A 288,358-nucleotide genomic window follows, 5' to 3' on the forward strand; every position below is an offset into this window, starting at 1 on the left:
GAATTGATGAGGTCCTGTTGGAGATACCTTGGCTACGGTACAACTCTCCTCACATCGAGTGGTCCTCAGGCAGAATTCTGGGATGGGGTGAATCTTGTGGGGGTAGGTGTCAGAGGGAGTGCGTTCAGGTTGCTACTACAGATGTACCCGCAAACCTATCCTCTCTCCCCAAGCAATATTGGTCTTATGCAGACATGTTCTCCAAAAAGGTGGCAGAGACCCTTCCACCCCATCGCCCCTATTACCGTCCTATTGACCTCTTGCCTGGTGCTGAGCCTCCCCGGGGTCGAGTCTATCCGTTATCTCTCCCTGAGACGGAGGCAATGTCTCAATACATTCAAGAGAATCTGGCAAGAGGGTTCATCAGGAAGTCAGTGTCACCTGCTGGGGCAGGGTTCTTTTTCGTGCAGAATAAGAATGGGGAACTACGTCCATGCATAGACTACAGGGGTCTTAACACCATCACCGTTAAGAATAAGTATCCTTTGCCCTTGATATCTGAGCTCTTTGATAGGCTTCGGGGAGCAAGGGTGTTTACTAAACTATATCTGCGGGGTGCTTACATCTTGATTCGCATCCGTGAGGGGGACAAATGGAAAACGGCGTTTAACACCAGAGATGGGCACTATGAGTATCTGGTGATGCCCTTCGGGCTCTGTAATGCCCCAGCCGTTTTCCAAGACTTTGTCAATGACATCTTCCGGGATATGCTTTCCACCTCGGTCATAGTCTATCTGGATGATATTCTCATCTTTTCTCCAGATATTGACTCCCACCGGAGAGATGTTGGCAGAGTCTTCGACCTCCTACGGGCAAACTCTCTTTATGCTAAGTTGGAGAAGTGTATGTTTGAGCTGGAGTCTTTACCTTTCCTGGGCTATATCATCTCCGCCCAGGGATTGGCTAAGGATACTGCCAAACTACAGACTGTGATGGACTGACAAGAGCCCCATTCTCTTAAGGCGGTGCAGCGCTTTATGGGGTTCATTAATTATTACCGCCAGTTCATTCCCCACTTCTCAACTTTGGTAGCTCCCTTGGTAGCCCTCACCAAGAAGGGAGTGAATCCCAAATTGTGGTCGGAAGAGGTCTCCAAGGCCTTCACTTCTATAAAGTCTCATTTTGCTAGCGCTCCCATCTTACATCGTCCCGATGTGGATAAGCCATTCCTAATGGAGGTGGATGCCTCATCCGTTGGTGTTGGAGCAGTCCTCTATCAAAAAGATGCTCAAGGTTGGAAGCATCCATGCTTCTTCTTCTCAAAGACCTTCACACCAGTGGAGAGAAATTACTCCATCGGGGATAGGGAGTTGCTAGCAATGAAGTTGGCCTTTTCGGAGTGGAGACATCTTCTGGAAGGTGCTCGGTTTCCCTTCCAAGTCTTCACAGACCACAAAAATTTGCTCTATTTGCATGCAGCCCAGCGGCTGAATTCTCGTCAGGCCAGATGGTCCTTGTTCTTCTCCCGGTTCCATTTCACTCTCCATTATCTCGCCGGGGAGAAGAATATTCGTGCTGACGCTCTCTCTCACTCCCTTGTGTCAACTGAGGAGGAGGAAGAGGAGCCTCGGCTTATTGTCCCTTCGGAGAGTCTGAGAACCGTAGCTCCGTTTTCGCAAGAGTCAGTGCCTCCGGGCAAGACTTTTGTTCCCATCAATCTGTGACCGGAGGTTCTCTCTTGGGCTCATTCGTCCAGAGTGAGTGGACACTTTGGGGCATAGAGGACATCTGAGTTGCTGGCAAGAATGTACTGGTGGCCACATATGGTTCGTGACGTCAGAGACTATGTTCGGGCATGTGTCTCTTGTGTCAAAAATAAGTCTCTCCGTCAATGGCCAGCTGGTTTGTTATACCCTCTGCCGGCGGCAGACAGGCCCTGGGAGATGGTCGGGATGGACTTTGTGGTGGGTTTGACCAAGTCTCGTGGCTGTACCGTCATTTGGGTAATCACCGACCTTTTTCTAAAATGGTGCATTTGGTGCCGCGTCCTCAGCTACCTTCTGCACGGGCCTTGGCAACGTTGTTTATTAAACATATATTCTGCCTTCACGGTATGCCGGACAAAATTGTCAGTGACCGGGGTCCCCAGTTTGCGTCTCGGTTCTGGAGAGAGCTTTTTCATCTTCTCAGGATTGAGTTAAATCTCTCTTCTGCCTATCATCCCGAGACGAATGGGTTGGTAGAGAGAGCCAACCAGACCTTGGTCCCATATCTGCGACATTTTGTCTCTGCAAGGCAAGATGACTGGGCATCTTTGCTACAGTGGGCGGAGTTTGCTCTGAACAACGCTGTAGCTGACTCCACTGGACAGACTCCATTCCTCCTTAACTATGGTCAGCATCCGCGGGTACCTGTGCCCATGCCCGTGTCTTCCGCCGATTCCAGGGTGGCAGACTGGGCTGTGGAGGCACGGGACATTTGGGATCGCACTCAGGATGCCATTCGGGCTTCCAAGGAGAGAATGAGGTCCTCCGCCGATGCACATCGGTGCCCCGTTCCGACCTTTGTTCCTGGAGACTTAGTGTGGCTCTCCGCCCGTAACATCAGGCTGCGAGTTGAGTCCACTAAGTATGCACCTCGCTACTTAGGTCCTTTCAAGGTCCTCGAACAGGTTAACCCTGTGGTCTACCGTCTGGCCCTTCATCCACGCTTGGGTATCACCGACACCTTTCATGTGTCCCTCTTGAAACCCGTATACATGTCCCGGTTTTCTGAGTCATCTGCCGGGACATCGGGTTCGTCTATGGCTGATTACGAGGTGAATACTATTTTGGGGTGCAAGGTGGTACGTGGCAAAAAATGTTATTTGGTGGACTGGAAGGGTTACGATCCTGAGGATAGGTCCTGGGAGCCTGCTGAGCACATTCGGGCTCCGCAGCTCATTGCCGCCTTCGAGCGTAGCAAGGCCCAAGGAGGGGGGGCCCTGGGAGAGGGGGTAATGATAGGGGTCGAGTTCCTGCCTCTGCACAGGGGGAATCTCGGGCCATCTTCGCTGCGGTCTCCCATTCTTCTCCTGCCGCAGTGGAGCCTGCTCAGCAGAGATGTTGATCCCAGCGTCTCTTTCAGTCTGACTCGGTGCTAAGAGTTACTGCTGCATTTCCTGCTTCTGCCATTGAAGTCAGTGCTGGGCAACCGCGAGCAGACGCTTCTGGGACTAAGTCCTGCTTCTCACGTTCTGAGCATGCCCAGAGTAAGATCTCTCAGTGGAGATCGAGGGTCACATTAACAGATACTGCAGGTCATTGGTCCTTCTTGGAAGGTCCTTGTAGGTGCTAGGACTAAGTCCTGCTTTGCACTCTGAGCATACCCAGGGCAAGATCTCTCAGTGGAGATCTGGGGTCACATGCTCAGGTACTGCAGCAACTCCATTGGTCCTTCTTTGAAGGTCCTAAACGTGCTGCAACTATTTAAGGCTCGCATGGCCGCACGGCCATGCGCTAGTATTGACTTTATAATGTGTGTGTGTAGATGGATGTATGTCGATGGATGAGAGCTCTTAAATCATTCCCATTCCTAGTGTTGTTGACTGTTCGTGAATGATAGAAGCTATCTAGCGCCCGACCAAGCCATCAGCACGTTACACACATTTCAGCGTCTAATTGCTGTGACTGCCAGTGCGGCGCCGTGAGCTTTCTCTGCACTTTCCTGACCCAAGCCTGGGTGGTTAGTGGTGTCCGCCAGTGCGGCACCGCACGCACTTTCGTGCATCTTAAAAACTATTATTTCTGTCACTCTGACACCCCAGTTTCGGTGTCGAGCGCATGAGGTCTTTATGAACTCAAATCCTGTGTCTTGGGATTGAGTTCTGAGACTTCTTGCTTGCGCTCTTGGTGCAGTACCGCGACCCTGTGACGCAACAGGGTTTGCTTCCTTCACACAGGGTGAAGTTAACCCATGTGTGTATTCACATTGTACCGCCATATCGTCCATCACTACTAGCAGCAGGGTTTCACCTGCACGGTGGACCTCTGACTGCGAACACACCTAATACTATTTCATCCTAAACTTGGTGCATTCCGCCAGTCCTAACACCCACTGATTAATAATGGGAACAACAAAGCATGGCTGGCTAATGGCTCTCTAAGAATAGTGAGGGCCGACTGCTGGCCCTTTAAGAATAGTAAAGGCCTCCTTCTGGCCCTATAAAAATAAGCTTTGTGACTTTCAGAGTCCCTCCTTCATAAATGAAACAGTATGTGTCTTATGATGTGTCACATACCACATGGCCAGATAAGGTTGTAAAATGTTAAAATTACATTTCCCAGTGAATGCATTTGTCTTGGTTGAAAGCAATGCTAAAGTTCAAAAACGCAAGAAAAGCGCTACTTGTGAACATAGCCCAAGTTGTGGAGGAGCATTTTTGTTATTTATTTTGCCTTATATACAAGTCAATACCCTGGAAAGGATGTTCCTTAACATATTTTCCAGGAAAATCCATTTTGGTTTCGTTTATGTATGTTTTATTGTTAGTCTGTAAAAGTGGTGAAAGACTCTGACAACATTGTTCACAGCATTGACCTGGGAGTCAGAAATGTTTCCAGGGGACTTCCCCATGCTGTTCCCATGTCATTTGAGTGCTATTCCCATGTCATTTGAGCACTTTTTCCATCGGTTTCTGCAATTTGTAGGCCTTCTGTATACCGCCGGGGGGGTGTTGGAAAAATGCTCGAATTTCCCACAAACTTACATTGGGCTTGTTGCTTGGGTCGAGAACCCAAGCATTCCAATTTGCTCGACCCGAGCAACGAGCACCCGAGCATTTTAGTGCTTGCCCATCACTAATAATGATTCATTGAGACTGGAGGATGGGGACAGCAAATGGTGATAAATTGGGTCTGTGGGATGGCGTAAAGCAAATAGTGATGAATTGAGACTGTGGGATGGGGTACAGCAAATGGTGATGAATTGAGAATGGGGTGGAGACAGAAAATGATGAATGTAGACAGGGTTGGGGTCAGAAAATGATGCTGAATTGGACTGGTGGATGAGGACAGCAAATGGTGATGAATTGAAACTGGGGGGTGGGGTACAGTGACTGATAATGAATTGATACCGGGGTGGGGACAGTAAATAATGATTCATAGAGACTGGAAGATGGGGACAGCAAATGGTGATGAATTGAGTCTGTAGGATGGGGTACAGCAAATAGTGATGGATTGAGACTGTGGGATGGGGTACAGCAAATGGTGAGGAATTGACATGGGGTGGGAACAGAAAATGGTGGTTAATTGAGACTGGTGGTGGGGATAGCAAAATGATGATGAAATGAGATTGGGGGTGGGGTACAGCAAAATGGTGATGAAATGAGACTGGGGTGGCTAAAGCAAATAATGATTAATTGAGACTTGAGGGGTGGGGACAGAAAAAGGTGATGAATTGAGACAGAGGGGTGGGGACAGCAAATAATGATTAACTGACACTGGGGGAGGTACAGCAAATGGTAATGAATTGAGACCCGGGGATGGGGCACAGCAAATGAATACAAATTGAGACTGGCGTGTAGGGTACAGTGAATGATGATGAATTTAGACTGGGGGGTGAGGACAGCAAATAATGATTCTGTTATGGACTGATCTGGTTGGAGTAGTGATATTGCAACCACTAGGGGCAGCATTGGCAGATAGTATAGTCCGGGATATCCAAGGAGTCGATACACAGGAACAGCAATGTAGTTTGAAGGAACAAGCAGGAATCTTAATCAAGGAAGCCAGAGGTCATTTACCAGGAGCAGCACTGTCGTTTGATGGAATAGCAGGTGGAAAGGAGCTTGACTAGAGACAGATAGCTCAATATTCAGGCGAGGAAAAGAGAGCAAGGCAAGATTTAAATAAGGTGTGCACTCAGAATGAGCCAATCAGAAATACAGGATGGTGACTATCAGCAACAACATAGATACAAGCAACAGTCCAGCGATCTGAATAGCTCGGAAGGAAGAGCTGCCGTCTGGTGCACAGGAGCTGCTAGGTTTGAATCCTGACAGATTCATTGAGACTGGGGGTTGGGACAGTAAATGGTGATGGATTGAGACTGTGTGATGGGTACAGCAAATGGTGATGGATTGAGACTGTGAGATGGGGTACAGCGAATGGTGATGAATTGACACTGAGGGTGGGGACAGAAAATGGTGATGAATTGAGACTGAGGGGTAGGGAAAGCAAAATGGTAATGAATTGAGACTGGGGTCGGGTACAGCAAAATGGTGATGAATTGAGACTGGGGTGGAGTACAGCAAAATGGTGATGAATTGAGACTGGGGGGTGGGGGACAATAAATAGGGATGAATTGCAACAGGGCGGTTGGTGGGGCCAGCAAATAATTAATTGACAATGAGGGGGTGGGTACAGCAAAATGTGATGAACTGAGACATGGGGCTGGGGTACAGCAAATTATGATGAATTAAGGGGGGTCCTGTTACTTTGCAGGACGGCACTATGTCGCTTTTCTATTCATCTGGCAAAGTGTAGAAGTTTTGGAAAAAGTGGGGAATGTGCTCTGGATGCGATCAGCTATAGATAACTCTGTTTCATTTTCTGCAGAGACAATTCCTGGCTGGAAGAAGTGATGGCAGTGTGCACTGGATGAAGAAGAAAAACAAAGATAAATTACTTAATCTACAGACGTCACTGGTGAGTCATTGTGTTATCTGTACATGCACACTATACACTATATAGTATTTACAGAGCTCTTGTGTATAATGTCACTAATGAGCACTGTATTATCTGTACACTATACATTATATGCACAGCTCCTGTGGTAAAATGTGGTCTGGTCATTGTGTGGTGGTATTTTTCCCTTGTATGTGGTATTTTTTGGTCACTATGTAGTGGTAATATGTGGTCTGGTCACAGTGTGAAGGTATTTGTTCCTTTTATGTGGTATTTTTCAGTCACTATGTGGTGGTAATATGTGATATGGTCATGGTGTGGCAGCCTTTGTCCCTCTATGTGGTATTATTTGGTCACTATGTGATGGTAATATGTGGTCTGGCCATGGTGCGGTGGTATTTGTCCCTTGTATGTGGTATTATTGATGATTTTAAAAAATGCATATGACACAATGCCTTAAAGAAAAATAAATAAAAATATACCTAAAAAGAGTATTGGGTGTTTTAAGAAATTTTTTATAGGTTAGAGTAGAGTAGGGTCCAAAAGAGTCCACTTTGTCATGGTGGCAGGCTGAAAAAATATTTTGGCTAAAACAAAGGCTGATAGCTATGTATGTAATGTGGTGTTTGATGGGAACTGTTAATGTATGATTGGTGAGGATGGGGTGCAGAAGTTGAGTTTTTCCAAGAGTGAATAGTGGGACTGAAGGTTCGAGACAGAGCTGGGGTGGAGGTAGGAGCTGGGGAGGAGGCTGGGTAAAGTCTCAAGGGGGCCTGAAAATTTTGCCAGTATGAGGCCTTGAAATTCCTGGTGGCAGCCCTGATGGAAATAGCCCAGCATTAAATTTCTTCTGCGCCACTGACTGAATAGAAAAATGAAATTCTTAATGGCTATGTCAACTTACTCAAATTGATAAAGGGTGGTCTAGGTTGCAATGAATTCTTTATGTAATCACGCCTATGTATTCATGTATACTTGTTGGTGTTTTTAGATGTTTTTAATGCAATTCTTGTTCACTTTTTTGGGACCAGTGATAAAAATAAAATTCAGTGTTTGACGTATTTCTGGGTCTTGGGAATTATGTGTATGTAAATGATATCACAACGCAGCTGCTTTTCTCTATTTCTTGTGAATAAATGATGATATTCACTGTCTGCTTTACTGCATTTGTATATAACCCAACCCAGCACTATGTCTTTAACAGCAAGGACACTTAATGATCCTGACATAATACCCTAAGTAAATACTTGCTATGAGGTGGAAGTGTTATATGCCAAGTACTGGAAGAAACAGGAAATCTCAGGGGTAGTGTTCACTAACTCTTGGGTCAGGAAACAGACAGTGCAGGTGCATTATTTAAGAGCTTGTCAAAGATGATCTCCTGCAGCACACTGTTCCAGAGCTGTATGTGTGCTTGCTGTAAGTGTAATCATTTATTAAAGGCTTTCCCACTGCACAGTTTAACACATTACATATACATTTTTATTGATGTACATTATTAATAGGAATAGAATGGTTTCTGTGACATCTATCATTTCATAAATCCATCACAGAATGTATGCTTTTATCATTTATTTATTTCCATCAACATGAAAAAACGTCAGAAGATCGTAAAGTACCAATATATAAAAGAGCAGAATGTTAAGAATATCATCAATGGGGTCAATGACACAATGGAAAAGTTAATCAGTCTCTATCTATTTATCTATCTATTTATTGAACAACAGAAGTCCTCAATAATAAATATGTTAGTAGCACAGCACTTCAATAGATAAATGCATAACAACACAAACATCCGGGAATGGAAAACCACCAGGACTCAAATGAAGTGAACTAATCAAAAAGTACATTAGATTAGTTGTTATTACATATAATGAACATAAAACATATATAAAAAGATGCCTCATATGAGGCAAACCAAAGTAGGCAATATACTGACAATGATTATATGAACTATGGAGACGCAAGGTAAAAATGACATACAGTATATTCATAATGAAAGAGCAAATAAATCCACCGCATCCCATGTCCAATTAGTAGATAGTTAGAGATACATTAAGATTTTGCAATCTATCTGTCTCATATCTATCTATCTATCTATCTATCTATCTATCTATCTATCTATCTATCTATCTATCATCTATCTGTCTCTGTATTGTCACAGAATGCAGTATAGGTAGAACTCCAAATATAGTTAGAAGTAAATATAATTGCATACACATAACTTAGCATATCAAATAATCAATTACACAGATTCTTAAAAACATAAAAGCAGCACAATATAAAAAGTGTAAAGAAAATACTGTGCATAATAACACTCATGTTGAACAATTGTATCAATACAAAATGTCAGATAATGGTTGATGTGGTAGATCATGCCTGTAGAAGGATGTGAGTATCTGTCACCTTTCAGCATCAACATACAGTTGATGCAATTAAGGCAAGGGTAGCAGTCTTTTCTTTGCCTTCCAGTGAGCAACATTTGTGTTGTAACTTTAAGGCTGCTGTCACATTCAGCGAAGACAATATGGTCCGTATATTACAGCCGTAATATGCTGAAAAGTCCCCAAAATAGTGGTCCGTAGCTCCTCCGTAGGCAGGGTGTTTCAGCGTTTTTTGCGCATGGCATCCTCCGTATGTAATCCGTATGGCATCCGTACTGCGTGTTTTTCTCGCAGGCTTGCAAAACCGACATACGGCTATACAAGGGATCCATGTGTAAAAATAAAAAAAAAACATATATACTGTCTATATATATATATATGTCAGACACATATATGTATATATATTATTACTTCATACAGCGCTAGATAGCTTTAAAGCCGGTAATTTCTTCCTAAACCCGACATGATATGAGACATGGTTTGCATACAGTAAACCATCTCATATCCCCCTTTTTTTTGCATATTCCACACTACTAATGTTAGTAGTGTGCATGTGCAAAATTTGGCCTTTCTAGCTATTAAAATAAAGGGTTAATTGGCGGAAAAAATTGGCGTGGGCTCCCGCGCAATTTTCTCCGCCAGAGTAGTAAAGCCAGTGACTGAGGGCAGATATTAATAGCCTGGAGAGGGTCCATGGTTATTGCCCCCCCCCCTGGCTAAAAACATCTGCCCCCAGCCACCCCAGAAAAGGCACATCTGGAAGATGCACCTATTCTGGCACTTGGCCACTCTCTTCCCATTCCCGTGTAGTGGTGGGATATGGGGTAATGAAGGGTTAATGCCACCTTGCTATTGTAAGGTGACATTAAGCCAGATTAATAATGGAGAGGCGTCAAATATGACACCTATCCATTAATAATCCAATACTAGTAAAGGGTTAAAAAACACACACAAACATTATTAAAAATTATTTTAATTAAATAAAAACAAAGGTTTTTGTAATAATTTATTCTACGCTCAATCCTTCTGAAGACCCTCGCTCTGTAACAAGTAAAAATAATAAACCAACAATATACATACCTTCCGAAGATCTGTAAGGTCCCACGATGTAAATCCATCTGAAGGGGTTAAAACATTTTGCAGCCAGGAGCTCTGCTAATGCAGCGCTGCTCCTGCCTGCAAACCCCGGAGAATGAAGGTAAAGTAGGTCAATGACCTATATTTACCTTCATTTGCGGTGAGGCGCCCTCTGCTGGTTGTTCCTGGAGCGTGGGAACTTTCCTTGAAAGCTCCCAGGCTCGAGTTCATATGAGGACAACCAGCAGAGGTTGTCCCTTTGATGGCTACACATTTCTCTACTCTTTAGGAAAACCTACTATCATCCATATTGTGCCTGGTCTGATCGCTGGAGCGTTGCCTGCACGCATGCGCGCCTGGGTCGGCGCCTCCCGGCGGCTTGCGGCGTCATCATGCATGGTTGGTCACTATGGTGACTTCCATGCATGACGCCGTCGCCGCCTGGCGTCCCCGATCACCATGGTAGCGCCTGCGTCACTTCCGGCTTCCGCTCGAGCGGTCACTAACCTCGCCGATATATAAACTCCGTCATCTACACCAGCCGGCACGCCCCCTGACGAAGGAGCTTCCGCTCTGAAATGCGCGTCGGGCGGACGTGCACACTGGACCCTGACACATTGGTTGCTCCCACGCTGAGGTAATTATCAGGTGTGCCTATGGCAATTTTGCCTGGCTACACCTTTGCTATGCAGCTATCAGCCGCATGATCATGTCTGTTTAGGGTGCCCATGTAATGCTTTGTCTAGGGTGACTTTTCCCATATTTGGCTCTGCCGGTGCGTTCGTACACATTGCTGTTGTGGCCCTGCTTATATCCATATATGATTACAACAACCCAGGGTGGCTTATAGTCGTATGACTGCATTCATATGTTATATGGGTATCTTTTTTGTATGCAGGTGCTGCATGTATGCACTATTTAATGTAGCTTGTTTAATAACCCATTGTGGTATACAGTCTCATGTGTGATCTTATTTGCTACAATTTTTGTTCACTGTTGGGCAGGTGCTTCATTTATTTACCATCTATATGTGGAGTCAGTATATGTGTCTAGTTACCAGCATATGTTTCTATTATTGTGTCTGGATTTCCGGTGTGCGCGTCCTGTTCTGTATAGTGGCGATTTGTTGCAGCGGTCGCCACCATTTTCTCTGCTTGTACCATTGTAGTCCAGGGATCTGTATTTGTTTTCCCTTTTACTGTATTCATATTTATGCATTTTGGTATTAATAAAGATTTTTTCATATTTACAATTTACCCATATTGGTCGTTTTTCTGTGTGGTCTCCACACCCCCCTCCCTATTCTACTGTAAGCTGTCAGTGTGATTTTACTGTACATCGCACTGAATTACCGGCTTTTCTCTCTAACAGCGCTGCGTATTTCTCGCAAGTCACACTGCTGGTCCGTGTGTAATCCGTATTTTTGGGGCTTCCATAGACTTTCATTGGTGTTTTTTTGCGCAATACGGTGACAAACGCAGCATGCTGCGATTTTCTACGGCCGTAGAAAGCCGTATAATACTGATCAGTAAAATACGGCAGATAGGATAATTGGGACGTTTGTTAAGCGTCTTTTACGGACGTATTTTATGCGCTCATACGTCCGTAAAACTCGCTAGTGTGACGCCGGCCTAAGTGGTTCCACATCCCCATATACATCCCAATCTCTAGCGTTAGAAGAGCGTCTGTAAGAGAATAATGGTGGGTTGTTAAATTCAGGCACATTGTTCAAGGAGTTACACAACAAGGACTAATGGCAGTGGTAATTTTAGCTAAGTTCACAGATCTGCTTGCTATATGTAGATATAGTGATTCCAGGGCCGGACTGGGACTTAAATTCAGCCCTGGCGTTTGAAGTTACACAGGCCCACATGCCACATGGTGACTGTATAATATCTTTGTACACTTGTAGGCAGGGCCGGATTTAGGCAAGGTGGGGCCCTAGGCAAAGTATATAATGGGGCCCCAAATGCTAACATATTGCACATCACACAAAAGCATTTTGGTCGTATTTACATGCGCTGAGTTCAGGCCGCTAAATGAGTTTGATCGACAATACTGAAGTTGTTCAATGCTTGTTTCCTGGCCTCCTTCTACCAGCTGAGGAATAATGATGGGACAGAACGATCACTAATAGATCACTAACAGATCACCATACAGTATCATGTTATCAGCAGCACATCTACAGTTTACACCGTTGATGTGCTGCTGAGAACAAGGATTTTTGTTCCAGCAAAAACAATCTGAATATGCAGCATTTGACTTGTTAAATACACTGCTCAGTCCTCCATATAGCATAATACACTCCCCATAGTGCTCCATATAGTTTAATGCACCGCCATAGTCATCCATGTAGTACAATTCACTTCCCATAGTATAATGCACCCCATAGTTCTTCATATAGTATAACGTATTCCTCATAGTCCTCAATACAGTATAATGCAACCCACATATAGTATAATGCAGCCACCACCCTACAGAATATAATGCAGCCATCCCAGAGTATAATGCAGCCACCCCATAGAATATAATGCAGCCACCCCATAGAATATAATGCAGCCCCCCTCATAGTTTAATGCAGTCCCCTCATAGAGTATGATGCAATCACCCCTCAAAGAATATAAATATAATACAGCCCCCCATAGAATATAATGTAGCCCCGAAAAGAATATAATTCAGCCCACCTCCCCACAGAATATAATGCAGCCCCATCAAAGAGTATCATGCAATCATCCCTCATAAAATCTAATACAGCCCCCTGTAGAATATAATACAGCCTACCTCCCTATAATATATAATGTAGCCCCCATAGAATATAATGCAACCCCCATAGTATTTAACACAGCCTCCCCCATAGAATATAATATACCCCCCATAGTATATAACACAGCCTCCCCATAGAATATAATATACCCCCACAATAGTATATAACACAGCCACAGAGTATACAACACGGCCTCCCCCATAGAATATAATATACCCCCATAGTATATAGCAAAGCCCGCATAGTACATAGCACAACCCGCATAGTATATAGCAAAGCCTGCATAGTATATAGCAAAGCCCGCATAGTATATAGCACAAACCGCATAGTATATAGCAAAGCCCGCATAGTATATAGCACAACCCACATAGTATATAGCATATATATCGTATATAGCACAACCCGCTCACCAGGGGTGAGCTGGAGCGTGGCGTTATCCCCCCTGCATTAGTGGTATGTTCACTTATTTATGTTGTGCATAGGCATGCCTGGATTGTATATGTGACATGTTTGTACATTGTTATTCTTTATACTGTCATTCTATATATTGCCTTGGTACAGGATGTCTTTATAACCTTTTGCTAACATAGGCATGTCGGTGCTGATATGAACCCACTTTTTGCACATGATATGTTGTGCCATATATGGCACAGGTTATGATTTGCATTTGGGGGAGTAACTCCTGTCTCCTGAGTACCATGTGGTCTGTTGTCATATATCCTTTATCCTGCTGTATGTATTTTTATATATTTTTCAGTAAACTTTTTCTATACACGTCATTAGCGGACTTTTGCACTAATTTCTTTAGTGGTTTAGCACAACCCGCATAGTATATAGCACAACACGCATAGTATATAGCACACCCCGCATAGCATATAGCACACCCCGCATAGCATATAGCACAACCTGCATAGCAGGTAACAGAGCTCACGTAGTAGTATACAGCACAGCCGGCACAGTAGTATACAGCACCGCCCACACAGTAGTATACAGCACCGCCCACACACTAGTATACAGCACAGAACACACAGTAGTATACAGCACAGTCCACGTAGTAGTGTACAGCACAGCCCATGTAGCAGTATACAGCACAGCCCATGTAGCAGTATACAGTACAGCCCATGTAGCAGTATACAGTACAGCCCACGTAGAAGTATACAGCACAGCCCACATAGCAGTATGCAGCACAGCCCACGTAGCAGTATACAGTACAGCCCACATAGAATACAGCACAGCCCATAGAGCAGTATACAGCACAGCCCACGTAGCAGTATACAGTACAGCCCACGTAGTAGTATACAGCACAGCCTGTTGTGAATTCTGTTGTCGGGCTCCCTCCTGTGGTCATGAATGGTACTTCGGCTGGTTCTATCCATGGAATTCCTCTGGTGGCTGTGGGTGTTTCTGAGTTTCCTTCCACAGGTGACGAGGTTAATTCGTTAGCTGGTTGCTCTATTTAACTCCACTTAGATCTTTGCTCCAGGCCACCTGTCAATGTTCCAGTATTGGTCTTGTTCTCTCCTGGATCGTTCTTGTGACCTGTCCTCCCAGTAGAAGCTAAGTGTCTACTTGTTTTTCTCTGGTTTGCTATTTTTCTGTCCAGCTTGCTATTTTGTTTTGTTGTCTTGCTTGCTGGAAGCTCTGGGACGCAGAGGGAGCGCCTCCGCACCGTGAGTCAGTGCGGAGGGTCTTTTTGCGCCCTTTGCGTGGTCTTTTTGTAAGGTTTTTGTGCTGACCGCACAGCTATCTTTCCTATCCTCGGTCTGTTCAGTAAGTCGGGCCTCACTTTGCTAAATCTATTTAATCTCTGTGTTTGTATTTTCATCTTTACTCACAGTCATTATATGTGGGGGGCTGCCTTTTCCTTTGGGGAATTTCTCTGAGGCAAGGTAGGCTTTATTTTTCTATCTTCAGGGCTAGCTAGTTTCTTAGGCTGTGCCGAGTTGCATAGGGAGCGTTAGGAGCAATCCACGGCTATTTCTAGTGTGTGTGATAGGATTAGGGATTGCAGTCAGCAGAGTTTCCACGTCCCAGAGCTCGTCCTTTATTATCAGTAACTACCAGGTCATTCCGTGTGCTCTTAACCACCAGGTCCATTATTTTCCTGACCACCAGGTCATAACAGTACAGGTGGCCCAAAGTACTAATGCATCTCAATAGAGGGATAAGAGAAGTTCTGAGACCTTTTTTTTTCTTTGCAGTGTGTTTTGTCTCTCTTTTCCCCTTTACATCTGGGTGGTTCAGAACACAGGTGTAGACATGGACATTCAAGGTCTGTCCTCTTTGATGGATAATCTCACTATATGTATACAAAACATTCAAGGTTTTGTAGCTCAGAATCCGATGTCAGAGCCTAGGATTCCAATTCCTGACTTGTTTTTTGGTGATAGATCTAAGTTCTTGAATTTCAAAAATAATTGTAAATTGTTTCTTGCCTTGAAACCTCGCTCCTCAGGTGACCCTGTTCAACAAGTAAAGATCATTATTTCTTTGTTACGTGGTGACCCTCAAGACTGGGCATTTTCCCTTGCGCCAGGGGATCCGGCATTGCGTGATGTTGATGCGTTTTTCCTGGCGCTTGGATTGCTTTATGACGAACCTAATTCAGTGGATCAGGCAGAGATAATCTTGCTGGCTCTGTGTCAGGGTCAGGATGAAGCGGAGATATATTGTCAGAAGTTTAGAAAGTGGTCTGTGCTCACTCAGTGGAATGAATGTGCCCTGGCAGCAATCTTCAGAAAGGGTCTCTATGAAGCCCTTAAGGATGTCATGGTGGGATTTCCCATGCCTGCTGGTCTGAATGAGTCTATGTCTTTGGCCATTCAGATCGATCGACGCTTGCGTGAGCGTAAAGCTATGCACCATTTGGCGGTACTATCTGAGCATGGGCCTGAGCCTATGCAATGTGATAGGACTTTGACCAGAGCTGAACGGCAAGAACACAGACGTCGGAATGGGCTATGTTTTTACTGTGGTGATTCCACTCATGCTATCTCCGATTGTCCTAAGCGCACTAAGCGGTTCGCTAGGTCTGCCACCATTGGTACGGTACAGTCTAAATTTCTATTGTCCGTTACTCTGATTTGCTCTTTGTCATCCTATTCTGTTATGGCATTTGTGGATTCAGGCGCTGCCCTGAATTTGATGGACTTGGAGTATGCCAGGCGCTGTGGTTTTTTCTTGGAGCCCTTGCAGTATCCTATTCCATTGAGAGGAATTGATGCTACGCCTTTGGCCAAGAATAAGCCTCAGTACTGGACCCAATTGACCATGTGCATGGCTCCTGCACATCAGGAGGATATCCGCTTTCTGGTGTTGCATAATCTGCATGATGTGGTCGTTTTGGGGTTGCCATGGCTACAGGTCCATAATCCAGTATTGGACTGGAAATCTATGTCTGTGTCCAGCTGGGGTTGCCAGGAAGTACATGGTGATGTTCCATTTTTGTCTATTTCGTCTTCCACTCCTTCTGAAGTTCCAGAGTTTTTGTCGGATTATCGGGATGTATTTGATGAGCCCAAAGCCAGTACCCTACCTCCTCATAGGGATTGCGATTGTGCAATTAATTTGATTCCTGGTAGTAAGTTTCCTAAGGGCCGATTGTTCAATTTACCTGTGCCAGAACACGCCGCTATGCGGAGTTATATAAAGGAATCCTTGGAGAAAGGCCATATTCGCCCGTCGTCATCACCGTTAGGAGCGGGGTTCTTTTTTGTGGCCAAGAAGGATGGTTCTTTGAGACCTTGTATTGATTACCGCCTTCTCAATAAAATTACAGTCAAATTTCAGTGTCCTTTGCCGTTGCTGTCTGATTTGTTTGCTCGTATTAAAGTGGCTAGTTGGTTCACCAAGATAGATCTTCGAGGGGCGTATAATCTTGTGCGTATTAAACAAGGCGATGAATGGAAAACAGCATTTAATACGCCCGAGGGCCATTTTGAGTACCTGGTTATGCCATTCGGGCTTTCCAATGCTCCATCAGTATTTCAGTCCTTTATGCATGACATCTTCCGAGAGTACCTGGATAAATTCCTGATTGTGTATTTGGATGATATTTTGGTCTTTTCGGATGATTGGGAGTCTCATGTGAAGCAGGTCAGAATGGTGTTCCAGGTCCTTTGTGCTAATTCCTTGTTTGTGAAGGGGTCAAAGTGTCTCTTTGGAGTTCAGAAGGTTTCATTTTTGGGGTTCATTTTTTCCCCTTCTACTATCGAGATGGACCCTGTTAAAGTCCAGGCCATTTACGATTGGACTCAGCCAACATCTGTGAAGAGCCTGCAAAAGTTCCTGGGCTTTGCTAATTTTTATCGGCACTTCATCGCTAATTTTTCTAGTGTTGCTAAACCGTTGACTGATTTGACCAAGAAGGGTGCTGATGTGGTCAATTGGTCTTCTGCAGCTGTAGAGGCTTTTCAGGAGTTGAAGCGTCGTTTTTCTTCTGCCCCTGTGTTGTGCCAGCCAGATGTTTCGCTCCCGTTTCAGGTTGAGGTTGATGCTTCTGAGATTGGAGCTGGGGCTGTTTTGTCGCAAAGAAGTTCTGATGGCTCGGTGATGAAGCCATGTGCTTTCTTTTCTAGAAAGTTTTCGCCTGCTGAGCGCAATTATGATGTTGGTAATCGAGAGTTGTTGGCCATGAAGTGGGCATTCGAGGAGTGGCGTAATTGGCTTGAAGGAGCCAAGCATCGCGTGGTGGTCTTGACAGATCACAAGAATTTGACTTATCTTGAGTCTACCAAACGGTTGAATCCGAGACAGGCTCGATGGTCATTATTTTTCTCCCGTTTTGATTTTGTGGTTTCGTACCTTCCGGGCTCTAAGAATGTGAAGGCTGATGCCCTGTCAAGGAGTTTTGTGCCGGACTCTCCGGGTGTTCCTGAGCCGGCGGGTATTCTCAAAGAGGGGGTAATTTTGTCTGCCATCTCCCCTGATTTGCGGCGGGTGCTGCAAAAATTTCAGGCTGATAGACTTGACCGTTGCCCAGCGGAGAAACTGTTTGTCCCTGATAGATGGACTAGTAGAGTTATCTCTGAGATTCATTGTTCAGTGTTGGCTGGGCATCCTGGAATCTTTGGTACCAGAGATTTGGTGGCTAGATCCTTTTGGTGGTCGTCTTTGTCACGGGATGTGCGTTCTTTTGTGCAGTCCTGTGGGACTTGTGCTCGGGCTAAGCCCTGCTGTTCTCGTGCCAGTGGGTTGCTTTTGCCCTTGCCGGTCCCGAAGAGGCCCTGGACGCATATTTCTATGGATTTTATTTCGGATCTCCCCGTCTCTCAAAAGATGTCGGTCATTTGGGTGGTTTGTGATCGCTTTTCTAAGATGGTCCATTTGGTACCTTTGTCTAAGTTGCCTTCCTCCTCTGATTTGGTGCCATTATTTTTCCAGCATGTGGTTCGTTTACATGGTATCCCGGAGAACATCGTTTCTGACAGAGATTCCCAGTTTGTTTCGAGGTTTTGGCGATCTTTTTGTGCTAGGATGGGCATTGATTTGTCTTTTTCCTCGGCTTTCCATCCTCAAATGGCCAAACCGAACGAACTAATCAGACTTTGGAAACATATCTGAGATGCTTTGTTTCTGCTGATCAGGATGATTGGGTGTCCTTTTTGCCGTTGGCTGAGTTCGCCCTTAATAATCGGGCCAGCTCGGCTACTTTGGTTTCGCCGTTTTTCTGCAATTCTGGTTTCCATCCGCGTTTCTCTTCAGGGCAGGTTGAGTCTTCGGACTGTCCTGGTGTAGATACTGTGGTGGATAGGTTGCAGCAGATTTGGACTCATGTAGTGGACAATTTGACATTGTCCCAGGAGAAGGCTCAACGTTTCGCTAACCGCCGGCGCTGTGTGGGTCCCCGACTTCGTGTTGGGGATTTGGTTTGGTTGTCGTCTCGTTATGTTCCTATGAAGGTTTCCTCTCCTAAGTTTAAGCCTCGTTTCATTGGTCCATATAAGATTTCTGAAGTTATCAATCCTGTGTCATTTCGTTTGGCCCTTCCTGCTTCTTTTGCCATCCATAATGTGTTCCATAGGTCGTTATTGCGGAGATACGTGGCGCCTGTGGTTCCATCCGTTGATCCTCCTGCCCCGGTGTTGGTTGAGGGGAGTTGGAGTATGTGGTGGAGAAGATTTTGGATTCTCGTATGTCGAGACGGAAACTCCAGTACCTGGTCAAGTGGAAGGGTTATGGTCAGGAAGATAATTCCTGGGTTTTTGCCTCTGATGTTCATGCTGCCGATCTGGTTCGTGCCTTTCATTTGGCTCATCCTGGTCGGCCTGGGGGCTCTGGTGAGGGTTCGGTGACCCCTCCTCAAGGGAGGGGGGGTACTGTTGTGAATTCTGTTGTCGGGCTCCCTCCTGTGGTCATGAATGGTACTTCGGCTGGTTCTATCCATGGAATTCCTCTGGTGGCTGTGGGTGTTTCTGAGTTTCCTTCCACAGGTGATGAGGTTAATTCGTTAGCTGGTTGCTCTATTTAACTCCACTTAGATCTTTGCTCCAGGCCACCTGTCAATGTTCCAGTATTGGTCTTGTTCTCTCCTGGATCGTTCTTGTGACCTGTCCTCCCAGTAGAAGCTAAGTGTCTACTTGTTTTTCTCTGGTTTGCTATTTTTCTGTCCAGCTTGCTATTTGGATTGTTGTCTTGCTTGCTGGAAGCTCTGGGACGCAGAGGGAGCGCCTCCGCACCGTGAGTTGGTGCGGAGGGTCTTTTTGCGCCCTCTGCGTGGTCTTTTTGTAGGTTTTTGTGCTGACCGCAATGCTACCATTCCTATCCTCGGTCTGTTCAGTAAGTCGGGCCTCACGTTGCTAAATCTATTTCATCTCTGTGTTTGTATTTTCATCTTTACTCACAGTCATTATATGTGGGGGGCTGCCTTTTCCTTTGGGGAATTTCTCTGAGGCAAGGTAGGCTTTATTTTTCTATCTTCAGGGCTAGCTAGTTTCTTAGGCTGTGCCGAGTTGCATAGGGAGCGTTAGGAGCAATCCACGGCTATTTCTAGTGTGTGTGATATGATTAGGGATTGCGGTCAGCAGAGTTTCCATGTCCCAGAGCTCGTCCTTTATTATCAGTAACTACCAGGTCATTCCGTGTGCTCTTAACCACCAGGTCCATTATTGTCCTGACCACCAGTTCATAACAACAGCCCACGTAGTAGTATACAGCACAGCCCACGTAGCAGTATACAGCACAGCCCACGTAGCAATATACAGTACAGCCCACATAGCAGTATACAGCACAGCCCATGTAGCAGTATACAGCATAGCCCATGTCACAGTATACAGCACAGCCAACATCACAGTATACAGCACAGCCCACGTCGCAGTATACAGTACAGCCCACGTAGCAGTATACAGCACAGCTCACGTAGCAGTATACAGCAAAGCCCACGTGGCAGAATACAGCACAGCCCACGTAGCAGTATACAGTACAGCCCACGTAGTAGTATACAGCACAGCCCATGTAGCAGTATACAGCACAGCCCACATAGCAGTATACAGTACAGCCCACGTAGCAGTATACAGCACAGCCCACGTAGCAGTATACAGCACAGCCCATATAGCAGAATACAGCACAGCCCACGTCACAGTATACAGCACAGCCCACATCGCAGTATACAGCACAGCCCACATAGCAGTACACAACACAGCCCACGTAGCAGTATACAGCACAGCCCATGTAGCAGTATACAGTACAGCCCACGTAGCAGCATACAGCACAGCCCACGTAGCAGTATACAGTACAGCCCACATAGCAGTATACAGCACAGCCCACGAAGTAGTATACAGTACAGCCCACATAGCAGTATACAGCACAGCCCACATAGCAGTATACTGCACGGCCCACATAGCAGTGTACAGTACAGCCCACGTAGCAGTATACAGCGCAGCCCACATAGCAGTATACAGCACAGCCCATGTAGCAGTATACAGCACAACCCACGTAGTATACTGCACAGCCCACACAGTAGTAAATAACACAGACCACATAGCAGTATAAAGCACAGCCCACACAGAAGTATATAGCACAGCCCACATAGTAGTATATAGCACAGCCCACATAGTAGTATATAGCACAGCCCACACAGTAGTATACAGCACAGCCCACACAGTAGTATACAGCACTGCCCACACAGTAGTATATAGCACTGCCCACACAGTAGTATACAGCACTGCCCACACAGTAGTATACAGCACTGCCCACACAGAGGTATACAGCACAGCCCACACAGTAGTATACAGCACAGCCCACACATTATTATATGCAGTAAATAGTAATAACGGTCCTAGGAGCGCTGGAAATGAGACCAAAATAAGGATTTTAGTGCTGAACCACAATGCGTTTCAACGGTTAAACCGTCTTCATCAGGTGGAAGTTTATTAAAGGAGAACAGGAAGGGGTATTTAAACAAATAGCAACCAATAAAATTCACAGTCAGCAGGTCACATGATAAGAACAAGTCACATGATAAAATAGTAAGGTCACATGGTAAAAGCACAATAGGAACAAAACTATGTATATATAAAAAAAGATTAAATAAAGCCCCTAGACCTGATTAAAATATAAAACATGGTAAAATGCACAAATAAGACAACATATAATAAAATTACACTACAAAAACACTATAAAAACGATTAAAAACAGAGAAATCACTTGTTAACCCCTTTCAATAGTAAGATTTAACCCTTCAGGCGCCAGAGTCCCCAACTTAAAAATCCAGAAACTTTCCCTATTAATCAAGCTCCCATACCGATCAGATAGATTTTCTGGTATAAAATCTATAATCGTCAGTTTCAGAGAATCTAAATTTTTTTGGTGCTTGGTTAAAAAATGCTTTTATAGGCTTTGCAACATAAAACCATTCCTAATATTTTGGCGATGCTTGTTCAGTCTTGCGTGCATGGTCTGTATAGTCCGTCCAACATATTGGAGCCCACATCCGCATTTTATTAGATATACTACAAATGAAGATTGACAGTTGACATGGTAGTTGATTCTGTAATTAATATTAGTAGTATTGGATGTGAATTCTTTAACACCATTCCTGATGGAGTTACAACACAGACATTTTGCAGATCTGCAAGCAAAACAGCCGGGTCTTACCTTCACAGCTAATTTCTCACGCTCCTCAATTCAATTTTTAGATCTAATGGTACATGTTGACACTGAGGGCTGTTTCTCCACCACTACACACTTTAAAAAGGTGGATGTGAATAGTTACTTGAATTTTAACAGTGGACACCTTCCCAAATGGATCCGTAACATCCCGTATGGGCAGTATTGGCGCATAAGAAAAAATTGCACAGGAGACAAGGATTTTTTTGAAGAGGCCAAAGTCTTAGAGCAAAGTTTTTTACAAAAAGGCTACCCTAAAAAACTGGTTCAAGACGCCCTTTCTAAAACAGGAATATTGTCCCAATATGAATGTATACAGAAAATTAAAAGTAAAACTAGTAGGGGTGCTAAATCCGTGACCTCTGAATTTGCCAAGTGGAGCTTGGTTACAACCTTTAATCAATCTCATGCTACTATCCAAAGACTTTAGAAAAAATATTGGTAGGTGACCCGATATTCTCAGGTCACATCCCTACCCACCCCAGAATAATTTATAGGCGGAATCGCACACTCCGCAACCTAGTTGCACCCAGCAATACAGTTATTAGCCCCAGTGCCACATCCGCGACCCAGCTAACAAAAAATCCCGGCTGTTTTGCTTGCAGATCTGCAAAATGTCTGTGTTGTAACTCCATCAGGAATGGTGTTAAAGAATTCACATCCAATACTACTAATATTAATTACAGAATCAACTACCATGTCAACTGTCAATCTTCATTTGTAGTATATCTAATAGAATGCGGATGTGGGCTCCAATATGTTGGACGGACTATACAAACCATGCACACAAGACTGAACAAGCATCGCCAAAATATTAGGAATGATTTTATGTTGCATAGCCTATCAAAGCATTTTTTAACCAAGCACCAAAAAAATTTAGATTCTCTGAAACTGACGATTATAGATTTCATACCAGAAAATGTATCTGATCGGTATGGGAGCTTGATTAATAGGGAAAGTTTCTGGATTTTTAAGTTGTGGACTCTGGCGCCTGAAGGGTTAAATCTTACTATTGAAAGGGGTTAACAAGTGATTTCTCTGTTTTTAATCGTTTTTATAGTGTTTTTGTAGTGTAATTTTATTATATGTTGTCTTATTTGTGCATTTTACCATGTTTTATATTTTAATCAGGTCTAGGGGCTTTATTTAATCTTTTTTTATATATACATAGTTTTGTTCCTATTGTGCTTTTACCATGTGACCTTACTATTTTATCATGTGACTTGTTCTTATCATTGTGACCTGCTGACTGTGAATTTTATTGGTTGCTATTAGTTTAAATACCCCTTCCTGTTCTCCTTTAATAAACTTCCACCTGATGAAGACGGTTTAACCGTTGAAACGCATTGTGGTTCAGCACTAAAATCCTTGTTTTGGTCTCATTTCCAGCACTCCTAGGTAGGGTTGAGCGAAACGGGTCGAACATTTTCAAAAGTCGCCGACTTTTGGCTAAGTCGGGGTTTCATGAAACCCGATCCGACCCCTGTGCGGGGTCGGCCATGCGGTACGCGACTTTCGCGCCAAAGTCGCGTTTCAATGACGCGAAAAGCGCCATTTCTCAGCCAATGAAGGTAAACGCAGAGTGTGGGCAGCGTGATGACATAGGTCCTGGTCCCCACCATCTTAGAGAAGGGCATTGCAGTGATTGGCTTGCTGTCTGCGACGTCACAGGGGCTATAAAGAGGCGTTCCCGCCGACCGCCATCTTACTGCTGCTGATCTGAGCTTAGGGAGAGGTTGCTGCCGCTTTGTCAGAAGCAGGGATAGCGTTAGGCAGGGTCCATTAACCACAAAACCGCTTGTGCTGCAGCGATTTGCACTGTCCAACACCACCCTCGGTGTGCAGGGACAGTGGAATTTTTTTTTTTTTTTTTTTTCCCCTCAGCGCTGTAGCTCATTGGGCTGCCCTAGAAGGCTCCCTGATAGCTGCATTGCTGTGTGTACGCCGCTGTGCAAACCAACTGCTTTTTTCAAAGCACAAATCCTCTTGTTCCTTCCTTTCTGCACAGCTATCTTTTTTGTTTGTCCACACTTTTTATTTCATTTGTGCATCAGTCCACTCCTTATTGCTGCCTGCCATACCTGGCTGAGATTACTGCAGGCAGGGAGATAGTAGCTGCCTGCCATACCTGGCTGAGATTACTGCAGGCAGGGAGATAGTAATTGTAGGACATTCCCTGTTTTTTTTTTTTTTTTTTTTTTGGTGGGAGATTAAGATTGGCAATTTGGCATTTCTGCTAGAGTGCCATCCCTGTGTGTGCCATCTCTCTCACATAGTGGGCCATAGAAAGCCTTTTCATTTTTCTGTATTTTTTTTTGTGGGGTGTATAAATTCTCCCTGATAAAAATACAGTGGGAGATTAATATTGGCCTTTGGGCTTGTGTGCCAGTCCTGAGTGTGCCATCTCTCTCACAAATAGTGGGCCATAGAAAGCCTATTTTATTTTTTTTTGGGTTTTATAAATTCTCCCTGAAAAAAAGGGAGATTAATATTGGCCTCTGGGCTTCTGTGCCAGTCCTGAGCGTGCCATCTGTGCCAGTCCTGAGCGTCCCATCTCTCTCACAAATAGTGGGCCATAGAAAGCCTATTTAATTTTTTTTTTGGTTTTATAAATTTTCCCTGAAAAAAGGGAGATTAATATTGGCCTCTGGGCTTGTGTGCCAGTTGTGAGCGTGCCATCTGTGCCAGTCCTGAGCGTGCCATCTCTCTCACAAATAGTGGGCCATAGAAAGCCTATTTAATTTTTTTTTTGGTTTTATAAATTTTCCCTGAAAAAAGGGAGATTAATATTGGCCTCTGGGCTTGTGTGCCAGTTGTGAGCGTGCCATCTGTGCCAGTCCTGAGCGTGCCATCTCTCTCACAAATAGTGGGCCATAGAAAGCCTATTTAAATATTTTTTTGGTTTTATAAATTCTCCCAGAAAAAAAGGGAGATTAATATTGGCCTCTGGGCTTCTGTGCCAGTTGTGAGCGTGCCATCTGTGCCAGTCCTGAGCGTGCCATCTCTCTCACAAATAGTGGGCCATAGAAAGCCTATTTAAATATTTTTTTGGTTTTATAAATTCTCCCAGAAAAAAAGGGAGATTAATATTGGCCTCTGGGCTTCTGTGCCAGTCCTGAGCGTGCCATCTGTGCCAGTCCTGAGCGTCCCATCTCTCTCACAAATAGTGGGCCATAGAAAGCCTATTTTATTTTTTTTTTGGGTTTCAGAAATTCTCCCTGGAAAAAAAAAGGGAGATTAATATTGCCCTTTGGGCTTGTGTGCCAGTACTAAGCGTTCCATCTCTCTCTCTCTCTCAGTCAGTGGGCCATAGAACGCATATTTTTGGTTTTATTTGTTTTCTAAATTCTCCCTGAAAAAATCATTTTATTTTATTTGGTTTCTAAATTCTTCCTGATAAAATCATATTTTTTTTATTATTTTTTTTTCTAAAGTCTCCCTGAAAAAAAAAAAAAAAAAAACAACCAAAAAAAACAGTGGGAGATTAATATTGGCCTTTCTGCTTGTGTGCCAGTCTTGACTCCTGGGTGCGTCATCTCTCAGTCAGTGGGCCATAGAACGCCTATTTTTGGTTTTATTTGTTTTATAAATTCTCCCTGAAAAAATCATTTTATTTTATTTGGTTTCTAAATTCTTCCTGATAAAATCATATTTTTTTTATTATTTTTTTTTCTAAAGTCTCCCTGAAAAAAAAAAAAAAAAAACAACCAAAAAAACAGTGGGAGATTAATATTGGCCTTTCTGCTTGTGTGCCAGTCTTGACTCCTGGGTGCGTCATCTCTCAGTCAGTGGGCCATAGAACGCCTATTTTTGGTTTTATTTGTTTTCTAAATTCTCCCTGAAAAAATCATTTTATTTTATTTGGTTTCTAAATTCTTCCTGATAAAATCATATTTTTTTTATTATTTTTTTTTCTAAAGTCTCCCTGAAAAAAAAAAAAAAAAAAACAACCAAAAAAAACAGTGGGAGATTAATATTGGCCTTTCTGCTTGTGTGCCAGTCTTGACTCCTGGGTGCGTCATCTCTCAGTCAGTGGGCCATAGAACGCCTATTTTTGGTTTTATTTGTTTTCTAAATTCTCCCTGAAAAAATCATTTTATTTTATTTGGTTTCTAAATTCTTCCTGATAAAATCATATTTTTTTTATTATTTTTTTTTCTAAAGTCTCCCTGAAAAAAAAAAAAAAAAAAACAACCAAAAAAAACAGTGGGAGATTAATATTGGCCTTTCTGCTTGTGTGCCAGTCTTGACTCCTGGGTGTGCCATCTCTCTCTCTCTCTCTCTCCAATTGTGGTCCATAGAAAGCCTACATTTTTTTTCCTTGATTTGGGTTCCAAAATCTACCAGAGAAAATAACTCCATCAATCATTGGTAGAAAAATATTGGCCTCTGGGCTTGTGTGCCACTCCTGATTCCTGTGTGCGTCATCTCTCACTCAGTGGCCCATAGAAAGCATATAGTTTGTTACATTTGTTTTCTAAATTCTCCCTGCAAAAATCTATTTTTTTTTTTTTGGGGGGTTTCTAAAGTGTTCCTGAAAAAAATAAAAATAAAAAAAAAATAATAGTGTGACATTAATATTAACATTTGTGCTTCAGTGACAGTCCTGCGTGTGGGGCATCTCTCTAATTTGCAGCCACCAAAAAAAGAGTGTGTAACATTGGGCCTGATTTTCGCTGTGGTCTCACCAACCTGTAAAGGGGTAGCTAAATCATACAGAAGTTATAGCTCACCGTGTAAGTTGTGTGACTGCAACAAATAACGTTAGTTTGGTTACGTTTTTAAAACAATGAGGAAGTCTAGTGGAAGAGGTCGTGGCCGGGGGCGTTCATTGTCAGCTGGTAATGAGGGTAGTGGTAGTGGTGGAGCATCAGGTGGTCGTGGGGGAAAAAATATTGCACCTAAGTCTGGAGCTGTGGAGCCAGGTTCGTCGTCCGGCTACACAAGGCCTCGAACGCTCCCTTTTCTGGGATTAGGAAAACCGCTTTTAAAGCCGGAGCAGCAAGAGCAAGTTTTGGCTTATCTTGCTGACTCAGCCTCTAGCTCTTTTGCCTCATCTCGTGAAACTGGTAAAAGTAAAAGCAGCGCGTCGTTAGTGGATGTTCACGGTCAGGGACAAGTCACTTCCTTGTCCTCTTCAGCAAAAACAACAACAGAGAAGAATGCAGCAGGCGACACAACGGGTTACTCCATGGAGCTCTTTACACATACCGTCCCTGGCTTAGAAAGTGAAGCAGTTAACAGTCCATGCCCATTACAAATTGAATCTGACATGGAGTGCACTGACGCACAGCCACAGCCAGACTACTATGCTGGTCCTTTGACTCAGACCACAACATTGCCCTCGCAGGGTGCTGATCAAGAATCAGACCCTGATGAGACTATGTTGCCCCATCACGAACGCTATACCACCGAACGACACGGTGACACAGACGAAGTTGCGCAGGAGGTACAAGAAGAGTTATTAGATGACCCAGTTCTTGACCCCGATTGGCAGCCATTGGGGGAACAGGGTGCAGGCGGCAGCAGTTCTGAAGCAGAGGAGGAGGAGGGGCCGCAGCAGGCATCAACATCGCCACAGGTTCCATCTGCCGGGCCCGTATCTTGCCCAAAACGCGTGGCAAAGCCAAAACCTGGTGGAGGACAGCGTGGCCATCCGGTTAAAGCTCAGTCTGCAATGCCTGAAAAGGTATCCGATGCTAGAAAGAGTGCAGTCTGGCATTTTTTTAAACAACATCCAATTGATCAGCGCAAAGTCATCTGTCAAAAATGTTCTACTTCCTTAAGCAGAGGTCAGAATCTGAAAAGTCTCAATACTAGTTGCATGCATAGACATTTAACCACCATGCATTTGAAAGCTTGGACTAACTACCAAACGTCCCTTAAGGTTGTTGCACCCTCGGCCAATGAAGCTAGTCATCAACGCAACATCCCTTCCGGCAGTGTAGGACCACCATTTAGCGCACCACCTGCTGTATCTGTGCAGGTATCTTTGCCAGGCCAAAGCAGTCAGGGTCAGGGAATCACCAGTTTCGTAGTAGGAAACACTGCATCTAGGGCACCGGCGGCAACAATACCATCTCCCACCGTCTCTCAGTCTGCCATGTCCACCGGCACCCCCGCTAGTTCCACGATCTCCAGCTCTCCAGTCCAGCTCACCCTACATGAGACTATGGTTAGAAAAAGGAAATACTTAGCCTCGCATCCGCGTACACAGGGTTTGAACGCCCACATAGCTAGACTAATCTCGTTAGAGATGATGCCCTACCGGTTAGTTGAAAGCGAAGCTTTCAAAGACCTGATGGACTACGCTGTACCACGCTACGAGCTACCCAGTCGACACTTTTTTTCCAGAAAAGCCATCCCAGCCCTCCACCAGCATGTTAAAGAGCGCATCGTCCATGCACTCAGGCAATCTGTGAGCACAAAGGTGCACCTGACAACAGATGCATGGACCAGTAGGCATGGCCAGGGACGTTACGTGTCCATCACGGCACACTGGGTAAATGTGGTGGATTCAGGGTCCACAGGGGACAGCAAGTTTGGGACAGTTCTGCCTAGCCCACGGTCTAGTAAACAGTTGTCTGTAGCCGTTCGCACCCCCTCCTCCTCCTCCTCCTCGTCCTCCTGCAGAAGCAAGAGCTCGTCCACAGACCGCAGTCGCACAAACACTCCATCCGCACCTGCCACTGTTGCACACCAGGTCTCCCATTATGGGGCAGCTACTGGCATACGTCAGCAGGCTGTATTGGCTATGAAGTGTTTGGGCGACAATAGACACACCGCGGAAGTTCTGTCCGAGTTCTTGCAGCAAGAAACGCAGTCGTGGCTGGGCACTGTAGATCTTGAGGCAGGCAAGGTAGTGAGTGATAACGGAAGGAATTTCATGGCTGCCATCTCCCTTTCCCAACTGAAACACATTCCTTGCCTGGCTCACACCTTAAACCTGGTGGTGCAGTGCTTCCTGAAAAGTTATCCGGGGTTATCCGACCTGCTCCTCAAAGTGCGTGGACTTTGCGCACATATCCGCCGTTCGCCTGTACACTCCAGCCGTATGCAGACCTATCAGCGTTCTTTGAACCTTCCCCAGCATCGCCTAATCATAGACGTTGCAACAAGGTGGAACTCAACACTGCACATGCTTCAGAGACTGTGCGAACAGAGGCGGGCTGTTATGTTTTTGTGGGAGGATACACATACACGGGCAGGCAGTAGGATGGCAGACATGGAGTTGTCAGGTGTGCAGTGGTCGAAGATTCAAGACATGTGTCAAGTCCTTCAGTGTTTTGAGGAATGCACACGGCTGGTTAGTGCAGACAACGCCATAATAAGCATGAGCATCCCCCTAATGCGTCTGCTGATGCAAAGTTTGACGCACATAAAGGATCAGGCGTCTGCACCAGAGGAAGAGGAAAGCCTTGATGACAGTCAGCGATTGTCTGGTCAGGGCAGTGTACATGACGAGGTACCGGGCGAAGAGGAGGTGGAGGATGAGGAGGATGATGGGGATGAGTATATTTTTAATGAGGAAGCTTTCCCGGGGGCACGGGAAATTGGTGGCGTGGCAAGGCCGGGTTCTGGTTTTTTGAGGGACACAAGTGACGTAGATTTGCCTGCAACTGCCCCTCAACCAAGCACAACCGCAGATTTGACAACGGGAACTTTGGCCCACATGGCGGATTATGCCTTGCGTATCCTCAAAAGGGACACACGCATTACAAAAATGATGAACGATGACGATTACTGGTTGGCCTGCCTCCTTGATCCTCGCTATAAAGGCAAATTGCAAAATATTATGCCACATGAGAACTTGGAACTAATATTAGCAACAAAACAATCAACTCTTGTTGACCGTTTGCTTCTGGCATTCCCTGCACACAGCGCCCGTGATCGTTCTCACACGAGCTCCAGGGGCCAGCAGACCAGAGGTGTTAGAGGGGCAGAAATCAGAAGTGGCGTTGGACAGAGGGGTTTTCTGACCAGGTTGTGGAGTGATTTTTCTATGACCGCAGACAGGACAGGTACTGCAGCATCAATTCAAAGTGACAGGAGACAACATTTGTCCAGTATGGTTACAAACTATTTTTCATCCCTTATCGACGTTCTCCCTCAACCGTCATTCCCATTTGATTACTGGGCATCCAAATTAGACACCTGGCCAGAATTGGCAGAATATGCATTGCAGGAGCTTGCTTGCCCGGCAGCTAGTGTCCTATCAGAAAGAGTATTCAGTGCTGCAGGTTCAATACTAACAGAAAAAAGGACTCGTCTGGCTACCCAAAATGTAGATGATCTAACCTTCATTAAAATGAACCACAAGTGGATTTCAAAATCTTTTGCCCCACCCTGCCCGGCTGACACCTAGCTTTCCTATGAAAAGGTCTTGCCTGTGGACTATTCTGAATGACTTTTCCAATCTCGTAATTTTCTTCACCTGATTGTCCAGCATACGACATGTTTCCACCTCACGAAATGGCCAAACTCCCCACACGGGGCCGTGCTATCGCCACTTTGCGCTTGGACCCTTGAGAGTGCTGTTTGTCTGAAGAGGTGGGTGTGGCCGCTTTTGGTCGACGGCACTGCCACTGGGTCCCTCATAGTACAATAAAGTGTCTCTGGCGGTGGTGGTGCGCACCCAACGTCAGACACACCGTTGTAATATGAGGGGCCCTGTGCCTGTACCGCCGGCCACAAGACAGTTCCCCCCCCCAGCTCAAACAGTGCTCTACCACTAGCAAAATTATCTCTCACAGCTTCACCAATGTGTAGTCTAGCCGCTGACATCCTTCAATGCCTGGCACTGACAATACCATTGTTTTGACATTTTTGTTATGTTAGGCCTTCGAAGCCTGTCTGCGGTCCCTTCTTTCTACAACTACTACACTGACCAGGCCACTGCTGGCCGTGTTACCCTGGAACCAATTTAAAAGTGCCTACAGTCAGCCCAATTTTGTTATGTTAGGCCTTCGAAGACTGTCTGCCGTCACTCCTTCCACTAGACTTCCACTGACCATACACTGCTGCCCATGTACCCCTGGAACCAATTTAAAGTGCCTACAGCCAGCCCAATTTTGTTATGTTAGGCCTTCGAAGCCTGTCTGCGGTCACTCCTTCCACTAGACTTCCACTGACCAGACCACTGCTGCCCGTGTACCCCTGGAACCAATTTAAAAGTGCCTACAGCCATGTGTTATTATTTTAGGCCTTCGATGCCTGTCTGCGGTCACTCCTTCCACTAGGCCTCCACTGACCACACCACTGCTGCCCGTGTACCCCTGGAACCAATTTAAAATTGCCTACAGCCAGCCCAATTTTTTTATTTTAGGCCTTCGATGCCTGTCTGCGGTCCATTCTTTCAACTACTACTACACTGACCAGGTCACTGCTGCCCGTGTACCCCTGGAACCAATTTAAAATTGCCTACAGCCAGCCCAATTTTTTTATTTTAGGCCTTCGATGCCTGTCTGCGGTCCATTCTTTCAACTACTACTACACTGACCAGGTCACTGCTGCCCGTGTACCCCTGGAACCAATTTAAAATTGCCTACAGCCAGCCCAATTTTTTTATTTTAGGCCTTCGATGCCTGTCTGCGGTCCATTCTTTCAACTACTACTACACTGACCAGGTCACTGCTGCCCGTGTACCCCTGGAACCAATTTAAAATTGCCTACAGCCAGCCCAATTTTTTTATTTTAGGCCTTCGATGCCTGTCTGCGGTCCATTCTTTCAACTACTACTACACTGACCAGGTCACTGCTGCCCGTGTACCCCTGGAACCAATTTAAAATTGCCTACAGCCATGTGTTATTATTTTAGGCCTTCGATGCCTGTCTGCGGTCACTCCTTCCACTAGGCCTCCACTGACCACACCACTGCTGTCCGTGTACCCCTGGAACCAATTTAAAATTGCCTACAGCCATGTGTTATTATTTTAGGCCTTCGATGCCTGTCTGCGGTCACTCCTTCCACTAGACTTCCACTGACCAGACCACTGCTGCCCGTGTACCCCTGGAACCAATTTAAAAGTGCCTACAGCCAGCCCAAGTTTGTTATGTTAGGCCTTCGATGCCTGTCTGCGGTCCATTCTTTCAACTACTACTACACTGACCAGGTCACTGCTGCCCGTGTACCCCTGGAACCAATTTAAAATTGCCTACAGCCAGCCCAATTTTTTTATTTTAGGCCTTCGATGCCTGTCTGCGGTCCATTCTTTCAACTACTACTACACTGACCAGGTCACTGCTGCCCGTGTACCCCTGGAACCAATTTAAAATTGCCTACAGCCATGTGTTATTATTTTAGGCCTTCGATGCCTGTCTGCGGTCACTCCTTCCACTAGGCCTCCACTGACCACACCACTGCTGCCCGTGTACCCCTGGAACCAATTTAAAATTGCCTACAGCCAGCCCAATTTTTTTATTTTAGGCCTTCGATGCCTGTCTGCGGTCCATTCTTTCAACTACTACTACACTGACCAGGTCACTGCTGCCCGTGTACCCCTGGAACCAATTTAAAATTGCCTACAGCCATGTGTTATTATTTTAGGCCTTCGATGCCTGTCTGCGGTCACTCCTTCCACTAGGCCTCCACTGACCACACCACTGCTGCCCGTGTACCCCTGGAACCAATTTAAAATTGCCTACAGCCAGCCCAATTTTTTTATTTTAGGCCTTCGATGCCTGTCTGCGGTCCATTCTTTCAACTACTACTACACTGACCAGGTCACTGCTGCCCGTGTACCCCTGGAACCAATTTAAAATTGCCTACAGCCAGCCCAATTTTTTTATTTTAGGCCTTCGATGCCTGTCTGCGGTCCATTCTTTCAACTACTACTACACTGACCAGGTCACTGCTGCCCGTGTACCCCTGGAACCAATTTAAAATTGCCTACAGCCATGTGTTATTATTTTAGGCCTTCGATGCCTGTCTGCGGTCACTCCTTCCACTAGGCCTCCACTGACCACACCACTGCTGTCCGTGTACCCCTGGAACCAATTTAAAATTGCCTACAGCCATGTGTTATTATTTTAGGCCTTCGATGCCTGTCTGCGGTCACTCCTTCCACTAGGCCTCCACTGACCACACCACTGCTGTCCGTGTACCCCTGGAACCAATTTAAAATTGCCTACAGCCATGTGTTATTATTTTAGGCCTTCGATGCCTGTCTGCGGTCACTCCTTCCACTAGACTTCCACTGACCAGACCACTGCTGCCCGTGTACCCCTGGAACCAATTTAAAAGTGCCTACAGCCAGCCCAAGTTTGTTATGTTAGGCCTTCGATGCCTGTCTGCGGTCACTCCTTCCACTAGGCCTCCACTGACCACACCACTGCTGCCCGTGTACCCCTGGAACCAATTTAAAATTGCCTACAGCCAGCCCAATTTTTTTATTTTAGGCCTTCGATGCCTGTCTGCGGTCCATTCTTTCAACTACTACTACACTGACCAGGTCACTGCTGCCCGTGTACCCCTGGAACCAATTTAAAATTGCCTACAGCCAGCCCAATTTTTTTATTTTAGGCCTTCGATGCCTGTCTGCGGTCCATTCTTTCAACTACTACTACACTGACCAGGTCACTGCTGCCCGTGTACCCCTGGAACCAATTTAAAATTGCCTACAGCCATGTGTTATTATTTTAGGCCTTCGATGCCTGTCTGCGGTCACTCCTTCCACTAGGCCTCCACTGACCACACCACTGCTGTCCGTGTACCCCTGGAACCAATTTAAAATTGCCTACAGCCATGTGTTATTATTTTAGGCCTTCGATGCCTGTCTGCGGTCACTCCTTCCACTAGGCCTCCACTGACCACACCACTGCTGTCCGTGTACCCCTGGAACCAATTTAAAATTGCCTACAGCCATGTGTTATTATTTTAGGCCTTCGATGCCTGTCTGCGGTCCATTCTTTCAACTACTACTACACTGACCAGGGCACTGCTGGCCGTGTACCCCTGGAACCAACATCAGAAAATATAAAAATAAGTATTTTGCTTATAAAAAAGAAAATACTGGTGAGATATCAAATGCAGACATTTTAACATTAAAAACAAACACACAACTCTAATCTGGTACAGTACTAAAAATGGCCACCAGCTACAATTACTTTCTCCTGCAAGTAGTTAACTGAAAGTTTTTTTAAATTGAAAACACACATATGGCATCCACCGAGTGTTGTCCTGTCGCGTCTTCTTTATATTATTGCCGAGAAGATGCAAAATAATGAAAATAATAAAATCATTAATTACCAAAATAATAGAGAAAGTCAACACCACATTGCAAATAAACATTCATTCCAAATAAAGAAGCAGGGCGCGTCCGAGGGTGAGTATATACCTAATAAGAATATAATCACCCTCGGACGCGCAATGCTTATTTCCAACAGCCTTCCTTCCTAAGAATCAGCCCTTCCGTCGTGTAGAGAGACGTTGTGTTACACTCCAAGGTGTTCCCCAGGTTGCCTTTCCTGAGCTTCGATCTTCCGGCTCTCGTTTAGTAGTTCTTGGAAACTACTCTGCATTAGGCCTTCAAATTGGGTATGGGGTGTAGAGAGATGGTGTGTTCCACTCCAAGGTGTTCCCCAGGTTGCCTTTCCTGAGCTTCGATCTTCCGGCTCTCGTTTAGTAGTTGTTGGAAACTACGCTGCATTAGGCCTTCAAATTGGGTATGGGGTGTAGCGAGAGGGTGTGTTACACTCCAAGGTGTTCCCCAGGTTGCCTTTCCTGAGCTTCGATCTTCCGGCTCTCGTTTAGTAGTTCTTGGAAACTACACTGCATTAGGCCTTCAAATTGGGTATGGGGTGTAGAGAGAGGGTGTGTTACACTCCAAGGTGTTCCCCAGGTTGCCTTTCCTGAGCTTCGATCTTCCGGCTCTCGTTTAGTAGTTGTTGGAAACTACGCTGCATTAGGCCTTCAAATTGGGTATGGGGTGTAGCGAGAGGGTGTGTTACACTCCAAGGTGTTCCCCAGGTTGCCTTTCCTGAGCTTCGATCTTCCGGCTCTCGTTTAGTAGTTCTTGGAAACTACACTGCATTAGGCCTTCAAATTGGGTATGGGGTGTAGAGAGAGGGTGTGTTACACTCTAAGGTGTTCCCCAGGTTTCCTTGCCATTGCTTCGGTCTTCCGACTCTCGTTTAGTAGTTGTAGAAAAGTACACTGCATTAGGCCATACAAAATGGGTATGGGGTGGAGAGAGATGGTGTGTTACACTCCAAGGTGTTCCCCAGGTTGCCTTTCCTGAGCTTCTATCTTCAGGCTCTCATTAAATTGTGGTTAAATGGAACAACTGCATTTGGCGTACTAGTTGGTTTGGGGCCTACTATCGGTGTCTGCCACTCCTTGCTGTTCTCCTCCACTGAACAAAGCTGTGCCGCCTGTTTACTACGGTTGCCAATTTTGAACTGCATTTCGACTACTTACTGATTTGGCCCTACTCTCTGTGTCAGCCTCTCATTCCAGTTGTCCTCCACTGCAATGCCCCCTGGTTATTCCTGTGTTACCAATTTTGAACTGCATTTAGCCCACTTTCTTCTTTGGGCCTATATCTGTGTTTCCACTTCATCGTGCCCATTGCCCAGCCAGTGATAGATGAGTCTGCTGGTACATTGACCCATAACGCAACATTCCCCGTGCACGCTACACAACAACATTGTGACCCTGCTGAAAGTCAGGTTGCTCTTCCCGCATACCATACCACCTTACACGGGGACAAAGAGGAAGGTGCAGATGAAAGTGCAGGTTCCTTCATCAGGTGGGGGGAGGAATACTAGTTGGCGACGTCACTGGCACAGGGCCTCTCATAGTACGCAAAAGTGTTGCTGCCGGTGGGAGGCGCCCCCGCCGTGCAAACACACCGCTGTACTTTGAGGGGCCCTGTGCCAGTGCCAATGCCAACGAGTGGGCCCCCCCTGCTTGCTCAGGTTCACAGCACTTGCAAAGTTGAAATACTTACCTCTCCCTGCTCCACTGCCGTGACGTGGTCCAGATTTCCTGGGCCCACTAATTACTTGAACCAGCCCTACCCCCCACAACTTTAGCCAAATGACCCCCAATTTCAAATGCCTTCCAATTATTATAAGGTAAATTACGCTTGACAAGCTTCATTAAGAAGAATGGATGGTTTTGACATTAAAATGGCCACTCTAGGTGTTTTCCTGGCCCCCACTCACTGCCGACTATGCTGCCCCATTGACTTGCATTGGGTTTCGTGTTTCGGTCGATCCCGACTTTACGTCATAATCGGCCGATTTCACTCGACCCGACTTTGGACATAGTCGGGTTTCGCAAAACCCGGCTCGACTCTAAAAAGGTCAAGGTCGCTCAACTCTACTCCTAGGACCATTATTACAATTTACTGCATTTTGTATCCTCCTAGAAGGTTAACGGCTGGAGCTGCGGTGGACCTTTTGCTTTCAATTCTGACTGTGACCCTCACAGCGCTCCCTAGTGACCGCTTTCTTTTCCCTTGAATTTCACACATTAGTGTATAGCACAGCCCACATAGTAGTATATAGAACAGCCCACACAGTAGTATACAGCACTGCCCACACAGTAGTATACAGCACAGCCCACACAGAGGTATACAGCACAGCCCACACAGTAGTATACAGCACAGCCCACACATTAGTATATAGCACAGCCCACATAGTAGTATATAGAACAGCCCACACAGTAGAATATAGCACAGCCCACATAGTAGTATACAGCACAGCCCAAATGGAAATATATAGCACAGCCCACACAGTAGTATACAGCACAGCCCACTTAGCAGTATACAACACAGCTCACATAGTAGTATATAGCACAACCCACACAGCAGTAAATAGCACAGCCCACATAGTAGTATACAGCACAGACTAAATAGTAATATATAGCACAGACCACATAGTAGTATATAACATAGCCCACACAGTAGTATATAGCACAGCCCACATAGTAGTATACAGCACTGCCCACACAGTAGTATACAGCACAGCCCACACAGAGGTATACAGCACAGCCCACACAGTAGTATACAGCACAGCCCACACATTAGTATATAGCACAGCCCACATAGTAGTATATAGAACAGCCCACACAGTAGTATATAGCACAGCCCACATAGTAGTATACAGCACAGCCCAAATGGAAATATATAGCACAGCCCACACAGTAGTATACAGCACAGCCCACTTAGCAGTATACAACACAGCTCACATAGTAGTATATAGCACAACCCACACAGCAGTAAATAGCACAGCCCACATAGTAGTATACAGCACAGACTAAATAGTAATATATAGCACAGACCACATAGTAGTATATAACATAGCCCACACAGTAGTATATAGCACAGCCCACACAGTAGTATACAGCACTGCCCACACAGTAGTATACAGCACTGCCAGAACAGTAGTATACAACACAGCCCACACAGTAGTATACAGCACAGCCTACACAGTAGTATATAGCACAGCCCACATAGTAGTATATAGAACAGCAGACACAGTAGTATATAGCACAGCCCACATAGTAGTATATAGCACAGCCCACATAGTAGTATATAGCATAGCCCACACAGTAGTATATAGCACAGCCCACACAGTACTATATAGCACAGCCCACATAGTAGTATATAGCACAGCCCGCATCTCTCCTCCCCCTGGAGAACGGCCCCACAGTCCAGTAAAAAAAAACACTCCTCACCTCTCCTCGTGCCCACGTTGCTCCCTGCTCCTGTCTCGGCGGCTGCCGCTGTATTGCCTTGCACACAGTGAGTGCGTAATAATGTCATGGGAGAGGGAGCGACAGCAGATAGTAGTATATAACATAGCCCACACAGTAGTATATAGCACTGCCCACATATTAGTATACAGCACAGCCCACACAGTAGTTTACAGCACAGCCCACACATTAGTATATTGCACAGCCCACATAGTAGCATATAGAACAGCCCACACAGTAATATATAGCACAGCCCACATAGTAGTATACAGCACAGCCCAAATGGAAATATATAGCACAGCCCACACAGTAGTATACAGCACAGCCCACTTAGCAGTATACAACACAGCTCACATAGTAGTATATAGCACAGCCCACATAGTAGTATATAGCATAGCCCACACAGTAGTATATAGCACAGCCCACACAGTAGTATGCAGCACAGCCCACACAGTAGTATACAGCACTGCCAGAACAGTAGTATACAACACAGCCAACACAGTAGTATACAGCACAGCTCACATAGTAGTATATAGCACAGCCCACATGGTAGTATATAGAACAGCCTACACAGTAGTATATAGCATAGCCCACATAGTAGTATTTAGCACAGCCCACTTAGCAGTATACAGCACAGCCCACATAGTAGTATATAGCACAGCCCACATAGTAGTATATAGCATAGCCCACACAGTAGTATATAGCACAGCCCACACAGTAGTATATAGCACAGCCCACATAGTAGTATACAGCACAGCCTAAATAGTAATATATAGCACAGACCACATAGTAGTATATAACATAGCCCACACAGTAGTATATAGCACAGCCCACATAGTAGTATACAGCACAGCCCACACAGTAGTATACAGCACTGCCCACACAGTAGTATACAGCACAACAGCACAGCTCACACAGTAGTATACAGCACAGCTCACACAGTAGTATATAGCACGGCCCACATAGTAGTATATAGAACAGCCTACACAGTAGTATATAGCACAGCCCACATAGTAGTATATAGCACAGCCCACTTAGCAGTATACAGCACAGCCCACATAGTAGTATATAGCACAGCCCACATAGTAGTATATAGCATAGCCCACACAGTAGTATATAGCACAGCCCACATAGTAGTATATAGCACAGCCCACACAGTAGTATATAGCACAGCCCACATAGTAGTATATAGCACAGCCCACATCTCTCCTCCCCCTGGAGAACGGCCCCACAGTCCAGTAAAAAAAAACACTCCTCACCTCTCCTCGTGCCCGCGATGCTCCCTGCTCCTGTCTCGGCGGCTGCCGCTGTACTGCCTTGCACACAGTGAGTGCGTGATAATGTCATGGGAGAGGGAGCGACAACAGATAGTACTATATAAAATAGCCCACACAGTAGTATATAGCACAGCCCACATAGTAGTATACAGCACAGCCCACACAGTAGTATACATCACTGCCAGAACAGTAGTATACAACACAGCCCACACAGTAGTATACAGCACAGCTCACACAGTAGTATATAGCACAGCCCACATAGTAGTATATAGAACAGCCTACACAGTAGTATATAGCATAGCCCACATAGTAGTATTTAGCACAGCCCACTTAGCAGTATACAGCACAGCCCACATAGTAGTATATAGCATAGCCCACACAGTAGTATATAGCACAGCCCACACAGTAGTATATAGCACAGCCCACATAGTAGTATATAGCACAGCCCGCATCTCTCCTCCCCCCTGGAGAACGGCCCCACAGTCCAGTAAAAAAAACACTCCTCACCTCTCCTCATGCCCGCGTTGCTCCCTGCTCCTGTCTCGGCGGCTGCCGCTGTACTGCCTTGCACACAGTGAGTGCGTGATAATGTCATGGGAGAGGGAGCGACAGCAGATGTTCTCTCCTCCATCATTGCATTCAACTGTACTGGCATATAGTTGAATGCGGCGGCGTTGCTGGTGGGGGGGGGGGTGAGTCGGCACGCAGCGGCCCACTATTGGCATCGGCCTTTCTGCCCGATGGCCAGACCGGCCCTGAGTGATTCCTATTGATAGTCTGTTTTCTTTACTTACTGCACATGTGAAAGAGGGGTCCAGTCCTGAAAGCATGTTCCTGAATAATACTGCTTGGGAATCTATGCTGGAGAAAAGTAGTGTCACCACTGTTACCAGTTTGTCACAGATGACTCCGGAGAGATGACTCAATTCTCACGGCTGCCACCAGTTTGTCAGGGGAATGCAACTCCACTGCCTCAGCACAATTAAGCAATAGAGTGATAAGTTATGGACGAGGCAGTGGCTGATTCCTACTAGGCCGGTTTTTGGGGAACTCACCGTGAGCAAATGGTGTATTCGCTTCCGATTCCAAGGCATGGAAGAAATACATATAATGCAGAACGGTCACTTCCAACACCACAATAACAGAAATACCTACTAGCTGTCACCACCAATCATTTATACAGGCCGATTGGACAACCGTTACTGGTAGCGTATGGCTTCAGGGGTGTAGTTTACAGAGAAAGAGGAACAGAGCTATTACATTTTATATATTTAATCCAAAAAGGCAGGCAGTGTTTATAAAAAATATCCAAAGATGATACAAAATGGGACCAAAACAATACGATATATACAATTACATAAAATAAAAAGGAATAACGAAACAGAATTACTAAACATGATGTTATGGAAATGGCTCAGAGCTTAGACGATAGAAGCACTCCGATTGGGAAAATGGACCACCCTCACTGCAAACTTTGACTTCCAGAATGAACAGTAACGCAAATCCAAATAATGCTTTTATTAGCTCCAGGGTATGCCCACATAATTCCCCTTGATGACCTCATGTGGGGGCTGATTTTGGGATGTACTAGGCCTGTTTTGTGAAATTTTATGAAATCACCAGTTTGCAGGATATCTTCGCCCCGGAGATCCTAGGCAGTAGATATTGTTGTCATATTTTTATCACGATTTTAGCTTTACAGATCAAAAATGGCCTAGATAGATTCATCTATTGGTGATGTGAGTGAATACATGAATACATTCTGTTCTTCTCTTCACAATGGCGGCAAAAAGATATCTCCCATAAATATTGGATGGATGCAAACCCCAATATTCATCACTTGACACTGGAGACACAGTATCTATGAAAGATGCTTTGATGAGAGGAAGCTTATGCCTATCAAGGCAGTTCACCTTCTCAGTTTAAACAAATCTCAGTCTGTTTGCCTTTTTCCCAGCAAATATCCCTGCTGTAAATACATGGCCACTGCAGGGGGCTGCTATTTCAATGGAGATGAGAGTGTTGGCTCTTTTTCCTTCTTCTCCTGTTATATTTACCATATCTTGGTGGTTATAAGATGCACTGGACCATAAGTTGCAACCCAAATTTTGGGGCGGAAAAAAGCAAATTTTTTAAAATAAAATGGGGGTGCATCTTATAGTCCGCTTTTACAGTAGCTTACCGGGCGGTGGCTGAGGTGGGTTCCAGGGGGCTGGATTACTATTGCAGGAAGCTTCTGACAGCAGGGGTGTGGTGATGGTGCAGGCCCCAGGCTGGGAGGAGGGGGTGTTCGGCAGTGCGAGGCTTCGGCAGGCTTCGGGCTTTCAGAAAATATGTTGCGAGTCCCGCACTTCCCATCTTTTTCACTGTGGTGAACTTCGGGAAAATAGTCACCGGAGGTAGCGAATGCACAGATCAAGATCTTGGAAGCCTAGATCCCAGGACTCGAGATCTCAATCTGCGCATGCGCCGCCTCCAGGGGCGATTTTCCCGAAGTTCACCACAGTGAAAAGAATATTTGGATTATATTTTGCATCCCCATTTTCTCCAAAAGTTTGAAGGAAAAAAGTGAGTCTTACAATCCAAAAAATACTGTAGTTTTTCGCACTTCTCCATATATTCAATGTGAGGATGAGATATCCCCTCTTCTGGAGATATCTGTATGGATTTTTCTAAGCAGCTGCCTAGCGCTCTTAAAATTAAAATGGTGGAGGCCCACAAAGCAGGAGAAGGATATAGAAAGATAGCATAGCATTTTCAAGTTGCCCTTTCCTCACTTTGAAATGTAATTAAGAAATGGCAGTTAACAGGAACAGTGGAGGTCAAGATAAGGTCTGTAAGACCAAGCAAAATTTCAAAGAGAGCTGCTTATGGGATTGCTATAGAAGCAAATCACAACCCGAGCTTGACTGCAAAAGACCTTTAGAAAAGTTTAGCAAACTCTGGAGTTGAGGTACATTGTTCTACTGTTCAGAGACACCTGCAAAAATATGGCCTTCATGGAAGAGTCATCAGAAAAAACCTCTCCTGCATCCTCACCATAAAATTCAGCTTCAAAAGTATGCAAAAGAACATCTAAACAAATGTAATGGGTTTTGGAAACTGGTCCTGTTGACCGATGAGATTTAAATAGAACTCTTTGGCCACAATGATCAAAAGGTATGTGTGAAGAAAAAAGGGCACAGAATTTCATAAAAAGAACACCTTGCCAACCATTAAGTATGGGAATAAATTAATCATGCTTTGGGGTTGTGTTGCAGCCAATGGCAAGGGGAAGATTTAACGGGTAGAGGGAAGACATTTCAACAAATTCTTGATGCAAAAATAACACCACCTGTAAAATAACTGAAGTTGAAATAGGGATGTCTTCTACAAATGGATAATGATCAAAATCACACGTCAAAATCTACAATAGACTACCTCAAAAGGCACAAGCTGAAGATTTTACAATGACACTCATAGTCCCCTGATCTGAACATCATTGAAAATCCGTGGCTAGATCTCAAAATAGCAGTGCATGCAAGACGACAAAGGAATCTCACAGAACTAAAAGAATGGATGACAATCCTTCAAACAAGAATTTAAAGACACTTGACTGGCTACAAAAAGTGTTTATAAGCTGTGATACTTTCAAAAGTGGGTGCTACAAGGTACTAACCATGCATTATGCCCAAACTTTTGCATCAGCCCATTTTCCTTTTTGTAATTTTTAAAATGTAAAAGATGAAAACATATTTTTTTTTGTCTAAAATACAAAGGAAATGTGTCATCTTTAACTTTAGGCCTTTTAGAGATCATATCATCTTTAAGTTGCTTAACTGATCACAATAACAGTAATTTTGACCAGGGGTTCCCAAACTTTTACTTGCCACTGAATAAGGTAATGAAGAGAGTATGGGCTTTAGGTGTTGACTGTCAAAGCTAACAAGGTTGTTTCTATCTGTTAGTATTACAAAACAGTATAGTGTGTAGCTGTTTCTTCTCGAGATAATTAAAGCATTGAGGAACTAGTTGGACTTCTCAGAGCTGACCAAAGTAAATTTAATGTCTGGATCCAATTTATTGAGATAAGTATGAAAATGAATTAAATCACTAGGAATTACTTTCCAAATGAGGAAGACATCATCTATGTAATGCTACGACACCATAAAATGGTCACAGTGGTGGGAAACATAGACGATTTCATCCTCCAGGACTCTCATGACTATATTTTCATATGTGGGTGCCATAATGGCGCTCATTGCAGTGCCACACAATTTTTAGTAACAATTATTACCACAAAGGAAATAGTTATTATGGTACATAGGACAAATTTAAATAGAATCATTAGACAGTGCAGCTGAAAGCATGTAGCCAAACCATAACACTTGAAGAAGCCAGTAAATACACAATTTTTCGGAACATTTCTATTCCCATTAGCCTCTATGATTGGGAGTGGATTGACCTTGTATGTTCAGCCGCACTGTCTGGTTTCATTCTCCGACAGCAGTTCCTGAAAATAAATGTATTGGGAGCTGTAAATATTGTCATGTTTAGGCTATTAAACGGTCACATGACTGGACAGGTCCTTAAATTCCAAGCACAAAGCTTGATATTGAATGGCCACTTACTATAGTGATTGAACACGTGGGATGTTTTTGAGGCCCTGATTGGATGGATGGTAGATGGGTTAAATGATCTCCAATCCCCTCCTGTAAGCAACCCTCCCCCCCGGAAGAACTTATCGAAACGTGCGTTGGGGTAGAAAGCAGGTTTTTCCCAGTCTCCATCTTATTTTGGCACTTTGATTGATCCCAGTGTTTCTATGGGCTGGTGAGTAGTGTTGAACATTCCGATACCGCAAGTATCGGGTATCGGCCGATACTTGCGGTATCGGAATTCCGATACCAAGTTCCGATACTTTTGTGGTATCGGAAATCGGTATCGGATCCATAGTGATGTGTAAAATAAAGAATTAAAATAAAAAATATTGATATATTCACCTCTCCGGCGGCCCCTGGACATCACCGCTGGTAACCGGCAGGCTTCTTTGTTTAAAATGAGCGCGTTTAGGACCTGAGAATGACGTCGCGGCTTCTGATTGGTCGCGTGCCGCTCATGTGACCGCCACGCGACCAATCACAAGCCGCGACATCACTCTCAGGCACTAAACTCCTCATTCTAGGAATTTAGGACCTGCAAATGACGTAGCGGCTTCTGATTGGTCGCGTGGCGGTCACATGAGCGGCACGCGACCAATCAGAAGCCGCGACGTCATTCTCAGGTCCTAAACGCGCTCATTTTAAACAAAGAAGCCTGCCGGTTACCCGCGGTGATGTCCAGGGGCCGCCGGAGAGGTGAATATATCAATATTTTTTATTTTAATTCTTTATTTTACACATTAATATGGATCCCAGGGCCTGAAGGAGAGTTTCCTCTCCTTCAGACCCTGGGAACCATCAGGATACCTTCCGATACTTGGTGTCCCATTGACTTGTATTGGTATCGGATATCGGTATCGGCGATATCCGATACTTTTCGGGTATCGGCCGATACTATCCGATACCGATACTTTCAAGTATCGGACGGTATCGCTCAACACTACTGGTGAGTGTTTACATGGTCATATGCACTACAGCACTTTGCTTGTTTATACCCATACACATTACTGTAGTACCACAATAGTCTGGCAAAGGTTATATGTTTCATGCACTTAGTCACTTTTGTAGCCCTTTTTCTCCTCTGTGTTATGACTAGCCATGTTTTTTTATTTGAGGCATATCAGCACTTTAGAAGCATAACATGGCTATGGTTACCATATTTTAGACTCAAACAATCCAGAGGAGTTATTTTTAGGCTCATTTTGCAATAATTATTTACATGTACCATGTGCGGTTGCTGAGATAGACCTGTTTGACAAGAGGCATCTTTATTATTTTGTGAGATCAATTTGTGAGATTTATGCTGAAATTTGTATTATAAATAAAGTTTTCATCTTTATACATTCCTTGTCTGTCCAGTATGTTGGATGGTCTGTAACATATATCACAGTGTAATGTGATGTTATGTTGATTTGACCTGGACTAGTATGTATACGTATTCTTTAACTTAGCTGGTTATCAAAAATGGAGGGACCCCACGCCTCTTTTTTTAAATTATTTATTTAAATCATTTAAAAAACAGCCTGGGGACTCGACTATTTTTGATAACTAGCCAAGATAAAGCTGACAACCGAGGGCTGCAGCCCCCAGATGTTGGTTATATCTGCGCTTGTTATCAAAAATAGAGGAGACCCCAAGTCTTTCTTCATTTACTTACTAGCTGAAGAGCCCGGCGTTGCCTGGGCATAGTAAATATCTGTGGTTAGTTATAGCACCTCACTTCTCTTATTTTCCCATCACGCCTCTCATTTTCCCAATCACATCTTTCATTTTCCCCCTCACATCTCTCATTTTCTCCCTCACACCTCTCATTTTCTCCCTCACTCCTCTCATTCCCCCCTAACACTTGTCATTTCAACCTCACATCTGTCATTTTCTGATCACTCCACTATTTTTCCTCACTTCTCTCATTTTGCACTCACACCTTTTCATTTTCACCTCACACCTCTCATTTTCACCTCATCACCTCAGTATATACATGTTTGTCATCTCCCTTATATATAGTATACATCTGTATGTCATCTCCTGTATATAGTATATACCTGTATGTCATCTCCCCTGTATATAGTTTATACCTGCTGTGTGTCATCTCCCCTATATATAGTATATACCTGAATGTCATCTCCTTCTATATATAGTATATACCTGTATGTCATCTCCTCCTGAATATAGTATATACCTGTGTGTCATCTCCCCTGTATATAGTATATATCTGAGTGTCATCTCCTCCTGCATATAGTATATACCTGCATGTCATCTTCTATATATAGCATATACCTGTATGTCATCTCCTCCTGTATATAGTATATACCTGTGTGTCATCTCCCCTGTATATGGTATATATCTGAGTGTCATCTCCTCCTGCATATAGTATATACCTGCATGTCATCTTCTATATATAGCATATACCTGTATGTCATCTCCTCCTGTATATATATGTACCTATATGTCATCTCCTCCTCTATATAGTATATACCTGTGTGTCATCTCTCCTGTATATAGTATATATCTGTGTGTCATCTCCCCTGTATATAGTATATACCTGTGTGTCATCTCCTCCTGTATTAGACCTCGTTCACACGTTATTTGCTCAGTATTTTTACCTCAGTATTTGTAAGCTAAATTGGCAGCCTGATAAATCCCCAGCCAACAGGAAGCCCTCCCCCTGGCAGTATATATTAGCTCACACATACACATAATAGACAGGTCATGTGACTGACAGCTGCCGTATTTCCTATATGGTGCAATTGTTGTAGTTTGTCTGCTTATTAATCAGATTTTTATTTTTGAAGGATAATACCAGACTTGTGTGTGTTTTAGGGCGAGTTTCGTTTGTCAAGTTGTGTGTGTTGAGTTGCGTGTGGCGACATGCATGTAGCGACTTTTGTGAGATGAGTTTTGTGTAGCAACATGCGTGTAGCAACTTTTTGTGTGTCGAGTTACATGTGACAGGTTACTGTAGCAAGTTGTGTGCAGCAAGTTTTGCGCATGGCGAGTTTTGCGCGTTGCGAGTATTATGTGTGGTGCCTTTTGAGTATGTGCAAGTTTTGTGTGAGGCAACTTTTGCATGTGTTGCAACTTTTGTGCATGTGGCAATTTTTCCGCGTGTGCAAGTTTTGCGTGTGGCGAGTTTTTCATGAGGAGAATTTTGCACTTGTGGCGAGTTTTGCAAGAGCCTAGTTTTTGCATGTGGCGAGTTCTGCGCGTGGCGAGTTTTGAGTGGCGACTTTTGTGTTTTGACTTTTATGTGGCGAGGTTGGTGTATTTGTGGTGAAATGTGTGCTGAGGGTAATATGTGTTCAAGCACGTGGTAGTGTGTGGCGCATTTTGTGTGTGTTCATATCGCCATGTGTGGTGAGTATCCCATGTCGAGGCCCCACCTTAGCAACTGTACGGTATATACTCTTTGGCGCCATCGCTCTCATTCTTTAAGTCCCCCTTGTTCACATCTGGCAGCTGTCAATTTGCCTCCTACACTTTTCCTTTCATTTTTTCCCATTATGTAGATAGGGGCAAAATTGTTTGGTGAATTGGAAAGCGCGGGGTTAAAATTTCACCTCACAACATAGCCTATGACGCTCTCGGGGTCCAGACGTGTGACTGTGCAAAATTTTGTTGCTGTAGCTGCGACGCTTCCAACACTTTTCCTTTCACTTTTTCCCCATTATGTAGATAGGGGCAAAATTCTTTGGTGAATTGGAACGCGCGGGGTTAAAATTTCGCCTCACAATATAACCTATGACGCTCTCGGGGTCCAGACGTGTGACTGTGCAAAATTTTGTGGCTGTAGCTGCGACTCCTCCAACACTTTTCCTTTCACTTTTTCCCCATTATGTAGATAGGGGCAAAATTGTTTGGTGAATTGGAACGCGCGGGGTTAAAATTTCACCTCACAACATAGCCTATGATGCTCTCAGGGTCCAGACGTGTGACTGTGCAAAATTTTGTTGCTGTAGCTGCGACGCTTCCAACACTTTTCCTTTCACTTTTTTCCCCATTATGTAGATAGGGGCAAAATTGTTTGGTGAATTGGAAAGCGCGGGGTTAAAATTTCGCCTCACAATATAGCCTATGACGCTCTCGGGGTCCAGACGTGTGACTGTGCAAAATTTTGTGGCTGTAGCTGCGACTCCTCCAACACTTTTCCTTTCACTTTTTCCCCATTATGTAGATAGGGGCAAAATTGTTTGGTGAATTGGAACGCGCGGGGTTAAAATTTCACCTCACAACATAGCCTATGACGCTCTCAGGGTCCAGACGTGTGACTGTGCAAAATTTTGTTTCTGTAGCTGCGACGCCTCCAACACTTTTCCTTTCACTTTTTTCCCCATTATGTAGATAGGGGCAAAATTGTTTGGTGAATTGGAACGCGCGGGGTTAAAATTTTGCCTCACAACATAGCCTATGACGCTCTCAGGGTCCAGACGTGTGACTGTGCAAAATTTTGTGGCTGTAGCTGCGACGGTGCAGATGCCAATCCCGGACATACACACATACACACACACACATTCAGCTTTATATGGTAGACTAGCTGAAGAGCCCGGCGTTGCCTGGGCATAGTAAATATCTGTGGTTAGTTATAGCACCTCACTTCTCTTATTTTCCCATCACGCCTCTCATTTTCCCAATCACATCTTTCATTTTCCCCTCACATCTCTCATTTTCTCCCTCACACCTCTCATTTTCTCCCTCACTCCTCTCATTCCCCCCTAACACTTGTCATTTCAACCTCACATCTGTCATTTTCTGATCACTCCACTATTTTTCCTCACTCCTCTCATTTTGCACTCACACCTTTTCATTTTCACCTCATCACCTCAGTATATACATGTTTGTCATCTCCCTTATATATAGTATACATCTGTATGTCATCTCCTGTATATAGTATATACCTGTATGTCATCTCCCCTGTATATAGTATATACCTGCTGTGTGTCATCTCCCCTATATATAGTATATACCTGAATGTCATCTCCTTCTATATATAGTATATACCTGTATGTCATCTCCTCCTGTATATAGTATATACCTGTGTGTCATCTCCCCTGTATATAGTATATATCTGTGTGTCATCTCCTCCTGTATATAGTATATACCTGTATGTCATCTTCTATATATAGCATATACCTGTATGTCATCTCCTCCTGTATATAGTATATACCTGTAGGTAATCTGCTCCTGTATATATATATACCTGTGTGTCATCTCCTCCTGTATATAGTATATACCTGTATGTCATCTCCTCCTGTATATAGTATGTACCTGTATGTCATCTCCTCCTCTATATAGTATATACCTGTGTGTCATCTCTCCTGTATATAGTATATATCTGTGTGTCATCTCCCCTGTATATAGTATATACCTGTGTGATCTCCTGTATTAGACCTCGTTAACACGTTATTTGCTCAGTATTTTTACCTCAGTATTTGTAAGATAAATTGGCAGCCTGATAAATCCCCAGCCAACAGGAAGCCCTCCCCCTGGCAGTATATATTAGCTCACACATGCACATAATAGACAGGTCATGTGACTGACAGCTGCTGTATTTCCTATATGGTACATTTGTTGCTCTTGTAGTTTGTCTGCTTATTAATCAGATTTTTATTTTTGAAGGATAATACCAGACTTGTATGTGTTTTAGGGCGAGTTTCGTTTGTCAAGTTGTGTGTGTTGAGTTGTGTGTGGCGACATGCATGTAGTGACTTTTGTGAGATGAGTTTTGTGTGGCAACATGCGTGTAGCAACTTTTTGTGTGTCGAGTTGCATGTGACAGGTTAGTGTAGCAAGTTGTGTGCAGCAAGTTTTGCGCATGGCGAGTTTTGCGCGTGGTGAGTTTTATGTCTGGTGCCTTTTGAGTATGTGCAAGTTTTGTGTGAGGCAACTTTTGCATGTGTTGTAAATTTTGTGCATGTGGCAATTTTTCCGCGTGTGCAAGTTTTGCGTGTGGCGAGTTTTCCATGAGGTGAGTTTTGCACTTGTGGCGAGTTTTGCGTGAGCCTAGTTTTTGCATGTGGCGAGTTTTGCGCGTGGCGAGTTTTGAGCGGCGACTTTTGTGTTTCGACTTTTATGTGGCGAGGTTGGTGTATGTGTGGTGAAATGTGTGCTGAGGGTGGTATATGTGTTCAAGCACGTGGTAGTGTGTGGCGCATTTTGTGTGTGTTCATATCCCCATGTGTGGTGAGTATCTCATGTCGGGGCCCCATCTTAGCAACTGATCGGTATATACTCTTTTGCGCCATCGCTCTCATTCTTTAAGTCCCCCTTGTTCACATCTGGCAGCTGTCAATTTGCCTCCAACACTTTTCCTTTCACTTTTCCCCATTATGTAGATAGGGGGAAAATAGTTTGGTGAATTGGAAAGCGCGGGGTTAAAATTTCACCTCACAACGTAGCCTATGATGCTCTCAGGGTCCAGACGTGTGACTGTCCAAAATTTTGTGGCTGTAGCTGCGACGCCTCCAACACTTTTCCTTTCACTTTTTTCCCCATTATGTAGATAGGGGCAAAATTGTTTGGTGAATTGGAAAGCGCGGGGTTAAAATTTCACCTCACAACGTAGCCTATGACGCTCTCAGGGTCCAGACGTGTGACTGTGCAAAATTTTGTGGCTGTAGCTGCGACGCCTCCAACACTTTTCATTTCACTTTTTCCCCATTATGTAGATAGGGGCAAAATTGTTTGGTGAATTGGAAAGCGCGGGGTTAAAATTTCACCTCACAACATAGCCTATGACGCTCTCAGGGTCCAGACGTGTGACTGTGCAAAATTTTGTTGCTGTAGCTGCGACACCTCCAACACTTTTCCTTTCACTTTTTTCCCCATTATGTAGATAGGGGCAAAATTGTTTGGTGAATTGGAAAGCGCGGGGTTAAAATTTCACCTCACAACGTAGCCTATGACGCTCTCAGAGTCCAGACGTGTGACTGTGCAAAATTTTGTGGCTGTAGCTGCGACGCCTCCAACACTTTTCCTTTCACTTTTTTCCCCATTATGTAGATAGGGGCAAAATTGTTTGGTGAATTGGAATGCGCGGGGTTAAAATTTCGCCTCACAATATAGCCTATGACGCTCTCGGGGTCCAGACGTGTGACTGTGCAAAATTTTGTGGCTGTAGCTGCGACGGTGCAGATGCCAATCCCGGACATACACACATACACACACACACACACACACACATTCAGCTTTATATACAGGTCCTTCTCAAAAAATTAGCATATAGTGTTACATTTCATTATTTACCATAATGTAATGATTACAATTAAACTTTCATATATTATAGATTCATTATCCACCAACTGAAATTTGTCAGGTCTTTTATTGTTTTAATACTGATGATTTTGGCATACAACTCCTGATAACCCAAAAAACCTGTCTCAATAAATTAGCATATCAAGAAAAGGTTCTCTAAACGACCTATTACCCTAATGTTCTGAATCAACTAATTAACTCTAAACACATGCAAAAGATACCTGAGGCTTTTATAAACTCCCTGCCTGGTTCATTACTCAAAACCCCCATCATGGGTAAGACTAGCGACCTGACAGATGTCAAGAAGGCCATCATTGACACCCTCAAACAAGAGGGTAAGACCCAGAAAGAAATTTCTCAACAAATAGGCTGTTCCCAGAGTGCTGTATCAAGGCACCTCAATGGTAAGTCTGTTGGAAGGAAACAATGTGGCAGAAAACGCTGTACAACGAGAAGAGGAGACCGGACCCTGAGGAAGATTGTGGAGAAGGACCGATTCCAGACCTTGGGGAACCTGAGGAAGCAGTGGACTGAGTCTGGTGTGGAAACATCCAGAGCCACCGTGCACAGGCGTGTGCAGGAAATGGGCTACAGGTGCCGCATTCCCCAGGTAAAGCCACTTTTGAACCATAAACAGCGGCAGAGGCGCCTGACCTGGGCTACAGAGAAGCAGCACTGGACTGTTGCTAAGTGGTCCCAAGTACTTTTTTCTGATGAAAGCAAATTTTGCATGTCATTCGGAAATCAAGGTGCCAGAGTCTGGAGGAAGACTGGGGAGAAGGAAATGCCAAAATGCCTGAAGTCCAGTGTCAAGTACCCACAGTCAGTGATGGTGTGGGGTGCCATGTCAGCTGCTGGTGTTGGTCCACTGTGTTTCATCAAGGGCAGGGTCAATGCAGCTAGCTATCAGGAGATTTTGGAGCACTTCATGCTTCCATCGGCTGAAATGCTTTATGGAGATGAAGATTTCATTTTTCAGCACGACCTGGCACCTGCTCACAGTGCCAAAACCACTGGTAAATGGTTTACTGACCATGGTATTACTGTGCTCAATTGGCCTGCCAACTCTCCTGACCTGAACCCCATAGAGAATCTGTGGGATATTGTGAAGAGAAAGTTGAGAGACGCAAGACCCAACACTCTGGATGAGCTTAAGGCCGCTATTGAAGCATCCTGGGCCTCCATAACATCTCAGCAGTGTCACAGGCTGATTGCCTCCATGCCACGCCGCATTGAAGCAGTCATTTCTGCCAAAGGATTCCCGACCAAGTATTGAGTGCATAACTGAACATTATTATTTGATGGTTTTTTTGTTTGTTATTAAAAAACACTTTTATTTGATTGGATGGGTGAAATATGCTAATTTATTGAGACAGGTTTTTTGGGTTATCAGGAGTTGTATGCCAAAATCATCAGTATTAAAACAATAAAAGACCTGACAAATTTCAGTTGGTGGATAATGAATCTATAATATATGAAAGTTTAATTGTAATCATTACATTATGGTAAATAATGAAATTTAACACTATATGCTAATTTTTTGAGAAGGACCTGTAGTAGATTTTAGTAGAATGTAAGTCCGCAAGGACAGGGTCCTCTCCTCTCTGTACCAGTCTGTCATTGTAAACTTGTTTACAGTAAATGATATCTATAACCCTGTATGTAACCCTTTCTCATGCACAGCACCATGGAATTAATGGCGCTATATAAATAGTAATAATAATAATTTTACACAGTGCGCCTGCCAATCATAGCCATGACAATAATTGACATGGCTGTGTTGGGGCTGGAAGTGCACACACAGGAAAAGCTTGTTGATTGGCTGGGCTTTTGTTGGTGTCATGATCCAGTTCTGAGATTATGTTCAGCTCTCTTGTCTCTGGACTGGTCATGTGGGAGTTAATCCTCTCTGCCTCACCCTGGAGCTGGCTGAGCTATTTAAGTCCTCTGCAGCCTGTGGGCCAGTGTCAGCTATAGTTCATCCTGCACTGTTTGAGCTCCTGACCTGATCCCTGTTATAGTGTTCCTGTTTGCCTCTGACTGCCTGCACCCGTTTGTTACTTGTTCTGACCTTTGGCCTGTACCCCGACTCCATCTTACGTCTCACGTTTTGGTTACCACGTTCCCGGTAGGTTCTGACATCTTGCTTGTCCCCGACGATTCTCTGCTCGCCCCTTCTGTACTGCGCTGCTATCTCCGTGTATGACCTTGGCTTGTTTCATGTCCCTTTCATTACCTGTGACACCTGGGTTGTTGTTCAGTGTTGCTGTGCTGTATGTGCAGCCTCATTTCCTTAATCAGCACCCCCTGGTGGAGGTTGCTCTATACTGCACTGCAGCAGCAAATTACAGTTGGGTTACCAAGTCGAACAGTAACACGGATTTCCATGTTCGGGGTCCATGCACGGACACTAGGTGTCTGGTACGGAGCCCGAACTTTACCGTTCAGGATGACCAATCACTACTGATAAATTATTTAAGCTTGAAAATCAGTAATTTCTGCCACTTTTAGGGAAAAGTTATCCAGAATTATTTTTTGTTCTTTTATTTTATATTTTAGTTCTATGTAGGATGTTTGGAGCTTGGAAAAAATATGAATACACAACATAAGAACATTAATAAGAACATAATACTGAATACAAAAATCGTAAATATTAATAGGTAAAAATTCGCATTAATGTATGGGCATTGTCTGGAATCTCAAATAATAGCTGTGCCATTTTGGTAAACAGCTAAGACATTATTTTGTGATAACTACTTTAGATCCAATTAAAAAAACAACTCATAGACCAAGTAATTGTACCAATAAAGAGGAATAAACAAGCTCAGAGCCCTGTTAGTGTTAGATGTTCTCAAAAATAACCTCCCTATCATAAATTACATCTCTGGGAGGTGCAACAGTCTGAAGTTTGATTATACCAATAAGCTCATTAATCATGGGATAATCTAGTATCCAAGCTAACTTCTAAGACATTAAATCAAATGTTCCAACAAATATTGAGTAATTGTTATCACATTGCATTTCACTGTGCTACACACTGTTTAGCCTCACATCTGTTGCTAGCCTACCAATTAGTTTATTCCAACCCTCAGCACACTTGTTCTTTTAATTGGGGGGATGTGCAATTAAAGCAGCAACTATTTAAGAATAATGCTTTGATATTTCTAAAGCCTCGCTAAGATGTCCAACATTTGCGTTTATGTTCTATCCGTGGTTGGATAGAACAAATAGTGATTATAACATATTGTCTTTTCATATGTTTATGGGTTTTGTTTTTTGTCGACCAACTGTTCAAATCAAAAATGCAGCTACATCTGATTTTGACTTGTTATTTTTGTTTCATGAACCAAAATTTTAAATTCCAGTCAATAAGTCCGCAAAACACTTGGACCAGTTGACCAATCGCTGTTCACATAACAGCCATGTACTGAGGCTACAGAAGCAGGGACTGGGGGAAACGGGTGGGTAAGGAATTGGTTAAATGACAGGAAACAAAGTTGTCATAAATGGCACATTCTCCAAATGGGATATAGCCAACAATGGCGACCGCAGGTATTTGTGGTAGGACTGATTCTTTTTATCCTCTTTATTAATGACCTAGTGGATGGGATTGAGAGTAAAATGTCAGTCTTTGCTGATGACACCAAACTATGTAGGATACTAAAATCTGACCTTGACATTATAATATTGCAAAACAATCTGGATAAGATGACTGAATGTGCAAACTCTTGGCAAATGAGATTTAATGTAGATAAATGTAGACTAATGCACCTAGGACAGAGTAATGCAGAGAGCTGCATATACATTAACCCCTTTTAGTGTGTGAAAGCTGGCAAACATAAAAACCCGCTACAAATAGTAAACCAAACCCCTTTATCACCCCCTTAGCTAGGGAAAAATAATAAAATAAAAAAAATGTAAAAAAATTTTTTTTCCCATTAAGGTTAGGGTTAGGGTGGGGGCTAAAGTTAGGATTACGGTTATGGTTGGGATTAGGGTTAGGGGTGTGTTAGGGTTAGGTTTGTGGTTAGCGTTATGGTTAGGGTCGGAATTAGGGTTAGGGGTGTGTTGAGGTTAGGGTTAGAGTTAGAATTGGGGGGTTTCCACTGTTTAGGCACATCCGGCGCTCTCCAAACGTGGCATGGCTACTGATCTCAATCCCAGCCAATTCTGCATTGAAAAATTCAAACGGTGCTTCTTCCCTTCCGAGCTCTTCCATGTGCCCAAACAGTGGTTTACCCCCACATATGGGGTATCAGCGTACTCAACACAAATTGCACAAACATTTTTGGGGTCCAATTTCTCCAGTGACCCTTGGGAAAAAAATGGGGACTAAAAGATCATGTTTGTGGAAAAAATATGATTTTTCCATTTTCATGCACGGGAGCTATAAACTTTAGTGAAATAACTGGGGGTTCAAAGTTCTCCCCACACATCTAGATACAGTTACGTCCATATATATTTGGACAGAGACATTTTTCTAATTTTGGTTATAGACATTACCACAATGAATTCTAAACAAAACAATTCAGATGCAGTTGAAGTTCAAACTTTCAGCTTTCATTTGAGGGTATCCACATTAAAATTGGATGAAGGGTTTAGGAGTTTCAGCTCCTTAACATGTGCCACCCTGTTTTTAAAGGGACCAAAAGTAATTGGACAGATTAAATAATTTTAAATAAAATGTTCATTTCTAGTACTTGGTTGAAAACCCTTTGTTGGCAATGACTGCCTGAAGTCTTGAACTCATGGACATCACCAGATGTTGTGTTTCCTCCTTTTTGATGCTCTGCCAGGCCTTCACTGCGGTGGTTTTCAGTTGCTGTTTGATTGTGGGCCTGTCTGAAGTTTAGTCTAACAAGTGAAATGCATGCTCAATTGGGTTGAGATCAGGTGACTGACTTGGCCATTCAAGAATATTCCACTGCTTTGCTTTAATAAACTCCTGGGTTGCTTTGGCTTTATGTTTTGGCTCATTGTCCATCTGTAGTATGAAACGATGACCAATCGGTTTGGCTGCATTTGGCTGGATCTGAGTACACAGTATGGTTCTGAATACCTCTGAATTCATTCGGCTGATTCTGTCCTGTGTCACATCATCAATAAACACTGGTGACCCAGTGCCACTGGCAGCCATGCATGCCCAAGCCATCACACTGCCTCCGCCGTGTTTTACAGATGATGTGGTATGTTTTGGATCATGAGCTGTACCATGCCTTCACCATACTTTTCTCTTTCCATTATTCTGGTAGAGGTTGATCTTGGTTTCATCTGTCCAAAGAATGTTCTTCCAGAACTGTGCTGGCGTTTTTAGATGTTTTTTTAGCAAAGTCCAGTCTAGCCTTTTTATTCTTTATGCTTATGAGTGGCTTGCACCGTGCAGTGAACCCTCTGTATTTACTTTCATGCAGTCTTCTCTTTATGGTAGATTTGGATATTGATACGCCTACCTCCTGGAGAGTGTTGTTCACTTGGTTGGCTGTTGTGAAGGGGTTTCTCTTCACCATGGAGATTATTCTGCGATCATCCACCACTGTTGTCTTTCGTGGGCGCCCAGGTCTTTTTGCATTGATGAGTTCACCAGTGCTTTCTTTCTTTCTCAGGATGTACCAAACTGTAGATTTTGTCACTCCTAATATTGTAGCAATTTCTTGGATGGGTTTTTTCTGTTTTCGCAGCTTAAGGATGACTTGTTTCACCTGCATGGAGAGCTCCTTTGACCGCATGTTTACTTCACAGCAAAACCTTCCAAATGCAAGCATCACACCTCAAATCAACTCCAGACCTTTTATCTTCTTATTTGAGAATGACATAACGAAGGGATTGCCCACACCTGCCCATGAAATAGCCTTGGAGCCAATTGTCTAATTACTTTTGGTCCCTTTAAAAACAGGGTGGCATATGTTAAGGAGCTGAAACTCCTAAACCCTTCATCCAATTTTAATATAGATACCCTCAAATGAAAGCTGAAAGTCTGAACTTCATCTGAATTGTTTTGTTTAATATTCATTGTGGTAATGTCTATAACCAAAATGTTGTCTCTGTCCAAATATATATGGACTTAACTGTAAGTTCCTTGGGTGGTGTAGTTTCCAAAATTGGGTCACTTGTGGGGGGTTTCCACTGTTTAGGCACATCAGAGGCTCTCCAAATGCAACATGGTGTCCGATCTCAATTCCAGCCAATTTTGCGTTGAAAAAGTCAAATGGCGCTCCTTCCCTTCCGAGCTCTACCATTCGCCCAAACAGTGGTTTACCCCCACATATGGGGTATCAGCGTACTCAGGACAAATTGCACAATAACTTTCTGGGTCCAATTTTTCCTGTTACCCTTGGGAAAATAAAAAAAATTGGTTCTGAATAATTTTTTTGTGAAAAAAGTTAACTGTTCACTTTTTTTAAACATTCCAAAAATTCCTGTGAAGCACCAGAAGGGTTAATAAACTTATTGAATGCGGTTTTTCGCACAATAAGGGGTGCAGTTTTTAGAATGGTGTCACTTTGGGGTATTTTCTATCATGTAGACCACTCAAAGTGACTTCAAGTGTGATGTGGTCCCTTAAAAAAAATGGTGTTGTAAAAATGAGAAATCGCTGGTCAACTTTTAACCCTTATAACTCCCTAACAAAAAAATTGCTCCAAAATTGTGCTGCTGTAAAGTAGACATGTGGGAAATGTTACTTATTAAGTATTTTGTGTGACATATCTGTGTGATTTAAGGGCATGAAAATTCAAAGTTGGAAAATTGCAAAATTTAAAAAATTGCTGCAAATTTCCATTTTTTCACAAAAAACAAAAGTCATATCAAAATTTTTTTACCACTCTCATGAAGTACAATATGTCACGAGAAAACAATGTCAGAATCACCGGAGTCCGTTGAAGCGTTCCAGAGTTATAACCTCATACAAGGACAGTGGTCAGAATTGTAAAAATTGGCTTGGTTATCAACATGCAAACCACTCTTGGGGGTAAAGGGGTTAAATGGGAGTACACTCGGGACTACAGAACAGGAGAAGGACTTTGATTTTTGCTTACAAGTAAGCTGAGCAGCAGTACTCAGTGCCAAGCAGCAGACGCAAAAGCAAACAAGATTTTAGGGTGTATAAAAACAGAGATAAAATCCCACCATTCCCACATATTGTTACCTTTTTATAAATCACTGGTGAGGTCACATCTAGAATATGGGATCCAATTTTGGGCTCCAAATTTTAGAAAAAGATATTCAGAAATTAGAGTCAGTTCAAAGATGGGCAACTAGTCTATTACAAGAGATGGAAGGTCTCTCATGTGATGAGAGATTGAAAAAGTTGGGGTTGTTTAGCTGAGAAAAAAGATGCTTCAGAGACAATCTCATTTACATGTATAAATATATGTGTGGTCAATACAAAGGACAGGCACATGACATTCCTTCCAAAGACCATACTAAGGATCAGGGGGCGCTCATTACAGGTGGAAGAAAGCTGATTCCAAAAGCTAAATAGGAAAGGGATCTTTACAGTTAGAGTAGTCAGAGAGTGGAATGCCCTACCACAAGAGATAGTAATGACAGATACGATTACAGCTTTTACAAAAGGGCTGGATGATTTCTTCAGTACAAAAAATATTGTGGGCTATAGTTAATTTAGTGACAAAATGCACAATTGGTGGAGAAAGGTTGAACTTGAGGGATATAGGTATTTTCTCAGCCTATGTAACTATGTAAAAAGCTTGCTGCAAAGGTGGCATCATGTTACTGCTCTGTGCTTGAATTCAGTGAGCTCTTGAGAACAACCAGTTCTTTCAAAGTTGTTTGTAAAGTCCATACAGAATACTGAGCCCCATATATTGCTCTATACAGTATAATGAGCCCATATAATGCTCCATACAGTATACTGAGCCACATATATTGCTCCATGCAGTATTATGGGCACCATATATTGCTCCATGCAGAATAATGGGCTCAATATAATGCTCCATACAGAATAATGAGCCCCATATATTGCTCCATACAGAATAATGGACCACATATAATGCTCCATACAGTATAATAAGCCATATACAGTATATTGCTCCACACAGAACAATGAGCCACATATACAGTGAAGAAAACAATTATTTGAACCCTTGCTGATTTTGTTTGTTTGTCCACTGACAAAGACATGAACAGTCTATAATTTTAAGGGTAGGTTAATTTTAACATTGAGAGATAGAATATCAAAAATAAAACCCAGAAAATCACATCATATAAGTTATATAAATTAATTTGCATTTTTCAGTGAGAAATAAGTATTTTATCCCCTACCAACCATTAAGAGTTCTGGCTCCTACAGACCAATTAGACGCTCCTAATCAACTCATTACCTGCATTAAAGACAGCTGTCTTACATAGTCACCTTTGTAAAAGACTCTTGTCCACAGACTCAATTAATCAGTCATACTCTAACCTCTACAACATGGGCAAGACCAAAGAGCTTTATAAGGATGTCAGGGACAAGATCATAGACCTGCACAAAGCTGGAATGGGCTACAAAACCATAAGTAAGATGCTGGGTGAGAAGCAGACAACTGTTGGTGCAATAGTAAGAAAATGGAAGAAATACAAAATGACTGTCAATCAACATTGATCTGGAGCACCATGCAAAATCTCTCCTCGAGAGGTATCCTTGATCATTAGGAAGGTGAGAGATCATCCTAAAACTACACTGGGAGAACTTGTTAAAGTGAACACGTCACCAGGTTTGGCCGATAAGAGATATGGCCATCACCTTTCAGGACTGATATACAGCATTCTTTAATGCTGTATATCTGCACCCAACCCGACCTGGAAGAGAAGAAAAATAACTTTCATTATACTCAACTGCGGGGTGGTCCGGTCCGATGGGCATCGTTGGTCTTGGTCCGGCGCCTCCCAGCTTATTATGATCTTCGTCCTCCTGCTTGCTGATATTTTAGAATGCTGTATATCAGCCCTGAAAGGTGATGGCCGTGTCTCTTATCGGCCAAACCTGGTGACAGGTTTCCTTTAATGATCTCAAGGCAGCTGGGACCACAGTCACCAAGAAAACCATTGGTAACACATTACGCTGGAAAGGTTTAAAATCCTGCAGTGCCCACAAGGTCACCCTGCTCAAGAAGGCACATGTGCAGGCCCGTCTGAAGTTTTTGGATGATTCTGTGAGTGATTGGGAGAAGGTGCTGTGGTCAGATGAGACAAAAATTGAGGTCTTTGGCATTAACTCAACTTGCCGTGTTTCGAGGAAGAGAAATGCTGCCTATGACCCAAAGAACACCATCACCACGGTCAAGCATGGAGGAGGAAACATTATGTTTTGGGGGTGTTTCTCGGCTAAGAGCACATGACTACTTCACCGCATCAATGGGAGAATGGATGGAGCCATGTACTGTAAAATCCAGAGTGGAAACCTCCTTCCCTCCGCCAGGACATTAAAAATCGGTCGTGGCTTGGTCTTCCTGCAAGACAATGACCTAAAACATACAGCCAAGGCAACAAAAGAGTGGCTAACAAAGAAGCACATTAAGGTCATGGGGTGGCCTAGCCAATCTCCAGACCTTAATCCCATAGAAAACTTATGGAGGGAGATGATGCTCCAAGTTGCCAAGCGACAGCCTCAAAATCTTAATGATTTAGATATGATGAGAAGTGGACCAAAATTCCTCCTGACATGAGCGCAAACCTCATTATCAACTACAAGAAATGTCTGACTGCTGTGCTTGCCAACAAGGGTTTTGACATTAAGTATTAAGTCTTGTTTGCCAGAGAGATCAAATACTTATTTCTCACTGCAAAATGCAAATAAATTTATATAATTTATACAATGTGATTTTCTGGATTTTATTTTTGATATTCAATCTCTCAATGTTAAAATTAACCTACCCTTAAAATTATAGACTGTTCATGTCTTTGTCAGTGGGCAAACTTACAAAATCAGCAATGGATCAAATAATTATTTCCTTCACTGTATTGCTCCATACAGTATAATGAGCCTCATATATTGCTCCATACTGTACACTGGGCCCCATATAATGCTTCATAAAGAATAATGAGCCCCATATATTGATTCATACATAATGGGTCCCATATAATGTTCCATACAGTATGGCCCATATATGATGCTCCAGTGTATGATGGGTCTCATATCTGATGCTCCAGTGTATGATGGACCCCATATATGATGGCCTATATATGATGCTCCGGTGTATGATGGGCCCGATATATGATGCTCCAGTGTATAATTTGCACCATATATGATGTTTCAGTGTATGATGGGCCCCATTTATGATCCATAAATGATGGCCCCATATATGATGCTCCAGTGTATGATGGGCACCATATATGATGCTCCAGAGTATGATGGATCCCATATATGATGCTCCAGTGTATAATGGGCCCCATATATAATTCTCAATTTATGATGGCCCATGTATGATGCTCCAGTGTATGATGGACCCCATATATGATGCTCCACTGTATAATGAACCTCATATAAGATGGCCTATATATGATGCTCCGGTGTATGATGGGCCCCATATATGATGCTCCAATGTATAATGGGCACCACATATGATGCTTCAGTGTATGGTGGGCCCCATATATGATGCTCTGAAGTATGATGGGCCTCATATTGGATGCTCCAGTGTACAATGGGCCCCATATATAATGCTCCATACTGTATATGATGGCCCATATATGATGTTCCAGTGTATGACGGCCCCCCTATATGATGCTTCAGTATATGATGGGCCCCATATATGATGCTACAGTGTATGATGGGCCCCTTATATGATGGACCCATATATGATGCTCCAGTGTATGATGAGCTCCATATATAATGCTCCAAACATATAAAAAAAGAAATACCTCTCTTCTCACGTGCTGTGCTCTGAACTCCTCAGTGTCGCCGTCTTCTGGCTCTCTGCTCTGTGACTGTTCAGGCAAAGGGTGCACAGATGTGACCTCATTGCACCCTCTGACCTGAAACGTCACAGTCAGAAGACGCTGCGGTGGTGGAGCGGTGAGGTAAATATTACAAGTGCTGGGGCCCTGAGCAAGTGGGGGGCCCACTCGCTGGCACCGGCACTGGCACAGACATCGGGCCCCCATAGCGTGCCGTGTCCCCGACGGCAAGTGGGCAATGTGACTGAACAGCTAAGCTGTGAACTCTGACATCCTCTAACTTGCTCTAAAATGGCTGCTGCCTTCCCTGTCTCAGCTTTTATACAGGCTGTGAAGGTCTCTCCTGGGCTTATCCTGATTGGCTGCATAATAACATGTGATGAGATAACTGCAAGGAATAATAGGAGAAGCCTGCAAGGTCACACCTAATATCATGTCAGCTTTCTGTGGCTGATGCAATATTCTGCAATGTGTAGAAAGCCCATGGACGTTTTTGGGGCGATTTGTGCGAATTGAACTGCAACTTGTTCAAATGTGCTGTGACAACATAATTTCATAAAATTTTACTCAAATTCAATACTCTCTTCTCTACGGTTTTCAAAGAAAACGAAACTTTGGCCAATATAATTGAACTAAACCTTAAGGTTTTTCATTTATACCCATTCCATAATAGGGAAGAAAGCTACAATAAAATATGGTTTGACATTAAAATACAGTAGCAATAATAAATACCTAGTAAGCCTCTGCAAGTTTTCTTTTTTATTATTTCATTTTTACCTTGATCAGTCGCAAAGCCACGATGCGGATTTAGTGCGGATCCGCAGCGGATTTTTCCACGCAGAAACGCTGCAGATCCGCACTGTGATGTACAGTACAATGTAAATCAATGGGTTAAAAAAAAAACTGTGCAGATGGTGCGGAAAAATCAATGCGGAAATGCTGCGGATTTAAAAGAAGTGCATGTCACTTCTTTTGTGCAGATCTGCAGCGTTTCTGCACCCTTCCATTATAGAAATCCGCAGTGGGAAAAAACGCAGCAAATCTGCATCAATTCCGCGGCAAATCCGCACAAAATCCGCATAAAAACTGCGGCAAATCCGCAGCTGCGGATTCTGCCAGGAGATGCGGATTTTGTGCAGAAAATTCTGCACCCCACTCCCTACGTGTGCACATAGCCTAAGGTTATATTGAACAGTGTTGAGAATGTGTACTATATCAATGAAAACCATGTGGCAAAAATCCTAATATCTGTAGTAAGTAATAAAAATGATAATCCTTGTTCACTACCACAGCGTCCAACTTTCTATTCCCAGAATTTTATTGTTAACCGCAGACCTATTCTACATATCAGCCTTTCTGCTATGAAGCTACTTGGCTGCCACTTTCACCACCATTACCACAAGCTTAAAAACCACATTTACAAAATATGGTAATTTAACAAATAACATTATAAAAAATAAAATTTAAATCTTAAGCATCGATTTTGATTTTAGCAGCAGTCTGTGGCTATTTAATAATATACCACAGATGGGGAAGAAAAGAACTACATGGATATTATTTCTTAGCACACTTATTCTATTAGCCTAAAGTCCACTTCACATTACAGCTACCGTAACCACCACCCCAAACCAGGCTTAAAAAGCTTGTATTTAATAGAATACAAAAATGTATGCTTCTACATTAAAGTTTTACTTTTTGCCTTTGACAAGTAGAGGGGACAACTTTCTTGGGTGTTGTCTCTAATCAAGCAGCCTGGTGTAAAGTTAAAGTTAGGTTACCTGCACACATCCACGCGATACGTTCGTTCTAGTGCTGACCTCTAACCTATAGGCCAGGGTCACGCTTGCGAGTTCAATGCGAGAAACTCGCGCGAGTCTCTACCATCAAGTCCTTTCACTGCCGCCGGCACTCGGGACCGGAGCGTGCGGTTGCATAGAAATACATGCAGCCCTAAACTCCCGTCCCGAGTGCCGGCGGCAGTGGCAGGACTTGATGGTAGAGACTGGCGCGAGTTTCTCGCATTGAACTCGCAACTGTGACCCCGGCCATAAAGTTTCATTGATCCATACACACATCAGTTTTAAAATCAGATCCATGTCTCCAGTTTGACACTCAGAGTAAGGTTACTCTAATCTGATTTTTTTTGGCTTACAATTGACCAATACAGTCTATCGAGGTCTGTATAATACAGACAGAAAACAGAGGGCCAGATTCATCAAAGCTTTGCTCCAAAAGCTTTCAAAAGTCGCATAATTTTGGCACTACTTGAGGCTACTCTAAAATTAGGCAACTTTTGACATTCTCAAGCCATTTTCACCAATCTCCGAGAAAGTGGGTGGAGCTGGGGCAACCACCTCTCATCAAATTTAGGACAAGTGGCGGAGTTCACTGTGCCACAAGTCTTACACCAGCAGGGACTGGAGTAGGATTTGTGGTGAGGCACACGCCATTTGTTCCGGCACTACTGATTCATGAATCAGGAAGGTCTGACTCCAGTAAAACTCTTCATCAAGAACGGTGTGAACAACGCAGGTGTTGCTGAATCAGGCCCAAAGTTTAATTTATTTTTTAATTGACGCACAGCTAAGAGTCAATGGATAAAAGAAGTTCACAGTGTAACTGCTTCAGTGAGAAAAACTGATGAGCAAAAAAAAACAGAAGCAACTGAGAAAAAAAATTGCCTTAAAGGGGTTGTCCAGAATTTTAATACCATGACTTCTGTTTTACAAAATCAGCATCATCCCTGTCTACAAGTTTTGTATGGCAGGTTTCTCATTTTTCTACATCTCCAAACTTTACATTTGTACTTAATGTAAATGGAGATTGTTCCTTTGCAAGACTAGTGACTAAAAGGAACATTGCCAATGATGCCTTTCCCAGTGGTAGCATAGTAACACTTCCTAAAGCCACACTTAAGCTCTCTTTGGGTCACGTTTTTTATGTTTGTTGTTTGAGCCAGAAAAGCTTCCAGCATAAATGCAGGGTGCATGGGGGCTATGTAAATGATGCATTTACCCAAAGAACGTCCCTTTTGGGCCAATAGGGGTAGAATCTGTGCAATCAAAGGGTATGTGCACATTCTCCAAAACCCTCCTGAAACAGCGCTAACTAAACACTAAACAGAATGAACATCTGCACGTAAGACCGACTTGCTATTCATTTGCTCAGTTCTTTGAGTGTCTCTTAATCTCTTGATGTTTCTAAAAGACGCCAAGGGGTTAAAACAAATAAACTGACCATTCTTCAGTTGTGTTTTTGCTCTGAACGCTGTCTATACCTTAAAATAAAAGTCAATTGGAAGGATCAAAAGATGCCTGGAAGATGTCCACGTGTCTTTTCGAAGCGTATTGCCAATGTTTTTGCTTTAAAAACCACTATTGATTTCTTCTTAAATGGAGTTTAAAAATGCTGGGTAAATGGCAATAAAAGGAAATGCCTCAAACACACATGGAAGATGCTGTCAGTCACAAACATCACAAAATAATTCTGGAAAAATTAACAAAAAAAAATTGAAAAAAGATGCTTCAGAATTACAAATAGGTGGAGATTAGCAGCTCTTCTTGAACAGTTTTCGTCTTAAAAACTTGGCTGGTTTACACCCTGAAGAAAAAACTTTTTGTGCACATACACTATATACAGGTGCTTCTTACAAAATTAGAATATCATCATAAAGTTAATTTATTTCGGTTCTTCAATACAGAAAGTGAAACTCATATTATATAGAGTCATTACAAACAGAGTGATCTATTTCAAGTGTTTAATTCTGTTAATGTTGATGATTATGGCTTACAACCAATCAAAATCCAAAATTCATAATCTCAGTAAATTAGAATACTTTAAAAGACCAGCTTGAAAAAAAATTTTAAAATTGGAAATGTTTTAGGCTAGGTTCACATTTGCGGTTGAGTCCGCAGCGTTTCGTACGCAAACGCATGATAACGCTGCGTTTTTTATCTGCATCAACGTACGCATGACAGATAAAAAAATGTAACGTTTGCACGCATTCGCTTTGTTTATGTGCATGCGTTTGTTATGAAAAATATTTTCAAGGAGAATTTCCTTGACACAAGCCACGCCCAATGGGCTCATGGTATTTCTGTGTATAGACCCTTGTACAAACGCAAGCCAAAGCATGTCCTTGCGTTCCTATGCGTTCCACAGACTGTAATGCGTTTTCTTTTTACGCACTCCTTCTGCAAGCGTCCGCATGAGTATGGCGGCGGAAATTTGACTCCAAAAAATTCTAACATGGTACGTCAGCCGTGCCCAGCGAAAATACGCATGCATAAGCAAACACAGGCGAACGCATACAAATGCATGCACCTGCGTCTACAATGTTAAAAATAGGAAATCAAGACGCATGCGGATGTATGTGTCAGAAATGCTGCGGACACAACCACAAATGTGAAACCAGCCTTACTGAAATGTATATTCAGTAAATGCATTCACTACTTGGTCATAACATTTTACTCATATTTAATACGCTCTTCTCTACGGTTTTCAAAGAAAACTAAACTATTTTTGCATCAATTCAGCGTGGCATGGAGGCGATCAGTCTGTGGCACTGCTGAGGTGTTATGGAAGCACAAGTTCCTTTGATAGCAGCCTTCAGCTCGTCTGCATTGTTGGGTCTGGTGTATCTCATCTTCATCTTGACAATACCCCATATATTCTCTATGGTGTTAAGGTCAGGCGAGTTTGCCCGTCCAATCAAGCACATTGATGCTGTTGTCTTTTTATGAGGTATTGGTACTTTTGGCAGTGTGGACAGGTGCCAAGTCCTGCTGGAGAATGAAATTTCCATCTCTAAAAAGCTTGTCAGCAGAGTGAAGCAAGAATTGCTCTAAAATTTCCTGGTAGACGGTTGCACTGACTATGGGCTTGATAAAATACAGTGAACCTACACCAGCAAATGACATGGCTCCCCAAACCATCACTGATTGTGGAAACTTCACACTAGACCTCAAGCAGCTTGGATTGTGGCCTCTCCACTCTTCCTCCAGACTCTGGGACCTTGATTTCCAAATAAAATGCTAAATTTACTTTCATCTGAACACATCTTGGACCACTGAGCAACAGTCCAGTTCTATTTCTCCTTGGCCCAGGTAAGACGCTTCTGGCGTTGTCTATTGGCCATGAGTGGCTTGACACAAGGAATGCAACACTTATAGCCTATATCCTGGACAAATCTGTGTGTGGCTACGAAAAGGCCATTCAAAAATTTGGGGGAGATTCACAAGGAGTGGACTGTTGTTGGAGTCACCACACTCAGACGTATCCAGGACATGGCTACAAGTGTCGCATTCCTTGTGTCAAGCTAATCATGAGTGACCAATAGACAACACCAGAAGCATCTTACCTGGGCCAAGGAGAAAAAGAACTGGACTGTTGCTCAGTGGTCCAAGGTGTTGTTGTCAGATGAAAGTAAATTTAGCATTTTTTTTGGAAATCAAGGTTCCAGAGTCTGGAGGAAGAGTGGAGAGGTGCACAATCCCAGCTGCTTGAGGTCTAGTGTGACGTTTCCACAAAGAGTGATGGTTTGGGAAGCTATGTGATCTGCTGGTGTAGGTCTGTGTTTTAGCAGGACCAAAGTCAGCGCAGCCGTATACCAGAAAATTTTTAGAACACTTCATGCTTCCCTCTGCAGACAAGCTTTTTGGAGATGGATATTTAATTCTCCAGGACTTGACACCTGTCCACACTGCCAAAAGTACAAATACCTGGTTTAAAAACAACAGTATCACTGTGCTTGATTGGCCAGCAAACTCGCCTGACTTTAGCCCCATAGAGAATCTACGTGGTATTGTCAAGAGGAAGAAACACCAAACCCAACAGTGCAGACATGCTGAAGGCTGCTATCAAAGCAAACTGGGCCTCCATAACCCCACAGCAGTGCCACAATCTCTTCGCCTCCATGTCACGCCGCATTGATGCAAAAGGAGCGCCGATCAAGTATTGAGTGCATTTACTGAACATGCATTTCAAAAGGCCAACATTTCGGATTTTAAAATAATTTTTAAGCTGCTGTTAAGTATTCTAATTTACTGAGATGACTTTTGGGGTTTCATTGGCTGTAAGCCATAATAATCAACATTAACAGAAATAAACACTTTAAATAGATTACACAGTTTGTAATGACTCTGTATATGAGTTTTGCTTTTTGAATAGAAGATCTGAAATAAATTAACTTTTTGATATTCTATTTTTTTTTATAAGCACCTGTATATAGAAAGGTATGTATTTGTATTTTTTTTTCAGTATCTTGCCCTTTGTTTTGAAGCTGCCAAGACTTACTGTGGCTTGCATTTTAAGTGTATTGCTACCTCACAACTTGGAATTTCTGTCTTGTGGACAGAGGAGACCAAGATAGAGCTTTATGATAAAGCACATCATTCTACCATTTACCGAAAATGGAATGAGGACTACAAAGGAAAGAACACAGTACCTACAGTCAAATATGGACACTGATGACAAAAACAGAAAAAATCTAGACTGCAGTTTGCCAAAGTGTATGTGACTAAGCCAAAATCCTTCAGGGAAAGTGTCTTGTGGACAGCTGAGACAAGGATAGAGCTTTCTGATAAAGGACATCATTCTACAGTTTACCGAAAACTAAATGAGGCCTAAAAAGAACACAGTACCTGCAGTCAAATATGGTGGAGGTTCAAAGATGTTTTGGGGTCATTTTGCTGCCACTGGGTGGCATGACTGTGTGCAAGATATCATGAAATCTGAAAATTACCAAAGGATTTTGAGTTACTGTTAGAGATGATCAAACCAGAACTTAAAAGTTAGAGGTTCATAACAGACAGTTAGTGACCGGTGCTACATACCGAACACGGACTTCTCTCGGACGTCCGTTGCAATGTGTGGAGTTCTGGGAGGAGCAAGAGGGATAGAGAAAATTTTCCAGCTAAAAGTTTGGGTTCCTATTGTTTTCAATGAGGTTCGGGTTCAAGTTTGGGCACAGTTCTGGTACCCAAACCGAACTTTGGAATAAAGGTCTGGTTGGGTAACAGAACCCAAACTTCCATAAGTCTGCTCATGCCTAGTCACAATGTAGTGGCCAGTGTTAGAAAGCTGGGTTTGCATCCTAGGTAATGGGTCTTCTAGCTGGACAAGGAGTTTCAAAAAGTTGGAAGGGATCTCCAGGATCAAGTCCAACCCCTTGCTCAATGCAGGGTTCACTAAACCATCTCAGACAACTGTCTGTTCAGCCTGTTTGAAAACTTGCATTGAAGAACTCACCACCTCTTGCGGTAGACTGTTGCACTCATTGATCACCTTCACTGTCAAAAAGATTTTTTTCTAATATTCCATTGCTTTCTTTCTAACATTCCAGTGCTTGTCGTGTTACCATGTGCTAACGAGAATAAGGATGATCTCTCCACATTGTGACATCCCTTCAGATATTTGTAGACAAAAACATTCCCATATCCTTTAACCATTCCTCACAGGACATTGATTGCCGACTGATCACCATCCTGGTAGCTCTTCTCTGAACTTTCTCCACTTTTTCGCTGTTTTTTTAAAATGTGGTGCACAGAACTGAACACAGTATTCCAGATAAGGTCAGACCAAGGAGCAGTAGCGAGGGATAATTACTTCACATGATCTGGACACTATGCTTCTCTTAATACATCCCAGAACTGTGTTTGCCTTTTTTGCTGCTGTATCACACTGTTGACTCATGTAGTGTCTGTGATCTATTAATATATCCAAGTCTTTTTTCACAAGTGTTATGGCTTAGCTCTATTCCCCTTTTGTAAATGTAATTTATGTTTTTGTGGCCCGGGTGTAGAATCTTGCATTTCTCCCTGGTAAATGGATGGAAACAAAGAGCTGGAGAGTTTGACAGTTCTGAAGTAACTAGAAACGAGTCCGGATGTAAATGTCATTGAAAACCTGTGAAGAGATCTTAAAATTGCTGTTTAGAGGAGGCACTAGTGATGAGCGAACGTGCTCGGATAAGGTGTTATCTGAGCATGCTAATGTGTTAACAGGGATTGCCCGTTTGTTAGTTAATCCCTGCATGTGTTGCGGCTGTCGAACAGCCACAAGACATGCAGGCGCAGGGATTCAAACATATTACTTGAGCATGCTGAAGACACTGTTAGCAACCAAGAATGCTCGGAGAGCACCTTATCCGAGCACGTTTGCTCATCATCGGACCTTCAAATATGAGAGACATGGATCAGTTTGCTAAAGAAGAGTGGTCCAAAATTCCAGTTGAATAGTGTTATAAGCTAGTTGATGGTTATAGGAAAAGATTGATTGCAGTTATTTATTCCAAAAAATGTGCAACCAAATATTAAGTTGAGGGAGCCAACAATTTTGTCTGGCCCATTTTGAAGTTGTATGTAAAATGTCAGGTTTTCCCTTTTTTTTTGTTCCTGTAAACACAAAAGGAAATAAACATGTGTATAACAAAATGTGTAATTGAAATAATTTTCTGGAACAATTTCAAGGGTGGCAACACTTTCGACCTGGATTGGATTTACTTTGTCAGCTGCAAATCATGCTTTCATGAGTGAATATATTGCCAATCAACAATAATTTTTAGGTCAGAAAAAATTATGCAATCAGCTTTAATTAAACAAATTATGGCTGACTGTTCATTTGTTTATGTTTACACTGGGAATGATCATTCACAATCATAAACTCATTTAAAAAGTCCTTAACAGAAGTATGTGACCTACAGAGTACAATAGTAAGTGATACAACTTCCTATATGCGAACCATTTGTGCATAACAAAGGGAACCTGTCACCCACAAAATCGAAGGTGAGCTAAACCCATCAGCATCAGGGGCTTATCTACAGCATTCTGTAATGTTGTAGATAAGCCCCCGATGTATCCTGAAAGATGAGAAAAAGGTTATATTATACTCACCCAGGGGACGCCCCGGTCCGGTTCGATGGGTGTCGCGGTCCGGGGCCTCCCATCTTCTTACGATTACATCCTCTTCTTGTATTTACTCTGTCGCTCCGGCGCAGGCATAATTTGTCTGCCCTGTTGAGGGAAGAGCAAAGTACTGCAGTGCGCAGGTGCCGGGCCTCTCTGACCTTTCCCGGCATCTGCGCACTGCAGTACTTTGCTCTGCCCTCAACAGGACAGACAAAGTACGCCTGCGCCGGAGCCACAGCGTGAAGAGGACGTGATCGTAAGACGATGGGAGGCCCCAAACCGGACTGCGACGCCCATCGGACCGGACCACAGTGGGAACGCCCCAGGGTGAGTATAATCTAACCTCTTTTTCTCATCTTTCAGGATACATCGGGAGCTTATCTACAGCATTACAGAATGCTGTAGATAAGCCCCTGATGCTGGTGGGCTTAGCTCACCCTTTTATGTTGGGGGGTGACAGGTTCCCTTTAATGATTGGGCTATCCTTAAAGACTACTTTCATTTACATTCGGTCAATATTGAGTTTCACTGAACTTTACCCATGATGACCAAGAAATAGTCAAGAAATATGTTATACATTTGCTCCGATAAGATGGCTGTACATTTTCTTCCCCAATAGACAGCAAAGTTTGTTGCTGTAAATTGATTCAGACTTCTCAATCTGTAAAACTCCATTTGCATGTAATATTTTTCGTGAGTACAAGTTTAAGGTTGTGTGTTCTTCAACAGGATTACTGACTGTAAAATCATCTTCACACTGAAATATTGATTCAGAAATTTCTGTTCTTGAAAATCAATTCCATGCATGATTAAAGGAGAGGTTTTTGTAGCAAGAGTATAGATTTACGTGTAGTGAATAAATTTATCTTAAAGCCCAGGTTTATCAAAGCAAGATTGCCAGAATTATGGCAATTTTTCAATTGCTTTGAAAAATAGCAATATTTTCGCACACCTCAAAGTGGCACAAAAACGTTGCAACTTTTTGTGATTTTCACACCAGTTTCTCCCAACTCTGCCAAAATAGGTGGAGCTGGAACATGACACCATAGCTTATTTAGTTCATAGCTAGCTGTGGTGTTCCTATCTTACGCCAGTCTGGAATAAGATTTTTGTGAGTCGTCAGAGGCTCCTTATTCATCAATAGGAGTGGGCCTTGTAATGAATCAAGAGCATCTAACTCCTACATGCCTCTCATCAAGACCGGCGAGAAAATTGTTGGAATTGACGAAATGGGGCCTAAATATAAAAAAAAGTCTACTACTTTGTTTTAGCAAAAAAGAACCACTCAAAACAAATAATTTCAGGATCCTAGAAACGACCAAAAAACCAAACACAACAAGGATCCCTAAAATATAACTTTTAATGATTAAAGTTAAAAACTGTTTGTTCCAATATAAGAACCAAATAAACCAAATTATTTGGTACGTCTCTTTTAGGGAACACAGGGTTGATTTAGGGCAACTAGGGCCAGTTGTCGAGGAGCGGGGGCGCCTACCGCAGAAACTTAGGGTGCCAACCTCCGCTGTCAGGTAGGGACCAGTAATAGGGCACCTGACAGGGTAAGTTAGTTTGTATTTGGCTTTTTGAGCTGTATGTTTTATTTCTCTTAATACCGATGTTTCTTATATTGGAACAAACAGTTTTTAATTATTAAAAGTTATATTTTAGGGATCCTTGTTGTGTTTGGCTTTTTGGTACTTTGTTTGAGCTCACTGAGAAAAGAGCTTTTCAGCACGATTAAGAAATCTACATAATTTGGTAACAGCATTTTGGCTAGGGAAGCAATTGTATTATGTGAAGCGAGTGGATTCAGTTTCTCGTTGACGTATGCCTTCTGTCACACAATGTTTTAAGCTACTTTAACAATTTAGAATGATTGGGTTTTGCAGTGTCCAGATGGACTAATGATGCAGCCCAATTAAAAAATTAAGACCAAAATTTCCCCGGGAGAAGATCCAGATAACGTCAAATGAAAAAAGTGCAATTAGTGAGGATTAATGGGAGACTCTTCCAATACTGCTAAATGTCATATGGACAGTGTAATATCCAGTTGTAGGGAGGTTATACATATAATCATTTCTGTTAAGAAACAAACACTCCGACACATAAATGTAGAAGTTACTTAAGTTTAATGCTTAAAAGTCTGAATGCACAAACAATCTAGTATTATATATGTACTTATGGTCAACAATGTCATATAATTCTGTACAATGACACAATTTAGTATCAAAATCTTTCTACACTGTAGATTATTACGAAACTGTTAATGACATCAAACACTGTGTACTTAAAACACCATTTTTGCTACCACATTTTTTTGTAAGTTCAGTAAAACAGTCCAACTTTTCAGTATTGATTTGTTTCTAGTAGGAAATTAAGTATTTTCTACGTATACGATAAGATTTATCTACAATGTCCTTTTGATTTTGATCCATAGCAGCAAAGGCACTGTACATCAGCAGATCCACAGACTTTAAGAAATTTAAAGCATTTAAAATTAAAAAAAAAAAAAAAAAAAATAGAAAAAAAAAAATTTAAAATACAAAAGAATCACATATTAAACAGCAACGATGACATTAAAGGGTAAAATTATTGTCTGAGGCATGGCGGCTCAGTTTGCCTCGGGCTTGGGACGTTCTGAAAAACGGAGGTCCTGAAAAGAAGGTCTTGTCTGCGCAGAGGTTACATTCGTTTGCATCTCCTTGTTATGCCACCAGTTGTTGGTTGCCGTGAAGCAGATGATGAGAATGATCCCTTTGGGTTTGCTGTGGCACATCTCATTCAGTGAACCAGCATTGACGGAGTTAATTCCTGTGTAAACTGTGCATTTCATATGCGTCCAGGAGGGAATTGCTTGGGTAAAGTTGGGATTTTATCTGTATATAAAAAAAAAAAAAAAAAAAGAAAAATACGGTTACAATTTCTCAATTTATTTCGTCACCCGGCAACACAGCAGTTTGCGCATGTCTTGACACCCTCAGTACAATAATACTTATTTGGAGAGGTTGTCTAGTTCACGAGACCCTTTTTTAAAGCTCGATTAGGTCATTCTGAATCTATAGAGAAGAGATCGTCTTGTTGGCCACGTGATTAGGTCGCCTTAACATATAGTCATAAAATGTTAATGGTGATTAACAATATCACGCTTAAAACAGCGGAACATGCGAGTACAACAGAACTACAATGAACGCAAATGTGCTAGCCAGATCTTTAGTCCAGTAGAAGAATTAAAAAGATTGTTCCAGGACCAAAACACATTGGTACAAGCACTCTGGAAAGTCCTTTTTATCCAAAAAATGGCTGGGATACTTGTCAGTATTCATCATTCCTGTCACATGGCATTGAGTAGTAGTGGTTTTCTAAGACAAGGATTCACAAGATCTAGTTCATTCCCATTTTCGTACACTGGTTCATTCCTATTTTCTTAGGCCCAACTGATAAAGAACCCCAGGTTTGGTCTGCAATGGGCACTCTATGGCCCAGATTCATAAAACAAAGCGTAAAAGCTGTGAAAAGTTCCAAACATTTTGTCATTTTCATGCCCGTTTTTCCCAGCTCTGTTGAAATGAGCAGGGCTGGAGGACAAGGGCGCGATGCCACAGATCATTTAACCCCTTCCCAACATGCTCATTTAATCACTTCCTGCAAAACGGCATAAATATATGGTAGTGATCGCGCTGAGCGCCACTGCGATCAACTGCAGGCATCAGCTCTAAATGAGAGCTGACACGCGGCAGCAACGTCCACGATCGGTGCTAGCGCCGATTGCAGGCGTTTAACCCCACTGATGCTGCTGTCAATAGTGACAGCAGCGACATCTAAAAGGCATTGCAGAGGGAGTGAGCTCCCTTTCTGCTCTCATCTCCGAAAGATTGCTCACAACAGGAGCTGACATGCATCCTCTGTGTGACAGTATCCGATCTAATATGCTCTGCAATGCCAAAGATCAGAGATCTATCATGATAAAGTTGATGTCACAATGTGAAAAAGGAAAAAAAACTAAAATTAAAATTGTAAACACACACATTATTATATATATATATATATATATATATATATATATATATATATATATATATATATATTTATATTCACACAGCATACACTCGAGTATACGCCGACCCGAGTATAAGCCAAGACTCCTAATTTTGCCACAAAAAAACTGGGAAAACTTAATGACTCGAGTATAAGCCTACGGTGGGAAATGCAGCAGCTACCAGTAAATGTCAAAAATAAAAATAGATATCAATAAAAGTAAAATTAATTGAGACATCAGTAGGTTAAGTGTTTTTGAATATCCATATTGAATCAGGAGCCCCATATAATGCTCCATACAGTTTATGATGGGCCCTATAAGATGCTCCATAATAAAATATGCCCCATATAATGCTGCACAAATGTTGATTATGACCCCAGAAGATGCTCCATACAGACATTTGCTGATTATGGCCCATAAGATTCTCCATAGAGATATTTGCCCCATATAATGCTGCACATGGCCCCATAGAGATATTTGCCCCATATAATGCTGCACATGGCCCCATAGAGATATTTGCCCCATGCAATGCTGTACAAATGTTGATTATGAACCCAAAAGATGCTACAAAGATGTACCAGACATTTGCCCCATCCAATGCTCCACAAATGCTGATTATGGCCCCATAAGATGCTCCATAGACACATTTGCCCCATAAAATGCTCCACAAATGCTGATTATGGCCCATAAGAAGCTCCATAGAGACATTTGCCTCATTTAATGCTGCACATGGCCCCACACAGATATTTGCCCCCTATAATGCTGCACATGGCCCCATACAGATATTTCCCCCATATAATTCTACACATGGCCCCATACAGATATTTGCCCCATAAAATGCTGCACATGACCCCATAAAATGCTCCATAGATATTTGCCCCAAATAATGCTGCACATGGCCCCACAGAGATATTTGCCCCAAATAATGCTGCACATGGCCCCATAAGATGCTCCAGATATTTACCCCATATAATGCTGTACATGGCCCCATACAGATATTTGCCCCATATAATGCTGCACATGGCCCCATACAGATATTTGCCCCACATAACGCTGCACATGGCCCCATAACATGCTCCATACAGATATTTGCCCCATATAATGCTGTAGATGGCCCCATACAGATATTTGCCCCATATAATGCTGCACATGGCCCCATACAGATATTTGCCCCACGTAACGCTGCACATGGCCCCATAAGATGCTCCATACAGACATTTGCCCCATGTGCTGTTGCTGCGATTAAAAAAAAAATCTCACCTCTCAGGCCCCCGGGCACTTGCTATATTAACCTGCTCCCCGTTCCACCATCGGCGCCACTGTGTCTTTCGTGTCCTCTGCACTGACGTTCAGGCAGAGGGCGGCGCACACTAATTGCGTCACCGCGCCCTCTGACCTGAGCGTCACTGCAGAGGACGGGGAAGATGCAGCGGCGGCCGTCGGTGGAACGGGAACAAGTGAATATCGCGCACTGCGTTATACTCACCTGCTCCTGGTGCGGTGCAGTCCCTGGTTTTCCGGGTGCCAGCAGCTTCTTCCTGTAGTGAGCGGTCACATGATACCGCTCATTACAGTAATGAATATGCGGCTCCACCCCTATGGGAGTGGAGTCGGGTCCATATTCATTACTGTAATGAGCGGTACCATGTGACTGCTCACTACAGGAAGAAGCTCTCAGCGCCCAGAGAACCAGGGACGTGCAGGGACCGTGCCAGGAGCAGGTGAGTATTATTACACACCTGCCTAACCCGGGGTATGACTCGAGAATAAGTCGAGGGGGACAATTTCAGACTAAAAAAATGGTGTGAAATTCTCAGCTTATACTCGAGTATATATATACACACACACACACATTCCAACAAATACATTTATGTAAAAACAAGACTAAAACAACAACAAAAGTACACATTCGGTATCGACGTGTCCAGAACGACCTGATATATAGAACGGTCCCAATAATTAACCCCTTCAGTAAACACCATTAAAAAAAAAAAGTGGAATAAAAAGTAAAAAGACGAATGTAAATAAAAATGATATCTCTGAAAAAGTCATCTTACCCCGCAAAAAAAAATGCAGTCATAGACCTCAGTCAGAGGATAAATAAAAGTTATAGCTCTCAGAACAAAGCGATGCAAAAATATATTTTTCTCTCTATAAAACAGTTTTTGTGTAAAAACGTCAAAACATAAAAAAAATATATAAATGTGGTATTGCTGTATTCATACTGACCCGAAGAATAATGCTGCTTTCTCAATTTTACCACATAGAACGGCATAAAAAAAAAAGTAAATTAAAAAAAAAAAAAAAATCAGGAATTGCTGGTTTTTGTTCATTCTGCCTCCCAATAATAGGAAAAGAAAATGCTAAAAAAAAAAATCTCATGTGCCCAAAAATGGCACCAATAAAAACTTCAACTCGATCCAATACAAGAAATGAGGGCACTCATCAGTCTTCACCGTGATTCGTACTTTATTAATAGATACAACTTGTTAAAAATCCATGGCCGGAGTTGAATGAGCCGTAGCTCGTGTGAGCAGGGGGGGGTCAGGACGACGATCGTTTCGCGCTGTGCTTGCGCTTCAACAGGTCAGTTTGTGGCAAGATCAGGTGGCGGAAATATAGTGCCGAACCCGATACCTCCCCCTCCACATTCCCTGAACCCTCCCACAACTAAAACACAATCATATAAAAGCACACTTAAAAACAACTGTAACAGTATGACAAAAGAACAGAATAATTACATATGGCTTATACATATTACTAATGCTGACTGGTATCGCAAAGATAATAATAAAAAAAAAAAAATTCTCTCTTTCCTTCCTTTTTTTTTTTTTTTTTCCTTTCCCTTTCCCTTTCTCTCCTTCACATTTTCGTAGGAGTCATAAAGATCAATCTAACATATTTTAATCCAAAATCAGAGAACTAATCTGTCACAAAAATATTCTCTGATCGTCGTCCTGACCCCCCCTGCTCACACGAGCTACGGCTCATTCAACTCCGGCCATGGATTTTTAACAAGTTGTATCTATTAATAAAGTACGAATCACGGTGAAGACTGGTGAGTGCCCTCATTTCTTGTATTGGATCGTATTGAACACTGTTTTTTCTGAGGAGCACCCGAAGTCAGGATTCGTTGGAGTTGTGCTTCTATTTGTCGGATCTGTTGACACAGCCTGTCAGATGTTTTAAGCCATCGAGGATAGTGCCGCTCGGCGTGTTGTTTCTCTGGCTCTTGTTGTATTTTAAAAACTTCAACTCATTCCGCAAAAAACAAGCTGTCACATGACTGTCAGCTGAACTATGGAAAAACTATAGCTCTCAAAATATGGGGATACAAAAACTAGTTTTTGCAATAAAAAAAAACGTCTCTTAAGAGTGTGGTCGCAGCCAAACATAAAACATTATATAAATCCGGTATCGCTGTAATTGTACTGACCACAAGAATAAAACTGCACGAGGAACAGTGCAAAAAATAAATAGAACCAATTGTTCACCTGCTGTTGATTTTTTCTTTCAGCCTTCCAAAGATCGAAGTAAGGCTCCTCGCTCATTTATCCTGCGCTCTAAGCAGAGACCTTACACTAGGGTTTCCGTGCAAATCTCTGAAATACACGATTCAGTCAGAACCCCCGATGCAAGATTACCTAGAATGAGGCAAATGGAGGCACTGTGGATGCCGTCTGACCTGTGATCGTCTTTTCAGGCAAGCATAAAAGCGCAGTCAGCCACAGTATTGTGCACTTCTGAAAAGCTCACTGCTGAACAGAGGACAGACGGAGTCCAGAGTAACTCTGCTGCTTCTTAATAGTGACTGCCTGCCTTATGGGTTTCATTTTAATCATGGCACTCCGAGATTTGCATGGAAACCCCAATATAAGTAGTTAGCGCAGAGCGCCACATAAATGTGATCCCAAATGTTATGCAAAATGTTCCCAATAAAAGCTTCAAATCAATCCACAAAAAAAAAAAAGAAGCAAATCCCCACCCATGTCCATCATCTGTTAACGGAAATAAAGGCTTCCACGTTACTGGTAGCACAAAGGCTCGGAAAAAGCTCCATGCTCCTCACCCTTCAGCAAATTCTGGGCTCCAAAATCCAAATGCCCCCTCCTTTCTGAGCCCCACAGTGTGCCTAAACCACATTTATCTTCCATGTTTGGCATTTCTGTAGCGAAGACAGCCCGTCTAATTTATGGGGTGTGTCTCCAGAAGCATGAGCTGGGCATAACATATTGGTGACTACAACGTACTGGTCACTACAATGGCAGTTTACAATTTTCACTCAGCAACATCCATTGCTGCTTGTTTCTGGAAAACACCCATGGAATCAAAATTGTCACTACATCTGTAGATAAAATCCCAAAGGGGTATAATTTATAAAATGGGGTCACTTAAGGGGGGATTCTGCTCTTATACCACTTAGGAGCTCTATATAAAGTCTAAAAACTATTCTAGGAAAAGCTGCGCGCCAGGAGGCAAGTAACGTTCTGTCCCTCACGAGTCTCGCCATATGACTAAGCAGTACTGTACCACCACAAATGGGGTATTTTTACATTCAACAGAAATTGTGCGACAAATTTTGGTGCCATTTTTACCCATTTTACCATTGTAAAAATGTAAAATCTGGGGATAAAACAAAATTTTGGTGGTAAAAATGTAATTATTTTTTCTTCACTGTCCAATCGTATAAAATTCTGTGGTGTCAATATGATCACTGCACCCCTAGATGAATACATTGAGAGGTGTAGTTTGTAAAATGGGGTCACTTGTGGGGGAAGGGGTGGTTTCTGCGGTTTTGGGGACGTCAGGGGCTCTACCAATGTGACATGGCACCCTCAAATCAATCCAGCAAAATCTGGACTCCAAAATGGCGCATCTAAACTTCTGAGCTTTGCATTGTGCCTTAAAAGTGTTTTTCAATCACATATGGGGTCCATTTTCTGATGCTATCCCTGTGAAAATGATACAAAAATTGAAGCTAAAAACACTTGTGGGAGAAATATATATTTTTCTCATTTTCACAGATCAACGTTGGAAGATTCTGTGAAGCACCTGTGGGTTCAAGATGCTCACCACACATTTAGGTAAATTCCTTGAGGGGTCTAGTTTACAAAGTGGGGTTACTTGTGGGGGATTTCCACTGTTTAGGCACATCAGGGGCTCTCCAACTGTGACATGACACCTGCAGAACACTCCTTCAAAATCTGTGTTTCGAAACGTCACTCCATCCTTTCTGAGCCCTGCCTTTCGCCCAAACCGTATCGGCGTAGTCAGGAGAAATTACTTAACTAATTGTATGGTGCATTTGTATGGTGTGATTTTAGATTTTCATGGCTCAACCTTATAAACATAAGATAAGTTCCTTAAAGGGTCTAGTTTCCAAAATGGGGTCACTTGTAGGGATGGTTTCCACTCTTTAGGCACATCAGGGGCTCTCTAAACGAGACAAGGCGTCCGTTAAGAATTCCTGCAAATTTTGCATTCAAAAAGTAAAATGGTGCTCCTTCCCTTCCGAGCTCTGCCGTTAATGGAGCAAGATTCCTGGTGTAGTGCACAGCACTCGTCAGACAAATGGCAAGTTGTGAATCAGGAGCATCAGACTTACCATGAAGCCACATCAAAACTGTTCTTGATGAATTGATGAAAAAGACTTCAGTCAAAATGCATAACCGTTCCATGAAACCAGTCACATAATTAGGGATGCATCAATGCGAGACTGGCTCCTGTATTACAAATGTTATGTTTTACTCTGAAACATTGTTGCATTGCAGAAAAAACAGTAAAAAGCATGACCAAGGAGGAGATGTCTTGTCCAAGGTGTCCCTGCTAGTGATAAGTGAGCATGCTCAGGTGTTATCCGAGTATCATGGGTGCTCAAGTAATACAGGTATGTTCGAGTCCCTGCAGCTGCATGAATCGCGGCTGTTAGACAGCCGCAACACATGATGGCCTAACAAACCGGGAATCATTAATCAAGCACCTACGATGCTCCGATAAAACCAGGTAACGCTTTATTCGAGCAAGCTCGCTCATCACTAGTCTCTGCCTAATTCTCACTGCGCGCTCCCCATTTGTGTTCAGGGAAAGACATGTCAGTCTGGCGAAGAGGGCAGAAACCTATCACGTAAGACTTGTCCACTCAGAGGACAGATTCATCAACATTGGCATTAAGTTGCATTGACATCAGTCATGATTAACTGTGCACTGCAATAAACTCTGCCTGCCAAATTCATTTCAAGGCAAGTGCACCCTTTACCTGCTGCATGCCACCTCCAGAAAGATTAGTACAGTCAGTAATGGGAATACTATTCGGGATAAATGTATACCACATTGGTGTTGTACGTTATCATGAATTGGTCAACTGGTGTTCCATCATACACCATTCCTCTGCATGTCTACTACTTTTGTAAAAGTGGGCGGATCTAGCCTGGCAGGGGCGTAACTACAACAGGTGCAGTGGTTGCAATCGCACCCGGGCCCTGGAGCCTAGGGGGCCCTAAAAGTCCCTTTGGCCTACAGAAAAAGACTATTGCTATTTAAGATTTAAAATATTTGGGGGCCCCGTTGGAGCTTTTGCATCGGGGTCCAAGAGTTTCAAGTTACGCCACTGTAGCCTGGGGTGATGTAAAAATGCCAAGAGTAACTTCGAGTCGAACAACAATTTTGTGAAATATCAAGGTGTTTTATAGCAGAATTCTGACAAAAATATCTTGATGAACCAGACCCTATAAGTTTGCAATGCAGGAGTCAGGCCCCTGATACATGCTGTTCGTGGTCCAGGCAGAATAAAGCACATGACTGGTTTCTTCAACTATATTTACAGAAATCATGTTATATTTGGAGCCAATATGGAAACTTGTAAACAAAACGTAGAAAAAAAGCTGACCGCACCACCAAAATTGCACGCTGTGAACACTCTAGCTAATCGGCTCCAGCTGGCCCGCTGATCTCGGGTGCTTGAACCAGTGAAAAAATGCTAGCAACAATCAGACCAAGAAAGAAAAGCAGCAGCTCTCACCAATCTTCAGTGCAGGTATTTCTTCATTACATAAATCTTCACGGCACGGGGGTGTATGTACAGAGGAATGTGATAGCTTGAACGACGGCCGTTTCGCGCCGGTCTGGCGCTTCAACGGGCGCGAAACGGCCGTCGTTCAAGCTATCACATTCCTCTGTACATACACCCCCGTGCCGTGAAGATTTATGTAATAAAGAAATACCTGCACTGAAGATTGGTGAGTGCTGCCGCTTTTCTTTCTTGGTCCAATATGGAAACTTGACTTATCAGTTTAGGAAAGCCTTGTGCACTAAATTTAACTTATGTGAAATATGTCCCATCGTTTTGGGACATATTTCCCAACTTAATTTACTGTATAAGATGTGTATTTTTCATTAAAGGAAAGCTTGATTTCTATTTGCTATTTTTTAAAGCTAAATTGAAGACTGAGGGCAGTGGCTTATTGCACGATAACGGATAGATGGGAGCTAGTTAGGGCAATGCTGACAACCAGCGAATATACTGTGACACAGGCCAGAAATGACTGAATATTTACATAATTGTAGCCTAGCGCGCCGCTCATGTTTTGGAAATACAACAAAACACAGTACCAATCTGACAAGCGTGGCATGGCTGAAATGTGGCCTTTGTGCGATCGCCGCCCCTGCTGGCCTCTAATCCGCAGTAATAACCAGTATGAGAATCTTTCATCACAGCAGTGGTTTGTCCAGCTGCAGAGAGAATGGGCCAGAGGGGAATTTGTGGTGGTTAGCTGGGAGGAAGAAGGTCACAAGTTGGAACTATTGTCTGATACTAATATAATCCTATTATTTTCTTCTATGAACTTTAAACATTTTCGACAGTGGGAACTGTTTGGTCATGGTTTCAATGCTCTCCCATCCTAAAAATCAGTGCTTAAACTTTGATATAATTACAGATTTAGGAGATCTTTCGTTCGCTTGCCGCTGTTAATACCCAATTTCTGGCTTATGTAAAACAATAAGCTTTCTACTTAATGGCTTGCTAGTGCCATCATGGTTCAGTTAGTAATGTAAGAACATATTTTCATCTTTGGTTTTATTAAAGGGGTTGTCTGGGGAAAATAAGTTATCACCTATGCACTGGACAGGTGGATAAATTGTTGATCGGTACGAGTTTGACCGATCGGCAAAATGGGGTATCTTCTAGCTCTATTAGAATGGAGCTGAAGTGTGTATGCTCATCCACCACTCCATTCATTCCCTATTTATTCCCGCTACACTAGGCTTTTCCTGGCAGCCCCATAGAAAATTATGGGTTCGCGGTCGGCACTATTTGTTAAGGAGGATAAAAATTCCCCGATCTGCGATCAAAAGCAGCTAATTATCCCCGAACCCAGGGATAGTTGATTACTGGTTTTCACTATGCAACTCCATGTAAAATATCTGTTCACATATTTATCTTTGCTATACAGGTATTTTAATATAGGAAGTGCAGTTGACATTTTCTAGAAAGTGAACTACCGCAAAAAAAAAACAAACAAAAAAAAAAAAACTTTGTGTGTACGTATATCTTACATGGTGCCCAATAGGTGCCCTACACCACCGAGTGCTTATAAAGGCGTACACTGGGACCGTGACAGAAAGTTGTGAAAAAAAATCTGATGGACCAGAGCCTTATGGTTGTGGGATCCCTTATTATAGGCAGTTTATGGTACATAATATGCATTCAATACATTGTGTAATATGGGGTCGATATAGACAGTCTCCTCTTTTTAAAATGATCCACAGAATTGTGACCTGCCATCTGATTCATAGACCATCAGGCTGTGATTCATACTTCCTGCAGTTTGGGTACTAAAGGGGAACACGTCTATCCTCGAGGAGAATGCCAAGCCGAAGACTTATTGCCCGTGCCATGCTCCTCTGGAAATTTACATCTGCAAATAGCCTCTACAAAAAGGAAAAGGATGGGAACAATAGTGCCTTCTATTGGATTTAGAAATCCCAAAGTTTAATATCGACCCTTTAACGAACCTTGCCATAATGACTTTGAATAAAGAGCCAAAACAGAAACTCTAATTGCAGACACTTATTTTGGGGTATTTACTCGTCCTTCACTCACCACAAGGAGACACATTCCCCCTTGGGGCACCTGTTAGAGGCCGCTCACCTAACCTAATCAGATATCCTGCTTTGCACTGAGATGGGGCAAACATCCCGAAACATGTTTCTGCAAATGGAGATTCTCTTTTGCCTTCATATCCTTAGGCTATGTGCACATGCTGCAGAATATGCTGCGGATCCAAAGCGGATTGGCAGTTTTCCAAGAGTTCACGGTACCATGTAAACCTATGGAAAATAAAATCAGCAGTGCACATGCTGCGGAAAAAAAACGGGCGGAAACGTAGCGTTGTTTATTCCGCAGCATGTCAATTCTTTGTGCGGATTCCGCAGCGGTTTACACCTGCTCCATAATAGGAATCCGCACAAAAACCGCGGTAATTCCGCAGTAAGAATTTCATGCGGATTTACCAAAATCAGTGCGGAAAAATCCGCACACCAATCCGCAACGAGCCTTAGTCATGCAACTTATTACTAAAGTTTTAGTCCACTTCCACTCTGAAGAGGCAATTTGCATATCAGAGACTAGCTGCAAGAGTACAGCCAAGTATAGTTTTCTCAGAGGAAACAATATCCAGCTGTGGACCATAGACAAGACAATACTAGCCCGACTCTTCTGCTGACTGACACGTCTCCAGCTATGAGAGCGACCTGTCAATTACCTGCAGCCGCACTGGGGAAAGCTGTCTGGGGTTGGATTGGTCACATCTTTAAACTAGAATTTCTCTGAAATGTCAGTGTTTCAGATAAATATGTACCCAGCTCCCTTTAAATTTATAATTTCATGTATATTAAAGGTAATACATATCTAAAATGAGAGCATTTATTAGATAATCACTTTACAGTAACTCCAAAACATGCATAGACAGATAACTATCCCATGGAGATGTATTCTGGTTCTCAGCTCACAAAGCTTATTTACTGGATAATGAAATGTTCATATACTCTGTATTACAACTCGTACAGTTTCCACGATATCTGTCTGATAGGAAACCTTCATTGCTTCCATGAAATGGACATGTGATGATCACAGAGAGGCACGGCTTTGGTACAGCAGAGCTCTGATGACTGCAGTCTAACGGGCCGTCACCACGTGACCAGGACAGATATTCATCCTCTGGATGCCAATAATTAAGGAATACAAGCAAAGATCTATTCATTATGCAACAAATATATGCTTTATTTAATACCCCTTTAAAATGAAAGCTCAGATCTGTGTGGGGCAATTAAAGATAATGCCAATCATTATAGCTGATGCAAAGGGAGATATGTCAGGTTTTTAGATCTAAACGCATTTATCTGAAGACTTTTATACGTTCAGAGCAATACAATATTTACAAAAGGCCTCATATCCAAGCAGCATCTAAGGACTGAAAATGGTGGAATCGCTACGTTACAAGCACTGGAACGGCTTTGATGTTTCATTCCCTCTCATTTACCACTAATAAGGATGGTGCCTTCTAAATACATTAACGGTTTGGCATCTGCTTCAACGTAAAGTTTAATAAGCCAGAAAAGTCCATAAAAACAGTAAGCTGGTGGCAGAATGTATACATGGATGTAATAAGCCCTGCAGCTACAGACGTGGGGAGGGTTACATGCATGCCGCAGAAACGCATTTCGATCTTAGATGGAGGAAACACTTCAATCCTCATTATAGAAACTTCTGCGGAAAAATGGAGTTATTGCCCACTGCAACCAACGAGACCATTATCCATTTTTTAACTAGTATAGGAAAGTGAGCATACAGAATGTAACTTGCAACATAATTGCTGTTTAATTACCGTTGAGGAAATGTCTTCAAATAAATAACCTTTGTCAAGGGTGCCAAAATGGAGCACACCAGGTGAGTAAACAGCATATATCACAAGTTATGTACCGTATGTTATGTCATCCGCTTAAACTTGGAAACGTTCTCATATCTTGTGCCCTACACTGGTCATCGCATCAGGGTTTCCATCAAAATCCCGGAATTGAGGTTGAGATGGAACCCTGGAGAGAGCCATTAAGTATAATCCGGTAGATCCAGTCACTTTGGGCTCTTTTCTAGCTCAATGGCTCAGGTGGAAAGTTCTTTCTAAATCTTGGCTCTCTAGGATTTTTGAAGAAAATCGGTAAGGAGGTTGTTCCAAACATCTTGAAGAACTAAACACGTATCTTCTGTGGAAGAATGCTTCAGCAAATCCTTGGGTCTCTTCATGTAATTCCATATAGACATGAAGATATTGAGATCATCGCTGTGTGGGAGTCACAACATCACTTGAAGGACTCCTCAAAATATTTCTTAATGACATTGCTTGTACGTTTGGGGTCATTGTCCTGCCCCAGAATACATTGGGAGACATCCATCATGCAATACAATCAAGGAGGCAACTGATTAAGTATCTGCCTGTATTTCTCAATCATTATTCCTGACAAAATTCCCAACTTCATTTGCGGAAATTAAGCCCCAATCTTGCAAACAACCTCCATCAAGGTTCACTATAGCCTGCAGACATTCATCATTTTAGCCTTTTCTAGCCCTTCTGTTACAGCCTAATATTTAATATTTTGACTCAATAGTCAAGAATACTTGCTGCCATTGTTTGTCATCCCAGTTCTAAGTTTTCATGTAGTCGAGTTACTTGGCCTTGATTCCAAGTTATGGTTTTTTGGATGCAATTTTTCTATTAAGACCTCATCTGGCCAGACTTCTCCAAACAGTAGCTGGATATTGCTATGTCCCACTGGATGCTGCCAGTTCTGAGCTGATGGCACTGCTGGACATCAAGGGGAACGAAGCATGATGCTTTTTTCATCTGCTGCCCTTAAGTTTCCTTGGTTGACCACTTTATACGGTTCTTAACATTGTCCTTTTCTTGGTACTTCTTCTAAAGAGCTTGAAGATGCACAACTTGAAACCACAGAATGGTTTGACATTTTTGGCCTGGGAGAGACCTTGCTGATGCAGTATAATTAATATGTGTATTATTGCTGTTCACGCTTTTGCAATGGTGTATGACCTGTGACATGAAAGAAGGACAAGGAGCCCTGGAAGTAATGACCAGTACCCACACAAAGCAATAATCTAAACAGCTACATTGACTAGGATTACATGAAGAGAAAAGGATTTGCTCAAGCCTTTATCAACAGAAAAGTTCCTTCAAAAACGGTGTTCAAGCATACCTAGAAAAATAGAAGCCATTTTGGAGGCAAAGGTTAAACATTGCCCTGTGGCAGATTTTGACGAGTCTGTTTGGATAATATAATATTTATTCCGTTTAAGACAAAGCCAATTTGTATAAGAATTCCCAAATTGGGAAACAGAGGAAAAGAAAAATATAAGAAATGCACTTTCAGACAATAATGCAATGGGTACGCTACAATTTTACAATATCTAATAGTGTAATGTTTTAAAAACAAACCCACCTTAATTTCCATGGCTGGTAAAGGCTCATTTTCTTAAGTCAGTTCATTTTTTTTTCTTTTGTACAAAGTCTTCTTTACAGAAAATAAATATGATACAGCTATAATACATAATCCGTGAACGAGTCTGACGTATAGAATAAATGTTCTTTTTTCTGAGCGTCTTCCACCTGCACATCATCTGGAGATTTGGTTTCAAGTTCCTAGTAAGCATTTACGACAAAATGGAGGAGCGCATTTGGCAAAGAAAATTTAACAACTTGCTGAGGTGGACACTACAGGCCCTTGATTCCGGAAAGGAGGAAAGAAAAAAAAAAAATGACAGAAAAGTGCTACTAGTAGGCGTCTCATTGGCAGTTGGAATATGTCCCTAATAAATAACTTCATAGACTGTGGCCTTCTTGTCCCCTGATCCAGTGACAATGTATTTGTCATCCACAGAGATGTCACAGCTCAGCACAGAAGAGGATTCTTTGGACTGTGGGAAAATATAAACAGCAGTGAAAAAACTGGTGCTTCCAAGAAATATGGAAAAAAAAATGCAGACAGATCCATTCCTCAGTCAAATTTATTTGCTAGGTGTGTAATTATCCTTTATTCCAACATTGTGTAATAATCTAGCTTCATTTAGTTCCTTCCCAGCTATAGAAAACTAACTTTTGAAGGATAAATTATGTAAAGGAGAAAAAAAGAAACCAATATATCAGGCCTTCACCGATCTAAAATGATCATCTATCCACAGGAAAGATGATAACTTCTGGATACTGAAATACCTCTTTAAAGGGGTTGTCCGGTCTAAATAGATAAATCTATACACACACAATTAGACATTAAAGACATGCTATAGATGGGTGGATGGGGTCCTTGCCCACTGAATGAAGATATAGGACAGATCAAGTAAAAAAAAATAATTGAATATCATATGTATAGCCTCCGCATTGAAAACAGATACACAAATGAACATAAGAGCCAAAAAAAAGTAAATGCCAAGCACACAGTTATAAATATTCAAAGGAAAAATAAATAAGGATGAACAGTGGTGTCATATACTAGTAAAAATGCACAGTGGCATTAGAAAGACCTCACCAATTAAAAAAAAAAAACACCCAAACAGCATTTCACATGAAGCTTAGTCAGGGGGGGTCAGACAAAGCTTAATGTGAAACACACATAATGCATCCCCCTGACGAAGCTTGATGCGAAACAAGGTACATTTTCTTTGATTGGGGAGGTCTCACTAATGACACTGCATTTTTACTATGCGACACCACGGTTTCATCCTTATTTTTTGTTTGAATATTTATAACTGTGTGGCATTTATTATTTTGGGCTCATATGTTTGTATGAATTTCAATGTGGGGACTGTAAATATGATATTCAATTATTTTTTGTCTACTCGATCTGTCTTACATTTTTATTGGGTGGATGGTGTCATTGCCCATTGATCTACAGTATGTTTTAATGTCTAACCTTGTAAGTTTATTATACTACTAGATGGTGGCCCAATTCGAACGCATCGGGTATTCTAGAATATGTATGTATATAGCAGCCACATAGTATATAGCACAGGCCACGACATATTCTTGAATACCCGATGCGTTAATACAGGCCACGCAGTATATAACAGTGGACACGCAGTATATAACACAGCCCAAACAGTATATAACACAGCCCACGAAGTATATAACATTGCCCACATAGTATATAACACTGGCCACGTAGTATATAGCAGCCATGTAGTATATAACGCAGCCCACGCAGTATATAACATTGCCCACATAGTATATAACACTGCACACATAGTAAATAGCAGCCATGGAGTATATAACGCAGCCCACGCAGTATATAACACTGCCCACGTAGTACATAGCAGCCATGTAGTATATAACACAGCCCACGTAGTATATAGCAATGTGGGCACTATATGTGTGGTTAAAAAAGATTTAAAATAAAAAATAAACATATACTCACCTTCCTAGGGCCCCTTTTAGTCCTGGCGGCTGTGTGCGGTGTACGCGGCAGCTTCTGGTCCCAGGGTTGGTATGAGCACAGGACCTGTGATGGCGTCGCGGTCACATGACCGTGACGTCATGGCAGGTCCATCTCGCATAGCATCCTTGGCACCGGAACCTGCCGCTTGCACTGCCGAGGACAGCGCGCACGTTGGAGGGTGAGAATAACACTTTTTTTTAATTATTATTTGTATCATTAGATATTTTTACTATTGATGCTGCAGACACAGCATTAATAGTAAAAAGTTGGTCACACAGGGTTAACAGCTGCGTTAATGGAGTGCGTTACACCGCGGCATAACGCGGTCCATTAACGCTGGCATTAACCCTGTGTGAGGGCTGACTGGAGGGGAGTATGGAGCGGGCACTGACTGCGGGTAGGAAGGAGCGGCCATTTTGCCGGCGGACTGTGCCCGTCGCTGATTGATCGTGGCAATGGTCGTGGGCGTTTTGCTACGACCAATCAGCGACTTGGATTTCCATGAGACAGAGGCCGCGACCAATGAATATCTGAGACAGACAGACAGACAGACAGGACAGACGGAAGTGACCCTTAGACAATTAGATAGTAGATTCTTTAAGTGCTGTCTAATACAAATTTCAATAAAACGCATACACTTTAAGATGTTGAGCTCTGCACACTTTTTATACAGGTTTTTTTATGATATAAAAATAGTACATGCTTTATGGTAAGAAACTCCACCGTTCTTGGCTAGCTTCTACTTTTCCTACCCCTCCAACTTTCTCTCTCACATGGAGTATTAGATTATTAGGAAAGCTTTGCTGTATCAGGTCTCGGGATTTTCTATTACAATCAGTTCATAAATAGCATAGACTTTATAACAAAAGGCAGCTGTGGAAAACTCTGAGCCTCTTCTATTCTTTGGCTGCCCCTTACATTCAACTTAGATTGTGTCATGTGTTTTTAACATTTTTATCAGATTTGTTATATATTTTATTAATAAATACTAATACAGCAGCCTCTGAAATGAAGAAAATGAAGAAAATGCAAAGTTACCTGGAATATACTGGCTCCGTAAGGTGTTCTCCAGGCATTAAGTAGGTTGTCCTTTCCAGTGCTCACAAACCATTTACCTAACATCAAAAAAATGTAACATTAAATTTTGTAGTGAAGACATGCAATCTTAAGTATTACTTTAATGTGGGTGTATGGACGATGCACTCCTAGAATTATAACACACCAACAAGTTCCTACTACTAGATCAATATAAATTTATATGTATAGAGCAAGATACGCATACATACAGTGCCTTGCGAAAGTACTCGGCCCCCTGGAACTTTGAAACCTTTTCCCACATATCATGCTCCAAACATAAAGATACCAAATGTAAATTTTTGATGAAGAATCAACAACAAGTGGAAAACAATTGTAAAGATGAACGAAATTTATTGGTTATTTTAAATTTTTGTGAAATTCAAAAACTGAAAAGTGGGGCGTGCAATATTATTCTTCCCCTTTAACTTAATACTTTGTTGCGCCACCTTTTGCTGCGATTACAGCTGCAAGTCGCTTGGGGTGTCTATATCAGTTTTGTTCATCGAGAGACTGAAATTCTTGCCCATTCTTCCCTGGTAAACAGCTTGAGCTCAGTGAGGTTTGATGGAGATCGTTTGTGAACACCAGTTTTCAGCTCTTTCCACAGATTCTCGATTGGATTGAGGTCTGGACTTTGACTTGGCCATTCTAACACCTGGATACGTTTATTTGTGAACCATTCCATTGTAGATTTTGCTTTATGTTTGGGATTATTGTCTTGTTGGAAGACAAATCTCCGTCCCAGTCTCAGGTCTTTTGCAGACTCTCAACAGGTTTTCTTCAAAAATGGTTCTGTATTTGGCTCCAGCTATCTTCCCATCAATTTTAACCATCTTCCCTGTCCCTGCTGAAGAAAAGCAGGCCACCACCATGTTTGACAGTGGGGATGGTGTGTTCAGGGTGATGAGCTGTGCTGCCTTTACGCCAAACATATCGTTTGGCATTGTTGTCAAAAAGTTTGATTTTGGTTTCATCTGACCATAGCACCTACTTCCACATGTTTGGTGTCTCCCCCAGGTGGCTTGTTGAAAACTTTAAATGACACCTTTTATGAATATCTTTGAGAAATGGCTTTCTTCTTGCCACTCTTCCATAAAGGCCAGATTTGTGCAGTGTACGACTGATTGTTGTCTTATGGACAGACTGTCCCACCTCAGCTGTAGATCTCTGCAGTTCATCCAGAGTGATCATGGGCTTTTTGGCTGCATCTCTGATCAGTCTTCTCCTTGTTTGAGATGAAAGTTTAGAGACGGTCTGGTCTTGGTAGATTTGCAGTGGTATGATATTCCTTCCATTTCAATATGATGGCTTGCACAGTGCTCCTTGGGATGTTTAAAGTTTTGGAAATAATTTTGTATCCAAATCCGGCTTTAAACTTCTCCACAACAGTATCACGGACCTGCCTGTTGTGTTCTTTGGTCTTCATGATGCTCTCTGTGCTTCAAACAGAACCCTGAGACTATCACAGAGCAGGTTCATTTATACTGAGACTTTATTACACACAGGTGGATTATATTTATCATCATTAGGCATTTAGGACAACACTGGATCATTCAGAGGTCCACAATGAACTTCTGGAGTGAGTTTGCTGCACTGAAAGTAATGGGGCCGAATAATATTGCACGCCCCACTTTTCAGTTTTTGATTTTCCACAAAAATTTAAAATAACCCATAAATTTCGTTCAACTTCACAATTGTGTTCCACTTGTTGTTGATTCTTCACCAAAAAATTACATTTGGTATCTTTATATCTGAAGCATGATATGTGGGAAAAGGTTGAAAAGTTCCAGGGGGCCGAATACTTTTGCAAGGCACTGTACATATCCTTAATTCATGGGACCATGATTGGTTAAAAGGACTTTTAAGGTAATTGTTAAAGAGCACTACATTGACCCATGGTAAGCTACGGTATCTTATCCACTGTAATCCTCTGAAAAATTAATGACCAAGAAATCAACCCTTTGGCATCAGCAGCCTACATACACTATGTAGGAGCATGCCCATGTAAATGGAACAATTCTAAAAGCAAAATGACCTACCGCAATGGGCAAACTTGAGGGAGAGTACACAGCTTTCATGAAGATGCAGCTGGTATTTGTCTGGCTTGGTGACATGCAAAACTTCAACATTGCTGTTCTCCATGCCTACTGCTAACCATTCACCAGTTGGACAGTACCCCAATGAGAAGATCTGAAAATACAGAAGTAAAAATCATAAGTTGACTTGGTAGTACAAAGTACATCACAGGTTAAAAACCCTACTTCTATCTACAGAGCCACTTTAGATTTACCAGCGAAAGGTTTGTAATACAAGTCTACTGCATTAAAGAGGGCCTTGTCTGCTCTCTGGAGAGCCTCTTTAAACCACTTATCATAATTTGATAGAATTCGTAAAATGAAAAACAAAAACCTTTCGCAAAGTACTAAACATTTACCAATCACGCATTAGTGCAGTTGACCCCTTTATACAATATTCCAATATAAAAAAGGGCAAAAAAAAAAAAAAGAACAAGTCATTGTAGCTATGGGGCTAAGAATTTACAGAAAGTCACCGCAAATCTGAAATCGGGTAAAAACGGTGTCCTTGGGGAGTTATCACTAAACTAAACTTTCTGAAGAAAGGAAGCTCTTTTAATGAAAATAAAGGAAGTCATTATAGAAAGCAAGGCGCGTGGAGAACATGAAAAAAGCTGCTGCAGAGTCAACCCTCCCTGTACATGGTGATGAGACTGTACCTGTGAAGTGAAGTCGTGTTGCTGGAGCTGTCGGCCTTCACGTAGATCCCAGGACCTCACGGTGTTGTCCAAACCTCCAGTCCAGAGCTTGGTACCATCATTAGAAATGTCAATACAGCTGGCTCCATCTGTGTGGCCCTGGAATTGCCTGATGATAGAAAACATAAAAAAAAGGCATATTCACCACGATGAATCACAAGAAGTACACAAAGATAAAGTCACATGTGCTGCAACAGAAACTGATTAGTATTATTAAAACGACTTTCCTAAACAACAAACAAGCTTGTCTCTTCGGGCCTGTCAAAACAAATGAGAAGATGTTGGAGCAGAATTTATACATAAAGACATTTCTCTCCTTCGAGTAGGTTTTAAGTTATTTCCAAAAATATCAGAACACGACATTTCTATTATTGCCAGAATACAATTTGCAACAATTAGGTCACCCAGGCAGTTATTGGAAACTGATGTATTAATAGTAGTGTATGCATTTCATAAAAAAGGGACTTCAAGTGGTGTAAAACGACAGGTAAAATCAAATGCACACAAAAACATATGGAAAAAAAATTAGACTATGAAATAGAATTACAGTATGTATTTTTAAGTACCATATTTCAGCATTCGTAAAATATGGATTTTTCATTTTTGGACCTAGAGCTCAGGCTCTTAAAACAGCAGAAAATGTAAGAGACTTGGGTCCTTTCTGTTATGTCTTTAGGTCCTGGCTTCACTTGCTTTTTTTTGGATTGAACATTGGGAGCTGCCTTCATTTTGGCCAGGAATTCCTCCTGTCTGTCTTAGGCCGTGATCACACATGCGAGAAACACGTCCGTGTCTCGCATGTGAAATCCAAGCTGTGGCGCCGGCATTGTGGAGCGGAGCGTGCGGCCGCATAGCAACACATGGAGCCGCACGCTCCGCTCTGGAGTGCCGGCGCCAGAGCTTGGATTTCACATGCGAGACACGGACGTGTTTCTCGCATGTGTGATCCCAGCCTTAGACCGCTTTTAATGAGAGCAGACCACAACTGGATCAGAATGAATTCTTGAGATTTATGCCCAGGAGAAGTCTGCTTAGTGTAGGGTCCACTATAAACATGTCACCTTGTCATTGGCAAGCAGATTTTCAAAGTTAAAGATATTTGGCTTTTGAGAGTAATGGAAAAGTTTCAGGTTGAACCTATAATGCACTTTAATCTTTTCAGGTGAATGTTATGTGTCGATCTCTAAACTTTTGAATGCACATGTACAACTGTTCAGTGTCTTAGGACTTTTTGCACAACTTGCTGTTCTCCAACAAAATTCACAACAGGCGTTTGATCCATCAATTGACCATTACATTTCGGGTTCAGTTAGAATTGGTATTTAAAACCGTCCTCTTCATCATGCTGTTCACATTTTGACATCATGAGACTAAGAAGACACCTAGCAATTGAACAAGAGTACCTCGCCAATAAGAGGCTTCAAGCAGGATGTTCCCAAAGAAAGTGGCCACAGAGCTTAGCGTGCCAGAATATCATCAGCAGGTGTCAACAGAGATACAGAGAGACTGTAAGAGTCACAGGCAGGCAGAGAAGTGGCTACAACCCATGCTGATAACCACTTCATTCTGAACAATGCTCTTCGGAACCGGATGTTGAACGTAAAACTACTCCTAGCACATTTAAGAGAGGTGAAAGGTACCCAAGTGACACGTCAGACCATTTGATACAGCTTACATCAGCGTGGTCAGAGTGCTAGATGAGCCGTATCTGACCACACCACCAGGCATAGGCATCATCGTCTTGCGTAGACAAGAGTATCTATGCTGGACGAGGGACCAGTTGGCCTCATTGCTGTTCACTGATGAAAGTCGACTGACGCTGACCAGAAATGATGGCGTCAACGATGTTGGAGACGTCGGAAAATGCTATGTATCAGACACTTGTCACCAAACAACTCTTTGGTGTGGGCATGAGTGTCTAGTCAATACAGATCTGCCCTACACTTTGTGAATGCTACTGGGACAAGTCTCTATTACTTGAATAACATCATTAATCCAGTCATTATGCCTCTGCATGAACAATGCAGGTCTAACTTCATCTTCATTGTCATCAATGCTCCAGCTAAGAGGTTGCATTCTTAAGGAACGGGTGCTGGAGACTGGGGTACCTCAAATGGAGTACACTTTCTCCACACCTGAATCACATAGGTTTTCTGTGGGATCAGCTGAGGCTTGTTAACTGTGTACCACAGAACCTCAATGACCTGAGGACCACCGTTGAAGAATTTTTACTTTTTATTTTCGAAGGGTAACAGGAAAAGATGAAACCTAAACATGGTGCGCAATATCTCCTGAGCATGCAGATAACCCATATGTGGGGAAAAACTACTGTTTGGGCACAATGCAGAGCTTGGAAGGGAAGGAGCACTACTTGAGGTTTTTGATAGTAAAATTTGATGGAATAATTTGCGGAGGCCATGTCGCATTTGGAGAGCCCCTGATCTGCCTTAACTGAGGAAAACCCCCACAAGTGACCCCATTTTGGAAACTACACCACTCAAGGAATTTATATAAATGTGTGGTGAACACCTTAAACCCACAGATGCTTCCAAGACTCTTACAATGCTGATCTGTGAAAATGAAAAAAAAATTCCCACATAAATGTTATTTAGCCCCAATTTTTCCCCCAAATTTTGCTGTGCAATTTCTTCTAAGAGTGCAGATCTTGAGGCACAGTGCAAATCTTAGAAGGTAAGTGCTACAAGGGCATAATCCCCCTTCAAGTGACCCCATTTTGGAAATTATCTATAGGTGTAGTGAGGATTTTGACTCCATGGGCGTTTTCCACAAACAGGCAGCAGTGGATTTTGGTGGGTAAAAATTGCAAACTGCCGCTCTAGTGCCCAGTACATTGTGCCCAGCTCATGCTTGTGGAGCCACGCATCCATAAATTATGTGGGCTCTCATCACTACAAAAACGCCAAACATGTTGATGCTAAATGTGGTTTAGGCACACTGGGGCTCTGCAGGACAAGTTGATGTTTTTATTGGGTCCATTTTTGGGTACATAACATTTTTTAATCGCTTTCTATTCCGATTTTTGAGAGCCAGAAAGAAAATAAATCCAACAATTCAGTAACTGTTCTTTTGGGGGTTTATTTTTTATGCCATTTCACATGTGGTAAATAAAATTGATAAGGGAGCATTATTTTTCAGGTCAGAACGATTACAGTCATACCACATTTATATTTTTTTTAGGTTTTATGGTTTTTTATTAAAAAAACCCCCCCGATTTTATAGAAAAAAAATATTTTTGCATCGCTATATTCTGAGAGCTATAACTTATTTTTCTGCTGAGAGCGGTGTGGTGGCGCGCTTTTTTTGCAGTACAAGATGACGTTTTCAGCAATAACATTTTTATATACATTTGTCCTTTTGATAGTGTTTTATTTCACTTTTTGTTCGGCGGGATGATGAAAAAGCATAGTTTTCGCTTAGAAATTATTTATGTAGTTCACTGAAGGGGTTAACTGGTGGGACAGTTTTATAAGTTGGGCCATTCTGGACGTGGCAATACCAAATCTGTAGTTTTTTTTAATATTTAATTTATGGGATTTAATTTTAATTTTTTTTCTTTTTTTACATAGTCTCTCTATAGGACTTTCACTTTCTGCATTGCATTAGAACTGACAGTCTGCTCTCATGCAGACTTGTTAGATCATGCACCGTGCACGATTTAACAAGCTTGGTGACCGGGATGTCGTCTTAACGACATCAGGTCACCATGGCAACAATCTGGCTCCCTCGATGACGTCGCAGAGGCGGCAATCGAAAGGCTGGGGGGGCTCTCACTCTGCCTTCTAAATGCTGCGATTACTAGCGATCGCAGCATTTAGAAGGTTAAACTGCCGGGAGTGGTGCGGGCAGAATCAGCTGACACCCAGCTGCAATCGCTCATGCACAGCCCTCATGTGTGCAAAAGCGCGAGGACGTGTATATATACGCCCAAGGTCAGTAAGCTCCTACTGACCTGGACGTATCCATATGTTCAAGGTCGTAAGGGTTAAGACTGGAATCTGAAATGCCAGGTTTAAAGGGAATCTTATCACATTCGACCTATCTAAACTATTAATATGGGAATGCAGGTTATGAACAGCTGAAAAAATTCCTACCTTGTCTGCCTGTGAGATAAAAGCCGAGAGGAACCTGCAGATGTTTCAGTGATAATCGCACACCGCTTACATCAGGAGAGCACAAAGTGGCCATTATGCATCATATTGGCATCTTCCCCCTTCATGTAAAACAAGCTCTGGAGGCAGAGTTATCTCCAGGCACCATCCATCCCAGAGCCTAGAAGAGGTCACTTATATAAAGTGATAAGAGATGATTTATCTACAACAAGGGATCTGATACCTTGGATGATGACTTTTCAGCAGTCTATATCCTGTATGCCCATATTAATCATTTAAATAAGTCAAATGTGGTGACAGATTCCCTTTAATGAATCAGAGCCTAAATGTCGGAAAACAAACCAAAAACCGAGATGTGTACCAACACTTATATGTGGTACAAGTAAAGCTGCCTCTGGCTGCAAAGAAAACCGGCTGTAGGTACTATAAAGCACTGCCTTGGCTAAACCCCACTTCATCTGCTGGTCTTTGCTGCAGAAAATTTTACAAAATAAACACTGGAAAAGTGTTCTTTAGATTTGCTTTTCAAGGGGTTGTTAGATTTTTTTACCATATTGTCAGAATAGGTTATAAAAAAAAAAAAAAAACTAATTAAAAAAAATAAATAAATTACCCACCTCAGCAAGCCTCTGCCACCTTGATGATGCTACCAAGGCCTGAGTCCTTCCCTACTTACACAGGGACCTTGGCAATCACTGGCTGCAAGCGTGACATGCTGCAGACAGTGATTGACTGCAGCAGGCAGATATCTCTCTGTAGAGAGGTCATGGCTGCAGCATGAAGTTGAGTTCACTAGTTTGACAGGTCTTTGATGATTGAATGTACCATTTCCAGTTCATTGATTTCAGATTAAAGGATTTCCAGTTAATGCCATGGATTGGAACATGTTGAGAAAATGGTCTAGAAAATTATGCAACTGAACTTATCTGAATAATATAAAAAACGTAACCAAAGCATACTTTTCATTATCACTAGAGGATATAGGTTTTCTTAGAATTCAGCCAGACCCATCATCTTCAAAGTAAATGAATATAATGTGTGTGTGTGCGCGTGTGCGTATGCGTATGCGTGTGCGTAAGTATACATACACACGCACGGTATACACCTGAACCTCTGTGGGTTGTGTACACACACCGGCAGCTTGATAGTCCGCCAGCGGCAGCCTTAAATCATTGTTACTAGATGCTGTGGTGTTACAAACAGAAGTGACTGGAGGGGAATTCCTGAAAACAACATGAGCGTGTATAACTCAACCACTGAGCTGTGAAATATATAAATATACAACTGCAACATAGTGACAGAGAACGGTATGAGGACAGGACAATCTGGATCACAGTATCACCCATGGTGATTAACCCCATCGCATCTACCATGAGTTGAAGGGTGGAAAAAAAAAAGAGCAATAGCTAGGATAAAACCATTAGCTTACATATTGACCCACAAATGGCTTATAAATAGAAAGGGACATGGGGTCCATTACCATGAGATCTAATTTCATGGCAGTTTAGTTAAAACCCAAACAAACCTCTAGCAAGTAAAGCCACTTACCAATTAAGGCTAATGTGCCCGGGTCACATTAAGTCGATGGCGTCAGTGCAACACAAGCCTAACAGCCCATGGACCTAGTTAAACAATAACCTCTATAGAAAAGACTACAACATGGACCTCCATATTAACAGAGGGCATAGCTTTTTCATTTCTTCCTGAACCAAGAACAAAATTGAGTAGGTTTCAGAAGCGCCTATTTTTTCTGGAAATAGTTGAAAACCAGTTTTTCTTCCCTGCTATCCGCAAGGGCATCAAAAGGTGATGAAGTAAAAAAAAAAGAAAAGAAAAAAAGAAAAACAGGTTTGTGCTGACCTAGAACATCCAGGAGCTTGTGGGATTAGCTATATCAAAAGCATGATATCCTCCCGACATCATAAATCTCTCAGCACGCCTCTTTATTTTGAGCACAACCTAACCATTCCTAGATGCCAGTTCTATGATTATTGTGTGAACGGGAATCTATGCAAGACCTGGCGCCAACATTTGGGCTGTGCCACCTATATTAGGGAGTGTACCATCATACATTGCACTGGAAAAGCACTTAAAACAAAATCTAATAAAAGTATGGTGTCCCATAAAGGAGCGTATACAGCTTAAGTCATAAGTTCACATACACCCCAACTACATTCATTAATGACACACTTCCTGACTTTAAATCCTAACACAAATTCCCTCTCATGGGTCAGTAAGGGTCACTACTATATTTCGACAATGAGAAAATATTACTACAGGTAATTATTTATTTCAGGTTCTATTTCTTTCAATTGATTTAATGTGACTCAAATTTACAGAAGAATTTGGTAGACTTGCTTTCCACGATAAGTTGCTGGAATACTAAACCATTTCTTCTGGTGGGAAAAAAAAACAAAAACGGTGAAACTGATGTTTGTAGACCCCTTTTCTCTCACACGCTTTTTCAGTGGCGCCCATAAATCTTGAATGAAATCAGGGCTTTGTAATGGGCTTCACTTTGTTGCCCTCAAGCCACTTTGCCATCTCTTTGGAAGTATGTCCATTTGGAAGTCTCAATTGTGCCAAGATTTACCCCAGCTGCCTGGTGACTTGATTCACCAAAAATTAAGATCTGCGTCCCCAAGTGGAGTTGCAAACTCCAATCCAGGCTTTTTATGGTGGTTTTGGAGCAGTGGCTTCTGCCTTGCTGAATAGCCATCCAGGCCTTGTAGATATAGGACAAGTTTTACTGCTGATATTGATACTCTCACACCTTTTACCCACATCTTCACAAGGTGGTTTAATTTTAAACTTTTGATTTGCATTTTTTGCACTAAAATACGCTCATTTGTATGTGACAAAGTCTCCTTCCTGAATGATATGGTGGCTGTCTGCTCCTTGAAGATCATTTGAATAGATGGACATGGTACCTTCAGGCATTTGGTCACAAGGAGGTACTAGACTTAATAGTCCACAATTCATTTTCTGCTGTCTTGGCTGAATTATTTTGCTTTTCACATGATGTCAAGTAAATCGGCAATTAGGACTTAAAATATTGCCATATGTAGACCAGCAAGTGAAATTAATTACCCAATCAGAAGCTTCCAATTCCATAGTACTGTTTTCTGGAACTTTCCAAGTTATTTAATTGGTGTATGTAAACTTTTGATCGACTCAAATTTTGATACAGTGAAGTAAAAATGAAATGATCTGTTAACTTTTTTTTTCTGGCTAAAATTGCTCATGTCAGACATCCAAAACAACTTTCTAAAAACAGATTGTGGACCTCAAATCTGTGAAGTATGACTTAATTACTTCTTAAATGTATGTAAACTTAGGACTCCAATCTAGATATGCATGCTAAAATAAACATTATAACATCTTGTCTGCTTGGTGTTCGAAGAATAACCACATTTTGGTAGATTCTTAAAGGGCTTTCCACCAAGAGACTCTTATAAGGCGCCATCCACAAGATCTCCATCAGCTTAACTACTGTCATTTTATAAAAGGAGTGATTTACTTATAGGCATGGGAAATTTGTTTATTGAGTTGTGAGGGTTTGGGTCATTAGACTCTCACCGATCAAACAAAACATAGATCTGAAGGTCACAGCTGCTGCATGAACTGCGGGCATGGTAGAAAGAGAGTGGATATACACACTCAGACTTAATACTGAGACTGGACGCCATTTTGTTCATGAAGTTCATACAGGAGCTGAACACTTCAGAGCTCTGGACCTAGTCCCCCCACACATCAGCAGTACTATGCAGTGCCTATAATACATAAAAATGTTTACAAAATGACAATTACACTCTGAAAGGGAGATCCCAATCCCCCAGCATCTGATCACCAGTGAGGAGAGGTGGCGTCTAGTGATGAGTGAATATACTCATTACTCGAGATTTCTCGAGCACGCTCGGGTGACCTCTGAGTATTTTTTAGTGCTCAGAGATTTAGTTTTCATCGCCGCAGCTGAATGATTTACATCTGTTAGCCAGCATAAGTACATGTGGGGGTTGCCTGGCTGCTAGGGAATCCCCACATGTAATCAAGCTGGCTAAGAGATGTAAATCATTCAGCTGCGGTGAGGAAAACTAAATCTCCGAGCACTAAAAAATACTCGGAGGACCCCCGAGCGTGCTCGGGAAATCTCGAGTAACGAGTATATTCGCTCATCACTAGTGGCGTCACATGCGCCTGCTCTCTCTAGTCCCTGTTATTGGAGTCCTGAATACATACATCCGAGAAAATATTCATGTGCTTTATTCAAAACGAATGGAGGTGCACGCGACACCAACTTTCCAGTCACTGATGATCAGACACTAGCCAAAACAGGGGAATCCCATTCTGGAGACAGGTATTAGTCCTAAAAGTGGGACCGGCATAAATCAGACAATTTATTTAACCCCTCTAAGACTTGTATGAGTGTAAGCAGGCACGTTAGCCAGGTTCAGCCGAAATCTACCTTTATGATGTAATGTGTATGGGGACATTAAAACTATAGATCATTCAAGTGAAAAGCACCACATTTTTCTTACATTTTGCATGTCTAAGAAATTCTGAGAACCTTTAGTTATAAAGACAGAAAAAAAAATGTAGTCCGGCTACGAGCGCATTATTTTCTGATCTTAAGCTTAATAAATTTTGGCCCATTGATGACCCCTCCATGAGCCAATTAAATCAAGGCCACTTTTCTAGCCAATTATATGTGGCGCTAAAAGTGAAAAGTCGCAATCATAATTAGAGACTTTTTAATGCCACAAACCTCACGCAAATCGTAGAATAAATTACCCTTTTGCATGCATGCCCACTCTACATTAATTGAGTATATTGTTCGGGGTCGTCCCTTCAATTCTTTACTGCAACGTTTTAACCAAAGTGTCTGAGCCATCAGTATTAGGAGAGAAGTCTCCGCTAATCAGGCACCGTGTAATCTTCCCTTCACCCCGGTATTACTGATCACTAAGGGCAATCATAGCATGAAAGAGACAAAATCAGCCATTTCATCAGGTGATAGCATTTTGGGCTTTCAACGTTCTGTCTTATTGTGAGGTTCATTGATTTGCAACTCTGAAGATTACAAGGCAGAAAGCCACAAAGTACAGAGTGGGTGGGAACTGAAAAAAAACCCACAACCCATCTATTGACAAGCTTGTCAAGAGAAGACTTATGGATCGTAAAGCAATGATTCTGGTTATTAAAATTAGTAAAATCACAGTCTACGATCCTGGGTAAAAGTCCTGCCCAACCAGATGTACTGTTCCAGGAAGCAAAATCATGTTCTGGGAGCCCATTGTGATCTTCTGATCATTCAGTAACACTTTTATTACTACTCCCATGCTAATCTGCTGATCACAGAGTGCACAGGCGGCCAATACTGACATAGTAGACCAGTACAAACGATGAGATAGTAGCACAGGGCGGTACAGAAGGAGAGTATAAGCTTTATTATTTTATGGTGGCCAAACAGTGATCAAGAAGAGGTGGTCCTAGTAGTGGACAACCCATTTAGTTTAGATAATACAGTTACTAGCCAAATATCACCCACAGCTTCTACACTAGAGGAAGCAACATTTTTCCTATTTGGATTCTTTTGCACTGTGGCTTTAGCTACTCTTCTAGCGTATACTACCCAAGATGACAGCTTACAAAATCCAGGGCTTGCCAATATTTATCAGGTTCATTGAGATATTTGAGATCTCTCTGTTCTGGAGTCTTGATGCTTCTATGAAATGTGGCAGACAATAGATAACAGGTTGCGGTCCCCGTTAAGGTCTTCGATAGCAGCATAAGGTGCTTTGATGATAATGCCTAGTGTATTGACCTTGAGATGCAAAGAAATAAGAGAGAGCGGCCGCGTCCTCTGATTCTTGCAGCAGATAGACTGAGCGGCAGTATGCAACAGATACTGACGGGCAATTCTGGATACAAAAGGAGATGGACTTTGATATCATGGAGCTGCAGACATTTTAAATAATAGATACACATACGAGTATCTGTTCGGAGGAACACGCGTTAATAAATATGAGAAGTAATGCAAATATGATCATTTTTTATGGAGTGCCCATGTGCAGACATGTAACGATGTACCTACCTTACAAGGGTCTGATTGTGCAAGTCCCACACGGCAATGTTGCCATCACTACAGCAGGAGAAGCAGACCTTGGAATCGGGGCTGATGGCCAGGGCATAGCAGGCGGGAGCAGATGAGGTGAGCTCTGCTTTTATACGTGGGGTAGGAGCTGCCAGGTCCCATATGGATAACGTGCTGGCTTCCCCTCCGACAATCAGAGTGCGCCCATCAGGGAGTAATCGACAGGAGCGGATGTAGTTATCTCTGTTCTGCAGAGACAAAAACCATTGGCACATCAAATCGGAGCAACAGTTTCAGAGCCGGCTTCACATACAAGTGTCTTCATTGCTCAGATAATCAGCAGTATTCCTGAAACCTTCCCTTTTACTTTTGTATCATTAAAACGCACACACATGCATATATACATATATTTTACATGGGCGACAGGTTAGCCTCAACGCAGGAAACCTCGGAGAACTTAACACTCCCTCCCGATTGTAATGAGCCATTTGCAGTTATGACAATGATAAAGTGGAGTAATGCCAGACAATTACATGACATTAGGCAAGTGCTTAAACTTCTGTGTTGTGAGATAATTCATCTTAATTAGCATCAAAAATCGGAGGCTGGAAAGTCAACCCAAACTTTGCGATGCCGGCACTACATGATATATAGTTCAGTGCAGAAGTCGATATGCTAATAGATAAAATATCGTCTGCACTATTTTACAGCCCACTATTAATCTAGGATGGATGGTAAATTAATGGCATTATTTTGCTCTACATAGAAGGTTACCACCCTCCAGAGAACATCTATTTGTGGCTCCAGGCCAAAATAAGTTATTAATCACTGCTCCGCACATCTCCAAGTGTTGGATTTTCTTCTATTTTTAAAGAAGAGTTTGCATACGAATCTCAATTTAATACCATATACATTCATTACCTTTAACTGCTCAGCTCAACATCACGTGCAAGTATGGGATTGTATATGGGTATACCTTGACGTTTGGTGGAGCAGCTTAGTATACATTTTTTGCAAAAAACGTATCAACCAAATACCCTGTTTTTTGCATCTTTTTACTAGCACTTGCGGATTACTGTGATTTTTTTTTTAAACTGAGTGTTTTTGGTTCTACTATGCTTTTTTGTGTCTTCAAGTTTCTTGGTGGTGTGTGAACATGTTCCTACAGACTTGTTCACTGTGCAAGTAGCCCATGTGTTCCTGTTTCCATAATTGTTCTCTTGTGTCTACAAGACTGGGGAGTTCCACCACTCCTCTTGGGCTATCTGCACTTAAGCTGTTCCATCCAGCATGTCCACATGGACTTTTCCTCTCTGAACCCTGTTCACACAGGTAATATACAGATGATCAGGTTTTTAAATACATCAGATAGGGATTATACACATTAGTTAGGACTGCTCTGATATGGGTATACCTTGACGTTTGGTGGAGCAGCTTAGTATACATTTTTGCAAAAAAAAACGTATCAACGAAATACCCTGTTTTTTACATTTTTTTACTAGCACTTGCGGATTACTGTGATTTTTTTGAAACTGAGTGTTTTTGGTTCTACTATGCTTTTTTGTGTCTTCAAGTATGGGATTGTAGTGGTGATCATGTGTGGAGGGGGTATAGGAGCATAGATCTTCTCCACTCATCGCAGATGCAGATAAGTTACATGGCCGGCATCTGTGTTTAACAGCCGTGGCAGTACATCAGCTCCACCTATGGCTGTTAGGCCAGTTTCACACATTAGTTTTTTGCAGTCAGTCACAATCTGTTGGCTCGAAGTATCCATCGCAGATTGTGAAAAACTGATGCGATGGATCAGTTTTTTCGCCGGATCCGGCTAGCGGATCTCGCTAATTGGATCCTAAAAAAATTGGAGCATGCAACGGAATCCATCGCCGGATTCGGTCATCTGAAGGATCCGGCGCCCATAGGCTTCCATTCGAGCAAACGACGGACGGCAACGGATCCGTCGCTGTCCATTTTTTTGACGCACACAAAAAAAACTTTACTTTGTCCGTTTTCACCGTCCGCCGGATACACAATTTTCAACGGATCCGGCGAATGACTGATGAGACGTAAAGCCACGCTTTGCAATCTGTCGCTAATACAAGTCTATGAGAAAAAAACGGATTCGGCGACTGATTTGTTTTTCAAAATTCGATGGATTGCGACTGATAGCAAAAAACTGATGTGTGAAAGGGGCCTTAGGGTCTGTGCACACGTTGCAGTTTAGTCACATTTATTTTCTGTGCAGATTTGTCATAAAACCTGAAGGAAGGATTTTTTAGTACCAGCAACGTGAACGAAATTACTAAGTCTCATGCACATGTTGCTTATTTGTTTCCTTGCAGATTTAGATGTGCAGTATGTCAATTCTTTGTTTTTGCTGCAGATTTCCCCTATACTAATGAATGGGGATAATACATGCAAAAACCGTAACAAAAGTATGTATTTTATGCTGCGTTTTTCCTGCCAACACCTCAATATTTGCAGAAGATTTTTCTGTGATGTTAAGCCACCTGCTGAGACTCAAATGAGGCAGAGGTTGTCACTGGATACTGCAATATATATAGTAGAAGTGATTGGATGGTTGTAGGTTCAAGTCCCCTAAAGGGACTGAAAAAGAAAGTTAAAAAAGAACAAAAAAAAAAAAAAAAAAAAGAAGTGATGGAAGAATAAAAATGGTACGGATGTTGGAAAATGGAGAGAAACAAAAACACTGTACTTTTTCATCTCAAACTTCTAAATTTTTTTTTTACTCAAACCCCCCTACCACCCGAAAAACGAAGGAAAAAAAAAAAAAAAATACACCCACACATTACAAGTTTGGTATCACTATAATTGTATTGACTTACAGACTAGAGAATCTGGTTTCAGAGTGATTTAAAAAAAAAAAAAAAAACAAAACAGAATGAATGCCATAAAAATAAAAACCCTCAAAAATTGCAGAATTGCATGTTTTTGTTCACAATTGCCCTACACTTGGAACCTTCTTCCCTGTTTTCAATACATTATAACATATAATGAATGGTGTAATTCAGGACTATAACTCTTTCCCTAAGGCGGTATGACCGGATAATGAAGTGGTGCAAAAAAAAAAAATTTGAAAAATCCTTCTGGACTGCGGTTCAAATGTCAGAAAGCTACAGAATTTGTTGTATAATTATAGAGGAATGACAATTCTTCCTAGTCTTAAGGTACCTTCACACATAACGATATTGTTAACGATATCGTTGCTTTTTGTGACGTAGCAACGATATCGTTAATAAAATCGTTATGTGTGACAGCGACCAACAATCAGGCCCCTGCTGGGAGATCGTTGGTCGCTGAATAAAGTCCAGAACTTTATTTCATCGCTGGACTCCTGCTGACATCGCTGGATCGGCGTGTGTGACACCGATCCAGCGATGTCTTCACTGGTAACCAGGGTAAACATCGGGTAACTAAGCGCTGTGCTCTGCACTCCTCCTGTACTGGCTGTGAGCGTCGGTCAGCCGGAAAGCAGAGCGGTGACGTCACCGCTCTGCTTTCCGGCTGACCGACGCTCACAGACAGTACAGGAGGAGAGCAGAGCACAGCGCTGGAGGACAGACGGTTGTAGGTAAGTATGTACTGTTTGTTTTTTTTTTACTTTTAGGATGGTAACCAGGGTAAACATCGGGTTACTAAGCGCGGCCCTGCGCTTAGTTACCCGATGTTTACCCTGGTTACCGGCATCGTTGGTCGCTGGAGAGCGGTCTGTGTGACAGCTCTCCAGCGACCAAACAGCGACGCTGCAGCGATCCGGATCGTTGTCGGTATCGCTGCAGCGTCGCTTAATGTGAAGGGGCCTTTAGTATTTCCCCTATTTTCTAGTTTACTTCGTTTACATGATTTATCTACTTAAGCGGTGATAGAAATCTGCTCTCCGTGCATTCATTTCCTTGTACAGTTTGTGGCTTGTTTAGCTGATCACACAGATGTTAATCTGATAATGGCTGCATATAACGTATAGAGGAGGCAGAGATTATCATCCTAGAAGTTATGTTCACACATATCAGACTCTGCGGCAAATTGGCAAACATCTTCAGGAAAACAGAGCTAATCTTGTTGCCAATTTCCCTAAGGACATCTGCAGCAATTAAAAAACGCTCTTGTCCCGGTAGTTCCTGGCCCCTGTGGTTGTCCCGGGAAAGTGGTAAGCCAGCACAGAGACTGTACTATATTATGCTGCTCTCAGATTAAATAGCAAAAACCTGCTGACGGATCCCCTTTAATAAAGAGCCAAGCAGTAGCTATCTGTACAAAAAAAAAAAAAGTAGTAGATATTCTCTACTGCAGGGGTCCCCAACTCCAGTCCTCAAGGCCCACCAACAGGTCATGTTTTCAGGATTTCCTTTGCATTGCACAGGTGATGCAATTATTACCTGGGCAAGACTAAAGAAATCCTGAAAACATGACCTGTTGGTGCGCCTTGAGGACTGGAGTTGGGGACCTCTGCTCTACTGTATATGTAGTGACTCATCTTTGACTGTTAAGGTACCGTCACATTTAGCGACGCTGCAGCGATCTAGACAACGATCTCGATCGCTGCAGCGTCGCTGTGTGGTCGCTGGAGAGCTGTCACACAGACAGCTCTCCAGCGACCATCTATGCGAAGTCCCCTGGTAACCATGGTAAACATCGGGTTACTAAGCGCAGGGCCGCGCTTAGTAACCCGATGTTTACCCTGGTTACCAGCGTAATGTAAAAGAAAACAAACACTACATACTTTCATTCCAGTGTCTGTCCCCCGGAGCTGTGCTTCTCTGCACTGTGTAAGCGCCGGCTGTGCTTTCCAGCTGGCGCTCACAGTCAGTGCAGAGAAGCACAGCGCCGGGGGACAGACACCGGAATGTAAGTATGTACTGTTTTTTTTTTTTTAACATTTACACTGGTAACCAGGGTAAACATTGGGTTACTAAGTGCAGCCCTGCGCTTAGTAACCCGATGTTTACCCTGGTTACCAGTGAAGACATCGCTGAATCGGCGTCACACACGCCGATTCAGCGATGTCTGCGGGAGTCCAGCGACGAAATAAAGTTCTGGACTTTCTGCGCCGACTAACGATGGCACAGCAGGATCCTGATCGCTGCTGCGTGTCAAACTCAACAATATCGCTAGCCAGGACGCTGCAACGTCACGGATCGCTAGCGATATCGCTCAGTGTGAATGTACCTTTAAAAAAGCACTCCCACTTACAGCTTTATAAGTTTAAATGTGTGTGTGCGCATGTAATGAAGTGTGAGTGTATACTCACACACTGCCGATCTGCGGTGTCCAGTGCCGGTCTTTGCTCTTCTCAGTGACGTCACCACAATTGAGTCCTGCAGGATCATTCTACATGCTATGTGTGAGATCTCATTCGGAAGAGAAGAAGAATGGCGCTGGACACCAGAGAAAGCGGTGGTAGGGGAGTATATTAAACACACACATTTAAACTATAACTACGTTAGCGGGAGCGCTTCTTTAAACTTTTAACATCACACGTGAGGACAGTTCATTGATATATCCAATATAACAAATATTGCAAAAATATCCTCCATTGGTGCCTACCAAGCAGTCCAGCTGAGAGACAGGGCTTTTGTTCCCAGGGTGGCTAATGTCCCAGACCTTGACACATCCCTTTCCACCGGTGTACACGTGTCTAGTGGGGTTGCTGATGGTAACTGCACAAACCACTTCCCCGTGATTTAGTGTGTTTATCTGCCGCGCGTGCCGAGGGATTCCGGGGCCAATCAGAGCATCAGGAGGGAATGGGACCGGCTGCATCTGGCCGTCAGCGCTTACATGGAATGAATATGCACTAATTAGAAAAAGAAATCGATTTTAAGTACAAAAATATTCAGAAGGTAAAAGCTTTCTTCGTTATAACCAATTTCATTAAGTTGTAGTCTGCCAGAATGAAAGAAACAAATCCAAGTCTAGAAAACTAATACTCTTTCATGTAAGATAGGAGGGAGTAAAAAAACAAAAAAACAAACAAACAAACAAAAAAAAGCTTCAAGCATTGTATTGATTGTAATCGGCATAGCTCATCTGATCATATATAAAGGAAAAAAATTAATGTAGACCAACTAAAAAAATAAATAAAACAGGATATACAAAAATAAAAATTTATCTTGCTTCTTGAGCATTAAGGAATGACTTCCTATCAACTCAGATCCCTACGTCACTCCTCACCAATCTTAATCTTTAACCTCCATGTGCCTTGATTTAGAAGTTAATTGGGGTTTACAAAGCATTTATCAATGAAAATGTATTCTGAAAGCTACACAAAACAGCATCTATAGTATGTGCCGTAAGCCATGAACGCAGCTATAAAGACACATTCTATAAACATACATATAAACCATCAGCAAATCGACCAAAAGTTTAACACCCAAGAAAGATAATTCTCTTGGACAATTCACGTGGATCTAAAAACATAAAAGGGAGTGTAACTGCAAATACGATCTGTCAGCGGGATAACCAATAAACGCTACTTACGGCTTTCCACCTGGGATGCCTGTCAGGTTTGGAGGGATTCCTGAAACACGCATGTGATGATGTGGGTCAAAGCCAACCTAAATAGTAATTGGGAAACACAAGAACAATTGGAGGTCATGTAATGGAAACCTCTACTCCTACAACTGACAATACAGTAGGTAAGCGTTTAGGAATGTTAACGATTCAATTTCCTCATATATAAAAAAATAAACTTTAAAAAAAGTGTGAGATAGGGAGAGATGTTTTTTTTTATAATGAAGAGGGAATAGTAAACAAATATACGGTATATTATATAGTTATACACACACACAGACACACACACACACACACACACACACACACAGACATATGCAAAGGGTGAAATGAGTGTTGAACATGTCACCAATTTTCTAAGTAAATATATTTCTAAAAGGTGCAATTGATATGGAATTCTCACCAGATGTCGGTAACAACCCATCCAATCCACACAGGCAAAAATATCAAACCATAGATGTCCATAAATTAACTTGTGTAACAATGAGAAATGACACAGGGAAAGAGTATTGTACTTGCTTACTGAAATTTAATTAACACTTTGCACAAAAGCGACATCTGGTGAGAATTTCAGGTCAATAGCGCCTTTAGAAATATATTTGCTTATACACACAATATATATATTATGCATACAATATTTACAAATCTATACACATTGTTGATCTACATTATGTTTTCCTCATCATTCCAAAATATGTTTTTCTTGAAAAATCTCTGTGAAATTTTGCGATCCTTTCTTTTGCTCACCGAAGGCCATAAACCGCAAAAATTGATGACCCGAATGGATTCATAGGTCTGATGTCAAAATTTGCATTGTCGGCATGACCCTCAAAACAAACAGTAGGCACGTCTCTGTATAATATTCAAACACAAAGTTAATGTGGAGGTCCTAATTTAAAGGGAATCCATCACCCGTTTTTGTTTCCCAATCTTAGGAAAGAATAAAAACGCAAAGACACATTCTAGTGGGGTATTACATAATAGGCTACTGATTTTGGTAAAATCAGTAAAGGTAAACCTGTCACCCCAAAATCGAAGGTGAGTTAAGCCCACCGGCATCAGGGGCTTATATACTGAAAGATGAGAAAAAGAGGTTAGATTATACTCACCCAGGGGCGGTCGCGGTCCGATGGGTGTCGCGGTCCGGGGCCTCCCATCTTCTTAGGATGACGTTCTCCTCTGGTCTTCACGCTGCAGCTCCGGCGCAGGCGTACTTTGTCTCCCCTGTTGAGGGAAGAGCAAAGTACTGCAGTGCGCATGCGCCGGGCCTCTCTGACCTTCCTCAGCGCCTGCGCACTGCAGTACTTTGCTCTGCCCTCAACAGGGGAGACAAAGTACGCCTGCGTCGGAGCCGCAACGTGAATACAAGAAGAAGACGTCATCGAAAGAAGATGGGAGGCGCTGGACCGGACCGCGACGCCCATCGGACCGGACTACAGCAGGACTGCCCAGGTGAGTATAATCTAACCTCTTTTTCTCCTCTTTCAGGATACATCGGGGGCTTATCTACAGCATTACAGAATGCTGTAGATACTGTAAGCTCCTGATGCCGGTGGGCTTAGCTCACCTTCGATTTTGGGGGTGACAGGTTCCCTTAAGTCTGTTGCAGTTCTGCTAGTCCTCTCTTAAAAATTGAGTTATATTTAACACAGCCCATTCCTGAACTATGCAAGGGCAGAATTTTGCCACTCAGCGGTGTGGGATAAGTTTTTAAGAAGCAATATATAGCCGACGCATAAAACTGGTGACAGATTATTTTTAATCCATTATAACAATATAACACATTTTGGGATTAGAATACAAAGTTGAAGACACTTCTAACATGCTTTGTACTCCAGTTCCCCTCTACTACAAAACCTTTGTCTGCTGTTACATTTTTCTCCATTCATAAACTGAAGCCTTAATTGCACTGTTCAGAGCTACATACTATGACATATCTAATATTCTAGAAATCGATATGGTTAGAAACATCGCTCAATTTATCATGTCCATGATCTTGCATCTAGATTATTAAGCTAGCCAACCAACTTTGGCAAAGTTGGCCAACTATCAAACATGGACTGGGTGCTCCCACTAGTTAGCAAAAATAAGGATTTTCACTTCAGTTCTCTTCTTAGAGAATGTCCTAGTAGTCTGATGGCGGTTTATTTGTCAGAACCATGCATGCTTAGGAAAGCCATGCACAAATGTGAATAGAGAGTTAGAGACAAATTGCCGTCAGCCATAAGAGCGTACAGCCAATAGTTATCTAATATGGCCGGTCTTCGCCCCAATTTATCATACTGTATTTCCCTTCTTTCAGAGAAGATTGAAAATTTAGAATAAAATACAAAAAAAAACCATAATCACAATGTAATAATTAAAGTTCTTACCACCGGAGACCTCCCATAGGCTGCAGCAGCTGCTGCTGCGGCCGCAGCGGCGCTCATTTGTGGGGAGATGTTATGTAGACTGGCATAAGCTGCTCCTGGGCTGGTCAGTTCTCCATTCATTCCGGCATGTGGAACTATTCCAAAGGGGGTTGGATAAGGACAAGGGACTGCCATTGGAGTCCTGAGACCGGCTGTAAAGAACAGATACAAGCAGCCAGTAAATAACTAAGGTTGTACACTTCATATCTTTCTATTTATTCACCATTTGCCTATCAATCTTACATTTTTACACATTTTATCACACCCTATAAAATTGAAAAAAAAAAAAAAAAAAAAAAAAGAAGTGATCCTGAAATAAAATTTTTAATAAAAAAAACAACAAATTAAAAAGTGACATCCATCTTACTTAGTGGGTCGACTCCTGGTGGCTTGCCAGGCACAGGCCGTAGACCAGTCGAGTTGCTGCCAGGTGTGGGGGCATCAGTTCGCGGAGTGGGTGTGCTAGATTTTGAAACAGGAGTTGTAGACTTCTCGTTCTTTCAATAGGTGAATGTAAATGGTTTTTAAAAAAAAAAAAAAAAAAAAAAAAGAATAAAAAGAAAAATCAATGTGAATTCCAAAGTGCAAATATGGCTGTCTTTCCGTAAAACAAACATGTAAGAGTTACATCAGCACTATACAACCACTAACAAAAAGAATCTCTGGCTGCAGCAAAGGATACAACATGCTAAATGACTTGAATCCTCCCAAAAGTAAACAGCTTATTGACTTTATGGTTTACTCTGCTGGAAACCTCAAATACTCACCCTGCTAAAGTCAACAGCCCTAATGGAAGAGTCATAACATATGTGCTTTCACAATCATATCTTTCAAGTATCTATTCATAACATAGGAGTGTACAGCAGACGTGTGTAACCAGAGCAGCCGAAATGGAAACACACCTGTAGGGAATCGCTTGTGAGGGAGGAAAAAGGCATTTCTAGCAGGAACAGTGGCCTCAAAATGGAGTTTTTTTTTATTCTAAAGTAACGTGTAAAGCTTCCCAAAAGAGAGATTTAGGGAATACCACCCTACATTTCCTTCAAAAGGGCACAGTGGCAGTAAATCATCAAAGCATGATTTATATTCCATACTTTCCGTTTTAAGCACAAATCTACATTGCTGTATTAATCTGTCAGTAGGATCAACCCTCCTAAGCCCTCTATATGGCCATGCAGGTCATAGGAAGCTGGATAAAAGGATGCCCTGATATCTGCCATCTGTTGTCTTACTCCAGTGAAATCCACATTTTTCTTATATGTAAATGAACTGTTGAGATCTCCTAGAGAATCCGCCTCCAGAGTTTACTTTAAATGAAAAGTAGCGTTACCAATGTGAGACATGTAACTCAGGAGAGCAGACTGTCAATCAGTACATGTTTCACACGGATAATGCCACCTTTAACTTAAAATAAGCTCCGGAGGCAGATTCCTATGGAGAATCAAGTCCGTCCTACAGAGCTCAACAGCTCATTTACATATTAAGAAAAATGTGCATTACTCTGGAAAAACATCGGCTCGCAGATAGCTAGATATTCTAATCAGCTTTCTATGACCTACATGCCCAAATAGCTGGCTTAGGAGGGTTGATCCTACTGACTGAGTGCTTCTGAAGAAGGCCTAACATTTTATTCCTGTGCCTCTCCATCCCTGAGATGTGGTCCCCTCTTCTTTGTATGCAAATCTAGTGAAGTGGGTGTAGTCTTCAAAAGATATGAAAACCACGCCCAGTTGACTACAACGAATAAAATTTATGAAAAGGGAACAGAGGCCATCTCTATGGAGTGGAGAGGCAAAAAAAAGCCCAGAGATGCAGGAGGACTGCAGAATTTACCCATGGTGAGGAAAAAAAAATACAATTTTATCGCAAGCATAGGGTTGTTTCACAAATATGACTCCTTACTATGTTTCTATTGAAGCTGTACATAAAAGGGATCACTTGCTCCTCTATTAAATACAGGAGAGAGCCGTTATCAAAGAACATCTCGAATGGACAGACCTAACCCAACCGGATGAAATATAGAGTCATTCATCCAAGACAGGCTTTAATTATGAAGTGGCACAAATATATGGAAGAAAATAGAATAATGATTACACATTTACATCTACTCCTAGTGAAAGCCGGGCTGTCCATACACTTGGCAAGGGTCACTTCATGATTCCTCATCTCTACAGCTCTCACCGATATTCAAGGCTTATTAGCGCTCATCCGAAAGAGACGTGGTAAAATGGTTTCTAGTCTAATGACTCGAGTGTAAAAATGCTGAAGTTAGAGTAGCAGCCAAGGTGGGCAAATTCTAACTCATTAACTTACAGAGATATTGGAATACAACAGTGACAAAAGGAGACCGAGCCAAACTGGTTGTCACTTTCGCTTTACGAAAGCTGTACATCAGCCGGCATTCTGGTATATCACTATCAAAGTGACGGTTTTACCAAAAGTTGTTACAAAATGGTTATATGTGTGTAAGTAAAACAAATTGCAAACATAATTGCCAACTTTAGAAACGGCAAATTTTAATGTTTAAAGGGGTTGTACCAAGACGGTAAGATGGGAAATAATTTATTGATTACTGTAGGCTCGAATGTGTGATTGATTACTGTGCGTGGATTGACCACTGTTGCATATAGACAGGGGTCTTCAAACCAATGGAACCCCTCTAATCCTATAAACATGGCTCTGACTTCCAGCAATCAATAAATGCCCAATCAGTAGGGGATAAGTTATTAAGGCATATTTCAGACAAAAACATTTCATGCTGTGTACATAAACCATGCATGGACCTGCTGTGGGTCTACTTACCTGAAGCAACAACCCCATTTATGCCCATGAGGCGGTTAGTTTAGTTCAGGAGAATCACAGCTAGTCCATCCATTGTGGGCTTTATACGGAGCATCAAACATGCTTGTCTGGCATGGCTTTTACTTGGTACAACCCCTTTAAAAGGGTGGAAATCCCATTTAAGGAGCTTGAATGGAAAGTGAATTGAAGCTAAAACGAACGGTCACAATACAATAGCTGAGCCAAGACGTAGTAACAGTAAATGGCTGGAGTGAACATTGGAAAGTCATCCCTGTAGAATTCGGATTATAAGCAGGCTTGGACTAGCCCACAGAAGAAAAGGAGAATCCTCTGGTGGGTCCCTGTGCCACCACCCTCTTATATGAGCAGAACTCGGCACAATATACTTGAATCACTATGTACAGACACAAACAGCATCTTATTTATCAATCTACCCAGTCCATTGTTATATAATTCTATGATGGAGGAGAATGGCACATTGGCATGTAGCTGAAATGTGGGGCCCAGGAGTTGGCTACTGGTGGGTCTTTGGCATCCCAGTCTGACACTGGCTATAAGAGTGCTAATAAATCCGTAACATCTGATGATATGAAGCCGAACCAGTTAGTAGAATTGATAGAATTCTGACTTACAAGGCTGAGTTCTTTGGACTTTGAAGATGGTGTGCTGCTTGAGGATGCAATGGAGGCAGGGCTGATTGGAGGATCTTTCTTTAGAAGTCGGGCTTTATCTAAGCCGTTCTCCCTTGGAGAATGTGCTGGACTTCCTCTTGGTGAAGAAGGGTCCTGCGAGAGGAAAAATAAAAATGGTTACCATTTCATAACGTGTTAAATGTAAGTAACACTCATTGATAGGACATGGAGCAGAACTGTGACAATGCAAACAATGTAAAATAAGCAGAACACAGACCTCATTGGAAACATCCACCACAAGGTTATCATCGCTTTTTTCACCATCACTGTCCTGAATGGGGAAGAAAATACATTGTATCATACAATAATAAAAGGTACCAATGTACAAATGGCGGCTGGGAACATTTTGTGTGACCTTCTCTGTATGCTACTTTTAGACATTGTTATTACGACTTATGATTCTACATAAAACATTAAAGAAGCACTTCCATCAAAGTTTATCAACATATTACAGTGGGAAAAAAGTATTTAGTCACCAACTGTGCAAGTGCTCCCACTTAAAAAGATGAGAGAGGCCTGTAATTGACATCATTGGTAGACCACAACTATGAGAGTCAAAATGAGAAAACAAATACAGAAAATCACCTTGTCTGATTTGGCAAGATTTATTTAGCAAATTATGGTGGAAAATAAGTATTAAGTCACTCAAAATCATGCAAGATTTCTGGCTTTCACAGACCTGTAACAACTTCTTTAAGAGGCTCCTCTGTCCTCTACTAATTACGTGTAGTAATGGCACCTGTTTAAACTTGTTATCAGTATAAAAGACACCTGTCCACAACCTCAAACAATCACAGTCCAAACGCCACTATGGTGAAGACCAAGGAGCTGTCGAAGGACACCAGAAACAAAATTGTAGCCCTGTACCAGGCTGGGAAGACTGAATCTGTAATAGGCAAGCAGCTTGGTGTGATGAAATCAACTGTGGGAGCAATAATAAGAAAATGGAAGACATACAAGAGCATTGATAATTTCTCCCTCGATCTGGGGCTCCACGCAAGAGCTCACCCTGTGGGGTCAAAATGATCACAAGAACGGAGAGAAAAATCCCAAAACCACATAGGGGGACCTAGTGAATGACCTGCATAGAGCTGGGACCACCGAAACAAACGCTACCATCAGTAACACACTACGCAGCCAGGGATTCAGATCCTGCAGTGCCAGACGTGTCCCCCTGCTTAAGCCAGTACATGTCCGGGCCCGTCTGAAGTTTGCTAGAGAGATTTTGGACTATCCGGAAGAGTACTGGGAGAATGTCATATGGTCTGATGAAACCAAAGTAGAATTGTTTGGTAGAAACAAAAGTCATAATTGGAGGCGCCAGAATGCCGAGTTGCATCCAAAGACCACCATACCTACTGTGAAGCATGGGGGTGGCAACATCATGCTTTGGGGCTGTTTCTCTGCAAAGGGACCAAGATGACTGATCCATGTACATGAAAGAATGAATGGGACCATGTATCGTGAGATTCTGAGTGCAAGCCTCCTTCCATCAGCAAGGGCATTGAAGATGAAACATGGATGGATCTTTCAGCATGATAGTGATCACAAGCACACCGCCAGGGCAACGAAGGAGTGGCTTTGTAAGAAGCATATGAAGGTCCTGCAGTGGCCTAGCCATTCTCCAGATCTCAACCCCATAGAAAACCTTTGGAGGGAGTTGAAAGTCCGTGTTGCCCAGAAACAGGCCCAAAACATTACTGCTCTAGAGGAGATCTGCATGGAGGAATGGGCCAACAAACCACCAACAATGAGTGCCAACCTTGTGAAGACTTAAAGAAAACGTTTGACCTCTGTCATTGCCAACAAAGGATATATAACAAAATATTGAGATGAACTTTTGTTAATGGCCAAATACTTATTTTCCATCATAATTTGCAAAATAAATCTTGCTAAATCAGACAAGGTGATTTTCTGGATTAGTTTTCTCATTTTGACTCTCAGGCTATGTGCACACGTCAGGTTTTTTTCCTGACAAAATCCGGAGAATTCTGGCAGAAAATCGCATTTTTTCCGTGCGGATTTTTCGCGGTTTTTGCGCGTTTTTTTGCGCGGATTTTTTGCGGATTTTTTTTTTTTTCCTGAAAGTCATTTTGGCTTAGAAATCCGCAAAAAGAATGAGCATGTCCATTTTTTTTGCGGAATGCGTTTTTTATGCGGAAAAAAACGCATCCATTTGAACAAAAAATCCGGAATGCATTCTAAATGATAGGATGCATATTTTTAGCGTTTTTGATGCGGAATTATAGCGTTTTTATAGCGAAATTCCGCAAAAAAAACGCTAAAAATCCGGACGTGTGCACATACCCTCAGGGTATGTGCACACGTCAGGATTTCTTGCAGAAATTTTCCTGACAAAAACCGGACATTTCTGCCGGAAATCCGCATGCGTTTTTTTCACGTTTTTTGACTCTTGACGCGTTTTTGACACGTTTTTTGTGCGTTTTTTCCCAAATGCATAGAATTGCGGGAAAAACGCAGAAAATCCGCAAAAATAATGAACATGCTCATTTTTTTACCGCGATGCGTTTTTTTCGCGGAAAAAAATGCACCCATGTGCACAAAACATGCACAATGCATTCTAAATGATAGAAAGCATAATGTATGCGTCTTTAATGAGTTTTTATAGCGTTTTTAGCGCGAAAAAACCTGAACGTGTGCACATGGCCTCATTGTTGTGGTCTACCCATTATGTCAATTACAGGCATCTCTTATCTTTTTAAGTGGGAGAACTTGCACAATTGGTGGCTGAATAAATACTTTTTTCCCCACTGTATATAGCACTGTGTACTTACAATTGCCCAGTTTGCCTTTCTATCCAGCTACCTCTATGTAGAAACAGGAAGTCTCTTTCCTCCAGAAATGATTCCCTTTCAACTGACCCAGTTGTTCCCTCCTACCCCCTGCCCAGTACTTTGGCAGTGGCTCATGCAGGGAAAAGAGACTTCCTGTTTCTACATAGAGCTTAGCAGGATTCAGTTAGTCAATTTTTTTTTTACGTGATATCATATACAGAATGGAAAAGAGCTGGGTAAAAGGGCAAAATGAGCAATTCTAAGTACACAGTGCTATAGAATATGATGACTTCAATATATTAATAGGGTAAAAGCTTTGATGAGTGTTTGTTTCTTTAACACACACACCAGGCTGAACTCAAACATTTCTTTGTCATAGCCCCTAATTAAAAGATAATGACACCCAAGGGAGGAGGTTTACTTTTTTTTTTTTAACCATTTTTTTTCTAAAGCATTTTTGCAATAGGGCTTTAAAAAAAAAACCCTAACATTTGTGTTCTGCAGTTTTTAGTTTGTCAGAGTACAAGAAAAAAAAAAAAAAGACTTGTGTGAATGCATACATTTTTTAGTGCTTTCCACAGCGGAAACACACTAAAAACATGCGTTTTTTTATCTGCAGATTTTCTGCATTGAATGCAGTATTAAAGGGAAAATCGGTACATAAAAGTCAGCATATCTGCAAGAGAAATTGACATGTTGTGGATTTCAAACACGCACGGCAGCTCTGTTGGTTCTGTGTGAAAAAAAAAAACAAAACAAAAAAAAAAAGCAGATCTCTATAAATGCCATCCCCTTTGGTGGAACTGTAAGTCGCTGCGGTTTTTTTTTTTTTGCATAGAGAAAATACGCATCAAACATTCATCGCAGGATGGATAATGAGATGAGTAATAACAGAAAAATGCGGTTAACATAAAACCTTTTTTAAACAGAAGGTGATATATTCTGCTGAATATATTATTATAGTGCTACCATAAAATTAGCATATGGAGAGGTAGTCCATCTTAGTAATTCTGTCTGTTATGATAATGTGACTTCTGAAAAGGCTTCTTCAAACAACAGGAAGTGCCAGTCTAGCATCAGACTTACTGGCCAGTTGGAAACTTGCAACGTTTCTGATGGAGCAGTCTATGTATATATATATGTGCATTTTTTTTATTTTAATGTGATATAAAATATTAGGAAAACAAATTGAAAAAAAAATATTATGCAACATAAAAACCGGATTTAAACAATAGGTCATTTTCTGGTGACGCATTCTCTTTAATTGAGTTTTTCCACCACTGGGACAATCCCTTCTAAATGCCGCCGGTCTCCCCCCAGTAAAATCACTCCAGATGCCGTTCCGGCCGTGTCGACACTTGCTCTCCTGGGGCTAAACAGCGCTGGATTCAATGTCACTTCCTTTGGAGAATCACATCCATCTGGAGGAAGCTAGAGCTGCTGCCGCCCTCTCACCTTCTCTGGATGTCAACTACGTCGGTAGAGGGGTGAATCCACCGCTGAATGGCAGGAACAACTTTAGGATAAGCTAACAATCTGAGCTGTGCATTGAGCTTAACTTTACGAGAATAAATTAAGAAAATGCTTAAGAAAGGATCCTAGGTGCCCTAAGGGACCATTTTGAGACCACACGTCAAGATAGGAGGCCAAATGAACAACATTTGACACAATAATGGAGCCAATATAGTTGTCCAAATTTACCTCAGACCGGCCTAAAGCCGTGCGTGCTGGCCCATTCCATGGATACACGGTGACAGCTCAATGTGTGCACAATAAACAGAGGACCTGTCACCACACCAGCAGCAGACTAGGACAATTTAACAGTATGGCTCATATAAACTTGCTCTAGAAACCATAAATGGCGGATCACTATTTTTTCTAAGAATTTTTAAGGTGACGGATGTTCCACAGCGCTCGGCTGATGACAAAGTAAACAGATAAACCATATGAACTGGACGTACTCGCTAAACAAACTCTTCACTACGTTCTCTCTAACCAAACACACCCTTTGGAAATATTTAAGCTCCTTTATGAACCATTAAGCATATTTACTTGTCAAAGATAAAGTGTGTGGCCCGTAGTCACGTTCAGCTTGGGTACACGGAATACATCCGAGCAGGCGTAACAGACACAAGCTGGCCATTCGGCAATCGGGGTCCAGGGTTACTTACATAACGGGCGGCTATATCCTTTTCTTCGGTCTTTTGCTTTTTACTTTCTGAAGAATAGTCGGCTGAATTTCTGTGCTTTTCTGCTGCTCTGAAACTCGCAGATGGAGACACAGATGAGCTCTGAAAGGAAGCAACAGGCATCACTTAGTCAAGTGCAGGACATAAGTATTTTTACAATTGTATATTTACAAGATTTTTGAAGACCAAATTTATTAAGAATTCCAGTTTAAAAAAATTAAAAAAATGGAGTCATTTGTGGCAACTCCCAAATTCCCCTAAACTAAACACCTAGGAACCAATACTTCAAGACCGGCATGAACAAGAGGAGGACATGTGCTGGAGTCAGACGCTCCCGAGGCATACGCCTCGTCATGAATCTAGAGTGTCGGGCGAGCGTACCCGTTACCACACATCCTGCTCCAGTAACACGCCCTCACCCCATGCAGCTGCGTCCACTTTGTTGGAGCTTGGCAAAAATGTCAGAACGCCCAAAGTCGCACAGGCTCGAGTTGTGCCAAAATTATGTGACACATTTACTGACTTATGAAATAAAAATTAAACTGTGTTACAAAGACTCTTCACAATATCTTTGAAGAAGCACTTCTCTCACCAAAGTTTTTATCTGCTTAATACATTGCACTCATCATATTATAGGGAACTGTGCACTTACAATTGCTCATTTTGCCCTTCTACCCAGCTAATTATTCTCTTTTCTTTACTCTATGTAGAAACAGGAAGTCCCTGGTCTCTCAAATCATCATTCGCCTCTTCACCTCCTGACCCAGCTGTTCTTTCCTACTCCTGCCAGGGACTTTTGCAGTGACTGGTGACTCATACAGGAAAAATTGACCTCCAGTTTCTACATAGAGCTTAGAAGTCAGCTAGTCCGTGTTTAATCATGTGATGTCATAGATCTAATGGAAACTAGAAGAATTAGCTGGGTAGAAGGACTTTCTAATTCTGAGAGTCATAACGATTTTACTGGTGATCGCTAAGTAGCCTCACGTGTACTACTAGGATTTTACAATATGTAATCCTGAAGCATGAAATTGTCCCATGTCCCTTCTCAGCTCGGATGTAACTTTTCCATTAGTGTAATGGATGTCAGCTCACTTTTTATAGCACTGCGTTCCTTCAGCAGTTTTGTTCTGCCATTTTCCTCTACAAGTTGCGGAACTGATAAAAGAATTTTGATGTCTAATGAAGTGCAGTGCTGGTGACATAATTCAGAGGGGAACATTATTCATAATGGAGTGAAGAAAAAAAAAAAAAGAAAGATGTCAAATTGCTTCACTTAAGAGATTGTGAAGTTGACATGTTGGAAAGAAGTTTCTCTGCTCCATTTAACATGATAAAATATCACGGTAAAATGACCACTTCCAATTTGTTGAACAATATATGTCGTACTTCATTAGGTACAGCAGAGCGCGGCTTGTAAATGGGGACTATAAAACGTAGGCAAAGACAGCGAAAAGCCAAGGTAATTATCGTCCTGTAATAAAGAGCCACGTGCCAGGACACTGGACATACACTGTATTGGGAACATGACGGGGAAAACCACTAATAGGATGGAAGTACATGGGCGGGTGCACACATGGCGGGTATATGGGAAAAATGTCTATCTTTTTTTGTGTGGAACATGTGCAGTATATTACTATAGCAGGAAGTTTGTAGAGATTTAATGAAAGAAAAAATTCCTGGCACGTTATAGAAAAAAGTGCTATTTACCTGCAAATAAAGTGATAATGTGCAGGTTAATTAGGGTTTAACCCCTTCACGACATGCACCATACATGTACTGCGCATGTCGGGTTCCATCCTTTTGATGTGGACTCCGGCGCTGAGCCAACATCTTTCCCGTCACATGTCAGCTGCTTTGAACAGCTGACATGTGCCCCTAACAACCGCGGGTGGAATCGCGATCCACCTGTGCCTGTTAACCCATTAAATGCCGCTGTCAATTGCTGACTGTAGCATTTAAGGTGAGCGTGCCGAAGGAAGCACGTCACTAATCCCATTGGTGACCCAGTCACAGGACTGCGGGTCACTGATGGGTCGGAATGACAACCAGAAGTTCCAGCAGACCTCTACGGTTATCATAGCCGGATTCCTATGAGCGCTGCCAGGTGGACGGCGCTCATCGCAAGTGAGCATTTCTGCTACATGCAGGCGATCTGATCATCGCCTGTGTGTAGCAGAGGCAATTGGGTTATCGCAGCTTCTAGTCTCCAATGGAGACTATTGAAGCATGTGAAAAATAAAAAAAGTTTTTTAGAACCATTAGAAAAATAAAAAGTTCCTAACACCCCCATTTCACTCCATTCAAAATACATATAATTGTCTAAGGGGTCTGTCTGTAACGGAAATCCCACATTGCTGATTGGTCGCGTCCGCCAGCGACGAGCACAGTCCGGCCGAGAATTAGCCCCTCCCTACTTCCGTCCAGTCAGTGCCCGCTCCATAATCCCCTCCAGTCAGCGCTCACACAGGGTTAATGGCAGCGTTAACAGACCGCGTTATGCCGCGGGTAACGCACTCAGTTAACGCTGCTATTAACCCTGTGTGACTAACTGTTTACTATTGATGTTGCCTATGCAGCATCAATAGTAAAAAGATCTAATGTTAAAAATAATAAAATACAAAAAAACGCGAGACCGCTAAGTCATCTGGGTAATTTCACAATGCATCGCTGGGAAAGGAAGCTGGCGGCAGCAGCGAGCGCATCGGGACAGCTTCGCTTGACGCTGGCGGGTGAGTATATAGGGTGAGTATATAACTATTATATATATATATATATATATATATATATATATATATATATATATATATATATATATATATATATATATATATAAATTTTTAACAGGGATATGGTGCCCACACTACGTGGGCAGTGCTATATACTGCGTGGGCAGTGCTATATACTGCGTGGGCTGCGCTATATACTGCGTGGCCAGCGCTATATACTGCGTGGCCAGCGCTATATACTGCGTGGCCAGCGCTATATACTGCGTGGCCAGCGCTATATACTGCGTGGCCAGCGCTATATACTGCGTGGCCAGCGCTATATACTGCGTGGCCAGCGCTATATACTGCGTGGCCAGCGCTATATACTGCGTGGCCAGCGCTATATACTGCGTGGCCAGCGCTATATACTGCGTGGCCAGCGCTATATACTGCGTGGCCAGCGCTATATACTGCGTGGCCAGTGTTATATACGCGTGGGCTGTGTTATATATTGCGTGTCTGCTATATACTACATGGCTCCTATATACTATGTGGCCTGTGCTATATACTATGTGGCTGCTATATAGGCACTTCTGTCTGTCTGTCTGTCTGTCACGGAAATCCCGCGACGGGCACAGTCCAGCCTATGCAGCATCAATAGTAAAAAGATCTAATGTTAAATAAAAAAAAAAAAAAAAAAAAAAATCATTATATATTCACCTTCCGGCGCCTTTCCCGCTCCTCGCGACGCTCCGGGCCATGCATTGCGGTCTGGCAAGATGATAATGTAGCGGTCTCGAGAGCAAAAAACAAACGCAAAAACGAAAGAGGGCTGCAGTGTGAAGTGGTTAAAGGGACTGTCAGCACACAATGACTGTTCAAACTGAGTCTCGCCACTCAGTGCGTCATGGTGGGGCCGATCATTTATATACACCTTCCCACCTGCTTGTTTTCCTTCTATCTCCATCCACCATTTTTGATTGACAGCTCTGGCTTCATAGAGCCATAGAAGGGAGGCGATAGAAGGAAAACTAGCAGGTGGGAAGCTGTATATAAATGACTGGCACCGCCATGAAGCACCGAGCACCTGTACTTGGTTTGAACAGTCATTTTGCGCTGACAGAGTCCCTTAAAACCCTATAAAATCAACTTACTGGTACAGTGGCTACAGGGAAAAAGTTATATTCTTGCTAAAGCCACTTACTTGCGTTACCATCATCATTATACTGAGAAAATGTCTAATCACTCCCCGGCTCTGTGACATCCTGCACACAAACGCTCTAGAGCAGGCTGTCAATCAAAGTGCCTGATAGTGATTACAGCGTGCTCACTGTGTAATGAGTGGTGGCCAACAGTCCACTGACCAAATAACTGGACACGAGCAGCTGCAAAGAGAAGAACACTTTATTTTCTCCCTGAAGCCACTACACAGGGTTTAAACGCCATTTGCTTGATAGTACCACAATACCTCCAGATAATTAGAATTCCTTGAGGGTCACTTAAATTAAAAGAGACTTTCAACACAGAATGACTGTTCAAAGCAAGTAAAGGCGCTCGGTGCATCACGGTGGGATCATATCATTTCTATCTCCTCCCTTATCTGGCCCTATGAAGCCAGAGCTGTCAAAGAAGAGGAGGGTGGGAGCTTGACAGAAAACAAGCAGGCGGGAAGGTGTATATAATGACTGGCCGCACCATGGAGAAACAGTCATCCTGTGAAGACAGTGCCAACAAAAAGTGTAAGGCCTCAGTAAGACGTCCATATTTTTCATGTACGGCAAAATCTGACTGATTCATGTCAGAGTCAGATCAGAAAAATATTCTCCACCTTTTTTCATACTGACAGTTTGTGAAAATCGGAGAGAACTCGTAAGTCAATCACTTTTTTCATATTTTGAACCAACCCTCAGAACAAAATCGGACAGGTCTCCGATATTTTCTGCAGACCACTAGTCCGAGGGTAAGAAACAAAAATCGGGCGTGTGAATGGCCTCCTAGAATATCATGGTATGAGTGGCATCTGTGAAAAACATGGATAGCACTCGTATGCGAAAATAGACATCTGAATGAGGCCTCGGATCCACAAAAAACTGGGACTATTCAAGTCAAAAAGTGGTAAATTATGACATCATATTTATGATAGATATTTAAATATACATTTTTTCTAGGTACCGTAATTAGCACACCATTTCCAGTAACGGTGGTACGTGGAGAAAAACCATACAAATAGGAATTTTTACATATGGTGCAGTTAGATGTAAACTTAGACTAGATCATTTTATCACCGTGGTTCATGCAGCTTTGTACGTTTATTGTGTCCACACTACCCATTGGCCGGCTTTCTTTGTGCCACTCCACCCTTGAATTAAGTGTGACTATACATTTCCCATTTATAACCACCATACTGGCCTGCTATCCTTTCTGCTGCTGGTCCAATCTCCTCTTCTCAAAAACCACCATCACAGGAGCATTGCGAGCTCTTTGTAAAGTGTGACCCATGCCTCTCTCTGCCAGGGGGTGCACCACAGAAATAGCCACATTCATGTTCAATGGGTGGAAGGTTAATACATCTATCTAAAAGGTATTGACCAGACACCCTTCCAGCACGCCAGAGCCACATTGTCAACTTCTGCCACTTGCAAATTTTGGGGAATCAGTTTACTCCAAATACTGGCACAAATGTGTTACCATCAGTAGCAATAAACAATGCAATGGCTGAACATTACCAGGACATGATTAATATTACAAGCAGGACAGTGGAAAAAAAAAGCCTTAGTGTTCACATGTCAAATGCATCAAATGCTATCAACAAAGTGTTAATCCGCAGAGCGGGGAATCCCACTCCGTGCACAGGTAATTGCATGAACTGATGCTGCAAGCATGTATACAGCAGTAAGTGTTCCGTGAGCCGGGGTGCCACTCCAAAGAAAATAGCCACAATGGATACAAAAATTGAAAGGAACGGATGGCACTCACCGGTTAAAAAACTTATTTATTCCAATACTTTAAAACATCTACGTCGGGAGGATGGGAGCAGGAGTGAAATGGACGACAGCCGTTTCGCGCTGCAGTGGCGCTTCTACTGGTCAAAGTCGATGTTTTAAAGTATTGGAATAAAGAAGATTTTTTAACCGGTGAGAGCCATCCGTTCCTTTCAATTTTTGTATGCATCAAATGTTCTATGTTCTGCCACATAATGCCTTACTGCTGCGCACTGCATACAATGTGAGATAGGAAACACTATGCTCTGCTGCCTCTCGGCACAGGTCTATGGTCCATAATGCTACAACTAATCCCACTGCCTACTCAACAATAGCTTCCTTGCTATGGGAAAAGTAGGCCTAGGTTATCCCTTTAGGAATGTAGGAGGATCACCAACAGGAAGCGAAATAGGTAAGGCAACTGGAGATGACTTAACAGGTCTTGGGTGGTCCAAAAGATTACAACAGATGGCCAGTAGCCACAAACCAATAAGGCTATAGAGCGAAACCTAGTATGCATTTCTTATAAGATGTCTAAAAACAAAACAAAACAATGAATGACCGGTGGCTTGAAAACGGATGGCTGAGACTTTGATGGACATTTCATATTAGAGAAACATCATCTGAGCCTACAAATTTGGGGCAACAATCTAATGTGTATAGGTGACGTCCAACTCTCCCCGTTTGGGGTACAGAAGGATCCAGGCTGTTGTACTTCATGGTTGATCCTCTTGTTCGCCTTGGAGAGAAGTCTGTCAGCTGCTCTCAGAGAACACTGGAACGCCTAGCTGAGCTGAACGTTGCCGTGTATGGAGTTTGGAGATGGGGATCAAACGATCATTCAGCCAATTGCTGTCTAATAATTGTGGCCACCTCCAAGATGATTCTTGCAGCCTCTAGGGAAATAATTGTTGCCTACTAGGAGGAGCACTATTGCTTAGAACCAATTCTTACATGACCCCATAAAATGTTTCGGACAGGAGGATGACGTTGATCTCCAACACTGCTTGTCTAGAGTGGTCCTGACATACAATCGCACAGAGCATTTCCTCAATAGTAATACTATTTCTCACGTGAATGCCGTTGCTGTGGCTAGCAAAACGTGGACAGATATTTATGCCCACTACTCAATGAGGTGGAAAGTGACAAAGCTTTATCACGAGCAGTTAAGATCAAAACATGTAGAGCGCCAGGGGAACGTATAGGAAGCAAAGCCGTAAGCTGCTACATGGGAGAAACGCCATTCTCCATCTTTGAATAAATGGCATAGTGCTGGTCGCAGAAAAGGGAAAAGATGCATGCTGCCATTCAGACAACATAATCATAGTGCAGGGCTAATTGGTATGCACAGCACACGGAATTAACAAATGTCTTTTCTCCAGAGAACAGCAGAAAACCACAGATTCAGGTAACCAAGAATAAAACAAATTTCCAGGACGACAGAAAATATATACAAAACAGTCTTAAAGCAGCGTCAGCCTGGCAGGCCTAAGACAAGGCGTTCCATAGGCTGCCAGGCTAACATGGCAGACGGCGATCTGTTAGGTTAGCGACCTGAGCTAAAAGCGAAAATTCAACACAGATGTATTGCAATCCGATATACTAGGCGATATAGACAATTCTCCATCCAAGCAGTAGGTAGCTGCATACATACAGGCCGTATGGGTTTTATCTAATATGGCCCATACCTTTTACTGAAAAGGCTGGAGACTAAAAAGGGAAACAAGTAACAAGAACATGCTGTAAGTAAATCAGAAGTAGCACAAGAGCAATCTGCAGCATGAACTGGCTCCCAACAAAGTATACGCATTATGCTATGGCTCTCATGCTGCAAACGTTAAGTACAGCCACGATAGGCCACACAACACAAAGCTTGCTGTTAAAGGGAACCTGTCACAATGAAGATGTAGTCCAACCTGCAGGCCCCATGTTCTAGAGCAGGAGGAGCGGAGTAGATTGATATAGAGTTTGGTGAGAAAAGAAATAACCAGTGCTTTAATCATTTCATTCTCTGCTCTTTCTGGGATTATTGGTCCCTCCCAGTGGGCAGACCTATCAGTGACTGACAGCTACAGAGACTACGGAGTTAGCCGTCCGTCACTGATAGGTCCACCCATTGGACCAAAAATCCCAGAGAGAGCGCAGAGAATTAAATTATTAAACCACAGTGTATTCAGAATTTTTTCTCAAAAAATAATAAACCAATCTACTCCGCTCCTCCTGCTCTATAACATGGTGCCTGCAGCTGCCACTGCATTTTCATGGTGACAAGTTCCCTTTAAGATCTACCCAATACAGGGAGATCTTATTGATATAATGGTGTGGGAGAAACAAAAAAATGACCACAACCTGAGAAACTATCACTAAACAGAGTTTAGTATTCTAAATATGCCTAGGTAATAAAAAAAAGATGTCACTGTACTGGGGAGTCCAGGGATTTGTTAGCGGCATGGGACGCATGCACATTGCCCAGATGAGGCTGTATACTGATATGCTGGTGGTTTGGTGACCCAAAAGCAAGGGATAGGTTCGCTTAAAAAGCTTTGAATACCCTGTAATGAAGGCAGGACGCTAATTCAGGGGCTCCTTCGACCAGCTACATGTAGGAAAGACTATAAAGTCTCTTAAACTGCATGTATCTACTATAGAATTGTCTAAGGGTCACTTCCGTCTTCCTGTCTGTCTGTCACAGATATTCATTGGTCGCGGCCTCTGTCTGTCATGGAATCCAAGTCGCTGATTGGTCGTGGGCGTTTTGCCACGACCAATCAGCGACGCCCGCAGTCTGGCCGCTCTTTCCTCCCCGCAGTCAGTCAGTGCCCGCTCCATACTCTCCTCCAGTCAGCCCTCACACAGGGTTAATGCCAGCGTTACTGGAGCGCGATGTAACGCACTCCATTAACACAGCTATTAACCCTGTGTGACCAACTTTTTACTATTGATGCTGCGTATGCAGCATAAGGTTATGTTCACACGTTCCTGATTTCCCTCCTTTTTTTCAGGACTAAAAACCGCAGCTCTTGGCAGAAAACGCAGGTCCTTTTTTTGGTGCTTTTTTGGTGCGTTTTTTGATGCGTTTTTTGATGCAGTTTTCTATGCAGAGTCTGTGTGTTTTCTAGGAAGTTTTTTAGGGTTAAAATGGCTGAAAATACCCTACCCCTAACCCTATTCTAACCTTAGTGGAAAAAAAAAAAATTCTTAATTTTTTTATTGTCCCTACCCATGGGGGTGACAAAGGGGGGGGGGTCATTTACTATTTTTTTTATTTTGATCACTGAGATAGTGCATTTTGATCACTGAGATATAACCTTTGTAACGAATCTGCCGGCCGGCAGATTCGGCGGGCGCACTGCGCATGCGCCCACCATTTTGCAAGATGGCGGCACCCAGGGAGAAGACGGCCGGACGGACACCGGGAGCCCGGGTAAGTATAAGGGGGTGAGATGAGGGCACGGGGGGTGGGTTCGTCGGAGCATGGGGGGGTGGCATCGGAGCATGGGGGGGTGGGATTGGGGCATGGGGGGGCAGCCACACTGCAGCGGTTCTGCACCACAAACCGCAGAAAACCCGCAGATATTTTTTTCATCTGCTGCAGATTTTTCACCGCTGCAGTTCCGCAAAAAGAAGTGACATGGTACTTCTTTTTTACCGCGGCAATTCAGTGCGGCTTTTTTCGCGATTTTCCGCAATGTGGGCACAGCAGTTCCTGTTTTCCATAGGGTACATTGTAATGTACCCTGCATGGAAAGCAGCTGCGGACCCGCAGCGGGAAAATCGCGGCGATTCTGCATGAAAAAAAGGATGGTGTGAACATGGCCTAAATAGTAAAACGATCTAATGTTAAAAATAATAATAAAAAAAAAAAAGTTATTCTCACCCTCTGCCGTCGCGCCCTGTCCTCGGCACTGCAAGTGGCAGGTTCCGCTTCTAAAGATGCTATGGGAGAAGGACCTTCCATGACGTCGCGGTCACATGACCGTGTCGTCATCACAGGTCCTGCGCTCATACCAATCCTGGAACCGGAAGCTGCCGAGTGCACCGCACACAAGCGCCGGAACTACAACGGGCTCTTCGGATGGTGAGTATGTTTCTTTTTTATTTTGTAACCTGTTACATACGTGCCTGGGCAATACACTACGTGGCTGGGCAATACACTACGTGGCTGGGCAATACACTACGTGGCTGGGCAATACACTACGTGGCTGGGCAATACACTACGTGGCTGGGCAATATACTACGTGGGCATGCATATTCTAGCATACCCGATGCATTAGAATCGGGCCAACATCTAGTCTACTATATAATTGTCTAAGGGTCACTTCCCTCTTTCTGTCTGTCTGTCCTTCTGTCTGTCACGGATATTCATTGGTCGCGGCCTGTGTGTGTCATGGAATCCAAGTCGCTGATTGGTCTCGCAAGCTGCCTGTCATGGCTGCCGCGACCAATCAGCGACGGCCACAGTCCAATTAGTCCCTCCCCTGCAGTCAGCGCCCGGCGCCCGCTCCATTCTCCCCGCAGTCACCGCTCACACAGGGTTAATGCCAGCGGTAACGGACCGCGTTATGCCACGGGTAACTCACTCCGTTACCGCCGCTATTAACCCTGTATGACCAAGCTTTTACTATTGATGCTGCCTATGCAGCGTGAATAGTAAAAACATCGAATGTTAAAAATAAAATAAAAAATCATTATATACTCACCTTCCCCCGCCTTTCCCGCTCAAACAAAGCAGCTTAATATAAACATGACGCAACAAAGATAAAAAAACCCGTCAAAAATGCAATAAAAACACAAGTAACAAAATATAAATAACCCAATTTACTTCTCACATACAGAAAATCTGCAACTTCCAAAAATTAGCTCATCATGGGAACGTAGCCTAAAAACTCTGAAAAGAGGATGAATAACAAAACATGGATGTTAGTAGATCTGAGAATGCTCGGGTGCTATCCGGGTGTCATCGGCGTGCTGGAATAATATGTTTGATTCCCCATGGCTGCATGTGACATGGCTGTTCCACAACCGCAACACATGCAGAGATTGCCTACCAAACAGGTAATCTCTGCATGCGTTGCAGCTTTTGAACAGCCGCGGCGACTCGAACATAGTATACAGGCATGATACTGCTGGCACACGAGATAACACCTTATCCGATCACATTTGCCCAACACTAATGACTAGAAACAAAGGCCCCATCTCTCATGGTCACCAGTAGCCATATGGTCTCGCTCTACAGTATCTATGACCTTGATCACCTGAAAGAGAAGTGCCTTTGTTCATCCATCAAATAGAACTTTTCCAGAGATCTAACAATCGTGTCACTTTAGTCTAGAACAGAGTTTTATCTCCAATTAAGTGGCAAAATATTAAAGCGCTATGCCATTACACGGTTAATGCAGCCATCAAGATGTAAATGCCTGGGAGAACAGATTATTACATTTTGCCTGAGACAGCGGGACAGCAATATCAATACTTGAAATTTCAATGCAGGCTGCACTTCCACATTAAGAGGGTTATTAAGTTTAATGTAAAGAGATCAAGCTGAATAAGTACATTTTTTACCACTGTACTTAAAAAAAAAAAAATACAAGGAAATTGTAACAAGAGACGGGGGTGAGCCTACAGAATTACCACCACACAGAGATGGGTCATGTCCATCACAAAGATTAACGGTTTAGGATGTAATGTGAAGGACAAAGATTCCAGGAACCACTATCACGTGTGTTACGCATGGACCACGCACAATCACCTTCAGCAGTCCTGCGTAAATAGGACGATTTTGATTTTTATCATTTTACACAATTAGCTACGCTTAGTAGGACCTTATAAACCCCTGTGATAATGGACTGGAAAATGCTTTTCTGCTCTTCTAATTGTTCAATTAAAAATGGTGATAAATAGATTAATATAACGCGAGAATTGCATTTTTAAGATGCAGGCATTGTTGGTATTCACGCAGCACTTCCTGTTCCTGGGCTGTCGGAGCTGCATAGACTACATTTCCCGCAGTGCCCTGTGTTGGCATCTCAGCCTGCTCTGTATCTGCCCGTATAACACCTTACCATGACATGCGTGGCCTGAGGAACGTGTCGGTACTATCCTGAAACGCATAGCCTTGCGACCTGAGTTTGCTGATCTAAAAGTGGTGAACAACGGACCACAAAAGTAGTAGATAATGGTGAACCAACCCTGGACTGATTGTTTAGTTCAGCATCATTGGCATGAAAAACGCCAGTCTTGATGAATTGGGCCCATTGAACACAATTTAGTGAACAGAAGTGTTCTGCAGCACTTGGCAGCGGTCACTACACACTGAACGGGAGTTGTGCACTCCAGCTTCATTTGTTGTGTCTACAACCAACAACTGCCAGAGCCTTTAATAGCGGATTGGTGAGGGTGTGAGATTATGGACCTCCACCGATATGATATTGATGAGCCATCCCTAGGAAAGGTCATCAAGATCGGATGACTGCCAAACCCTTAACACATCTAGAGTTGAACTTACTTATGTGCTTTATTCTATAGCGAATTTAATATGAAAATTCATAACAAACTCTTTTTACATCAGGATAATTGTACAATTCCTTACATGACCTGCCTTTGAAGAACTGAGTGCTACTGCATGTAAACATTGCAGTGGGGCAGTGCTCCCCCATGCCATGGTGTCTCCGCTGCTGCCATGCACTTGCCCCAGTAAGGACACCATTTCTTTCCAATGACTTGCGCCATACATGTACGGCGAATGTCGATACGGAGTTTGAAGAGAATCTGTCACCAGGTTTATGCAACCTAATCCGAGAGCAGAATTATGTAGAGATAAAGACCCAGCAGCTTCCACAAAATCACCGGTTTATGGCTGGTTAGTAAACCTCCTACCATGTTCTCCGCCATATTCATAACCCCTCCCCCATCCACGATTGGCAGTTTTCTACCTATGCACAATGTACACAAAGCTGCCAGTCAACAGGAATGGGTGGCGCTATACAGAGCGCAGTATTCAGAGAACTGCTAGATCTGCAGCAGATACGTTTGATTTTATCAAAACTGCAGCAAGCAACCCAGTAAAGGACATCACTGGAATCCGGAAAAGTGAAATTGCAAAAGTTACATGACAAACGGAAAAAAAAATGAGCAAACAACCCCCCAAACATTTCGATTAATCTGGGGTGAGATTGCTAATACACCAGTTCCTTCATTATTCCTAGACGGATAACTGGCAGCTCGTAACACCCGAATCCTCCAGCCGCTCAGTTGGAGATGTGGGAGGCCTGGAAATCAGGGACATCACTTAGTCAACAGCAGTGTTAGCAGGGAGGATGGGTAAACTGGAAAAAGTGTAGAGCATCTGCCATGTATGCTCCAACCCCGAGCTGCCTACAAAGTGAATACAAATTCACATCCCAGCAATTAAATGCAGAGGGAGGAATGATCCGAGCGTCTCGAATAACGTGTGCAATTTACTCTGGGAGTAGACCAAGCCTGTCAATATGGTATCGTTTTATATTCTCGCTCATTAGCGGTGTCAAAAGGACACTCAAAAACATGAACAAAGCGAAGCCTATCACATTACAATGAGCTGCTGTGCCATGTTATCCAGACATGTCAGGACACACTCCGGTCCCCGGTGGCGACACACTAAGCTGACACTGCTCCTCCGAGCCTTTCTGCTGAGAGCTTTGTGGTGGCTATAATGAGATGCGCTCAAGTATTTTAGTGAAATTAAAGAAGCAGCTATGCCGCCATTACCTCAGCATCCTTCCGACAACACGAGCCGTGTGGCGTCATCCCAAGAACTGCCCCACATAAAACAACAGATCGTGTACGGTGCTCACCTGGGTACCAGGGGAACATCTACACTGTGAAATGGTGGATAAAAAACAAAACAGAAAAACAATTTGCCTTGGTTTTTTATTTTACGACATTCCTTGTGCAGTAAAAGGACCTTGGCAAACTGATCCTTGAGCCATAACTTACTTATATCTCAGTCGATGGAGAGGTGCGAGGTCTTGTTTTTGGTGAGCTAACGGTTTTGTAATCATACTAGCATTGGGTACATACAACATTTTGATCGCCTGCTATTGTGGTTTTTGGTGGCGATACGGTAAAAGAAACTGCAATTCTGGGGTCTTGCTTTACGCCATTATATAGGTTGAATAATTTTAATTTTGTTAGATCCGCTGTGGCAATGCTCAATTTATTTATAAACTGGGAAATTGGATGATTTAATTTTTTTTTTTTTTTTTTTTACATTATATATCATTATTTTTCATAGTCACCTTAGGGGACCTGAACCTGCAATCGCTTGCTCTACATATTCCAATACCATTGTATTGCATGAAGCAGGAAAAATTATATAGTGTCTGGGCTTCATAAGAGTATTAAGATGGCAATCATGAGGGCATTCAGCAGGCATCTCACTGCCATGATAACCGATTAGCACACCACGTTCGGGTCAGGTTAACGGGCCTTGCCCCATGGCCAGAGATAAATGCCAAGTCAGAAACTCATCTAGTTTGTTTTGGAGTGTTTGCTCTTCAACGGTGTAGAGCATTGTCCATTACTATATAGCTTTTTTTCGTTAATACTTTATCTTTGATGACACTGAGTATCTCCGCTTCCACTAGGATTCTCAAACGAGTTGTCACCAGGGGACAGAGGCCGATTTCACCACCACGGCCTCTGCACCTTCCCTGGAATGAAGAGTCATCGGTGAAGTCTGTTTCAGGACCTGGGCTAGTCTGTGCTCTACTTTCATGTGTTTGATACAACATATGCTCAGTAGATTTCTGTCACTGTGTATCATACCATGACAGTGCGCTCACTCACCGGCAAGAGAGCAACTCTCAGTGCGTGTTGTAAGAAGAATACCCAGCATGCAGGACCATTGTTGCCTCTGAAACAGATGTCAATTGCATGGGTGGTGTGGTCTCTGCTTTTCCTGCATGCCAGATAGTCTTCTTACAATGCGCAATGACACTGCGCTCTCTTGCGATCTTGACGCTTTTCTCAGTGTCTGCGAGGGAGCGCACCGTCAATGTGCATTGAAAGTAATATCACACAGTAACAAGGGACCTCATTCTGAGCATGCGGAACTGACAAACGACATGCTCAGTAGAGCAGAGACTTGCACAACCCCAAAATCAGACATCACTGATGAATCTTCATTTTAGGGAGGGAGCAGAGGCTGCAGCACTGACTGCAGCCTCTGCCCCTTAATGACAACTTGTTTAATTATCCCAGCATGCACTGGAATTCTCAGTGTCAAAGTGGAAGTAGTAAAAAAAATAAAATAAAGCAGTTAGAGTAGTGAGGGAACGGTAGGGACCGATTCATTAAATTATATTAGAAAAAAGATTAGATTATGACATTAGATATTTAAGATTAAAATAAATTTTTGTTTCGGACCACCCCTTTAAAGAGTCAGACATTGACTTACAGCAATGCTACTTCTCATAAATGGTCCTCGAAAAAGTTAATTTAGGATTCAAGATAGCTAAATTTGCATATTCATCTCCCATGGGGCACTGCCAGATAGTCAATTTAAGTAGAAGCAGCAATTCCCTCACGTTGCCAGACTCTGATTCACACTCACAAGGGGCGAGCACCCCGATGAGTTGTTGGCTTGGCTATTAAACCTGGTCATGCTGCACTGCTCTTTAGAATGGACGGACCTTGACTTCTAAAACAACTACCTCTCATAGTTGGTACTTGTAGATGCCTCTCTATTACTAACCTGTGGGCTTGATGTCACCTGACAATACAAAGGCGACATCAACCCCACAAATATGAACCCCACTTGCCACCGCTACAGGGAAAGTGGGAAGAGCGATGCTAAGTGCCAGAACTGGCACATCTGTAGGATGCACCATTTCTTGGGTGTCTGACAGCTTATGGTTTTAGCCTGGGAGGTGCCAATATTCATGGCCCCTTCCCAGGCTATTAATATCAGCCCGCAGCTGTCTGCCTAGCCTTTGCTGGTTCGATTTTATAGGGGGACCCCATGTCAATTGTTTTATGGGGCTCCTCAGCAAACTAGCCAGTAAGGCTGGTGATGAAATTATGCGGAAGGCCAAGAAATGTTTTTGAAAAATAAATAGATATTGCATTTCACGCACATTTCTGACAGTTGCTATTTTGTTACAGAATATGTAGGTAAATTATGTTAATGCTCCAACATGGGCTGGTGAGTGTGGGTGTGTGTGTGTGTGTGTGTGTGTGTGTGTGTGTGTGTCTTGAATAAGGTTGAATAAGGAAATGACATCACAATTTTTTTTAAATATTATATCTTTATTTAGCTCTATGCATTTACAAAAATGCATGAAAAACCGGTGCATATTTTCAGCTGTGTTTTCTGCCAAGATATGCAGAAATGTCTGCAAGCCAATACGCAACGTGCGGACATAGCCTAACCCATCTGCTTTCTCGCAAGTGTAAAAAAAAAAAAAAAAAGGGATGCCTGAACGAAGCTTCAGGGCTTATGCGGACATCCATGCAACACTGTCTGAGCGCGTGACACAATGCGTGACAATGCACGGAGTGGTCTGTTCATATGTTTCTGCGAGGCCATCACACTTAGGCCAGGAGATCTGTATCATGATCTGGGCTCAGAGTGCGATGCACGTACATCATCATGAACCCTAAAAAAAGTCATGTCAGAAGTAATGACTGGAGTAAGTGTGACAGGAGCAGACGTCTCGTTTGGGGAAGGGTGGGGAGAACCCTCTTCTATTTATTGGATGCCTGTAATGCATAGTTATTAGAGCCATATACACAAACCAATTAATGTACAGCACAAGGCTTGCTGCAACTTTACAATGAAAAGCTGTGCGCTAATTGCCAGCGACAATTACCAAACCTAAGGTGCTTTCCTTTCTTCCTTTATCCTCCCTTTTTTGTTTCCCAACGGCTGAGGCATTCCGAGTTTATTGTATGAAAACAGTTTCCCTTAACGCAATTTAAATTATGTTCCAGTAAATGACTTCTAATTCAAATGGCTATTCTATTTCAGGGTATACAATTTCATTTAATCCTTCGTCACTCATTACTCTGACAACTGCCTATAGTTTTTAGCCTGGGAAAGCCAGCCTTTATTCTGGATAAGTTAATTAGCGAACATTACCCTTAATGAAATATACAACCTGATATTTAGGATGATGCATATCTGCCACTCTCTGTTCACAGAATATTCGATTGAGTGCGGAATATAATAAATATATTATTTATTCACATACATGCACGCATATATACATATTCACACACATTCTTATATCTTTTTTTTTTACGTCTTCTCCGTTAAATAATGATTTACTGCTTAATGACATCACAGGTCAATAAACTGAAATGAGCCACGTGATAAAAGGAAACCAGATTTCAGGTAATTGAGGAAATATTGATTAGCATATAACCAGGACTCTTTATGTGGTACTCGGAGTGAGCGATTTTTATATCTCAATTACCCTGGCAGCTGGGAGCCAGTAAAAGGATTAATTATACTTCGTACATTAAGCACAGCCTGACTGGGCGTCATGAATTTATCATATCCACTGAAGAGGAAGATAAGGAAGCTGTGTGAAGACAAGATGCGCTCCTTCAGTTGGGAATGAAAGTAGGCCGCTATATCGCCAGGCCTTGCTGGCACAGCGTCCTTTCAGCTTGTTCCCATTTGTACCTAAAGCCTTTGTCAACAGCTCAACAAGAATCAAAAGCAAACAACCCACTACAAACAGACTGGTGGAGTGCGAAGAGTCGCTCACTCACATTCCAGCTGCTCAATGTCTGTTCAGACTCCTCACTGACAAGGTTAAGAGGGTGAGGAGGATAAGCGCAGGGCTAAAAACATGTTGGCTCAGTACAGATAGTTATTCTAAAGCATTAGCCCGAGGGGGAGCTGCACACCACTCCAATGACTCCATTCCCCGCCACAAGGAGAGCTGGTTCTCATGAGAAATTAGTCTACACAGGTGCATTTCTGCCTACGCAGTATTCCACCTGCCCTGTCACAAAGGGTTCAGGTATGGCGACTGCACACTTGTACCGTCGGGAACGGCTCAGCTAGTAATTACATATTATCGTCTTATGACTCCCTGTAGAAGCTGCGCGCTCCTGTAATACAGCGGCGCAGCTGGGGAAGAGCCAATTCTCCGAGGTTTTAGGACAATTTGTAGCCTATGCCAACAGCAGGCTGTTTATGGATTCGGAGGGTGACAGCCAGGGGTGGTAAACGTGAAGTTTGTGGGCCGCAAAAACAGGGCCCAAACCATCACAGGTAATAGTAGTAGGCCTTTCATATGCAGAAAAAGGGAACTTTTAGGCTCCTGAATCTTCAAAAACACAGGTGCAATTGCAACCCATGCACTTAATATAAGACCCTTGATAACAGCAGCCACCATGGTAAAGTGTTTCCGATATCCTTATAGATCCAGCAGGTATGCCTACAATTTCCTGCATTAGCACAGGTTCACCGATGTGCACAAAGCGACTGTTCAGCCCCCAAGGAGCACTAGAGTGTCTGGGCTTGGTTTAACAGTCCAGTCCGTCCACCTTCACACCTACTTGTTTTCCATTAATCTCCACCCTACCTTGGCTCCTGTACAAACAAAGCTTTAAATTATGGAGGAGGGGGCAATGATCATCTTCTGTGCTGCAGGTCCTAATGAGCATGTGCAAATATCATTGTGAATATTGAGGGGGGGGGGGGGGAAACAAGGTCAGCCGTGAAATCACCAATTGAGATAGGTAAATCATGTGTTAATCTGCATAGTGGCGTCAGTCACGATCATTCTGCCTGGGACTATAAGGAAACTGCTGGAAACTTTTCCTGAAAGGACAGGAAGTCCCGTATAGGTCTAAATCTGACAGTGTGCAGTGCAAAAACAACCTGATTCCTATTTTTTTCTTTAAATATAGATTATAAGAAAAAAAAAAAAAACATTACCAAACTACATTTAGAAACAAAAACTTTATTGAAACTATCATTTTCTGCTGATATAATCCCTTTAAAGCAGACCTGTCAACCTATTTCACAGTACAGACTGCATATATTCGTACACTGATCTCCTAGACCTTTTGGAGCTCATTTACATTGATAATCCATTTTAGATTGGCTCTATAGTCCTCATATTAAAATGAATTAGAGCCGTCATGATTCTAATAGTATTTAGTCTACGCCCACCCAGTCTGCCTTACAGCTGCAGCTTGTACTGAGCAGTGTGAGATCTCAGCAGCAGAAGTGACACTGTGGAGCTGTCAATCAGGCTAGGTGGGAGCAGAGATTAAGTTTAAACTTTAAAAATGAATTAGCCAGCTATTATGTAATGGATTATTACTGTAAAAAAGAATCTACTATGTAGTTTGTATTGCAAAATCACAGCCTGCCTTACCATCCTAAAATTAGATCCATCACCAGATTTCAATTTTTGCTATGTGTGCTATGTGCCTACAGTTCATACGGCAAATTTAATCTGTCAAATGTAAGATTCACCCAAGATGCAATCCATTTTTTTTTTATTTGCCTTTTCTGTTTTAATAGTGGTCTATAGAAAACCGATATCTTACACACCCTCTAAACACTTTCTCCACCACGAATGTAAAGAAAATAATTTTCGCAGGGGAGCAGCCATACATGCAAAGCAACACGACCTAGCTGTTAATGCGGAGGTCAAATCTGTCATTGATCTGCCTGCTTGGAGCTCATTACAGACAGCCAGACTGCAACATCATCTGAAAAGTATAACTCTGCCAAGTGATTTAATGACCAGTGACTCTTTGAATTGTGATCAAACACGGTTATCCCTTGCCCTCCGAGTAACCTTTTAAGTGACATCGCATGCAGCACAACTAATATGATACACATGACTTCTCCTTCTATGCATCACATTTCTGCCAAAGTAAACCACTTGTTTTATTAAAGAGAAGACAGATAACATTTAGACTTCACTAATAGTTTCACAGAGATAACGATACCCCCCATGCACCAACAGTACACCGAGGACAGGGCTCAGCTACAGATATCGCATAACACAAAAATATTATATCGATTGGGCTCTATTACATCAGGGAGAGAGGTAAAGGCATCCTCAGCGCAGGGCATTAGAGAGAAATAATCCAATAGACCATTACAAAATTCTGATCTCAAATAGAGAAAATCAAATACAAATTGGATCATAAGAAAGGAAAATAAATACACTAGGGCATATTTACCAAAGCCGTCCAATGCTTATTGGAAGCTTAGGCTAGACAGCTTAAAATGAGCCCAATGGATCAAAGTCGTTTCTGCTGGTTTACCAATGGTAAGACTGGTTTAAAAGGAACCTGTCAGACAACTCATGCTGCCAAATCCATGGCCAGCATGAATCGTAGCCTAGCTACATGATTGCAGCCTACTTTACTATTCTCTGAAAAGCTCCGACATTTGATAAAATATACTTTGAAGGTCTAGACCGAGACCATAGAAAATGACAAGACTAGCCTGACTCTTCCTAGTGCTGCTGCAGGTGATTGACAGATCTCTGTCTATACACGTGAGGGCGAGACCGGTCATTCTATCAGCGATGGAAGAGCCGATTGGGGTCAGAACCAGTCTACTCTGGACTCTAGCTATGGTTTCCGGCCAGATCTTCAGAGTATACTATCTCTGAGCAATTGTGCAGCCAGACTGATTTATGTTGCCCACTCACCCCGACCCTTTGGGGAGCATGAATCCGGCGACAAGATGCATTTAAGATTATACCACCTGTTAGTTGGCCAAGGTTGAAGTCATGCATTGCTGTCATGGTCCATAATTCACAGACCGAATGCGTGTCTCCTCATCCGAACTCAACAGCCTCTTATATGGTCTATGAGGTTATTGAGTGTAGGTCAAGGGACGCTTGTCCAGTCATCACAATCCATACATTGACCGCGACTCATGGATGTGTTAATCCAATCTTACTTTGTGCCAGAAACGGGAGCCAAAATTTTGGATCATTTTTGTAGGACGTACCGTAGCTATGTCTGTTAAACCATACCACTTTCCAACAAGGCCATGCTCTCTTGTTGGACAGGTTGTAAACAGTGTCCAACAGACATAAATGTGGTGCTAGTCAAAAAAGACAGTTCTTTATGACAAATTGGTGTAAAAATTGTGGTGCATTTTGCTTGATAAATATACCCTGTTTGGGAGAATGTTGGTTCTGGAAGACATAAAAAAATGTAATCAAAACTCAGATTTTTAGAAGCATTACGAACCATTTTCCGCTTTCAACCAAAGTCAATTGGGTATCACAGACCAGGCTAGTGCACGTGAGTAAGAGACAGCACTCTACACCCCACAGAGCCTGTCACAAAATGTGTGGATGTGACTGGCCCAAGCTTTAGTATGGCTGCGTGACCCCAAGAGAAGGCATACGTTCTCTACCCACCAGTACCAGATTTTCCATTCAGGAAAAACGGACATCCACAGGTATGATGGCATTCAGACTGGGTGTCAACTTTACTTTTTGAAATGTCTCTTATTGGAAAGTAAAATAAAAGCACAGCAGCTGCATGGCAAGACAGACATATGAGGCCTCCGGAAAGCCACATGATCTGGACCCATAACACCATGGTTCATATCGGTCATGTAGCCATGACTAGCTATTTTACATCCTCCAACCCAATCCCCTGTACTTCATTAGACTTATTTTTAATTAAACCATTTAAATTGGTTACTTTAATAATAGTTACTCTGTATGGGGTCAAGTACACATTTAAAGTTATCTTTTTACCCCAGAATACGAAGAATATAGGCCGCAGGTACGTGTGTATTAGGGCAAGAAGTACCCATGCTATTGTGTACCAATAGAAAAAGGCTGTGAAACTACCCCCATCAGGATCAGTAGTAACGCACGACTTAAAGAAATTTAATCGGACGAAAGTGATGTGCAATTTTTTCCTTACCTCGAACGTTATAGCTGGTGAGAATCACACAAGTATTATCTCAGGGATGGGCCCCGAGACTTTTTCCCCCCGGGAGATATCAAGGGAAAAGTATATTAAAAAAAAAAAAAGTAATACTTTATTATTTAATTTAAGCTGTGTTCCCATTTAAAAAATTGCTTTTAAAAGGGAATCTATCGGCAGGACTTCACAAATTAAAATATATGTACATGTACAGTAGCTCTTTTAAAGACGTGTCCAGGAATACATTACATGGCCAGGCCGTTCCTCTGGTAGTGAGAAATCAGTGTTTGAATAGACATGCAAATGAGACTGTAGGCCTATGTCACTCCAGCTCTATTACCAACCAGAGAAGCCTCCTTCCGCTTGACTGAGGATTCCTTTGCCTAAAGTCACACAGAATAGGGGTTGTCAGACAAGCAGGAGGCGGCGGTTCTGGATGAGAAATAGAGCTGGAGCATCAGAAAGGCTCTATGCCGTGTGACTTCAGGCAAAGAGGTCATCAGTCAAGCAGGAGGAGGCCGTGCCTGTCCGGGAATAAAGCTGGAGTGACCAACGCTTCAGATCTACAAATCGTACTTCAGCCTCATAGGCATATCAATTCAAACACTGATTTCTCAGTAATGAGGAATGGATTGGCCATATACAGGCACTGCTGGACTTCACTAAATAGTTTGGGGAGTTGAAATCCTGCTGACAGTTTCCCTTTAAAGACTGGACACAGATTTTATTTTCTTCCAACCGAGAGATGGGGCTAGAAACAGCAACTCAGACTAGCAGTAGCTTTTTCTATTTTTATAAATGGATTTCCATAATATTTTTTTTCCATTTATTTCACACATTGTGCCCCCCATAAGGTGATAAAAGACCTTTTGATAGGTGGTAGTGGTGGGAAGGTGGGGTTAGGAGTAAGTATTGCAACATGGAGTTACATTACTAAATTTAGCACCATGCAAAAAACCCTTAAAATTTATTAAGATGGCACACAAAGGCAACTTCCTAAACAATTATTATATTTATATAGCACTGTCATAGCCTATAGAGCTTTATAGATATTATCAATGTCCAATAGGTCTTACAATCCCATATCAGTAGGTCTGTGGATTTTGGGAAGAAACCAATCTAAACCCATGGATGGTGGGATTTGAAGCCCAAACCCTTTTGCAAAGCAACAATGCTAGCCACAGAGCCACCGTGCCGACATGCTTAACGTACTCTGCTCAAAAAAAATAAAGGGAACACAAACAACACAATGTAATTCCAAGTCAATCACAATTCTGTGAAATCAACCTGTCCAGTTATGAAGCAACACGGATTGTGAATCAATTTCTCCTGCAGTTGTATAAATAGAACAGGCAATAGGTATAAATTATAGGAAATTAGTAAGACATCACCTATAAAGTAGTTGTTTTGCAGGTGACCACAGACCATTTCTCGGTTCTCATCCTTTTTGGCGGTTTTTGTCACTTTTGCATTTTGTCATTGCATTTAGCCCTAGAGGTACAGTAGCATGAGGCGATGTCTACAACCCACAGGAGTTGCTCAGGTACTGCAGCTCATCCAGGATGGCACATCAATGAGAGTTGTGGCAAGAAGGGAAGCGGTGTCTGTCAGCACAACATACAATGCATGGAGCAGGAGACAGGTTGGTACCCCAGCAGACATGGAGGGGGCCATAGGAGGGCAACAACTCCGCTGCAGAACTGCTACCTCATTCTTTGTGCAAGGCGGAACAGAAGAAGCAGTGTCAGAGCCCTGCAAAAAAACCTCCAGCAGGCCACTAACATCCATGTGTCTGCTCAAACTGTCCGAAACAGACTCCATGAGGTTGGTATGAGGGCCCAACGTCTACAAGTGGGTGTTGTGTTTACAGTCCAATACCGTACAGGGTGATTAGCATTTGTCAGAGAACACCATGATTGGCAGATTTCACGTTGGCACCTTGTGCTTTTCACTGATGAGTGCAGGTTCACAATGAGCACGTGGCAGTCTGTAGACGCCATGGAGAATGTTTTCCTGCCTGCAACATCCTCCGGCATGACCTTCTTTGTTAGTAGTTCAGTAATGGTGTGAGGAGACATTTCTTTGGAGGGCCGTGCAACCCTCCATGTGATAGCCAGAGGTACGCTGACTGCCATTAGGTACCGGGAGGAGATTCTCCGACCCATTGTGAGACCATATGCAAGTGCAGTGGACCCTGGCTTGCTTCTGATGTATGACCGTTCTAGACCTCATATGGCTTAAGTGTGTCAGCAGTTCCTGCATGATGAAGGCATTGATGCTCTGGCCTGACCATGCCCAGGCATTGTTGGGTGGTCATACAGGCACGTGGTGGCCATAGATACTATTGAGCATCATTTCCTTGTGTTGAGGCATTTTCACTGAAGATGGATCAGCCTGTAATTTGATTTTCCACTTTGATTTTGAGCATCATTCCAACTCCAGACCTCCATGGGATATTAATTTTGATTTACATTAATCATTTTTATGTTTTATTGTTCTCAACACAATCCACTATGTAATGAATAAAGTTTTTCAACTGGAATATTCCAGTGATATCTAGGATGTGGTATTTTAGCGTTCTTTATTTTTTTGAGCAGTTTATTATTTCCCTTTTACACCTTATAGAACCAATACACATTACATAATAAATTTCACCCTATAATTGTGGCACTTCCTTAACAAGTCTGGTGCATTTTACAAATCCTCTCTTTCAAGTCTTGGAAGTTTGGCAAATGCCATGTTTTTTCCAATTTTGTCAACAGAATTTTGGGTCACTTCACTCAGTAAATCCACCAGTATTTTGATTGTTTTCTTGATAAATTCCAGGACAATTTTTCTCAGATCTTCACATTAGTCAAACTAACATCTAATATTCACAGCATATCCAACAAGTATAATTATTCTAATTTTCAGCAGAATCACCAGAAATGGCTATTTGCACATATATTATGAGCATCTGCTTCTTGTGCCATTTCTCCTCAGATGTGTCATTTCAGACAGAACTACAAGTTTTGATTCCTCCAACTGGAAACCAATAGGAACATAAATGACCATAAAATTGTATGACTCCAATGCAGTTACTTCCATTTTCCTCTAGATTATTCATTCTGCGGCACACCAATAAACCCAATAATTCCATGATTTACCAGATCATTTTTTATTCATATCCTCGCGTAGAAGACACAAGCTAGTAACATCCCATGGAGAGTAGTGTCAGGCCAAATCCCTAAACCGCTGAAAGCACTGTCTGTATAAATCTCACTTCACTTTCATTCTGCCAACCACTTAGGGCAGCGCCCAGGGGAGCCCTTCAGCTTATCCCAGCTCATGCAATGTTATAGGCACAAGCCAGAGTGGTCCAATCGGTGCCAAGAAATAAAAATGTTTAAGGAAACAGAAGAAGAAAAAAAAAGAAATCACAGATGTTCATGCATTTCATATACCTAGTGGCCTATGGTCTGTTGCTAGGGCAACACAAGACCACCAGTGAGCGCATTATTAGCTTTATAGAGTAAGTCTCGGGGGCCACTGGCATTGAAGCGCTGAACTAAAATGTTGAAGCCATGCTATCCATGTCTTGTGTATATCGAAAAATCTATAATCTGGCTGAGCATAAAACATAGCAGACAACGTAAAATAGGTTATTAAATGCTATAGAACTGAAAAAATGAGCTGGTGTGTAGGTTGCAAAGTAGGGGCATGTTCACACTGGCCATTAACCAGACAAAACCCTGCTGGAAGGAAATAAGTAAAAGCAATAGTGCATATAAATAACACAGGGTCCTACAGGGTTTGCAGAGTACTCCATGTTATTTATAGGCACTATTTCTTTTACTTAGGGTACTTTCACACTGGCGTTTTTTTTAATACGTCGCAATGCGTAGTTTAGGGGAAAAAACGCATCCTGCAAAGTTATTTGCAGGATGCGTTTTTGCCCCATAGAGTAACATTACCGACGCATTGCGACGTATTGACACACGCGCCGTGTTGTGGCGGACTGCCGGGAGCAAAAAACGTTAAATGTAAAGTTTTTTGCTCCAGACGGACCGCTTTTTCCGACCGCGCATGCGTGGCCGGAACTCCGCCCCCACCTCCCCGCACCTCACAATGGGGCAGCGGATGCGCCGGAGAATGCATCCGCTGCACCCGTTGTGCGGCGCTAACAACGCTAGCGTCGGAATCTCGGCCCGACGCAATGCGACGGGCCGAATTCCGACGCTAGTGTGAAAGTAGCCTTACTGCAGGGCATTTTTTTGCAGGATCCTACATTCTCAAAAAAAAAAAAAAAAATTGACGGATTGTGACGGAAGCTGAAAGACGGGAGTGTGAAAGACGCCTACGGGTGTGACCTCTACTTCTGTGAGCTGGACATAACTTTTATATAGCTTCCCATTTGCGGTGTATCCATTTGGAACCCGGTCCTGCTCGGACCTTATTAAGGTTTCAATGGTAGTGGTTAGGACCATCCCAATAGTGGTACACCTTGATGTTGGTGGGATGGCTTTTATGTGGTTTTTTTTTTTTTAATCAAAACCGGTGTCTATGCTATTTATATGCATTATTGCTTTTACTTATTTACTTACAGCAGGGTATATGTTTATTTTGTTTCTGTCTTGGGTTTTAAATGTTGTAATATCCTATATAAAGAAAGGAGAACGCAACTAAAAAGACATTATTATGCAAATTAAGGGGAGCCGCTGAACTTTGGTACCCTCGGGGGGGCGGTTATCAGGCCTCTGGTTTTAATTAGATCGCTTCATCAATTGCACATCTAGTATATAAAAATATACATTTGTTTTTTTTTTATTTCAAGTAGTCCGATACTAGCAAAAGTAACCGCGACTATTTTTTTATTTCTTTGAATGGTGAAATGAAAGATGTGTAGAACATAAATTAAAAAAGGAGCAGCAAACTACGTTTTAGATTTTTTTTTTTTCCAACAAAAGGAGGAGGGAGGAGGGGAAATGACAGCAGAATGAATAACATCTTACATTCAGACTGCGGGAGAAGGAACACACAGAGGCAGCAGCCATTTCCTGGGAAAAGATAAAGCACTAATGAGAAATGACTTGCTGCGAATTCAGACAACAGTTCCCTTTGTGGTCGGGGCTTCCTGGCTGACAGGAACCCAGAGCCTCTTAATAGGATTTCCATATTATTTCTAACACCTGCCTACAACTTATTTGTTGACATTGAAGGAGGCAAAATACTCCGATCAGACATCTGCTTCCAGGTCGGCCATATCTTAGCGCAGCATCGAGAAAAGTAGCTTTGTTACCATGGTGACTTTATTCTCTCCCAGTTGCCTGCCACATTAACATTTCCAATTTTATTTTGCTATTCAGTAGGCCGAGTGGCGTGGAGGTAAAAGCAGAAGAAAAAAAAAAAAAATTGGAAAAAAAAAAAAAAAATTGGGGCCCACGGTCCAAACATAAAGAGGCTGTAAATCAATTAGGTGATCAGTATAGTGTCTCTGGTTAGTCAATGTGGTTAGTGCTGTGCAAACAGAGCAGGCCACCACTCCCCTTGTACTTTGCTTGTGTGTTCTTTCCAGAAAGACAACACACTACTGCAAACAACGGCATACTTTGCATAACCAAGGCAAAATTTACCTAGTCATTCAAATGAGCGCATTAGACAAGGCTCAGCTAGCAACGCATGCTTTCCAAGTGGCCAATTTACACTTCTGTTGTTTTAAGCCATCTGGTTTGGAAACCCTACTTCTAAAAAAAAAAAAAATAAATAATAAAGTACGGTAGATGAAATTAGCAATGTAAAGTCAAAATCATTGGTTTAAACTTTTTTACAATTAGTCGTTACAATTTATACCAAGGAAGGTGACGGGCACAAGGGGGCATTCTTTGCGTCTGGAGGAGAGAAGGTTTTTCCACCAACATAGAAGAGGATTCTTTACTGTTAGGGCAGTGAGAATCTGGAATTGCTTGCCTGAGGAGGTGGTGATAGCGAACTCAGTCGAGGGGTTCAAGAGAGGCCTGGATGTCTTCCTGGAGCAGAACAATATTGTATCATACAATTATTAGGTTCTGTAGAAGGACGTAGATCTGGGGATTTATTATGATGGAATATAGGCTGAACTGGATGGACAAATGTCTTTTTTCGGCCTTACTAACTATGTTACTATGTTACAATTACAATTGCTGGACAAAGAATCAAGTAACGACTTCTACACATTAGGCTGGGCACATTGTTGTTGGGTTGAAAATGCAACACCATCCTCTATTTGTTCGCCCTTTATCTTAAGTTGTTAAGGGGCAGTCCGAAAAAAACCCGTTCATTTTCATCCGAAATGCTCATCTATTTAATGCCATAATCTAATCTATATTTGAATATACTTTTAACAAAAATTCAATATCCTTCCATCACTACTCTAACAACTTTATTTTATTTATTTACTACTGCCTCTTTAAAGGGAACCTGTCGCCCCCCAAAATCGATGGTGAGGTAAGCTCACCGTCATCAGGGGCTTATCTACAGCATTCTGTAATGCTGTAGATAAGCCCCCGATGTATCCTGAAAGAGGAGAAAAAGAGGTTAGATTATACTCACCCAAGAGTGGTCCCGCTGCGGTCCGGTCAAATGGGTGTCTCAGGTCCGCTTCGGCGCCTCCTATCTTCATTCCATGACGTCCTCTTCTGGCCTTCACGTCACGGCTCTGGCGCAGGCGTACTTTGTCTGCCCTGTTGAGGGCAGAGGAAAGTACTGCAATGCGCAGGCGACGGGCCTCTCTGACCTTTCCAGCGCACTGCAGTACTTTCCTCTGCCCTCAACAGGGCAGACAAAGTACGCCTGCGCCGGAGCCGCGACGTGAAGACCAGAAGAGGACGTCATGGAATGAAGATGGGAGGCGCCGGAGCGGACCTGAGACACCCATCGGAGCAGGACCGCCCCTTGGTGAGTATAATCTAACCTCTTTTTCTCCTCTTTCAGGTAACATCGGCGGCTTATCTACAGCATTACAGAATGCTGTAGATAAGCCCCCGATGATGGTGAGCTTACCTCACCATCGATTTTGGGGGCGACAGGTTCCCTTTAATGGATACTCAAACGAAGCATCACCAGTAGAGGCTACAATTATCGCAGCAGCCACGTTCCTATCCATGAAACAAAACATCATCAGTGGGCTAGATCCTGCTCTGTCACTGTGCAATGGGCACAATGACAGTGCACTCTTACCGACTCATTAGTAGTAATGAGCTGGCAACAGAGTGCACTGTCAGTGTGCGTTGTAAGATGAACACCCGGTTTGCAGTGATCAGTGCCGACCCAGCAAGTAAATAAAATATAAGAATAGGGAATTTTTAATTAAACTATATTAGAAAACAGATTGGATTATGGCATTTAATAGATAATTTTCATCCTAAATGGCCAAGTTGTATTTAGGACTTTCAAGAAACTGTTCATGCTAAGCCAAGCTATCTAACATATATAAAGAATAACACTATAGCATGTTCACCCCTTCAGGTTCCGGTTCTTAACTTGAAATGGACTCTGGGCTAGTGGGAGGTGACTAGCTGTTATGAGGTCTCTTCTACACAGCACTGCTCTTCATTCTTGAGCTAGCGCACAAGTATACAGCAGTTCTGTGCAGTTTGGTACATGGTTCAGCAAGATCTTTCCGTGTCTCCCTCTGTTCCTTACTCCTTCATAGAATATAATAGGTGATTTAATCCGAGACCTCTCTATGCTAGCAGTCCATCTTCTCATAAGCAAGACTGAGTTGAGTTTTTTTTTCCCCCTCGATGTGAATGCGTTCAGGAGGCAAGGGGAAAAAAAAAATAAAAGAATAAGTGGAGAATGAAGCAGAATTCTGTATGAAGATATTGTTCAAAGTTTATTTCATTTGCTTGTATTGTCGATTTATTTAAAGTACTGTATTTTCTGGCGTATAAGACTACTTTTTAACCCTTGAAAATCTTCTCAAAAGTCGGGTATCGTCTTATACCCCAGGTATCGTCTTATAGGGCAGGTGCGGAGTAGTCTGCGGTCGCCGCATATTGTGGGGGGAGCAGTCCCAATGACAAAAAAAAAAAAAAGGAAGAAGACCAGTCAGCTGTCATGATTCAAGGTGGCTCAGTGGTTAACACTGTTGCCTTGCAGCACTGGGTCTTGAGCTCGAATCCCACCAAGGACAACATCTGCAAGGAGTAGTTTATATGTTTTCCCGTGTTTGCGTAGGTTTCCTACAAGTTTCCTCGCACAATAAAAAGACATATTGATAGGGAATTAGATTGTGAGCCCCAATGGGGACACTGATGATAATGTCTGTAAAGCGGTGGAATTAATGGCGCTATATAAAGCAAAGCATAATAATGTCCGTTTTAGTAAATATGTGTAATCGGCTCTAAACAACAATCGTGGAGTATACAGTAGATTCTTCATAACTCTGCATTGTGCCTTGTCCTTTGATTTATCTTCTAATGTCCTAGAATAAGTTGACAACTGGGTGTTACCATTTTGACAAAGGGGCGAATCCCAATGCAACAACACTGTCGTCACTGATTGTACAGTGTCTGTACCTGCAGGGACACCCTCCCCAACTAATGACACCCACTAGTCAATTTATTCACGCATTTCTATGGTAAGAGGTCTAAGAAAAGAAGCAGTAATGTTATTTTTAATGGTTCGGGAGATGTGGAAAGTGTACCCCAATCATTGGTGGCTTATAACCAGTCTGTCCGTGTCTAACGTGCAAGGCCTTATTGCAGAGTTCTGCGTGCTCTTACACACCGCACCAGTCTGAGCACATTTATCTCCTGCTGGCCTGCCAAGCACCACGTGTAATTACTGCACCGGCCACTAATAGATTCACGTGTACCAGCTCAGAATGTAGATATTTACTCGCCTCTTAATAAACAAATAATTAGCAGCCAATCCTTGGAATAAGGGCACCTGTTCCACACAGTGTGCCTGCCCGTAGGCTGAGATCAATTAACACCTAACAAATTACTGTATCGCACGGTAGAGGAATGGGAGCGTCTAATTAGTCTTAGATAACGCTACCCAAAATACCAGAATGCAAAGCAAACAGCTTTTTCCAAGCAACAAAGTCAAAGCTGGGAATTTGTTCAAACCAAATTATCTCGACAGTCGATGGAAAGCAAACAATAGGTTAAATGTAAATATAAGTCAGCTCCATCTCCGAACTGGAGCACACAAAAGGTTTCCCAGAGGAATCGTTAATGCAGCTCTACATCGCTAAATAATACCTTTCCTTATATCATACAATTCTCCAGGGAGCCGAGGGAAATATGCAAACACAAGGCTCACAATTATGGATAACTTACAAAAATTACTCCAAAACAATTTAATGTACAGAATCTCGGGTGACCACGAGGGGAACAGGCTGCACTGCAAAACACACAATGCCAGAGGGCAGGGGTGGTGAACCTCAAAGTCATCCTCCATTTTCTTCTTGCAGTCTCCCTATGCGGAGACTGGCCTTTGTGCCCACCTGAATCGAAGATGGCCTCTGAAGGGGCATGGTGAGCCCTGCATTAAGTCTGGGCCACGCAAGCTCTGCCTTTTGAGTGCTATAGAGGTGAGGTTCCAACTTATCCCAGGTCCCGATGTAACTGTGGCGGCCATCTTCTATGCAGGAGGGCTGGACCGCCAAGCTCTACAGAGGAGGCAGCAAGCGGGAACCAGGTAAGGCGAATATGCATGACAAAAATATAAATCACTTTTCAGTGTCAAGGTTGGTTACACAAACAAAATGAAATGATAGCCATACCCTCCAATTGTGCCAGGAACAATCAACGGCGTGTGGTGTCATCCCGACTCTCGCCCGATATCCGATGGCGAATGAAAGAAGGGTCAGCCACAACAGATTTTAACATGCCCAATCACGCAAAAAAAATTATATTGTGTACCTGTCCCAGGACTCCATATTTAGCCTGCCATACAATCACCATTATGATGATCATAAAGCTCTACCTGCAGGAGCGCTATCCCTGGAGGAGTGTAGTTGTTTAATGCTGCAGTCATCTAGTGTAAACCCAGAGTTATAGATTTAGAAAGTTCATGACATCAGTTTACCTGGTCCAAAAATTACCCCAAATGTGTTATTCTCTGTTTCAAATCAAGGTACAATAAAATATTTAAGCAAAAAACAAAAGAAATATAAAAAAAATGTATATATCTATATCTATTTTTTTTAACTTATACCCATATGGGCTAAAACAATAACATTTTGCCATTCTTTCCAATTACCGTAAGTATTTTTTTGTGGCCATTTATGTTATTTAAATCTAGTCCATGTTATCAGTATTTCCAAATTATGTACCCATTCAGTTCCGTCATTGCACTGCAGCACCCAGGAAGTGAAGGCAAACCCCCAGACTGCTGAGTTATCAGAGGATTAATATAGAAAAGATAACAGGAAAGCTTTGGGAGCACATAAAGAGATTAGAGGTCAGGATCCCATTTTAGGATTGACTAGATTAGTGCTGCTTGCCCATACTCTGTCCATACTAAAGGTACCGTCACACATAACGATATCGTTGCTTTTTGTGACGTAGCAACGATATCGTTAACGAAATCGTTCTGTGTGACAGCGACCAACGATCAGGCCCCTGCTGGGAGATCGTTGGTCGCTGGGGAAAGTGCAGAACTTTATTTCGTCGCTGGACTCCTGCTGACATCGCTGAATCGGCATGTGCGACGCCGATTCAGCGATGTCTTCACTGGTAACCAGGGTAAACATCGGGTTACTAAGCGCAGGGCCACGCTTAGTAACCCGATGTTTACCCTGGTTACCAATGTAAAAAAAAAAAAAAAACACTACATACTTACATTCCTGTCACGTTCCTCAGTGTCAGCTTCCCTGCGTCCTCCAGTGTCAGCGCCGGCCGGCCGCAAAGCAAAGCACAGCGGTGACGTCACCGTTCTGCTTTCCGGCAAGCGCACTTACACAGTGCAGGGAAGCTGAGGCCGGGGAACGCGACAGGAATGTAAGTAAGTATGTAGTGTTTTTTTTTTTTACTTTTACAATGGTAACCAGGGTAAACATTGGGTTACTAAGCGCGGCCCTGCGCTTAGTAACACGATGTTTACCCTGGTTACCCGGGGACTTCGGCATCGTTGGTCGCTGGAGAGCTGTCTGTGTGACAGCTCTCCAGCGACCACACAGCGACGCTGCAGCGATCGTCATCGTTGTCTAGATCGCTGCAGCGTCGCTTAATGTGACGGTACCTTAAGTATCTATCTATCTATCTATCATAGCCAAAAAAGGAGAATAGGCAATTTTCCATTTTAGTATATTTATGAAGTGATGTTCTTCGCAGCCTAAGCAGAAGAGACTTCGGCAACCTATGTACATGCACACACTGAAATAGGGATTTTGGCCCACTCCTCCATACAGATCTTCTTCAGATCTTTCAGGTTTTGGGGCTATTGCTGTGCAACAATGAGTTTCAGCTCCCTCCAAAGATTTTCTATTGGGTTCAGGTCTGGAGACTGAATAGGCCACTCCAGGACCTTGAAATGCTTCTTACTGAGCAAATCCTTAGTTACCCTGGCTGTGTGTATCGGGTCACTGTAATGCTGGAAGGCCAGTCACGAACCATCTTCAATGCGCTTACTGAGGGAGGAAGGTTGTAGGCTAAAATCTCATGATACATGACCCCATCCACGCTCCTTTTAATACGGTGCAGTTGTCCTGTCCCCTTTGCACCCTAAAGTATGATGTTTCCACCACCATGCTTCATGGTTTGGGTGGCGTTCTAGGAGATGTACTCATCCTTCTTCCTCCAAACACAGCGAGTGAAGTGGATACCAAAATGTTCTAATTTTGGTCTCATCTGATCACATGACCTTCTCCCATGCCTCCTCTGGATCATCCAGATGGTCATTGACGAACTTCAAATGGGCCAGGACATGTGCTGGCGTGAGTACGGGGACCTTGCGTGCCCTGATTGATTTTAATCCATGACAAAGTAGTGTATTAATAACGGTTACGTTTTACACTCTGGTTCCAGCTCTCTTCGGGTCATTGAACGGGCCCTCCTGTGTAGTTTTTGGCCGACTGCAGACTTTTCTTAGAAACAACCTTTGCCCAAGCTGAGAGATCTTGAATGGAGCTCCCAGACTGAGGAAGATTTACAGTCATCTTGTGTTTTTTCCATTTTCTAATAATTCTGCTAACAGTTGTTGTCTTCTCACCGATCTCCTTGCCTATTATCCTGTAGCCCATCCCACCCTTGTGCAGGTCTACAATTTTGTCCCTGGTATCCGCAGACAGCTCTTTGGTCTTAGCCATGGTGGAGAGTGACTGACTGTGTGGACAGGTGTCTTATACAGGTAACCAGTTCAAACAGGCGCAATTAGTACAGGTAATGAGTGCAGAGTAGGAGGGCTTCTTAAAGAAAAACTAACAGGTCTGTGAGAGCCAGAATTCTTGCTGGTTGGTAGGTGATCAAATACTTATTTCATGCAAAAAAAATGCAATTTAATTATTTAAAAATCATACTATGTTATTTTCTGGTTTTTAGATTCTGTCTCTCACAGCTGAAGTGTACCTACGATAAAAATTACAGAACTCTCCATTCTTTCTTAAAGACCTCTCCAAAGTTGCAAAACCAGCAGTGTAGCAAATACTTATTTTCCCTACTGTAACTATGTGTATAGTGGTCACTTGAGCATCATAACCCAAATTAATGACGTAAAGAGTAACTGGATACACACATAAAGGTTTCACTTGTCAGAAATATGCATGTTATGACTGATGGGAGTCGGAGTATCGAGAGTGCCACTAAAATGAAGAGACAGAAGTGTTCACTCTAGGACAGTTGCTTTTTAAGAACCTTTACATTAATCCATTAATATTTGAAGAGGAAGATGTTGTTCTACACAGAAAAGATGACACTGACTGGAATTAACATTTTCTAGTCTATTTTTTTAGCAAGTTATTTTTTACCATTAATCTAATTTTTGATTGAATGCATACTGTTAAAACTTAACCACAAAAGGAACTTTTCAAAGACGACATTTTGTACCGATAAGATATAATTTGAGGTATAATTTGCTGGCGGTCCTTGAACCCCAACTTCAGTGATGGGGGTAAAAAAAAAAAAAACACCATCTCAGAATCATAGAATGTTAGAGTTGGAAGGGATCTCCAGGGTCCCAACGCATTAGATGTGTAGTATTTTTTTCGGACAATGTTGAAGCAGATACTTATCATTGGCCCAGAAAAAAAAATCAAATTGGTAACAAACAAAAAAGAAAAAAGAGAAAAAAGGCCAGCTCACCAAAGCAGCACCCTTAAGCATGGTGGGCATGCCAGATTGGGGATCTGAATGATTATAATCATTCATCAACCAAGCATTGAGCACAATGAACTGTTTTTTTTCCACCGAAACAGCCGTTGGTTATCCGTTATGATCAAAATCATTCACTTTGACAGCTTTTTATATGTTTGGGAGCTCAGCTCTAAGCGTATGCCATGTGACCTCCCACCATACACTGCCTCCTGCAAGCCCCCACAAATCTACATGTACATGGCAGTGCCAGACATACTAACAAAGATCGATGTTTTTTTTCCCAAAAGGGAGTCAACATTTATATTTATACTAATTGTAATAAAGTTTTTAAAAAGCATAGCTCGGTTTCATTTGTTTTTTTTTCATCCAAAATCAGTCCAAAATTTGTGCCATCTATTTTTCTACCTGCTCACAGCTACCACTAGCAGGCGCCAAGGAGCTACTGCATAAGGAACTGTAGAAATCCATCTTCAGTATGTGCTCGTAGTGGTGGCTGCAGGCATGAAGAAATCTATTACAGAACTAGAAAAGGACCCAACAGAGTCAATAGTCTAATTATGTATATTATGTATACCCCCTGTCATATGTAAAGCGCCATGGAATAAATGGCGCTATAATAATAAAACGATGTGTATGAGTGCGCCTGTCAACTAATTGTCTGAAGAAATGTCGAATCGATCGCGCATTAACGATATCGGACTGCCGATTGTATTGTCCTCATGGAGATAAGTCGCCGGCCATCCTTCGGAATTTGTTTATCCGTCATCTGGAGAGGATGGACAAAGTAACGTTTTTTGTCTGCGTCGAAAAGTCGGACAGCGACGGATCCTGCGGCATCCGTCTTTGGCTAGAATGGAAGCCTATGGGCACAGGATCCATCACTGTCCGTCATCCAGCGACGGAGTCCGTTTTTTTTTTTTTTACACTGAGCATGCTCTAAATCTGTATTTAGTAGCCAATTGGCCAGACAGCCCCAAATCTATATAAACCTGCCATGTGGCTTCATTCCTCAATGTGCCAGCAACCTGCCTGATGGATAAATGCACAGGTGGTCACGATATTTGCTAGAACTCCTTCCATTTCTGCCACTTGCGCTACAACCTCTCAAAGATGGGGTGTTACAACACTCAATATATAGGTTTCCATTATTTTCCAGTAGCCAACCACGTTTGGGAGCCTCCCATATGGAGATATGGAAAACCGATTCCGTTGAAAAAAAAAAGTTTCCGTGTTTCACTATTTTTGATGAATCCGTCGCGACGACGGATTTTGACTGACGCCAGAAGACTGAAGTGCGAAAGAGTTTTTGGTTATAAATGGGATAGAATACTGTATACTGTATATTATGTGATCAAACATCTGAATTGGATAGAAAAACAGACTGAAAGTCCCCGGTAACTGACGGGGACTGAAGCGGAAATCATGCCTTATATAAGAGCATAGGCGATGGGGAGACAGAAGGGAGAACGTCATGTCTTCAAGAACACATGAAGACCACTTCCTCTCCTAGCCACAAATAAGGCCTCGTGACCTTACTACTGATCCGTTCTCCGGAAATCACAAGCAAAACCAGAAAGATGGGCAGATGCCGATATGAAAACCACACAACTGAAAATGCATCTTTACTAAAAGGCAATTTCTGAGAACAGGAATGAAAGCTATAAAACCAGGTGAGTAGTTCTGCTCGGCTCCGAGGCAATGCCCCCACTTCGCCAATGAGCAATGCAGTTTAATTGCCCGAGCATCCAGGGAGTTTAAATTTACATTTTACAAGCTTTCCTCAAGACTGCCCTATTTAATAATCTGCGCCATCGAAGGAGCGAGAGAGAGAAAAAAAATATATATATAAAATCACATTCAAGTGCTTCCGACAATTAAACCTGCCCGATGCCGCGTATAAATCAACATTTTGCTACCATAACAAAATGTTACACAGGGGCCCGCAAAACACTGCCCATATTCTCATTACACGCAACACTAATTACAAGCAGCAGATCTGGAATTTTATGCACATTAGCGGCTTTTAGAGGAGCGATGAAAAAAATTTCAGGCACCATTAATTTAAATTTGTGTAGAAGTTGCCTTTTGACAGATGGCCAAAAATTACTTATTATTTAGATCACCAAAACGGTCTGTACAAAGCAGGGGGGAGAGGGAGAAATTAAAAGGGGTAAATTTATGTCTCCGTCGTTACCTACTAAATGTTAAGGAGCAAGTATAGGAAGAAAGGCTTCCTTCTAGAAGGAAATGGCTGACGGGCCCGGGCTGCAGGCGAGATCACCGGGAGTCGCGCACAAACAATTCTAGCAGCAGAAAACCCTCTTAACAAGGAGGCACTTAAGGGAAGGCAGATCAATAGAACAAGCAGCTAACTGCTACTCCGGGCATTGCTGCAAACATTTAAGGAAATTAGCCAACTAGTTCACCTTGTAACGCTGGCAGGCCGCCTCTGATGTTGACACAACCCAACTACAATACAGCAGAAAATCTGTCAAACCACAATTTCCCAATCACCACATGTATCTCCAACCAGCCAGCCGACTAACGGAAAGGGGAAGCTGCGCAAACACGAAGCGAGCACAAGCAGACAGCCCTCGGAGCAGAGGTCATCATCTGCTGCTACATCTGGCTCCGCTTCGCCTAGTTTTGGTTTTAAGCTAAAACAGTGCGATCATATTAAAAAACAATTATACTCCGGGACAGGAAGATAAATACATTAATATTGTACTGATTCAGCCCAGATTTCTAGGGAGTCTGTCACCCCAAAAATGCTAATTAAACTAAGTGTTTCAGATCTGTAGGTGCACTTAGCCCCCTATAAAAAATAATACCTGTACTATAGATTTAGGCATTTTTTGGCAGAAAAACACTAGTTAAGTTGTATATAAATGGGTGAGGTTTAGCGCAACCTTGGTGTGGCCAAGGGCTTAAAGTACCCGCAATACCCCTTCATTTGGGCTCTTTGTCATATCTTGATTCCTAGCGCCCAAGTGAGCATTGCCTGAATTCAATCAGCGACTGTGCACCTAGCAGTAAGGGCTCATGCAGACATGCTTGGCTCTCGGTCCGATCACGGACCACTAGAGCACAGGATGACCGAGTCTCCCGACCAAAGAACGACAGGTTCATGTATTACTAGGAGGCTGCCGCGCTCCGGTCGGGAGAGTCCGTGCACTAACTCACATCACGGGCTCCTGTCTGAGGATGCTGCTCGGTATTGCACTGCAGACAGGAGCCAGTGATTGAGTTCACTTGGGAACTGTCAATCAAGATATGACAAGTGATCAGAATGCCAATGGAGAGGGTGCAATGGTGAACTGAGCACTTGACTACGCCAAGTGTGCCACCAAAAGACCCCTCATTTGCATACAATATATTTTTTCCCTAGGAAGTAAACTATTAGCTATTGAACCCGTTCTACGCCCGGGTTATATTGGTATATTGTCTCCATCATGGTATGTGCTGCTCCATCCTGCGTCCCCATCCTGTCATGCGCTGCTCCATCCTGCGTCCCCATCCTGTCATGCGCTGCTCCATCCTGCGTCCCCATCCTGTCATGCGCTGCTCCATCCTGCGTCCCCATCCTGTCATGCGCTGCTCCATCCTGCGTCCCCATCCTGTCATGTGCTGCTCCATCCTGCGTTCCCTTTCCTGTCATGCGCTGCTCCCATCCTGCGTCCCCATCCTGTCATGCACTGCTCCCATCCTGCGTCCCCATCCTGTCATGCGCTGCTCCCATCCTGTGATGCGCTGCTCCCATCCTGCGTCCCCATCCTGTCATGCGCTGCTCCATCCTGCGTCCCCATCCTGTCATGCGCTGCTCCATCCTGCGTCCCCATCCTGTCATGCGCTGCTCCATCCTGCGTCCCCATCCTGTCATGCGCTGCTCCATCATGCGTCCCCATCCTGTCATGCGCTGCTCCATCCTGCGTCCCCATCCTTATGTGCTGCTGCATCCTGCGTCCCCATCCTTATGTGCTGCTGCATCCTGCGTCCCCATCCTTATGTGCTGCTCCATCCTGCGTCCCCATACTGTTATGTGCTGCTCCATCCTGGGTCCCCATCCTTATGTCCTGCTCCATCCTGCGTCCCCATCCTTATGTCCTGCTCCATCCTGCGTCCCCATCCTTATGTGCTGCTCCATCCTGCGTCCCCATCCTTATGTGCTGCTCCATCCTGCGTCCCCATCCTTATGTGCTGCTCCATCCTGCGTCCCCATCCTTATGTGCTGCTCCATCCTGCGTCCCCATCCTTATGTGCTGCTCCATCCTGCGTCCCCATCCTTATGTGCTGCTCCATCCTGCGTCCCCATACTGCCTCTGACCCGCTCGGCGCCGAGTGCTGGGGGCCTGAGCAGGCGGGGACACCGGCGCGCTGTGGGGGTCAGGTGCTGGTATCGCCGCCAGCTCAGGCCCCCCCAGCACTTACTATACTCACCTGTCCGCCGCCATCTTGCCGGTCTCCTGGCTGTGACTGTTCAGTCAGAGGGCGGCGCCGGCGCGCATTAAGCGCGTCATCGCGCCCTCTGAACTGAAGGCCACAGACCGAAGACCGGGAAGATGGCGCCGCTCAGCGATGGAACGGGGACAGGTGAATATAGGCCGATACTCACCCTCCTGGCGGTCCCTGCTTCTGCGGTGGAGATCGCGGTGTGCGTTCAGTGTGAACGCACACCGCGATCTCCCGGGAGCGTCGCTCTGTGAGGCCCAGACTGCGCCGGCGCTTGCGCAGTCTATAGAGGCTTCGGACAGAGTGACGCTCCCAGCGTTATATTATAGATGTATATATATATAATTTATTTTAATCGGTGGCCAAATCTCCTACATACCTACACAAGTGTTTTAATCAGAGTTCGGACGGTGACAGACTCCCTTTAAAGAGAAACACTCTAGTTATGCCAATATTGCTAATCTTAAATTGTCATATCTTATCAAGTTCTAATCTTAAAATCGCCAGTTCCCTAACATCAGAAGAAAATGCCACCTTTGGAGAACCTGGACCCAAACGTCTGGCAGCCTTCGCCCTTCCCAATACAGAACACTTGCACGGTGTGCCGAGCGTGCGTGTGCAAAAAGTGGTCGGGAGCAAATGCAGTCAAGCCAACTGGTGCTAAGTGGACAACTACTGAAGATGTATTGTAAGTGTATAGCAACCCATTTTAGTATCTGATCAGAATCGCAATCTTTTAGCTGTGGGAGTGCATTATAAGAACCATACAGACCACTTCCCATGTGAATCCATTCGTGCCTGGTTCACAGAAAATTAGGTTTTCGGCAAATATCGGTATTCAGGATCCATGTTGAATGGCTATGGAATACACTGCCTGTACTATACTGTATTGTACGATAAACCCCTGCTGAATCTCTACACACAGAAGCTCATATGGCAGAACAGGCCCCATAATGGGCAGTTTCCCCCCTAGAGACAATGCGCCCCCTGCAGAATACTGGAGAGCAGGGTGGTGAATGAATGGGTGTACCCAGACAGCAATATAGGCACATGCTATGAATCCAATTCGCAGAATATTAGTCTCAGAATTGCTAAATAAAAGGCCTTGTTCATAAAGAAAAATAGACTAATAGTTAAAGGGAACCTATCAGGTGGAAAAAAATGGAATACTATATGGTACTTACTTGCGGACATAGTGATATTCTGTAGGTTAATACAGTGAAACATGTTCAGCAGTTTAATTGGAAATGCGGCTGCAGGGAGAAAGCGGAGTCATATTTGCTCTGCAGCCGCTTGCTTGCAGTCACTGGGGCGGTGCACAGTGAGCGAACTGTAATCCCGCTGCCTACCCCCGACTATAATCCTTCTCTACAGTGTGTGTACAAGCCGTGGTCACTGATCAGAGCTCTGCACTAATGGAGCCTGAACAGAATATCACCGGCATCATTTGCAAATAAATACATAGATCATAAATATGGATGAACGATAAAATATTAAAACAAATCTTACCTTTATGGAGTCTCTATCTGCAAGGAGATAGTCCAGGAAAAGTCACAATACATATAGATTAAAAAGAAGAAAAAAAAGAAAGTTAGTCTCAGAATACAGACACTGACAACACGTAATCAGACATGCATAGCAGCTGTCCTTCGCACCTCTTTGATGGTCACTGTCGTGGTGCTTTTTCTCATCCTTGATAGGAAGGTGGGACTGTCCAGAGAGGGCACTGGAAAGGGCCAGCAATCCAGCACTGCTACTGATAGGTGGGATGGTGGGCGGCTGCAGGCCAGAAGGATGCGGAGTCAGAGGCACCGGGAGACCATGCCCATGAGACAGATGCTGAGCTTGGAGTTGTTGCTGCTGTGAAAAAATAAACAGAGATCTTGAACTTGCTCAGCATAATGAAAAAAGGTCATAAAACTCATGCATAATGTCAGTGGAAGAGAAAAGCATATAAACCAGCGGGCCGTGAGTGACTAGAAAGATTTACGCCACTGGTTTTCATTACTAGGAGATTGCACAGCAGAGACCTTTCTTGGGTCGGTCACATCCGCAGTCTAGTTGTCTACATCTTGCACAGGCCTTGATGCTATAACGTATGCCACAAAATACACTTAATACAACAGTAACAGCTCTCCATATTGTTTATATGTTTCAGGTATAAAACTAGAAAAGAAAAAGTGAAATACAATTCAAAAGAAAAAAAAAATAAGGGAACTCGTTATGTAAAATAATGTCATTAACCTGCAGATATGGGGTTAATCCGTGGCTTAATAGCATTCGACATCGTGCAGTGGCGGCAATGAGAGCCCAGCTGCCGGGTAGAGATTACGGTAACTATTCCCCCGTCAGCAGCGTTCGGCATCCGGTCATAGGGGTGGTGCCAGCATGGCTTCAGTCACCGCTCAGCACGTATATACCGGCGGATGCAATTGCGCCCCGGCACGGACTGCAGCCGCCTCACCATTAGAACCATTTATTTCCGGTAGCCAAAACCTGCTTTCTTGGCAGTAAAACCGCCGTGTTCAAAAAACATGTTTTCCAACATTTTTGTGGCATTTTTTTGCTGAATACACCGTTATTAAAGGTTAGTTATATTCATCAAAAACACCACAAAAAAAGCCGCAAAACCTGTCAGTGGCACCATTATTGCGCTCTCATTGCTTTCTGTTAAGTGAAAAATGCTGCAAAAAAAGCTGAAAGAATGGACATTGCGCGGATTTCAAAAATGCTGCACTTTTCAAATTCAGTAAGGAAAAAAAAAAAAATAGCTTGTGCGGGAGATATTCTGAAATCTCATAGCTTTTCCCACTCCTGTAAAAAGATTCTTATTTGCATAAAAACATGCTGCAAAAAAAAAAAAAAAAAGTGTTATTGTTCTCTTGGATAGCACTATTGAGAAGGTCCAGGTTTTCTAAACCCAGCCTACTCTGCCACATGACAGACATCGCTTGACAAGGGAGAAAAAAGTTGAAAAGCCGAGATATTAAAGGGAACCCGTCACCCCCAAAATCGATGGTGAGGTAAGTTCACCGTCATCAGGGGCTTATCTGCAGCATTCTGTAAAGATGAAAGATGAGAAAGATGAAAGATGAGAAAAAGGTTAGATTATACTCACCCAGGGGCGGTCCCGCTGCGGTCTGGTCAAATGGGTGTCTCAGGTCCGCTCCGGCGCCTCCCATCTTCATTCCATGACGTCCTCTTCTTGTCTTCATGCTGCGGCTCCGGCGCAGGCGTATTTTGTCTGCCCTGTTGAGGGCAGAGCAAAGTACTGCAGTGCGCAGGCGCCGGGCCTCTCTGACCTTTCCGGCGCCTGCACACTGCAGTACTTTCCTCTGCCCTCAACAGGGCAGACAAAGTATGCCTGCGCCGGAGCCGCGGCGTGAAGACCAGAAGAGGACGTCATGGAATGAAGATGGGAGGCGCCGGAGCGGACTTGAGACACCCATCGGACCGGACCGCCCCTGGGTGAGTATAATATAACGTCTTTTTCTCCTCTTTCAGGTAACATCGGCAGCTTATCTACAGCATTACAGAATGCTGTAGATCAGGTGTGTCAAACTGCATTCCTCGAGGGCTGCAAACAGGTCATGTTTTCAGGATTTCCTTGTACTGCACGGGTGATAATTTAATCACCAACTCATTATTTGTGTAGGTGATTAAATTATCACCTGTGCAGTACAAGGAAATCCTGAAAATATGACCTGTTTGCAGCCCTCGAGGAATGCAGTTTGACACCCCTGCTGTAGATAAGCCCCTGATGACGGTGAGCTTACCTCCCCATCGATTTTGGGGGTCACAGGTTCCCTTTAACCAGGTAAAATTTGCCATCAAGTACAGAATAGTATAACAACCGGTAAACTCCTTAAATATATACATTTCAGAAGTAGCAACGGAAAAAAGGAAACGTCTAAATGAAGAAAATTAGCGCGGAAGTTTTCGCCCTGTTGCACAGCATGCAGAGAGAGTTAATTTGAAAGCAAAAACCTGAATTAACAACTCAGAAAGGGAACTGGTTGCAGCCACCGGTTTAAGCTCTTTAAGTGTCCTCAGCGGTACTTGAGCAAATTACTAAAGAAAATCTAATGTAGCAAGGCATGGGTTCTCCTGTAGGCTTGCTCAATAATGCTGAAATAATTGGGCACTCTGTACACGTTTAGTGATGCTCGAGTGAAAAGCTAGAGGCCTGCCCTTGTACTCCTCTCTTGTTGTGACAGGTTTATCTGAGTGGGACTGTGCTGCACGCACCAGTAGCTGCGCTGACAAGAGCTTAAAGTCATTTTTTACCAGCACACTGGCAATACGTACAGAAAGCCCTGGAGAGGGGGCAACTGGGAGAGCTTGACCTGCGCCAATCCGGCCGAGCTCTGCAGCCAAGACTCTGAAAGCCCGGCCGCTACATATCTTGTGATATTATATACTCGCACCATGACCCGGGTGTGGAAATCGATCGGAGATCAGTTAAGACAGAAATACAAAAACTTGCTTTGTTTCAAATTCCAATAAAACAAGAAATAATCTAAAATATTACAAGCCATGGAGGAAAAGTGTGACAACGTTCATGGGAACCAGTCAGGGTCGTATTACTAACGAGACCAGTGCTATGGCGGTACACGGCCTAGTAAAACAACAAACATCACACCAGTTTTGTAGTAATCCAATGGGATAGTGCCAGGAAAACAAGTCATGCCATATGCAAATTAGTATGAATGCACTGACACTCCCCCAATGCGCCACCAATCTAATTTGCATGCGGCTTGACTGACATTTTATTGTCACTGCTGGGAAATTAAACATTTTCAACTGGATTTCATCACAAGTTACAGCTGATCGTTGTAGATCTTATTAGAGGCTCACTCTAGCCAGGACATAGTCTGTCCTAATCAGACAGTGTCTTGCGCACACACATACTATACACACATACTATAAACACACACACACACACACACACCATTTCAGATTTGTGATTAATGGAAAAAGCATCCACTTAATGGATGCACCCTCACATCGTGCACACTCCGAGGATTCTCCGATGATAGCGCTGGGTACTTGGCTGCAAGTATGCGATCTTCATACATGCAGTCACATGCTGACTAGATGGGTGCTGCTTCAATCAATGCAAGTGTATTAAGCAAAGCCGGACAAGTCTAGTCGGAATGTGGCAGGAATTATGCAAATCAACTCCCCTACGGTCACATGACCAGCAACGGAGAAAACTCACAGCGTGAAATTTGAGGATTTACAAATTACCATCTATATAGAATGATTGCAGACTTTTCGCCCAAGGCCAAACAATCCCTTTAAGTGCAAAGTTCTTATGTCATGCCAACGACTACCTACCCCATTTGCATTGGCAGCAGGGACTTGCAAGCACAGAAACCGCAATTCACGGAACCTCTTGTGCTTGCTAGCGCCTTTTCCTTTGATGTTGGCGCTTACTATAAGGCACACATTGCGGATTTGACGCTGCAGATCTGCAGCAGTTTTCCATGCGTTCTACAGTACCATGTAAACGTATGGAAAACAAAATCCGCAGTGCACATGGTGCGGAAAAAAACTGCGCGGAAAGGCAGCGTTGTTTTTTCCGCAGCATGTCAATTCTTTCTGCGGATTCCGCAGTGGTTTACACCTGCTCCTCAATAGGAATCCACAGGTGTAAAACTGAAAGTGGAATCCGCAGGTAATCCGTAGTGCAGTTTACCTGCGGAGTTTGCAAAAACAGTGCGGAAAAATACGCACACCAATCCGCAACGTGTGCACATAGCCTAAGTGTAGCAAGTGCCTCCCTCCACTACACGGCATCAATCATAGGGCTTCTGCACATGTTGCAGATTTGGTGCGTTTTTTGCCATGCAGATTTTCTAGAGAAGCAATCCTGATGCCAGCAAAGTGAATGAGAAACCTGAAGTGTCATGCACACATTATTTTCTGCACATCACAAATAAGCTATGTGCAGCATGTCAATTCTCTTAAGGTACCTTCACACTGAACAACATTACAACGATAACGATAGCGATCCGTGACGTTGCAGCGTCCTGGATAGTGATATCGTTGTGTTTGACACGCAGCAGCGATCAGGATCCTGCTGTGACATCGCTGGTCGGAGCTAGAAGGCCAGCACCTTATTTCGTCGCTGGATCACCCGCTGACATCGCTGAATCGGCGTATGTGACGCCGATCCAGCGATGTGTTTACTGGTAACCAGGGTAAATATCGGGTTACTAAGCGCAGGGCTGCGCTTAGTAACCTGATGTTTACCCTGGTTACCATTGTAAATGTAAAAAAAAAAAAAAAAAAACACTACATACTCACATTCCGGTGCCTGTCACGTCCCCGGCGTCCGCTTCCCTGCACTGTCAGCGCCGGCCGTAAAGCAGAGCGCAGCGGTGACGTCACCAAACTGCTTTACGGCCGGCGCTTACACAGGATGCAGGAGGAGTGCAGGGAAGCGGACGCCGGGGACGTGACAGGCACCGGAATGTGAGTATGTTTTTTTTTTTACATTTACAATGGTAACCAGGGTAAACATCGGGTTACTAAGCGCGGCCCTGCGCTTATTAACTCGATGTTTACCCTGGTTACCCGGGGACTTCGGCATCGTTGGTCGCTGGAGAGCTGTCTGTGCGACAGCTCTCCAGCGACCACACAAGGACTTTCCAACGATCACGGCCAGGTCGTATCGCTGGTCGTGATCATTGGAAAGTTGCTGAGTGTGATGGTACCTTTAGTTTTTCACCATTCACTTCACTCAAATCGGGCAAAAACGTGCTTCATTGCAGCTGCGTTTTTCGCCCTTTAACTGGCGCACACAAACAGTCTCAGCTACAGAATAAACCGTTAGTTGCAAAGATCCCCCACCACTGCTTTCACACATCAGTTTTTGGCCGTCATGCACAATCCATCAAATTTTTAAAAAACGGATCGGGCACTACGTGCCGCTGGATGCGTTATTTTCTCATAGACTTGTATTAGTTTCATCCGTTTTTCGATGGATCCATCGAAAATTGTATTTCCAGCGGCCGGAGAAATGGGACATAATAACGTTTTTTGTGTCCGTCAAAAAAATGGACAGCGACAGATCCGTCGCTGTCCCTCGTTTGCTATACTGGAACCCTATGGCGCCGGCTCTGTCAAATGACAGAATCCGGCAACCGATTCGTTTTTTGTTTTTTTTAAAACTAAGCATGCGTTTTCCATTCTCGGGTGGGTCTCTCTCTCGCTCTCCTCCCCTAGGATCCACTTAGATGGATCAGCTAGTTGGATCCGGCGAAAAAACTGATCCATTGCATCAGTTTTTCACAATTTGCGACGTATCCGTTTTTTTTTTTTTTTTTTTTTTTAAATCACTGGATTGAGCCGGACAGCAAAAAAAAAAAGTGATGTATGAAAGTAGCCTTACTTGGCCTACATACATACATACAGGTGTTAGTTGTCATCCAACCACATGGGGGCAGTATTTTGGTTAAAAACAGAGACAGGATGCGCTGCGGTGTATATATCTCTATCATGGTGGCTCAGCGGGTAAGCGCAGTAGCCTTGCAGTGCTAAGGTCCTGAGTTACTTTCTCACCAAGGACAACATCTGTAAGGGTGTTTGCGCGAATTTCCTCTGGGTACTCCATTTTCCATTCACTCCAAAGAAACGCTTAGGGAATTTCAGTTGTGAGCCCCAATGGGGACAGTGATGACGATGAGGTCTGTAAAGTGCTATACATGTAAAATAAAAAAATATTCTTCATACACTATCAAATAAAAAACAAAACAAGCCTGACACTCTACATACATAGAACAATAATGGACACAAATTTATGTATCACAGGGTGCGAGAAATGTGAACTTTTACACTTCTTAATACACATTTATCCATTAGTCTTCACCGATTCTACACACCTAGTAATAATCCACGTCTAGAAATGTTAATTAACACTTTCTTTCATGACTACACGGTTTTGTGTTGTTGTTGCTGCAGGTCAATTAGAAGACAGACGGCCTTTGTTCCATCTGAAGGCCATCAGGCGCTGACACATGACACCTAGCACAATGACATGCCTGAACCGCCACAAGCAGACAAATGACTTCCTTGTTGGAAACCCTAAGAAAGGAATGACTGACAAATGAATGTACAGTATGAGGGGAAGAATAGACAGACTTAGGGTACCGTCACACAGTGGCATTTTGATCGCTACGACGGCACGATCCGTGACGCTCCAGCATCGCTCCAATATCGCTCCAGCGTCGTAAACTGCTGTCACACTTTGCAATGTACGACGCTGGAGCGATAAGTTCATGACGTATGTGCGATGTAGAAGCCGTTGGTTACTATGCGCACATCGTATACAATATCGTGCACACCTTTGTTACACCATGCGATCATGCCGCCACAGCGGGACACTAGACGACGAAAGAAAGTTTCAAACGATCTGCTACGACGTACGATTCTCAGCGGGGTCCCTGATCGCAGGAGCGTGTCAGACACTGCGAGATCGCTGGAACGTCACAAATCGTGCCGTCGTAGCGATCAAAATGCCACTGTGTGACGGTACCCTAAGGCTCTTTTGGAATTTATACAAGGTCTAGAACAAAATTTTTTTTTTCTATTTTTTTGATCCTCCCATTATTTGTAATCTTTTTACAAATTCTAATCCAAAGCAATGGTATGTATTGCATCATCCTCTCCATCTCTTGGCCCCTAAGCTCATCAATCTATCTATATAATAGTCTAAGGGTCACTTCCGTCTGTTTGTCTGTCACGGAAATCCAGCGTCGCTGATTGATTGGTCGCGGCCGGCCGCGACCAATCAGAGACGGGCACAGTCCGGGCCGCGAATTCGCCCCTCCCTACTCCCCTCCAGTCAGTGCCCAATAGCGGTTTAGCAGTCCGTTAAGCGGACTGCGTTACACAGCGGCATAACGCGGTGTAACGCAGTCAGTTAACACCGCTATTAACCATGTGTGACCAACTTTTTACTATTGATGCTGCCTATGCAGTATCAATTGTAAAAAGATCTAATGTTAAAAATAATTTAAAAAATTAAAAATAATTATATTCTCACCTTCCAGCACCTATCCCTTTCCTCGCAACTCTCCAGTCCCAAGAATGCATTGCGGCAATGACCAGAGATGACGTAGCAGTCTCGCGAGACCGCTACATCATCACGTGTTATTCCCGCAATGGATTCTTGGGACCGGAGAGTTGCGAGGAGCATCGCTAAACGCCTGAGCTGGATCCGGGGCTGACGGAAGGTGAGCATATAACTATTTTTTATTTTAATTCTCTCTGTTTCTTTTTTTTTTTTTTTTTTTTAACAGGGATATGGTGCCCACATTGCTATATACTACGTGGGCTATGTTATATACTGCGTGGTTTGTGCTATATACTACTATACATATTCTAGAATACCTGAGGCGTTAGAATCAGGCCACCATCTAGTCTACTATCTAAAATTGTCTAATTCTGTCTGTTTGTCTGTAACGAAAATCCCACGTCGCTGATTGATTGGTCGCAGGCGGCTGGCATCAGCGACAGGCGCAGTTCTGTCAGTCACAATGCCACGCACAAATATATTATAGTGTCAAGGTACTTCTTTCGTCCGATTTATTTAAATACAGTAAGATATTCATGTAATGGTTTATATATTTTGATGATCTGTTTAATAATTTTGTTCAGTTGTATTAAGTTCTATGAGCAATAAAATTTAATGATAATGTATATATTTTACCCGGAAAATCGTATGTATTCGTTGCATTATTCTTACATCTTCATCAATAAACTACATACATATTCTAGAATACCCATTGCGTTAGAATCGGGCCACCATCTAGTACTATATAAATGCTTGGATTAACGTCAATCAAGCACAAAAATATACTTGAAACACTTATTTGATTTTTCTTTTGTCTCCACAGTCCAGTGCTGTCCATTAGCTGGAGAATAACTTGGTCAAGTCTTGGGGAACAGAACCCGCAACCCAGAACTCCTGACTTGGGCATAAGCTAGTCAGAAGAGGAGATTATGAATGTCAAAGGATAATATTACCCAAAAAAAATAAAAAAAACGTTCCTCTCCAACACATATCACTAGATTTTTGCGCCTTCTGGTGTGTGGCTGCTCCAAGCATACATAGTAATTTTTACAAACCCTGACCTGAAATCTTGGGAGAGCGCAGGGAGTAGACGGGGACAGCTACAATCAACAAGACGACTAATGATGAAATAAAAGTAAGAACCAGTAAGGAATCTAAAAGATAAAATTTAGGCAGAAAACCAATTTCCCAGACTGGCCACAGGAGGGACGCAGATAAACACCATTAAGTAATGAGATTCTACAAGAGTCTCATCAAACGCATTGCTACAGAATAAAAAAGAAAAACCATGGCTCAAATAAAAAATCCATTAACATTTCTAATGAGTTTACCCCATCAGCCATGATGGGTCTCCATTAGTAATGAGCGAGCATGCTCGGGTGTTCTTATTCAAGCACGCCAGAGATGCTCGGATAATATGTTGGCGTCCCCTCGACTGCATATTTCACATGTGTTGCGGATGTCTAACAGCTGCCGATCATGCAGCTGTGGGGACGCCAACAATTATTGGAGCAGGCCCGAGATAAGCAGGGACACGTTATCCGAGCACATTCGCTCATTGCTAATCTCCATCTGTTCAAAATGATTCACGGAGTAATTTGGAATACTACTTTTCAGGCCACATTCAGGTTCTGGTCAGGAATTTACATCGGTATGTGTAAGGCTGGGTTCACATTGCGTTATGGCGGTACGTTTAACAGACTACGTTACACCGCGGTATAACGCGGTGCAACGTAGTCCGTTAACGCCGCCATAGACTACAATGTCGGACGCATCGCTAGCGCACGCCCACAATGGGCGTGCGCTAGCGATGTGCCGTCATTGAGTGACGGACCCGAGACGCGGGCTGCAGCGTTTCCGGGTCCGTCACTGCTAGCGAAGATGGAGCTAGCAGATGCTCTATCTGCGCTAGCGCTGTGCAAACGTCGGCACTTGCGCTAGTGCAGTCCGTTTAACGGATGTGTTGAACGGACTGCACAACGCAAGTGTGAACTTAGCCTAATATTTCTTGGACCGCGCATAGCACTTCCTCTAATAGCAAGTGAAGAGAACTCTGCTCCAGCCGCCCTGAGAGGCCATAACCTCGCTTGTCTCATGAAGAGAGAATCACTACTTTCAGATGCACAATATACTGTGAACTTTGCCTTTAAGAGACAGACTGTACCTGGTTACCTCTTTCAGTAAAATTGTTATGTTTACAAATTCACCTGTGTGTCTGGCTGTTTAAGAGTGCACAAACACCACGGACGCCCCAAAACCTGCACCCAGACACCACCGCTACAGGAGTGCCCCCAGGGGGTCCTATACCATCCACAAGTGCCACCTTCCGCTATTGACAATTGTTCTGGACACTTCAGCTACCGTGACATCATTATCTGCTGCCAGTGGGACTATATTCCCCAGCTGGCCCTACTGCAACATCTGGCACCTCCCCAGTGGCCCACCACAATTTTTAGGGAACATTGCCATCTTGTAATTTGCTTTTCCCTGCAAGGTCTCAAAACCAGTTAAAAAGGGGTTGTCTGGTGAAAACAAAATTATCACCTATCCGTGAAAACTTGTTGATTGGTGCAGGAGCCAGCAGTTGGACCCACACCATTAGGGGGAACTTTTATCCCTTTAAGGGCTCGTACTCACGACCGATTACATCAGACAAGTGCTATTGGTGGTTTTCCCTGACGACACGTGTGCCCATGATATTCTAACAAGCTGTGCACGTCTGATTTTTTACCTTGGATCAGAGGTATGTCAGATTTTGATCCTAGCGTTGGATTAAAATTGGCAATGAAAGTCTATGGGACAGTGGAAAACACCAAACTGCACTCGGATGACATCAGAGTGTGGTCAGACTTTGCACAAACCGAGAAGGTGGAAACATTTTCTCGGATGGAGGAAAAACGGTTCTGGCCACCTACTCTGAGCAGCTGTACACATGTCTGACCGCTGAGCGCTGCGCTCGGATTTTTGCAGCAGCCAAATCGGGAATTAACAGAGCGGTGGGAGTCCGACGTGCGGCACCATTTTGGAAAGGCAATCCAGTTTTCTAGAGGATACATACAAGTACGAATATACGTACATTTCATATAGATTTTAAGAATGTGTGCCTAAAATAGATTATTATTTACGGTACACAAATACATAGATTATGCTTTTTATGTACCGCTCAAAAAAGAACACACATTTCATAAAAATGGGCTATGAAAAAGAACGGTTCTCTTTGTGGAGGGGGCATCTTAAAAAAAAACAAAAAAAACAAAAAAAAATACATTTCATAATTCAGGGCAATTTACTAAATATTTCAGTGTCAATGGATACACAATTCCATGAAGAAAATTATTAAGCAAGCAACATGAAAAATTTGAAAAAGCAATACATTTTATTTTCCAGCACATGAAAAAAAAAAATAAAAATAAAAAAAGCGCTGTGATTTTGAACAAAGAATGTTAAAAGATGAAGAAAAAAAAAAGAAAATCATTTAAGTCACCACCTAAGTAATATTTAAATAGATTTAATATGTGCTGCTCCAAACCAATGAATTATGAGTTTCAAACCTATTAAAATGTAATGTTTTTTCCCTGAGCTGAGGGGAGAGAGATTTAAATCCACTGAATTTTAATATTTCAGCTCGAGCTGCAGGAGGTATGGAAAGTCCAAATGAACTATTCCATCAGCCGCATTCAAGCATGAACATTTTAATCAGTTTTACTTCCTTGGAGTTCTCGAACACAGTTTACGCTGTCATTCTGAAAGCACTTAACACAGAGAGTGTGAAAAACCACCAAGGCTTGTTATTGCCTTCACAATTGATGGCAAATAATTTTGCAGACTTCCTATCATTAAAATGTCACTGCTAAAAATGGAGGTTGAGCATATGTGGCATTAAAATGCCTTTCCCTCCACTAGGCCAGCCCGCTAGTTCAGAAAGATTTTTCATACATGTATAAAAAGCGATGCAACTACAGTGATTGTGCCAGCACATATGATTCTATGAGTGGCGGGTGTGACAAAACCTCTACAGAGGACCGCGAGAGTCATACACGCCATGATCACATCCCTCATCAGGGGCAGTGATGCATTTCATGGGTAAAATTGTGTCTGAGGCCGGGTTTACACGGGCATACAAAAAAAAAAAAAAAAAGCGTCCGGAGTCTCATCTCGTAACAATGGATTTTTTTTTACTTGTCATCCACATGCAAGACTAAAACACAGCTTTGGTATTTTTATACCCAAAGGCGTGAATGGACTAATTTTTTTTTTTTCAATAGTAGATTCAATTAGTGAAGGAAAAAAAATTCAAAGATGTACATATACATACACACACAGACACACACACACACACACACACACACACACACACACACACACCATATGGAAATTGTTGGCAATTATCAAGACACACTCAATAAAGGAGTGGTTCTGCAGGTGGAGACCACAGACCACATCTCAGTACCAATGCTTTCTGGCTGATGTTTCGGTCACTTTTGAATGTTGGTTGTGCTTTCACACTCATGGTAGCATGAGACGGACTCTACAGCCCACACAAGTGGCTCAGGTATTGCAGCTCATCCAGGATGGCACATCAATGCGAGCTGTGGCAGGAAGGTTTGCTGTGTGTCAGCGTAGTGTCCAGAGGCTGGAGGCGCTACCAGGAGACAGGGCAGTACACGAGGAAACGTGGAGGGGGCCGTAGTAGGGCAACAACCCAGCAGCAGGACCTACCTCAGCCTTTGTGCAAGGAGCACGGTGGCGCAGTGGTTAGCACAGCAGCCTTGCAGCGCTGGGGTCCTGGGTTCAAGCCCCGCCAAGGACAACATCTGCAAAGAGTTTGTATGTTCTCTCCGTGTTTGCGTGGGTTTCCTCCGGGCACTCCGGTTTCCACCCACATTCCAAAGACATACTGATAGGGAATTTAGATTGTGAGCCCCAACAGGGACAGCGACGATAATGTGTGCAACCTGTAAAGCGCTGCGGAATATGTTAGCGCTATATAAAAATAAAGATTATTATTAAGGAGGAAAAGGAAGAGCACTGCCAGAGCCCTGCAAAATGACCTCCAGCAGGCCACTAATGTGCATGTGTCTGCACAAACGGTTAGAAATTTGGTCTGAGTGCCCGACATCCACAGATGGGGGTTATGCTCACAGCCCAACACTGTGCAGGATGCTTGGCATTTGCCACAGAACACCAACATTGGCAAATTCGCCACCAGCATCCTGTGCTCTTCACAGATGAAAGAAGGTTCACACTGAGCACATGTGACTGATGGGTTGGAGTCTGGAGACGTCATGGAGAGCGATCTGCTGCCTGCAACATCATTCACAATGACCGATTTGGCAGTGGGTCAGTAATGGTGTGGGGTGGCATTTCTTTGGAGGGCCATATAGTCTTCCAGGTGCTCACCAGAGGTAGGTACCGAGATGAGATCCTCAGACCCCTTGTGAGACCATATGCTGGTGCAGTTGGCCCTGGGTTCCTCCTAATGCAGGACAATGCCAGATCTCATGTGGCTGGAGTGTGTCAGCAGTTCCTGCAAGATGAAGGCATTGAAGCTATGGACTTTCACTTCCACTGCCCTATTGAATGAAAGTGATCCTATTGCTATACCCTTTTTTTAAGGGCAGCACTTGAACCGAAGATACAGAGATGTGAACTTGGCAAACAATATCAAAGAAAGAGGATCTGCAGCCATCAGATATTTGGCTATTTTTGTTTATATTAAAAGAAAAAAAATATATCACATAGGAAAGCTGTGCTAGACCTTTACAGTCCCTCCTCTACATCTTTAAAGAGGACCTGTCACCAAGTCAAAAGTGGTCAGTTTTAGCTTTTATTTTATTCTTCTGCTCGACTATTCCTTTTTTTTGGTTTCTTTTTCATTCACCATATGATCACAGAGATGCAGGTCTTTTTATTTAGTGCTAATTTTTTATAGTCTTTACAAGGACGCGTTACTCACAGGATTCTTTGGGAGAGGGTGTTTAGGCTACTCTACATAATTACCCTGTGAGCACCACCACTTTGGGAAAGAACATGAAAAAACTGCACCAAATAAAAAAGACATATAACGCTAAAACCATATGCCGAATCTTAAGAAAAATAAAGAGCAAAAAACTGAATGCCTCGGGAATAAAACATGAGCAATAACTGGCCACTTGACACATCATCTTTATACACTACCATATAACAATAAATGAACTGTACTACCAGACCAGCAGTGGATCTTCTAACTCAAAATTACTGTGTCTAACTAAGTACATCTGGGTAGTCCCTCAGATCGTGAACCTTGACCATCTTGACCATGTTAATCTGGTTGGTGTATTACAGTACTACTACTATCCCCTCTTCCCTGGGTGGGGTAAAGGTACAGACTGAGGGCAGATTCTGGAGCTAAGGCAAGGTATGTAGCTCCGGCATCTTCACCATCAGAAGTAATCCGGGGAACAGGGTGAGCTAGGGTGCCCCTAGCGTTAGTGACAGGGAAGGAGACACCCTACTGCAGAGACGTGACAACGGGTGTATACATGTAAACTTTAATGGTAATCTGTCAGCAGTATGTCATCCCCCAATCTATTCATATGTGAATGTAGCTCCTTCAAAAGACAAGTGCAGCAATACCATTAAATCTGCCTTTGAATTGATATGCAAATACTATGGTACATCTGAAGCCTCTGTCAGACCAGCTCTATTTCCCACTCAGTGCTACCTCCTCCTGTTTGACTGACTGTGTATTTGTCTGAAGTCACACAGAGGCTGTCAGCCAAGCAGGAGGCGGCGGCACTGGGTGGGAAATAGAGCTGGAGTGACAGAGGATTCACCACAGCCATTTGTATATCAATGCAAGAGCCAATATCTCGGTAAGGGAGGAACGGATTGACGATGCAAAGGTATGGGTTGACTTATGCTTGAAAAAACTGCATGCATATATAGTTTGGGGGTGAAATCCTGCCTACGGGTATATTGTCTTAGTTAAACTGAGCACATTTGGTCAGGCTGGTTTTCAATGGCGGATTTATTGAAAGCAGAAGACATAGTACACAGATACATATCTGCAACTAATATATCACTAGTCCAGGCTATGAAAGGATACCCATCTGATTGATTCCTGCCTGCTCAGCAGTCGCAGAAAAGTATATATAGATTTCTAAATGTTCTGATTGAGACATTAGCTCAGAGCTGGAAAATCCAGCAGTAATGCTGGTATTACTGAGGGAAAAAAAAGAATACCGACAAAGACCCATTCAGTATGGATAATGCTTGGAAAGCTGCCCTCAGCTTTATGAACAAAGGCAGACTGAAGAAACATGCTAGAAAAAGAAAAGCATTGCTTACAAAGGAAAAGTGCTCAAATACAATTAACATTAGCACAGCTCGGGTTTTAACAGTAAACATAGGTTTTCACATAGTAACCTACATCAGAGGCCATCATCCAGAACGGCAGATATTCACCTATTTCAGTGCCCAGGGCATGGGCACGCTATTCCAGGGGGGCTTCACACATGAATCTCTCCTTATAGTGAGGTGTGACCATGCCACATCATGGCATAATGCAGGACTGAACTTACACTGGCATAACAGGGCCTGACAGAACTGTGATAGCCCTTCATATGGAGGCATTGCGACTACACATCAATATGCCCGCTCCAGTCATATGGTACATGCAGTCCTATATGCGAGGGGAATGTAACGGAGCAGAAAGAAAAAAACAATGCTCACATTGATGTAAAGTTTTATATAAAAAGAATCAGCTGTTTTCATTCAAATTCCTGCTCTAAGCTTAAGAGTCCAGTGGGCGGTCTTATCAGTGAAGGACTACTGTATGCAGTGAAGGCGGACAATGAATTGGGCTGCCACAACACTATGTCCATGTTCAGCCCCTTCTGCTCTATAGCATAATAGACTAGAGATTTCCCACTTCCAAAAAAGGCGATTTAGACAGTCTTTCAGTCTTTTGCTGACTAAGGTCTCATTCAGACATCCGTGATTGTTCACTTATTTTAAAACATGATCAGTTTATTCAGTGTTTGGCTAATCATTTTATTTATATATATATATATATATATATATATATATATATAGATAGATAGATAGATAGATAGATAGATAGATAAGATAGAGAGAATTTTTTTTTATTTTGAACAAACTTTCTCCTATCCACCACTATGTAAATCACAGCCTGTGCATGGATCGCACACTGATGCCATACATGTGCAGTCTGATTTTCATGGACCCCCAGCACTTGTTTGAGTAAATTTTGATCTATCACTCATGGCAAAGAAAAAAAAAAAAAAAAAAACACTGATGTGTGAATAGCACCATGCACTTCACAGGGTATGTGTTCTATAGTGAAGCGTAGACCTGACAAATCAGACTGATCAGTGAGGTGTCGATCCATGAGATCACAAACTACAGAAGAGGATCGGGATGGCGCAGAGAACAGCAGAAGATAGCATCTAGTAAGAATTTTACTGGGGGCAAGGACAATGCATTAGTGACACCACTTTGGTGGTAAAATAATAAAAAAACCAAGCCAGATGGTACTTTAAGTGGCGTGCACCTCGCCGGTAAGGTTGCTCCTTTCCTGCCACCACTTTTGCAGAATTAGCCACGTACTGTTTCATGCCAACCTTGCCCATTTTTGGGGACCATTTGAAAATGTTGTGACTTTTTACTACAGGTTTTTTTTTTGGGGGGGAGGGGAGTCATTAATGAATCGCCCCCATGTGAATCATGAACTGTGTTTTTCTTATAGAACAATTAGACCCCCTCCTAATCTACATTTTCCATAATCGTAAAGGGAATCCGTCATCAGGTTTTTGCTATGTAATCTGAAGACCGCATTCTTTAGGGGTTAAATACAGATTTTGGGGATGTCCTTATCAAGCTGGGACATAGCAGCTCCTGCCTCCCTCCTGGTGCAGCAACACCCCCTTCTGTGACCATAGCCATTGTATATGGAGAGCCTGGTGTGGGCGGGATTAGCTTCCTCAGCTCTGCTTCCTTCGAAAACTAAAAATTGCGTGAGAGCGGCTGCACCCAGTAATCTAAGTGATACATCGCTGGATTCAGCTTCTCTTTGCCTAAAAAAAACCTGCTGACAGCTTCCCGTTTAGGCCTCTTTCACACTTCCGTCGGTTGGCCAACGTCGCAATGTGTCGTTTTGGAGAAAAAAAAACATGTTTTTTCTCCATAGACTTGCATTAGCGACGCATGGCCACACGTCGCATCGGTCGTGCAACGGATGCGACGGGATTTTGCAGCCCGTCGCGACGAAAAAACGTTCAGCGCAACGTTTTTTCGTCCGTCGGAACCGCCATTTCCAACAGCGCATGCGCGGCCGGGACTCCGCCCCCTCCTCCTTGGAGCTCATAATGGGCAGCGGATGCGTCTGAAAACTGCATCCGCTGCCCACGTTGGGCACTATTTGCACAACGTCCGTCGGGCCGACGGAAATGTGAAAGAGGCCCAAGTCACAAATTAAAAATAGAAATGGAAACAAGCATTCTCCAACACAAAAATATAGGACAGGATAAAGCCCAGAATACTCTTTTCCTTCTCTTACAGACAGCTGTATGACAATATCCAAGCACCACCGTTTATTACTACAGAACCTTTACAGGTTTCAGGAAAACATTCTGTTTTTAGACTGTTCGCCGCCTGCAAACAAATTGTTGTTTAAGATCTGCAGTATGAAAATCAACAGAGCAGAACGTGCAATCTGTTCCAATTGCAGACTGAAGAAAAAAACGCAGAGAAATGAAAATAAACAGGATCACAATGTGGAGTTTAAAGCAAGGAGGAACTCGAGTATACTAAAGACCCTTCTGCAATAAACAGTCAGTGACAGTGTACAGGATGGCATTTTGTAAATTGGGGAAAGTTCAGCGCACTACACCCAAAAAAAATTAATACTTCATTAAAGTAACCCATTTGTAATAAACAATGTGTTTACATTGGACATCATTGGTTGTGAAAAAAAAAATCTAGAAAAGGAGTTCAAAGTCCTTGTAGAGTCACCTTAACCTTTTCCCAAATGAATATTTATCCTACGACTTGTGGAGAAAAATGGTAATTTAAGAGCCTGTTTAGACAAGACGACGACTGCGCCTCTAATGCCAAAATAACTATCTGTAATACATTTTTAAGTGCACAAAGGCCGCCATTCTCGGCAGCACTCTGCCCTGCTTACAGAGGACAAAGTGCTGCTGAAAACAATGATTTTTAGGCTATGTGCACACGTTGCAGATTATTTGCGGTTTTTTAACGTTTTTGCGCTATAAAAACACAAATAATCTGCATACATTAAGCATCCTATCATTTTTAATGAAATCCGCAGTTTCTGTGCGCACGATGTGCGTTTTTCCGCATGAAAAACGCATTGCGGAAAAATAATGAACCTGCTCATTAATTTTGCGTTTTTTTCCCACTGTCTAATGCATTGGGAAATGTCCGGAAAAAAACGCGCAAAAAACGCGTCAAAACCACGCAAAAAAACGCATGCGGATTTCATGCGGAAATCTGCCAGAAATGTCCGGATTTTCACAGGAATTTTCTGCATGAATTCCTGAACGTGTGCACATAGCCTTAATCTTGAAAATCATTACTCCGGAAGAACAAGGTTTTTGGCTCCATGGTAGTACATGATTATCAGAAAACGAGAGTTTGTAGGAATGATAATCATGTGCAGTAAACTCACACTTAGGCTCTATCAGCAGGGAAGGTCAGACACCCACCACACCGATTAACTGATTAAAAGGGGCAGATGGCGCTTCGGTGAAAGTCGCCTCTTTGTTGTTTACCCAGGCACAGTTCCATCCACTTTGTACTGCATACAATACCTCAGTCCCATTCATACAAGTTGAACAAAGATGCAATGAAATGCAGTACCAGGCACAGCCACTACAAAATGTACGGCGCTGTGCCAGGAAAGCACTAAAAAGGCCCTTCAATCAGCCAATCAATAGGTGAGCCGGGAGTCAAATCACCACCGATCTGAGGACCTATTAGAATTGGGTCCAAAGAAACCCTTTATTTTTATACAACATTTTAAAACAATCTTTACAAGATATATGGATCATCGGGGCATATAACGTCTGAAATCAATATACCGTCCATGGATATGGAAAGTCTTCCTGGGAAACCAGGTCTCCACTAACCTGTTTCTGTTAAGTCAGAGACCCAGAACACAATGTTGTAATACCAGAGAACCCCTTAGAAAATAGATCAAAACTCTAAAATTTCTTTCTTTTTGTTATTAAAATGGTTCTGAAATAAAAAAAAGAACATGTGTCTCCATGGTAACAGACTACAAACCAACTTTGTAGTCGGATCTTGAATTGTGCATCCTGAGGCTTTTTTTAGACATCTGTGATCTGTATCGTAAGTAAAAACATGCACCATTGTTCATCTGTTTATTGGATCAGAGTTTCATTAGTGGTTGGTCAGTGTTATCGTCAGTTTCATTAAGGATTTTTCATGTATAAAAAAAAAAAAAAAAAAAAAAAAGCCCACAAAGCATCCCCTATTTATTGCAGTGTTAATTATTGGAAGTGCCCAGATTTCACACTGATGCTATCCATGTGCCGTCTGTGATTTTCAAAGACCCATAGACATATTGGTAATTTTGATCCTTAACTCAGTTCAAAAATGATCATGTCTACATGATACTGTCATGGACATATGGATGGCAAAGAAATCCAAGAATCATAGAATGATAGAGTTGGAAGGGACCTCCAGGGTCATCGTGTCCAACCCCTTGCTCAATGTAGGGTTCGCTAAATGAAAAACACAACGAAAAAGTGAATAGCACCAAAGACTTTAATGGGCACGTGTTCTTTCCTTGAGTTAAGCAGGAAATTTGTAAACACTTTATAGGGTCGTCCCCTGATGAAGGATTTTACATCCGAAACGCGCGTCGGGGTGCGCATTGTTTGGATCTGGTGACACCTTAAAGGTACAGGAACTCCTAAGTATTCCTCTCCACGTTCTTTTTTACTTTTTTTTTTTAATCATGGCACCTTGCTTTCTTTGCTTCATCTTTGGCACATTGCACTTTTGCACAAATTTTAGCCAACTATATCTGCTCACGTCGTGGGTTATACATTTAGCCCCATATTCCTTGTTTTTACACAACTTTTATATATTTTTGTTATCACTTGTGGAATACATATATATTCAAATTTTATCTGTAGGAGTCCTGTGGAATTATTTTTCCTTTCATGGTGCACCTTATGCCCATTTAGGTTTTTTTATACACATTGGAGATTTTTTATATTTGTCACTTTTGGTATTTTATGTTTTCAAACATGTGCACATAAAATATGTTGTTACCACTACAAATAAAGTAATATTTTAAACGTATATCCGTGCTCCTAATTTCTTTGGATTGGGTCTATAGTTCTGGTGGTTGTTTTTTTTTTTTTTTTTCTTTCCTTGAGTTGCAGATGTCGGCACAAGTCTTACCAATTTTTGCATTACCAAAAAGTAGTGGACAAATGGAACGCAATAAAACCCAAAATTGTTTGATAAGGTACAGTTAAGCCAGTCATCTGTGTTGAAAGCGATAATTTACAATGTAGGTTATATGCCCACCAGGCGATGCCGGGTTAAAGGGATTGTACCGTTTGCAGCCAGGCACTATATTCAAGTAATTCCAGCATCCGGGAAGGAAAGGGCTAATGGCCTTTTCACCTCCTACTTGTGCCTGAAGAGCTTGCAGCAAATGTTATTCATGGCTGAACACAGCTTCCCAGATCTGTCTTTTTTTATTGGGGAACTTCACAGGAAATAAAAGGTTACTTTTGCTCCATTTATAACCCTTAATTGACTACCAGTATTCTCCTGCGGTCAAAGGGGCACAAAACAGAATAAGAAATAGCCCATTAAATGCAGGCCACAATCAGAACATTGCACTCTACCTCCGTCAGCAAGGATCAGAGAGTGCTGATTTCCTTGTTAAAAGACAGAGGCATAATTGAGGCAATATCTTCACTTCAGATTGATTATTCCGCGACCCTTATCCACATCTTCACTCAGCAATTTGAATTTTAATGAAAGTAAATGGAATAATTAGCATTTCAAAGTGTGTTTGATACACTGAATAAAAGAGGGAAAAGACTTTTATGTATAATCTATACACAAAAGAAAAAGCATTTGGGAGGGGGCGAAGAAGAAAAGTACAGTTGTAGTGCCTTCATTAGAATAACTTAGCGGCTCGCACCAGCTGGATAATTATAGATGGGAATAATGTGTTATTAAACTATGATTTCTCACCTCCGCATTGTGATGCCAAACAGACAATATTTCATTGTTTCCTCGTCTTTTCTACAGCGCGTAAACAAAATGACTGCCCAGATCTGCAGTCTGACAGAACACGTGAATACAGCTGCCATTACCAGACCTAACATATGGGAGAATTTACTTTACTTATCGCCATACGGGAGAAAATATTACAGTCATGTCGGCACCAAAGAGTGAATTCTGGGGACTTTCTCTCACATCGACTCATAAAATTTGGCCTACACCGTGTCGGTGAGCTATTTTATGGTTCATACATGGAGAAAAAGCATCAAGGATGGTGGTAAGATGGCCAAACACATTCAGAAGCCATCAGCCAAATGAGCGTTACGAATGGACATCCAAGCATATGTAAAAGGCCCCCAAATGGAATCCACAGATTTCGATAGGATCAACCATTTAAGGTGCATGAGGGGCTTCCCAATTGTCTCCCGAGAGAAGATGTCAGAGGTCATGTGGATTGGACTGTTGGAATTCAATGAGCCAATCCTTTTGTTCAACAGGGAGAAAAGCCGCTGCCAGACGGTCCTGCCAGTTGCTCTTTCAAAGAGCACAGGAAGCTTAGTGTATATGGCCAGCTTATCTCCCGGGAGCAAAATGCCCAATTAGTTCTCTCCTACATTGGTGTATGGATGTCATTAGGTTGGCCTAACACATAATACACAATAGATTCAATCAACTTTAAGATGTATGGCCATCCTTACATTTTGCCATTTATTTGAGAAAAAACAAATCTAATTGGTTGTTATTGGCAACAGGCATGTTTTTGACCTAAACTATTCTTCATGACAAATCGCCATGAACATGAACCCTGTGTTTTGGTAGCAAATGCATCAGAAACCTTCAATGCACTGTGTGCCACAGCTCTAAGGGTACGTTCACATTTGCGCTGTTGGGCGCAGCGTCGTCGACGCATGCGTCATGCGCCCCTATCTTTAACATGGGGGGCACATGGACATGCGCCGGTATGCGTTGTATTGCGTTTTAGAACGCATGCGTCAGTTTGACGCACCAGACAGGGCACGGAGTACGCAACTTGTAGCGCTTTCCCTGCGCCAAAACTCAGGAGCATTAGTACTTTATGACAACGCATGCGTCAAAAAACGCAGCATTGTGTATTGCGTTGTTGGTTGCGTCGACGACGCTGCGCCCAACAACGCAAATGTGAACGTTACCTTAGCACTTCATATGTAGTACACGAGGCTATAGTGTTTCGGCAAAAAAATTATTTGAGAAAAAGTGTTACTTGAACCAGAGTGAGTGTGAGTGAGTGTGTATGAGAGAGAGAGTGAGAGTGAGTGAGTGTGTGTTATTAGATATACACACAAACAACCATCCATACATAACACACACACACCTTTATGAGCCCACTTGTCGACCACTTTCGAGTGGGTCCCTAGCCTACTGTATAGGACACTGCAACAAAGGATCAACATCTGACGATTTCCACCCTCTCCTATTTTCTAGAATATTGGAGTAAAAAATATAAGACTGGCCAAAATGAAAACGGAAAGAACTAAAATAATGAATAAACTAGAACCAGCATCCGGCACGGGCAGAAACGATGATGAAAAGAAAACATACCCCAATGATTGCATTCAGCTCTGCCATCGTCACTTGTTTGGCACGTTCCACAGCTTGTACCACTTGTTGTTGGTGCTATTAAGAGAAGAAGAATTTATAATTTACTATGACTTTTTGCTCGCCGTTTCGAGATACCTTTTAGCTTCTCTTAAGTAAAGCAATGGGCATCATTTTTCCCAGCTGCCAGCTCTCAGAAAAGCCTCGGTGTGGAGACGACCACAGTACGGCTACTGTATGCGCCTCGGCAGCACTTCCTACTGTTTATTTCTCGAAATTCCTCCCCGCAATATGCAAACATACTGGTGACTGCTTGTTGGCTTATGCTTTCATTGCAGATAGTGCACAAGTTAACAAGGTGTGGGGAAAGATCCTGCCATAAGGAAATAATTAGAGAACTTTAATCAACATTAACCTCAACCTTTCCTCTAACTGGTACCCAAAGTAAACATCCCCTGCTGCAGACACTGCGGCTCATGTACCCAGCACTATGCTGAGCATACATGTCCCTGCACGGGCAATTTCCTTCATGACCTCATCAAATAGCAGACTAGAAGTGGTTTACCACAGATCAGCAGGGAAGAGTGGAAATGCCTTAATTGCTCCTATAATGGATTACCATTGTATGCTCTATTATTGCACTCAGCCTTTTAAGAGCCATCTACAGGGCAAACTTCAAAGGAATCTTTACAAAGAGGAATACATCAGTTTTTATACAGTTGGCATGAAATATATACATAGGGGGCTTAGTAATGCAGTGACGTAGCTAATCCCCCATAAGAACGCAGTTACGCGAATCAAGAGCTTCTGCTCGTCCGATTTAAAATAGGACACTGTCTTACCGCCTTAAAAAGGCAGAAAAGGGCATCCGAGAATGAATGGGTTAAAAAAAAAAAAAAAGGAATAAAATAACACATTTGCTGTCATTTTAATTAGGTACTTTTCTCAGTGCAAGCATATAAGAGTTGGAAGCAACAGGATTGAAGTATTGGTTAATGAGGCGGAATTAAAGTCAGCATGGGCCAATTAGGAGAATTATGGTACAATCTGTTCAATGAAATAAAATTTTAAAAAAAAAAATAAGGACCAAACGCATTCTATCTATAACACATCAAAGACGTGGTCACAGGACAGGGCAGCTAGCTAGGTCCCCTCCCCGCAGAGCTGACCTACAAAATCACGCCCCATGACCATAACTGACGGCCATTCTTGCTCATCAATGGCAACAACACAGTCAGACACTTTAAGAAAAAAAAAAAAAAGAGACTTGAGAACGGTAAAGGCACTTCAGGTCGCTTTTTCTGCTAAAAATCCGTACACATCAGAGCGAGATGGGAACGCAGTGCACTGGCCGGCTGCTCTCCGTGGACTGCCCAGAGCATGACCGCTTCCTGTATTTCTACACTATTTGAGTCAGGAGAGCCGCAGGCCAGTCTGTGCTCTGCGTTCCAATCTCGCTCTGATTTATAGAGCCATGTGACTGCGCCCTTGGCGGTATGCCAGTTATAAAAACAGACAGGACAGAGATATCGCAGTCTATGCTTGGACCATGAATGGAGGATGTGTGAAACTGCCCCAACACTGAATCATTTTTTTTTGCAGGAAAACAGTAATGTTACACACATAAAGCATCTGTTAAAGGGAACCTGTCACCCCCCTCAGGCGTTTGTAACTAAAAGAGCCACCTTGTGCGGCACAAATGCTGCATTCTGACAAGGTGGCCCTTTTAGTTATGATTCCTGCACACGCTGAAATAAACGTTTCTAAAATGTGCCCCCTCATACCCTGAAATCGCCAGGGAGACGGGACTTTCCTTCCTAATCAGACGCAGCATAGCTGTCACTCTGGGCCTGTGCGCGCCGGGCGCCGCCTCCTGTTCCTGCATTATAGTTCCTGGCGCCTGTGCTGTAAGTACGAAGGGCAGCACAACTGCGCATGCCCGAAAAAAAACTTAATGCGCAGGCGCCGGGGACGATAGTGCTGCAAGAGAATGTTAGCCTCCCCGCTTAAATGACAAAAGAAATATAGCGGGGGTCTCATGTCCTCATGGACCCCCTTAGTTCAAATTTTGTTTAGGGTTAGATTTTACAACTCAAATTTTATTGTAGTAATTGAGGCTGGAGCTAGTAATGGATCAGAGCCAAAACCGGTTTTAGCCTGTCTTTTTGCGCGCCGTTTTTCTAGCAATTTGATTGGCCACAAGCGTTTCTGCGTGGTTTTTTTTGCGTCATAACCCCCCCTGCTCTGCCCGGTGTACCTCAGTTGCTGGCGCAAGAAGAAAGAAGAGCCCCCCCTCCCCCCTATTTATTTATTATATTGTCGCGAGGTTTTGCTTGTGGGAAAAAAAAAAAAAAAAATCACTCAGTTATGGGTGGATTTGGTCATTTGGAAATTTCTGGTTGTTGGAAACATGTTATTTGGATCTTTATTTATTGGAGCATATTTAAAGGTATTTATGTAACCCAAAATAAAACCTCACGGCCATTTTTATGCCAGCTTGATTTGTCTATGTGTCGTTATTTGGGGTATGGGTCTTATGGGGACATGAGGGGGGGTGACAGGTTCCCTTTAACCATGTGGCAATTAATATTAGTATTTTGAGTGTAAACTGCTGTTTTCCAGCCCAAGTCAGCCTGTTCTGTAAAGGAAATCTGAACCAGGTTTCTGCTACTCCATCTAAAAACAGTTTGATGTAGGCAAAGAGTCCCTGATTCCAATGATGTATCACTTACTGGGCTGCTTGCTGCAATTTTGATAAAATTACTTATTTGCTGCCAATCTACCAGGTCTCTGAATGAGGACCTCTGCAGCATTTTACACTGTCACTGTACATAGGCAGAAAGCTGGCTATCAGCAGTTATAGGGGTGGGGTTATACAGAGCTCACGGATAGGCTTGCCTACATGGCAGCAGGTTTACTAGCCCTCCTCTAGTGATAAAACCACTGTTTTATGGGGAGATTATCAAAACTACTAAGCAGCCGAGTAAGTAAGTGATCCATTGCTGAAATCAGAGTCTCGTCCTCTATATTATGCTGTTCTCAGATTAAATGGCAAAACCCTGGTGAGATATTCCCTTTCCCCATACAGGTGACAATCCAGCAGCTGTCAGCTGTACACTATAGCTGACAACTTGCTGCATCGGCCACGATCAGTGTTTGCACCGTCCAAATCTGTTTAACCCTTTAGATGCTGCTGTCAATAGTGACTACATCATTATAAATGGTTAACAGAGTGTAGGGGCTTCCTCTTTATCCCAATTGGTGCCCTCAGATCATGATTGTATGGTCCTGAGGTTTGCGATGGCAATTCAGGGCCAAATAGCGGCCTTAGAGTCTGACGTCTGTAGTAATCTGTTCAGAAGTTAGCGACATATGGGTGGTAAAAATACACAATTTCATTTCTGTCATGTCACTTTTCATTAATTCCTGAAAATCACCTGAAGGGTTAATAAACTACCTGACTGCAGTTTTCAATGTCAGGGGGTGCTGTTTTGAAAATGGTATCACTTTTGGGGGTTTCCCAATATATAGGACCCCTAAAGTCACTTCAAACATGGATAGGTTCCTAAAAAAATAAATTTTGTAAATTTCCTTGAAAAAATGAAAAATTTACTGCTACATTTTTAAACCTCCTAAAATGCTAACAAATTAAAATAACATTTCACAAATGGTCCTGATGTAAAGCAGACATGTGGTAAATATTAGTTAATAATGTTTTGCTGTGGTATGACCATCTGGATTAAAGGGATAATCATTCAAATTGTGAAAATTGCTAATTTTTTAACATTTTTCTTACGTTTGATATTTTTTTTATAAATAAAACACAAAACATATTGACCTAAATTTACCATTATATAAAGTGTAATGTGTCACGAAAAAAAAAAAAATCTCAAAATCACTGGGATTTGTTGAAATGTTCCAGAGTTATTACCACATAAAGTGACACTGGTCAGATTTCAAACATTTGGCTCCGTCACTAAGGGGTTAAACTCAGTGCACAACCTATTGGGATTTCCATTGGTTCTGAAACAGAGGTTTGAACATGAAGACTAAAGGTACCTTCACACATAACGATATCGTTAACCATATCGTTAATTTTTGTGACGTAGCAACGATATCGTTAAGGAAATCGTTATGTGTGACGGCGACCAACGATCAGGCCCCTGCTGGGAGATCGTTGGTCGCTGAGGAAAGTTCAGAACTTTATTTCGTCGCTGGACTCCCTGCAGACATCGCTGAATCGGCGTGTGTGACACTGATCCAGCGATGTCTTCACTGGTAACCAGGGTAAACATCGGGTTACTAAGCGCAGGGCCGCGCTTAGTAACCCGATGTTTACCCTGGTTACCAGCGTAAAAGTAAAAAAAACAAACACTACATACTTACCTACCGCTGTCTGTCCCCGGCGCTCTGCTTCTCTGCACTCCTCCTGCACTGGCTGTGAGCGTCGGTCAGCCGGAAAGCAGAGCGGTGACGTCACCGCTCTGCTTTCCAGCCGCTGTGCTCACAGTCAGTACAGGAGGAGTGCAGAGAAGCAGAGCGCAGGGGACAGACAGCGGTAGGTAAGTATGTAGTGTTTGTTTTTTTTACTTTTACGCTGGTAACCAGGGTAAACATCGGGTTACTAAGCGCGGCCCTGCGCTTAGTAACCCGATGTTTAAAAAAAAAAAAAAAAAAAGACTAAATAGCCACAGCCAGCTCACCGATCCACGCAGGTGCACGGAACTTCATCTCGGACCAGGATGAGTGAATAGCAGAAGGAATAGAAGAAAGGTGTTCCAGCTCCTTTAAAAATTTCAAAAACTTTATTTCTCCATTAAAATGCGAAACAGCAATCCTTGCCTTAGTGCAAAAATGTGAGTGCAGAGTACATGCATGCATTTACCCTGGTTACCCGGGGACCTCGGGATCGTTGGTCGCTGGAGAGCTGTCTGTGTGACAGCTCTCCAGCGACCAAACAGCGACGCTGCAGCGATCGACATCGTTGTCGGTATCGCTGCAGCGTCGCTAATGTGACGCTAATGTGACGGTACATTATACATTTTTTTTTTGCATTGAGTGGCACTGAAAAGCAAAGAGCGTCTTAATGACTTCTTCCCTCCCCATCCTTTTTTTAATCTTAACGGAGTACTACATTTCCTCCTATACAACAGGTGAACACTACATACATTCACAAAATAGCCAGGTTGTAAGCAAGAGTCGGCGAATCGAAAGCAAGAATGCGCCAGCTGCAGAAACTTGGGCGAACAAGCAGTTGGCATTGTATACAGGTAGACCGTTCGTGGGCACGTGATTTGCAAATGAACAGCCATTTAGACATTTAGTCATGTTAATTGCCACGCAGTTAACAGATGCCATGTTTTATAGGTGATGCTGCTGTTCTGCAAAATTATTCAGAGTTAGGCCGGAATTCACTCATCCGACATTCACGGTCCAAGTAGAGATATCCGGGCCGGGTGCAGGTCTCCTGACCTAAATTCAGTTTGGGTCAAGACACATACGGCTGGTCCATACTTGGGACATGTAAAGAGGTCACCAGAAGTGTCCAGAATTTCGATTCATGCTGTTCCCAAGTTTTCTGTTTTCATCTTTTTTAAAAATGAACCACACGGTCCTCGAAATATGAACCGTCTTATGTAGGGACAATTTTTTACGTTTTTTCCCCTGGATTCTCGGGGAGAGTGGGTATCTTCGAGCTGCCCTGTACAAGTACCCTGTGACCATGCCTCCTTGGTAAGAAAAATTAGTACTAAAAAGTCCCACATCTCTGAAACCATATAATGGGTATAAAAACAGACTACTGAAGGGAGCAGTGAAAAATAAAATAAGAGGCAATAAAAACATGATTGCTGGGATCCATTGGGACCTCACCATTCCTCAAAATACGGCTCTTAAAAGTCTCACGCTTTAACGGAGCGTGAGCGCGCACACGTGACCACCGCTTTATCTACTTTGGGAGTGACAAATAGTGCAGTCAATTACAAAACACTGATGGAGAAATACTTTTTGTTCATTACACCGAATAGTTTTGGGGGGTTTATCAAAGCAAAAAGAAAAACAAAAAAAAAAAGAAAAACACACAACATCACAAGACCAAATGCACACTGATGGTGTCCACCAATTTTTGTAAAGGATTTCCAGAATATTTTCTGCATTAATTTCCATGGCCTTTCCTGATCTGATATTCACAGGTACTGAAGTCTGGGTACAGGGAAATCCCTGCTCTAAATTCCATGTTAGATCTTTCTGCCATGGTCATTAATTGAACTCGCCTACTAAGATATTACAGATGTCAAATCAATTGTGAAGGATAAGGGTACATGCCCATGAATGGGAGGTGCGGCGGGTTTCACGCTGAGTACTTCTGCAGAGTCAAGCCTGCAGTGGCCAGATATTACAGCATAGTGGATGGAATTTCAAGAACTCCCCTGCCCACCCGCGGAGACTGACATGCGGCGCATCTTTCCAGAATGCAGCATGTCAATTTCTCTTGCAGAGACGCTAGTCTCCGAAAGAGAAATGACATCAATAGAATGTATTGCATGCAGTAAACACGCATGGCTTTTTGAACACGTACAGATTCGCCTGCGTTCAACAGAAGGCAGCGCTTTAGAAACAGCAACCACGCGCCATGTCCAAAGTGCTGCTAGTTCCGGATCATGGGCACCCGGCCTAAGAAAGCAAAGCTAGCGAATGCTGTAATTATGGCCTAGCACACTTTAGGTTACTTTCACGTATTTGTCAGCCAAACAAGACAAGGTACCGATCTGCTCATTAGGCCACGCCACACGTTCAGTATTTAACCTCAGTATAAGCCAAAATCAAGAGTGGAACAATTCGAGGAAAAGTATAATAGAAACACATCACCACTTCTGCATTTATCACCCACTCCTGGTTTTGGCTTACACATACTGAGGTAAAATACTGAACTTGTCCTTATATTATCCCGGGTTTATTTTCCCCTCCTGGTTTTGGATTAAAAATACTGATGCAAATTACGAACTCAAAGAGCGTATACCAATAGTGTTAAGTGTGACTAAAATCCAGCCGTTGAGGCTTCAGACGCAGAACTGAAGAAGTGGCTAATAACCGATGCTGGCCTTCCATCCAATATTCCAGCATGATCTCACTTGTCCGTTTAGATGTGAGGGCCATTTCGGAACCACACAACTACAATGCTAGAAACCACTTTCATTCATGTGAAGAGCCCCTGAATCAGACATGGTTTAAAATCAATTTCACTCCAAGGTCAGCGCTAGGAGGTGCACCTGGGCGGCTGGTTTTGGATTCCGGTGCGGACCTGTGTCAATGGAGCGGCAGCCATTGAGCTCAGCAGCTCTGAGAGGGGTTTCCATCTACACACGCAGAACCAGCAAGCTCACCTATTGGCTGCCGCACTGTCAACTTTATGTCAGACACCCTGGTGCAGCTCCTGAGACTTATCGCTAGTCTCAGGAAGGAGAACAGTTTAAAGATTATATATATATATATAGATAGATAGATAGATAGATAGATAGATAGATAGATAGATAGATAGATAGATAGATAGATAGAGAGAGAAAGAGATATATATATATATATATATATATATATATATATATATATATATATATATATATATTTATTTATTTATTTATTTATTTATTATGTTGTCCCTTATGGACACGGTACAAAAAAAAAAAAAAAAAACCTGATGGATTCTATTACTTTTTTTTTTTTTTTTTTAGAGAAAAAGTAACGACTTATGATAGACGGTTTTACATATGAATCACTTTTAGCGCATCTTCCAAACTCCAAGAAAGAACAAGGTGAATAACGCCGGCTTGAGATTAAGGATATCATGGCTTTGAAAAAAAAAAAAAAAATTCTACTTTGTGACAAGTTAGCATTTCCCAAGAAATGGTTAGCCAAAAATGACATTTTGCTTACCTTATGAAGCACTAGCATTTGTGGTGCCTAACCTCACTTCTGCCAGCGTTTAATACCCATCATCAAGAGAGCAGAACGCTTCTTCCCTACCTATCCTGGCAATTTTTCAATCTAGTCTATTAGACGCCATTCTGACAAACAGTCATAATTCTGAGCAACACCGAGCGCACATGACAAGCAAACAGCTGCATTACGCTTCGCACATTATAACATTTCCCACTATAGAAGTGCATTTAAATTATATTGCTCCGAATTTTAATAAGACGCTGTGGATGAAATGAGTGTAGCAGCGAGAAAATGAAAAACAAGCACCAAGATACGGGAGGTAGGGGAAAATACTTAGAGGATTTTATTTTTTTTTCATAACTCACGTCATTTAAATGGCATTACTTAGCTAGGTGACTACAAATGAAGCTCGCTTACCTCTTGGGACAAAAAAGGAATGACTTGTGCGCAGATAGCATTCAGTCTCTTGACAATTTCAGCCTGCAGAGATGGAGAGAGAGAAAAAAAAATGAAATAAGAGCATTTCATTAAGGAAAGCATTTCACTCCCCCTTTTTTCCACAGATAGAATGTATTACCATTTGATATATTAAATTATGTATACCAACTGCATCGTCTCTAAATAAACACCTATGAAGAGAGCGCGGGCGAACCCGGCGCTGTAAGAGGAACCACTAGTCTGCAGTAGGTGGGTGGCTCGTGTCCAAAATGTTCAGCACAGCAGTATGGTAATAAGGCCAGTTCTCGAAAGTTTTTGTTGCAATGAAAGGCACAGCCAAAATTTCCATTCACTATTTGCATTTTTTTTTTTAAAGTCTTTACTGCTAGATCAGTAGACCATTGAAAAACTGCCGAGGTTGCCAAGTCAGCCTTGAAACCTGACAGTGACACATTAATGAGCACATCCGCGTGGCATCTGACACCATCCAATGAGTTAAGGGCTCAAGTATCTATAGCTTATCTAGCAAGCAGCTCGGAGACTGCACAGGAATTACAAAGAGACAATAAAACTAATACATGTGGGCAGTGAAATATCAGCCGCTCATTACATTTATGGAATAAACACGCAAAAGTGACCAGTCCGGCGATTTTATAGACGCTCAAAATATAACGTATGGCGCGCAGAAATACGCATAATATTATTAACAGAGGGTAGAAGGAACATTACAGATTCAGCCCATTAATAGTCGTTTGTCAAAATTATAAGCTTATGAAGCTCTTGCTATACGTTTCTTACAGTCGGCATGTAGATGAGCGGTTAGACATTTATAAGGTTAAAAAAGAACGTTCTGCCTTTTACATGTCTTGTTTAGACCTCAATCTTACATAAAATAAAATAGCAAATCATAATATCATTGCGGGAGGTCTAACGTGGGGTCCAAAAGCATTATATAGACACTAGATGGTGTCCCAATTCTAACGCATCGAGTATTCTAGAATATGTATGCATGCATGTATGTATATAGCAGCTTCATAGTATATAGCACAGGCCACGACATATTCTAGAATACCCGATGCGCCCAATACAGGCCACGCAGTATATAACAGTGGCCACACAGTATATAACACAGGCCAAACAGTATATAGCAATGCCCACGTAGTATATAACACTGACAACGTAGTATATAGCAGCCACGCAGTATATAACACAGCCCAAACAGAATATAACACAGCCCACGCAGTATATAACATTGCCCACATAGTATATAACGCAGCATATAACACAGTCGACATAGTATAGAACAGTGCCCACGTAGTATATATCAGCCATGTAGTATATAACGCAGCCCACGCAGTATATAACACAGCACACGTAGTATTTTGCAGTGTGGGCACCATATCCCTGTTAAAAAAATATAACTAAAATAAAAAATAGTTATATACTCACCCTCCGGCGTCCAGCGGAACTGTCGATGCGCACGCGGCTGCCGCCAGCTTCCGTTCCCAGGATGCATTGCGAAATTACCCAGATGACTTAGTGGTCTCACGAGACATAACGCGGTCCGTTAATGCTGTCATTAACCCAGTGTGAGCACTGACTGGAGGAGAGAATGGAGGGGGCGCTGACTGGACGGGAGGTAGGGAGGGACTAATTCTCGGCCGGGCTATTTGGTCGCGGCAGCCAGGACAGGCAGCTGGCGAGACCAATCAGTGACGCTAAAAATAAATTAAAAAAAGAAAAAAATGGCACCATTTTCCGATACCCGTAGCGTCCCCATTTTTCGTGATCTCGGTTCGGGTGACATGAGTCAGCGATGCTGAGCTATATAAATGCCGCTGTCAGCGTTTGACAGCGGCATTTATCTAGTTAATAGTAGCAAGTGAATGCCGATTCCACCCGCCACTATTGCGGGCACATGTCAGCTGTTCAAAACAGTCTGTCTTACATAATCACCTTTATAAAAATACTCCTGTCCACAGAGACTCAATTAATCAGTAGGACTAACCCCAACTACATGGGCAAGACTAAAGAGCTTTATAAGGATGTCAGGGACAAGATCATAGACCTGCACAAAGCTGAAATGGGCTACAAAACCATAAGTAAGATGCTGGGTGAAAATGAGACAGCTGTTTGTGCAATAGTAAGAAAATGGAAGAAATACAAAATGACTCAATCGACATCAATTTGGGGCACCATGCAAAATCTCGCCTCGTGGGGTATCCTTGATCATGAGGACGGTGAGAGATCAGCCTAAAAACTACATGGGGGGAACTTGCTAATGATCTCAACGCAGCTGGGACCACAGTCGTCAAGAAAACCATTGGTAACACATTACGCCGTAAAGGCTTAAAATCCTGCAGTGCCCGCAAGGTCTCCCTGCTCAAGAAGGCACATGTGCAGGCCAGTCTGAGGTTTGCCAATGAACACCTGGATGATTCTGTGAGTGATTGGGAGATGGTGCCGTGGTCAGATGAGACAAAAATTGAGGTCTTTGGCATTAACTAAACGTGCCGTGTTTGGAGGAAGAGAAATGCTGCCTATGACCCAAAGAACACCATCCCCACTGTCAAGCATGCAGGTGGAAACATTATGTTTTGGGGGCGTTTCTCTGCTAAGGGTACAGGACTATTTCACGGCATTAATGGGAGAATGGATGGAGCCATGTACGGTAAAATCCTGAGTGACAACCTCCTTCCCTCCACAAGGACATTAAAAATGGGACATGGCTGGGTCTTCCAGCAAGACAATGACCTAAACCATACAGCCAAGGCAACAAAGGAGTGGCTCAAAAAGAAGCACAATAGGGTCATGGAGTGGTCTAGCCAGTCTCCAGACTTTAATCCCATAGAAAACTTTTGGAGGGAGTTGAAGCTCCAAGTTGCCAAGCGACAGCCTCAAAATGTTAATGATTTAGAGATGATCTGCAAAGAGGAGTGGACCAAAATTCCTTCTGACATGTGCGCAAACCTCATCAACTACAAAATAAAGTCTGACTGCTGTGCTTGCCAACAAGGGTTTGGCACCAAGTATTAAGTCTTGTTTGCCAGAAGGGTCAAATACTTATTTCTCATTGCAAAATGCAAATAAATTAATATAATTTATGCAATGTGATTTTCTGGATTTTATTTTTGATATTCTATCTCTCAATGTTAAAATTAACCTACCCCTAAAAATATAGAGACTGTTCATGTCTTTGTCAGTGGGCAAACTTACAAAATCAGCAAGGGATCATATACTTATTTCCCCCAATGTATTTATAATAAAATATGAAAAATGTAAAAAAAAAAAAAAAAAAAAGTCGGAAAAGTAACCATTTAACTATTGAAACTGAGGCGTGACGGACATTCAGGAGAGGTACACACTAGGTCTATGCACCTAGCCTACAGTATACAGGAGTAGGTTTTCAATGTATGCTATAATGTCACCACTAGTCTTGATCGAGCACTGAAAATGACAGAGTGCTGGAAATGAATGTGAAACTCGAGCATTTTTCCAAAGAAAGGTCTCTCTCTCTCTACAGCTCACAAAGAGTACGGCTGACAGAGGAGTCCCTGCGCTCCCAGCAGGGGTATAACCCGCTTCAATGCAGAGCGGGGCTCAGCTTCTTAAGGAGGCCCGAGCACCACGGGATACTTGGCACTTCTCGATACTCGACCGAGTATCAAGGAGTGCCAAGCAGGCTCGCCCATCAATAGTCACCACAGGAGACTAAAAGGGTGTTCTGGCCTCTGTCTGGCCGGTAAGTACCTGCATACCATTTGTTTAACTTATAGGAAAAGAACAGACTAAGCTTTCCTATACGGAAGGCCACTGCAAAGAAACCTACACAATGCTGTAAAGCAAGATACTATGAGATATACTTTAACAGTTGGTCTCTATAGTGGACAGATGCCTTGGTATCCATCCTGACTGTGTCCACTGTGGCGCATATCTTCTGGGCGAACGTGGCCGAAACAGATCACAGACGTCTGTGGAGCGAGCTTTAGAACCCATAAGTCAAACAAAATAGTCATGTTTTTCAGTGCTGCTGATTGGCTAAGCGGGATCATGTGACAGCATGCGACGTCGCAACCAGGTAGAGGTTTAATTTTCAGATCCCGTTTGCAGGGGATGGATCAGTGCCTGTAAATCTACCTTGAATTTTTTTTGCAGTATCAAAATTTCTAAATTAGGAGGAGAAAGGTGAAATACGGTTCAATAGTAGTCTATGTTCACATTATTACAGCGCTCTCCGCGGAACACTACTTTGGGGCTGATGCCAGAAACCTCGACAGAGCTGTTCGTTTGGATGAAGTCACTATGGACACAGTGACTTCCCTGCTGGCAAACATGCAAAAACATGTGGCCTGACACCTTTGTGCATGTCTGAAAAAGACAAATACTGCCGGGGTGGAGGTCAGACAGACAGTGTTCTACAGTGACTGTTCACTTCATCCAAACTGACAACTGTCAGGGTTCCTCTCGGAATTCAGTTTTTGGGGAATTCTGACAAACATTAATGTAGTGGAAAGTGGAGAGCACTGTACTTCTAGCTTCTCAAGTCACCCCACAATTTTACCACAAAGCATCTGTAACACCCCAGGTTAATGGTTGTTACAGTGGCATTGCTTTCCTCACGGGGAGAGTGATGTCATGCTTAGAAGAGAGGAAGAATCCCTTTAACAGGTAATCAGCACATCCAACACTGTTCTGACTCCAGGCGAGAAGAAGGAGCTTTGAACCCGGTTTCAGGGGAGCTTCCCTAGATATAGAAATATATATTCTGGTCTGGGGGAGGAGTAAGTCTATCAGAGGGACAGAGCAGAGAGGAGTCAGTCTGTGAGAGAGACTGAGATAGGAAAGGAGGGGCCATGCAGACTAGATGTTCTGCAGCTCATGTGAGGACAGCAGGGGCCGTGCAGACCGTTCTGCAGCTCCTGGAAAGGAGAGAAAAGGGATGGAATAAGTTGCAGAGAGCGTGAAGGAGGAAAAAAGCTCAGGAGAAGTAAGGAGCTGGTCGGAGCTGCAACTGGGCTCCTTCCACGCTGAAGCGCAGGTACCGGTAGCCGGACCGACCGAGGTTGTGGGGGTAACTTCATGCCCCACAGCAGAAACCGGCGGACAGCTGGATTTCAAGTCACCTGTCCACCATAAACACCTGAAGGCACAGTAATGCATAGAGGCCGGGCCATAATTAGAGATCCTGTAAAAAGGCTTGAGTTACCTGTCATACCTAAAGGGGAACAGAGAGAAAGTGAGGACCTTGTAAGAGGCCTAAGGCAGCAAGGGACTACAACACCGCGCATAGAGGAAGGCTTCCAACCCCACCTGGTGAGGGGGATTCCTGAAATCGCTTCCAAGCCGGCCAGACGATACTAGCACCTATGATCCGGTACCCTGGACTGCGGCTGCCTTACACCAGTAAAGAGACTGCAACTTTGTGTCCTCTATGTCTTTCTACACCATCTACCATCTGTCCCTACTACAACGGGAGCCCTGGGGACCCCAGCTTCACCTGTCGGAAGCCATACCTTCCCTGCTGCTATAACATCACCCCAATGGAACCCTTTAAGCAGCGTCGGTCCCCTCTGACCGAATACCACAAGTGGCATCACGAACAAACTTTATTCTTTATTCAACAACCTCTTAAAGTCCTTTCCCTTCTATTGGATGCCCAGGGCCACGGACTGGGTCACTGCCACCGTGACTACCCCTTTAATGACAACCGGACCTGGTACAGAGTACCCCACGGGCCTGGCGGGCACTGCGCATCATTTCCAAATTAACTGATTAATGTCACATTAAATTGCTCATTTTTTAACTGCTTCTGTGAGCACATATTCTTAATAGGAAGAGAAGTGTTAGCCGCTGCCAGGCGCTAACACAGACGACTTGTCTATTTTTGGGCACTTCTGGCAACTCAGATGGCTGGGTCTAAAAGTTATCGAACAGACATTAGGAAGAGTTAGGTGGCAGTGTCAACAGTTGGCCCAGTTTCTGACATCCGCGATTCACGATCCGTTAACAGGCCGCAACGTACAGACTGGCCTGGGTTCTCCTGACCCAAACTAGTAACATTATAAGGCACTTCAGACCCTGTGGTCAGTACATAGTAAGGCTGTGAAACACTGTCTCAGGCGGTTTCTCCTTGCCCGCGGCCAGTGACTGACAGGTCTCTGCGTAGGCGCACACTTCGAGAAGCCACCAGGGTCCCACTTGTGCGACTAGTCTACAGCACAGCTCAGCCCCAGTGGCTATTAAAAGTCTGTTTCCCTCTGAAACACTGCAGCTTTTCTGAGTCAAACATACCTGGCTGGCTGAGATAATAGAGCCGGTGCCCAGTATATGCTGTCCACAGATTGGGCAGCATGTACCAGGCGTCAGGTTCACTTTAAAAACAGGCAATAACTGGTTTCACGGTATCCACCTCAATACAAGGTACAAAGATGGACAATCTGGCCAACATTGCATTTTATAATCTAAACAGATTGACACTATCTGGGCTTAACAATTCAGAGTTGGAAATAAGAAATACAGTATACCGAGGGACGTATACACGAGAATATTGTACACAGTTACATGTATGACTCAGCCCTACTTTATTATAGACAATTAAAATATATAACATTTTTATGAAAAATTGTTAAAAAAAAATATATACATCAAACTAAGGAGAAAATATATTCGACACTGAAAATGGACACAGCGTGTAAAATGCCCATGCGTTTTATGGGATTAAGTTATTACAGTAGGAGAAAAAGATGTTCCACAAAGCGCATCTCTCAGACATAAACAGCTTCAGACCCATAGCTAACCGCAGTGAACATGTCATATCGCCACAAACACCTTTGAAACACTTCAGAAGCATGCAAGGCGCATTCAAGTGTCATTCTTCCCCGTCAGACACCTACGGCGTAACAGAACTAGAAAGAAAAGAGGTTAAAGAAAAAAAATAAACTAGGCCGGTGTCTTAAAGTGTGTGATTTCACCACTTCCTTAGCAAAACCTAAAGATACACCTTTCAAATCTACCCATAGTACATGCTATGTATCTATGCTCATGTGTCTCTACAAGTAATGAATAGGTTTTTTTATTAGCCTTTTTATTAGCCAAGTAAACATTCATCTGTTTTTCAAGGGAACCTGTCAACCATTTATGCAGCATGGAATTAGGAGAGGCTCCCTTATTACAGAAAGCCATGTTTTACTCTGCAACGCAGTGGCGTTTCAGAGAAAGTCTAAGGCTATATGCACACATTCAGTAGTTGGCCAGTTTTTTACCTCAGTATCTGTGAGCAAAAACCAGGAGGGGAACAATCAGAGGAAAAGTATAAGGCTACTTTCACACTAGCGTCGGAATCTCCCCGTCGCAATGCGTCGGGGAGAGATTCCGCCGCTAGCGTTTAACGCATTGCACAACGGAGGCAGCGGATGCATTTCTCCGGCGCATCCGCTGCTCCATTGTGAGGTGCGGGGAGGTGGGGGCGGAGTTCCGGCCGCGCATGCGCGGTCGGAAAAAGCGGTCTGTCAGGAGAAAAAAACGTTACATGTAGCGTTTTTTGCTCCCGACGGTCCGCAGAAGCACGACGCATCCGTCGCACGACGGATGCAACGTGTGGCAATCCGTCGCAATGTGTCGTCAATACAAGTCTATGGGGAAAAAACGCATCCTGCAAGCACTTTTGCAGGATGCGTTTTTTCTGCAATACGACGCATTGTGGCGGATTGCAGTTAACGCTAGTGTGAAAGTAGCCTAATAGAAACACGTCACCACGTCTGTTTTTACCACCCACACCGAGATAAAAAAAAACCTCAAATACTCAACGTGTCCCAAGTCAAAAATAGGTTTGGGGAAAGGATCGTGGGTATGGTAACCTCCAGCTTCTCCCAGTCAGGCTCAGCATTGGGAACACCCATCAAAGAAGCCAAGATCGGCGGATAGAAGCCAAATCATAGCTTTTTCTGTAACAAGAACCCTTCCCCGAACTATCTAATCTATAAAAGAGGGTCAATGACTAAGATTATCATGGGGCGTGACAATGCCCTAGGGACAAATGTTAATTGACGAGAGAATTTTTAATATCTCACAGTCTTCGCAGCCCTTTGACCTCCCACCATTTCATATGTTGCCTTAGTAAATTTGGCATCCCCAGAGATCAAGCTATAGAGACTTCTGGAGTTCATACTACGGGGCGGAACCTATTGTACAGTAACACTTTGGAAATGCGTTCCTAATGGTCTAGGGTTTTGAAAGCAAGGTTACAACTAATGGCGCAGAGCCCAAACTGCTTTTCCAGCACAGCCATTAAAGGATGTAGGTTATTGCTGTTGTCACCATTGATATGTGTCATTGTAATGTAATTAGGGCCCTAAAATGATGCATTACAGCCCTTGGCACAACTTCTATTACAATCCTTTCTTCTGCTCAGTGAGCTGCGACCTGCTTTCTGATGAACAACAGACAGACAGCTTTAGGGAGAGGAGAAGATTCATCCAATATACATACATTTGTCTCCTCTCCCCCCCCAACCTTCACGACTCATGCTAAACATAACCACCATACTTTAAAAGGTGGGAGGGGGATAAAAAATAAAAATTATATAAAAAAAACATCCGTGCTTAGGAATTTCTGTCTAGCCTCTTGAAATGCTGATTGCATTGGATAAATCTTGCTTGACAACAAATCTGTAGCCTGCAAACCCCGGAATTCTAATCTGCTATCCATCAGTTGATGCCAACCCAATCAAATTTGTAGGTTATGTGGGTCATGCATCCGTGAACACATACATTCATAAAAGACATGGTTTATCCCAATCCAAATTTCAAAAAGCTATTAGGCCTTGCTACATTTCCTAATGCCGTCCGACGCATTAAGAACCTTCCGTATCAACAGCTGCTAAATGATGGCTTCTAAATGCAGCGTGGCAATAGAAAACCCTCACAATACCCGACGTAGAGAAAAGAAAGGAAGAAAAAGAGCAGATCTAATCGATTATGTCCTTGACAGAAAAAAATAAATAAATAAAAGGGCATCCTACCCGTATTCCTTTTATACTGTATCTCATCATGCATACATTTGACAAAAAAAAAATAAAAATAAAAATCTCACGCCATTCGAAAATCAAAAATCAAACAAAAGCGTTGTCAACTGCTCAATCAATATAGCATTTCTGCTTTGAAAATGCACATCACTGCTCAATGGCAAGTCTGTTAAGGAGAAGAAAATATATAATACAAGGTGTGGGAATAGGGAGGGGGAGAGAGAAGGAAAATCAATAGGAGGAAATGGCCATATACGACTGAAGCCATCCAGATCCTGATCCTCACACCTCGAAATGTGACAAAGGATGAGAACAGCATGGGTCAAATCGATAAAGGGCCATCTTCATTTAACAAGGTATGTTTCTGCTGGCTTGTCACCAAGAGGCTGGAGAGGGATGTAACGACATACTTCACTGCCAAGTCCAAGTACATGAAATGATGGTCCCGACGCCATTGTGCGCTTCCTATGCTGTGAGGCTACTAACAATTTCAAAGCTTTATATAGAAGACAGGCTCAAATTGGGAGATGAAGAATGCTCCATACAAGCCCAATACAAAAACGTGAACGGCAGACGAAGACTCCAATCTCTAAGGTCTCGCTAGCTCTTCCTATACTACATACACACCCCGACAGTTATAGAAAAGAATATGGTCAATTTTCAGTGGAAAGACAGACGTTGTGGCGGCTTATTTTCCCTGGGACACACAATCAGTGTATTTCGAAATTTAATATGGATGATCTATCTTTTCCCCCCAAAGCATCTGCTGTCAGGAGAAAGTCTGGTGAATAACATCAATACACACTCGATTCCACTTTTAGCTGGAAGAAAACATGCAACTGATGTCGTATGACAATCATTGTTCCCAGCTTTCCATAAGATAAAAGAACAGAAGATGACAGTCTCATCCAAAAGAACTGGGAAGAAATTCACTCTCAGCACACCCAAAACATTATATCCAAAAGTCAATCAATTTAATGTTGCTACGTAAACAATTCAAACTCTTAATTTATTACAGGAATCTGGCAGTAGGATCAGCCCTCCTTAGGCTACTTTCACACTTTTTAGATCCGTCACAATGCGCCGTTTTGGGGAAAAAAAACGCATCCTGCAAATGTGCCCGCAGGATGCGTTTTTTTTTCCCATAGACTTGTATTGCCGGTGGATCGCGAGGCAAGGCCACACGTCGCGTCCATCGTGCACTGGATGCGTCGGTATTTGGCGGGCCACCGCAGCGAAAAAACGTTCAAGGGAACGTTTTTTCTTACGTCGTGTCCTGCATTTTATACTGCGCATGCGCATGCGCGGCCGGAACTCCACCCCCTCCTCCCTGGGAGTTTACTATGGGCAGCGGACGCATTGAAACACTGCGTCCGCTGCCCACGTTGTGCAGAAAATCACCACTGTCTGTCGGTACGTTGCGCCGATGCTTTGTGACGGCCCCGTACCAACGGAAGTGTGAAAGTAGCCTAAGCCATCTATATGAGCATGTAGGCTATAGGAATCTGGATAAAATGGTACCTTTAGATCTGTGATCTGATGTCTTAATCCGGAACAATCCACATTTATCTTACTATGTAAATAAACTGTCCAAATCTATAGGTCGGACAAAAATCTCCCTCCAGAGCTTGTGAGACATGCAATAACTGACAGTCTGCGCTACCGATTTACGAGTCTCACATTGGTAAAGCCCTTTTTTATTTAGAACAAGCTATGGAGGTAGAGTCTCAATGTGATCTAGGTCCGGCCCATAGATCTTAACAGCTCATTTACACATATTAAGAAAAATGTGGATTTCTCTGGAAGGAGACATCGGATAGAAGATTTTAGGGAATCATTTTATTCAACTTTCTAAAACCTACATGCCCATTAAGACAGCTTCGAGGAGCTGATCCTACAGACAGGATAAACATAAAACCTCAGTGTTGTGTGTTAGGCCAGGAGAATATAACCCCTGAGGAAGCTGTGGCATGGCGTGTGCAGGGCCGCCATCAGGGCATTACAGCCGTGACTGGCGTAAGGGGCCCGGTGAGCAGAGGGGGCCCGCATCGGGCCCCCTCTTACCTGCTCACCGGGCCCCTACCGGCAGCCGCAGGCTGAACCGGGCCCTTAGCGGCGGCCGGCGCTGCAGCTGTACGCTATTGACATGCGGGCCCGCGCCCGCACGTCAATAGTTAACAGCCGCCAGCCGCAGCGTGCAGGTCGCCGGCGTCTGACAAGTGGAACTTTTTTTTTTTCTATTAAGAGCGGAGAGCGGCGATCGGGGGGGGGGGGGGAGGTTTGGGCAAGAAGGCTGGACACAGAGGGGCAGAAGGCAGCTGGACACAGGGGGGCAGAAGGCAGCTGGACACAGAGGGGGCAGAAGGCAGCTGGACACAGGGGGGCAGAAGGCAGCTGGACACAGAGGGGGCAGAAGGCAGCTGGACACAGGGGGGCAGAAGGCAGCTGGACACAGAGGGGCAGAAGGCAGCTGGACACAGAGGGGCAGAAGGCAGCTGGACACAGGGGGGCAGAAGGCAGCTGGACACAGGGGGACAGAAGGCAGCTGGACACAGAGGGGGCAGAAGGCAGCTGGACACAGAGGGGCAGAAGGCAGCTGGACACAGAGGGGGCAGAAGGCAGCTGGACACAGGGGGGCAGAAGGCAGCTGGACACAGGGGGGCAGAAGGCAGCTGGACACAGAGGGGGCAGAAGGCAGCTGGACACGGGGGGGCAGAAGGCTGGACACAGGGGGGCAGAAGGCTGGACACAGAGGGGGCAGTAAAGCTGGACACGGGGCAGTAAATCTGGACACGGGGCAGTAAATCTGGACACAGAGGGGGCAGTAAATCTGGACACAGAGGGGGCAGTAAATCTGGACACAGAGGGGGCAGTAAATCTGGACACAGAGGGGGCAGTAAATCTGGACACAGAGGGGGCAGTAAATCTGGACACAGAGGGGGCAGTAAATCTGGACACAGAGGGGGCAGTAAATCTGGACACAGAGGGGGCAGTAAATCTGGACACAGAGGGGGCAGTAAATCTGGACACAGAGGGGGCAGTAAATCTGGACACAGAGGGGGCAGTAAATCTGGACACAGAGGGGGCAGTAAATCTGGACACAGAGGGGGCAGTAAATCTGGACACAGAGGGGGCAGTAAATCTGGACACAGAGGGGGCAGTAAATCTGGACACAGAGGGGGCAGTAAATCTGGACACAGAGGGGGCAGTAAATCTGGACACAGAGGGGGCAGTAAATCTGGACACAGAGGGGGCAGTAAATCTGGACACAGAGGGGGCAGTAAATCTGGACACAGAGGGGGCAGTAAAGCTGGACACAGAGGGGGCAGTAAAGCTGGACACAGAGGGGGCAGTAAAGCTGGACACAGAGGGGGCAGTAAAGCTGGACACGGGGGGGGGGGCAGAAAGCTGGACACGGGGGGGCAGAATGCTGGACACGGGGGGGGGGGGGGCAGAAAGCTGGACAGGGGGGGGGCGGGGCAGAAAGCTGGACACGGGGGGGGGCAGAAAGCTGGACACATGGGGGGCAGAAAGCTGGACACATGGGGGGCAGAGTGCTGGACAGAGATGGGGCAGAGTGCTGGACAGAGATGGGGCAGAGTGCTGGACAGAGATGGGGCAGAGTGCTGGACAGAGATGGGGCAGAGTGCTGGACAGAGATGGGGCAGAGTGCTGGGCAGAGTGCTGGACAGAGATGGGGCAGAGTGCTGGACAGAGATGGGGCAGAGTGCTGGACAGAGATGGGGCAGAGTGCTGGACAGAGATGGGGCAGAGTGCTGGACAGAGATGGGGCAGAGTGCTGGGCAGAGTGCTGGACAGAGATGGGGCAGAGTGCTGGACAGAGATGGGGCAGAGTGCTGGACAGAGATGGGGCAGAGTGCTGGACAGAGATGGGGCAGAGTGCTGGACAGAGATGGGGCAGAGTGCTGGACAGAGATGGGGCAGAGTGCTGGACAGAGATGGGGCAGAGTGCTGGACAGAGATGGGGCAGAGTGCTGGACAGAGATGGGGCAGAGTGCTGGACAGAGATGGTGCAGGATTGGAAACAGATGGGGCAGGATGGATACGATGGAGACAGATGGGGCGGGATGGGGAGATCATATGGGGTAGAATGGATACTGATGAGGGCAGGATGAGAGAACATATGGCTGGAGCCTGAAATGAGACACACGGTGGCCAGGATGGCGAATATTACCATAGGGGCTAATTAAGGGATATTATTATTGCAGTGATGTATTTATTTTATTTTTTGAGTATACGGTTTTAAATGGGGGGGCGGTCCTGTTACTGTGTAGAGTGATACTATGTTGCCTTCTTCATGTGGTGTAATGTAGAAGTTGGGAAAATTAAGTAATGTGTTCTACAAGCGGAACTCGAGATAACTGTTTTATTTCCTGCAGAGACGAGTCCTGGCTGGATAAAGTGATGGCGGTCTGTGCTGGATGAAAGATGAAGGACTTCACCTAGAGACGTCACTGGTGAGTCAGTGTTACCTATACACTTACACTATACACTGTATACTATATACAGAGGTCCTGTGTACAATGTCACCAGTGATCACTGTATTATCTATACATTATATACAGAGCTCCTGTGTGTAATGTCACCAGTGATCACTGTATTACCTGTACACAGACACTGCTTACTAATTACAGATCTCCTGTGCATAATGGCACTGATGGTGATAGTATTGTGGGTTTTTTTTGTATTACTGATCAGTATTGTAGTATTCAGTCATTGTTGGTAATATGTGGTCTGGTCATGATGTGGAGGTAATATGCGGTCTGATCATGGTGTAGCGGTATTTGTTCCTTGTATTTTATATTATTCGATCACTGTGGTGGTAATATGTCATCTGGTCATAGTGCTGTGGTATTTGTTCCTTGTATGTAGTATTATAGGTCATTTTAAAAATTGAAAAATAAATAAAAATATACTTAAATTGTATTGCATATTTTAACAAATATTTAGTAGGTTACAGTAGAGTAGGGCCCGGCCAAAAGTGTCTACCTTGTTGTGGTGGCGGCTTAAAAAATCTTTTGGCCAAAACAAAAGCTGCCTGCTATATGTGTGATCTGGTGATGGGAACTGTTAATGTGTGATAGGTGAGAAGTGGAGATTTTCCAAGAGAGTGGTGGGACTGTGGACAGTTCGTGGGGTGGAGCCTGGAGGCGGGGCTGGGGTGGAGCCTGGGCGGAGTTTCAAGGGGGCCCCGAAAATTTTGCCAGTATGGGGCCCCGAAATTTCTTGTGGCAGCCCTGGGCGTGTGTGTGTGTGTGTGTGTGTGTGTGTGTGTGTGTGTGTGTGTGTGTGTGTGTGTGTGTGTGTGTGTGTGTGTGTGTGTGTGTGTGTGTGTGTGTGTGTCCGGGATGGGCATCTGAACCGTCGCAGCTACAGCCACAAAATTTTGCACAGTCACACGTCTGGACCCCGAGAGCGTCATAGGTTATGTTGTGAGGTGAAATTTTAAACCCGCGCTTTCCAATTCACCAAACAATTTTGCCCCTATCTACATAATGGGGAAAAAGTGAAAGGAAAAGTGTTGGAGGCAAATTGACAGCTGCCAGATGTGAACAAGGGGGACTTAAAGAACAAGAGTGATGGCGCCAAAAAGTATATACCGTACAGTTGCTAAGGTGGGGCCCCGACATGGGATACTCACCACACACTTTTGTGTTTCGACTTTTATGTGGCGAGGTTGGTGTATGTGTGGTAAAATGTGTTCTGAGGGTGATATATGTGTTCAAGCACGTGGTAGTGTGTGGCGCATCCCATGTAGGGGCCCCACCTTAGCAACTGTATGGTATATACTCTTTGGCGCCATCGCTCTCACTCTTTAAGTCCCCCTTGTTCACATCTGGTAACTGTCAATTCACCTCCAACACTTTTCCTTTCACTTTTTCCCCATTATGTAGATAGGGGCAAAATAGATTGGTGAATTGGAACGCGCGGGGTTAAAATTTCGCCTCACAACATAGCCTATGACGCTCTCGGGGTCCAGACATACCCGGACATACTACACACACACACACATCGAGAGGTGTATGTATGTATGTATGTATGTATGTATGTATGTATGTATGTATGTATGTATGTACGTACGTACGTACGTACGTATCGCCTCTTGAGTTTTTCCTTTATATATTACAGATATTTTTACATTTCGCTATTAGCCACTTGATTCCAACTGGCATTCTTGTGCAAGTCATATGTAGTTTTTACATTCTTTTCAGAAATGGAGGCATCCATGTTCTAAATCAAGGCAACCACGTACTGTAAGTGTCTGACAGCGTGGGATAGGCACATGGGAAACATGTTGGTGGTGCCCGATCTCACTTGAAATACCGTACTCCATTAAAATATTGACTAGATGACAAGAGAATGAAGTAGCACCACAAAGTACCCGAAGATTATGAGGCGATGCCTGGGACACGTCGATTGCACAGTTCTGCTTGAACTAGGAGAGTAAATGTACAGCCGCGCTCATACACGTCAGTAAAAAAAGTGTTGTCAGGAAAGATATACTTGCAGTGGAAACTGAAGGACAAACGTTTGAACTTAAACTTTCTAATCTGACAGCTTGTTGAAGTGCTTGAGCAAACTGATTAAACCAAGAGTGTTCAAGTGCTTTTGTCTCTGTTTACTTAAGAGTCAATCAATGTCCAAGGAGAAAAAAAAAAAAAAAAACATATACCTTTAATCGCGCAAGATTAACATACCATAAAAGCTGATAAGCCCGAGTGAACTGTACACGTAAGACAAGTTGCTTTTGTCTATGCTTATACGAAGGGTTATTTACAAGTCATAAACTTCAGTTAAAAATTACATAAAGAAAAAAAAATACATACAAATCAACATTACAATGTCAGAAGAAATGCAATAAAATATTGTATATTTCACAAGGTCAGCAATTTGCCTAAACAAACATTCAGCTAACTAGGAGGTAAAAGATCAGAATGGCACAGGGTTTATTTATGGAAGAGAAAAGGCCAATACATTACCCCTAACCATCAATAAACCAGGACGGAAATGACAGTCAAATATATATATACACTAGATGGTGGCCCGATTCTAACGCATCGGGTATTCTAGAATATGCATGTCCACGTAGTATATTGTCCAGCCACGTAGTATATTGCCGAGTGACGTAGCATATTGCCCAGCCACGTAGTATATTGCCCAGCCACGTAGTATATTGCCCAGTCACGTAGTATATTGCCCAGCCACGTAGTATACTGTCCAGCCACGTAGTATACTGTCGAGTGACGTAGCATATTGCCCAGCCACGTAGTATATTGCCCAGCCACGTAGTATATTGCCCAGCCACGTAGTATATTGCCCAGTGACGCAGTATATTGCCCAGCCACGTAGTATATTGCCTAGTGACGTAGTATATTGCGCAGCAACGTTGCATGTTGCCCAGTTACGTAGTATATTGCCCAGTCACGTAGTATATTGCACAGCCCTCATAGTACAGTGGGGCAAAAAAGTATTTAGTCAGTCAGCAATAGTGCAAGTTCCACCACTTAAAAAGATGAGAGGCGTCTGTAATTTACATCATAGGTAGACCTCAACTATGGGAGACAAACTGAGAAAAAAAAATCCAGAAAATAACATTGTCTGTTTTTTAACATTTTATTTGCATATTATGGTGGAAAATAAGTATTTGGTCAGAAACAAAATTTCATCTCAATACTTTGTAATATATCCTTTGTTGGCAATGACAGAGGTCAAACGTTTTCTGTAAGTCTTCACAAGGTTGCCACACACTGTTTTTGGTATGTTGGCCCATTCCTCCATGCAGATCTCCTCTAGAGCAGTGATGTTTTTGGCTTTTCGCTTGGCAACACGGACTTTCAACTCCCTCCAAAGGTTTTCTATAGGGTTGAGATCTGGAGACTGGCTATGCCACTCCAGGACCTTGAAATGCTTCTTACGAAGCCACTCCTTCGTTGCCCTGGCGGTGTGCTTTGGATCATTGTCATGTTGAAAGACCCAGCCACATTTCATCTTCAATGCCCTTGCTGATGGAAGGAGGTTTGCACTCAAAATCTCACGATACATGGCCCCATTCATTCTTTCATGTACCCGGATCAGTCGTCCTGGCCCCTTTGCAGAGAAACAGCCCCAAAGCATGATGTTTCCACCACCATGCTTTACAGTAGGTATGGTGTTTGATGGATGCAACTCAGTATTCTTTTTCCTCCAAACACGACAAGTTGTGTTTCTACCAAACAGTTCCAGTTTGGTTTCATCACACCATAGGACATTCTCCCAAAACTCCTCTGGATCATCCAAATGCTCTCTAGCAAACTTCAGACAGGCCCGGACATGTACTGGCTTAAGCAGTGGGACACGTCTGGCACTGCAGGATCTGAGTCCATGGTGGCTGTCATGAAAAGCAATTCAGTAACACAATGTACATAGCGATCAGAGCACATACAGTGATCTGACAATAACCCAAAATAATAGAACGAGCTCTGAGACGTGGAAACTCTGTAGACCGCAATTCCTGATCCTCTCCAAACACAACTAGAGGCAGCTGTGGATTGCGCCTAACGCTCCCTATGCAACTCGGCACAGCCTGAGAAACTAACTAGCCTGAAGATAGAAAAATAAGCCTACCTTGCCTCAGAGAAATACCCCAAAGGAAAATGCAGCCCCCCACATATAATGACTGTGAGTAAGATGAAAAGACAAACGTAGGGATGAAATAGATTCAGCAAAGTGAGGCCCGATATTCTAGACAGAACGAGGATAGGAAAGATAACTTTGCGGTCTACACAAAACCCTAAAGAAAACCACGCAAAGGGGCAAAAAGACCCTCCGTACCGAACTAACGGCACGGAGGTACACCCTTTGCGTCCCAGAGCTTCCAGCAAAACAAAAAGACAAGCTGGACAGAAAAAATAGCAACAAATAGCAGAGAAGCACTTAGCTATGCAGAGCAGCAGGCCACAGGAATGATCCAGAGAAACACAAGTCCAACACTGGAACATTGACAGGAAGCATGGATCAAAGCATCAGGTGGAGTTAAGTAGAGAAGCAGCTAACGACCTCACTAGATCACCTGAGAGAGGAAACTCAGAAGCTGCAGTACCACTTTCCTCCACAAACGGAAGCTCCCAGAGAGAATCAGCCGAAGTACCACTTGTGACCACAGGAGTGAACTCTGCCACAGAATTCACAACAGTACCCCCCCCCTTGAGGAGGGGTCACCGAACCCTCCCCAGAGCCCCCAGGCCGACCAGAATGAGCCACATGAAAGGCACGAACAAGATCGGGAGCATGGACATCAGAGGCAAAAACCCAGGAATTATCTTCCGGAGCATAACCCTTCCATTTAACCAGATACTGGAGTTTCCGTCTTGAAACACGAGAATCCAAAATCTTCTCCACAATATACTCCAATTCCCCCTCCACCAAAACCGGGGCAGGAGGCTCAACAGATGGAACCATAGGTGTTACGTATCTCCGCAACAATGACCTATGGAATACGTTATGTATGGAAAAAGAATCTGGAAGGGTCAGACGAAAAGACACAGGATTAAGAACCTCAGAAATCCTATACGGACCAATGAAACGAGGTTTAAACTTAGGAGAGGAAACCTTCAAAGGAATATGACGAGAAGATAACCAAACCAGATCCCCAACACGAAGTCGGGGACCCACACGGCGTCTGCGATTAGCGAAAAGTTGAGCCTTCTCCTGGGACAAGGTCAAATTGTCCACTACCTGAGTCCAAATCTGCTGCAACCTGTCCACCACAGTATCCACACCAGGACAGTCCGAAGACTCAACCTGCCCTGAAGAAAAACGAGGATGGAACCCAGAATTGCAGAAAAACGGCGAAACCAAGGTAGCCGAGCTGGCCCGATTATTAAGGGCGAACTCAGCCAAAGGCAAAAAGGACACCCAGTCATCCTGATCAGCAGAAACAAAGCATCTCAGATATGTTTCCAAGGTCTGATTGGTTCGTTCGGTCTGGCCATTAGTCTGAGGATGGAAAGCCGAGGAAAAAGACAAGTCAATGCCCATCCTACCACAAAAGGCTCGCCAAAACCTCGAAACAAACTGGGAACCTCTGTCAGAAACAATATTCTCTGGAATGCCATGCAAACGAACCACATGCTGGAAGAACAAAGGCACCAAATCAGAGGAGGAAGGCAATTTAGACAAGGGTACCAGATGGACCATCTTAGAAAAGCAATCACAGACCACCCAAATGACTGACATCTTTTGAGAAACGGGAAGGTCAGAAATAAAATCCATAGAGATATGTGTCCAAGGCCTCTTCGGGACCGGCAAGGGCAAAAGCAACCCACTGGCACGAGAACAGCAGGGCTAAGCCCGAGCACAAATCCCACAGGACTGCACAAAAGTACGCACATCCCGCGACAGAGAGGGCCACCAAAAGGATCTAGCCACTAACTCTCTGGTACCAAAGCTTCCAGGATGACCAGCCAACACCGAACAATGAAGTTCAGAGATAACTCTATTCGTCCACCTATCAAGAACAAACAGTTTCTCCGCTGGGCAACGATCAGGTTTATTAGCCTGAAATTTTTGCAGCACCCGCCGCAAATCAGGGGAGATGGCAGACACAATTACTCCTTCCTTGAGGATACCCGCCGGCTCAGATAAACCCGGAGAGTCGGGCACAAAACTCCTAGACAGAGCATCCGCCTTCACATTTTTAGAGCCCGGAAGGTACGAAATCACAAAGTCAAAACGGGCAAAAAACAGCGACCAACGAGCCTGTCTAGGATTCAACCGCTTAGCAGACTCAAGATAAGTCAAGTTCTTATGATGTCAATACCACCACGCGATGCTTAGCTCCTTCAAGCCAATGACGCCACTCCTCGAATGCCCACTTCATGGCCAGCAACTCTCGGTTGCCCACATCATAATTTCGCTCAGCAGGCGAAAACTTCCTGGAAAAGAAAGCGCATGGTTTCATCACTGAGCAACCAGAACCTCTCTGTGATAAAACAGCCCCTGCTCCAATCTCAGAAGCATCAACCTCGACCTGGAACGGAAGAGAAACATCTGGTTGACACAACACAGGGGCAGAAGAAAAACGACGCTTCAACTCTTGAAAAGCTTCCACAGCAGCAGAAGACCAATTGACCAAATCAGCACCCTTCTTGGTCAAATCGGTCAATGGTTTGGCAACACTAGAAAAATTGCAGATGAAGCGACGATAAAAATTAGCAAAGCCCAGGAACTTTTGCAGACTTTTCAGAGATGTCGGCTGAGTCCAATCATGGATGGCTTGGACCTTAACCGGATCCATCTCGATAGTAGAAGGGGAAAAGATGAAGCCCAAAAATGAAACCTTCTGCACACCAAAGAGACACTTTGATCCATTCACAAACAAAGAATTAGCACGCAGGACCTGAAAAACCGTTCTGACCTGCTTCACATGAGACTCCCAATCATCCGAGAAGATCAAAATGTCATCCAAGTACACAATCAGGAATTTATCCAGGTACTCACGGAAGATGCCATGCATAAAGGATTGAAACACTGATGGAGCATTGGCAAGTCCGAACGGCATCACTAGATACTCAAAATGACCCTCGGGCGTATTAAATGCAGTTTTCCATTCATCGCCTTGCCTGATTCTCACCAGATTATACGCACCACGAAGATCTATCTTAGTGAACCAACTAGCCCCCTTAATCCGAGTAAACAAATCAGATAACAATGGCAAGGGGTACTGAAATTTAACAGTGATCTTATTAAGAAGGCGGTAATCTATACATGGTCTCAGCGAACCAGCCTTCTTGGCTACAAAAAAGAACCCTGCTCCTAATGGCGACGATGACGGGCGAATATGCCCCTTCTCCAGGGATTCCTTCACATAACTGCGCATAGCGGTGTGCTCAGGCACGGATAAATTAAACAGTCGACCTTTTGGGAATTTACTACCAGGAATCAAATTGATAGCACAATCACAATCCCTATGCGGAGGCAGGGCATCGGACTTGGGCTCATCAAATACATCCCGGTAATCAGACAAGAACTCTGGAACCTCAGAAGGGGTGGATGACGAAATTGACAGAAATGGAACATCACCATGTACCCCCTGACAACCCCAGCTGGACACAAACATGGAATTCCAATCCAATACTGGATTATGGGCTTGTAGCCATGGCAACCCCAACACGACCACATCATGCAGATTATGCAACACCAGAAAGCGAATAACCTCCTGATGTGCAGGAGCCATGCACATGGTCAGCTGGGTCCAGTATTGAGGCTTATTCTTGGCCAAAGGTGTAGCATCAATTCCTCTCAATGGAATAGGACACTGCAAGGGCTCCAATAAAAATCCACAACGTTTAGCATAATCCAAGTCCATCAAATTCAGGGCAGTGCCTGAATCCACAAACGCCATGACAGAATACGACGACAAGGAGCATATCAAGGTAACGGACAGAAGAAATTTTGACTGTACAGTACCAATGGCGGCAGACCTAGCGAACCGCTTAGTGCGCTTAGGACAATCAGAGATAGCATGAGTGGAATCACCACAGTAGAAACACAGCCCATTCAGACGTCTGTGTTCTTGCCGTTCAAGTCTGGTCATAGCCCTATCGCACTGCATAGGCTCAGGTTTAATCTCAGGTAATACCGCCAAATGGTACACAGATTTACGCTCACGCAAGCGTCGACCGATCTGAATGGCCAAAGACATAGACTCATTCAAACCAGCGGGCATAGGAAATCCCACCATGACATCCTTAATGGCTTCAGAGAGACCCTTTCTGAAAATGGCTGCAAGCGCAGATTCATTCCATTGAGTGAGCACGGACCATTTTCTAAATTTCTGGCAATATAGCTCTATCTCATCCTGAGCCTGACCAAGAGCCAGCAAATTTTTTTCTGCCTGATCTACTGAATTAGGTTCATCATAAAGCAATCCAAGCGCCAGGAAAAACGCATCGACATCACTCAATGCAGGATCTCCTGACGCAAGAGAAAATGCCCAGTCCTGAGGGTCGCCACGCAAAAAAGAAATGACGATCCTAACCTGTTGCGCTGAGTAACCAGAGGAGCGAGGTTTCAAAGCCAGAAACAGTTTACAATTATTCTTGAAACTCAGAAATTTAGTTCTATCTCCAAAAAACAAATCTGGAATAGGAATTCTCGGTTCTAACAAAGAATTCTGAACCACAAAATTTTGAATATCTTGAACTCTTGCCGTGAGCTGATCTACACATGAAGACAGACCTTTAATGTCCATTGTAACACCTGTGTCCTGAACCACCCAAATGTCTAGGGGAAAAAAAAGACAAATCACAGTGCAAAGGAAAAAAAATGGTCTCAGAACTTCTTTTTTCCCTCTATTGAGAATCATTAGTACTTTGGGCTTCCTGTACTGTCATGAAAAGCAATTCAGTAACACAATGTACATAGCGATCAGAGCACATACAGTGATCTGACAATAACCCAAAATAATAGAACGAGCTCTGAGACGTGGAAACTCTGTAGACCGCAATTCCTGATCCTCTCCAAACACAACTAGAGGCAGCTGTGGATTGCGCCTAACGCTCCCTATGCAACTCGGCACAGCCTGAGAAACTAACTAGCCTGAAGATAGAAAAATAAGCCTACCTTGCCTCAGAGAAATACCCCAAAGGAAAAGGCAGCCCCCCACATATAATGACTGTGAGTAAGATGAAAAGACAAACGTAGGGATTTAATAGATTCAGCAAGGTGAGGCCCGATATTCTAGACAGAACGAGGATAGGAAAGATAACTTTGCGGTCTACACAAAACCCTAAAGAAAACCACGCAAAGGGGCAAAAAGACCCTCCGTACCGAACTAACGGCACGGAGGTACACCCTTTGCGTCCCAGAGCTTCCAGCAAAACAAAAAGACAAGCTGGACAGAAAAAATAGCAACAAATAGCAGAGGAGCACTTAGCTATGCAGAGCAGCAGGCCACAGGAATGATCCAGAGAAACACAAGTCCAACACTGGAACATTGACAGGAAGCATGGATCAAAGCATCAGGTGGAGTTAAGTAGAGAAGCAGCTAACGACCTCACCAGATCACCTGAGAGAGGAAACTCAGAAGCTGCAGTACCACTTTCCTCCACAAACGGAAGCTCCCAGAGAGAATCAGTCGAAGTACCACTTGTGACCACAGGAGTGAACTCTGCCACAGAATTCACAACAGGTGGCGTAGTGTGTTACATTGGTCCCAGCTCTCTGCAGTTCATTCACTAGGTCCCCCCGCGTGGTTCTGGGATTTTTGCTCACCGTTCTTGTGATCATTCTGACCCCACGGGGTGGGATTTTGCGTGGAGCACCAGATGGAGGGAGATTATCAGTGGTCTTGTATGTCTTCCATTTTCTAATTATTGCTCCCACTGTTGATTTCTTCACTCCAAGCTGGTTGGCTATTGCAGATTCAGTCTTCCCAGCCTGGTGCAGGGCTACAATTTTGTTTCTGGTGTCCTTTGACAGCTCTTTGGTCTTCACCATAGTGGAGTTTGGAGTCAGACTGTTTGAGGGTGTGCACAGGTGTCTTTTTATACGGATAACAAGTTTACTACAGGTAATGAGTGGAGGAAAGAGGAGACTCTTAAAGAAGAAGTTACAGGTCTGTGAGAGCCAGAAATCTTGATTGTTTGTTTCTGACCAAATACTTATTTTCCACCATAATATGCAAAAAAAATGATAAAAAAAACAGACAATGATTTTCTGGATTTTTTTTTCTCAGTTTGTCTCCCATAGTTGAGGTCTACCTATGATGTAAATTACAGACGCCTCTCATCTTTTTAAGTGGTGGAACTTGCACTATTGCCGACTGACTAAATACTTTTTTGCCCCACTGTATATTGCCTAGTAACGTAGTATATTGCCCAGTTATGTATTATATTGCCCAGTCACTTAGTATATTGCCCAGTCACGTAGTATATTGCCCAGTCACGTAGTATATTGCCCAGTCACGTAGTATACAGCACAGAGCCACGTAGTATATTGCCCAGTGACGTAGTATATTGCCCAGTGACTTAGTATACAGCACAGAGCCATGTAGTATATTACACAGCGACGTAGTATACAGCACAGAGCCACATAGTATATTGCCAGCCAGGTTTGTCACAGGTTAAAAAATAAACATATACTCACCTTTCCGAGGGCCCCTTGTAGTCCACGGCAGCTTCCGGTCCCAGGATTGGTATGAGCGCAGGACCTGTGATGACGTCACGGTCACATGACCGTGACGTCATGGCAGGTCCTTCTCCCATACCATCTTTGCCACCGGAACCTGCAACGGAAGATGGCGGCCGGCGTGAGCGACTACGGAGGGTGAGTATAGCAGGTTTTTTTTTTTTATTATTATTTTTAACATTACATTTTTTACAATCGATGCCACATAGGCAGCGTTAATAGTAAAAAGTTGGGGACACACAAGGTTAATAGCGGCGGTAACGGAGTGCGTTACCCGCGGCATAACGCGGTCCGTTACCGCCGACATTAACCCTGTGTTAGTGGTGACCGGAGGGGAGTATGCGGGCGACAGGCACTGACTGCGGGGAGTAAGGAGCGGCCATTTTCTTCCGGACTGCGCCCGTCGCTGATTGGTCGCAGCAGCCATGACAGGCAGCTGGCGAGACCAATCAGCGAATGAATAACCATGACAGAAAACAGACAGACGGAAGTGACCCTTAGACAATTATATATAAGACTGAAAGCTTTAGAGACAAAAAAAAAAAAAAGATTGTACAGTCTGGAAATTTTTGCATAGCCTTAGCATAGGCCATAGATATCCGATTGGTGGGTTGTGACACTTAGCACCCACATTAATTAGCTGTTATTGGCGCCACCTGGAAGCTCTCGGAATACAGCAGCACCTTCAAACTATAGTAGGGTGGGTCATCTGAATTGGGGGGTGAATATGCAGTACCGAGCCTCGGCCATTGTTGAAATAAGGGAGATGTTGCATCAAAGCTGCACAGAGAATCTCCTGGCTGCTTAAGTAACAGCTGATCATGGGGATTGTTGGGTGTCGCACCCTCAAGATCAGATATTGGTGGTCTATTCTGAGGATAGGCCATCAATAAAAAGGTAGTGGCCAAATCCAACGTCAAAAACGTCAGGCATCCTCAATTTTACCGTTATAATGCATTCTTAGCGCTGCAAAGGTTAAGAATGATTGAGAATAAATACACAGGAGTGTCAAGGTTAAGAACTATGGCGTTTGATGCCAGGCTTACTAATGCAAGGTCAAATCAGCTGAATAGTGAAGTATGAAGAAAGCATAGGCAATGGCATCACAGCTACCTAGAGATAGAAAGGAAGGTGAAGGAGAGACATAAAAAAGGAAAAAAAATTATATGTTTAGGTTCTTCTGCCATAGGCGTCTTCTGGTCTTATTGAGAAATAGATTCCTCGCCTGACGGCTGAACAATGGGAACATAGTGATGGAGAAGGCTTCAGTACAGAAAAATAAAAAACAGCAGTGATATTGGGATGGAGTAAATGAAACTTGTTGGTGGTTTAAGACCTCAGAAAATCTTTCCATGTTTGAAATCAATATATAATGCAGAAATAGACATATACTAACTATGTCACCTTTACAATAAATACAAAGTATCATGCTTCATTACACAGGGATTGCCTAAAGTGTACACACTAATGTAAGGGAATGGGAGGCTATGTGCACACGTTGCGGATTAGGCTTAGGAATTTCCGGTGCGGATTCTGCCTCTCCTGGCAGAAAACGCACCTGCGTTTTTTTGTGCGGATCCACAGCTTTTTGTGCTTTTTTGCTGCGGTTTTCTTGCGGATTTGCTGCGTTTTTTAGCCCTGCGGTTTTCTATAATGGAATGGGTACAAAAACGCTGCAGATTCACAAAAAAGTAGCGACATGCTACTTCTTTTAAACTGCAGTGTTTCCGCAGCGGATTTTCCGCAGCGTGTGCACAGCTTTTTTTCTCATTGATTTACATTGTACTGTAAATCAATTGCGGATCTGCAGCGTTTCTGCACTGCAAAAATCGTTGCGGATCCGCAGAGAATCCGCAACGTGTGCACATAACCTATAGGTACCATCACACTTAGCGACGCTGCAGCGATACAGACAACGATAGGGATCACTGCAGCGTCGCTGTTTGGTCGCTGGAGAGCTGTCACACAGACAGCTCTCCAGCGACCAACGATGCCGGTAACCAGGGTAAACATCGGGTAACTAAGCGCAGGGCCGCGCTTAGTAACCCGATGTTTACCCTGGTTACCATCCTAAAAGTAAAAAAAACAAACACTACATACTTACCTACAGCCGTCTGTCCTCCAGCGCTGTGCTCTGCTCTCCTCCTGTACTGTCTGTGTGAGCACAGCGGCCGGAAAGCAGAGCGGTGACGTCACCGCTCTGCTTTCCGGCTGACCGACGCTCACAGACAGTACAGGAGGAGTGCAGAGCACAGCGCTGGAGGACAGACGGCTGTAGGTAAGTATGTAGTGTTTGTTTTTTTTACTTTTAGGATGGTAACCAGGGTAAACATCGGGTTACTAAGCGCGGCCCTGCGCTTAGTTACCCGATGTTTACCCTGGTTACCAGTGAAGACATCGCTGAATCGGTGTCACACACGCCGATTCAGCGATGTCTGCGGGGAGTCCAGCGACGAAATAAAGTTCTGGACTTTCTTCCCCGACCAGCGACAGCACAGCAGGGGCCTGATCGCTGCTGCCTGTCACACTGGATGATATCGCTAGCGAGGACGCTGCAACGTCACGGATCGCTAGCGATATCGTCTAGTGTGACGGTACCTTAAGACTTATGTCTCTTTCACCTATACAAAGCATCTAGAAGCCCTCCTTGCAATGCAGAAACAAGAGCTACAAGGGAATCGCTAGAAATGTCTCCTATTTTACACAGGCATGAAACAGAAGGGTCACCAAGACACTAAGGAGCCTGCTGACCTCTGGAAAGGCTGCAATAGAGTCAGCCTTATCGCCATTCCAGTAGTAACAACCACTCCGAAGAGGACTTTGCCAGGACATTCTTTAGAAAAACGATAAAATGTAAAACATGGTTTAATAAACAGTCATAAACCACCAATAGTTGTAGATTACCCACAGATTTGCAGCAAAATGCACAAGTCTAGGGAAAACAAATTCTTCTTCCAGGTGAGCAATACAACCATAGTTTCCAGAGATCACATTAGTTACCCGATGTTACCCCCTTAAAAAATAGTGAGGAAAGAATGGTTGTAGATGACGAGGAAAAAGCTAACATATTAAACACCTTCTTCTCCACGGTATTCACGGTGGAAAATGAAATGCTAGGTGAAATCCCAAGAAACAATGAAAACCCTATATTAAGGGTCACCAATCTAACCCAAGAAGAGGTGCGAAACCGGCTAAATAAGATTAAAATAGATAAATCTCCGGGTCCGGATGGCATACACCCACGAGTACTAAGAGAACTAAGTAATGTAATAGATAAACCATTATTTCTTATTTTTAGTGACTCTATAGCGACAGGGTCTGTTCCGCAGGACTGGCGCATAGCAAATGTGGTGCCAATATTCAAAAAGGGCTCTAAAAGTGAACCTGGAAATTATAGGCCAGTAAGTCTAACCTCTATTGTTGGTAAAATATTTGAAGGGTTTCTGAGGGATGTTATTCTGGATTATCTCAATGAGAATAACTGTTTAACTCCATATCAGCATGGGTTTATGAGAAATCGCTCCTGTCAAACCAATCTAATCAGTTTTTATGAAGAGGTAAGCTATAGGCTAGACCACGGTGAGTCATTGGACGTGGTATATCTCGATTTTTCCAAAGCGTTTGATACCGTGCCGCACAAGAGGTTGGTACACAAAATGAGAATGCTTGGTCTGGGGGAAAATGTGTGTAAATGGGTTAGTAACTGGCTTAGTGATAGAAAGCAGAGAGTGGTTATAAATGGTATAGTCTCTAACTGGGTCGCTGTGACCAGTGGGGTACCGCAGGGGTCAGTATTGGGACCTGTTCTCTTCAACATATTCATTAATGATCTGGTAGAAGGTTTACACAGTAAAATATCGATATTTGCAGATGATACAAAACTATGTAAAGCAGTTAATACAAGAGAAGATAGTATTCTGCTACAGATGGATCTGGATAAGTTGGAAACTTGGGCTGAAAGGTGGCAGATGAGGTTTAACAATGATAAATGTAAGGTTATACACATGGGAAGAGGGAATCAATATCACCATTACACACTGAACGGGAAACCACTGGGTAAATCTGACAGGGAGAAGGACTTGGGGATCCTAGTTAATGATAAACTTACCTGGAGCAGCCAGTGCCAGGCAGCAGCTGCCAAGGCAAACAGGATCATGGGGTGCATTAAAAGAGGTCTGGATACACATGATGAGAGCATTATACTGCCTCTGTACAAATCCCTAGTTAGACCGCACATGGAGTACTGTGTCCAGTTTTGGGCACCGGTGCTCAGGAAGGATATAATGGAACTAGAGAGAGTACAAAGGAGGGCAACAAAATTAATAAAGGGGATGGGAGAACTACAATACCCAGATAGATTAGCGAAATTAGGATTATTTAGTCTAGAAAAAAAGACGACTGAGGGGCGATCTAATAACCATGTATAAGTATATAAGGGGACAATACAAATATCTCGCTGAGGATCTGTTTATACCAAGGAAGGTGACGGGCACAAGGGGGCATTCTTTGCGTCTGGAGGAGAGAAGGTTTTTCCACCAACATAAAAGAGGATTCTTTACTGTTAGGGCAGTGAGAATCTGGAATTGCTTGCCTGAGGAGGTGGTGATGGCGAACTCAGTCGAGGGGTTCAAGAGAGGCCTGGATGTCTTCCTGGAGCAGAACAATATTGTATCATACAATTATTAGGTTCTGTAGAAGGACGTAGATCTGGGTATTTATTATAATGGAATATAGGCTGAACTGGATGGACAAATGTCTTTTTTCGGCCTTACTAACTATGTTACTATGTTATGTTACATTGGATGATGTGTTAAGGCCCCCATGCACAGATGGGTTCGCGGACAGCCTAGCGCACATGGGGGAGTGTTACACTGATGGTTGGGAGAGAGGATGATCAAGCATGTCTAGTTTCAGACCGCCGACTGCACTGTTCTCTGTACATTTAACTTTTTTTGTGACGACGGTCCGCCAATTACCGAAGCATCCAGTGCACGACGTGTTGAACATGTGTCCATACGTCGCGATGCGTCGGTAATACAAGCCTATGTGCAAAAAAAAAAAAAAAAACACATCCTGCGGCCAACTTTGCAGGATGCGTTTTTTGCACAGAACGACGCATCGCAACATCTTCAAAAAGATGGAAGTGTGAAAGAGGCCTAACATGTATGGCCAGCGTTACTGTGGAAGGACGGGTGATAGAGACCAACAAGGGATCAGACAAGAGGCTCTAGTCAGAAGCACCTGGAGAGGATCTCAGCTTTGTTTTCCTTTACCTGATCCACAGGTGAAAATGAGCAGTAAAATCTAAGCAACATGGTGCAGATTTGTCGCGTCGGAGCCTCTGCCACATCATACGAAATAGTGAAAATTTCTGAAGCAATTCCATTCTATGAACCTGATAAATCATTTTTTAGATTATAGACAAAACATTAGCTCACTGCACCTGCAAGAGTTCTTCTCTGACCAAAATGCGTGGCTAAATGAAGTGTAATGCCAAGTAAGTAGACTAGGGACTCCGCCTGGGTGGGTAAAACGTGTAACAACTTATCCACCGATGGCCTACGAGTTGGGAAAGTAAGTCCTTAATCATGGCCATAACAACAAAGTCACAAGTTTTACTGATCCAGGCGGCGTTGTGAACTTCCTATTCCAATTACTATGGATTCAAACACCTTAGAATAGTTAGGGTGGAGACGCTTACTTAGCCCCATCCCCAATGAAACACATTACAAGCAAAGTGAATTAGTCTTTGTAGAATTAATCATATCTGTAAAGGACTTTTTTTTTTTTGCAAACACGGTATCAGCACTAAAGTTTGTTCTTTCAAAGTTTCTCATGCTACAAGAGCCTAACCATATGGGGTAGAGAGAAGAAGAAAAAAAAACAGGAACAGAAAGCAAGATCTGAAAGATCTGAAGACACAACATGTTTTGCTTGGTTGCTGAAGACTGCAAAACCACAGTTCTGCTCAGTTTAATGGATGTGGCTCAAAGCCACCGGGTAATACTTTGGTTTACCAAAATGCAGTAAACAGTCTTGTCTGGGTCTCTTAAATTTTCCAGACCTCTTAAACTGTGAGAAACAAAAAAAAAAAAAAAAAGCCCTGATAAAGCGAGGGAGGAGGTGGCCTGGCTTTCAAAAAGGGCTTGAATGTATAATGTTGGCAATGCTATAGCTTGACAATTAGAGAAAGATTAGAGCCATAGTGTTTATCTAAGAAGGTTGCCAGCATATCAATGACTGGTAGTGAACTGACTACTCATTTACAAAGTTGTTTCAAGATAATCACCACTTGCTGTTTGCACTAACTCCATAAGCAAACTATCAGCTGAGGGGGGGGGGGGGGGGGAAATAATGGTTCTTCACTTTACAACCAAGTCATGTGGTGGATCGAAATCAAGAAAGAAAAAAAAAAGAAAAATGATGACAGAATATTATATCTGTGTGGCTGTCTTCCCTTTATTTGGTACAGTAGAAAGAATAACATGCAGTCTGTAGTTAACGTTCCTCTGTGGTTACAGAAACCTTTGCCTGAATCTCAATACAGGCCACACGGCCAACCTTGCCTCAAATATGTCAGCAAACACAGGGCGCAAATGGTGGTCACTCTGGTTTACCAACTGTGTGCTCCCATCCTTGAATCCTTGATCATTTACATTGCACTCGGCTATTTAAAGGAAGCCCACACAGAAACAAAACTTAAAAAAAGGAAGGGGCTGACCATGTCTCATCGACCAACATACTGAAAGATGCATCTGAATACTAAATAAAGCACGGGTTGGAATTCGAGGAAGATGCTACACTTTGATTGTAGAATTGTGAGTTCTGGCATCAAGCGCCATGAGGGTTCACCGGTGTCAGGAGCAAACGTTCTTGTGGCCCCAAGTATGTGTTTTGCATACGTCTGGCCACATCCCAACTAAATGTCCGAACTTGCTCAATACACTTGCATTGAGTGAGGTGGCATACGTCTCCTGAGAATGAAGCAAATCGCTTACTTGCGGACACACACCCACCGCTAGTACTGGTTATCGCGCTCCCCTATAGAGCACTCATCTATATAACACGCTCATCTGAACAAGTGCTCCTTAGAGGGAGACCAAACACCTCCATACACATAAATGGTAGTCATCAGATCGGGCCCACACTTCTCTAATGTGCATGTCCGCCAGTAGCTGTCCTGAGAGACACCCACCCACTTCCAACACACAGGAAACACACACAGGTTCAGCTTCGTGGGATGTTGGGGGGAGAGCGCTGTTGACTAAACATCTGTACAAAGTCAAATTAACCCAACATTAAAAATGAGGTGAGAACTTCAAATCTTCTACTAAAGTTGTAGGGAAAAAAAAACAGCCATTCCGTAAAAAATTGCAGTTCAATTTTTGAGCTAGACTTTGATGTATTCGTTTCTCACAAACCGCAGCAAACATAAGCAATTTTCAATTCTCCTATTTTCCAGGAAATACTGTTGTGAACATGAGAGAACACTACAGAAGTGAAACTGTTCAGCACCCTTTTGCCACCCATGTAAGCTTCTGTACAGAAATATAGCCCAGCCATTCTCCTGCCGTGGCCTACCCAGCAGCAGGACAGGCGACCAGTATGCCATGTTCCCCCCTATGGTTCACAGTGCCGAAAGTCAATCATCAAGTAGCATCAGAGGGTAAAGAAGGAAGCCTGACACTACCCTAAGATATGGGTTTTCCCATTAGTCAGAAGCATACAATTATGTGGTCGCTGGTTTCAGGACAGAAAAAGACTACTTAACGGAAGACACGTCTAACTGTGTAACGGGGTCGGTTTCAGGATGGGAAAAAAATGGCTACTTTCCACCAAAATAGCACCACACCTGTCAACAAGTTGTATCTGGTGTTGCAGCTCAGCGAATAGGGCTCAGTCATGTGGTTTATTTCATCTCCTTACAGTACGAATCTGATCAACTCAAGATCTGATATCAGTAAAGGAAACATCGTTTATAAAACATCTATGGACAGGGGCAGCAAGGTGGCTCAGTGGTAAGCAGCTTTGGGGTCCTGGATTCAAATCCCACCAAGGACACCATTTGCGAGAAGTTTCTGCCTTCTCCCCGTGTTTGCGTGGGTTTCCTCAGGGTTCTCCAGTCTCCTCACACACTCAAAAGACATACTGATAGGGAATCTAGATTGTGAGCCCCAATGGGGACAGTTCCGATAAGGTCTGCAAAGCGCTGTGGAATTAATGGCGGTATATAAGTGAGCAAAATTTAAAAAAAAAACAAAAACAAAAAACCCCCACAATTATGAATTGCAAGTTGTCTTAAGAACCCAATCAGACTTTTTTTTTCTCATGGTAGAAAAAGAAAAATATTTGCACACAAAAAGAAACGAATACTGATAACGGTTTCTTAAGCTTCTCCTTGCACAAACGGTCAGTAAAATACAGCTCTGGAATGCCACTAGTGCGCTGTCCCAGTTTGTCAAGAACCTAAAGAATTGCATTGGCAAGTATGATCCACCACTTGGAATCAAAAGTCAGTTAGGTCTCCATTGTTTTTTTGACGCCCGACTGAATAAGACCTAAAGCGCATAATCCTTCTGGAGCATGGCTACGAGGAGCGCCATGGAATATTCTATAAGTCACATGTTTACTTGGCATTTTCAAGATCCGATTTTAATAAGCTAATGGGGGGGGGGTCACAATATCACATATGTACTTGTTATACTCCAGTCTCATCCAGAACAACTCACAACAGACTAGACCTGCCCCGACATACACAAGACACCGCTACGTCATATCGGAGGGGATGTATTTCATTCCATTTTACTACTTCCATCTTCCCCCGGATTGGAAATCATGCCGCCGCCGCAAACGTAATGCTTATTATTCGGAAGTTATATTTGCCCAGTGCTTTGTCCCTTTTGTGGATCAAGAAAAGAAGAATAAATATAAATGATTTAATAACTGCGGCTATGTACAGATGGATTACAAAGCTCTTTACTGGTGCACGGGTTAACTGGACTCCTTCTGTATCAGGCATCAGAAAATGGAAAGAAAAAAAAAAAGCCTCAGTAAAAAGGCCCAACCTAATTAAAACCGGCTCGGTGTGCAGCCGCGGCTTTGATTGAGCTTATTTACACATTAACTCCGGCCGCCTTTTGGAATCGCCAGTCTATTCGGTGGAACACGCAGGCCCTTTTATCTGCCCTGGACAGCATTTTCTCCAGCAGATGAAGTAGATGCCGATTGATTTGCTGTCGAGCATGGTAAATTAATAGCAACAAATTGCTGAGGGCCCAGCTCGCTGCTTCACCATGCTTCGGCAGTTTTGCTTTATTTGCTCCATGATGGGCAGCAGTCAGCCCTCTTCAAGTCAATTTCTTCTTAACAACCCGCGATACTTTCCAATGGTGAAAATAGAGCTATTCCTTGTAAGTCAAAAATCAATATCCTATAGCCCTTAGAAAATGCTAAACAAGCAGTATTGGCAATCCACTTGGTACTCGAGGGTATCCGATATAAAGCAAATCCATCGCGCCTCCTTCCTTCACGTTATTACAGCTTGCTAAAAGGATTCGAATGCCATTTATCATCATTTGCCATCGACTGCTGCATCCACGATTATGACATCCTATCAGGCTGCCGAGCCCTTTCATGTCTGCTCAATTAATATTTCAGCAGCACTTCAAAATGGCCGTTGCCCAGGTCTGGCAAGAAAAATTTACATGGCGAGTGCAACAGATTCATTTTCAAATCGGCACGGCTGATTTTAACCCCTCGCGCTCAGCCGCAAGGCTCGAACCGCGGTCATATTAAAACTGGAAAATAACAGGGGGGGGCGACCAGCACCTATCTGGGACAACAGCAGTAAATGACCCGAAAAAGATACTGTGTATCTATAATTTCCACGCATTTACCATCCAGGCTCCAGCTATTTACTCCGTTTCCAAAACTTAAATTAATTATGTTCTCAAACATAATTGTTAAAAATTGGCAACATTACACAGGCTTAATTAAGATTAAATCCAATTTACTAAATGTACTTTAATTGGTACTAATTGCATTAGCTTGCCTTTCAGAATGACAAATTCCCCATAGGTTTCGCTTTAATAGTCTTCTATCAAAATCAACACTGGATGACTGATGATGAGCATCAAAAACACGGGAGGGGCTCAAAAACCATCGACCCCACATAGTAACAGCCAGGGGTTTATCCTTTCATCAATTTGGGATAGCAGAACTGAAAATGAAGCTTTGGCAAGGTAGAAAAAAAAAAAATCCGCGAAGGGGAAGGGGGGGCTCGAGAGGGGCCGAGAAAAACAAAATACAAAATTCTCAAAGAAATAAAAGTCATAGGTTTAAAATAGCAGGGTCACCAATTACTGGGGGAGAAGGGACTTCCATGGGCTCTCGGGAACCCTGAGAGGCAGAAATCTAATAAGCCTGGCCCGATCTGTAGCACGCTGGCCAATTATGCCGCAGGGCAACTTCACAGAATTCTAACCTGCTTTCTATTACAAGGGGATGGAGTAAGTACATCTGGATGAGTGCCTGAGAGGAACCAAGGCCGTCTGTCTAGTGGAGGAAAACAAAGACAGATCTCGCCCCCTCCCTTGCCTCTACAAAGAGGAGGAAGCAGAGATTAAAAAGGAATATAGCAAGTAGGTGGGTTTGTGGGGCTGTCTGTAGTTCCTAATGCAATAAACAGCCTGCAGGATCTGGTGGAAGATTGCATGTAAGGAAGGCTGTATGATAAAAAGAGTAGGAGGAAGGAGATTATCAAACTTCTCTTTTAAGCTTAAAATATATAAATATATATATATATATATATATATATATATATATATATATATATATATATATATATATATATATATATATATATATATATATTTTTTTTTTTTTTTTAAATAAAAATATAAATATTTATATTTAAATATAAATATTTATATTTATATATATTTATAGTCGTCTTGAAATTATATATATATATTCAAGACGACTGGGTGGAAATATGACAGCATAATCGCCCTCGTAAAATTCTGCAACTTTCCTCACAAAGGGGGGAAAAATGATACAAATGGTGAGGTGAGAAATAAATATAAGGAAAGGGTGTCGCATCATGTATTAAAAACATATTTGTAAAAACAAGATTCAACATGACATTAGCCACTAAATCTTAAATCATTAAACTCTTTAAAGCGACTAATTAATTTCCCGGCCGCAAACAGTGACATGGAGAATTTAGAGCGGGTATCACAGTTAAACGCTGATAATTACTAAGCAGGTCTGAGGCAGCAATTCACTGGGGCCATCAGGAATTGATGAAGTCCGTAAGTATCACCGCGTTGTTTACATTACTAATTTGTGCAAAAACGACAGTAATGGAAAATTATATTCTAATTAAACCTAATCCGCGCTAATCCTCCATTCCAATCATAATTACACATACAACTTCCCCATTAAAGTGGAAGCGCAACCCTTCACATAATTGTTCTTACAATGTTTGGAATTAAAATGTCATTTATCGCTGGAATTTAGAATCAACAATGGGCTTTGATTGCTTTGATTTTAGCACAATTAGTCCTTTAAGCGATGGATTTCTATTTCCGGTCCTTAAAAACACATGCGTTCGGTTTTTTTGTTTGTTTTTTCCCCATCACAAAACACTTCTTCCCCAGCTGTCGGTACACAGAAACATAACGGAGGCACATCTCAACTCTCCAAAATACACACACGTCGATGTCCATCGCAGAAACGGAACGCCGGCTAAAATACCCAGTGCAGAAAGACCCCAGAAGAAGTGCAATCTCTGAACACCCATCATATTGACGCAGGAAGCCCTCCAGGCAGACAAAGATTACATTTTTTTTTTTTTCTAGAAATTCTTAACATTATTGACTAAATTCACAAAAAAATGCAGAGAGCGGAGAAAGAATGCACGGGGCATGGAGTCACAGAGAAAGGAAGTAGATGGACATACCTGTTTATGCATCTCAATATTCAGCCCGTACGACATCTCATAATACTACAGGGGGAGAGAAGAAAAACGAAGAAGAGCCCATTAGATCGCCTTGGAGCGACGGCCGCTACGTACAAGTGCTGGACTATGACAGAGGACCACACTGAATATCCCAGAATCCAGCTCTTGCCTCCAGCTACACAAGTCTGGTATGTGAAAAGCTAGAAAAGATTCCTGCTTACCATCACATAATGCCGCTGCATCTCTGTCTTCTCGCTGGCCAGTTTTTCACATTCCAGCTTCAAACTGCACAAAAGCAACGACAAAAATGGTCATATCTACACGGACTATTTTTTTTTTCTTTATCATCATGCAGAACTGCATCTGAGGTCTTCATGAAATTAACTCTTTCCTGACAGAGGCAAACTGCACACATCAATAGGGGCAGAGTGTACAAGATCAAAGTGACCCGCATGGTCCTTCGCCGTTGACAACCCTCCCATCATTACCAGCCACTTAAGAGTTCCTCTTGAACCGTTGCATCCTTGAAGAGGGCTCTACTATTAGGGTAATGAAACCTCTATATTATATGCAGGCATCTCCAGATATAAACCAATACGGCTCTATATTTATCGCAAGGGAGCGTCTTACCGGCACGTCCCAATTCCTTTAATCCTTTCACTACTGTGGTGGCATGTATTGCGTGTTACCCAAATCAAGGGGGATTAAACAATGTAATCCGACGTTGTAAACAGAAGCAGGAATGAAAGATTCACTGATTGTAGCAGTCGTCTTTCTTGTGCTGGACCCCCCCACCCTTTCCAATCTACAACCCCGGAGTGTCTTGGAAGCCCCAGATGCACCATCTATGGTGGGTTCTCCAGGAGATCACGGCCAGGAAGGAGACCCCAGACTTGTAGGTTTTCTGCAGCGTATTACACCGGGCCATCGGAGGCATGGAATAACATCAAAGTAATTAACGTCACTTTGTGTGTGGGGGGGAAGATTACCATGACATGCGCTGTACAATCTAATACCTGCCCCCCACAGCTGGTGGTTACTTTGAGGTTAATCGTTGGCGTCATTTGACAAGTGTAATAGGCCGGGTTCCCATGTAGCCATTTCCTCAGTGATCTGTCAGATTAGAGAGATAAACGATCAGATTCAATCATCATTTGACCTACATCTCAGATGCCCCCAATCTGTCCTCCTTCATCAGTAAACATGGAGGGGGATCTAAGAAGACATTTTTTTAATATATTTTGGACAAAAACCTTCTAGTGCTGAATTATAGAAAACGTCACTTAGTGTGGACGTAGGTATATATATATATATATATATATATATATATATATATATATATATATACATACATATTGGGGGGTTTCCGCGCAGCGAGATATCAACTACATCCCACTTTTGCGTTGCCAAAGGCTGCTTTTATCATCCCGCCAGAATCTGATCTTAAGCACTGGAGGAGGTAATCCGCACAGGTGAGATCACCTCCAGGTAAACTCCAGCAGGGCAGGCCGACCATTGTTGGAAGGGTTCAGCACTTTGCTTGGAATCGGAAATAATAGGGATACTCTGTCACATATTTGGCTTTGAGGAGAAGGTGTTTTAACTCGTATTTCCTATAGGAAAAGGCCAAGCCCTTTCAACGGTTAACGCCTTAAGTACACACACAGGGGAAAAAAAAAAAAAACTGACAACAAGGGCTAAGCAAATACAAGGATCAGCTAAAGTAAACAGCATTACCTGTGGTACTGAGCCTGTAAAAACTGAAACTCCTCCTTAATCCGATCACAGGACTCGGATATGGTGAATTTGAAGGGCTGAGCTGGCTGATGCGGAGCCTAAAACAAGAAATATTAATTATGAAACGATCAGGCTAGGCGGGAGAGTCGGCCCTATAAAGAGGAGAGGACGACAATCCGTGCACAAAAGCAAAGTCCAAGAACGGGAAAGAGATCACAAGCAGAACCCTCGAATAAATGAAGAAAAGGCCATCTGGAAAACACAGACCAAAAATGAGGTTTGAATGACCTTTATCATCTACTGATACAGTGTGGGCAAGGTCTAGAAGAAAAGACACAACGTATCTAAAAGAATAATAATAGTAAACATTGACTTAGAGGTGAAAAACAAAGAGCAGACACCACAATGCCCAGGATTTATTGGTATGGTTGCAAGGTGGTCACCCCCATGTCAACAGTCCAAGGGCCGCGCCACCAAGGTCCGCCACCGTCCAGCCCGCTGGGAAATCAAACCCACAGGCAATAAGGATATAAACCAGAAGGGGAAAGATGTTCCCGAGCCTCCGATTTCAACCCCTCTACAGATTAGTTGTGTCTAAGCCTCGAGGAGGAAAATGGCTACAACACGGCATCTTTTTCTGCCTTCTCTAAGGTCATTTGCCGGAGAGAGGAGAACATCAGATCATTTGGGCGGAGGAAAGTCAATCTCCTATCAGCCTCCCCTGTCTACACAATAGCGTCTTAAAGGATCACTGTATGTTTCAATTACATTGGGCTTAATAGCCGGAAATGCGAGGAGCCAACTCGTTAGGACACGGCCTCCATGGTGATTATTACACTGAGCGCATTCATTAGGGACGTTTGGAGGAAGAAGAAAAACAACCAAAAGCGCTCTCAGCTTTCTTCTTCTACGCCCGGGAATGATGGGACCAACATGACACAAGAGTCAACGCACACCAACATCTTTATTTTTGGAGGGTGGGGAGGTTACTTTTGCTTCTACTGCTTTGTTTGGACAGGTTTTTCTTCCTTTTTGGGCACGTTTTCCATCCCTGGCATTAGTTCTCTGGTTCCGGATGCTTTAGGTCACATTTCGGGGCATGTGGTGGGTATAACACATTACATTGTTTAGGGGACGGGAGGTTTTCCTTCACTTTTGGTGCTGGTCTGGGGTCTAGAGCACGATTCGGGGTTTCTTCGGGTTGTCTTACGTCATTTTTGGCGCATGTTGAGGGTCCGTCGTATCCTGATTGTTTGGGATGTTTTATGCCTTTGTTGCTGACAGTTTCCAGTCTGTAGCACGATTTGTGTTTGGGATGTTATACATCACTTTTGGTGCTCGTTTTGGGGCCAGAGAACTAGTTTTGCCTTTTACGTCACCTTTGCGTCTACAGAATTTTTTTTTGCTTAATACCCATTTCTCTATAGCTTAAAAAAAAACATTGAATAAAAAGGACTACATGAGAAATTTGTATTTAAACAAGCCAGGAAGAAAACAACAAAGTGTGTGCATGAAGGAGGGGGTCTTGGCCACATCTTCCGTCACCTGTCAGGGGGGTAGACTAAGATGAACCAGGGAGCATTCTACAGAAATGTCCATCCCCACAGAGCCCCCCATTAGGGTCAAGGATGAGAAGCCCCCTACTCCCTGTGTATCATGTGAGGAGGAAAGCACACGGTCCAAGATAAGCAGAGCAGGCAGGGAGGAGGGGGCAACAGCGGCCAGTGGAAGCTGCAGGGAGGAGGGGGCAGCAGCGGCCTGTGGAAGCTGCAGGGAGGAGGGGGCAGTGGCGGCCTGTGGAAGCTGCAGGGAGGAGGGGGCAGCGGCGACCAGTGGAAGCTGCAGGGAAGAGGGGGCAGCGGCGGCCAGTGGAAGCTGCAGGGAGGAGGGGGCAACGGCGGCCAGTGGAAGCTGCAGGGAGGAGGGGGCAGCAGCAGCGGCCAGTGGAAGCTGCAGGGAGGAGGGGGCAGCAGCAGGGGCCAGTGGAAGCTGCAGGGAGGAGGGGGCAGCAGCAGCGGCCAGTGGAAGCTGCAGGGAGGAGGGGGCAGCAGCAGCGGCCAGTGGAAGCTGCAGGGAGGAGGGGGCAGCAGCAGCGGAAGCTGCAGGGAGGAGGGGGCAGCAGCAGCGGCCAGTGGAAGCTGCAGGGAGGAGGGGGCAGCAGCGGCCAGTGGAGGCTGCAGGGAGGAGGGGGCAGCAGCGGCCAGTGGAGGCTGCAGGGAGGAGGGGGCAGCAGCGGCCAGTGGAGGCTGCAGGGAGGAGGGGGCAGCAGCAGCCAGTGGAGGCTGCAGGGAGGAGGGGGCAGCACCGGCCAGTGGAAGCTGCAGGGAGGAGGGGGCAGCACCGGCCAGTGGAAGCTGCAGGGAGGAGGGGGCAGCACCGGCCAGTGGAAGCTGCAGGGAGGAGGGGGCAGCACCGGCCGGTGGAAGCTGCAGGGAGGAGGGGGCAGCACCGGCCGGTGGAAGCTGCAGGGAGGAGGGGGACACCAAATGTTCCAGCTCACTACTCCATGTGGGGACATAATGGCTTCTGTGCCTCCACTGTTACGGCTGAGGAATGCACCGAGGACCCCCGGGAGGGAACAAAGGCTGCGCCGCGCCTACTCACCGGGTGCCTGGACTGGGGGTACATCTTGCTCAGGTCGCGAATCATCCAGCTTGTGGTTCGGCGCCTCTCCCAGGGCCAGAAGGGTCAGGCGGCAGTTGCCCCCGCTAATGGCAGCGCTGCCCCCGGAGGGAGCGCCGATCACCCCCGCTCGCCCGCTCGCATTGTCCGCACACACCGGCGGATTCCCCCGCGGCTCCCGGGGAACAAAGCGCCTCTCTCGGACACAACTTTGGCAGCGAGCTGTCCCCGACCAAGTTGTCCGATCTCCTCCCGGCTCCTAGATCCCAGTTGTATACAATCTCCCTCGTCTTCACTCTCCTCCACGATCTCCCGAGCGATCAGCCGCACACACTTCAGCAGATGAGGCGGAACAAGGAAAGATGGTGCTAGCGAAGCTCCGTCCCCGCACAAGCCAGGCTGCCGCGCTCAGCCGCTCCAACAACACGCTCTGTGTAGGTGACTTCTATGACCAAATTTAGCAGCAGCAAATCATTAACATTCTGATACATATTCACAACATTGAGGCGAGACTCGCGATTCTGCTGGGAGTTGTAGTCCACAACCTTGGCATTCCGCCTTGGCTTTTAGCTGTGTTATGCTGGCGAAAAACCACAACTCCCAAGATTCATTGCAGAAGTTAGTCCCGCCCTAGGAGCCCAGCGCTGGCTGTGGCTGACCTATCAGAAGCATAGGAACGCTAATCGTCAATCTCCAATGACTGCCTATCATTTCCTAGCTGGCCAATAGTAGGAGAGCGAGGAGCAGCTGTCAGTGGCTTACCCCCACGTGGGCTACAAACCAATCAGATTCAGTCCTCACCCCTCTGTCATCCAATAAGCTTTCGAGTCTGTCATATGCCCCGCCCTGGGCGGTGTGATAAGTGGGACGAGGGTTGGCCCTTCTCATAACGAGCGTTCGAACAGGGGAAACATTTGTCCGGCTGTCAATCAAAGTAACGTGGGCCGCTCGCTCGCTGCCTGTGTGGATGAGCTGCTGCTGCTCAGTGTGGCAATCTGTGGTGAAAACAAGCATGGAGGCATGAGGAGAGGAGGGTGCGCGTCCTCCTCCATTACCGGCCGCCCGTCCTCCTCCCCTGTCCTCTGTTAGCTATCACCCACATCAAGGAATGCCGGCTAATTAGAGGCCGGTGTCTCCTTAAAGAGACAGGACCAGCCTTGTGCAGCGTGCTGACAAATCCCCGCTAAGTGCGCGCACCGCTCCGGTAGAAGCCACTTCCCTCGGCTCATACCAATTTTCCGCGCCACTGGAGCTGGCATAATTTCCCTGTGAAGAGGAGGAGGGGGAAGCGGCTCTGTGCTATTTCCAGCCCCGACAAGATGCTCGGATGGCTGCGCCCCCAACCCGCCCGAGGGGGGCTCCAATGGCGGCCTGCGCGCATGACTGGCGACCACCGCTCAGCACACTGGTGAATGGGGTCGGGACCTCTACTGCAGCTCCAGTCATGTGACCCAGCACAAGACCCCGCATTCTAGGCATTCCGTGTGAGGGGCTTGTTTCCTCATGTAAACAATAACCCATCAACGCGTGTGGAGTTCACCTGTGCTGCCACCTAGTGGCCAAACGGCCTGCACTGCAAGCTGAGCGCGCTGGGGAAGCATTGTTCTCTTCCCAAGCCGCTGATTGGATGACTAATCTAAGGGTCTGTTCACACGGACCGACCTGCGGCACGAAGCAGGGACCGCTGGTCAGTAAATGACTGATCAACAGTGGCAGACCAAAGTGCACGATGCACAGGGAGCGATCTATACCAGGCGACTGCACGTAGGAACCAAAGTGAACGATGCACAGAGAGCGATCTATGCCAGGCGACTGCACATAGGAACCAAAGTGAGCGATGCACAGGGAGCGATCTATACCAGGCGACTGCACGTAGGAACCAAAGTGAACGATGCACAGGGAGCGATCTATACCAGGCGACTGCACGTAGGAACCAAAGTGCACAAATAGATGCACAGGGAGCGATCTATACCAGGCGAATGCGCGTAGGAACCATAGTGAACGATGCACAGGGAGCGATCTATACCAGGCGACTGCACGTAGGAACCAAAGTGAGCGATGCACAGGGAGCGATCTATACCAGGCGACTGCACGTAGGAACCAAAGTGCACGAATCGATGCACAGGGAGCGATCTATACCAGGCGAATGCGCGTAGGAACCATAGTGAACGATGCACAGGGAGCGATCTATACCAGGCGACTGCACGTAGGAACCAAAGTGCACAAATAGATGCACAGGGAGCGATCTATACCAGGCGAATGCGCGTAGGAACCATAGTGAACGATGCACAGGGAGCGCTCTATACCAAGCGACTGCACGTAGGAACCAAAGTGCACAAATAGATGCACAGGGAGCGATCTATACCAGGCGAATGCGCGTAGGAACCATAGTGAACGATGCACAGGGAGCGATCTATACCAGGCGACTGCACGTAGGAACCAAAGTGAGCGATGCACAGGGAGCGATCTATACCAGGCGACTGCACGTAGGAACCAAAGTGCACGATGCACAGGGAGCGATCTATACCAGGCGACTGCACGTAGGAACCAAAGTGAACGATGCACAGGGAGCGATCTATACCAGGCGACTGCACGTAGGAACCAAAGTGAACGATGCACAGGGAGCGATCTATGCCAGGCGACTGCACATAGGAACCAAAGTGAACGATGCACAGGGAGCGATCTATACCAGGCGACTGCACGTAGGAACCAAAGTGCACAAATAGATGCACAGGGAGCGATCTATACCAGGCGAATGCGCGTAGGAACCATAGTGAACGATGCACAGGGAGCGATCTATACCAGGCGACTGCACGTAGGAACCAAAGTGAGCGATGCACAGGGAGCGATCTATACCAGGCGACTGCACGTAGGAACCAAAGTGCACGAATCGATGCACAGGGAGCGATCTATACCAGGCGAATGCGCGTAGGAACCATAGTGAACGATGCACAGGGAGCGATCTATACCAGGCGACTGCACGTAGGAACCAAAGTGCACAAATAGATGCACAGGGAGCGATCTATACCAGGCGAATGCGCGTAGGAACCATAGTGAACGATGCACAGGGAGCGCTCTATACCAAGCGACTGCACGTAGGAACCAAAGTGCACAAATAGATGCACAGGGAGCGATCTATACCAGGCGAATGCGCGTAGGAACCATAGTGAACGATGCACAGGGAGCGATCTATACCAGGCGACTGCACGTAGGAACCAAAGTGAGCGATGCACAGGGAGCGATCTATACCAGGCGACTGCACGTAGGAACCAAAGTGCACGAATCGATGCACAGGGAGCGATCTATACCAGGCGAATGCGCGTAGGAACCATAGTGAACGATGCACAGGGAGCGATCTATACCAGGCGACTGCACGTAGGAACCAGAGTGCACGATGCACAGGGAGCGATCTATACCAGGCGACTGCACGTAGGAACCAAAGTGAGCGATGCACAGGGAGCGATCTATACCAGGCGACTGCACGTAGGAACCAGAGTGCACGATGCACAGGGAGCGATCTATACCAGGCGACTGCACGTAGGAACCAGAGTGCACGATGCACAGGGAGCGATCTATACCAGGCGACTGCACGTAGGAACCAAAGTGAACGATGCACAGGGAGCGATCTATACCAGGCGACTGCACGTAGGAACCAAAGTGAGCGATGCACAGGGAGCGATCTATACCAGGCGACTGCACGTAGGAACCAGAGTGCACGATGCACAGGGAGCGATCTATACCAGGCGACTGCACGTAGGAACCAAAGTGAGCGATGCACAGGGAGCGATCTATACCAGGCGACTGCACGTAGGAACCAGAGTGCACGATGCACAGGGAGCGATCTATACCAGGCGACTGCACGTAGGAACCAAAGTGAACGATGCACAGGGAGCGATCTATACCAGGCGACTGCACGTAGGAACCAAAGTGAGCGATGCACAGGGAGCGATCTATACCAGGCGACTGCACGTAGGAACCAGAGTGCACGATGCACAGGGAGCGATCTATACCAGGCGACTGCACGTAGGAACCAAAGTGAGCGATGCACAGGGAGCGATCTATACCAGGCGACTGCGCATAGGAACCAAAGTGAACGATGCACAGGGAGCGATCTATACCAGGCGACTGCGTGTAGGAACCAAAGTGAGCGATGCACAGGGAGCGATCTATACCAGGCGACTGCGTGTAGGAACCAAAGTGAACGATGCACAGGGAGCGATCTATACCAGGCGACTGCGCATAGGAACCAAAGTGAACGATGCACAGGGAGCGATCTATACCAGGCGACTGCGTGTAGGAACCAGAGTGCACGATGCACAGGGAGCGATCTATACCAGGCGACTGCACGTAGGAACCAAAGTGAGCGATGCACAGGGAGCGATCTATACCAGGCGACTGCGCATAGGAACCAAAGTGAGCGATGCACAGGGAGCGATCTATACCAGGCGACTGCGCGTAGGAACCAAAGTGAGCGATGCACAGGGAGCGATCTATACCAGGCGACTGCGCGTAGGAACCATAGTGAACGATGCACAGGGAGCGCTCTATACCAGGCGAATGCGCGTAGGAACCAGAGTGCACGATGCACAGGGAGCGATCTATGCCAGGCGACTGCACGTAGGAACCAAAGTGAACGATGCACAGGGAGCGATCTATGCCAGGCGACTGCACGTAGGAACCAAAGTGAGCGATGCACAGGGAGCGATCTATGCCAGGCGACTGCACGTAGGAACCAAAGTGAGCGATGCACAGGGAGCGATCTATACCAGGCGACTGCGCGTAGGAACCATAGTGAACGATGCACAGGGAGCGCTCTATACCAGGCGAATGCGCGTAGGAACCAGAGTGCACGATGCACAGGGAGCGATCTATGCCAGGCGACTGCACGTAGGAACCAAAGTGAACGATGCACAGGGAGCGATCTATGCCAGGCGACTGCACGTAGGAACCAAAGTGAGCGATGCACAGGGAGCGATCTATACCAGGCGACTGCGCGTAGGAACCATAGTGAACGATGCACAGGGAGCGCTCTATACCAGGCGAATGCGCGTAGGAACCAGAGTGCACGATGCACAGGGAGCGATCTATGCCAGGCGACTGCACGTAGGAACCAAAGTGAACGATGCACAGGGAGCGATCTATGCCAGGCGACTGCACGTAGGAACCAAAGTGAGCGATGCACAGGGAGCGATCTATTCCAGGCGACTGCGCGTAGGAACCAAAGTGAGCGATGCACAGGGAGCGATCTATACCAGGCGACTGCGCGTAGGAACCAAAGTGAGCGATGCACAGGGAGCGATCTATACCAGGCGAATGCGCGTAGGAACCAAAGTGCACGATGCACAGGGAGCGATCTATACCAGGCGACTGCACGTAGAAACCAAAGTGAGCGATGCACAGGGAGCGATCTATACCAGGCGACTGCGCGTAGGAACCAAAGTGAACGATGCACAGGGAGCGCTCTATACCAGGCGAATGCGCGTAGGAACCAGAGTGCACGATGCACAGGGAGCGATCTATACCAGGAGACTGCGCGTAGGAACCAAAGTGCACGATGCACAGGGAGCACTCTATGCCAGGAGACTGCACGTAGGAACCAAAGTGAACGATGCACAGGGAGCGATCTATGCCAGGCGACTGCACGTAGGAACCAAAGTGAGCGATGCACAGGGAGCGATCTATGCCAGGCGACTGCGCGTAGGAACCAAAGTGAACGATGCACAGAGAGCGATCTATGCCAGGCGACTGCGCGTAGGAACCAAAGTGAACGATGCACAGGGAGCGATCTATACCAGGCGACTGCACGTAGGAACCAAAGTGAGCGATGCACAGGGAGCGATCTATACCAGGCGACTGCACGTAGGAACCAAAGTGAGCGATGCACAGGGAGCGATCTATGCCAGGCGACTGCGCGTAGGAACCAAAGTGAACGATGCACAGAGAGCGATCTATGCCAGGCGACTGCGCGTAGGAACCAAAGTGAACGATGCACAGGGAGCGATCTATGCCAGGCGACTGCACGTAGGAACCAAAGTGAGCGATGCACAGAGAGCGATCTATGCCAGGCGACTGCGCGTATGAACCATAGTGAACGATTCACACGGAGCGATCTATACCAGGCGACTGCACGTAGGAACCAAAGTGAACGATGCACAGGGAGCGATCTATGCCAGGCGACTGCGCGTAGGAACCAAAGTGAGCGATGCACAGGGAGCGCTCTATACCAGGCTACTGCGCATAGGAACCAAAGTGAACGATGCACAGGGAGCGCTCTATACCAGGCGAATGCACGTAGGAACCAGAGTGCACGATGCACAGGGAGCGATCTATGCCAGGCGACTGCGCGTAGGAACCAAAGTGAGCGATGCACAGGGAGCGATCTATACCAGGCGACTGCGCGTAGGAACCAAAGTGAGCGATGCACAGGGAGCAATCTATGCTAGGTGACTGCGCGTAGGAACCAAAGTGCACGATGCACAGGGAGCGATCTATACCAGGCGACTGCGCGTAGGAACCAGAGTGAACGATGCACAGGGAGCGATCTATACCAGGCGACTGCGCGTAGGAACCAAAGTGAGCGATGCACAGGGAGCAATCTATACCAGGCGACTGCGCGTAGGAACCAAAGTGAGCGATGCACAGGGAGCAATCTATGCTAGGTGACTGCGCGTAGGAACCAAAGTGCACGATGCACAGGGAGCGATCTATACCAGGCGACTGCGTGTAGGAACCAAAGTGAACGATGCACAGGGAGCGATCTATACTAGGCGACTGCGCGTAGGAACCAAAGTGAACGATGCACAGGGAGTGATCTATACCAGGCGACTGCGCGTTGGAACCAAAGTGAATGATGCACAGGGTGTAATCTATACCAGGCGACTGCGTGTATGAACCAAAGTGAACGATGCACAGGGAGCGATCTATAATAGGCGACTGCACGTAGGAACCAAAGTGAACAATGCACAGGGAGCGAACTATACCAGGCGACTGCACGTAGGAACCAAAGTGAACGATGCACAGGGAGCGATCTATACCAGGCGACTGCGCGTAGGAACCAAAGTGAACGATGCACAGGGAGCGATCTATACCAGGCGACTGTGCGTAGGAACCAAAGTGAGCGATGCACAGGGAGCGATCTATACCAGGCGACTGCGCGTAGGAACCAAAGTGAACGATGCACAGGGAGTGATCTATACCGGGCGACTGCGCGTACGAACCAAAGTGAACGATGCACAGGGAGCGATCTATACCAGGCGACTGCGCGTAGAAACCAAATTGAACGATGCACAGGGAGCGATCTATACCAGGCGACTGCGCGTAGGGACCAAAGTGAACGATGCACAGGGAGCGTTCTATACCAGGCGACTGCGCGTAGGAACCAAAGTGAGCGATGCACAGGGAGCGATCTATACCAGGCGACTGCGCGTAGGAACCATAGTGAATGATGCACAGGGAGCGCTCTATACCAGGCGACTGCGCGTAGGAACCAAAGTGAACAATGCACAGGGAGCACTCTATACCAGGCGAATGCGCGTAGGAACCAAAGTGAGCGATGCACAGGGAGCGATCTATACCAGGCGACTGCGCGTAGGAACCAAAGTGAGCGATGCACAGGGAGCGATCTATACCAGGCGACTGCACGTAGGAATCAAAGTGAGCGATGCACAAGGAGCGATCTATACCAGGCGACTGCGCATAGGAACCAAAGTGAGCGATGCACAGGGAGCAATCTATACCAGGCGACTGCGCGTAGGAACCAAAGTGAGCGATGCACAGGGAGCAATCTATGCTAGGTGACTGCGCGTAGGAACCAAAGTGCACGATGCACAGGGAGCGATCTATACCAGGCGACTGCGTGTAGGAACCAAAGTGAACGATGCACAGGGAGCGATCTATACTAGGCGACTGCGCGTAGGAACCAAAGTGAACGATGCACAGGGAGTGATCTATACCAGGCGACTGCGCGTTGGAACCAAAGTGAATGATGCACAGGGTGTAATCTATACCAGGCGACTGCGTGTATGAACCAAAGTGAACGATGCACAGGGAGCGATCTATACTAGGCGACTGCACGTAGGAACCAAAGTGAACAATGCACAGGGAGCGAACTATACCAGGCGACTGCACGTAGGAACCAAAGTGAACGATGCACAGGGAGCGATCTATACCAGGCAACTGCGCGTAGGAACCAAAGTGAACGATGCACAGGGAGCGATCTATACCAGGCGACTGTGCGTAGGAACCAAAGTGAGCGATGCACAGGGAGCGATCTATACCAGGCGACTGCGCGTAGGAACCAAAGTGAACGATGCACAGGGAGTGATCTATACCAGGCGACTGCGCGTAGGAACCATAGTGAACGATGCACAGGGAGCGCTCTATACCAGGCGAATGCGCGTAGGAACCAGAGTGCACGATGCACAGGGAGCGATCTATGCCAGGCGACTGCACGTAGGAACCAAAGTGAACGATGCACAGGGAGCGATCTATGCCAGGCGACTGCACGTAGGAACCAAAGTGAGCGATGCACAGGGAGCGATCTATACCAGGCGACTGCACGTAGGAACCAAAGTGAGCGATGCACAGGGAGCGATCTATACCAGGCGACTGCACGTAGGAACCAAAGTGAGCGATGCACAGGGAGCGATCTATACCAGGCGACTGCGCATAGGAACCAAAGTGAGCGATGCACAGGGAGCGATCTATACCAGGCGACTGCGCGTAGGAACCAAAGTGAGCGATGCACAGGGAGCGATCTATACCAGGCGACTGCGCGTAGGAACCATAGTGAACGATGCACAGGGAGCGCTCTATACCAGGCGAATGCGCGTAGGAACCAGAGTGCACGATGCACAGGGAGCGATCTATGCCAGGCGACTGCACGTAGGAACCAAAGTGAACGATGCACAGGGAGCGATCTATGCCAGGCGACTGCACGTAGGAACCAAAGTGAGCGATGCACAGGGAGCGATCTATACCAGGCGACTGCGCGTAGGAACCATAGTGAACGATGCACAGGGAGCGCTCTATACCAGGCGAATGCGCGTAGGAACCAGAGTGCACGATGGACAGGGAGCGATCTATGCCAGGCGACTGCACGTAGGAACCAAAGTGAACGATGCACAGGGAGCGATCTATGCCAGGCGACTGCACGTAGGAACCAAAGTGAGCGATGCACAGGGAGCGATCTATTCCAGGCGACTGCGCGTAGGAACCAAAGTGAGCGATGCACAGGGAGCGATCTATACCAGGCGACTGCGCGTAGGAACCAAAGTGAGCGATGCACAGGGAGCGATCTATACCAGGCGAATGCGCGTAGGAACCAAAGTGCACGATGCACAGGGAGCGATCTATACCAGGCGACTGCACGTAGAAACCAAAGTGAGCGATGCACAGGGAGCGATCTATACCAGGCGACTGCGCGTAGGAACCAAAGTGAACGATGCACAGGGAGCGCTCTATACCAGGCGAATGCGCGTAGGAACCAGAGTGCACGATGCACAGGGAGCGATCTATACCAGGAGACTGCGCGTAGGAACCAAAGTGCACGATGCACAGGGAGCACTCTATGCCAGGAGACTGCACGTAGGAACCAAAGTGAACGATGCACAGGGAGCGATCTATGCCAGGCGACTGCACGTAGCAACCAAAGTGAGCGATGCACAGGGAGCGATCTATGCCAGGCGACTGCGCGTAGGAACCAAAGTGAACGATGCACAGAGAGCGATCTATGCCAGGCGACTGCGCGTAGGAACCAAAGTGAACGATGCACAGGGAGCGATCTATACCAGGCGACTGCACGTAGGAACCAAAGTGAGCGATGCACAGGGAGCGATCTATACCAGGCGACTGCACGTAGGAACCAAAGTGAGCGATGCACAGGGAGCGATCTATGCCAGGCGACTGCGCGTAGGAACCAAAGTGAACGATGCACAGAGAGCGATCTATGCCAGGCGACTGCGCGTAGGAACCAAAGTGAACGATGCACAGGGAGCGATCTATGCCAGGCGACTGCGCGTATGAACCATAGTGAACGATTCACACGGAGCGATCTATACCAGGCGACTGCACGTAGGAACCAAAGTGAACGATGCAGAGGGAGCGATCTATGCCAGGCGACTGCGCGTAGGAACCAAAGTGAGCGATGCACAGGGAGCGCTCTATACCAGGCTACTGCGCATAGGAACCAAAGTGAACGATGCACAGGGAGCGATCTATACCAGGCGAATGCGCGTAGGAACCAGAGTGCACGATGCACAGGGAGCGATCTATGCCAGGCGACTGCGCGTAGGAACCAAAGTGAGCGATGCACAGGGAGCGATCTATACCAGGCGACTGCGCGTAGGAACCAAAGTGAGCGATGCACAGGGAGCAATCTATGCTAGGTGACTGCGCGTAGGAACCAAAGTGCACGATGCACAGGGAGCGATCTATACCAGGCGACTGCGCGTAGGAACCAGAGTGAACGATGCACAGGGAGCGATCTATACCAGGCGACTGCGCGTAGGAACCAAAGTGAGCGATGCACAGGGAGCAATCTATACCAGGCGACTGCGCGTAGGAACCAAAGTGAGCGATGCACAGGGAGCAATCTATGCTAGGTGACTGCGCGTAGGAACCAAAGTGCACGATGCACAGGGAGCGATCTATACCAGGCGACTGCGTGTAGGAACCAAAGTGAACGATGCACAGGGAGCGATCTATACTAGGCGACTGCGCGTAGGAACCAAAGTGAACGATGCACAGGGAGTGATCTATACCAGGCGACTGCGCGTTGGAACCAAAGTGAATGATGCACAGGGTGTAATCTATACCAGGCGACTGCGTGTATGAACCAAAGTGAACGATGCACAGGGAGCGATCTATACTAGGCGACTGCACGTAGGAACCAAAGTGAACAATGCACAGGGAGCGAACTATACCAGGCGACTGCACGTAGGAACCAAAGTGAACGATGCACAGGGAGCGATCTATACCAGGCGACTGCGCGTAGGAACCAAAGTGAACGATGCACAGGGAGCGATCTATACCAGGCGACTGTGCGTAGGAACCAAAGTGAGCGATGCACAGGGAGCGATCTATACCAGGCGACTGCGCGTAGGAACCAAAGTGAACGATGCACAGGGAGTGATCTATACCGGGCGACTGCGCGTACGAACCAAAGTGAACGATGCACAGGGAGCGATCTATACCAGGCGACTGCGCGTAGAAACCAAAGTGAACGATGCACAGGGAGCGATCTATACCAGGCGACTGCGCGTAGGGACCAAAGTGAACGATGCACAGGGAGCGTTCTATACCAGGCGACTGCGCGTAGGAACCAAAGTGAGCGATGCACAGGGAGCGATCTATACCAGGCGACTGCGCGTAGGAACCAAAGTGAACGATGCACAGGGAGTGATCTATACCGGGCGACTGCGCGTACGAACCAAAGTGAACGATGCACAGGGAGCGATCTATACCAGGCGACTGCGCGTAGAAACCAAAGTGAACGATGCACAGGGAGCGATCTATACCAGGCGACTGCGCGTAGGGACCAAAGTGAACGATGCACAGGGAGCGTTCTATACCAGGCGACTGCGCGTAGGAACCAAAGTGAGCGATGCACAGGGAGCGATCTATACCAGGCGACTGCGCGTAGGAACCATAGTGAATGATGCACAGGGAGCGCTCTATACCAGGCGACTGCGCGTAGGAACCAAAGTGAACAATGCACAGGGAGCACTCTATACCAGGCGAATGCGCGTAGGAACCAAAGTGAGCGATGCACAGGGAGCGATCTATACCAGGCGACTGCGCGTAGGAAACAAAGTGAGCGATGCACAGGGAGCGATCTATACCAGGCGACTGCACGTAGGAACCAAAGTGAGCGATGCACAAGGAGCGATCTATACCAGGCGACTGCGCATAGGAACCAAAGTGAACGATGCACAGGGAGCGCTCTATACCAGGCTACTGCGCATAGGAACCAAAGTGAGCGATGCACAGGGAGCGCTCTATACCAGGCTACTGCGCATAGGAACCAAAGTGAACGATGCACAGGGAGCGCTCTATACCAGGCGAATGCGCGTAGGAACCAGAGTGCACGATGCACAGGGAGCGATCTATGCCAGGCGACTGCGCGTAGGAACCAAAGTGAGTGATGCACAGGGAGCGATCTATACCAGGCGACTGCGCGTAGGAACCAAAGTGAGCGATGCACAGGGAGCAATCTATGCTAGGTGACTGCGCGTAGGAACCAAAGTGCACGATGCACAGGGAGCGATCTATACCAGGCGACTGCGCGTAGGAACCAGAGTGAACGATGCACAGGGAGCGATCTATACCAGGCGACTGCGCGTAGGAACCAAAGTGAGCGATGCACAGGGAGCAATCTATACCAGGCGACTGCGCGTAGGAACCAAAGTGAGCGATGCACAGGGAGCAATCTATGCTAGGTGACTGCGCGTAGGAACCAAAGTGCACGATGCACAGGGAGCGATCTATACCAGGCGACTGCGTGTAGGAACCAAAGTGAACGATGCACAGGGAGCGATCTATACTAGGCGACTGCGCGTAGGAACCAAAGTGAACGATGCACAGGGAGTGATCTATACCAGGCGACTGCGCGTTGGAACCAAAGTGAATGATGCACAGGGTGTAATCTATACCAGGCGACTGCGTGTATGAACCAAAGTGAACGATGCACAGGGAGCGATCTATACTAGGCGACTGCACGTAGGAACCAAAGTGAACAATGCACAGGGAGCGAACTATACCAGGCGACTGCACGTAGGAACCAAAGTGAACGATGCACAGGGAGCGATCTATACCAGGCGACTGCGCGTAGGAACCAAAGTGAACGATGCACAGGGAGCGATCTATACCAGGCGACTGTGCGTAGGAACCAAAGTGAGCGATGCACAGGGAGCGATCTATACCAGGCGACTGCGCGTAGGAACCAAAGTGAACGATGCACAGGGAGTGATCTATACCGGGCGACTGCGCGTACGAACCAAAGTGAACGATGCACAGGGAGCGATCTATACCAGGCGACTGCGCGTAGAAACCAAAGTGAACGATGCACAGGGAGCGATCTATACCAGGCGACTGCGCGTAGGGACCAAAGTGAACGATGCACAGGGAGCGTTCTATACCAGGCGACTGCGCGTAGGAACCAAAGTGAGCGATGCACAGGGAGCGATCTATACCAGGCGACTGCGCGTAGGAACCATAGTGAATGATGCACAGGGAGCGCTCTATACCAGGCGACTGCGCGTAGGAACCAAAGTGAACAATGCACAGGGAGCACTCTATACCAGGCGAATGCGCGTAGGAACCAAAGTGAGCGATGCACAGGGAGCGATCTATACCAGGCGACTGCGCGTAGGAACCAAAGTGAGCGATGCACAGGGAGCGATCTATACCAGGCGACTGCACGTAGGAACCAAAGTGAGCGATGCACAAGGAGCGATCTATACCAGGCGACTGCGCATAGGAACCAAAGTGAACGATGCACAGGGAGCGCTCTATACCAGGCTACTGCGCATAGGAACCAAAGTGAGCGATGCACAGGGAGCGCTCTATACCAGGCTACTGCGCATAGGAACCAAAGTGAACGATGCACAGGGAGCGCTCTATACCAGGCGAATGCGCGTAGGAACCAGAGTGCACGATGCACAGGGAGCGATCTATGCCAGGCGACTGCGCGTAGGAACCAAAGTGAGTGATGCACAGGGAGCGATCTATACCAGGCGACTGCGCGTAGGAACCAAAGTGAGCGATGCACAGGGAGCAATCTATGCTAGGTGACTTCGCGTAGGAACCAAAGTGCACGATGCACAGGGAGCGATCTATACCAGGTGACTGCGCGTAGGAACCAGAGTGAACGATGCACAGGGAGCGATCTATACCAGGCGACTGCGCGTAGGAACCAAAGTGAGCGATGCACAGGGAGCAATCTATACCAGGCGACTGCGCGTAGGAACCAAAGTGAGCGATGCACAGGGAGCAATCTATGCTAGGTGACTGCGCGTAGGAACCAAAGTGCACGATGCACAGGGAGCGATCTATACCAGGCGACTGCGTGTAGGAACCAAAGTGAACGATGCACAGGGAGCGATCTATACTAGGCGACTGCGCGTAGGAACCAAAGTGAACGATGCACAGGGAGTGATCTATACCAGGCGACTGCGCGTTGGAACCAAAGTGAATGATGCACAGGGTGTAATCTATACCAGGCGACTGCGTGTATGAACCAAAGTGAACGATGCACAGGGAGCGATCTATACTAGGCGACTGCACGTAGGAACCAAAGTGAACAATGCACAGGGAGCGAACTATACCAGGCGACTGCACGTAGGAACCAAAGTGAACGATGCACAGGGAGCGATCTATACCAGGCGACTGCGCGTAGGAACCAAAGTGAACGATGCACAGGGAGCGATCTATACCAGGCGACTGTGCGTAGGAACCAAAGTGAGCGATGCACAGGGAGCGATCTATACCAGGCGACTGCGCGTAGGAACCAAAGTGAACGATGCACAGGGAGTGATCTATACCGGGCGACTGCGCGTACGAACCAAAGTGAACGATGCACAGGGAGCGATCTATACCAGGCGACTGCGCGTAGAAACCAAAGTGAACGATGCACAGGGAGCGATCTATACCAGGCGACTGCGCGTAGGGACCAAAGTGAACGATGCACAGGGAGCGTTCTATACCAGGCGACTGCGCGTAGGAACCAAAGTGAGCGATGCACAGGGAGCAATCTATGCTAGGTGACTGCGCGTAGGAACCAAAGTGCACGATGCACAGGGAGCGATCTATACCAGGCGACTGCGTGTAGGAACCAAAGTGAACGATGCACAGGGAGCGATCTATACTAGGCGACTGCGCGTAGGAACCAAAGTGAACGATGCACAGGGAGTGATCTATACCAGGCGACTGCGCGTTGGAACCAAAGTGAATGATGCACAGGGTGTAATCTATACCAGGCGACTGCGTGTATGAACCAAAGTGAACGATGCACAGGGAGCGATCTATACTAGGCGACTGCACGTAGGAACCAAAGTGAACAATGCACAGGGAGCGAACTATACCAGGCGACTGCACGTAGGAACCAAAGTGAACGATGCACAGGGAGCGATCTATACCAGGCGACTGCGCGTAGGAACCAAAGTGAACGATGCACAGGGAGCGATCTATACCAGGCGACTGTGCGTAGGAACCAAAGTGAGCGATGCACAGGGAGCGATCTATACCAGGCGACTGCGCGTAGGAACCAAAGTGAACGATGCACAGGGAGTGATCTATACCGGGCGACTGCGCGTACGAACCAAAGTGAACGATGCACAGGGAGCGATCTATACCAGGCGACTGCGCGTAGAAACCAAAGTGAACGATGCACAGGGAGCGATCTATACCAGGCGACTGCGCGTAGGGACCAAAGTGAACGATGCACAGGGAGCGTTCTATACCAGGCGACTGCGCGTAGGAACCAAAGTGAGCGATGCACAGGGAGCGATCTATACCAGGCGACTGCGCGTAGGAACCATAGTGAATGATGCACAGGGAGCGCTCTATACCAGGCGACTGCGCGTAGGAACCAAAGTGAACAATGCACAGGGAGCACTCTATACCAGGCGAATGCGCGTAGGAACCAAAGTGAGCGATGCACAGGGAGCGATCTATACCAGGCGACTGCGCGTAGGAACCAAAGTGAGCGATGCACAGGGAGCGATCTATACCAGGCGACTGCACGTAGGAACCAAAGTGAGCGATGCACAAGGAGCGATCTATACCAGGCGACTGCGCATAGGAACCAAAGTGAGCGATGCACAGGGAGCAATCTATACCAGGCGACTGCGCGTAGGAACCAAAGTGAGCGATGCACAGGGAGCAATCTATGCTAGGTGACTGCGCGTAGGAACCAAAGTGCACGATGCACAGGGAGCGATCTATACCAGGCGACTGCGTGTAGGAACCAAAGTGAACGATGCACAGGGAGCGATCTATACTAGGCGACTGCGCGTAGGAACCAAAGTGAACGATGCACAGGGAGTGATCTATACCAGGCGACTGCGCGTTGGAACCAAAGTGAATGATGCACAGGGTGTAATCTATACCAGGCGACTGCGTGTATGAACCAAAGTGAACGATGCACAGGGAGCGATCTATACTAGGCGACTGCACGTAGGAACCAAAGTGAACAATGCACAGGGAGCGAACTATACCAGGCGACTGCACGTAGGAACCAAAGTGAACGATGCACAGGGAGCGATCTATACCAGGCGCCTGCGCGTAGGAACCAAAGTGAACGATGCACAGGGAGCGATCTATACCAGGCGACTGTGCGTAGGAACCAAAGTGAGCGATGCACAGGGAGCGATCTATACCAGGCGACTGCGCGTAGGAACCAAAGTGAACGATGCACAGGGAGTGATCTATACCGGGCGACTGCGCGTACGAACCAAAGTGAACGATGCACAGGGAGCGATCTATACCAGGCGACTGCGCGTAGAAACCAAAGTGAACGATGCACAGGGAGCGATCTATACCAGGCGACTGCGCGTAGGGACCAAAGTGAACGATGCACAGGGAGCGTTCTATACCAGGCGACTGCGCGTAGGAACCAAAGTGAGCGATGCACAGGGAGCGATCTATACCAGGCGACTGCGCGTAGGAACCATAGTGAATGATGCACAGGGAGCGCTCTATACCAGGCGACTGCGCGTAGGAACCAAAGTGAACAATGCACAGGGAGCACTCTATACCAGGCGAATGCGCGTAGGAACCAAAGTGAGCAATGCACAGGGAGCGATCTATACCAGGCGACTGCGCGTAGGAACCAAAGTGAGCGATGCACAGGGAGCGATCTATACCAGGCGACTGCACGTAGGAACCAAAGTGAGCGATGCACAGGGAGCGATCTATACCAGGCGACTGCGCATAGGAACCAAAGTGAGCGATGCACAGGGAGCGATCTATACCAGGCGACTGCGCGTAGGAACCAAAGTGAGCGATGCACAGGGAGCGATCTATACCAGGCGACTGCGCGTAGGAACCATAGTGAACGATGCACAGGGAGCGCTCTATACCAGGCGAATGCGCGTAGGAACCAGAGTGCACGATGCACAGGGAGCGATCTATGCCAGGCGACTGCACGTAGGAACCAAAGTGAACGATGCACAGGGAGCGATCTATGCCAGGCGACTGCACGTAGGAACCAAAGTGAGCGATGCACAGGGAGCGATCTATACCAGGCGACTGCGCGTAGGAACCATAGTGAACGATGCACAGGGAGCGCTCTATACCAGGCGAATGCGCGTAGGAACCAGAGTGCACGATGCACAGGGAGCGATCTATGCCAGGCGACTGCACGTAGGAACCAAAGTGAACGATGCACAGGGAGCGATCTATGCCAGGCGACTGCACGTAGGAACCAAAGTGAGCGATGCACAGGGAGCGATCTATTCCAGGCGACTGCGCGTAGGAACCAAAGTGAGCGATGCACAGGGAGCGATCTATACCAGGCGACTGCGCGTAGGAACCAAAGTGAGCGATGCACAGGGAGCGATCTATACCAGGCGAATGCGCGTAGGAACCAAAGTGCACGATGCACAGGGAGCGATCTATACCAGGCGACTGCACGTAGAAACCAAAGTGAGCGATGCACAGGGAGCGATCTATACCAGGCGACTGCGCGTAGGAACCAAAGTGAACGATGCACAGGGAGCGCTCTATACCAGGCGAATGCGCGTAGGAACCAGAGTGCACGATGCACAGGGAGCGATCTATACCAGCAGACTGCGCGTAGGAACCAAAGTGCACGATGCACAGGGAGCACTCTATGCCAGGAGACTGCACGTAGGAACCAAAGTGAACGATGCACAGGGAGCGATCTATGCCAGGCGACTGCACGTAGGAACCAAAGTGAGCGATGCACAGGGAGCGATCTATGCCAGGCGACTGCGCTTAGGAACCAAAGTGAACGATGCACAGAGAGCGATCTATGCCAGGCGACTGCGCGTAGGAACCAAAGTGAACGATGCACAGGGAGCGATCTATACCAGGCGACTGCACGTAGGAACCAAAGTGAGCGATGCACAGGGAGCGATCTATACCAGGCGACTGCACGTAGGAACCAAAGTGAGCGATGCACAGGGAGCGATCTATGCCAGGCGACTGCGCGTAGGAACCAAAGTGAACGATGCACAGAGAGCGATCTATGCCAGGCGACTGCGCGTAGGAACCAAAGTGAACGATGCACAGGGAGCGATCTATGCCAGGCGACTGCACGTAGGAACCAAAGTGAGCGATGCACAGAGAGCGATCTATGCCAGGCGACTGCGCGTATGAACCGAAGTGAACGATTCACACGGAGCGATCTATACCAGGCGACTGCACGTAGGAACCAAAGTGAACGATGCACAGGGAGCGATCTATGCCAGGCGACTGCGCGTAGGAACCAAAGTGAGCGATGCACAGGGAGCGCTCTATACCAGGCGACTGCGCATAGGAACCAAAGTGAACGATGCACAGGGAGCGCTCTATACCAGGCGAATGCGCGTAGGAACCAGAGTGCACGATGCACAGGGAGCGATCTATGCCAGGCGACTGCGCGTAGGAACCAAAGTGAGCGATGCACAGGGAGCGATCTATACCAGGCGACTGCGCGTAGGAACCAAAGTGAGCGATGCACAGGGAGCAATCTATGCTAGGTGACTGCGCGTAGGAACCAAAGTGCACGATGCACAGGGAGCGATCTATACCAGGCGACTGCGCGTAGGAACCAGAGTGAACGATGCACAGGGAGCGATCTATACCAGGCGACTGCGCGTAGGAACCAAAGTGAGCGATGCACAGGGAGCAATCTATACCAGGCGACTGCGCGTAGGAACCAAAGTGAGCGATGCACAGGGAGCAATCTATGCTAGGTGACTGCGCGTAGGAACCAAAGTGCACGATGCACAGGGAGCGATCTATACCAGGCGACTGCGTGTAGGAACCAAAGTGAACGATGCACAGGGAGCGATCTATACTAGGCGACTGCGCGTAGGAACCAAAGTGCACGATGCACAGGGAGCGATCTATACCAGGCGACTGCACGTAGAAACCAAAGTGAGCGATGCACAGGGAGCGATCTATACCAGGCGACTGCGCGTAGGAACCAAAGTGAACGATGCACAGGGAGCGCTCTATACCAGGCGAATGCGCGTAGGAACCAGAGTGCACGATGCACAGGGAGCGATCTATACCAGCAGACTGCGCGTAGGAACCAAAGTGCACGATGCACAGGGAGCACTCTATGCCAGGAGACTGCACGTAGGAACCAAAGTGAACGATGCACAGGGAGCGATCTATGCCAGGCGACTGCACGTAGGAACCAAAGTGAGCGATGCACAGGGAGCGATCTATGCCAGGCGACTGCGCGTAGGAACCAAAGTGAACGATGCACAGAGAGCGATCTATGCCAGGCGACTGCGCGTAGGAACCAAAGTGAACGATGCACAGGGAGCGATCTATACCAGGCGACTGCACGTAGGAACCAAAGTGAGCGATGCACAGGGAGCGATCTATACCAGGCGACTGCACGTAGGAACCAAAGTGAGCGATGCACAGGGAGCGATCTATGCCAGGCGACTGCGCGTAGGAACCAAAGTGAACGATGCACAGAGAGCGATCTATGCCAGGCGACTGCGCGTAGGAACCAAAGTGAACGATGCACAGGGAGCGATCTATGCCAGGCGACTGCACGTAGGAACCAAAGTGAGCGATGCACAGAGAGCGATCTATGCCAGGCGACTGCGCGTATGAACCGTAGTGAACGATTCACACGGAGCGATCTATACCAGGCGACTGCACGTAGGAACCAAAGTGAACGATGCACAGGGAGCGATCTATGCCAGGCGACTGCGCGTAGGAACCAAAGTGAGCGATGCACAGGGAGCGCTCTATACCAGGCGACTGCGCATAGGAACCAAAGTGAACGATGCACAGGGAGCGCTCTATACCAGGCGAATGCGCGTAGGAACCAGAGTGCACGATGCACAGGGAGCGATCTATGCCAGGCGACTGCGCGTAGGAACCAAAGTGAGCGATGCACAGGGAGCGATCTATACCAGGCGACTGCGCGTAGGAACCAAAGTGAGCGATGCACAGGGAGCAATCTATGCTAGGTGACTGCGCGTAGGAACCAAAGTGCACGATGCACAGGGAGCGATCTATACCAGGCGACTGCGCGTAGGAACCAGAGTGAACGATGCACAGGGAGCGATCTATACCAGGCGACTGCGCGTAGGAACCAAAGTGAGCGATGCACAGGGAGCAATCTATACCAGGCGACTGCGCGTAGGAACCAAAGTGAGCGATGCACAGGGAGCAATCTATGCTAGGTGACTGCGCGTAGGAACCAAAGTGCACGATGCACAGGGAGCGATCTATACCAGGCGACTGCGTGTAGGAACCAAAGTGAACGATGCACAGGGAGCGATCTATACTAGGCGACTGCGCGTAGGAACCAAAGTGAACGATGCACAGGGAGTGATCTATACCAGGCGACTGCGCGTTGGAACCAAAGTGAATGATGCACAGGGTGTAATCTATACCAGGCGACTGCGTGTATGAACCAAAGTGAACGATGCACAGGGAGCGATCTATACTAGGCGACTGCACGTAGGAACCAAAGTGAACAATGCACAGGGAGCGAACTATACCAGGCGACTGCACGTAGGAACCAAAGTGAACGATGCACAGGGAGCGATCTATACCAGGCGACTGCGCGTAGGAACCAAAGTGAACGATGCACAGGGAGCGATCTATACCAGGCGACTGTGCGTAGGAACCAAAGTGAGCGATGCACAGGGAGCGATCTATACCAGGCGAATGCGCGTAGGAACCAGAGTGCACGATGCACAGGGAGCGATCTATACCAGGCGACTGCACGTAGGAACCAAAGTGAGCGATGCACAGGGAGCGATCTATACCAGGCGACTGCACGTAGGAACCAAAGTGAGCGATGCACAGGGAGCGATCTATACCAGGCGACTGCACGTAGGAACCAAAGTGAGCGATGCACAGGGAGCGATCTATACCAGGCGACTGCGCATAGGAACCAAAGTGAGCGATGCACAGGGAGCGATCTATACCAGGCGACTGCGCGTAGGAACCAAAGTGAGCGATGCACAGGGAGCGATCTATACCAGGCGACTGCGCGTAGGAACCATAGTGAACGATGCACAGGGAGCGCTCTATACCAGGCGAATGCGCGTAGGAACCAGAGTGCACGATGCACAGGGAGCGATCTATGCCAGGCGACTGCACGTAGGAACCAAAGTGAACGATGCACAGGGAGCGATCTATGCCAGGCGACTGCACGTAGGAACCAAAGTGAGCGATGCACAGGGAGCGATCTATACCAGGCGACTGCGCGTAGGAACCATAGTGAACGATGCACAGGGAGCGCTCTATACCAGGCGAATGCGCGTAGGAACCAGAGTGCACGATGCACAGGGAGCGATCTATGCCAGGCGACTGCACGTAGGAACCAAAGTGAACGATGCACAGGGAGCGATCTATGCCAGGCGACTGCACGTAGGAACCAAAGTGAGCGATGCACAGGGAGCGATCTATTCCAGGCGACTGCGCGTAGGAACCAAAGTGAGCGATGCACAGGGAGCGATCTATACCAGGCGACTGCGCGTAGGAACCAAAGTGAGCGATGCACAGGGAGCGATCTATACCAGGCGAATGCGCGTAGGAACCAAAGTGCACGATGCACAGGGAGCGATCTATACCAGGCGACTGCACGTAGAAACCAAAGTGAGCGATGCACAGGGAGCGATCTATACCAGGCGACTGCGCGTAGGAACCAAAGTGAACGATGCACAGGGAGCGCTCTATACCAGGCGAATGCGCGTAGGAACCAGAGTGCACGATGCACAGGGAGCGATCTATACCAGGAGACTGCGCGTAGGAACCAAAGTGCACGATGCACAGGGAGCACTCTATGCCAGGAGACTGCACGTAGGAACCAAAGTGAACGATGCACAGGGAGCGATCTATGCCAGGCGACTGCACGTAGGAACCAAAGTGAGCGATGCACAGGGAGCGATCTATGCCAGGCGACTGCGCGTAGGAACCAAAGTGAACGATGCACAGAGAGCGATCTATGCCAGGCGACTGCGCGTAGGAACCAAAGTGAACGATGCACAGGGAGCGATCTATACCAGGCGACTGCACGTAGGAACCAAAGTGAGCGATGCACAGGGAGCGATCTATACCAGGCGACTGCACGTAGGAACCAAAGTGAGCGATGCACAGGGAGCGATCTATGCCAGGCGACTGCGCGTAGGAACCAAAGTGAACGATGCACAGAGAGCGATCTATGCCAGGCGACTGCGCGTAGGAACCAAAGTGAACGATGCACAGGGAGCGATCTATGCCAGGCGACTGCACGTAGGAACCAAAGTGAGCGATGAACAGAGAGCGATCTATGCCAGGCGACTGCGCGTATGAACCATAGTGAACGATTCACACGGAGCGATCTATACCAGGCGACTGCACGTAGGAACCAAAGTGAACGATGCACAGGGAGCGATCTATGCCAGGCGACTGCGCGTAGGAACCAAAGTGAGCGATGCACAGGGAGCGCTCTATACCAGGCGACTGCGCATAGGAACCAAAGTGAACGATGCACAGGGAGCGCTCTATACCAGGCGAATGCGCGTAGGAACCAGAGTGCACGATGCACAGGGAGCGATCTATGCCAGGCGACTGCGCGTAGGAACCAAAGTGAGCGATGCACAGGGAGCGATCTATACCAGGCGACTGCGCGTAGGAACCAAAGTGAGCGATGCACAGGGAGCAATCTATGCTAGGTGACTGCGCGTACGAACCAAAGTGCACGATGCACAGGGAGCGATCTATACCAGGCGACTGCGCGTAGGAACCAGAGTGAACGATGCACAGGGAGCGATCTATACCAGGCGACTGCGCGTAGGAACCAAAGTGAGCGATGCACAGGGAGCAATCTATACCAGGCGACTGCGCGTAGGAACCAAAGTGAGCGATGCACAGGGAGCAATCTATGCTAGGTGACTGCGCGTAGGAACCAAAGTGCACGATGCACAGGGAGCGATCTATACCAGGCGACTGCGTGTAGGAAGCAAAGTGAACGATGCACAGGGAGCGATTTATACTAGGCGACTGCGCGTAGGAACCAAAGTGAACGATGCACAGGGAGTGATCTATACCAGGCGACTGCGCGTTGGAACCAAAGTGAATGATGCACAGGGTGTAATCTATACCAGGCGACTGCGTGTATGAACCAAAGTGAACGATGCACAGGGAGCGATCTATACTAGGCGACTGCACGTAGGAACCAAAGTGAACAATGCACAGGGAGCGAACTATACCAGGCGACTGCACGTAGGAACCAAAGTGAACGATGCACAGGGAGCGATCTATACCAGGCGACTGCGCGTAGGAACCAAAGTGAACGATGCACAGGGAGCGATCTATACCAGGCGACTGTGCGTAGGAACCAAAGTGAGCGATGCACAGGGAGCGATCTATACCAGGCGACTGCGCGTAGGAACCAAAGTGAACGATGCACAGGGAGTGATCTATACCGGGCGACTGCGCGTACGAACCAAAGTGAACGATGCACAGGGAGCGATCTATACCAGGCGACTGCGCGTAGAAACCAAAGTGAACGATGCACAGGGAGCGATCTATACCAGGCGACTGCGCGTAGGGACCAAAGTGAACGATGCACAGGGAGCGTTCTATACCAGGCGACCGCGTAGGAACCAAAGTGAGCGATGCACAGGGAGCGATCTATACCAGGCGACTGCGCGTAGGAACCATAGTGAATGATGCACAGGGAGCGCTCTATACCAGGCGACTGCGCGTAGGAACCAAAGTGAACAATGCACAGGGAGCACTCTATACCAGGCGAATGCGCGTAGGAACCAAAGTGAGCGATGCACAGGGAGCGATCTATACCAGGCGACTGCGCGTAGGAACCAAAGTGAGCGATGCACAGGGAGCGATCTATACCAGGCGACTGCACGTAGGAACCAAAGTGAGCGATGCACAGGGAGCGATCTATACCAGGCGACTGCGCATAGGAACCAAAGTGAGCGATGCACAGGGAGCAATCAATACCAGGCGACTGCGCGTAGGAACCAAAGTGAGCGATGCACAGGGAGCAATCTATGCTAGGTGACTGCGCGTAGGAACCAAAGTGCACGATGCACAGGGAGCGATCTATACCAGGCGACTGCGTGTAGGAACCAAAGTGAACGATGCACAGGGAGCGATCTATACTAGGCGACTGCGCGTAGGAACCAAAGTGAACGATGCACAGGGAGTGATCTATACCAGGCGACTGCGCGTTGGAACCAAAGTGAATGATGCACAGGGTGTAATCTATACCAGGCGACTGCGTGTATGAACCAAAGTGAACGATGCACAGGGAGCGCTCTATACTAGGCGACTGCACGTAGGAACCAAAGTGAACAATGCACAGGGAGCGAACTATACCAGGCGACTGCACGTAGGAACCAAAGTGAACGATGCACAGGGAGCGATCTATACCAGGCGACTGCGCGTAGGAACCAAAGTGAACGATGCACAGGGAGCGATCTATACCAGGCGACTGTGCGTAGGAACCAAAGTGAGCGATGCACAGGGAGCGATCTATACCAGGCGACTGCGCGTAGGAACCAAAGTGAACGATGCACAGGGAGTGATCTATACCGGGCGACTGCGCGTACGAACCAAAGTGAACGATGCACAGGGAGCGATCTATACCAGGCGACTGCGCGTAGAAACCAAAGTGAACGATGCACAGGGAGCGATCTATACCAGGCGACTGCGCGTAGGGACCAAAGTGAACGATGCACAGGGAGCGTTCTATACCAGGCGACTGCGCGTAGGAACCAAAGTGAGCGATGCACAGGGAGCGATCTATACCAGGCGACTGCGCGTAGGAACCATAGTGAATGATGCACAGGGAGCGCTCTATACCAGGCGACTGCGCGTAGGAACCAAAGTGAACAATGCACAGGGAGCACTCTATACCAGGCGAATGCGCGTAGGAACCAAAGTGAGCGATGCACAGGGAGCGATCTATACCAGGCGACTGCGCGTAGGAACCAAAGTGAGCGATGCACAGGGAGCGATCTATACCAGGCGACTGCACGTAGGAACCAAAGTGAGCGATGCACAGGGAGCGATCTATACCAGGCGACTGCGCATAGGAACCAAAGTGAGCGATGCACAGGGAGCGATCTATACCAGGCGACTGTGCGTAGGAACCAAAGTGAGCGATGCACAGGGAGCGATCTATACCAGGCGACTGCGCGTAGGAACCATAGTGAACGATGCACAGGGAGCGCTCTATACCAGGCGAATGCGCGTAGGAACCAGAGTGCACGATGCACAGGGAGCGATCTATGCCAGGCGACTGCACGTAGGAACCAAAGTGAACGATGCACAGGGAGCGATCTATGCCAGGCGACTGCACGTAGGAACCAAAGTGAGCGATGCACAGGGAGCGATCTATACCAGGCGACTGCGCGTAGGAACCATAGTGAACGATGCACAGGGAGCGCTCTATACCAGGCGAATGCGCGTAGGAACCAGAGTGCACGATGCACAGGGAGCGATCTATGCCAGGCGACTGCACGTAGGAACCAAAGTGAACGATGCACAGGGAGCGATCTATGCCAGGCGACTGCACGTAGGAACCAAAGTGAGCGATGCACAGGGAGCGATCTATTCCAGGCGACTGCGCGTAGGAACCAAAGTGAGCGATGCACAGGGAGCGATCTATACCAGGCGACTGCGCGTAGGAACCAAAGTGAGCGATGCACAGGGAGCGATCTATACCAGGCGAATGCGCGTAGGAACCAAAGTGCACGATGCACAGGGAGCGATCTATACCAGGCGACTGCACGTAGAAACCAAAGTGAGCGATGCACAGGGAGCGATCTATACCAGGCGACTGCGCGTAGGAACCAAAGTGAACGATGCACAGGGAGCGCTCTATACCAGGCGAATGCGCGTAGGAACCAGAGTGCACGATGCACAGGGAGCGATCTATACCAGGAGACTGCGCGTAGGAACCAAAGTGCACGATGCACAGGGAGCACTCTATGCCAGGAGACTGCACGTAGGAACCAAAGTGAACGATGCACAGGGAGCGATCTATGCCAGGCGACTGCACGTAGGAACCAAAGTGAGCGATGCACAGGGAGCGATCTATGCCAGGCGACTGCGCGTAGGAACCAAAGTGAACGATGCACAGAGAGCGATCTATGCCAGGCGACTGCGCGTAGGAACCAAAGTGAACGATGCACAGGGAGCGATCTATACCAGGCGACTGCACGTAGGAACCAAAGTGAGCGATGCACAGGGAGCGATCTATACCAGGCGACTGCGCGTAGGAACCATAGTGAATGATGCACAGGGAGCGCTCTATACCAGGCGACTGCGCGTAGGAACCAAAGTGAACAATGCACAGGGAGCACTCTATACCAGGCGAATGCGCGTAGGAACCAAAGTGAGCGATGCACAGGGAGCGATCTATACCAGGCGACTGCGCGTAGGAACCAAAGTGAGCGATGCACAGGGAGCGATCTATACCAGGCGACTGCACGTAGGAACCAAAGTGAGCGATGCACAGGGAGCGATCTATACCAGGCGACTGCGCATAGGAACCAAAGTGAGCGATGCACAGGGAGCAATCAATACCAGGCGACTGCGCGTAGGAACCAAAGTGAGCGATGCACAGGGAGCAATCTATGCTAGGTGACTGCGCGTAGGAACCAAAGTGCACGATGCACAGGGAGCGATCTATACCAGGCGACTGCGTGTAGGAACCAAAGTGAACGATGCACAGGGAGCGATCTATACTAGGCGACTGCGCGTAGGAACCAAAGTGAACGATGCACAGGGAGTGATCTATACCAGGCGACTGCGCGTTGGAACCAAAGTGAATGATGCACAGGGTGTAATCTATACCAGGCGACTGCGTGTATGAACCAAAGTGAACGATGCACAGGGAGCGATCTATACTAGGCGACTGCACGTAGGAACCAAAGTGAACAATGCACAGGGAGCGAACTATACCAGGCGACTGCACGTAGGAACCAAAGTGAACGATGCACAGGGAGCGATCTATACCAGGCGACTGCGCGTAGGAACCAAAGTGAACGATGCACAGGGAGCGATCTATACCAGGCGACTGTGCGTAGGAACCAAAGTGAGCGATGCACAGGGAGCGATCTATACCAGGCGACTGCGCGTAGGAACCAAAGTGAACGATGCACAGGGAGTGATCTATACCGGACGACTGCGCGTACGAACCAAAGTGAACGATGCACAGGGAGCGATCTATACCAGGCGACTGCGCGTAGAAACCAAAGTGAACGATGCACAGGGAGCGATCTATACCAGGCGACTGCGCGTAGGGACCAAAGTGAACGATGCACAGGGAGCGTTCTATACCAGGCGACTGCGCGTAGGAACCAAAGTGAGCGATGCACAGGGAGCGATCTATACCAGGCGACTGCGCGTAGGAACCATAGTGAATGTTGCACAGGGAGCGCTCTATACCAGGCGACTGCGCGTAGGAACCAAAGTGAACAATGCACAGGGAGCACTCTATACCAGGCGAATGCGCGTAGGAACCAAAGTGAGCGATGCACAGGGAGCGATCTATACCAGGCGACTGCGCGTAGGAACCAAAGTGAGCGATGCACAGGGAGCGATCTATACCAGGCGACTGCACGTAGGAACCAAAGTGAGCGATGCACAGGGAGCGATCTATACCAGGCGACTGCGCATAGGAACCAAAGTGAGCGATGCACAGGGAGCGATCTATACCAGGCGACTGCGCGTAGGAACCAAAGTGAGCGATGCACAGGGAGCGATCTATACCAGGCGACTGCGCGTAGGAACCATAGTGAACGATGCACAGGGAGCGCTCTATACCAGGCGAATGCGCGTAGGAACCAGAGTGCACGATGCACAGGGAGCGATCTATGCCAGGCGACTGCACGTAGGAACCAAAGTGAACGATGCACAGGGAGCGATCTATGCCAGGCGACTGCACGTAGGAACCAAAGTGAGCGATGCACAGGGAGCGATCTATACCAGGCGACTGCGCGTAGGAACCATAGTGAACGATGCACAGGGAGCGCTCTATACCAGGCGAATGCGCGTAGGAACCAGAGTGCACGATGCACAGGGAGCGATCTATGCCAGGCGACTGCACGTAGGAACCAAAGTGAACGATGCACAGGGAGCGATCTATGCCAGGCGACTGCACGTAGGAACCAAAGTGAGCGATGCACAGGGAGCGATCTATTCCAGGCGACTGCGCGTAGGAACCAAAGTGAGCGATGCACAGGGAGCGATCTATACCAGGCGACTGCGCGTAGGAACCAAAGTGAGCGATGCACAGGGAGCGATCTATACCAGGCGAATGCGCGTAGGAACCAAAGTGCACGATGCACAGGGAGCGATCTATACCAGGCGACTGCACGTAGAAACCAAAGTGAGCGATGCACAGGGAGCGATCTATACCAGGCGACTGCGCGTAGGAACCAAAGTGAACGATGCACAGGGAGCGCTCTATACCAGGCGAATGCGCGTAGGAACCAGAGTGCACGATGCACAGGGAGCGATCTATACCAGGAGACTGCGCGTAGGAACCAAAGTGCACGATGCACAGGGAGCACTCTATGCCAGGAGACTGCACGTAGGAACCAAAGTGAACGATGCACAGGGAGCGATCTATGCCAGGCGACTGCACGTAGGAACCAAAGTGAGCGATGCACAGGGAGCGATCTATGCCAGGCGACTGCGCGTAGGAACCAAAGTGAACGATGCACAGAGAGCGATCTATGCCAGGCGACTGCGCGTAGGAACCAAAGTGAACGATGCACAGGGAGCGATCTATACCAGGCGACTGCACGTAGGAACCAAAGTGAACGATGCACAGGGAGCGATCTATACCAGGCGACTGCACGTAGGAACCAAAGTGAGCGATGCACAGGGAGCGATCTATGCCAGGCGACTGCGCGTAGGAACCAAAGTGAACGATGCACAGAGAGCGATCTATGCCAGGCGACTGCGCGTAGGAACCAAAGTGAACGATGCACAGGGAGCGATCTATGCCAGGCGACTGCACGTAGGAACCAAAGTGAGCGATGCACAGAGAGCGATCTATGCCAGGCGACTGCGCGTATGAACCATAGTGAACGATTCACACGGAGCGATCTATACCAGGCGACTGCACGTAGGAACCAAAGTGAACGATGCACAGGGAGCGATCTATGCCAGGCGACTGCGCGTAGGAACCAAAGTGAGCGATGCACAGGGAGCGCTCTATACCAGGCGACTGCGCATAGGAACCAAAGTGAACGATGCACAGGGAGCGCTCTATACCAGGCGAATGCGCGTAGGAACCAGAGTGCACGATGCACAGGGAGCGATCTATGCCAGGCGACTGCGCGTAGGAACCAAAGTGAGCGATGCACAGGGAGCGATCTATACCAGGCGACTGCGCGTAGGAACCAAAGTGAGCGATGCACAGGGAGCAATCTATGCTAGGTGACTGTGCGTAGGAACCAAAGTGCACGATGCACAGGGAGCGATCTATACCAGGCGACTGCGCGTAGGAACCAGAGTGAACGATGCACAGGGAGCGATCTATACCAGGCGACTGCGCGTAGGAACCAAAGTGAGCGATGCACAGGGAGCAATCTATACCAGGCGACTGCGCGTAGGAACCAAAGTGAGCGATGCACAGGGAGCAATCTATGCTAGGTGACTGCGCGTAGGAACCAAAGTGCACGATGCACAGGGAGCGATCTATACCAGGCGACTGCGTGTAGGAACCAAAGTGAACGATGCACAGGGAGCGATCTATACTAGGCGACTGCGCGTAGGAACCAAAGTGAACGATGCACAGGGAGTGATCTATACCAGGCGACTGCGCGTTGGAACCAAAGTGAATGATGCACAGGGTGTAATCTATACCAGGCGACTGCGTGTATGAACCAAAGTGAACGATGCACAGGGAGCGATCTATACTAGGCGACTGCACATAGGAACCAAAGTGAACAATGCACAGGGAGCGAACCATACCAGGCGACTGCACGTAGGAACCAAAGTGAACGATGCACAGGGAGCGATCTATACCAGGCGACTGCGCGTAGGAACCAAAGTGAACGATGCACAGGGAGCGATCTATACCAGGCGACTGTGCGTAGGAACCAAAGTGAGCGATGCACAGGGAGCGATCTATACCAGGCGACTGCGCGTAGGAACCAAAGTGAACGATGCACAGGGAGTGATCTATACCGGGCGACTGCGCGTACGAACCAAAGTGAACGATGCACAGGGAGCGATCTATACCAGGCGACTGCGCGTAGAAACCAAAGTGAACGATGCACAGGGAGCGATCTATACCAGGCGACTGCGCGTAGGGACCAAAGTGAACGATGCACAGGGAGCGTTCTATACCAGGCGACTGCGCGTAGGAACCAAAGTGAGCGATGCACAGGGAGCGATCTATACCAGGCGACTGCGCGTAGGAACCATAGTGAATGATGCACAGGGAGCGCTCTATACCAGGCGACTGCGCGTAGGAACCAAAGTGAACAATGCACAGGGAGCACTCTATACCAGGTGAATGCGCGTAGGAACCAAAGTGAGCGATGCACAGGGAGCGATCTATACCAGGCGACTGCGCGTAGGAACCAAAGTGAGCGATGCACAGGGAGCGATCTATACCAGGCGACTGCGCGTAGGAACCAAAGTGAGCGATGCACAGGGAGCGATCTATACCAGGCGACTGCGCGTAGGAACCAAAGTGAGTGATGCACAGGGAGCGATCTATACCAGGCGACTGCGCGTAGGAACCAAAGTGAACGATGCACAGGGAGCGATCTATGCCAGGCGACTGCACGTAGGAACCAAAGTGAGCGATGCACAGGGAGCGATCTATACCAGGCGACTGCGCGTAGGAACCATAGTGAACGATGCACAGGGAGCGCTCTATACCAGGCGAATGCGCGTAGGAACCAGAGTGCACGATGCACAGGGAGCGATCTATGCCAGGCGACTGCACGTAGGAACCAAAGTGAACGATGCACAGGGAGCGATCTATGCCAGGCGACTGCACGTAGGAACCAAAGTGAGCGATGCACAGGGAGCGATCTATTCCAGGCGACTGCGCGTAGGAACCAAAGTGAGCGATGCACAGGGAGCGATCTATACCAGGCGACTGCGCGTAGGAACCAAAGTGAGCGATGCACAGGGAGCGATCTATACCAGGCGAATGCGCGTAGGAACCAAAGTGCACGATGCACAGGGAGCGATCTATACCAGGCGACTGCACGTAGAAACCAAAGTGAGCGATGCACAGGGAGCGATCTATACCAGGCGACTGCGCGTAGGAACCAAAGTGAACGATGCACAGGGAGCGCTCTATACCAGGCGAATGCGCGTAGGAACCAGAGTGCACGATGCACAGGGAGCGATCTATACCAGGAGACTGCGCGTAGGAACCAAAGTGCACGATGCACAGGGAGCACTCTATGCCAGGAGACTGCACGTAGGAACCAAAGTGAACGATGCACAGGGAGCGATCTATGCCAGGCGACTGCACGTAGGAACCAAAGTGAGCGATGCACAGGGAGCGATCTATGCCAGGCGACTGCGCGTAGGAACCAAAGTGAACGATGCACAGAGAGCGATCTATGCCAGGCGACTGCGCGTAGGAACCAAAGTGAACGATGCACAGGGAGCGATCTATACCAGGCGACTGCACGTAGGAACCAAAGTGAGCGATGCACAGGGAGCGATCTATACCAGGCGACTGCACGTAGGAACCAAAGTGAGCGATGCACAGGGAGCGATCTATGCCAGGCGACTGCGCGTAGGAACCAAAGTGAACGATGCACAGAGAGCGATCTATGCCAGGCGACTGCGCGTAGGAACCAAAGTGAACGATGCACAGGGAGCGATCTATGCCAGGCGACTGCACGTAGGAACCAAAGTGAGCGATGCACAGAGAGCGATCTATGCCAGGCGACTGCGCGTATGAACCATAGTGAACGATTCACACGGAGCGATCTATACCAGGCGACTGCACGTAGGAACCAAAGTGAACGATGCACAGGGAGCGATCTATGCCAGGCGACTGCGCGTAGGAACCAAAGTGAGCGATGCACAGGGAGCGCTCTATACCAGGCGACTGCGCATAGGAACCAAAGTGAACGATGCACAGGGAGCGCTCTATACCAGGCGAATGCGCGTAGGAACCAGAGTGCACGATGCACAGGGAGCGATCTATGCCAGGCGACTGCGCGTAGGAACCAAAGTGAGCGATGCACAGGGAGCGATCTATACCAGGCGACTGCGCGTAGGAACCAAAGTGAGCGATGCACAGGGAGCAATCTATGCTAGGTGACTGTGCGTAGGAACCAAAGTGCACGATGCACAGGGAGCGATCTATACCAGGCGACTGCGCGTAGGAACCAGAGTGAACGATGCACAGGGAGCGATCTATACCAGGCGACTGCGCGTAGGAACCAAAGTGAGCGATGCACAGGGAGCAATCTATACCAGGCGACTGCGCGTAGGAACCAAAGTGAGCGATGCACAGGGAGCAATCTATGCTAGGTGACTGCGCGTAGGAACCAAAGTGCACGATGCACAGGGAGCGATCTATACCAGGCGACTGCGTGTAGGAACCAAAGTGAACGATGCACAGGGAGCGATCTATACTAGGCGACTGCGCGTAGGAACCAAAGTGAACGATGCACAGGGAGTGATCTATACCAGGCGACTGCGCGTTGGAACCAAAGTGAATGATGCACAGGGTGTAATCTATACCAGGCGACTGCGTGTATGAACCAAAGTGAACGATGCACAGGGAGCGATCTATACTAGGCGACTGCACATAGGAACCAAAGTGAACAATGCACAGGGAGCGAACCATACCAGGCGACTGCACGTAGGAACCAAAGTGAACGATGCACAGGGAGCGATCTATACCAGGCGACTGCGCGTAGGAACCAAAGTGAACGATGCACAGGGAGCGATCTATACCAGGCGACTGTGCGTAGGAACCAAAGTGAGCGATGCACAGGGAGCGATCTATACCAGGCGACTGCGCGTAGGAACCAAAGTGAACGATGCACAGGGAGTGATCTATACCGGGCGACTGCGCGTACGAACCAAAGTGAACGATGCACAGGGAGCGATCTATACCAGGCGACTGCGCGTAGAAACCAAAGTGAACGATGCACAGGGAGCGATCTATACCAGGCGACTGCGCGTAGGGACCAAAGTGAACGATGCACAGGGAGCGTTCTATACCAGGCGACTGCGCGTAGGAACCAAAGTGAGCGATGCACAGGGAGCGATCTATACCAGGCGACTGCGCGTAGGAACCATAGTGAATGATGCACAGGGAGCGCTCTATACCAGGCGACTGCGCGTAGGAACCAAAGTGAACAATGCACAGGGAGCACTCTATACCAGGTGAATGCGCGTAGGAACCAAAGTGAGCGATGCACAGGGAGCGATCTATACCAGGCGACTGCGCGTAGGAACCAAAGTGAGCGATGCACAGGGAGCGATCTATACCAGGCGACTGCGCGTAGGAACCAAAGTGAGCGATGCACAGGGAGCGATCTATACCAGGCGACTGCGCGTAGGAACCAAAGTGAGTGATGCACAGGGAGCGATCTATACCAGGCGACTGCGCGTAGGAACCAAAGTGAGCAATGCACAGGGAGCGATCTATACAAGGCGACTGCGCGTAGGAACCAAAGTGAGCGATGCACAGGGAGCGATTTATACCAGGCGACTGCGCGTAGGAACCAAAGTGAACGATGCACAGGGAGCGATCTATACCAGGCGAATGCGCGTAGGAACCAGAGTGCACGATGCACAGGGAGCGATCTATGCCAGGCGACTGCGCGTAGGAACCAAAGTGAGCGATGCACAGGGAGCGATCTATACCAGGCGACTGCGCGTAGGAACCAAAGTGAGCGATGCACAGGGAGCAATCTATGCTAGGTGACTGCGGGTAGGAACCAGAGTGCACGATGCACAGGGAGCGATCTATGCCAGGCGACTGCGCGTAGGAACCAAAGTGAGCGATGCACAGGGAGCGATCTATACCAGGCGACTGCGCGTAGGAACCAAAGTGAGCGATGCACAGGGAGCAATCTATGCTAGGTGACTGCGCGTAGGAACCAAAGTGCACGATGCACAGGGAGCGATCTATACCAGGCGACTGCGCGTAGGAACCAGAGTGAACGATGCACAGGGAGCGATCTATACCAGGCGACTGCGCGTAGGAACCAAAGTGAGCGATGCACAGGGAGCAATCTATACCAGGCGACTGCGCGTAGGAACCAAAGTGAGCGATGCACAGGGAGCAATCTATGCTAGATGACTGCGCGTAGGAACCAAAGTGCACGATGCACAGGGAGCGATCTATACCAGGCGACTGCATGTAGGAACCAAAGTGAACGATGCACAGGGAGCGATCTATACTAGGCGACTGCGCGTAGGAACCAAAGTGAACGATGCACAGGGAGTGATCTATACAAGGCGACTGCGCGTTGGAACCAAAGTGAACGATGCACAGGGAGTGATCTATACCAGGCGACTGCGTGTATGAACCAAAGTGAACAATGCACAGGGAGCGATCTATACTAGGCGACTGCGCGTAGGAACCAATGTGAACGATGCACAGGGAGCGATCTATACCAGGCGAATGCGCGTAGGAACCAGAGTGCACGATGCACAGGGAGCGATCTATACCAGGCGACTGCACGTAGGAACCAAAGTGAGCGATGCACAGGGAGCGATCTATACCAGGCGACTGCACGTAGGAACCAAAGTGAGCGATGCACAGGGAGCGATCTATGCCAGGCGACTGCGCGTAGGAACCAAAGTGAACGATGCACAGAGAGCGATCTATGCCAGGCGACTGCGCGTAGGAACCAAAGTGAACGATGCACAGGGAGCGATCTATGCCAGGCGACTGCACGTAGGAACCAAAGTGAGCGATGCACAGAGAGCGATCTATGCCAGGCGACTGCGCGTATGAACCATAGTGAACGATTCACACGGAGCGATCTATACCAGGCGACTGCACGTAGGAACCAAAGTGAACGATGCACAGGGAGCGATCTATGCCAGGCGACTGCGCGTAGGAACCAAAGTGAGCGATGCACAGGGAGCGCTCTATACCAGGCGACTGCGCATAGGAACCAAAGTGAACGATGCACAGGGAGCGCTCTATACCAGGCGAATGCGCGTAGGAACCAGAGTGCACGATGCACAGGGAGCGATCTATGCCAGGCGACTGCGCGTAGGAACCAAAGTGAGCGATGCACAGGGAGCGATCTATACCAGGCGACTGCGCGTAGGAACCAAAGTGAGCGATGCACAGGGAGCAATCTATGCTAGGTGACTGTGCGTAGGAACCAAAGTGCACGATGCACAGGGAGCGATCTATACCAGGCGACTGCGCGTAGGAACCAGAGTGAACGATGCACAGGGAGCGATCTATACCAGGCGACTGCGCGTAGGAACCAAAGTGAGCGATGCACAGGGAGCAATCTATACCAGGCGACTGCGCGTAGGAACCAAAGTGAGCGATGCACAGGGAGCAATCTATGCTAGGTGACTGCGCGTAGGAACCAAAGTGCACGATGCACAGGGAGCGATCTATACCAGGCGACTGCGTGTAGGAACCAAAGTGAACGATGCACAGGGAGCGATCTATACTAGGCGACTGCGCGTAGGAACCAAAGTGAACGATGCACAGGGAGTGATCTATACCAGGCGACTGCGCGTTGGAACCAAAGTGAATGATGCACAGGGTGTAATCTATACCAGGCGACTGCGTGTATGAACCAAAGTGAACGATGCACAGGGAGCGATCTATACTAGGCGACTGCACATAGGAACCAAAGTGAACAATGCACAGGGAGCGAACCATACCAGGCGACTGCACGTAGGAACCAAAGTGAACGATGCACAGGGAGCGATCTATACCAGGCGACTGCGCGTAGGAACCAAAGTGAACGATGCACAGGGAGCGATCTATACCAGGCGACTGTGCGTAGGAACCAAAGTGAGCGATGCACAGGGAGCGATCTATACCAGGCGACTGCGCGTAGGAACCAAAGTGAACGATGCACAGGGAGTGATCTATACCGGGCGACTGCGCGTACGAACCAAAGTGAACGATGCACAGGGAGCGATCTATACCAGGCGACTGCGCGTAGAAACCAAAGTGAACGATGCACAGGGAGCGATCTATACCAGGCGACTGCGCGTAGGGACCAAAGTGAACGATGCACAGGGAGCGTTCTATACCAGGCGACTGCGCGTAGGAACCAAAGTGAGCGATGCACAGGGAGCGATCTATACCAGGCGACTGCGCGTAGGAACCATAGTGAATGATGCACAGGGAGCGCTCTATACCAGGCGACTGCGCGTAGGAACCAAAGTGAACAATGCACAGGGAGCACTCTATACCAGGTGAATGCGCGTAGGAACCAAAGTGAGCGATGCACAGGGAGCGATCTATACCAGGCGACTGCGCGTAGGAACCAAAGTGAGCGATGCACAGGGAGCGATCTATACCAGGCGACTGCGCGTAGGAACCAAAGTGAGCGATGCACAGGGAGCGATCTATACCAGGCGACTGCGCGTAGGAACCAAAGTGAGTGATGCACAGGGAGCGATCTATACCAGGCGACTGCGCGTAGGAACCAAAGTGAGCAATGCACAGGGAGCGATCTATACAAGGCGACTGCGCGTAGGAACCAAAGTGAGCGATGCACAGGGAGCGATTTATACCAGGCGACTGCGCGTAGGAACCAAAGTGAACGATGCACAGGGAGCGATCTATACCAGGCGAATGCGCGTAGGAACCAGAGTGCACGATGCACAGGGAGCGATCTATGCCAGGCGACTGCGCGTAGGAACCAAAGTGAGCGATGCACAGGGAGCGATCTATACCAGGCGACTGCGCGTAGGAACCAAAGTGAGCGATGCACAGGGAGCAATCTATGCTAGGTGACTGCGGGTAGGAACCAGAGTGCACGATGCACAGGGAGCGATCTATGCCAGGCGACTGCGCGTAGGAACCAAAGTGAGCGATGCACAGGGAGCGATCTATACCAGGCGACTGCGCGTAGGAACCAAAGTGAGCGATGCACAGGGAGCAATCTATGCTAGGTGACTGCGCGTAGGAACCAAAGTGCACGATGCACAGGGAGCGATCTATACCAGGCGACTGCGCGTAGGAACCAGAGTGAACGATGCACAGGGAGCGATCTATACCAGGCGACTGCGCGTAGGAACCAAAGTGAGCGATGCACAGGGAGCAATCTATACCAGGCGACTGCGCGTAGGAACCAAAGTGAGCGATGCACAGGGAGCAATCTATGCTAGATGACTGCGCGTAGGAACCAAAGTGCACGATGCACAGGGAGCGATCTATACCAGGCGACTGCATGTAGGAACCAAAGTGAACGATGCACAGGGAGCGATCTATACTAGGCGACTGCGCGTAGGAACCAAAGTGAACGATGCACAGGGAGTGATCTATACAAGGCGACTGCGCGTTGGAACCAAAGTGAACGATGCACAGGGAGTGATCTATACCAGGCGACTGCGTGTATGAACCAAAGTGAACAATGCACAGGGAGCGATCTATACTAGGCGACTGCGCGTAGGAACCAATGTGAACGATGCACAGGGAGCGATCTATACCAGGCGAATGCGCGTAGGAACCAGAGTGCACGATGCACAGGGAGCGATCTATGCCAGGCGACTGCGCGTAGGAACCAAAGTGAGCGATGCACAGGGAGCGATCTATACCAGGCGACTGCGCGTAGGAACCAAAGTGAGCGATGCACAGGGAGCAATCTATGCTAGGTGACTGCGCGTAGGAACCAAAGTGCACGATGCACAGGGAGCGATCTATACCAGGCGACTGCGCGTAGGAACCAAAGTGAACGATGCACAGGGAGCGATCTATACCAGGCGAATGCGCGTAGGAACCAGAGTGCACGATGCACAGGGAGCGATCTATGCCAGGCGACTGCGCGTAGGAACCAAAGTGAGCGATGCACAGGGAGCGATCTATACCAGGCGACTGCGCGTAGGAACCAAAGTGAGCGATGCACAGGGAGCAATCTATGCTAGGTGACTGCGCGTAGGAACCAAAGTGCACGATGCACAGGGAGCGATCTATACCAGGCGACTGCGTGTAGGAACCAAAGTGAACGATGCACAGGGAGCGATCTATACTAGGCGACTGCGCGTAGGAACCAAAGTGAACGATGCACAGGGAGTGATCTATACCAGGCGACTGCGCGTTGGAACCAAAGTGAACGATGCACAGGGTGTAATCTATACCAGGCGACTGCGTGTATGAACCAAAGTGAACGATGCACAGGGAGCGATCTATACTAGGCGACTGCACGTAGGAACCAAAGTGAACAATGCACAGGGAGCGAACTATACCAGGCGACTGCACGTAGGAACCAAAGTGAACGATGCACAGGGAGCGATCTATAGCAGGCGACTGCGCGTAGGAACCAAAGTGAACGATGCACAGGGAGCGATCTATACCAGGCGACTGTGCGTAGGAACCAAAGTGAGCGATGCACAGGGAGCGATCTATACCAGGCGACTGCGCGTAGGAACCAAAGTGAACGATGCACAGGGAGTGATCTATACCGGGCGACTGCGCGTACGAACCAAAGTGAACGATGCACAGGGAGCGATCTATACCAGGCGACTGCGCGTAGGGACCAAAGTGAACGATGCACAGGGAGCGTTCTATACCAGGCGACTGCGCGTAGGAACCAAAGTGAGCGATGCACAGGGAGCGATCTATACCAGGCGACTGCGCGTAGGAACCATAGTGAATGATGCACAGGGAGCGCTCTATACCAGGCGACTGCGCGTAGGAACCAAAGTGAACAATGCACAGGGAGCACTCTATACCAGGCAAATGCGCGTAGGAACCAAAGTGAGCGATGCACAGGGAGCGATCTATACCAGGCGACTGCGCGTAGGAACCAAAGTGAGCGATGCATAGGGAGCGATCTATACCAGGCGACTGCGCGTAGGAACCAAAGTGAGCGATGCACAGGGAGCGATCTATACCAGGCGACTGCGCGTAGGAACCAAAGTGAGCGATGCACAGGGAGCGATCTATACCAGGCGACTGCGCGTAGGAACCAAAGTGAGCAATGCACAGGGAGCGATCTATACCAGGCGACTGCGCGTAGGAACCAAAGTGAGCGATGCACAGGGAGCGATCTATACCAGGCGACTGCGCGTAGGAACCAAAGTGAACGATGCACAGGGAGCGATCTATACCAGGCGAATGCGCGTAGGAACCAGAGTGCACGATGCACAGGGAGCGATCTATGCCAGGCGACTGCGCGTAGGAACCAAAGTGAGCGATGCACAGGGAGCGATCTATACCAGGCGACTGCGCGTAGGAACCAAAGTGAGCGATGCACAGGGAGCAATCTATGCTAGGTGACTGCGCGTAGGAACCAAAGTGCACGATGCACAGGGAGCGATCTATACCAGGCGACTGCGCGTAGGAACCAGAGTGAACGATGCACAGGGAGCGATCTATACCAGGCGACTGCGCGTAGGAACCAAAGTAAACGATGCACAGGGAGCAATCTATACCAGGCGACTGCGTGTAGGAACCAAAGTGAACGATGCACAGGGAGCGATCTATACTAGGCGACTGCGCGTAGGAACCAAAGTGAACGATGCACAGGGAGTGATCTATACAAGGCGACTGCGCGTTGGAACCAAAGTGAACGATGCACAGGGAGTGATCTATACCAGGCGACTGCGTGTATGAACCAAAGTGAACGATGCACAGGGAGCGATCTATACTAGGCGACTGCGCGTAGGAACCAAAGTGAACGATGCACAGGGAGCGATCTATACCAGGCGAATGCGCGTAGGAACCAGAGTGCACGATGCACAGGGAGCGATCTATGCCAGGCGACTGCGCGTAGGAACCAAAGTGAGCGATGCACAGGGAGCGATCTATACCAGGCGACTGCGCGTAGGAACCAAAGTGAGCGATGCACAGGGAGCAATCTATGCTAGGTGACTGCGCGTAGGAACCAAAGTGCACGATGCACAGGGAGCGATCTATACCAGGCGACTGCGCGTAGGAACCAAAGTGAACGATGCACAGGGAGCGATCTATACCAGGCGAATGCGCGTAGGAACCAGAGTGCACGATGCACAGGGAGCGATCTATGCCAGGCGACTGCGCGTAGGAACCAAAGTGAGCGATGCACAGGGAGCGATCTATACCAGGCGACTGCGCGTAGGAACCAAAGTGAGCGATGCACAGGGAGCAATCTATGCTAGGTGACTGCGCGTAGGAACCAAAGTGCACGATGCACAGGGAGCGATCTATACCAGGCGACTGCGCGTAGGAACCAGAGTGAACGATGCACAGGGAGCGATCTATACCAGACGACTGCGCGTAGGAACCAAAGTGAGCGATGCACAGGGAGCAATCTATACCAGGCGACTGCGCGTAGGAACCAAAGTGAGCGATGCACAGGGAGCAATCTATGCTAGGTGACTGCGCGTAGGAACCAAAGTGCACGATGCACAGGGAGCGATCTATACCAGGCGACTGCGTGTAGGAACCAAAGTGAACGATGCACAGGGAGCGATCTATACTAGACGACTGCGCGTAGGAACCAAAGTGAACGATGCACAGGGAGTGATCTATACCATGCGACTGCGCGTTGGAACCAAAGTGAACGATGCACAGGGAGTGATCTATACCAGGCGACTGCGTGTATGAACCAAAGTGAACGATGCACAGGGAGCGATCTATACTAGGCGACTGCACGTAGGAACCAAAGTGAACAATGCACAGGGAGGGAACTATACCAGGCGACTGCACGTAGGAACCAAAGTAAACGATGCACAGGGAGCGATCTATACCAGGCGACTGCGCGTAGGAACCAAAGTGAACGATGCACAGGGAGCGATCTATACCAGGCGACTGTGCGTAGGAACCAAAGTGAGCGATGCACAGGGAGCGATCTATACCAGGCGACTGCGCGTAGGAACCAAAGTGAACGATGCACAGGGAGTGATCTATACCGGGCGACTGCGCGTACGAACCAAAGTGAACGATGCACAGGGAGCGATCTATACCAGGCGACTGCGCGTAGAAACCAAAGTGAGCGATGCACAGGGAGCGATCTATACCAGGCGACTGCGCGTAGGGACCAAAGTGAACGATGCACAGGGAGCGTTCTATACCAGGCGACTGCACGTAGGAACCAAAGTGAGCGATGCACAGGGAGCGATCTATACCAGGCGACTGCGCGTAGGAACTATAGTGAATGATGCACAGGGAGCGCTCTATACCAGGCGACTGCGCGTAGGAACCAAAGTGAACAATGCACAGGGAGCACTCTATACCAGGCGAATGCGCGTAGGAACCAAAGTGAGCGATCTATACCAGGCGACTGCGCGTAGGAACCAAAGTGAGCGATGCACAGGGAGCGATCTATACCAGGCGACTGCGCGTAGGAACCAAAGTGAGCGATGCACAGGGAGCGATCTATACCAGGCGACTGCGCGTAGGAACCAAAGTGAGCGATGCACAGGGAGCGATCTATACCAGGCGACTGCGCGTAGGAACCAAAGTGAGCGATGCACAGGGAGCGATCTATACCAGGCGACTGCGCGTAGGAACCAAAGTGAGCGATGCACAGGGAGCGATCTATACCTGGCGACTGCGCGTAGGAACCAAAGTGAACGATGCACAGGGAGCGATCTATACCAGGCGACTGTGCGTAGGAACCAAAGTGAGCGATGCACAGGGAGCGATCTATACCAGGCGACTGCGCGTAGGAACCAAAGTGAACGATGCACAGGGAGTGATCTATACCAGGCGACTGCGCGTAGGAACCAAAGTGAACGATGCACAGGGAGTGATCTATACCAGGCGACTGCGCGTAGGAACCAAAGTGAACGATGCACAAAGAGCGCTCTATACCAGGCGACTGCGCGTATGAACCAAAGTGAACGATGCACAGGGAGCGATCTATACCAGGAGACTGCACGTAGGAACCAAAGTGAACAATGCACAGGGAGCGAACTATACCAGGCGACTGCACGTAGGAACCAAAGTGAACGATGCACAGGGAGCGATCTATACCAGGTGACTGCGCGTAGGAACCAAAGTGAACGATGCACAGGGAGCGATCTATACCAGGCGACTGTGCGTAGGAACCAAAGTGAACGATGCACAGGGAGCGATCTATACCAGGCGACTGCGCGTAGGAACCAAAGTGAACGATGCACATGGAGCGATCTATACCAGGCGACTGCGCGTAGGAACCAAAGTGAACGATGCACAGGGAGCGATCTATACCAGGCGACTGCGCGTAGGAACCAAAGTGAACGATGCACAGGGAGCGCTCTATACCAGGCGACTGCGTGTAGGAACCATAGTGAATGATGCACAGGGAGCGCTCTATACCAGGCGACTGCGCGTAGGAACCAAAGTGAACAATGCACAGGGAGCACACTATACCAGGCGAATGCGCGTAGGAACCAAAGTGAGCGATGCACAGGGAACGATCTATACCAGGCGACTGCGCGTAGGAACCAAAGTGAGCGATGCACAGGGAGCGAACTATACCAGGTGACTGCGCGTAGGAACCAAAGTGAGCGATGCACAGGGAGCGATCTATACCAGGCGACTGTGCGTAGGAACCAAAGTGAGCGATGCACAGGGAGCGATCTATACCAGGCGACTGCGCGTAGGAACCAAAGTGAACGATGCACAGGGAGTGATCTATACCGGGCGACTGCGCGTACGAACCAAAGTGAACGATGCACAGGGAGCGATCTATACCAGGCGACTGCACGTAGAAACCAAAGTGAACGATGCACAGGGAGCGATCTATACCAGGCGACTGCGCGTAGGGACCAAAGTGAACGATGCACAGGGAGCGATCTATACCAGGCGACTGCGCGTAGGGACCAAAGTGAACGATGCACAGGGAGCGTTCTATACCAGGCGACTGTGCGTAGGAACCAAAGTGAACGATGCACAGGGAGTGATCTATACCAGGCGACTGCGCGTAGGAACCAAAGTGAACGATGCACAGGGAGCGATCTATACCAGGCGACTGCGCGTAGGAACCAAAGTGAACGATGCACAGGGAGCGATCTATACCAGGCGACTGTGCGTAGGAACCAAAGTGAGCGATGCACAGGGAGCGATCTATACCAGGCGACTGCGCGTAGGAACCAAAGTGAACGATGCACAGGGAGTGATCTATACCAGGCGACTGCGCGTAGGAACCAAAGTGAACGATGCACAGGGAGTGATCTATACCAGGCGACTGCGCGTAGGAACCAAAGTGAACGATGCACAAAGAGCGCTCTATACCAGGCGACTGCGCGTATGAACCAAAGTGAACGATGCACAGGGAGCGATCTATACCAGGAGACTGCACGTAGGAATCAAAGTGAACAATGCACAGGGAGCGAACTATACCAGGCGACTGCACGTAGGAACCAAAGTGAACGATGCACAGGGAGCGATCTATACCAGGTGACTGCGCGTAGGAACCAAAGTGAACGATGCACAGGGAGCGATCTATACCAGGCGACTGCACGTAGGAACCAAAGTGAACGATGCACAGGGAGCGATCTATACCAGGCGACTGCGCGTAGGAACCAAAGTGAACGATGCACATGGAGCGATCTATACCAGGCGACTGCGCGTAGGAACCAAAGTGAACGATGCACAGGGAGCGATCTATACCAGGCGACTGCGCGTAGGAACCAAAGTGAACGATGCACAGGGAGCGCTCTATACCAGGCGACTGCGTGTAGGAACCATAGTGAATGATGCACAGGGAGCGCTCTATACCAGGCGACTGCGCGTAGGAACCAAAGTGAACAATGCACAGGGAGCACACTATACCAGGCGAATGCGCGTAGGAACCAAAGTGAGCGATGCACAGGGAGCGATCTATACCAGGCGACTGCGCGTAGGAACCAAAGTGAGCGATGCACAGGGAGCGATCTATACCAGGTGACTGCGCGTAGGAACCAAAGTGAGCGATGCACAGGGAGCGATCTATACCAGGCGACTGTGCGTAGGAACCAAAGTGAGCGATGCACAGGGAGCGATCTATACCAGGCGACTGCGCGTAGGAACCAAAGTGAACGATGCACAGGGAGTGATCTATACCGGGCGACTGCGCGTACGAACCAAAGTGAACGATGCACAGGGAGCGATCTATACCAGGCGACTGCGCGTAGAAACCAAAGTGAACGATGCACAGGGAGCGATCTATACCAGGCGACTGCGCGTAGGGACCAAAGTGAACGATGCACAGGGAGCGTTCTATACCAGGCGACTGCGCGTAGGAACCAAAGTGAGCGATGCACAGGGAGCGATCTATACCAGGCGACTGCGCGTAGGAACCAAAGTGAACAATGCACAGGGAGCAATCTATACCAGGCGAATGCGCGTAGGAACCAAAGTGAGCGATGCACAGGGAGCGATCTATACCAGGCGACTGCGCGTAGGAACCAAAGTGAGCGATGCACAGGGAGCGATCTATACCAGGCGACTGCGCGTAGGAACCAAAGTGAGCGATGCACAGGGAGCGATCTATACCAGGCGACTGCGTGTAGGAACCAAAGTGAACGATGCACAGGGAGCGATCTATACCAGGCGACTGTGCGTAGGAACCAAAGTGAGCGATGCACAGGGAGCGATCTATACCAGGCGACTGCGCGTAGGAACCAAAGTGAACGATGCACAGGGAGTGATCTATACCAGGCGACTGCGCGTAGGAACCAAAGTGAACGATGCACAGGGAGTGATCTATACCAGGCGACTGCGCGTAGGATCCAAAGTGAACGATGCACAGGGAGCGATCTATACCAGGCGACTGCGCGTAGGAACCAAAGTGAATGATGCACACGGAGCAATCTATACCAGGCGACTGCGCGTAGGAACCAAAGTGAACGATGCACAGGGAGCGATCTATACCAGGCGACTGCGCGTAGGAACCAAAGTGAACGATGCACAGGGAGCGATCTATACCAGGCGACTGCGCGTAGGAACCAAAGTGAAGGATGCACAGGGAGCGATCTATACCAGGCGACTGCGCGTAGGAACCAAAGTGAACGATGCACAGGGAGCGCTCTATACCAGGTGACTGCGCATAAGAACCAAAGTGAACGATGCACAGGGAGCGATCTATACCAGGCGACTGAGCGTAGGAACCAAAGTGAACGATGCACAGGGAGCGATCTATACCAGGCGACTGCGCGTAGGAACCAAGGTGAACGATGCACAGGGAGCGATCTATACCAGGCGACTGCGCGTAGGAACCAAAGGGAACGATGCATAGGGAGCGATCTATACCATGTGACTGCGCATAGGAACCAAAGTGAACGATGCATAGGGAGCGATCTATACCAGGCGACTGCGCATAGGAACCAAAGTGAACGATGCACAGGGAGCGATCTATACCAGGCGACTGTGCATAGGAACCAAAGTGAACGATGCACAGGGAGCGATCTATACCAGGCGACTGCACGTAGGAACCAAGTTGAACGATGCACAGGGAGCGATCTATACCAGGCGACTGCACGTAGGAACCAAGGTGAACGATGCACAGGGAGCGATCTATACCAAGCGACTGCGCGTAGGAACCACAGTGAACGATGCATAGGGAGCGATCTATACCATGCGACTGCGCATAGGAACCAAAGTGAACGATGCATAGGGAGCGATCTATACCAGGCGACTGTGCATAGGAACCAAAGTGAACGATGCACAGGGAGCGATCTATACCAGGCGACTGTGCATAGGAACCAAAGTGAACGATGCACAGGGAGTGATCTATACCAGGCGACTGCACGTAGGAACCAAAATGAGCGATGCACAGGGAGCGATCTATGCCAGGCGACTGCCCGTAGGAACCGAAGTGAACGATGCACAGGGAGCGATCTATACCAGGCGACTGCACGTAGGAACCAAAGTGAACGATGCACAGGGAGCGATCTATACCAGGTGACTGCCCGTAGAAACCAAAGTGAACGATGCACAGGGAGCAATCTATACCAGGCGACTGCGTGTAGGAACCAAAGTGAACGATGCACAGGGAGCGATCTATACCAGGCGACTGCCCGTAGGAACCAAAATGAACGATGCACAGGGAGCGATCTATACCAGGCGACTGCCCGTAGGAACCAAAGTGAACGATGCACAGGGAGCGATCTATACCAGGCGACTGCGCGTAGGAACCAAAGTGAACGATGCACAGGGAGTGATCTATACCAGGCTACTACGCGTAGCAACCAAAGTGAACGATGCACAGGGAGCCATCTATACCAGGCGACTGCGCGTAGGAACCAAAGTGAACGATGCACAGGGAGCGCTCTATACCAGGCGACTGCGCGTAGGAACCAAAGTGAACGATGCACAGGGAGCGCTCTATACCAGGCGACTGCGCGTAGGAACCAAAGTGAATGATGCACAGGGAGCGCTCTATACCAGGCGACTGCGCGTAGGAACCAAAGTGCACGATGCACAGGGAGCGATCTATACCATGCGACTGCGCATAGGAACCAAAGTGAACGATGCACAGGGAGCGGTCTATACCAGGCGACTGCGCATAGGAACCAAAGTGAACGATGCACAGGGAGTGATCTATACCAGGCTACTACGCGTAGCAACCAAAGTGAACGATGCAAAGGGAGCGATCTATACCAGGCGACTGCGTGTAGGAACCAAAGTGAACGATGCACAGGGAGCGCTCTATACCAGGCGACTGCGCGTAGGAACCAAAGTGAACGATGCACAGGGAGCGCTCTATACCAGGCGACTGCGCGTAGGAACCAAAGTGAACGATGCACAGGGAGCGCTCTATACCAGGCGACTGCGCGTAGGAACCAAAGTGAACGACGCACAGGGAGCGATCTATACCAGGCAACTGCGCATAGGAACCAAAGTGAACGATGCACAGGGAGCGATCTATACCAGGCGACTGCACGTAGGAACCAAAGTGAACGATTCACCGAGAGCGATCTATTCCAGGCGACTGCCCATAGGAACCAAAGTGAATGATGCACAGGGAGCGATCTATACCAAGCGACTGCGCATAGGAACCAAAGTGAACGATGCACAGGGAGCGCTCTGTAGCAGGCGACTGCGCATAGTAACCAAAGTAAACGATGCACAGGGAGCAATCTATGCCAGGCGACTGCGCGTAGGAACCAAAGTGAACGATGCACAGGGAGCGCTCTATAGCAGGCGACTGCGCATAGTAACCAAAGTAAACGATGCACAGGGAGCGATCTATACCATGCGACTGCGCATAGGAACCAAAGTGAACGATGCACAGGGAGCGGTCTATACCAGGCGACTGCGCATAGGAACCAAAGTGAACGATGCACAGGGAGTGATCTATACCAGGCTACTACGCGTAGCAACCAAAGTGAACGATGCAAAGGGAGCGATCTATACCAGGCGACTGCGTGTAGGAACCAAAGTGAACGATGCACAGGGAGCGCTCTATACCAGGCGACTGCGCGTAGGAACCAAAGTGAACGATGCACAGGGAGCGCTCTATACCAGGCGACTGCGCGTAGGAACCAAAGTGAACGATGCACAGGGAGCGATCTATACCAGGCAACTGCGCATAGGAACCAAAGTGAACGATGCACAGGGAGCGATCTATACCAGGCGACTGCACGTAGGAACCAAAGTGAACGATTCACCGAGAGCGATCTATTCCAGGCGACTGCCCATAGGAACCAAAGTGAATGATGCACAGGGAGCGATCTATACCAAGCGACTGCGCATAGGAACCAAAGTGAACGATGCACAGGGAGCGCTCTATAGCAGGCGACTGCGCATAGTAACCAAAGTAAACGATGCACAGGGAGCAATCTATGCCAGGCGACTGCGCGTAGGAACCAAAGTGAACGATGCACAGGGAGCGCTCTATACCAGGCGAGTGCGCATAGGAACCAAAGTGAACGATGCACAGGGAGCGCTCTATACCAGGCGACTGCGCATAAGAACCAATGTGAACGATGCACCGAGAGCGATCTATACCAGGCGACTGCACATAGGAACCAAAGTGAATGATGCACAGGGAGCGCTCTATACCAGGCGACTGCGCATAGGAACCAAAGTGAACGATGCACAGGGAGTGCTCTATACCAGGCGACTGTGCATAGGAACCAAAGTGAAGGATGCACAGGGAGCGATTTATACCAGGAGACTGCGCATAGTAACCAAAGTAAACGATGCACAGGGAGCAATCTATGCCAGGCGACTGCGCATAGGAACCAAAGTGAACGATGCACAGGGAGCGCTCTATACCAGGCGAGTGCGCATAGGAGCCAAAGTGAATGATGCACAGGGAGCGCTCTATACCAGGTGACTGCGCATAAGAACCAAAGTGAACGATGCACAGGGAGCAATCTATACCAGGCGACTGAGCGTAGGAACCAAAGTGAACGATGCACAGGGAGCGCTGTTTACCAGGCGACTGCGCATAGGAACCAAAGTGAACGTTGCACAGGGAGCGATCTATACCAGGCGACTGCGCGTAGGAACCAAAGTCAACGATACACAACCAGCGCTCTATACCAGGCGACTGCGCATAGGAACTAAAGTGAACGATGTACAGGGAGCGATCTATACCAGGCGACTGCGCATAGGAATCAAAGTGAATGATGCACAGGGAGCGCTCTATACCAGGCGACTGCGCGTAGGTTGTCATCCTTGGCAGCACCAGTCCTACTTACACTGGACCGTGAACGATGATGGTTTGTGCAGTATGAAAAACCATTTTGCTCCACAACAGAGTGTTTTGCTTGACCGTTGTCGGATTGCCAGCCTGTTTCTACATTAAGATAATCGTTAAATGAGCACACACGATTCTCGTCCAGTGTAAATGCCCTTTTATGCGGGCAAAGATTAACACCTTAATGACCGCCGATACGCATTAAAACGGCCGCTAAGAAACCTTATTCCTTCATTGCCATTTTATAATAAGGGTATAGGGCCCCCCACAGTCTGAAATTCTCCTGGGTTTCAGCTACCAGGGATAGCCGAGACCCTGGAGAATATGATCAAGGCCGAATGTTCCAATCACTTGATTGCTGTTATTTAAAGGGAACTTGTCACCTGAATTTGGCTGGTCCTTTTTTGAGTCATATGGGCGGTGTTTTGGGGTCTTTTATTAACCCCTTTTTTTCCCGATGGCCGCACGCTGGTCGCAAAAATGACTTGCTGTTGATTCGCTTTCCTCCCCAGTTAATGCGTGCGCAAAGCAATCTTGCCTTGTGCATGCGCAGTATGCTTTGCCCAACTGCGGGCAAAGCCGAAAACCATTAGTGCGCATGCACCGGCGTACTGTGTCCCGGAAGTATTTTGCTGTGTTCAGAGACATAGTGTGCCGGCTCAATTTCGCGAACAGCGTTTGGCCAGCGAGAAAAAAGGGGTTAATAAAAGACCCGAAAACACCGCCCATATGACCCAAAAAAGGACCCACCAAATTCAGGTGACAGGTTCCCTTTAATGAATAAAGGCAATCGTGTAAAAAAGTGTGGTCCGCTATTAAAATAATTTCTATCTCTTCTGACATGATATACATGTCAGAGGAGAGATAAATGATGTCCCCGAGTCCCTCCCCCCTGTACCTAACCATCCCCCGCTATGTCCTGCACCATCCCTCGGCCCTCCATCTCTTTTTGAAAAAAATGCCGGGTGCATGAGCAGTGCATGAGCAGTGTGCCCGCCGAGATCTGCAGGCCAGCAACAGCAGGGATTTTTCCTATTGGTTACTTATAATCAATGTTAGACCCTATCACAGTGATCAAAAAACAATAATTAGTAAATTATCCCTCCTGTGTTAGATTAATTTAATTTTATAATTTTGATTTATTTCATTCTTTGACGTTAAGATTAGGGTTGGGCTGATTGTTAGGGTTGGGCTCATTGTTAGGGTAGGGCTAATTGTTAGGGTTGGGCTCATTGTTTGGGTGGGGCCTATTGTTCAGGTTAGGCTGATTGTTCTGGCTGGGCTCATTGTTAGGGTTGGGCTCATTGTGTTCTTTTCTGTCTCCACATGAGGCGAATGGAGGTGTGGTTGACTAATAGGCGTTGTGGGAGAGATTCGTACCTTCAGTTTTCTTCGCTGTAGGGCAGACAGGACCAATGCTGTTCAGCGTCTGGAGAGATGATGCACACCAGGGATTGTACAATCCAGACTTGTTTATTTGAAATCTGGAAATACAGCGTAGGATGGTATACAGTAACTTCTCCAGAGTTGAGTCAGGTACAGCAAGTGAGCAGCAAGGGTAAACAGGAAGAGATCGAAAGACTGATGCCTTTCTAAGCCCGGTTCAAGCATGTCCTCTCACAACATCATGATACTAAAATGAAATGGCTGCCAGCAGGAAGCAGAAGACCTGACCCATGAACCTGAAGTAGAAGACATGCCCACAAGAATTAATTAATAACTAGCTGCTATATGGAAAAAGGCCATTGGGTGGCAACAGAGCAGAAATGTAAGAACATACATACAAAAATACAATACATAGAAACTGAAGAACATAACTTACATGGAACAGCACACATTGTTAGTGATGGTCTAATTGTTAGTGTTTGGCTCATTGTTCGGGTTGGGCTCATTGTTAGAGTTGGGTTTATTTTTAGGGTTAGGCTCATTCTTAGGGTTGGGCTCATTATTCTGGTTGGGCTCATTGTTTGGGTTGGGGTCATTGTTTGGGTTGGGCTCATTGTTCGGGTTGGGCTCATTGTTCGGGTTCGGTTCATTGTTAGGGATGGTCTAATTGTTAGTGTTTGGCTCATTTTTCGGAATGGGCTCATTGTTAGTGTTGGGTTTATTTTTAGGGTTGGGCCTATTATTCTGGTTGGGCTTATTGTTAGGGTTGGGCTCATTGTTCGGGTTGGGGTCATTGTTAGGGTTGGGCTTATTGTTAGGGTTGGGTCATTGTTAGGGTTGGGCTTATTAAGCTTTAGCTCATTGTTAGGGTTGGGCTCATTGTTTGGGTTGGGTTTATTTTTAGGGTTGGGCTCATTCTTAGGGTTGGGCTTATTATTCTGGTTGGGCTCATTGTTTGGGTTGGGGTCATTGTTTGGGTTGGGCTCATTGTTCGGGTTGGGCTCATTGTTCGGGTTGGGTTCATTGTTAGGGATGGTCTAATTGTTAGTGTTTGGCTCATTTTTCGGAATGGGCTCATTGTTAGTGTTGGGTTTATTTTTAGGGTTGGGCCTATTATTCTGGTTGGGCTTATTGTTAGGGTTGGGCTCATTGTTCGGGTTGGGGTCATTGTTAGGGTTGGGCTTATTAAGCTTTGGCTCATTGTTAGGGTTGGGCTCATTGTTAGGGTTGGGCTCATTGTTAAAATTGGGCTCATTGTTAGGGTTGGGCTCATTGTTAACGTTGGTGTCATGGTTAGGACAAGGTTAATGTCCTGTTCTCTCAGGGTTAATGTTGTTAGCCTCTCTTTCAAGATGGGAGGGCTATTTATACTCGCTTCTAACCTGGTATCCTTGTCAGCTATAGGTTTTCTGCAGTCTGTATGCTTGACCTCTGAAGTGTGTGCTGGCTTGCATAGTGTCTTGCTGTCACATGCTTTATTCGTTTTCCTGGATTACTGACTTCTGTTTTGGCTTCTGACTATTTCCTGACTCTCCCTGTTGGTATCTTTTAATCTCCTGGCTATGACCTCTGCTTGTTTCACTAATCTTTTATTCTTGTCCCTTATCTATTTCCCTTTCAAAAACCTGACCTGCACATCCAAACATAGACTAAATGTGAACAGGTGCTGAACCTAGAGTCGCCAACTCGTATATAGTTAAATAAGGCAGCACACTGCAGCGCTAGAACATACAAACTTGAAATACGAAATTTGAACTGCATTACTGCACTAGAAATATGAAAAATGAGAGTGTTTAGCGCATAAAAATGGCCAATTTTATGTGTACCTGGTAGCCACTTTACGGCATCTCTCTTATACCAGGTCCTACGCTTGCCTTACCTCACTGAGAATAAACGTCTCCATCTGAATGGGTACATGTGAAACCTCTTCCTAGACTAAAATTCTCTCTATGGAGGGGTATTGGACCTGCTGTAATTAAAACACCTGTGGCTAGAAGGCGGAGTGCACGATCAGAAAGCTAGAGAATACATTTCAAAAACCTGACCTGCACATCCAAACATAGACTAAATGTGAACAGGTGCTGAACCTAGAGTCGCCAACTCGTATATAGTTAAATAAGGCAGCACACTGCAGCGCTAGAACATACAAACTTAAAATACGAAATTTGAACTGCATTACTGCACTAGAAATATGAAAAATGAGAGCGTTTAGTGCATAAAAATGGCCAATTTTATGTGTACCTGGTAGCCACTTTACGGCACCTCTCTTATACCAGGTCCTACGCTTGCCTTACCTCGCTGAGAATAAACGTCTCCATCTGAATGGGTACATGTGAAACCTCTTCCTAGACTAAAATTCTCTCTCTCTATGGAGGGGTATTGGACCTGCTGTAATTAAAACACCTGTGGCTAGAAGGCGGAGTGCACGATCAGAAGGCTAGAGAATACATTTCAAAAACCTGACCTGCACATCCAAACATAGACTAAATGTGAACAGGTGCTGAACCTAGAGTCGCCAACTCGTATATAGTTAAATATGGCAGCACACTGCAGCGCTAGAACATACAAACTTGAAATACGAAATTTGAACTGCATTACTGCACTAGAAATATGAAAAATGAGAGCGTTTAGCGCATAAAAATGGCCAATTTTATGTGTACCTGGTAGCCACTTTACGGCATCTCTCTTATACCAGGTCCTACGCTTGCCTTACCTCGTTGAGAATAAACGTCTCCATCTGAATGGGTACATGTGAAACCTCTTCCTAGACTAAAATTCTCTCTCTCTATGGAGGGGTATTGGACCTGCTGTAATTAAAACACCTGTGGCTAGAAGGCGGAGTGCACGATCAGAAGGCTAAAGAATACATTTCAAAAACCTGACCTGCACATCCAAACATAGACTAAATGTGAACAGGTGCTGAACCTAGAGTCGCCAACTCGTATATAGTTAAATAAGGCAGCACACTGCAGCGCTAGAACATACAAACTTGAAATACGAAATTTGAACTGCATTACTGCACTAGAAATATGAAAAATGAGAGTGTTTAGCGCATAAAAATGGCCAATTTTATGTGTACCTGGTAGCCACTTTACGGCATCTCTCTTATACCAGGTCCTACGCTTGCCTTACCTCACTGAGAATAAACGTCTCCATCTGAATGGGTACATGTGAAACCTCTTCCTAGACTAAAATTCTCTCTATGGAGGGGTATTGGACCTGCTGTAATTAAAACACCTGTGGCTAGAAGGCGGAGTGCACGATCAGAAAGCTAGAGAATACATTTCAAAAACCTGACCTGCACATCCAAACATAGACTAAATGTGAACAGGTGCTGAACCTAGAGTCGCCAACTCGTATATAGTTAAATAAGGCAGCACACTGCAGCGCTAGAACATACAAACTTGAAATACGAAATTTGAACTGCATTACTGCACTAGAAATATGAAAAATGAGAGCGTTTAGTGCATAAAAATGGCCAATTTTATGTGTACCTGGTAGCCACTTTACGGCACCTCTCTTATACCAGGTCCTACGCTTGCCTTACCTCGCTGAGAATAAACGTCTCCATCTGAATGGGTACATGTGAAACCTCTTCCTAGACTAAAATTCTCTCTCTCTATGGAGGGGTATTGGACCTGCTGTAATTAAAACACCTGTGGCTAGAAGGCGGAGTGCACGATCAGAAGGCTAGAGAATACATTTCAAAAACCTGACCTGCACATCCAAACATAGACTAAATGTGAACAGGTGCTGAACCTAGAGTCGCCAACTCGTATATAGTTAAATAAGGCAGCACACTGCAGCGCTAGAACATACAAACTTGAAATACGAAATTTGAACTGCATTACTGCACTAGAAATATGAAAAATGAGAGCGTTTAGCGCATAAAAATGGCCAATTTTATGTGTACCTGGTAGCCACTTTACGGCATCTCTCTTATACCAGGTCCTACGCTTGCCTTACCTCGCTGAGAATAAACGTCTCCATCTGAATGGGTACATGTGAAACCTCTTCCTAGACTAAAATTCTCTCTCTCTATGGAGGGGTATTGGACCTGCTGTAATTAAAACACCTGTGGCTAGAAGGCGGAGTGCACAATCAGAAGGCTAGAGAATACATTTCAAAAACCTGACCTGCACATCCAAACATAGACTAAATGTGAACAGGTGCTGAACCTAGAGTCACCAACTCGTATATAGTTAAATATGGCAGCACACTGCAGCGCTAGAACATACAAACTTGAAATACGAAATTTGAACTGCATTACTGCACTAGAAATATGAAAAATGAGAGCGTTTAGCGCATAAAAATGGCCAATTTTATGTGTACCTGGTAGCCACTTTACGGCATCTCTCTTATACCAGGTCCTACGCTTGCCTTACCTCGCTGAGAATAAACGTCTCCATCTGAATGGGTACATGTGAAACCTCTTCCTAGACTAAAATTCTCTCTCTCTATGGAGGGGTATTGGACCTGCTGTAATTAAAACACCTGTGGCTAGAAGGCGGAGTGCACGATCAGAAGGCTAGAGAATACATTTCAAAAACCTGACCTGCACATCCAAACATAGACTAAATGTGAACAGGTGCTGAACCTAGAGTCGCCAACTCGTATATAGTTAAATAAGGCAGCACACTGCAGCGCTAGAACATACAAACTTGAAATACGAAATTTGAACTGCATTACTGCACTAGAAATATGAAAAATGAGAGCGTTTAGCGCATAAAAATGGCCAATTTTATGTGTACCTGGTAGCCACTTTACGGCATCTCTCTTATACCAGGTCCTACGCTTGCCTTACCTCGCTGAGAATAAACGTCTCCATTGATGCCGTAAAGTGGCTACCAGGTACACATAAAATTGGCCATTTTTATGCGCTAAACGCTCTCATTTTTCATATTTCTAGTGCAGTAATGCAGTTCAAATTTCGTATTTCAAGTTTGTATGTTCTAGCGCTGCAGTGTGCTGCCATATTTAACTATATACGAGTTGGCGACTCTAGGTTCAGCACCTGTTCACATTTAGTCTATGTTTGGATGTGCAGGTCAGGTTTTTGAAATGTATTCTTTAGCCTTCTGATCGTGCACTCCGCCTTCTAGCCACAGGTGTTTTAATTACAGCAGGTCCAATACCCCTCCATAGAGAGAGAGAATTTTAGTCTAGGAAGAGGTTTCACATGTACCCATTCAGATGGAGACGTTTATTCTCAACGAGGTAAGGCAAGCGTAGG

General features: G+C 45.3%; 1 protein-coding gene across 3 annotated transcripts; it reads right to left on the bottom strand.

Annotated features, from left to right (window-relative positions):
- Positions 1 to 72,709: 72,709 nt before the first annotated feature.
- LOC138674991 (transducin-like enhancer protein 4) lies at positions 72,710 to 233,295 on the bottom strand. 3 transcript variants are annotated; one of them, XM_069762901.1, is made up of 21 exons: positions 232,805 to 233,295; positions 230,201 to 230,298; positions 228,685 to 228,748; positions 228,464 to 228,508; positions 192,270 to 192,332; positions 183,921 to 183,995; positions 161,617 to 161,818; positions 161,471 to 161,487; positions 120,608 to 120,727; positions 115,859 to 115,912; positions 115,582 to 115,734; positions 112,515 to 112,644; positions 112,109 to 112,299; positions 109,704 to 109,780; positions 108,771 to 109,020; positions 103,206 to 103,453; positions 92,943 to 93,090; positions 92,248 to 92,398; positions 90,170 to 90,246; positions 87,143 to 87,617; positions 72,710 to 73,475 (listed from the first exon to the last, which is right to left on the bottom strand). In XM_069762901.1, the coding sequence occupies exons 1-20, from the start codon at positions 232,847 to 232,849 to the stop codon at positions 87,510 to 87,512; spliced, it is 2,316 nt and encodes a 771-aa protein (XP_069619002.1). In that variant the 5' UTR covers positions 232,850 to 233,295; the 3' UTR covers positions 72,710 to 73,475; positions 87,143 to 87,509. The 3 variants fall into 3 exon arrangements, with proteins under 3 accessions (XP_069619002.1, XP_069618995.1, XP_069619011.1); XM_069762894.1 differs by having other exon boundaries at positions 161,617 to 161,821; positions 232,805 to 233,284; XM_069762910.1 differs by lacking the exon at positions 183,921 to 183,995 and having other exon boundaries at positions 161,617 to 161,821; positions 232,805 to 233,275.
- Positions 233,296 to 288,358: the final 55,063 nt, after the last annotated feature.

This window comes from Ranitomeya imitator, chromosome 1 (assembly GCF_032444005.1).
Source record: "Ranitomeya imitator isolate aRanImi1 chromosome 1, aRanImi1.pri, whole genome shotgun sequence".
Classification (NCBI taxonomy): domain Eukaryota; kingdom Metazoa; phylum Chordata; class Amphibia; order Anura; family Dendrobatidae; genus Ranitomeya; species Ranitomeya imitator.

What these genes read in the sequence shown, in the direction of transcription:
- LOC138674991 (XM_069762894.1), bottom strand. Translation starts at nt 232,849, where the DNA reads ATGATTCGCGACCTGAGCAAGATGTACCCCCAGTCCAGGCACCCG. An exon ending in CCTATGGGAGGTCTCCGGTG is followed by an intron (nt 109,781 to 112,108) that starts GTAAGAACTTTA and finishes ATTACTATTTAG; the next exon opens with GTTGGCTTTGACCCACATCA. An exon ending in GGCATCCCAGGTGGAAAGCC is followed by an intron (nt 109,021 to 109,703) that starts GTAAGTAGCGTT and finishes TTTTCTAATTAG; the next exon opens with TGCATATTCATTCCATGTAA.